This window comes from Pinus tabuliformis, chromosome 5_1 (assembly GCF_031772625.1).
Source record: "Pinus tabuliformis cultivar Carrire ecotype Pingquan chromosome 5_1, CPIR1, whole genome shotgun sequence".
Classification (NCBI taxonomy): Eukaryota; Viridiplantae; Streptophyta; class Pinopsida; order Pinales; family Pinaceae; genus Pinus; species Pinus tabuliformis.
Genome location: NC_142305.1, coordinates 260,132,298 through 260,420,655, shown reverse-complemented (window position 1 = coordinate 260,420,655; position 288,358 = coordinate 260,132,298). Strand labels below are relative to the sequence as shown.

The following is a 288,358-nucleotide window of genomic DNA, read 5'->3' as shown; positions in this document are numbered from 1 at the left end:
GCTCATATCATTGATTTCAAAAGAAAGGATTACAAAACTTAATTGTCTAGCATAACAATAGCTTTTAAGAATTTGTATATTCTTACTAACTTTTGTCTCTGTAAATAAAATTCACTATTATCCCCCCTTAACACCTATCATCTACGAGCCTTCTCTTATTGAGGAATGGTCGTTACATTCAATGTTAAAAGATGTGATCAAATCATTGTAAAAATATTACGGTTCACTCTCCTTTACATATTTAGCTTCATCCTCATGACACGCAGTACATGAGGATAAAGCGTATTTCGAGTTGCCATAAAAAGGTAAGCCTTTGACAATCAGTTGTCTTGGTCTCGTCGAAGGCAGCTCACTTGAACCATCAAAGTTGAAGAGTCAGATCTAGTATCAGATGACCACAATCACTACAGGAAAGACGAAGGTACCGGATGAACATAGGTACCATATGAGCACAATTGGTACCAGAAGAGCAGAGTTGGTACAGATGAATGCATTTGGTACCAGACAACCATAGTTAGTATCGGATGAGTACATTTGGTATCAAACGAGCACAATTGGTATTAGATGAATGCTCTTGGTACCGAATGAGAAGGAACATGGTCTAAAAATCTATATGAGCCAATCCAAATAGTTAGAGAGTATAAAGAATCAATTATCTCATTCCTACTAACAAGAAATCATAAAAATAATATTTAAGTATAAATTACCTCATATATACATAAGGATGCTAAAATTTATGTTATTGAAGAAGATAGGAAAATGGTGAGTAGGTTTTGAGGTAAAGTTGGTAAAAGATAGAGGGCAATATAGGGTGTCAAAGGCATACAAAAGGAGACTCAACACTAAGCCTCTCCCTTAGCCTATCACCCGGTTCTGGTTTAGATAGTGGATTATCATGTAACATCTTAAACTAGGGGTTTATCAGACTGATTTCGTCTTGTCATGAGTGGATTAGAGATGCAAGAACTCTATCATGTTGTGGTAAGATAATGAAGAAGGAGATGGAGAAGGAGGACATGATAGAGGACACATATGGAGCTGAAGAGATAAAAATATCATCAAACAAGAAGATGAAGGAATACTGGGAGACAACAGAAGACCAAAGATCAGGACCGCATGAATATTCCATTTGATTTACAACCCTTTAGACGGTAGATATGAAGAACAAAGCATTTCTCTCATGAATATGAAGCATTGGAAACATCTCTTATTGAAGACAGAAAGAAAGAAGTAGTAAGAAGGATAGCTTGGCACTGCCACATCATCATGCCGTCCATGTCATCAGTGCCATGTCATTTCCTATCACAAATTATCATGTGCCACATCATTTTTGGATTATGTAATTCTATGTTGGAAGATGTATTGTAAAGTGGAAGTCCAAAGGGCACATTCATAATATGAAGAGTCATGTAAAGTCAAAAATTAATAGGAAGTCAAAAGTCATGGGGGTAGTCAGAGAGTCACAAGGAAGGTGAGGCATCAACTCTTGGTTATATATACATCCTCATTATATGAGCAAATGAATTTCACCTTGGCTCCTCCCACAAGGCATAGAGAGACAGACTAGTGATTTTGGGGAGCAAGGAGTGGCTCAAACGTTCTATTATTGGAGCTAGTGGTGTTCATTGTATACATGTGTCTTGGAAATTTTACTTAATATTAGAAGCCTTATGGCCAAAACATTCTCCATGCATGGATTATGAATATTTGTAAGACTGTTTTGTGAATGTTTGTAATTCATGTTCGCTCTCATTTGTGCTAAAGTAGTTGAAATATTTCTATTATTTTGCTACTTATCATATTGAGAATGTGTTGTAATGGTACCTATCGTTGTCGCATCCTCATGGACTATTCTATTGGATATTAAACAGATCTTTCTTGTTGTAATGGTTACAATGACCGTTGCATCTTTGTGGACTATTCTGCTGGATGTTGAACATATTCTTCTTATTCATGTGTGTCTCTACTAGGGTGGTACTCTTCCCTCTCTCTTAGAGGCTCACTTCTCTTCCCCATCTGCAGGAAAATAACTTTGACACACATATGACCAGACACTCACCAGGCAGACCCTCTTGCTTTTCAAAGGCACATTTGCACTTCTCTCTCTTGCTGACAATTAGAGCTAGGGTAAATATGTAAGAATATATGGCAGTTGGGTCGATATCCTGGATGGGGCTCTTATTCCAAACAATGTGAGGTCTAATTTGGACTTCAAATCAGGGAGACCTTGTTGGTTGATGGATTTCCAACCCCATCAATACCAACCAAGGAAAAATTATCTTCATCCTCAACTTTGGATGATGTTCCATCTTTTTTATTTCTCATGAACTCTTCTTAAAACAAATCAAACCACAACCTTTACCAATTCGGTAATTTCCCCCTTCCATTCATAGAGTCCTAGTAGACATGCTAGGATTTTGGAAGGCTTAGAAGAGTTAAGCTCACTAGGTCATCTTCTGCAACATTCACTCAACCCCTCCAAGCCCATTGTGAACTTGAGTAAACTTGGAGAGATATTGTGGAATAGTATCATTCTTCTACATTCTAATGTTTCAAAGTTTGTCTTTCAAGGCCAATTTTCTATTGCACTGCCATTTTTTTAATAACTCAGTTAGTGTCTTCCACATAGCAAATGGTGTGTCTTTTCCATTGATATTTGAGACCACATGGTCTCTCACACCGTCCAAAAGAATTATCCTGACCTTTGCAACATCCTTCTTCCACTAGGATAATTTTTTTGCGTCCGACTGCTAGAGTTTTGCAATGTCATATTTGACATATTCTAACACACTATTGTCATCGAGCACTTCTTCCATTCGATCCTTCTAGGATATGAAATTTGAGCTACCCTCTAGGTCATATTCCAATTTCAGTCCGTTGAAATATATTCTCCCGATCTCAAAGAAACACTACTGCATTGAAGTTGCCAAATTGAAATTCCTGAGAGACAATTTCGAAATATTGGTTCTAATGTGATTTCAGGGCTCTAATACCATGTAGAAATTTGATAGAAATTGAAACATCTCAACATTTCAAACTAAAAAACAAGAGACACGATTCTACTCTATTGATCTACGGAATGGAAACCACAATTTATAACAACTTGCATAGACATGCAATAATAAAAATGATAAATACACAATGATTTATAGGGGAACTCAATTGGGAAAAATCCCTCAAACCTCTTTTCATTAATAATTTGAATAGAGAAACCGTTATAATTACTAGCTCCAACTCTGAGCTCAACCTGCAAAAGAATAATTATTCTCTCTGCTAAATGACAAACTCTCAGCAACACTTAGCCAATTATTTGCTCACCAAGCCTCCTATTTCCTTGTGCAAACATTGAGGAAATGAGCCCCTAAAAATATATATATTTCCTCCAAATTTATTGCGCAATTCCCGAGGATTGATCTTCTAACTCATGCAACACCTGTACACTCAAAACTAGTCTACAACTGATGTTACATTGCCCTTTCATCTCCACTTTAGCTGAGGAATTCGAATTCCTTGCATGCATTAGCTATTTTGGTTTAATTGATTAGTTAATTGGTAGATCTATGAGTTAGAATGTTGTCCCAATGCACAACTGACCTTCAGCTGACTCTATCAATAGTTAAGTCCAATTAACTGAATACAACTAAAAATAACAGAATTGAATTACTAAAGTTTAGCAATCACACATGAATCACTGAACTCCAAGCCCTCTAACTCAACTTTACAGATCTAACTGAGTGAAAAAAGCGACGTCGCACTATTTAAATACTTCCAAGTTTTTTTTCTGATGTGGGAGTTCAATTTACTCAATTTAACAAAGGGTAAAGTCAAATTAGCCTTTCTTGCTACATTTTTTTCAACACTCCCTCTAAGCAAGAAAGGGATTTTGCATGACCCCTGTCTTGCACCTGTGGAATTTTCATTTACCTCTTGACAATGCCTTTGTCAAGATGTCAACATCTTTCTCCTCAGTCAGAATGTGTTGTAGCAACATAATTCCCCTTTGCACACAGTCCTACAAATGAAGACACCAGATATCAATGTGCTTGGATATGTCATGAAATACGAGATTCTTAGAGAGCTTAATGCAACTCTAATTATCAAAATATATCATTTTCGAATCCATCTCCTGACTAAAAATTCCCACAATAATTTTCCTCATCCATATGGCCTCACAAGTTACTTGACTTGCAACCATGTATTCAGCCTCTGCTAAGCTGAGTGCCACATACCTCTGCATCCTTTTGTATTGGGAAATAGTTGTGTACCCAACACTGAAGATAACACCTAAAGTACCTTTCATGTCCAATGGACTCCTTACCCAATTTTCATAAGTGAAGCCTTGGAGATTCACTCCCTCTATCCTGCTATACCATAATCCATACTCAGTAATGCCTCTGAGGTACCATAAAACATGCTTTTCTACCTTCCAATACAACTTGGTAGGCCTCACCATAGCTTGAATAAGATGGTTTATTGCATAGCACATGTCAGGTACTATGTTGATAAGATACATCAAGGACCCCATAAGTTGCCTGTAAAAGGTAGCATCAACCTATTCACATGAAGTGGCACTCTCCTTCCTCTAGTTTGTAGCTAGAGGTGTGTCCATGGGCTTACAACTCTTCATGTGAAATGTCTTAAGTATTTTAGAGGCATAATTCCCCTAAGAAACAAACAATTCACCATCACCTTGCCATACTTCCACCCTGAGGAAGTAATGCATGAGGCCCATGTCTTTCATCTCAATTTCCCTTGCAAGATCCTCTTTACAAGAGCGAACCAACTACTCATCACCTGCCAATATTAAATAATCAACATATAAAACAAGAATAAGAATCAGCATAGGTTTGCATCTAATTCACTTTTGATGAAGCCAAATTCAATGAGATAATTATCAATATGAGTGTACCATGCTCGGGGAGCCTGTTTGAGACCATACAATGCTCTCTTGAATCTACACATGTGCGACTCTTGATCATATGTCTCAAATCCTTTTGGTTTCTCTATGTAAATTTCCTCCTCAACAACACCATTGAGAAAGGCAGTCTTCACATCCATCTTGTGGATTTTCCACCCCATCTATACAACCAATGGTAGAATGGATATGATTGAGGAATATCTTGCAATTGGTGCAAAATTTTCCTCATAGTCCACTCCCTATATCTGAGAGAATCCATTGGCCATAAATCTAGCCTTGTACTTCTTGATTCTCTTGTCTGCTACATGCTTCACTTTGTAGATCCATCTTGAACCAACCACTGATTTCCCTTCTAGTCTCGGTACCACCTCCCATACATTGTTCTTCATGATGGATTTGTATTCTTCCACCATGGCATCAACCCAAATAGGTTGAGAAACTACTTCCTCAAATGAGGAAGGCTTTGTCTCAATGAGCTCTGTCATGAGATCCATGTATCTAGTGTACGGATTAGGTGACCTTCTCTGCATGCACTATGATGTGGGGGCTCCCACATTCTCCCTTGCATCCTACAATAATATATCGGCTTCTCTGGTTATCTTTCTCCCCTCTTTGGAATATTATGATTGACTAGGTGCCTCCACTACCTCTTGTCTACTCGGCTACATTTGGTTGCTCCACAACCTCCTGAAGCTCATCTTGAGGCTCCACCTTTGGAGCCAGAAGCTCTTGCTCCGGTGAGATACTTAGCTCTCATTCTAGAGAGCATATCTTAAACTTATCCTCATCAAACTTGACATCTCTCCTCACAACTATTATCCTCAGTGAAGGAAAATACACCTGGTAATTGTGTGGAGTTTTGGTGTATCATACAAAAACTCCTAACACTATTGTAGTATCAAGTTTCTTCCTTGAATCCTTAGAGACATGATAATAAACTAAAGCTCCAAAATTTTTGAATTGAGACACATTGGGATTCCTCCCATAGAAATATTCCTCCGGTGTGATCATACCAAGTATTTTATGAGGACGTGGCTCTGTAAGTAGACTCCTTGCCTCTTCCTTTAAGCTCATAATGGTTCAAAAGTGTTTTTAATGGATGAGGGATGAGTTTTATAGGCTAGAGGTGGCCAGTGAACTTGGCCACCCTCTAATAGTTAAAGTGTAGTTCACCCACCTTCCATGCAACAAGGAAAATTCAAAATAAGGGGGGGTTATAATTACGAGGAGGTGGGGGCCAATGGTCCAAAAAATGAAATGTGTGTATGGGCGAGATCACAAAGCGCATCGAGCTCACTACTAGAAGAGGAAATAAAAAGGACAGGCTCGATTCCATTTGTACCGAGGAGCTCATTCCCAAAATAGTTGGAGAGGCCCATTAAGACGTCGAGAGTTGTTCTACCTACAACCAAGGGTACACTAGGGTGATACATAGAAGCTACAAGGTTGGCTAGCATGTGCTACAGGATCAAGGATAGTTGCTATAGGACCACATAAATTGCTACAAGATTGCAGAAAAGTTGTAATAGGATTAGGCTGAGAGTGGAAATAGGGTCTGAATTGACAAAATATTTACTCCAAATTCCCACAATAATGAATAAATTACCTAACGAAGGGTAAATAGTGTTTTTCTCCTCACCTTTCATGGTCAAAATAATGAAATTATTTGGTTGAAATTTTGTCCTCTACAAACATCCTGTAGCAAACCCCTGTCGAGTTGAATTTCTCTTGAAAAGTATTTTTTTTGTATATGGGAGGCAAGGTGGAAGAAAAGGTAGTTTACTTGAATTTTGGCATATAATTATCCTCCCTTTGACTATAAGAAGAGTTCCAACCCTCTCACCCTTGTCTTGAAACCCTAGGCTTCTCAAAACACCTTCACAGAAAATTCTTTGAGAAACTTGAGGAAGCAATAGTAGGAAACATGGGAGGGGGTTTCAATAGAAGGGAGCCCACAAACACTAATAAAATCCATCAACACCCTCTTGTCATATATATCTTCCTAAGCCACCAATGGATGGGGTTTTTTCAAAAATTAAAGGGGTATGATGATGGGATAACCCATGAATTTTGCATGGTCTTTCACTCTCAAGGTGAAGATAGTGCCACCACTATTGTAAGGGGACTTTCCATAAATTAGAATGTACAACTCATTAGTAGAGTGACGACCATACCTTTATGAGTTAGATGGGGCAAGGAAGATAGGACAGAGACCATCATAGCCTAGAAAAAATTCTTCCTCCCTGAAGAGAAGCCAGTTGAAGACAAGAATGGAGTTAGAAGGGAGAGCCTTCCTTACCCTTGGGATGAAGTGGATTATAGAATCTTAAAGTACATATCTTGTGAAGGAAGGTTGTTTTTTGTGTATCTTATGAATTTAGACTAATATATGAGCCGAGGTTCCAAATAGAGTTTCCCATCCCAAGCAGGCTCAGTATTCTACATTTTATCCTTCAATCCATGATTGAAATGAGTCAGAGGGTGAGAGAAGGGAAACACCTAGTCCATTATAGCCTTATAAATTTCATTTTTTTGAATACATTAAGTCACCAAAGGAGACTTGTGTTATGGAATGATCTTGTGGGCATGGATAGGGAGGACTTCATTGAGACACAAGGCTAAGATCTGATACAGCATGAAGAGACCACTAAATTCAGGGATGCTAAGGAAGAAGTTGAACAAGAGGAGGAAGGAGAGGGTGAAGAATAGGAAGAAGAATTAGAAGAGAAGGAAGAATAAATTGAAGGACAAGTTGGAGAAGAGAGGAAGGAAGATAAATTGAAACAAAAGGCAACAAAAAAGACCCTTGGAGAGCCCTCTAGACCTCAAAAGAAGAGAAAGAAAAAGAAACATATCAACCTCTCAAAAGGGAATGCAAAATAAGAGGTTGTTGCTAACCTAGCACCCCTTAGCACACCTATCAAGCCCAAGAGGAGGTAGACCAAGCAAGGCCCCTTATAGTTTAAAAGAAGGAAGAGCACTAGGATAAAACAAGGGAAGCCTCAACGTCCTTCAACAGTCCCAATCACAATTGAGGAATCTGTCAGCAATCGAGAGGGAGAATTGGGATGACGCAAAGGGAATATTGAGGAGGTTACCTCCCTCAAAGCTAAGGGAAAGAAACACCTGAAACTTATGAGAAGGCTAACCACTAGGGGTGCCACAACCAAGCAACTCCAAGCAGAAGTTTCCCTGCTATAGGAAAGGACATAATTGCTACATGATAAGGAGAAACTACTACACGAAGGGAAAAAAACACCTCAAGAGGAGGGAGAAGGTCCACAAGGAATCCAAGAGCCTAATCCATAGCCTAATCTTAGATACATATTACAAGTTTGTTGAAGCAGGAAGAATTATACTTGAAAAGTTTACAATTCCGCTCCTATTTGAATTAGAAAAGGAAAGGATTTGAACTAAGTAGTGGATGCAGATTGCCAAATCAAATAAATTAGAGGATGTAGGCCTCATGGAGGAAAACATGCAACAAATGGGTAAGGAAATGGCTAACCTGAGGCTCAAAGAATCAATCATGAGGGAGTAGCTACAATTAGAAAACTAGAGGTTAAGAGAGTAGCTACAGGAATGGGTGGAACAAATTGCCACCATGGCAAGGTTGTCCATGGAGGCTATCCAGTGTAGGCAACCATCAAAATCATATTCCATTTTCCTCTAAAAAAAATGGATGCAATTTCAAATTAAGACATTGGCACAATATGTCTCTCTCCTATTTCAGTATTATAAGAAGTTCATTGACTTCTGTCGATGGGTAAGCATTGAAGAAAGGATCAAATTGGTTGAATATTATATGAACAACATGATCCTCATAGACATGAACCTTTAGGACCCCAATTCATGGTTTTGGAGATACACAACTAATAACCTTGGACTCTTGGCTTGTCCATGAAGAAACAAGGGCTGAGGAAGTAAAGAAGGCTATGGAAAAAGAACCAAGTGAGCCCCAATACATCAGAGAAAATTTAATAAGTCCCAATGTTATTATAAGCAAACATAGCCTTATCTCTACAGATCCAAAATTGGCCCCTCGCTACCTGGAAAAAAAAGAACAAACCATCCACCATTTCGAAGATACCTTTAGGTTATTGGGGGCCAAGAGTTTGTAGACTTTCCAAAGGAAATGACATGCTCTACCCCTCAATATACAAATAAGGGAATATCACTCCCCTGAAAGGTTAAGGAATGCCTTGGAGAGAACCCCATTCTACAAAACTTGGGCCTATAAGAGAGAAGAGATAAGTAGAGGAAGAAAGGGAGTGGGAAACCATAGAGGCAAGTGCAGATTCTACCCACAATAAGGCACACCATTTGAGGTGCCTTGGGATGTCAGAGAGGCCACCAGGGCCATGCATGAGCTACAAATCAGTGAGTAAGTTTCTCAAAGCATGAGCAACATCTTCAACAAGGGGTGATCACGGGCCCCATCAATAGGTATATTATAAGGCCCATTTTCTATCCTCCACCCTCTACATTCTTCTTTTCTCACATTAATTAACATATTTTTGGCTATAATGTGCTTAGTAGGAAGACTAAAGGATGTTTGTCATAATTTGTGGCCTAATGTGTTTAATGTGTAGGAAAAAGAGCATTTTTTAGTGCATTTACTATGCAAAGGTACGTTGGACACACCTAGAGAAGATGTAGGAGGCTTGTCCCTTGCATTTACTCTCCTTCAACTCAACTTGATCCCTATAATCATTCATAAACAACTCGAGGTCTACTGGAATCCAATGAACTCAAGTAATTGTGAGGACCTAAGGGAACTAGATCCACTTTTTTCGAGATTTTGGAGGGAAGTAGTCCTCTTACCAAGGAGGTTTCTCTTCAGTCATATTTGTATAAATAAACAAGCCTAACGGCTCACTAGGATTCATTTTTTGGAGAAAGGGAGAGCTACTAAGAGCCAAGATCTTAAGGCTGTCATTTTTCCTTTGCATGATATATTTGAACTTCATTGTATGTTAATGAAAAATTTATTTTTGTCTCACATCTAATTTTTTTCAGAGAGCAATGATCTAAAAGCCTAGAAATTTGCAAAGGAAAATAGCCACATATTTTTTGTTTATGTGGATCTAGAAGTTAAAATGACATTATTCAACCTTTCATGTATGTAGGTCAGATGCATGTTGCAAGATAGATTAAATATTAATGAAATAAAGTTCAAATCATCCTTTCCTATTTGGTTCCATAAAATTCAACTCATCCTTTCTTATCTAGTTTATTTTTCTACAATTTGATCATTAGTTTGGCATTCTCTTGAAGTACAAAAAGAGAGTGATTGTTGGTCTGTAGGTACTACCAGTGGTTTGCAAGGTTGGCACATTCATCCTACATATCTCTTGTCATCATCAAACTCTTCCTTGTCATCTCACATTGCCCTCAAAACTCTACCACTGAAACCACATTTCTGGGTCATTGAAGGACATCGTGAGCATTTTATTTTGTGCAAGATGGGCCTTTGAGAGGTGATAAGGTTGGAAAATTCCTCATATAGCCTTCATACACCCTCATATACCCTTCCCCACCTTCAAAACACTTTTTCCACCCTCAAGATGCTCACAGATCCAATCCTGTAGAAAAACAGGGCAATCCTGTAGCATCCTGTAGCAATCCTATAATAGTCTTGTAGCATCCTGTAACATTGACCAAACTTAACCATATTTTCTCAAGAATCTTGATTTCTGTCTCTTGGGCTTAAATAATGACCCCTGTGCTCTAAATCCATGATTGGGGAGGACCAAAGACCACATTAGATTTACCTTTTCTTGGCTCCAAGTACAATTTTGTAATTAGGGTTAGAGGACAAATTTCGAATTTTGAATGGTAATGATATTTTTATTATGAAATGCACATGGACTCTGTCATTAAAGCTAAGTTTATTTGAAACAATGATAAAAAGGGTGATTCATTAATGCAAAGTAGATTAGGCTTGATTCTTGAATTCATGCTTTCTTAGGGTTTTAGTTACAAGTGTTGTTGTTGATAGATTAATTTCCTTTTCAAAGCAACTTTTTCACATTCTACAATTAGACTAATGATTTACATTTATGCAAGTAGCATAGGGTTTACATTCTGCAAGTAGGTTAGTATTTCTCATTTCTGCAATTAGCACAATCTTTACATTCCTGCAACTAGAGTTAGTTTTTACATTTGAAAGAATAGCATTTTCATTTCTGTAAGTAGAATAATGTTTCCATTCCTACAGTTAGAGTAGAACTCTCTCTCTTTTCATGAAATTTCCTTCCTTGAGCTAGTTGAAAGAGTGGTCTTTGTATGCCTTGATCTGGTCCATTGCTTGAAGGTGGCATGAGTAGAACTTGACCTACTGTGCATATAACATTGTCACCTCTTGTGTTTGTACACACATTGTATTGATAATTAAAGTCGGTAGCCTTGGGAGTTTCAACATTCTTGTTTTGATATTGAGGCTCATCAAATAGCACCACCACAAACTCATAGTGTACATATCTTGTCTAGAAGGTTGTCTTATGGATGTATTTGTCCCTAATTTTAACTTGATGATAACTAGATCTCAAATATATTTTTGAGAACACCGCATCCCCTCTCTGTTGATCAAACAAGTCATTAATTTTGGGTAATGCATACTTGTTCTTCGTTGTCGCTTTATTCAATTATCGTTAATCAATGCAAAACCACAACATTCCATCCTTCTTCCTTACAATAACATGAGGTCTCCATAGGGTGACACATTGGGTCTGATATACCCTTTCCCAACATATATTTCAACTACAATTTTAGCTCCACTAGCTCTAATGTACTCATACAATATGGGGCTTTCGAGACTGTATTGATCTAGGAAGCAATTTGATGGAAAAAACAATTTCTCTCCTGGGTGGAAATCTTGACATTTCCTCCATAAACACAACATTGAATTTCCTTAACATTGGGTGAGCTTCCATTTTGTCCTCACTACTTTCTGACTCGTTAGACACTTGGACCACATACAGGATGCACCCTTTTTTGTTTCACCTCTTTACTTGCACTACTAATACTTTCCTGATAGTGACAAACTTCCTTATTCCCTAAAGCATCATTTCCTCACCTTCATCACTAAGACACTGTAGTGACGTGTTGTGAAAATCTACTTTGGTTATATGGGCTACCAGGAAATCCATGCCGATTAGAATGTTGTATGAGCCCAACAATAAGAGGTTAAGTGTGGTTGTAGTGGACATGCTTCTTATCTCAATGGGGTGTGATAGCACTAAGTTTGTCTCTCACTTTTTGGCTCCCATGGCCAACTAAACTGACCAAGATTTTTCATGAGTTTGCTTTTGTAGATCACATTTCTCTACGACCTTCAGGCTAATGTAGTTGAAATTAGAAACAAGTTTAATTAAAATTAAAACATGTTGGTTAATGACCATACCTTCCATTTCAATTATTAAGGCTTGGTGATCCACTTGGTTATTGTCTAATGCAACATAAATTTGAGGCACACTTTGAGCCACATTGTTCATTGTTGTTGCCTCTTGCACATTGTATAATATTTTACTATTTTGTTATTGGTGAGGATAGTCCTTCTTCTCGTGCTTCTCTCCACATGTCCAACACTGCAAAGGTTATTTCTCGGGTTCCTTGACCTCTTCTCTTGCTAGTTTAGTGTGTTTATCTTTATTGGTGTTAGTGAAATTTTGTTGGAACTCACCCTTGCTAGCAGTGATGAACTTCACATTTTTCCCTTCTTGCTTATATGTTGAGGATTTTAATCCTTTTCCCTTAAAGTTGGATTTTATTTCCTTGATATCAAGTTGTGTATTCTTATGTTCTCTTACATGCACACAATTGTTAGCTAAGTCAAACATAAATTAATGAATGTGTTCACTCATCACCTTGGCATATCTACACTTAAGCATGGCACTTTGAAGCTGGTTACAAAATCGAGTCCCATGTCAATATGCAGGTTATAAAACAAAATATCATATCAATATTTTATCAAGGTTAGTATCCACATCAATTGCAAGTCTAAAATTCAACACACATCTAGCAATTAAAACAACAGTTTAAATTTTATCCATCTCTCTAACCTCAATTTTATTTCCAAAGATCTTATATTGAACCTATTTATCACTTTGTAATAGAATTCTAAACTTTCTTGTTTAAGTCCCATTCAACTTGAGTGCTAAATTTGGGCTATGATACCACTTTGTAACACACCCTCCCACCGCCTTAGGTATCTCAGGCTATGGGAGGTGTTATTTGTTTACTTCCACCCAACTCCCAAGGATTGCTATGAAGATGGGGTTACAAAAACATCTTTTTGTAAAAGTACTTAAATCTCAAAACAAATGCCACCATCACGTTCAAATCGTTGAGAGTTATTCAATGATCTAAATTTCACCTCAATTGGACTCCTAGATTGAAATTTATGCCCATCATAAGTTTAGACAATTATATTAGGCCACATCATCATCATACTACCATGTGGCATCTATGTGGTCCCAATCTAGCCCTCGTGGCACTATCATGTTAACACAGGCGTGGGGCCAACCTAATCCTCACCCATGGAATTTTTTGTTGCTTCATCATTATATTTGGCAAAAGATCATTAAGGTGTTTTAACTATGATAACCCTTACCACACCTGGCTCCTAGATCCATGGATTCCAACGAGGTATGAATTTAATATGACGTGGGGCCCACTACATACCATGTTGTATCAGTATGGCCCCTATGGCACTACCACATCAACACAAATGCAAGGCCCACTAAATCCTTGCTCCATGCAGATTTTCATTACTCCACAGCTATATCTGGTTCGTGCCCCTCCAGCCTTTCAAACTTGTGTTTCCCCTCACCACACCTAGACCCCTGGATCCTCGGATTCACCCTACTCTTGAGGCTAATCCAACCCAATGCTTATTCAGGCCTCTCAACCTAGTGTCTACCATCTCCATCACCAAATCATCAAATATATAGTTCCATTTCCTCTCGAGTGTAATCCAACCCATTGCTCATATGGGCCTTTCAACCTGGTGTTGAATCCATTTCATGTGTTAGGTCAATTTTAGGTAAGGCCCACCACACTTCATCTAGCTCTTATCCACCACCAGGTCCTCGGATATGAATGATTTTTGTATGGGAAATATAACCCTGGATGAGATCTAAGCCACCATAAAGGGAAATTCTCGCTGCTAGCCCGAAATTTCAACCTAGTGTCGGGCCTCTCCACCACTGGATCCCCATACCTCTGGATCCATTTCCTCTCAAGAGTAATCTGGCCCAATGCTTATATGGGCCTTTCAACCTAGTGTCAACCCTCTCCAACACTAAATCCCTGAATCTCTGGATCCATTTACTCTATGAGGTTAATTCGGTGTAGGGCCCACCATTCTTCATCTAGCCCCTATCCACCATCGGATCCTTGGATGTAAACAACTAGTGTATGCAAATCTAGCCTTGGATGAGATCTAATTTGCCATAAAGAAAAGTGTGCCTTACTAGCCCCATACCCGTAATCATCAGATTATGTAGGTGCGTTAGGGAGAAAGGAAAATAAAAAAATTTGAGGAATTCCTTAAGGAAAAATAAAACAGCCTAAGCTCCAAAATTCCTAAGAAGTGTAGTTTGAGGCTAATCCTTGACCTCTAACTGATAACACAAGTTTGTAACCCACTTTTTAAGAATTTTATCATGTATTTCTTGACATGATGAATTTTATGATTGATTAATTGGAGTTATAATCCAAACACCAACAACAAAGAAACTTGTAGAGATTCAAATTTTACAATAACTTTCATAGGATAAGATCCTACCGACACAACCATGTACAAACTCAACTCCAAGCATACAAATAGTTTATAAATCATGAATATGGTGGAAGCTCTCTAGTGTTACCATTCATTGAAACCATAATATCCAAGTTAGCTAGCAATGAGTGTAATAACAACCTTCATGCATTCACACATGAATATACAAGATAACATTAACAAACATCAACAAACAAGGGTATCATAACACATGATATGAATATGAATAAATTTATACTTATCTGAATACATTGAAATGGTTGGAAAATGAAGTGGGGACTTCAACTCTCCACTCAACCATAGGCTAGCTACACTGCAATCTCTTACAGTTGACCATCCCTGAGCTAGATCCAAAGTCGGAAGGGATAATTACTCAAGGAAAATTCACACCAATGCTTGGTCAAACACTCAAGATATGGAGTCCATTACCTAGGTGTTTTAACAAATTCTCTCTAGTAGTATGCACCACAGTGACTCACTTGCTCTCTGAGTTCAATCACAGGGCTTCACATAAGGCCCAAATGGGGTATTTCTTAGTTCCAAGAGACTACATCCACTATTTGGGTGATTACATAGCTATGTTTTCATAGAAAACACTACAGGGGTTTGTAGTCCATTGTATGGGTGGTTTAACAGATCTTCCAAAAAGCACCACAGTGGCTCAGCTTACCATGTAAAATAGTTTATCAACCATACAACAAGCATCTAAGTGGTTTAAAAACTATTTAACAAGCACTAACTGGTTTAATCATCCATTGAGCCTTCCACTGGACATTCATGCTTGGGCACATAGTCTAGGGCCTCCACACAACAATACAGGGGATGGAACCCCAAATTTATGAGTACAAGCTTAGGGTTAGTTCATTCTAGTTCATTCCTTCAACCAACTCTTTAGCAAGTCCTTCTATGTCAGAATTTTTGCAAATATTTCCTCTACCAGTCACTTTTCTTTCCACATGCATTATAGTTTTCCCTCCCTGTGCATCTTATCATTTTATGTTGTCTTCTCTCTCTCGCATTCCCTTGTTGACCTTCTCATTTCTTCCCAAGGCCATTTCTCCTTGTCTCAATCCATGAGGAGGGGACAAGGATGGTGTTATCCTCCACCCTTGGTTCCCACTCCAAAAATGCAAAGCCTATTAGCACATGTCAGTCTACGTTCAAGGTAATAAGGAAATATAAATGTGGTTGGCATGGGTCTATTCATTGCGCACCATAAGAAACCCCCCTCAAAGCATTAAATATTTGTCTCTCCCTTCATCCAACCATCAATTCATTTTAATAGAAATTTACATATGTCCAAAACATTCACAAAGGGATATTTGCATATACAAGGTGCAATAAAAAGGGTTATTGTAGGAAATTCAATAAAGTAAGGAATCATAAGTAAGGTTGAAGATCAAGAATGTTTGATAAAGGTAAGGGTTCGAATGATTATCTCCTTTCACACAAACAAAAATTGACTTGGAGCAGGAGGTGATGTTTACCTAGCATCTATAAGTACACATGCAGATCGTGGCGTATGGTTGATTGACTCACATGCTTCATTTCACATGACTCCTCATAGGTAGTGGATTTATCAATATAAAAAGTCCAATGCACATGATGTTTTCCTAGGAGATGACTTAACATCCAAAATCATAGGACTTGGAAGGCTTAAGGCATTTTTCAAAGATGAATGACTAGAACTCTCCTTAGGGTTCTGCACATTCTAGATCTGGTTAGAAACTTGATATATGTATGTAATATGAGTGATGCATGTGTGCATATTGTATTTTAAAAGGAAACATACAATATTGTTGAAAGAGAAATGGTGTTGAAAAGGGGATTCTACATTGGAACTTTGTACACATTGTTGGGAATCACTTTTAGCAATGGTTGTAACAATTCTATTGTTCTAATGATAGCAATGAAGCAAACATGGACCCTATTATCCTTGGTAGACGACCATGTCATGGAATAAAATACTAGCACATGTTTTCGAGGAGGCCCTTGAATCATTACATGGTAAAGGTATGGTTGGCGATATGCCGAATTGTTCATTAAATTTATATTTCTCTAAGTATTGTATACATGGTAAAAATAAGTGTGAGATTCCCATATAGTGCTACAAGAGCAAATATAGGAGTTAATATATAGTGATGTGTTGTACATATTTTTCTGACATCACTAAGCAAACCTATGTATTATGTTTCATTCATAAATGACTTCTGAAGGAGAAAATGGGTCTATTTCCTCTAAAATAAATTCAAGGTCATTGGTAAATGTATAGAGTTTAATATTCTTGTAGAGAACTGGATGAAGAAGAAAATAAAGGTGTCGAGGATAGATAATGGTGGAGAGTTATACATAAATGAGTTTGATAACTTATGTAAAAGGTGCATAATAACAAGGTATAACACTACTCCATGCACACCTCAATGGAATGGAGTTACTAAAATAATGAATAAGGTGTTGATCATGTCAATCATGTCGTATGGGCGATTGACTCAGGTTCTTCCTTTCATATGACTCATCAAAGGGAGAGATTTTCTTAATATGAAAAGTGCAATGGAGGTGATGTTTTCCTAAGAGATGACTTAATAACCAAAATTTTAGGACTTGAAAGGGTCACGATGTTACTCGAATATGGAATGGTTAGAACTCTCCCTACAGTTCTTCACATTCCATATATGGCAAGTGTGCATAATATATTTGAAAAAGACACATGTTATATTGTTTAAATAACAATGGTGTTAATGAGGCGAGTTTAGATTATAACTATATACATGCTACTGCAAACACTTTTAATGATGGGTGTAACAATTTTGTTATTTTAAGGATAGCAATGAAGAAGACATGAACCCTACTATTTCTGGATAAAAGTTCATGTTATGGCGTCAAAGACTAGCATATATTATAGAGAAGGGACGTCAAGCCACGACAAGAAAAAAAGGACATGGGTGAGGGTCGAAAAATGTCACCATAAGCTCATTGGTGATGGTAAAAAGAGCCTTCGTCACAAAAAATTGAATGTCACCAAAGGTGGCGTCGCCAAAAGTATAGGTGTTGTGGTGACATTCAAGGTTCATCACCAATAATGATTTATAATGACAGAATGTGACCGTCACCATTTCATATGAGTAATGGTGACGAAATTTAGCCTCCGTCATAAAAAAAAAATGAACGTCACCAAAAGTATAGGTGTTGTGGTGAGATTCAAGATTCATCACGAATAATGATTATAATGATGCAAAGTGACTGTCACCATTTCATATGAACAACAACAATTTATCGTGATGGACCTTTCATGGTCGTCACTATTGATGCATATATATGGTGGCATTTGTTGACCATCACCATTTCATATTTTGGTGAGGGTCGAAAAATGTCACCATAAGCTCATTAGTGACATTTAAGGTACGTCACAAATAATAATTATAATGACAAATAGTGACCGTCACCATTTCATATGAACAACTATGATTTATGGTGATGGACCTTTCATGGTTGTCACTATTTATGCATATATACAGTGGTGTTCGTTGACTGTCACCATTTCATATTTTGCTGATGGTACAAAAATGTCACCATAAACTTATCAGTGATGGTCAAAACAGACTTTGTCACCAAAAACTGACCGTCGTCATTCCTTGCAAATATCAGGGCTCAATGGAATCGAACCACCAACCTCCTACTTGTAAAGTAGGTGCTCTTCCATTGAGCTAGCACCCTTTAAAGAATTAGACTTTAAAATCTTAGACCTTGAAACTTTATAAATTGTAAATTCTATAACTTTCAATAAATTATAGAACTTTGTAAAATCTTGTAGTAAACAAGTAAAATAGCATCAAAGTTGTAGATCCATACCTAATGGTCATGGAAGTTATGTAAAGTGGGCGGAAAGGAAAATCGTTACATACAAGATAATATGTTCAGTTGAATACTCGATTAGAAGTGAAACTTTGAAGATATTTATAGCCTATAAATGACCTCTAACTATCAAACACAAAAATCTACAATTACACAAAAAAAGTTGATTTCTCACCTTGTGAATCATGTAAATCTATTGTAATGGCATAAAAATTCCCCCCTCAAAGATTGATTTGCATTCCAAAAAGTAAAAACAAAGAGTATATATGATGCAATTATGAATAATAAGCTCCATACTTGAATTCTACTCGTTATGGGGTCTAGAAAAATAATTGGGAGTGCTTCTCGTTATTAATTAATTCAGGATGTCAAATACAACGATCATTAACAAGGATCCTGAAATGTAACCATTAAACAGATGTTAAAACTGTAAGCACAAATTTTGGCTAATATCTGTTACACCAACAAAATATCCAAGGGGCATTCAAACACTTCCAAATCCACACCAAGCACAAGTATCCAAAGATGCAATTGCATGGATACAATGAAAGCACTCTCTACCTCTTAATGATAACTATGTCCTCCCACAAGTACTTCAACTAGCAAAGGGGTGTGAAGATAAAAACCTCAAAGAAAAAAGAGCTACATAATACAACTAGAAATTTCACTAAGAGGTGCAAAGGAACACTGATAAGAAGACCGGGGGAATGTGGAAGGAAACAGTTTGCGTATTATTTTGTGTAATATTTTGTGGTTATACAAAGTTTTGTAGGTTGAATGATCACAATTAGCACATCATAGGCTATTTAGTTGCCAGATTTTAACAGAGAGGGAAGGAAAATATTTTGTGGATAAGAGTAAGAGAACACAAATCTATCAAGTAAATTCAATGTCATTCTAGTCAAATTAGGCATATTTATCATTTTGACTAGTGTTTTGTACAAGAAAAAAATATTACATCAATAATTTTGCATGGTTGATCTGTAAAGCTCATACATATTATAAACAATTGAAGAGGTTTGTTGGGTCCCTATAATACTAGTGATTACCCCATTACTATTGTAGTTGTACCCCTTATTAATATTGTTGTGCCCCTATTATCCCCATATTTTTATTATTGTGCCCCATAGAATCCCTCTATTGTTATTTTTGTGGCTTTATATTATTATTGTTAGGTTGCCTGGGTTATATTGTGACTCCTTAGACTCCTATATATAGAAAGGAGGTTTTGTCATTTGAATCATCCAAGAATTGTTCATTTGTGTAATGTAAAGGAGGTTTCCCCCTCGAAGAGGTTGAATTATAAGGCGTTGATCTCTCTTTTCTATCTTTTTGTGAGCTGGTTTCATAACATTTGGTATCAGAGCTTTGGATACTAGGGTTTCGCTGCTCCAAACAGGTCATCATGGAATTTTCACTATAAGTTTTTTTCTGCGATGTTTCAGAAGTTGCAAAAAAAACCCATTTGCGAAGAAATCGTGTTGAACCTCGGGTCTGAATTTCAGAGCTATTCGCGCTATATTTGTGGAGATATGATCTGAGGAAGTTGGTCTTTTTGCAGACTCCTGAATTACATTCCAAACAGGTGACCTGGGGAAACGCATCATAACTTTCTCTCTGGGGATCAGATTGAAATTTCGTAAGAAGTTAAAGAAATAGGATGGACTGTAGTTTCTTGTATGCATTTTTCAGATCCAAAGGTCGAAACAGTGACTCGTGGCAAGTCGTACAAGTTCACTCTACTGAACTAGTCTATAATCAAGTCACTGTGGGAGATTTCGCATAACTCTTCCTTGGAGAATCCAATTTGGGTTAGACTTGTGGCATTGGAAAGAGGAAACAGAGGGATACTGCAGGTCACAAATTCAGATCTAGATGATTGGAAAGTACAGAGATACATCAGAGGCAATATCGAGCTCCTACAAAGTGAAAAAAAGTGTGTAGATTTTATTAAATTTTTGCGTAAGCTTGGTTTGAAAATTTATTTTGAAGGAATTCAAAGGGCATAGTAGAGCATTATTATTGGTAACTGATGCCCCGAGGAAAGAAAATGTAAACACCTAGTAAGGAACCTGAAAGCTCTAGCATGACTCATGAAGAAGAAGAAGAAATGCAACATGATATATCAAAATTACAAGACCAAGTGCAACAACTGTCCCTTGCACAAAAAGGAACAGAATCTAAGATGGATGGTTTAAAGAAAGGAATAGAAGCTAAGATGGATTGTTTAAAGAAAGGTGTAGAAGCTAAGATGAATGATGTGGAAGCTAAGATGGATGATTTGAAGAGAGATTTGAAGACAGACATGGAAGAATTGAAGATAAATATGAATAAGTTGCTACAAGAAAGCGTCACTAATGGTGAAAGGGTAGTAAAGGAAACTCATGATGAGAACAAAAGAAATGTTAATCATGATTCCATAGACTCTAATGTTGGATCAAAGACCCACCATATTCCAAAAATCAATATGAGGAAGTTTGATGGCAATGATCCCACAACATGAATATTACAGATGGAGCAATTTTTCGATCTCAATAATGTGCAAAACACATAAAAGGTATGTATTGCAACTTTATATTTGGAACCAAATCAGTTTGTATGGTATCAATGGCTTTTCTCTCGTAAACAATTTATCACTTGGGAAATTTTTATGGAAGAATTGATAGCACATTATGAAGATACAAAAAGCAACACTTTTTTTAGCCAATTGATAAGTCTCAAACAAAAGGGTTCAATAATGGAGCACATTGAGGAGTTCCAAAAATTGAACATAAGGGTAAAAGATATTCCAGAGGAGCATAGGATTGATGTGTTCATAGGGTCTTTAAAGGATAATATCCAACATGATGTTCGCCTTTGGGAACCTAATTCATTAGAGAAGGCATTCAAGTTAGCAAGAAAAATGGAAAGCAAAATTATGGCAACCAGGAAGCATACCACTCACAACTATAAAGATGAAAGTGTTCTTGCCACTAGTCGTCCACAACCTATAAGGTGGACACCACAAAAAGTGGAAGAAAAAGAGCAAAAGGACTTTGTTACAGTTGTGACAGCAAATACAATAAAGGTCATAAGTGTGCTGAGAAGAAATTATTCTACACAGATTGTGAAGAGGAAGAAGAAAAGGAGCACGAAAGGTCAAAAGAAGAGGATATACTCCAGGAACAAAGCCTAGATAAAGAAGAAATTAATCCGACCATATCTTGTAATTCATTGGCGGGAATTACCACTCCTCAAACCATCAAGATAGAAGGACAAATCAAGAAGAAAAAGGTAATAGTGTTGATTGATTCAGGAAGTACACACAATTTTATTCATTGTAAGGTAGCAAGAGAATTGAATTGCTTCTTATATCCAGCACCAGAGTGTCAAGTGATGGTTGCAAATGGAGGAACAATAAATTGCTCGGGAAAGTGCCATAATACCAAGCTATCCATGGGAGAATATGTATTGACTAGCCCAATGCTTTCCATTCCAATGGGATGTGCTAACGTTGTACTAGGATTCCAATGGCTACAATCCTTGGGTACAATAGCTTTTAATTTTCAAGAACTTTTCATGAAATTTTCTGTAGAAGGAAAGGAAGTTGAATTAAGGGGTATTGCAGGGAAACTGGGAAAGATAATCAGCTCTAACGGTATGACAGCTTCTAAAAAAGGAACAAAGAGGTATAATTGCACAATTATGTTCGCTAGATGTGTCCACAGTGGAATCATATATTTCTCCAGATCTCCAAAAATTCTTGGACAATCATTCCAACGTATTTGAGAATCCCAAAGGTCTCCCACCTATTCGTGATCATGATCATGCTATTCATCTGATTCCAGGAAGTGTTCCTCCAAACATCAGGTTGTACAGATATCCCTATGCCCAAAAGAGTGAAATTGAACGTATGGTTGCAGAATGCTAGAGGCTAGTATAATTCAACCAAGTCAAAGTTCTTTCTCTGCTCCAGTCGTATTCGTGCACAAGAAGGATGGATCATGGCGCATGTGTCCGGATTATAGGGAGATCAACAAGCTCACTGTTAGCTACCTATACCAATAGGTTTCATATTTCATGATTGGCAAAGAAAATTCCAAATATGCTTTGCTTTGGTGATGCAAAGATCCCATATTTCCTATAGAAAACAATGCATGTACATAAGTTCTTTGTTGACTCAATTTTGATGAATGGTCCAACAGCCTAATCTAGACCATGCCATGTTTCAATTTTTGTTGTAGAGTAGAGAAAGAAGTCTGTCCAAACTGTTTAATCTTGGCAGACTAGTAGCTTAGGTAGAGAATTAAGGTTCCCAACTGCTTAATCTGGGACCTTGGAAGCAATAAGAGTAGTTCTAGATAGAAAATCAAAAGAAAAAGCCAAGAGAAAAGAAAAGGCAAATAAGGGTCTGCAAGTCTAAGTGCACCCTCCAAGAAGAAACAAAAAAATGCTAGGCAAGTAGATGGGTAGGTAGATGGGGTTGCAGAAATGTCATTCCTTATAATTGAATGTGTGCTAACCTATTCACAAAGGATAATCAATGGATTGAGAAGCTCCTCTTCTCCATCAGGTGGCAGCAAAGCAAAGGAGCATGTCTAACTTCCCAGTTTCCCCTTTCACTCCCATTCCTAACATCCCCTCATCAGTTGAGATTCATGGAAGAATTTGAGGTTTTATGGTGGTTCTTATTCCTTTAAAAGCCACATTTCTTGTCTAAAATTCTTTTCATTTTGATCTACTCCCTAAACTAAGTGATTTCCAAATAAACTTAGTGAGTTCACTCCTTATTCACCATTTCATCCATATTAACCCCTGACCTCTATTATCTAAATCCCCTATGTTACCCTTTCCCTACTATTATAACACTATGGTGTATAAACCCCAAGCATTGTATAAATATCCCTCTCCTTGGCATTATAGCCATATGTTCACTATCAGGGATTAAATTGACATCTGGTCAGCTTAAGAGCCCTAACCCTTGCCCCTCTTTCCCCTTCTGAAGTGATTTAACCCATTAAACCCTTCATTAGCTAAGAACCCTTGTGAAAACCCATTTCCACCCCTAACCCGATCCATTTGCAAAAAACATATGAAAACCCACTTTTTCCCGTTTACCCAAAGTTTGGCGCAAGAGCGCATTTGCATAAAAATACATTGGAAAAACTACGTAATCCGCCAAATTTCCAAAGGTCCCGCTGGGTGAAAATCTCAAAAGAAACATTATTTTATTCCCGCCCTCCGTCCGTATTGTTCGGCCACCTCAACGTCCCGTCGACCGTCGGATTGGGCCCTTTTGATCTGACGGCCCTTGTGCATATCGGACCGGCCCCGACGTCCGAGAGTTACCTTCCGATATCTGTCAGAGGGTGACGTCAAGCCTCTGCTACGCGTCACCCCCACAACGTATCGGAGATACATCTGACATTTCTGCTTCCGTATCAAAAGCGGTGCGATATGAAACCGCTAACCACTTTCGGTTTCGGTTGATCCGCCCTCCCCACGTCACCGCCAGCGTCACCGCCGTGTCAGCGCCCCGTCCTCCAGTTGCCCCACCTGTCTACCACTTCACCATCCCCATGGACCTCTTGTATGCCGCCACGTCACCCGATGATGTCATGCTGACGTCATCCGACTTTGACCCCACCTGATGACGTCATGCTGACGTCATCCAAAAAAGGCGCCAAAGTCCTAAAAAAAACCATATTTTGGCCGAAATGTCGCGTTCTTTGCACTTTTTGCAAAAAACGCTGTTGTATCCTCTGCATGAATTTCACGTCCAAGCCTTCGCCAACCTGCTGAATTCAACCTGGAGACCGCTGGCGCGCCATTTCACCTACATTCTTGACCACTGCTGACTGTATATCAGGTATTTATCCATGCAAATCCTTTCTGCGCCCGGTTTTCTCTGTAAATTGCCAAAATAACTTAAAACAGTGAAAAAATATATAATTCACCGGCAAATCCCCTCTGCCTCGTCTCCATTTACACCTAGAACGTCGAAATTCACCAGCTAAGCCTCGTTTACCTGAAATTTTATGAAAACTGCATTCTGTTCGCGCAATCGCGAACTAGTAACCCAAACCATACCAATTTGCTGTAAAAGAGAGAGTAAGGCCATACATTTGCCTTATTCATGCTCTAAGCAGTATTTAAATTGCTGCAACTCACCTTTTCTCCTCTGTTCCTGAGTAATTCACCTTCCTGTTCATAGAAAACTCTTTGGTGGTGTTCTGCACAGTAACACTAGTCCATAAACAACAGAATCCTTAAAGTAACCATGGATCCACCAGTAGCCCCGGTGGCATTGAACGTTGCTCCATTGAATGCCCCTCAGAGACAATTGGAGTGGCAGCCTCTAGCAGACCTGGATTATCAGATATCCGAAGAAATGTTGATGCACAGCAAGTACCACATTCATCTGTTGAATGAGTTGAGGATTAAACATGAAGCTGGAACAGATGTATTAGGTATTTGGGACTCTTTTCTCCCTATCTTCAAACTCCCACAGGTCAACCAGTTTCCTGAGCTAATTCATCTATGTGCTGAATGCTATGACCCTACTCAGAGGGCAGTGCTTGACCCTTCAGGCTCAGCTGTTTTCTATATCACTCCTGAAGCCATCAGAGAGATGTTGCAATTCAAAACTTAGAAGAAATTGGTTCCTTTGTCACTGAGTGATCTGATTAAGCAAGGAGCCAGGTTGACAGATGCTCAGGTCACCAAATTAAATCAACTCTACATTGACTCTGACTCTGTGAAGTATCCTCCTATCAACCATGTATACCTCAATCAACTGGGCAGAGACCTAGTACATATGATCAGTCCCATCCTGGGCTACAATTCGATTGAGTTTGTTGATGAAACTGTGCTGGTAATGATGCTTATGTTTACCCCTGGCAAGTCTCCGATCTGCTATGACTATGCCACCTATATATCAGACAAAATACATGAGCAATTGATGAACTTGGCAAGAGAAAGGGTGTTCAGATACACCTCCTACATCTACCATTTGATTTTTTACTATCAACACGAGAAATTTCATTTTGCTATGAAAAGAGTGGATGCACAAGGAAACCCAAGGTCAGTAGTCTATTGGTCCTCTGCCTTCCACTGCAGATCTGAATCTCCATACACTTACTGTGAGTTCATAGATCTCTTCATCCACCCAGCCATGTCTATACTGATGAGCTCACCTCCTCCAAGGCTCACTGATGAGATGCAGAGGGTCCTTCAGTTATCTAAAACATACAGCATTGGGGACTGGTACTTCTACCAGAACCACACGGTCATCAGGGTATATGGGTGTGAATTGCCTCCCTACAGATTGCCCAGATATATACCCATGAGATTGTTTGCCCTGGAATATTTCAAGCAGTTTGGGAATGCCGATGTGCTTCACTTTTCAGGCAGAGGTAAGAAAGCACAGCTGAAGGTCAGGAACCAACTTGACCACTTTATCTACAACAAAAGGGAAGAAGGCTGGCAAGAGGCAGATAGAATGTTAGAATCCCTTGGCCTGCAAACCAGTTTCCTGTGGAAACCATATGACCCCAATCACTTCATAACTTTAAGAAGGGTCAAGTATAGGCTGTCAGGTTATGACCATATAAGGATCCCTCACATAGAAAAATATGCAAATCAAGTAAAATGGAGGAGAGGAACCTTAGAGGAGCCTGTTACACAAGAAGAGTTGAATCAAAGAGCAGTGAGAAATCTGAAAAAGATGGCTGACCTTGAACTTTGTTCATAGGTACTCACTCTTCCAAGCACACAAGTGGGAGCAGTTGCCTCGTCCTCAACTGCAAATCAACAAGCGGCCAAAGCTAGTGAGCAAACCTCTAGCAAAGGCAAGGAAAAAGATATGGAAACAAAATAGTCGCCTCATGAGGAGGTGCAGCAGCCACAACAACAAGAACAACAGCAAGAAGAGGGGCAGCAGGACAAAGAGCAGCCATTACAGCAAGAAAGGGCAGCTAAGGCCCCAATTTTCACTGAGCAGCAGGCTCAGAACAATGTGCCTCCTAGACAAGAAACTACAACTGAAGCCTCAGTCCTCCAAACTCCACAAAAGGAGGATATAAGTAGGAAAAGGGACAGAGAGACTCCCCTTACATCATCCATAAATCAGGGAGAGAAAAGGCATAGAATGAATCCCCTCTCTGAGGAGGAAATGCCAATAGGGCAGTCTCTGGGCATGGGCCCAACTAGTAGAGAAGCATCCGCTAGTTCCTTCCAGCAAGGACAAGACAGAACAATGGGAGGAGAAGTCAGCTCCTCAAGCCACCAAAGAGAAGATGAAGGAGGCATCAAACAACAGTTCATTGATATTAAAAGGAAAAATGAGCCACTTAAAATACAGCTCTATAATCATCTGCTGAAAATGGCTCCTACCAACCAGCAAAGACTGATGTTTGCCTATGATGTTCATGAGGGCAAGATGATAATGAGTCATTTTATGCCAGCTGTAGTACAGCCACAGTCCCCTGCAGATTATATAAGGACCAATCTTGAGGTCCTTGCCAAGGACATCCACCCAATGGATCAAATCGAATTGCACAAGCAAACGGGCGAGATGGTGTATGCCTCCCTGGCAGATAAGACACTAGTGAATTACAGGCTAGAAAATAGACTAAATAATACAACTGCCCAGCTTGAGTTGGAAAGGGCATCCTCTAAAGCAAAGGATAACAGAATCAAAGCCTTGGAGGAAATAATTATAGAACTTGGGCATGATCCCAAGGATATTAAGGCTGTGCAGGCATTGTTGAAATTGAGAGACGCAGACATGGCAGCCCTTAGAAAGATGGTCAAAGTCCCAGCAACAATTCACCCACAAACTGAAGAAGTTGCTCAGCTGAGACATGATCAAGATGCCACAGCTTTGCTGGTATCCCTATACAAATAGCTAATCCAAACCCAAGAGAAGTTGGGAGAGTCAGAGGCTGCCCAGGCAGCATTGCAGCAAAAGGAAGGAGGTCAAACCTCTCAGCCTCCTCCTGAAATAATTAATCTTGAGGAAGGTCCTCAAACCACTACTCCCCCTACTCAACAAACAGAACAGGCAGCACCATCCACCTCAGCACCAACGCCAACAACAGACCAGGCTTCAAGCCTAGACATGCAGAAGCTAAGGAATGAAATCCAAGCCCTGGAAGCCCAAATGGCAGAGTTAAAAGAGGCCAGGGAAAATTTGGTCAAATTGAATGAAAGATATGACAAATCTAAGTAGACTGTAGCACAAAAGGGCAGGGAAATAAAGGCCCTTAAGGATAAGATAAAGGAGCTGGAAAAGGAGCTCACATTGGACAAAGTAGTGGCTGAGCTCAAAACAGTCTTATGGGCACATATTGGCCAGTCCATCACTGACCAATGGCAATATATTGAGACAATTCATGAGCAGATTGAGCTCATAGGAAAAGCACATAGGGAAATCCAAAGATCAAGGGCATCTCTAGGCAATATGTCTGAGGTTGCCAATAGAATGATCAATGTGCTTAATAACAGAACAAGTGCTCAGCTGGTAGCAATGGGAATCTCAAGCAGAACTGAGACCATCTAGCTAATAAAGAGGGTCCTAACACCGAGAAGCCTAGTGAAGACACTGGAGAGAAGGACCCAGGATATGCAGACCGAGGTCAATAGATTCATGGACACATTTGTGGCATTGCAGAACAGAGGTCTTCCAAGCTTATTGAACAGCGCAGGAAAACTTCTTTCACATGAAAAGTATGCCAAGAGGGTGAACACCTTTGCCACAAATCAGATTACAGAGAAGGCCAGCACCTCAGAGGAAACAGGGCCAACAACAGGACAAAGTCTCTACAACAGGGTAGAGAAATTATTTTTTATTATGGATGAGATCAAGCATCTATTTGAAGTGCCTCCCAATTTCTACAAATACACAGAGGCAGATGAGACATTAGAGGCAATTCTTAGGCATCAATTTCCCACACAGGAATACTGGACCAAAATGATACAGCTGATATTGTAAGCTAGAGCCTGTAGATCAAGTTTTTGTTATTTATTATTCAAAATTACAAATGATCATGCACAGGAAAACTTGGAAAGATCAGCATGCATGAAAAGGGAAGGTCTGAGCCAACTCAGCAGAACTATTTGGCCAATAAAGCACAATTGACAGCTAACAGGTAGCAGGGCCGAAAGTTACAGCATGACAACCATAAAGACGCGTTTTTCAGCATTAAAGCATAACATTCAGACCGACTCAGTGGCCTCCAAAGGTCAAATATCTCCTGACAGACATAAAGAGCATTTATGTTGTATTAAAAGCAGTAATAACTTCTTATCTGCTGTTCTATACAAGTTGGTGAAAACATTTATTTCCCAGATGACTCAACGCCTTAGATATTTTGTATAACCTTTTGTATATATTTCCCCCTGGCATAAGCTTGCAGGGGTTGTTGTTGATTTCTCTTCAAGAGTTCTCTTGCTGTAAATTTTCAGAGTTTAATACAAAGGCTGATGGAATTTCCAAAGTCTGTGTGGTCTGAGGGATTGTAATGCGATTGCTGAGTGCTACAGGATTCCTGTGTGTTATCATGGCTCAATAAGTTTATTTTAAACTTTCGTTATGTTCTTTCTATTATTTTTCATAACTCATCCATGTTCTAGATTTCACAATTAATGGCAGAGAAAAAGATTAATTCCAGGATTTATTCATAGAATACCCTGAATTCAATATGTGCTATTACAAATGTTTTCTTCAGTTATGGTTATAAAGGTGTGATTCTTAACTGCTGCACCCCTACACTGTATCTTTCACAGGAATTATTGTTTAAGAATTCAAGTCTGCTCCTTTACAATACATATCTTTCTCACAACCGAGCTTAGTGGAAAATTCTTAATTGCTTTTCACTGGTTACACACATTTCATCATTATAATATTAAGTTTGTTTCATGAGATATTCAAAAGGCCCTGCAGTTTCAGCAATCCTAATATACCTCTCAAACAACCAGTAACCAAAGACTCCATTACCCAATGGACTAGAATTGTCTGAAGGTTTCTACCTTGGATACAAAAGACATCCCTCAACCAAAAACATAAAACCAAACCCTGAAACATCACAGCTAGCCTAAAATACTATCAAAACAGTGACAAATCATAAAGAGAGAGCCCTCTCTGATTACAGCTTGGCTAGAAGCTGTAATCCAAAGATTGGTTAGTGGTTACCCCGGCCGTATTCCCTTGGGAGTCATAGGGAACAACCTGGGTGTTAACATAATTGGCGACTCCACTGGGGACTTCCTTAGGATTTTCTAATTACTATATATCTCCTAAATCTACAGATGAAGTCTGAATACCAGCCAGGAAGCCTTCAGAACTGTTTTTGTTTTACATTAACAGGTTCAGATAAATGCTGCTTCAGTCAATCTTCATGTTAGCTTTGGGAAATATACATCCATTCCAAAATCTTGCCTAGTCCTTACAGATATAAAAATGCTCCAAAAAACATACTCAAAAAAAGGTTCAGAAGCTGGCTCCTAAATGGGAAACCAGACACACTAGGTCAAACCCTGACCCAAATCCACCAGCAGTTTTTGAAAATCCTAATACAATCCCTAAAATAATTAGGAAACAGCAAAGGCAGGAAAATCCTAGTGATTTGAGTCCTGAGACAGCTCACCCTGAACCTGTTCCCACTCCAATCAAGGTTCTATTTCGGTCTAGCCTTGACTCCCCCAGTTCACCATCTACATCTCAAAGCCCTCCTTTCATACCTTCATCCACTGCACATATTCCCTTGACCAACACTCTAGTTTCTACGAGTCCCATCAACCCTGTAGTACCCATCATCCCTGTCATCCCGTTTATCCCTGTCAATCCCACAAACCTCGCAAATATGGCCAATAGGTATGCACCCTTGCAGTTACCTACTAATGCTGCAGCTCTACCCCAAGACTACCAAACTAAGATCTCATATTTTGACTCCACTGGCCCTTTCACAGCTATTCAGCATGCCAAAAAGATGCAAGATCATTTTGAGACCTATGAAATAGATGATGACAATGTGTGAATGACGATGTTTGTTCAAAGTCTGACTGGGGATGTAAGAACTTGGTTTAGATCCCTGAATGAAAATTCCATCACTACTCCTGATGAGCTTTATCAAGCCTTTACTAACAGATGGGAGAAAAAGAAAGATCCTCTGCACATACTTGGTGAATATGACACTATCAAAAGAGGTCCCCAAGAGACTGTTTTGGAGTATTGTGCAAGATTCAACAATGTATATAACGCAATCCCACAAAATTTAAGACCTCCTCCTGATTTGGCCTTGTACAAATTTCCTGATGGTTTTGACCCTGATATGGCCTATCAGTTGAAGGAGAGAGCTCCTGAAACCCTCACAGATGCCCAAAAGGTTGTTGTCACAGTGGAAGCTAACCTGTTTGCCAAAAGAAACAGAGCAAGGTTGGAAAAGAGAACCACCTTCAAAGAAGAACCCTCAGCCTTTGATAAAAAACTGGATGCAATACTCACTGGTATGAAGAGATTGGGTGATAGAGTGGAATCTGTTGAGAGAAAGTCATCATGGGAAACACCACAAAAAAACCCTGCTAGGAATCCAAATTTTAGGAGAACTCAAAATCCAAACGTTGGCAAGGCCAGTTCTGACCCAGACATAAGACCCCCTTTCCAAGAGAATTATGCTGAGACTTCCACATCAAGTGAACCCAATGAAGATCCCCACATTAATTTAATGGGTTTGGATGGTGAAAGTCAAGTCTTTTTAACACAAGAAGATCATGAGGATGAGGAAATCAAGTTGTTCCAAACCAAATCAGGTGAGTCATTTGACTTTAAACAAGGCTATGACACAGCGGTTTATGAAGTCCATAAACAATACAAGTTAAGGAGTAGAACTGTAAATGTAATGCAACCTGAAAAGATAAAGGATAGCCAGCAGCCCAAAAGAGCCATAGTCATAGAGCCAAATGACACAACGGAATCACTTGCAAAGGAAGTAACCATTGAAGAAATCACTGAACCGTTTTCTTCAAAACAACAGCCCATGGCTACATCATCCTTGCACCCTAACCCAAGTGTCACTCCTCAAGAGATGAGCAAGAAGGGCAAGCCTCAAGATCAAGATAAGAATCAAGAAGAAGAGTTAGTGAACAGGGAAGAACTGTCATCCACAACCAAAAGACCCAATCTGAAAAACCCTTTGACCTAGAAACTGAAATTGGTAAATTGAAGGTAGTTATTCCTCTTTCAGAACTAGCCAAGCATGACATTTATAAACAACAAATCAAGAAGTCCCTTCAACTTACTAACAACAAAGATGATGTCAATGTGTTGGATGATACCCCAGAATTGTTGTTTGGTCCAGAGGTTGATGGAAAAATAGTAGTCACTGGGATATTACCTTTTTATGTCAGTTTACATGTTCATGATAAGATATTACACAATGCAATGTTTGACTCAGGTGCCTCTCACAACCTCATGCCAAAAGCAGTCATGGAAAGATTGAATCTAGATATTACAAGAACATATAAGGACCTATTCTCCTTTGACTCCAGCCAAGTCAAGTGCTTAGGTCTAATAAAAGATCTATGTGTGTCCCTTGTTCAGTACCCAAATAAAACAATTCTAATGGATGTTGTAGTTGCTGATATCCCACCCAAGTATGGGATGCTGTTATCAAGGACATGGGGGGCTAAAATTCAAGGTTCCCTACAACTGGACATGTCATACGCCACCATCTCTGTTTTTGGGCAACCAAAGAGACTGTACAGAGAAACACTAATGAAATACATGGTCAGCAGTGAAGAAAAGCCCCAAAATTTTCCCATATATGCTGTCCATTCAGGCATAGACTCATACATCCTCTTCAATGATAATACAACTCCCTCAAACAATGATGTTGAAACCAATACATTCATACAAGAGGAGGACACTGATGAACAAACTGCTACCCAAGAAATAATGGTTAAACCATTACTAAACAAAGCTGTTGTTCTAGAAATTAAGCTAATTCAATCAAGTGATCAAACTTTCCTAGAATACAAACCAGGTGAAAAACCAGAACTTCAACTTATGATCCCAGATCACAGAGAAGTTATTAAATCTCCCCTGGAAAAAGAGAACCTATGGTTTCTTGAATTTGATGGGTCAGTCAACAAATTAGGGGCAGGAGCTGGAGTTTGGATACATAATAGACAAAACAGTCATGCAGAAGGCCGAGCCTACAGACTAAATTTCAGATGCACTAATAACATGGCAGAGTATGAAGCTCTTTTACTAGGCCTCAAGCTAGTAAAATCCCAACAAGCCATAAAAGTGTCAATTCTAGGAGACTCAGACCTAGTTGTCCAACAAGTAAAGGGAAATTTTGTCACCAATGACAAAAGACTGAGATCTTATAGATCTGCTGCTGCTGAACTACTACAGTCCTTCACTGAATTTGAAATTACCAAGATTCCCAGAATCCATAACTTGCATGCTCACAATTTAGCCACATTTGCAAGTACCTGCAAGCTACCTTTTGAGTCCCACCACTGCTTTACAGCTGAGGTAAGACATAGACCTTCTGTCCCAAACAATGTCAAGGACTGGCAAGTATTTGAAGATGATACACAAATAAATAATTTCTTGACCTTGCAACAAGAATTTGCAGGATTAAATATTGACACTGAAAGAGCAAGTCAATCACAAATACTTGAAAGAGAAAGTCAATCACAAATACCTGAAAGAGAAAGTCAATCACAAATACAGTTTGAACACAATAACCACCCTATATCACCCAGGACAACAAAACAAATGCTACATCCAACCATTTTCAACAAAGAAAACATACAAGAAATTCAACAAAACAGTTATGAAGAAGTGCCTGTTACAGAGGCTGAAATCATAGAGCTGAAAGACAATTTTCTTCCAACAGACCTAACTCCATTAGAGGACATCTTTGACTCAAATGACATCCCTACAAAACCAAAGATGCAGCCCCTTAACACTGTCGTTGAGGAATGCAACATTGGAACCATTGAGAAACCCAAGATAATAAAATTGTCTACATCCTTACCTCCTGATCAAAAGCCCAAATACATTGACCTTTTCAAAGAGTTTCAGGACGTGTTCGCATGGGGCTATGAGGATCTAAAATCCTATGCTACCTCCGTTATCCAGCACACTATTCCTCTCAAGCCTAATCAAAATCCATTCAAACAGAAATTGAGAAGAATTAATCCCATGCTTCTCCCCTCAATTGAAAAGGAGCTGCAAAAAATGTTTAAAGCTGGTATCATAGCACCAATCAGGTTTTCTGATTGGATTTCAAATTTGGTGCCCACAAGAAAGAAAACTGGTGAAATAAGGCTCTGTGTTGATCTTAGAAACTTAAATCAAGTGTCCCTCAAGGACAATTATCCCTTGCCTAAGATGGATCACATTCTCCAAAGAGTGGTAGGGGCCTCAAGGATTTCATTACTTGATGGATTCTCAGGTTTCAACCAGATCCTAGTTCACCCTGATGATCAGGATAAAACAACATTTACAACCCCTTGGGGAACCTTCAAATATGTGAAAATGCCCTTTGGATTGAAAAATGCAGGGGCTACCTTTCAAAGAGCAATGGATATTGCTTTTGCCAAAGAGATTCATGACTTCCTTGTCATTTATTTAGATGATCTCACACCTTTCTCAAAATCAGACCAAGAACATTTGAAACATTTGAGACAGATCTTCCTAACATGCAGGAAATATGGAATCTCCTTGAATCCCAAGAAATCCTTATTTGGTTTGGAAGAAGGTAAGCTATTGGGACATATCATTTCAAAGGATGGCATCAGAATTGACCCAGATAGGATACAAGCTATCTTACACATGCCCCACCCAAGAAATATCAAAGAATTGCAAGCATTCTTGGGAAAAATAAATTTCTTGAGAAGATTTATCCCAAACTTAGCAGAACTGATCAGATTACTAAATAACATGCTAAAGAAGGATTCAAAAGTGAAATGGACTGTTGAAGCAAATCAAGCCTTTGAAGGTATAAAATTGGCCCTTACCCAAACTCCAGTCCTAACAAATCCTCAATTTGATAAAGAATTCATCATTTTCTCCTTTGCCTCCCAACATACTATAGCTGTTGTTTTATTACAGAAAGATGACCAAGGAAATGAAAAGCCCATTGCTTTCTTTAGCAGAGCTCTTAGAGATGCACCTCTGAAATATCAAATCATGGAAAAACAAGCTTATGCTTTGGTCAAGGCCATTAAAGACTTTAGGATTTACATCCTTTATTCCCATGTTATAGCTTATGTGCCAAGTCCTATTGTAAAAGACATACTCACCCAAGAAAACTTAGAGGGTAGAAGAGGAAAATGGATTGCCAACATCTTGGAATTTGACATTGAAATAAAACCTACAAAGCTGATAAAAGGGCAAGGCTTGGCCAAATTAATGACAGAATCAAACTTCCAAGCCTTAGACATAAACCAACTGGACAATGAACCGGAGTTGGCGACTCCAAAGATCAACGTAGCCTTTGAACAATCCCCTTGGTACTCTGATATATGTTATGTGTTACAAAACATGTGTGCTCCCCCAGGATTGTCCAGAACTAAATGTAGGTTCTTAAAAATCAAAGCCTCAAGATTTTGTGTTATGGATGGTAATTTGCTTTGGAAAACCCATGAAGGGATATTGCTAAACTGCTTAATTGAGAATGAGACTGACAATATCATGAAAGAATTTCATGCAGATGACTGTGGTGGACACTTGTACTGGAAGTCCACCGTGGACAAAATACTAAGGGCTAGTTACTATTGGCCCACTGTTTTCTCTGATGTTAAAAAGTTTACCACATCATGTCTAAAATGTCAAGTGTTTGAGGGAAAGAGAAAGTTACTACCACTTCCCTTGAGGCCTATTGCCACAGAGAGACCTTTTCAACAATGGGGCTTGGATTTCATTGGGGAAATTCATCCCTCATCTTCAGGCCAACATAGATGGATTCTAACTGCTACAGACTACTTCACTAAGTGGATTGAAGTTGTTCCATGCAGACAAGCAAATGATTCAACAATCATTCAGTTTTTGGAGAATAACATATTGGCTAGATTTGGTTGTCCTGACAAATTAATAACAGACAATGTTGCTGCTTTCATATCTAAGAAGATGGTGAATTTCTGCCACAAATTTCACATTACCTTGGGCCATTCTACTGCATACTATCCCCAAGGAAATGGCCTTGCTGAGTCATCAAATAAAAGGCTAGTAAACATCATAAAGAAAGTGCTGGAAGAAAATAAAAAGAATTGGCATAAGAAACTTGTGAATGCCTTATGGACAGATAGACTAACAACCAAGATATCAATTAGGGTCAGCCCATATGAGTTAGTCTATGGATTAGAAGCCAAATTCCCTTCAGCACTAGGGATTCTTGTTATGAAACTTCTTCAAGAAAGTCAAGCTGAACCAAATGATATGCAGAGAAGGATAAATCAAATTATATGTTTACAACAAACTAAAGACCAAGTTTACAGCAGAGTTCAAGTTTTACAAGAAAAATTAAAGAAAGCTTTTGACAGAAGGACCAAGGCAGAAGATTTTAATGTTGGAGACAAAGTCCTCAAGTGGGATTCAAGAAGGGAAGATAAAGGAAAACATGGAAAATTTGATTCCCTTTGGAGAGGACCATTTGCTGTTCAAGCAGTACAAGGAAACAATACTTATTTCCTTAAAGGTCTTAAAGAAACTGATTTGGATGAAGGTCCTGTGAATGGCAGGATGTTGAAGCACTATTTTGACTACTATCCATAAGTGCAGCCTGAGGTTCCCTTGTACATAATCAGGTGTATATATTACTTTCTGTTAAAATGTAAAAATGCAGTTTCCCAAGTTTTATTGGTTCTCAGCCAAAAGCTAATGAGTTCAGAGATTTACCAAGATGGGAAGAATACAATTTTGGCATTTCACAGTAGCATACTTCAAGTTTTGGTAAAAGCAGTCAAGGGCCAAGGCATTCTGACCTGCTGTTCTTGGTCTTTCAAATGGAAAAACCATCCCCATGTGGAGCCACTGTTAGCGACCTATACCAATAGGTTTCATATTTCATGATTGGCAAAGAAAATTCCAAATATGCTCTGCTTTGGTGATGCAAAGATCCCATATTTCCTAGAGAAAACAATGCATGTACATAAGTTCTTTGTTGACTCAATTTTGATGAATGGTCCAACAGCCTAATCTGGACCATGCCATGTTTCAATTTTTGTTGTAGAGTAGAGAAAGAAGTCTGTCCAAACTGTTTAATCTTGGCAGGCCAGTAGCTTAGGTAGAGAATTAAGGTTCCCAACTGCTTAATCTAGGACCTTGGAAGCAATAAGAGTAGTTCTAGATAGAAAATCAAAAGAAAAAGCCAAGAGAAAAGAAAAGGCAAATAAGGGTCTGCAAGTCTAAGTGCACCCTCCAAGAAGAAACAAAAAAATGCTAGGCAAGTAGATGGGTAGGCAGATGGGGTTGCAGAAATGTAATTCCTTATAATTGAATGTGTGATAACCTATTCACAAAGGATAATCAATGGATTGAGAAGCTCCTCTTCTCCATCAGGTGGCAGCAAAGCAAAGGAGCATGTCTAACTTCCCAGTTTCCCCTTTCACTCCCATTCCTAACATCCCCTCATCAATTGAGATTCATGGAAGAATTTGAGGTTTTATGGTGGTTCTTATTCCTTTAAAAGCCACATTTCTTGTCTAAAATTCTTTTCATTTTGATCTACTCCCTAAACTAAGTGATTTCCAAATAAACTTAGTGAGTTCACTCCTTATTCACCATTTCATCCATATTAACCCCTGACCTCTATTATCTAAATCCCCTATGTTACCCTTTCCCTACTATTATAACACTATGGTGTATAAACCCCAAGCATTGTATAAATATCCCTCCCCTTGGCATTATAGCCATATGTTCACTATCAGGGATTAAATTGACATCTGGTCAGCTTAAGAGCCCTAACTCTTGCCCCTCTTTCCCCTTCTGAAGTGATTTAACCCATTAAACCCTTCATTAGCTAAGAACCCTTGTGAAAACCCATTTCCACCACTAACCTGATCCGTTTGCAAAAAACATATGAAAACCCACTTTTTCCCATTTACCCAAAGTTTGGCACAAGAGCGCATTTGCATAAAAATACATTGGAAAAACTACGTAATCCGCCAAATTTCCAAAGGTCCCGCCGGGCGCAAATCTCAAAAGAAACATTATTTTATTCCTGCCCTCCATCCGTATCGTTCGGCCACCTCAACGTCCCGTCGACCGTCGGATGGGGCCCTTTTGATCCGACGGCCCTCGTGCATATCGGACCGGCCCCGACGTCCGAGAGTTACCTTCCGATATCTGTCAGAGGGTGACGTCAAGCCTCTACTACGCGTCACCCCCACAGCGTATCGGAGGTACATCTGACATTTTTGCTTCCGTATCAAAAGCGGTGCGATATGAAACCGCTAACCACTTCCGGTTTCGGTTGATCCGCCCTGCCCGCGTCACCGCCATGTCAGCGCCCCGTCCTCCAGTTTCCCCACCTATCTCCCACTTCACCATCCCCGTGGACCTCTTGTATGCCGCCACGTCGCCCAATGACGTCATGCTGACGTCATCCGACTTTGACCCCACCTAATGACGTCATGCTAACGTCATCCAAAAAAGGCCCCAAAGTCCTAAAAAAACCATATTTTGGCCGAAATGTCGCGTTCTTTGCACTTTTTGCAAAAAAACGTTGTTGTATCCTCTGCATGAATTTCACGTCCGAGCCTTCGTCAACCTGCTGAATTCAACCTGGAGACCGCTGGCGCGCCATTTCACCTACATTCTTGACCATTGCTGACTGTATATCAGGTATTTATCCATGCAAATCGTTTCTGCGCTCGGTTTTGTCTGTAAATTGCCAAAATAACTTAAAACGGTGAAAAAATATATAATTCACCGGCAAATCCCCTCTGCCTAGTCTCCATTTACACCTAGAGTGTTGAAATTCACCAGCTAAGCCTCGTTTACCTGAAATTTTATGAAAACTGCATTCTGTTCGCCCAATCGCGAACTAGTAACCCAAACCATACCAATTTGCTGTAAAAGAGAGAGTAAGGCCAGACATTTGCCTTATTCGTGCTCTAAGCAGTATTTAAATTGCTGCAACTCACCTTTTGTCCTCTGTTCCTAAGTAATTCACCTTCATGTTCATAGAAAACTCTTTGGTGGTGTTCTGCACAGTAACACTAGTCCATAAACAAGATATTCCTTAAAGTAACCATGGATCCACCAGTAGCCCTGGTGGCATTGATCGTTGCTCCATTGAATGCCCCTCAGAGACAATTGGAGTGGAAGCCTCTAGCAGACCTGGATTATCAGATATCCGAAGAAATGTTGATGCACAGCAAGTACCACATTCATCTGTTGAATGAGTTGAGGATTAAACATGAAGCTGGAACAGATGTATTAGGTATTTGGGACTCTTTTCTCCCTATCTTCAAACTCCCACAGGTCAACCAGTTTCATGAGCTAATTCATCTATGTGCTGAATGCTATGACCCTACTCAGAGGGCAGTGATTGACCCTTCAGGCTCAGTTGTTTTCTATATCACTCCTGAAGCCATCAGAGAGACGTTGCAATTCAAAACTCAGAAGAAATTGGTTCCTTTGTCACTGAGTGATCTGATTAAGCAAGGAGCCAGGTTGACAGATGCTCAGGTCACCAAATTAAATCAACTCTACATTGACTCTGACTCTGTGAAGTATCCTCCTATCAACCATGTATACCTCAATCAACTGGGCAGAGACCTAGTACATATGATCAGTCCCATCCGGGGCTACAATTCGATTGAGTTTTTTGACGAAACTATGCTGGTAATGATGCTTATGTTTACCCCTGGCAAGTCTCCGATCTGCTATGACTATGCCACCTATATATCAGACAAAATACATGAGCAATTGATGAACTTGGCAAGAGAAAGGGTGTTCAGATACACCTCCTACATCTACCATTTGATTTTGTACTATCAACACGAGAAATTTCATTTTGCTATGAAAAGAGTGGATGCACAAGGAAACCCAAGGTCAGTAGTCCATTGGTCCTCTGCCTTCCACTGCAGATCTAAATCTCCATACACTTACTGTGAGTTCATAGATCTCTTCATCCACCCAGCCATGTCTATACTGATGAGCTCACCTCCTCCAAGGCTCACTGATGAGATGCAGAGGGTCCTTCAGCTATCTAAAACATACAGCATTGGGGACTGGTACTTCTACCAGAACCACACGGTCATCAGGGTATATGGGTGTGAATTGCCTCCCTACAGATTGCCCAGATATGTACCCATGAGATTGTTTGCCCTGGAATATTTCAGGCAGTTTGGGAATGCCGATGTGCTTCACTTTTCAGGCAGAGGTAAGAAAGCACAGCTGAAGGTCAGGAACCAACTTGGCCACTTTATCTACAACAAAAGGGAAGAAGGCTGGCAAGAGGCAGATAGAATGTTAGAATCCCTTGGCCTGCAAACCAGTTTCCTGTGGAAACCATATGACCCCAATCACTTCATAACTTTAAGAAGGGTCAAGTATAGGCTGTCAGGTTATGACCAGATAAGGATCCCTCACATAGAAAAATATGCAAATCAAGTAAAATGGAGGAGAGGATCCTTAGAGGAGCCTGTTACACAAGAAGAGTTGAATCAAAGAGCAGTGAGAAATCTGAAAAAGATGGCTAACCTTGAACTTTGTTCACAGGTACTCACTCTTCCAAGCACACAAGTGGGAGCAGTTGCCTCGTCCTCAACTGCAAATCAGCAAGCGGCCAAAGCTAGTGAGCAAACCTCTAGCAAAGGCAAGGAAAAAGAGATGGAAACAGAACAGCCGCCTCATGAGGAGGTGCAGCAGCCACAACAGCAAGAAAAACAGCAAGAAGAGGGGCAGCAGGACAAAGAGCAGCCATTACAGCAAGAAATGGCAGCTAAGGCCCCAATTTTCACTGAGCAGCAGGCTCAGAACACTGTGCCTCCTAGACAAGAAACTACAACTGAAACCTCAGTCCTCCAAACTCCACAAAAGGAGGATATAAGTAGGAAAAGGGACAGAGAGACTCCCCTTACATCATCCATAAATCAGGGAGAGAAAAGGCATAGAATGAATCCCCTCTCTGAGGAGGAAATGCCAATAGGGCAGTGTCTGGGCATGGGCCCACCTAGTAGAGAAGCATCCGCTAGTTCCTTCCAGCAGGGACAAGACAGAACAATGGGAGGAGAAGTCAGCTCCTCAAGCCACCAAAGAGAAGCTGAAGGAGGCATCAAACAGCAATTCATTGATATTAAAAGGAGAAATGAGCCACTTAAAATACAGCTCTATAATCATCTGCTGAAAATGGCTCCTACCAACCAGCAAAGACTGATGTCTGCCTATGATGTTCATGAGGGCAAGATGATAATGAGTCATTTTATGCCAGCTGTAGTATAGCCACGGTCCCCTGCAGATTATATAAGGACCAATCTTGAGGTCCTTGCCAAGGACATCCACCCAATGGATCAAATCGAATTGCACAAGCAAATGGGTGAGATGGTGTATGCCTCCCTGGCAGATAAAACACTAGTGAATTACAGGCTAGAAAATAGCCTAAATAATACAACTGCCCAGCTTGAGTTGGAAAGGGCATCCTCTCAAGCAAAGGATAATAGAATCAAAGCCTTGGAGGAAATAATTATAGAACTTGGGCATGATCCCAAGGATATTAAGGCTGTGCAGGCATTGTTGAAATTGAGAGACGCAGACATGGCAGCCCTTAGAAAGATGGTCAAAGTCCCAGCAACAATTCACCCACAAACTGAAGAAGTTGCTCAGCTGAGACATGATCAAGATGCCACAGCTTTGCTGGTATCCCTATACAAACAGCTAATCCAAACCCAAGAGAAGTTGGGAGAGTCAGAGGCTGCCCAGGCAGCATTGCAGCAAAAGGAAGGAGGTCAAACCTCTCAACCTCCTCCTGAAATAATTAATCTTGAGGAAGGTCCTCAAACCACTGCTCCCCCTACTCAACAAACAGAACAGGCAACACCATCCACCTCAGCACCAACGCCAACAACAGACCAGGCTTCAAGCCTAGACATGCAGAAGCTAAGGAATGAAATCCAAGCCCTGGAAGCCCAAATGGCAGAGTTAAAAGAGGCCAGGGAAAATTTGATCAAATTGAATGAAAGATATGACAAATCTAAGCAGACTGTAGCAGAAAAGGGCAGGGAAATAAAGGCCCTTAAGGATAAGATAAAGGAGCTGGAAAAGGAGCTCACATTGGACAAAGTAGTGGCTGAGCTCAAAACAGTCTAATGGGCACATATTGGCTAGTCCATCACTGACCAATGGCAATACATTGAGACAATTCATGAGCAGATTGAGCTCATAAGAAAAGAATATAGGGAAATCCAAAGATCAAGGGCATCTCTAGGCAATATGCCTGAGGTTGCCAATAGAATGATCAATGTGCTTAATAACAGAACAAGTGCTCAGCTGGCAGCAATGGGAATCTCAAGCAGAACTGAGACCATCCAGCTAATAAAGAGGGTCCTAACACTGAGAAGCCTAGTGCAGACACTAGAGAGAAGGACCCAGGATATGCAGACCGAGGTCAATAGATTCATGGACAAATTTGTGGCATTACAGAACAGAGGTCTTCCAAGCTTACTGAACAGCGCAGGAAAACTTCTTTCACATGAAAACTATGCCAAGAGGGTGAACACATTTGCCACAAATTAGATTATAGAGAAGGCCAGCACCTCAGAGGAAACAGCGCCAACAACAGGACAAAGTCTCTACAACAGGGTAGAGAAATTATTTTTTATTATGGATGAGATCAAGCATCTGTTTGAAGTGCCTCCCAATTTCTACAAATACACAGAGGAAGATGAGACATTAGAGGCAATTCTGAGGCATCAATTGCCCACATGGGAATACTGGACCAAAATGATACAGCTGATATTGTAAGCTAGAGTCTATAGATCAAGTTTTTGTTATTTATTATTCAAAATTACAAATGATCATGCACAGGAAAACTTGGAAAGATCAGCATGCATGAAAAGGGAAGGGCTGAGCCAACTCAGCAGAACTATTCGGCCAATAAAGCACAATTGACAGCTAATAGGTAGCAAGGCCGAAAGTTGCAGCACGACAACCATAAAGACGCATTTTCCAACATTAAAGCAGAACGTTCAGACCGACTCGGTGGCCTCCAAAGGTCAAAATATCTCCTGACAGACATAAAGAGCATTTATGTTGTATTAAAAGCAGTAATAACTTCTTATCTGCTGTTCTGTACAAGTTGGTGAAAACATTTATTTCCCAGATGACTCAACGCCTTAGATATTTTGTATAACCTTTTGTATATATTTCCCCCTGGCATAAGCTTGCAGGGGTTGTTGTTGATTTCTCTTCAAGAGTTCTCTTGCTGTAAATTTTCAGAGTTTAATACAAAGGCTGATGGAATTTCCAAAGTCTGTGTTGTCTGAGGGATTGTAATGCGATTGCTGAGTGCTACAGGATTCCTGCGTGTTATCATGGCTCAATAAGTTTACTTTAAACTTTCGTTATGTTCTTTCTGTTATTTTTCATAACTCATCCATGTTCTAGATTTCACAATTAATGGCAGAGAAAAAGATTAATTCCAGGATTTATTCATAGAATACCCTGAATTCAATCTGTGCTATTACAAATGTTTTCTTCAGTTATGGTTATAAAGGTGTGATTCTTAACTGCTGCACCCTTACACTGTATCTTTCACAGGAATTATTGTTTAGGAATTCAAGTCTGCTCCTTTACAATACATCTCTTTCTCACAACCGAGCTTAGTGGAAAATTCTTAATTGCTTTTCACTGGTTACACACATTTCATCATTATAATATCAAGTTTGTTTCATGAGATATTCAAAAGGCCCTGCAGTTTCAGCAAGCCTAATCTACCTCTCAAACAACCAGTAACCAAAGACTCAATTACCCAATGGACTAGAATTGTCTGAAGGTTTCTACCTTGGATACAGAAGACATCCCTCAACCAAAAACATAAAACCAAACCTTGAAACATCACAGCTAGCCTGAAATACTATCAAAACAGTGACAAATCATAAAGAGAGAGCCCTCTCTGATTACAGCTTGGCTAGAAGCTGTAATCCAAAGATTGGTTAGTGGTTACCCCGGCCGTATTCCCTTGGGAGTCATAGGGAACAACCTGGGTGTTAACACTCACTATTAAAGATAAGTTTCCCATTCCTGTCATTGATGAATTACTAGATGATATGCATGGATCAATTTACTTCACCAAGTTGGATCTTCGTTCAAGATATCATAAAATCACAATGAAGATTGAAGAAATTTTGAAAACAGCATTTAGAACTCATGAGGTTCATTATGAATTTTTGGTCATGCCTTTTGGCCTTACCAATGCACCTTCAACATTTCAAGGTTTGATGAATTCAATTTTCAAACCATTCCTTAGAAAATTTGTGTTAGTATTTTTTGATGATATACTAATCTACAACAAGTCTTGGAAGGATCATGTTGAGCATGTTGACAGGGTGCTACAACTATTGGAGGAGAAACAATTATATACAAAAAGATCCAAATGTTTCTTTGGAGTACAAGAGGTGGAATATCTGGGTCATATTGTATCTCATGAAGGAGTTAAGGTAGACCCTATCAAAATTAAAGCCATTAAGGAATGGAAAATTCCCACATCCATAAAGCATCCGCAAGGATTTCTCGGGTTGACAGGATATTATCGCAAGTTTGTTAAGAATTATGGGAGAATAGCAGCACCTCTAACAACATTATTGAAGAAAGATGCATTTTTATGGACTCCAGAAGCAACAAAGGCATTCGAACATCTTAAAGCGGCAATGTGCCAAGCACCGGTCTTAGCTACACCGGACTTCACAAAAACCTTTATTGTGGAATGTGATGCTTCAGGAAATGGAATTAGTACTATTTTAATGCAAGATGAAAGACCCATTGCTTTTGAAAGTCGTCCAATCAAGGGAAAGTTTTTACACAAAGATATTTATGAGAAGGAAATGTTGGCAATACTCCATGCACTTAAGAAATGGCGACCCTACCTAATGGGAAGACACTTCAAGGTAAAAACGGCTCATGATAGCCTTAAATACTTTTTAGAACAAATATTATCCTCTGAAGAGCAACAAAAGTGGGTCACAAAGATGTTGGGTTACGACTTTGAAATCATCTACAAAAAAGGGAAGCAAAATGTGGTGGCAGATGCACTCTCAAGAAAGGATGAGGATGTGGAAGCATTTTTGTGCGCCATTTATATTATCCAACCAGATTGGATAAACAAAGCAAGGGAGGAATGGAAGAATGACAAAGAAGTGTGGGCACTTATACGAAAGTTACAACAAGATTCCACTATGTCTGATACATTTAGCTGGAAAAATGATTCGTTATGGTACAAAGATCGCTTATACCTCTGTAAGAATTCCCAACTAAAACAAAAAATTCTTATGGAATTGCACACTTCTCCCTTAGGAGGGCACTCAGGATTTTTAAAAACTTACCACAGGGTTAAGAAGGAATTTTTTTGGGATGCCCTTAAAGCATATATTCAAAATTTTGTGGCGGAATGTTTGGTTTGCCAACAAAATAAATTTGAAACAATTAAGACATTGGGTCTTTTACAACTTTATCCATTCCAAGCCAACGTTGGGAGGAGGTTTCAATGGATGTTATCACAGGTTTACCCAAGTCTGAGGGAAAGAGTGTCATCATGGTGGTAGTTGATAGACTTACCAAGTATGCACACTTTTGTGCATTATCACATCCATTTAAAGCCAGTACAGTTTCTACTGCATTTATGGAAACAATTCAAAAGCTACATGGAAACCCAAAGATTATTGTAAGTGACAGAGATCCCATTTTCAGTGGAAATTTTTGGACAGAATTATTTTCTTGTCTTGGTACTCAGTTAGCTCATAGCTCATCTTATCATCCTCAATCTGATGGGCAAACTGAGATAGTAAACAAATGTTTGGAAGGATATCTTCGTTGCTTTGTATCTGATAAACAGACACAATGGATCAAATGGTTGCCTCTGGCTGAATGGTGGTATAACACTTCCTTCCATATAGCAACAAAAATGACCCCATTTATGGCACTTTATGGGTATCAGCCACCATCCATCACATCATATTTCAGAGAAAATTCTAAGGTTCAAGCAGTGGAACATCACATTGAACATCAAAAACAAGTCCTCCAACTCTTAAAGGATAACCTCATGTTGTCATAGAATAGAATGAAACAACAGGCAGATCAACATTATAGCGAAAGAAGTTTTGATGTAGGTGATTGGGTATTCCTACAGCTAAAACCATATAAGCAAATGCCCCTCAAGCAAGCTAAGAAGGATAATAAATTATCACCAAAGTATTATGGTCAATACAAGGTGTTGCAAAAGATTGGTACTATGGCATACAAATTGGAGCTTCCTGCAGCTTATCGATTGCACCCAGTTTTCCATGTTTCATGTTTAAAGAAGGTTATAGGCGACAAGCTCCCAGTTCAAAGAATATTGCCAGAACTTGATGAGGAAGGAAAAATTATATTAGAACCGGAAGCAGTCACAGAAACAAGAACTCGATAGCTACGAAATTGATCAATTTCGGAGTATCTTATCAAGTGGAAGAACTTATCCGTTGAAGATTCCACATGGGAGGATGAGAATTTTATACAGAAGCATCCAGAACTTCTCAAGCGTTGAGGACAACACTTTTTTGAAGGAGAGGGGCATGTTGGGTCCCTATAATACTAGTGATTACCCCATTACTATTGTAGTTGTACCCCTTATTAATATTGTTGTGCCACTATTATCCCCATATTGTTATTATTGTGCCTCATAGAATCCCTCTATTGTTATTTTTGTGGCTTTATATTATTATTGTTAGGTCAGCTGGGTTATATTGTGACTCCTTAGACTCCTATATATATAAAGGAGGTTTTTTCATTTGAATCATCCAAGAATTGTTCATTTGTGTAATGTAAAGGAGGTTGCCCCCTCGAAGAGGCTGAATTCTAAGGCATTGATCTCTCCTTTCTATCTTTTTGTGAGTTGGTTTCATAACAAGGTTTCTAATGATGAATAATCTTAGATAACACCTCAATATATTGCAAACTTTAGTCCAACTACAAATCATCCAAAAAAGTTCAAGAACAAATAATCATTGAAGAGAAGTGTACATAAGCATAGCATCTGGCATAATATCAATGTATAATATGAACATCTACCCACAATATAACTAAGCACTAAAAATCTTGCATATCCTCTAGGCCATTCTCCAATTTATTTCGATGTTTCCAACATAAGTTCATTTCTCCATTTGAATTTGAAAATAGAACATGATAGTAAAGATATAAGAAAATGCCATGATCAATATTAATGAAAAACTAGTATTATCACCACTATATCTAACATTGTAACATTGATAAAAGGTTAATTACATTCAACTAAACATTTTACAAGTCAATATAATGTTAAATAAAATTATGTAATCACTTCACCAAAGAGAAATGACTCATGGATAATTGTAATGCATCACATGTAATTTGGAATTTGGCCCTAGTTTTGCTTCTTGTACTGGTATATGTGTACACAAGCGATGTATACCAACAAGTTCAGAAAGCTAAGGGAAGTTAAAAGCCAAAAGTAGTAGGTTAGATGGCCTTCATTGAGATTGTCAGGTATCCATCCCTGTTTTCCTCCTTTAGTGGTGACAAAAGTGTGTAGGTAATAATTAAGGTGCTCAAATATCTTCCTAATGCTATTGTAAGGAGAAAGATAACTGCACAATTTTTTTACCGAATTCCTTAGTATTTCTTAGTTGGTGCTTAGATGGCCTTCATTGAGATTGTCAGGTATCCATCGTTGTTTTCCTCCTTTAGTGGTGACAAAAGTGATAATGGTAACAATTAAGGTGCTCAAATAGATTCCTAATGCTATTTTAAGAAGAGAAAGAGCATTGCACAAGTTGCACAATGGATCAAGAGACTCATCATAGAAAAAATCTAGCGACCCTATAAAGAAAAAAATTGAAGCACCAAGAAATACCAGGGAATTTTCCAAAAAAATGGTCATGGAAACTGGTGTGACTATATCATGGACCAAATCGAGAGTTCTAACAATATCAAAATGCTTGATTTCAACCAAGGAAACTATTGCAATAGAAATTATTGATATGACCAGCCCAATACCCATTCGTTGCAGCTTTGTAAACCCCCTCCCTTTTCCAGTGTACTTACAAGAAATATGCACAATTATGTGATCATAAACTGGAACCCATATCATGACACTCATTATATCAAATATAAACAATGATGCTGAAGAAATTTTGAAGGAACCCATGTTGGTGTCCATGGTCATGCCATGTTCGACAAACATTGTTGACATTTGAGCATAAACAAAAAAGAATACAATACCACTCACCCATATGGGAAACATATGAACCAAAATCTTCAGCTCCTCCACTTGGGTCACAATACATTGTTTCCAAGGATTGGAAAATCCATTGTCCTGAATATCATCTATGTTATTATCACTGCTTTGTCAAGACAACTATGACCATTTTAAGTTGGATCTTAAATAATAGTGGGTAATATATATATATATATATATATATATTTTTCTTATACTACAATTATGTCAACTTGTAGTTCTAGACTCTTGAAACTATCTGATGTACAATGCTCATTTCAATGCAATTATTTTGGTAAATAAAAGAATCATATAAAATCAGCCCTCAAAGTTAAAAAAAGAATAAGAGAAGTACTTGAGATCATTTGTATACTCTATCTTTTCACTTCCTTAAATAACAGAACGCTTGTCTTGCTCCTCCTATAACATTGAACTATCTTAAGGGACTTCCTTTTGCAATTTATGCAATGCTGCAACTATTACTTGGCCTAACCATGTGAGGGGATTTCCTCTAGGTTTCTAGAGTCTATATAGTGGTGTCCCATAAAAGAAAATTATTACAGCTAATCCCACAAAAATGCTAGGGATAGGAAACCCACATCCCCACCCAACACTATCTTCAAACCATACAATAACGCTGCTGGAAACAAGAGCCCCAACATTAATTGAGAAGTAAAAACAATTGAAGCTACAAATGCTGAGTTCAAACATAATTCTTGTATTATCAGAAGTACATGCTTCATCACCATGACTTTGAAGGTTTGTTCTGGCCACTTGCAGAAAACTTTGAATCTCAGCTTGTGGCTCTAAACATGCTTGAAATCACCTTCTCTTAAAAAAAATTGTGATTCGAGTTTATGAGAGATAGAGTCAATCATATTTACCTCACCCTTGCATGCCCTGAGAAGAGGGTTAGCCTCACCCCTTAGGAAATTGCCCCTTTGGTCCAAACTAAAATTTAAAAATAAAGAAATAAAAGTTATACCTCAATCAAACTCCAACAAAAGAATTACAATAAGATTGAATAAAAATGTCAATGTGACAATTGTTACATTATTGTGCACCCCTCTAATTTGCAAGTCCAAATCCAAACCTCTTACAAATTAATTGTTACCATTATTGAATAATTTTTGGGTTTCATGTGACATCTCATAATTGCATGGGAGAAGGCCAGAACTTATTGACCATAGTTATGGTATGCTATGCATACTTGATTTTTTTTTGTTTTATTAAATGAACTAATCATCTCCTCGCCATTGTTTATGCAGACTATAGTTAAATATGTGAACAAAATATTGTTTTGAAATAAAAGGGAATGTTAAACATGTAACCTGAGTCATTTTAGTGTTCTCATTTCAAAGAATAGAATTAATACTTCCAAGGAAACAAGTGTTTCTACAAACCCACATTCTTCAAACATCATTTTGTCCATGCATCCAAAGTACAAGTCATTCATTTTGCATGCCATGTTAATAAAACTCAACAATTTCAACAGAAACATTGAATATCATGACAAAATAGTTTTACATAATGATTTAGTGGCTTTTGGACTCGAAAAAATGCACAAAATTTCATTGAATCATCGCTGAATTTTTTGAAGAGGCATGCTTACTCCCAACCATAATCAAATGCACAATTGTAACTAACCTAAAATTTAGTTTTGTGGATATTTCCCACAAATTTACAAATGATTCAGTGGCTTTTGGACTCGAAAAAATACACAAAATTTCAGTGAGTGATAACTGAAATTTTTGAAGAGGCGTGCTTATTCCCAACCATAATCAAATGCACAGTTGCATCTGACCTAATATTTAGTTTTGTGGCTATTTCCTGCAAGTTAGAAAGATGAAAAATATTGCATAAGGAAGCCTCTTGGAGATGATCAACTTTTTCATTTGTAAAAGTTTATGTTGTTGGATCTGTGAAAAATGAAACTACAGTTTCAATTTGATATTAATAGTTCAGGTCTACAATATGTGGCAAAAAATGAGATTGCTAGGCTGAAACTCAACTCTCAAGTAGGATATCAAAAGAAAGGTTGTGCTTATTTTTCAGTCACCTATATTTTAGTCATGACTATTTTGACTTTTTTGCTAAAGAGTAAGTTCAACAATACATGTACTTGGTGCAACTATGGTCACATGTTAGTAAAAGCTCTTGAAAGTAAAGGGGAAGGCTAATTTTTAAATAGATATGTTATTTTCATGATCATTTGATGACATAACAAAACAAAGGTATTGGCATTTTATCCAAACAATCTAGCATCATCTATAAGGACTCTAACCTCAGTTGAATTAATGTTCTGAAATTATAAACATATAAAATCCAAGCATAAAATAATGATAATTTCATAACCATGAACCTTGAATCAAAATTTAAAACTCCCAAATAAAACTCTCATATTACTAGCGGGTTCTAAATGCACACCACAATATGATGCAAAGTAACAAAGGTCTTAAAATGTCAATACAATTATTTGCTCAAAAATGTTCTGTATAAATGGCATGATAGGCACAGGATCAACATTCAATCCAAAGACAAAAGTTTTCTAGGCACTACAATTATCTTTAATTTCCAATACATTAATAAAAGAAAGAAAGAAATGGTGGAAACCAACTACATAAATGTTCCAGTACTTAATTTTTCAATCTATATGATCCAAAACATATCTTGTATCCTAACAGTGAATGTATTATGTAAAACTAAGAAATAGTTGAAAATACCCTTTTCATAATAGTTTATGTGTTGAAAAAAAAAACATGTGGTTATTAAGAACTTCAAGCTTTTCATTGTAGGAACCAAAACATTTCACTTTGGTACTAATGAGTTCCCTTCAATTCCAAAATACCATGACCTGAATGACATAAAGAAGTTCAACAAAAAAGGAAAAGTAACAATCTATAACAATTTCACAATAATAATTATCTTTACATATTGGCATGGCTTCAGGGAAGACTCTTGAACATTTTATAATATGAATGAACTAAAATAAGCCCCAAAAGAAGACAAGCAGATCTTAATGCCTCTAGTTCCTAATGCAATCAGGTAGATTCCAAGGAAAAATACAACATATTCAAGTGTTGCACATGGTATGTGCAAGATGGAGGTTGCAAGGTAGAAATAGAGGTTGAAATTGTCAAGGTTGTCATTCCCTGCAAATGTTAAAGTATGGTCATCAGTCATATATTAATAAATTAATAATAGAAAAATAAGCCAATAGGGAGTTGGTCACTGTTCAGGGCAACAAAGTGTTAAGCCATCCACCAAGCTCCATTCTTGTTGGGGAGTTGGTTCACTGGTTAGGGCATCAGAGTTTTAAGTCATCCACTAGGTTCCATTCTTGTTGTGGTCTGCCCCATTAGGGCATGGTGTAAGTTTCAATGTGGTGAGACTAAGTATAAATCCCAAGCAATGTTCACATAATAGATGTCTTAATCCCCTCAGATTTCACACCTTAGCGAAATAATTACCTCTCTCTCTGGAACCTTAGATTAATAGATACCCCTCATACCTGGCACCTTAGCCCAATCTATGTCCATTCTCTCTTTGTAACAATAAAATAAAAAAATAGATTGAAAAATAGAATCAAACGTGCTTTGAAAACCAAAAAAAATTGGGCGAGATTTAAGCATATAGTAGAGTAAATTATTTCAAACAAGAGAATAGTTGGGAAGGTTTCAGCATAGAATAAAGTAAATTGTTAAGAAAATAGCAATTGTTTAGTATCGTCCCCAGTATGCATCAACTGAAACGGCCCCCAAAAGAGGTGTGAGATAGAACATTCCTGACCAATTGTTGACATTCTTGTAGCATCCACATTCCCCTCATGTAATTTTGTAATCAAACAACTCACCAAATTTATGTCAATACAATAGTATGTCAATCACTCACAACAATCATTCCCTGCAATGCATATCAGATCATCCATAATGGGTATGCTTTAATGATATAGTGTGGCAATATTTTACTAAAATTTCCCAAATTCAAACACAAACAAGGCAGGGGTGAGGGAGAACCTAAAACAAATGGGAAAACTCTCCAGTTTCCTATGTTTTTCCTTATAGACAGCCATCCATGGATATCCACAAACCCATCTTGAGTATATTTCCCTTCTTAGCCCTCTTGGAGCATACACATTTCAATAAATCAAGATAATCCCCATAGGCAAGCTTCATAAAAAGGTTAAAATCCAGTCTCTTCCTGTACAAAAAATATGATCCAGACTATACATATTATCATCAGGGTTGGCAATATTTCAATATGAGTTTTATTCAAAGTTTGAGGATAGTCTACTTCCTTGATTGTGTATGTTGCAAGTTTGCAACATATTCCTCAACCACAAACACAACTTCATATGCACAATATATTCAAATGATTCACACTCACATTCGGGGATATAATAAATTGTGGACAGAAATTAATGGTCCATCAGACCTTTAACATTCCATTTCCAAGAATGACAACTTTGTCCGGGGTTGTAAGGCCAGTCTATCCCAAGCTTGTAACGAAATTCCCTGAAAAATAGTTGTTAGAGATGCCCTGAAAAATAGTTGTTAGAGATTAATGTGTAAGGAATGAAATCTCACTTAAGTTTTTCAGTCAACAAATCAACAATATTCATCATAAAAACACTTAACTAGTTGTTACATATCTTATATTAGCGAGACATGTATTATTATATGGGTCTCACTCTCATATGAAGGGGATCAATACATGAACATCACAAGCTCCTAATAAACTTGTGATGCTTCTAGGTGTACGCACAATTGGTTTGTCTTTGAGTGGCTTCACATGAAAAAGAGAAACCATTTGGAACAAAAGCAGGTAAATGATCTCATCTTCATGCAATACAACCTTCGAATAAGACAACCAATTGCTAAAAAAAATACATTATACAAATCCCATTATGTTGTATGATATTGATCCAACCTCAGAATGGGTAGAGGAGTCTCACCCAGTAGAGTTTGATCTTGATTTTGATATTGATCACTTGGAGTTGGGGGGAATTGGTTTGGATCTAGATCCACTAGTATAGGAGCATACATAGCATTGAGCATGGAACATGCAAACACATGCTAGTTGAGTTTGTGCTTTTACTAGTACTATTAAAACTATTACAATTGTAGATGTCCCTGAGGAGTCTGAATACTTTGAGGTATACTTTGAGGTAGATAATGATTTTGTAGCTCCTCTTGAGGATCCCATTCCCAAAAATGGTGATGATTTTGATGGTTGATCATGTTGATCAATGATATGTACTATGTAATAATGTATTATGTAGTAGGCTAGACTCCAGTAGCTTGTTGTGTGTTTTTTGGACTTTTGAGGCCACTTAGAGAGGCAAAGCCTCATTGATTATGTATTTTCTTGTTGATATGTATTGCACTTGGTACCATTTTGATATATTCACCCTGACATGGTATATACATGAGTAGATTTTGCTATTTTTGTCTCTAATGGTTTGAAATCTTTGGAAAATATTTTTTCATTAAAATTTACATTTTTTTAAACCAAATCATTGAAATCAGATCAGTCCTAGTTAATCTAAGTCCAAGTCCAAGTCCAAGTCCAAATTGACCCTTGACAGATTCCAAAGCCAAGTCTAAGTTTTAAAACATTGATGCACAGACAAAGAATATGAATACCCTTTGAGCCATGAAACCAAATATAACACATTGCAGTCTCAATCAATAAAATATTCCAACTGCAATGTCCAAGTGCCATCAAAGGATGTACTTAATAATGTCAAAATTCAAACGCATGCATCAATATCCTTCAAAATTTTGGGTATAGTGAATTTAATTTTATAAGCCTCTTGGAAAAATAACAATACAATCCATGCATCTCATTTAACTAGCAATAAGATGTTCTATTAAAACATAAACAAGAAATAGAATGTCTCAAACAATATCCTAGGTTGTTGATACTTTAACATGAGTTTTGTATTCTTTAGACAATTTTATAAGGAAAATCAAAATTCATTGCAAAATGAAATTTAATAAATATAGAAAGAAAGGACTTCAAAATATAACTATCCACAAGAAAACACAACAAAATTGGAATAAACGGGGGTAATTTTACATCACCCTATCTGATCTGCAAAAGCTCTATCCAGACCTGTAGATGGCACCCATGAAGCTCCATAAAAGAAGTTCCTCCCTCCTACAACAATTGCAACCTGAGAAGTAATAATTACTAACAAAGATAGATTCCCTCCAATATAGATTTGTTTGTAGAATCTAGAGAAAATGAAAAATTTCTATAAATGTTAAAAATTAAAATACCTCTACACCAAGGCGATTAACTACTACAATTTCTCTAGCTATTGATGATGTCACATGTGCAAAAAGAAGATGAAATTCCAATGGTAAAACAGTCTTCATGAACACCAAGCCCCTTAATATTTAGGCAATGAAGGCAATCAGCTGGATCATGGCATGCGTCGAATCTGTCCATTTCTCTGTTATTATAAATGGCATCCCCTCCACTTTCTTCAATGTAGAGAGAGGGCTCCGACAGGGATGCCCTCTCTCTCCCCTCCTCTTCATATTGGTTATGAACTGCCTCAGTACGCACATCAACCTTGCGGTGGCTGATGGCAGAGTTAAGCCCGTCAGGATCTGTAGAGACATACAGCTCTCCCACAATCTCTTCGTGGACGATGTCCTTATTTTCGCCATGCTATGTAAGCCCTCTTGGATCTGCCTCTTTCTATTAATCAACAAGTTTCAAGATGCCACCGGCCTCTCAATCAACTGCGGGAAATCAGTGCTCTACCACAACGAAACTAACTCGGCTTTGGCTCAGTGGATTGCTGACCGTTTCGAGATCAGTCTCGCCCAGATTAAGGAGGGGTTCACCTATTTGGGGTTTCGTCTCAAACCAAAGGGTTATCGTGGCAGGGACTGGGACTGGCTCGTTGATCGTTTTTACCACAAGATTTCTACCTGGGAATCGCGCACATTGTCCCTCGGCGGCAGATATACTTTGGTGCAAGCGGTTCTGTCCCAGCTCGTGGTATACTGGGGACACCTCTATCTTCTCCCGGTTTCTGTTCACAAGAAGATGATGTCCATTGCAGCAAACTTTTTGTGGGGTGGCCGATCCTTTCAGTCCAAAATACATCTTGTAAAGCTGGACCACATCTCCAGACCAAAAGAAAAAGGTGGCTGGGGTCTTCTCAACATGATACAATTTGGAAAAGCTCTCATCTGCAAGTCTCTACACAGGGGTATATACGGGAACAGCCCGTGGAGTTCTTTAATCAAGCAAAAGTACCTCAAAGGCAGGAATCTTGTTTATTGGCACAGAAGGTCTTCTATTGGAATTAGGCTCGGATCCCCTATCTGGCTCAGCTTTAAAAAAATCCAACCCTTCTTCCTGAAGAACCTCAAATGGACTTTTTTCTCAGGTTCCAGCGTCCTCATTGGCATTGACCCCACTTTATACAACCTAGAATCCCTCATCCCTCCTCCACTTCTCTCCTTTTTTCACTCCAGAGGCCTTTTCACCTGGAATACTCTTATCGAATCTTGGTCCTCCCTCGAACCCCTCTGGAAATCTGATCTTCAATTAGCCATCCCCCCTGCCCTCCGCCCCCTATGGCTCTCCTTCACCGCCAGATTCACAGGCCGAGGGATCCTCCAACTAGGCACCAAAGACAATCTCATATGGTCTATTGATAACACCATCCGTTCCATTTCTGTCCGGACCATCTACTCTGTCGTTATTGCTTCACAGCCTCCTCTACCCTCTACCTTCCCAATCAAATTCTGGAAGGCACCCTGTCCTCTCAAAACCATTCTTTTTTCCTGGCTCCTCTTCAACAACAGGAACCTTGCATGGGATGTACTGCAAAAGAAGGGGTGGACTGGTCCGGGCAGGTGTCAACTTTGTCTCACGGAGCTGGAGACGAACTTCCACATGTTCTTTTGCTGCTCGGCCTCCTCGGCCATCTGGTATGATCTATCCCTACTCTACGGCTTTCCTCACATGCATTTCTCTTCGGTTCAGGAAGCCTTCGTTTGGTGGGGCTCTCAACGCCCCAACTGGCAGGCTCTCTTCATCTTCACATGCTGGTACACTTGGAAGTGGAGGAACAGTCGCATTTTTCAAGATTGCGGGCTGCCGCTTGCCTCCATACTTCCTTCTATTCTGGGCTCTTTGGCTCCACCGATTTAAATTGGCTGGCTGCAATCTTCGCTACCTGCTATATCATCTCCATCAGCGCTATGGGATCAGTTTCTTTTTTATTATCGTCATCGAGTTTTTGCTGTTGCCCTCTCACTTCTTATTACGATTCTGCGGAACTGTTTTTTTTTTTTTAGAGTTTTGGATTCGACAGTTGCCGCGGATCAATGCTTCAACAATATATTTCTCACACATCATGCACTGATCATACGTTTTTGTATCATCTAAATATGCTCTGATCAATGGCGTTTGGCTTGCTATGTTCATGCTTGGCTCGGTAGCAGCCCACAAATGTATCGACCATTATATTCACTTAATATAATCTATTCTGTTTAATCCTATTACATTCCATTCAACCATCTAGGAAGTGATTTTAAGAAGCAACCATGAAATATTGATATACCTTTGGGTCAACATTTTGTGCATTCCCTACTAAAGAAGTCCCACTTATTTTCAAAATCACTCTATGCCATCTTGGGGTTTGTTGCAACTAAAGGAATGATTACTAACAAAGATAGATTCCCTCCTCTAGGATCCACAACACATTTGTCTGTAGAATCTGGAGAAAATGAAAAATCTCTGTAAATGTTAAAAATTAAAATGCCTCTACACCAAGGAAATTAACCTGCTGCAATTTCTTTGGCTATTGATGATGTCACATGTGCGAATTAACCATAAAGACCATACTAAAAAGGTGGAGCAGCACGCTAGATTCCAAGATACTTTGGTTAAAAATTTTGACAAGGATAAGACATGGATAATTATCCCAAGTCAAGTTTAAAGGGGAGAACACTAGTTAATCTTGATTTGTTAAATGAATCATTATGTTCAACATTGGTGGATTTCATGCCATCGTTTTGTTCCCATGGGTTTTGATGTAGTGAAGCCTTTAAAGAGGGGAATGTTAGGTTAACCTTAAATTGGTAAATGAGTGATTGTGTTATTCCCATGGGTTTTGATGTAATGAAGCCTTTAAAGAGGGGAATGTTAGGTTAACCTTAAATTGGTAAATGAGTGATTGTGTTAAGGTCAACAGTGGTGGATTTCGAGCCATGGTTTTGGTAGCCTTTAGATTTTGATGTAATTAAGATTTTAAAAAGGCTTGGGATACTCCATTGTAATCGGCTTGGAGAATTGGTTGGCCTTTCTCAAGGGTACAATGATAAAGTTGGTTGGTTTTCCCTATAAGGGTTTTCCAAGGTAAATTGTGTGTCAATGTGTGCATGATTTATGTGTTTTTGTCGTTGGTTAATCATTTCTCTCGTAAGGTTTGCTTATTCCTACCACTCATGGTGAATCAAATCTAAGTTAAAGTCCCCATCCCTTGTCTATAAATACATTTTTTTTAGTTACATCCATTTGTCTAATATCCATAAAGTTTCTATTTCAAATATTTTGAAAAATATTTCAGTTTTATTCTCCTCTAGTTTCAGTAAGCCAAATTTCATTCAGAAATTTTGATTTCAATTTTAACTTTTGAATATTACAAAACATATAAATGTCTATGTTTTGAGCTGAATATATTTCTGGCTACTAAAAAAACGTGTAACCATATAACAATCAACCAAATCAACTGAAACCTAAGTAATCCAATAGTTTTACTGAAACCTAAGTAATCCAATAGTTTTAGAAAAATAAATATAACTTGTTAATAGCAAATTTTGTGAGCACTTACTAGCCATTATCCAACAAGGAACATACTACTTATAAAATGGAAACACAGAAAACGATGAAAAAACATTAACTGGAAACATAAAAAACAAGGAAAAAACATTAACCTGATAAAGTTAAAATATACAAACAAGATAGTAATGGTTGAAATAAAAATCAATTGAATTTATGATACCTAAATTACAGCACGCTGTGAACCTTGTTCTTCTCAATGCTTATGGATTATAAATTCAACTTATTGCATTGTCAAATAAACATAACTATATTTAACTATATACAAGTTACTTCATTCTCCTTCCTCGGGCATAAGAAACTATGCAACATAGTTATATTTAACTATATAAAAGTTACTTCATTCTCCTTCCTCAGGCATAAGAAACTATGTAGCCTAATACCTGCTACTAAAAATTGTATCCACTACAAGATTATTTTCAAGAAAATTATGTTCAAACACCTTCACATGGGCCGAAATACACAGGAAATTTACTTCTACTCTTAATAGAAATGCTTGACAGAGCATACAAATAGGCACAAATAAGCATAACGGGTTTTAATGGTAGTTTATCCAACCTACATTATTGTTAAGCAATGACTCAAAAACTTGTAATTTTGTTCATAACTTTCACCTATCAGTATTTAGGCATGGAAAATTTCCTCAATTGATCAATCAATTAGATATAATACATAATATCATTATTAACCCTCTTGAACAAAACTCTGATCTTTAAAGACCAATATTTCCAAAGAGGCCATCCTGATTAACCCTTGTCTACGGAAGAAGCTTTCTTGTAAGGTCAATGCTTCAAAGCATGAGACTTTAACTAAGGATTGATGGGGATTTTAATGGCCAACATAAATGTTTCAAACAAAATAGGTAGAGATGCAAGCCATGCCTCTTACAATCGAGTAGCATCTAGGGTGTTGAAGATCCTTATAAGAGTCCCCTTTGTACTACCAACCGCAACGAGGCTACCATCAAGGGCGAGTGCAAAGCAGGCAATGCCAGAGTCATGGGAAGTTATGAATTTGGTCCTCTTGAGGCCATAGTGCTCGCCTCTCATATGCCCATAGTGCAAGCCTGGGTAGGCCAACATGAAGCTATTGGGGGCATGAGAAACAACACAAAAACCCCTTAGTTTTGCCATTGTCTCAATCTGATGCAACAACTTAAAATTCATGATATTATACACATAAATTTTGTGCTCCAACACTACAAAAATCTGATCCCGTCTCAGCTTCACAGCTCGAACCTCAGACCTGAAGGATAATTCTTTGATACAATGACTTTGATGATCACTCCATATCATGATCTTATTGGGTGGGTACAAGGGATTCGAATCCCCGCCCATGATGGCGGAAATATTACATAAAAATAAAATCTCCACAATGCCATTACCACCATTGTTGAAGTTCCTTCTAAAGCTTTCTCTGAACAGATCAGAGTTGTAAACCTAGAAAAATGATAATTCTTCGATACAGTGGCTTTGATGATCATTTCATATCATGACCTTATTGGGCGGGTACTGGGGATTCAAATCTCCACCCACGAGCGCATAAATATTACATCGAAATAAAATCTATACAATGCTAATACTGCCATTGTTGAAGTCCCTTCTAAAGGTTTCTATGAATAGATCGCAGTCATAAACTTGGAAACCCTACTCTATGCCACAAGGAAGAACATACGAATTCATGTTGAATGATACGTAGAGCAATGAGGATTTTTCACTGGCAGTCTTCGGGGAAGACGACGAATTTGGATTTGGATATGGATCGATGGATGGGTTAAGCATAGGTGCAGTACTATTGCTTGGCGGTGAAACTACCTGGTGAAATAGTCGTTGGCGTCACCATTAATTAATTGGGAAATCACCTTACATACATCCTTAAAAAGAAAGCAACCCAACCAAATAAAGCCTTAAAATACATCTTTCACTTTCTTTTATGAAAGGTAATAATTCAATTTTGATTTTTTAAATTAATATCATTGTATAATTGTGTTTCTTTAAAATACATCTTTCACTTTCTTTTATGAAGGGTAATAATTCAATTTTTTTTTTTAATTAATATCATTGTATTTGTGTTGTTTGTGCAAGGTAATCTCAAACATAAAATGAGATAATAATCAAATATGAACATTAGGCATACATTTTGAATGAGTCCTCAAAGGTATTTTAGCTTTTAGTGGTCCTTCCCTCAGTTTCACTTGCCTCAGGGATTGCAATTTCTTGTAGCTTTTGGCCATCAAAAGAACATTATTCTCATTGTCATTGTTGGCCTAGATGGAAGGTCACATGGCGAATCTATATTGGCTATGTATGTTACTATTGGGAAGGAATTTTGTTAGTATTATTCATATTTAACAAGATTATGATTTGTCATGATAAAACCAATGTAGAAATATACTAGTAAAGGAAATGTTACAAGTTCCTAACTACTTGAGCATTGTTATTTCATGTAAGAAACTTTTATGGTGTAAAAGGAATATGCTAGATTTATGAAATTAGATGAATCTAGTGACAACTGATGTTTGTTGATTTGATATTGTAAGTGTTGGTGAAATGTTGTAAAATAACTATGTGATATTTTCTAATATTAAATGTATCTAGTGACCCCCTCCCCTTAAAAAAAAAGTTCAATTTTCATAACTTTCTAGGGAGTTTTCAAAAATTGCCCCTAAATCACTAAAAAAAATTTAGAGACTATTTCGATAAGGTCGTCGCAAGCCTAAAACACTCTTAAAGGTCCTTTTTATACTAGTGTTCCATTATTAACCCATTACAAATAAGTAAACCAATATAAATTTGACATCAAATCGACATTGACAAGATTGAAAATAAGGGAATTTCAAATTTAGAATGGTACAAGTTTTAGAGATATATCAAGACAACGATCAATAATCAAGATAGTCTACAAATTAGGGTTTTGAAAGGTACATAACTTAGCATTGGCATAACATTGATTAATATGTAAAATATAGATGTACCCTATATCTCCTATATAATATGGAAAATAAGGAAAACCCCTCACCTCATGAAGCAATCATAACATAAGTGGAAAATGTAGTTGAGCAAGATTCCCTAGAGGACATGGAACTTGATGATCTTGATTTTTCACCCATGGCAGAGGCTTGAAACAGAAGAAGAGAGATCTAATAGAATGCCCATAATTTGGTTTTGTTGTAGTAGTTCGATCAGAAAGTATTAGGAGCAAAAACAAATTGTGTTAATTACCATATAGAGTTAGAATATTGAGATTGTAGTAGAGTTTAACTAGTTCTTTAAAATCAAGAGAAGAGGAGTAGTTCAAGAAAGGAGCTCATAAAAGGTTGGTTGAGGAGATTGTGACATGGATAAAGAATTTTGTTGTGGAAGAGGATTACATGTCTTTTAGTTCTCCAACCATGGAAGTGTAAGCACCAATGCCTGGAGGTGACCTAGAATGGATTGATTGATATTGAATAACTAAGAGAATAAGGTGTCATGTAGTAAGCACATGCACAAAGAGGGAAAAATAGGATTTGAATCAAAATGAAATAATTAAGAAGTGGCAGATGAATAGAATGAAGGGGATTTGTCACAATACTATGGTAGTGAAGAGGATTATTAGTGAGGATGGAAACATGGAGGCACAAGTAAAAGAGTTCAAAATGTTTCAAAGGTGTCGAGAGGATACCAAACATTTCTTCAAATAGGGGGATTTAATAATTGGAAAGAGCATGGAGAGAAGAATAGGTGGTGAGAATATGTCTAGAAATTTTGAAGAGAAAAGAGAAGTGATGACACAAGGAGGTGAGCATGTTATGTTAGATGGATCATGGTTGTCCAAAAGGAAGCTTCAGTTTGTAAGTTATTGATTAGCCTATGGAGAGACATATCATCACAAAATAAGAAGAGGAAGAAACACTTGGTAATGTGTTCTAATTGTTTGAGCTAGAGGAAGGTCAAGTAGTAGACATGCTACAACCTAAGAAAAGTGGATCTAATCCAAACCAACCCCCTATGAATTTTAAAAGTATAGAGGTAGTCCCAACTTTTTCTTATACTTTTGACTTGAAAGCACCTTTTATTAGTATTTGGGGTATAGTAGTAGTGAAAAACAAAATGAAGGTGGGAATACAAGTATAAGTGCCATATGTTATGTTTGAATTTTAGTTCAAGTGGGGGAGTAGGCTTGATCATTCAAATAGGTCCATAATTTTTTATCTTGGTGAATAATCCAACCAACGATATGGTTATAGTTATTCCAAGATCTTTATAAAGGGTGATGGTGATGTAAAACCACATTGATTTTTATGTAGATTTATCTAGAGGGTGAAAAGGATTATAGTGCTAGTTTCTAAGTCGATAAAGTTCCTAATGACATTGTGGGGGAAGCTTCTCTAATGGTGCATGAAGTTCATATAGATTTATCCCTATAGTGTAGCTAAGGCCTTGAATGAATTAAAGGTGGGATTTCTAGCTAAGTTCTAGAGGCTAAAGATTGAACAATAATTTTGACTGAGCTAAAGGAGATTAAGAAAATGGTTGGAGAAAGTTCTTAGGAGTATGATGAAAAATTACAAAACTTGATCAACAAACTTTCCTATACTATCCATGAAACTCAACACAAAGAATGATCCATTCAAAGTTTGTTTCTCTTTAATAGTGTACCATTAATGCAATAGTCATGGGTGACATAGAGGGATGCCTTATCTTAGGCCATGAAGATAGAATCTTGAAGGGTGAACCTAAATTTTACTAAAAATTGTCATGCTTGGTAGGATCTAAGAGAGAATTATGTAAGGAGTTCCTTCAAGGTAAAGGACATTGGTATTACTATTGCTAAAGGGGGTGGCCTATGAGGATATGTTGGTAGCTATTGATACAAGAGCATAATTTCAACACTTTATTTCAAAATTTGTATTTTTCCTCGTGAAGATATTAGAGATTTCTAGAAGAGGAAGTTGGTTTCATTGTTTCCCTATAATTCTCTAGAATTTCTAATTACATTTTTAGGATAGGAAATTTTAGCAATTTTAGGTAGAAGTTAGGATGTTGTTTGATTTTTAGGGGATTTAAATTTATCTAGAGAGTTTTGCATCTGATTGCCTCATAATGTATAAATAAATCCCTTGATCATGATAATGTAGCAATGGGAGTTGTTAGAAAAGAAATTTGTAGTCCCATCGAATGGGCACATCTCCTAGCTCGTGTTCCTAAAAGTTATTGTGTGATTGCATGTGAACTAAGTTTTATTGTATTCTTATCTAGATCTGTTGAGTTATACTATGGATGGACGAGATCCTTTTGATGTCTTTTATTTACTAGAGTTTAGTTCTCTAACTCTAGTTCTCAATCTCTTTTATGTACAAATGATTAATTTCATGGTGATTGGTGATTGATTGCAAGTAATTTGGTTTTAGATATGCCTTGAATGTTGAAAAAGGTCAACATATATAGACAATCCATGGTGAAAAAATGGGATTAGAATGTTTGAGGGCTATAAAATTCCAAGAAAAGGAAATGACATCAACACTAAAGAAGATTTTATATCACCAAAGCATTGTGGCATGTAACCATCCAAGAAAAGAGTTATTGATAACCTATTATGTGTTTTGGTAGTACTGAAATTAAGATTCTAGTAGAACATGAAGAAAAGGTGGAGCATTGGGGATCATAATCTTGCATTCACAATTTGATCGAAAATCAAAGATTAAATGGGGGATGCGTCCAACCTGAGAACAAATGATCAATTAGAGAATCTTTGTTTATGAGGTTTATGAATAGATTCATCATATTCAAATTTCATTGGTAGTTCCTTGTTTAAATGTTATAGTTGTTAAAATATTATTATTTTTTTTGCAAAAACATAAAAAGCACCGAAGGGCCTTTTATAGAGAAACACATCCATGTTTTAGTGTTTCGTTACCCTCATTATCTCTCTAAGATCCCACTTTTATCAATTGATTATACCCATATTTAGTGAAAAAACCACTAGTAGAGTTTTAAGGTGTCTTAATCATTAGGTAAGTTGAGGCTTAGAATTATTTGTGACATCCTATGTATTTTTCAAACTCCAATACACCATATATAATTCCTATGTATTTTTGAAACTCCAATACACCATATATAATTCCTATGTATTTTTGAAACTCCAATATAAAATCAATATTACTAAGAGTCATCAAGGCCAACAAATATATCTTCAACCATATACATCCCCAATGGAACTAAATGGTTGCAGACAACTTATATACCTACTTCCATAATAACCTTGTTTTGAGGTAAATTCCAACAACACTACGAACATATGAACCCTCAATTACCCCCAAGAAAAATTGGGCATTAAAACAAGAAATATTAAAATGACGGAAAATGATTTTTAGTACTCATGATTAAAGAACCTCATGAAACATTTTTTCACTAGAATTTACCTCATCTTTAGAAAGATATCCATCAGGTACAAAAAAAATCATCACTATCATCATCTTCCTTGGATTTAAACTTCTCTATCTCAGCCTCAATATTTTCTTCCTCCTCATCCTTGTCACAGTCATAAATTTTTTTCCCAGGATCTTCCTGAAGATATTTGATAGATTAAGAAAAGCTTACAAAAATATTGATAAAGACTCTTTACCAAAAATATTTAGTGATGGGTACCTCTTCCCATTCTTCATTGCTATCAATATCATAGTCCAAAGAAGAGTCCTAGTGGTGGTTAGGGGTTAGGGGTTAAGGGTCATGGGTTAAGAGGATAAGGGTTTATGGCTTAGGGGGTTTGTGGAATTTAGGTTAGGGGTTAGTGTCTTAAGGTTTAATGGGTCAAGGGGTTAATGGGTTATGAGTTATGAACATACATGTTAAGGGATTATGGTTTGGGGGTTAAGGGGATATGGAATTTAGTGATTATTGGTTAAGGGCTTATGGGTTGTGATAATGGGACCCATAATCCCCTTATCACCACTATTTGGGGTTCCCTTGTCAATTTCTCTCGTTGTCTTCCCTCTATGCCCCTTGTCCCATCTGACATTAAGTCCTAAGATGCCTTCTCATTCTCTAATGATAGGATTATAGATCATACTAAACCATGCTCGGACCTCCCCATTGCTCCATTCAATAGACAAGAAGATACCCCTCCCACCTTTTAGATCATACTATTCAACTTATCCTAATGTTATGAACCCCCAAATTTAATCCCAATGCCCCTACAACTATACCCTTGGGTCCCCTTGGCTAAGGGTTGAAACGAATTACGGTTTATGGTTGTGATAAAGGATCCCCTAATCCCCTTATCACAATTATTGGGGGTTCACCAATCAACTTCAATTGCATGATACATAAGAGAAATTCAGAGAAAAAGACAAGGAACTTAGAAAATTGAAAGTAGTTGATGAAGAATTAATGGAATGAAATGCTACCATGGAGATGGGAAAATAAAATGGAGTTAATACAAAAAAATCTAACAATGTAAGAATTACATTTCTACACTACTTTTATTTTTTATTTTTTACCTATGTTTGACAATAAAGTTGAGTTTGACCTATGTTTTCTCCTCTTAATAGATCTTCTAGCCCCACATATGTTGAAAGTATTAGTGTAATTATGTCTAGAAGCAAACCATTACTAAAGAATGAGGCGATATTCTCACCAGATGAAAAATGGACATATAATTGTAAGATGACTTAGTTAGATTTGTATTGAAGGCACAAAAAAGGGGCTTTCTTTGGAGCTCTCTCATTATTCTCTCTCTCTCTCTCTCACTCTTGGTCACTTAGAGTTTTCTTGGAGCACTCTAGCTTTGGATCAAGGAAGGAAAAGCAAGAAAATGGAAAGGAAGGAAAGAAAGGATCAAGGAAGAAGAGCGGGATCAGGGAGCTTCAACAGGAATACTTGCAGGTAACATATTGCATGTGTGATTTCCTAGCTAGTTTTGACATGCATGGATTTTCATGTTGGTGTATGGTTCTCTTGCTCCTAAGAATGTAGATGAGGTGATATCATTTATGGGATTGGTAGGTTATTACAGGAGGTACATCAGGAACTTCTCATGCATTGCATATCCTATCACATCATCGTAGAGGAAATCTAAGAAGTTTGAATGGGCAGAAGAATGTGTATCTAGTTTTAAGCAACTCAAGTAGTTGTTAGCACATGCACTAATGCTAAAGATTGAAGATCTAGACAAGGATTTTGTAGTGTGTATTGATGCTTGCAAGAGAGGACTTAGTGGATTTCTCATGCAATAAGGACAATGAGTTCTCATGCAATAAGGACAAGTAGTATCCTAGACCAATAGGATGCATTGATTCCAGGTATTAGATAGAATGTCAGTCCTGGTTGGAGATGGTCAGGCCTAGTCCTGAGGTTGAATTTTGGCTTATTAGTCTTGTCACCATGTATTTAATGGATTCTACAAGTTATAACAAATTCTAGGCAGTGGCTAAAATTTTGGACTAGAAAAGTGCCATGAATTCCACGGACGCTAGCACAGGTCTGCTGGGAAAAGTCCCTACACACTGGCACACAAGCCTGTGAGAGAGACTAGAGGCATCTCGACACTGGAATTCCTATAGCATGAGAGTGTCCAAATGAAAAAAAATAAAATAAAAATATTAGTGGGACCAAGGGGCAGGATTTCTAAGTGGCTAAGATGTCTCCTAGGGTTGTTGATGATGTGGAAGGTATGGTTGATGTGTTCCATCGATTCCATTTCCTTAAGGGTTGAATCATATCATAGTGGCCTCTCTCATCACATGTTTACCCTGGTTGGCCAGTTACTTGGGTAGATGTGGGAGGAGGGTGGTTACATGAGTTCATCAAGAACTTCTCATGCATTGCATATACTATCACATCACTGCAGAGGAAAGGTAAGAAGTTCAAATGGACAAAATAATGTGCATCTAGTTTTTAATAGCTTAAGCAGTTGTTGACACATGTACCAGTGCTAAATATTTTAGATCTAGACAAGGATTTTGTCGTGTGTACAGATGCTTGTAAGAGAGGACTTGGTGGATTTTTCATGCAAGAAGGACAGGTAGTGTGTTATGAGTCACAAAAACTGAATGAGAATGAGCAGAACTATCCAATGCATGATCTTGAGCTAGCAACAATTATACATTCATTGAAGATGTGGAGGCACTATCTTCTTGGTAGGAGATTTATATTGATGAGTGATCATAGTGGGTTGAGGTATTTTTTTGACCAACTGAATCTAAATGCTAGGCAAGTTAGATGGTTGGCCACCCTTAGTGAGTTTGACTTTGAGATCAAATACATCAAAGGAAAGGAGAACCAAGTTGCAGATGCTTTTAGTAGGAAGGTACAGGTAAATCACATAGCAGTTATGAGCTCTTATGGGACAAAGTTATAGGATAAGATCTTGCAGGTAGGTCAGCGAGATGTCAAGTGCATGAGATTATGCACAGGTTACAATAGAGTACAGGTATAGGTGTAGGTATAGGTACAAGCACATGTGTGATTGTAGATACAGGTACAGGTACAAGTGCGGGTACATGCACAGGTGATTAGGATGCAGACTATCATCTTAGGGCAGATGGTTTGGTGAGATTCAAGGATAAGATCTATGTACCTAATTGCAGTGAGCTCAAGAAAATTATCTTGAGGGAGTTTCACGTCAAGCCATACTCAAGTCACCCATGATAGCAGATGTAACAGCCTTGCTGAAAATTCCATGAAAAAAAATATATAAGACCACAGTTAATGGGACACGTATTCCAAGTTGGATGTTGGGTAGGACATCATGGTGGGTGTTCATTTGGTTGTTTATGGCCAAGGAAATTGGAAAAGGTAATGGTTAAGGCTTTGGAAAGGCATGTGACATTTATTGGTGTTTTATTTATGAAAATAAAGGAAATTAAGAGAAAAGGAAGGTGAAAGGTCACGGGTTGCAAGTGAGGAGGAAATTGAAGGAAAATAATGGAAAATGAAGAAAATATAGTCCTCGTTGATAAAATAGCTTATGAGGATCAGTGGGTAGGCTTTTGTCAGTTAAACCTTTTGTGAGTCCAGTTTTAGAGCTCTCCCATTATTCTCTCTCTCTCTCATACTCTTGGACACTTAGAGTTTTATTGGAGCACTTTGGCATTGGAGCAAGAAAGGCAAAGAAGGCAAGAGGAAGCAAAGATCAAGCAGGGAAAGGCAGGATAAACTAGCTATAGCAGGCTTCATTGTAGGTATCAACTTACATGTGTATTTTCCTTGCTATATTTGCAATGCATGGGATTTCATGTGTTTCTTTTCTACCATGGCATGTGTTTTTCCAGGTATGACAATATTTACATCCGAGCCTTTCCATTTCTTAATAGCTTTTGATGAGATGGATTCTCTCATTTGGTTTATGTGGGATGGTTGGATTGGATTTGAAGTTGAGTGGAGTGGGCCTTCGAATTGACAAACACATGGTCTGAGTGGTCCCTGAACCAGACTGAGGATCATGAAGCCACTGGCCTAGTAACCCCTGAACCAGACTCATGTGGGTTGCGGTAAAGCCAGATTGTGTGCCTCGGTGGGCCTAGGAATCCTTTCCGATGAATGACGGGATATACGGTAAAGCCAAGTGGTGGATTTTAACTTCGTTGGGCCTAGTGATCCCGAGATGGGATGCATGGTAAAGCTTGGAAAGTATGTCTTGGTGTAGGGCCTAGTGATCCCTAGATCAGACTGTGGATGCACGGTAAAGCCTGAGAGACTAGGATGCACTCAAATTCCTCATGGTGTAGGCGCATAAATCAGTGGCATCCATGTTGATTGGTGTTTTCAATATGTTCTATGAGTCCCACATTCATGCTTGGGATATGGCACGGGGTTGATTGGTTGAAGAGAGACCTGGCTCAGCCAATCTATGGTTGGGTGGAACGTGATAGTCCCATCTCCAATTGGTTCATTGCATTCATTAATGAGAATTCCATTTCCTTGATTTTCCTGTGTAAATTTATTGATGTATATATGGATTTTGATGGTTGATATGTTTATGGTATTTATGTTCCTATTATGCTGGTTATATGTATATTTTGTGACAGCAACTATGAATGGCTCTCAACATTTTTTTACTTGTATTTGAATGGATAATGTATCTATGACCTAATAAATGATAAGGCAGCAAATGACTGAGGAAATAATGGTTCATGGTGATTCTCAGATAAGTATGAGATCCCTACACTTAATTTTGTTATTTACAGTTGTAGGTTACTTGTTGATGATATGTTTGACAAAATGCTTGTCATGGCTAGTAGGGGTCTGGTTAATCTCTTGATCAACTTATTACTTTTACATCATTGTTTCCTTATCCTTTTATTGATTCTAAGCTATCATTCCATTTAGGGCAATGGCCTCGGCTATGGGCTTAAAAAAGTGGCTTAAATCTCGAGGTCGCTGGCACAAAACTGGCAACTTAGCTCTCTGGTCACTGGCAGGCATGCTTGTGAGAGTGAATTTAGGTTGTTGGTTGCTCCCTTGCCCATAACATGAGAGAAATAATAGCCTAAGAGATCGAAAACAACAGTGGGACCTAGGGACAAGTTGTTTGAGTGACTGACTTGTCTTCTGAGGGTTATGTTGATGATGTTGGATGACTATGTGTGATTTTCCATTGATTCCACTTCCTTAAGGTCACATAGGAGGTCAAATCTGATCATAGTAGCCTCTCATCTTCTATTTACACTGGTTTTCATGGTAAATTGGGCATATGTGGGAGGAGGGTGTTACATCAGAAGACGTTGACAACAGTGAAGAAGTTTTACTATTGGCCCAATTTGAAGAAAGAAGTGGAAGAGTTCGTGGCTAGATGTTTATATTGTCAGTAGGTAAAGGTAGAATGTAAGAATTCGAGTGGTCTACTACAACCTATTATGATTCCATAATGGAAATGGGAGGTTTTTTCCATGGATTCCATTACAGGTCTTCTAAGGACAGTGAAACAACACAATTCTATTATGGTTGTGGTCGACAGGTTGAGCAAGGTAGCTCACTTCATTCCAGTAAATACTACGTATTTAGTGAGTGATGTAGCACAAGTTTTCATTAGAGAGATAGTGAGATTACATGGTGTTCCAAAGAAGATTTCATCGGACAAGGATGCAAAGTTCACTTCCAAGTTTTGGAAGGATTTATTTGGAGGTTTTGGTACAAAGTTGGTCTTCGGTACAACTTATCATCCGTAGACAGATGGATAGACAGAGAGGGCCAGTAGGATATTAGAGGATATGCTAAGGATGTATGTGATGCACCAACAGAATAAATGGGATGAGTGTCTTCCATTGGTTGAGTTCGCATACAACAATGGCTATTAGGAGTCATTGAGGATGAGCCCCTTCAAGGCATTATATGGGCGGAGATGTAATACTCCCATGAGCTAGAATGATCTAGTGAACATGGTACTTATTGTTATAGACATTTTTGTGCCTAACAGCATGAAGCATGAAATGTCAATAATCTGAGGGATCCAAAGTCCCTAAACATGTTGTTCTTACCCCTAGAGGAACAAGGTCAGAAAACCACAGCACTGAAAATCAGTTCTCCACCTGAAAACACTCAAAAACAAGCTGTTTCTGGATCACGTCAGTTGCTCCACTGAGCATCTGCATTGAATGCCAACTGCTCCACTCTGTACCTGCGCTGAATGTCAAAAGTAATGAAGGCTACCTGCGCTGGGCAAGATTGGCCAAGTGGCACAGTCATTCTGCAAGGTGTCAATTGCCCAGGAAGCTTCCAAACTGACACTTGGATCAGGGAATTCGCCTTGTGATGAGTAAGAGAATCTAGATCTCCAAGTGGAAGCAAGAGACTCCAAGTGGACTCAAGAACTGAAGAATAACTGAAGTGGGAGAGGACACTAGTCAGCTTCATGTCAGTCTCAAGCTGACTCATCTTTTCTCCAAAACTTCTATATATAGAGCTCTCTCATGAGGTCTATAGAGGCTGGAATTTTGTGCAAGGAAGTGTTGTTGGTTTGAGTATAGAACTATTGGGTGATTTTCTTGAAGGAGGTGAAGAGGAGATTTATTTCTGCTGGGAGGTGTTGCTGGATTGGGCCTATTATGGTTGTAACTCTCTCAGAACTTTACTTCTTCCATTAATAAAGTATTTGAGGTTCTTCTATATGCATGTGTCTTTATGGTGAATTGATGCTTGTATATTTGATTTACGCTAATCCCTGAATCGATTATGGATGTATGCTTCTTGTAGTTTCCTTTTCTTGTGCTTTTACAGGATCTTTGTGTAGCTGGGCCGGTGAAAGAGCAAGGAGCTAGGAGCAAGCAGCAAGGAGTGAAGATTGGATCAACCATTAGCGCAAGATAACGGTTAGTGGATCATCCTTCTCTTCTCTCTCTCATCTCATAAAGAAGTAATCTTGAATAGCTTTGCATTCAGTTGTTGCTGAGGTACTATCACCCTTAGAGTGGGATAGGGTCATTCCGTATTGGATACTTTTCCCAACAACAAATTGGCGACTCCGCTGGGGAGCGTATCTTGTTGGTTATTTGTGTTTTTTGCTATTCATTTTATAAACAAAGGGAGTACCGAATCGAACTGTATTTGAATATTTCAAATGCAAAGTAGAGGGCAGCTACTCTAGCTCAGTTTCTGGGCAAGTTTATAATTTGAAGAGCTGATCCACAAGGACTCTAATAAGCTCTTAGTGATAGCTTTTCATCCTCCTTGTCATCCCTTAGTGTGTCCTTGATTGATAGCTTCTGATTTGAGCAAAAACTGTGAATTTTTTAGCAATTTGTGACCCGGAAACCACCAGAAACGAAAGTTTCGTTCTTCAGTGCAGGTTGTACAAAGGCTGTTTGCATTTCAGCGCAGTTCCCGAAGGGGCTACCTGCGCTAAAGGTCAAACAGGTAGTGTTCCACCTGCGCTGGACCAGTCCTGCCTTGTGCTACTGGGGTTTCCTGTTGTTTCTTGCCTTGTTTTCACTCTTGTTTTTGCTGTTTGTTACCAGTCAGTAGGCCTATCTGAAACCAACTTTCCTTGTCACTATTCCGCCTCGGTTGTATAAAGAAACTGTGTTTGTTCTTTATGTATTTCTTGTGCATTTACAGTTTCCCATAACGAAAAGTGAACTAGTCTTGCTGTGGCCTCTTAGATCTAGACCTGTGATTAAGTGTCGTTTTGATCTTAAGAGTTAGTTTGTTTGCTGTTCATAGCTGATTGAGCTTGTCGCTTTCGTCATATGGTTTGAATTTATATATTTCTAGTGTCGAAACAAGTAGATCTTAAGGTGTCTTTTGATTTTGGACAAACTTGTTTGCTTTCACTTGAGATTGAATTCAAAGTTATACAACAGCTTTCTTTTTGCATTTCACCAACATTAAGAAAGAGAAAAGAAATACTTGCATTGTGCATGTGCATTATGACAGTTTGCATGTTGATTTAGGGAAAATGCATTAGTGTGTGCTCTATGATCTGTGTGAAAAGGTGTTATCTTTCTTTTCCCTCAGTAGTTAAGGTTTTCAAAGTTGAAAGATTGAAAAGCTTGCTTATCATCTTAGACTGCATTCAGGAGTGTTATTATACATCTCGTGGTGATCCATAAAGGCAAACTGCTAAACAAGATCAACCTTAAAATAAATTGAATTTACATAACAACGCATTGAAACATAACGCAAACACATAGAGGTCTAAGCTAGAGACGTGTTCCGGCGTCGTTAAACATGATATCTTAGTGTTGAGTGGTTGGGTGATTCCTCCACGGTGAAGCGATAAGTATCAATACGGACTTGTGCTCCCACGTACCGTCGCGTATATCGGGAGACCCCTATAGGATCAAAGCCTTTATCCATAGGAAACCGTGTCGGCCGCCCTACTGATCGCAATGCAGTGAACACAGCATTCACGAAGATCGACCACTCGTACCGTAAAACGTATTCTGTGGTTTTGCGAAAAGTTTGGCACACCCTCTGCCTAGAACTCCAGAGTAGTTTCTTTTGGCCCTTTTCAAACTCTATAACTAAAAAAGTCCATCCGAGCATTTGTCACTTCGGGCTCGTTAAAACATCGAAGGAGACTAGAGTCATCTTTAGCTTTTTCTCGACTCTTAAAAAGTGAAAAAGCAAGTTGTGTCTAAAAGCGTCGTTATAAAATTTATTTTAAACGGAACATAATCACCTCCTATTCCCGCATTGATCTTTAAGTTGAGAACATGGAACGCCCCAACCAAGGAATTCCACATGATGGAAATCCTAGTCCTTTCTCCTCTTGGGGAGAAGTTGGTGCGCCCCACATGGCCACATTGTCGCTTCCAGGACTGACAATTGGCCTGCTTATTTGGCTATTCTCAACTAATGTAGTTCAGAACACCATGGTTCCTGAGCAGTCGAGTCAACAGTTAGATGAGTCTAGAGCCTCCCACCAGCCTTCTGCTTCCTCTAACCCTTCCTCCAATCCTTCATCTTCAAAGGGTAGAGCCGGCAAAAGCCAAGCTCCCATGGAGAAGAAGGAGAAGAAGAAGAAGGAGCCTAAGGCGACTGGGGGCAAGCAAAAGACATCTGACAAAAACCCACACACAACACAGACCGGGCCTAAATCGCCATGTGTCATATGTAGAGGAGACCACTTCCATAGAGATTGTCCCTGTATTCCCTGGATACTAAGGGACTGGTCCCCTCGGTTGCACAATTCGGAAGCCTGAACCTCTGATAGCCAGGTTGAGTGCTTGCCATCAACTAGCGAAAGTGAAGGTTCAAGACAAAAGGGGGGAGCAAGATCCCCCTGTAGACTGTGTGAAGGCGAACACGCCATCCACTGTTGTCCCTTCTTAGACGAAGCGAAGAGAGTTTTGGAAGATCGTCCGGTTTCACCGTTGAGACTTCCTCCTGGATACAAAAAACTCGTGCCAAGTCCTTCGTTGGTTGAAAACACAGCTAGCCCGCTCAAGTGGTCAGCTGAGGCGTCAGTCATTGAAAATGAACCTACTGAATCCAAACCAGACGAAAGTCTAAAGGTCGATAAGGCAGTTGACCCGGTTCTTCCTTCAGAGGTTTCATCCTCAAATGACACCGTCACGGAAGATTCATCTTCAAATGACACCCCCACTGAAGAGAATAAGGATGACACCATCCAGATTCTTTTCATCAACACAGATTCTGATGAGCATCAGGGCAATGCGCCCATTCCTTTATCACAGGAAGGAACATCGTCAGGATCGTATCCGGCCGTGTATTCGGTCCCACCACCAAGCAACCTGGTTGTGTCTTTTGATTGGAACCAACTAGGCAGACCCCGGTTACCGGCCAGTATACCATTCAGAATCATAGTCCAAATCTACAGAATGGTAATGGCTGGAACTATCATTGATGAAGGGGCATCTATGAGTATCCTTTCCTCTATTGCTTGGAAAGCACTGGGTTCCCCAGAGCTTTTGCCTGAGATAAGAAATCTCTCAGGTTTTGACAAAGGAACCAGTCGACCATTAGGGATCCTCCCCAATGTACCTGTTACGTTGAAAGGGAAGACCGTTCAAATGAACGTGATGGTCGTTCAAGGACCCTTGGATTATAACCTACTCCTTGGACGAGACTATATATATTGCATGGGAGCTATAGTCTCCTCACTCTTTAGAGTAATGTGTTTTCCACACGAAGGAAGAATGGTCAAGCTCGTAGACCAACTTTCATTTCCGGGATCACGCATCGCAAATAGTCAAATACCAACCCTGAATGGTCTATTCACCCAAGAAATGTCTCCACCCCTGGTCCTCCTTCCCGATGAATGCGAGTGATTCGGAAAGATGGGACTGGAACCCAGGGGGCATGCATCCTGGTCTGCTTCGGGCAGAGGAAACCCTGGGTATAAGGTAGAATTTCCGCGAAAGAATATGACTAGTCCGTACCACGTCCGGAAAAGGAAGAGAGGGTTGTTCTAGAATAAGATTCTTTTGTCAAAGTTATGTGTTTGATGATTTTTAGTCATTCACCTTTGTCTAAATAGGTAGGCAATACCAAAGAAAGAGGTTCCTTTGTGGCAACAAATTGTAACCATCTTTGGGTAAAAAGGCAAGCCTCACCCGTTAAAACAAATGTTTTGAAGGATAAGTAGGGGCAGCCTCCAAAGAAAGAGATTCCTTTGCTGCAACAAATTGTAACCATCTTTGAGTAACCTAATGATAGCCATCGCCGAAGAAAGAGTTTCATTTGCGGCAGCAAATAAAACCATCTTTGGGTAACCAGAAAGAGGCAAGCCTCCCTCAATAACATTAATGTTTTATCTTTGAGTAGTGTTCTTCTCTTGTCACAAGTAGCTGCTCTCTTGTCGCAAGTAGCTGTTCTCTTGCGATCTTGCAAAAGAGCTGTCAAAAGTTGGGCCGACGGGAAGACAAGTACCGTGTAAGACCCGTTAAAAATAACGAGAAGGCAAGTATCGTTAACATTAGACTAGCAAGACGACAAGTAGCTGTGAACACCCAAAGAAAAACAAAGGTGGGGGAGAGGAGGGGCAGCCTTGAAATTGTACTTTATACCTGGGGGCATGCGAACCTTTTGGAGTGCAAGCAAAGAGCGGTTGTTTATCTATTTTTGGATTAGTCGTTTCCGAACTTGCATAAAGAAAGGATGTGGGGCAAAGGTCAAAATTTTCCAAATGAGGAGCATAGCTTCGTGAGATAAAGCTCCATAAAAAATAGCTATCTCACAGGAGACATTTCTTATCTTATGACTGGTATTTCGAGCAGTTTTACCGCGGAATTTATGCTCGTTAAAAAATAAAAAAGCGAGATCCGAGTAGTTTTAGCGTCATAGTTCATGCTCGTTAAAAAATAAACATAAGCTTTTGAGCAGTGTTTTGGCGCATTCAAGCTCATTAAAAAATGAACCCATCTCGGTAAATAACCATTGTGATCGTAAAATTATTAGCCATAAAAAGCCTTGGTCGTGTTTTGCACCTGCCACCTCCATTCCATTTGGCCAATCGTTCACCTCCATATGATTGTTTACCCATTTTGAGGAACAGCTGCAAAGAGTGATTTCACTTAGCCATCCTTGTGACACTGCCGTGATTGGAAAGTTCCAACCTGTACCTGGAATCTGCTGCTATCCCTGTTTATCACTCGTTCCTCAAAAGATGAGTCTTCTTTGAGCTCTTTTCTCCTAACTCGTAAAATATGAAAAGTTTGCCGAGTTTTGGCCTTCCAGCTCGTTAAAATGACCGGAAGAGCTATCCCTCCTCTAGATTTTAATCTTTTTGGACCTGAGGGATTATTACACAAAAAGGTCAAGCGCTTGTTTTATTGAGCTCGTTAAAGTTATCGAAAACTCATCCCTTCTGTATTGTTTTATACTTTTTCGGACTTAAGGGATTAGATGACGAAAAAGGAATTTTGGAGTTAACTTTCTGTACCTTTTCAGACTCTCTAAAAATGAAAAGGACCGAGTTTTCCTTGTCGTTAGACTCGTTAAAATGATTAAATAGCGACAAGTGGCACAGTCATTCTGCAAGGTGTCAATTGCCCAGGAAGCTTCCAAACTGACACTTGGATCAGGGAATTCGCCTTGTGATGAGTAAGAGAATCTAGATCTCCAAGTGGAAGCAAGAGACTCCAAGTGGACTCAAGAACTGAAGAATAACTGAAGTGGGAGAGGACACTAGTCAGCTTCATGTCAGTCTCAAGCTGACTCATCTTTTCTCCAAAACTTCTATATATAGAGCTCTCTCATGAGGTCTATAGAGGCTGGAATTTTGTGCAAGTAAGGAAGTGCTGTTGGTTTGAGTATAGAACTATTGGGTGATTTGCTTGAAGGAGGTGAAGAGGAGATTTCTTTCTGCTGGGAGGTGTTGCTGGATTGGGCCTATTATGGTTGTAACTCTCTCAGAACTTTACTTCTTCCATTAATAAAGTATTTGAGGTTCTTCTATATGCATGTGTCTTTATGGTGAATTGATGCTTGTATATTTGATTTATGCTAATCCCTGAATCGATTATGGATGTATGCTTCTTGTAGTTTCCTTTTCTTGTGCTTTTACAGGATCTTTGTGTAGTTGGGCCGGTGAAAGAGCAAGGAGCTAGGAGCAAGCAGCAAGGAGTGAAGATTGGATCAACCATTAGCGCAAGATAACGGTTAGTGGATCATCCTTCTCTTCTCTCTCTCATCTCATAAAGAAGTAATCTTGAATAGCTTTGCATTCAGTTGTTGCTGAGGTACTATCACCCTTAGAGTGGGATAGGGTCATTCCGTATTGGATACTTTTCCCAACAACACTTATTGGACCAGATATGTTGGAAGACATGGAGCAGGAAATGCATGTTATAAAGAAGAATATAGAGGCAGCACATGATAGGCAAAAGAGTTATGTAGACCAACATAGGGAATTCAAGGATTTTCAGGTTGGGGAGCATCTGTATTTATGCATCAAGCCCAAGAATATTTCTTTGAGGATTGGATCATGTGCCAAGTTGGTACCATGGTATTGCGGGCCTTTTGAGATCCTTGAGAGGATTGGACCAATGGCCTGTCAACTTTCACTACCTCCAATAGTGAAAAGCCATGATTTTTTTCCATATTTCATTGCTTAATAGGTATATAAAGGATGTTGATCATGATATTAATTGGTCTGTATTACAAGTGGAGCAAGAAGGAGAGTTCCAGCCGGATCCTCAATGCATATTGCAGCAAAAGCATCTCATGCTCGGGAACATATCCATAGAGCAAGTTAAAGTGAAATGGAAGCACTTTGGGCCTGAAGAATCTACATGGGAGCTGGTGGATCAGATGCAAGCCCTGTATCCTTCATTGTTTTCTGGTTGAGGCAAAGAAATTTTGGTTTGATACTTGGTATATGTTTGGCATATGTTTTATTGATGTTTTTGTATATGTATGTATATGTATATTGATGTAAATAACACCATGAGCTAAGTTATAAAGCTCCAATAAGAGGTATGGTTGTTATATTTTCATGTCGTCATGATGTTTTTCTTTTGAGCATGTCTTTCCCAATATTAAAACGAGCTAAGTTATAAAGCTCCATGGGTTGTATGTTTTCTTTTCGGCAGTTTTGTTGAGGTCTTGGTGTGGTTTAACACCGAGGATGATGTTCCCCAAGGGGGAGGGTTCTGTAACAACACTGGTGAAAATTTCATGTAATAAAATTTAATAAAGGCAAAATAAGACCATGCTTAAGGGACACTTATTCCAAGTTGAATGTTAGGCAAAGGTATCCTAGTGGGCATCACTAGATGTGTTTTTAGCTAAGGAAATTGGCAAAGGAAAAGGCATTAAAGAGGAAAAAAGGAATTTTTGGCACATTTATTTATGAAAATAAAGGAAATTAGGAGAAAAGTAAGGTGAAAGGTCACAGGTTGCATGTGAGAAGGAAATTGAAGGAAAATAATGGAAAATGAAGAAAATAGAGGCCCCATTAATAAAAAGGATTCTGAGGATCAGTTGGTAACCTTTTTGTCAGTTCAAGTTTGGAGCTCTCTCATTATTCTCTCTCTCAATCTTGGTCACTTAGAGTTTTCTTGGAGCACTCTAGCTTTGGATCAAGGAAGGAAAAGCAAGCAAAGGGAAAGGAAGGAAAGCAAGGATCAAGGAAGAAGAGTAGGATTAGAGAGCTTCAATAGGTATACTTGCAGGTAACATATTTCACGTGCAATTTCCTAGCTAGTTTTGACATGCATGGCTTTGCATGTTGGTGTATGGTTCTCTTGTTATCAGTGGCATGGTTTTGCCGGATTATAATAATGGTTTTCAGCCTAGCCTTGACTTTTTCCAGATGCTATGGTCTATTGGGATGTTCATCTCGGTTTTGAGCTTTTGTTTTCCAAATGGATTTTGGAATCCCGAGTGGAGGTGGTCTCAAGGTTCATTCCAAAAGGCCTAGGAATCTCTTGATCGGTTTTGGCAGGATACACAATAAAGCCTAAGGGAGGAGTCTTGGTTTAGGGCCTAGTGATCTGGGTTTAGATTGTGGTAAATCCTGGGAAACTGGTCTCGATTTAGGGCCTATTGATTCATGATTGGATTGTTGTAAGAGACAAGGAGACAAAAAATTCCTTAAGGATAGTTATGGATTCTGGATGGCATTCCAAGTTCAGTTCAGGGTGTTATCGGAGCACTGATTTTTGTGTGATCACAGTTTGGTGAGGGTGGAGGTGGTTTAACCTCTAGATTCCCTTGGTTGTTTTTGTATTGGTTTTTCCATGAGATCCCACATTCATGCTTGGAATATGGCACAAGGGTGACTGGTTGGAAAAAAAAAATGGTTCGGCCATGTATAAGGTCGAGAGTTACATGGAAGTCTCGAACCTGATCATATTTGCCTATGATTAATGAAAGCTAAGTTCTTTTGCTTTTGCACTTGTTTATATGTGGATTTAATTTTTGTTATATCTCAATTATTTGCATGGTTTAATGTTGGTTATAAGCTTGGTTATGTGACCAGTTCATGTCATGGTTATTTCATGTATTTACTTGTAATTGTTAAAAGGATGGATGCAAGACCTAATTGATGTTATAACAGTTCAATGGAGAAAGTGGTGATCCTTCTTGTCATGTTTCATACATGTTTTCATTCATTCATGCTCTGTCTTATATCCTAGACCTGTAGGTTGCATTGATGCCAAGTGTTTGACAGAATGTCAGTCTTGGTTGGGGATGATCAAGCCTAGTCTCGAGGTTGAATTTTGTCTTATTAGTCTTGTCACCATGTCTTTAATGAATTTTGCAAGTTATAACAAGTTATGGGAAGTGGCCAAAATTATGGACTAGAAAATTTACTTGAATACCGCGGACAATGGCATAGGTCTGCTGGGAAAAGTCCTTGTACATTGACACATAGGCCTGTGAGAGTGACTAGAGGTCTCTAGACACTGGCATGCCTATAGCATGAGAGTGTCTAGAGGAAAAAAAGGAAAAATATATCAATGGGACCTAGGGGTAGGATGTTTGAGTGGCTGAGATGTCTCCTAAGGTTGTTTTTATTGATGTTGAAGGTATGGTTGATGTGTTCTATCGATTCCATTTTCTTAAGGTTACCAAGGAGGTTGAATCATATCATAGTGGCCTCTCCCATCACATGTTTACCCTGGTTGGTTGAATACTTGGGTAGATGTGGGAGGAGGGAAGTTACAGAGGGTGTGCCAAAATGTGTCAAGAAGTGTCAAGGAAACAAAAGGAGAACCAAGATAAAATGCAAGGAAATGAACACATAAGAGGGTTAATAAGTCAGGACTTTACCTTTTTCAAAAGGGGCATGCTAGTCACACTAACAATAGGTTCCAATACATGTCATGTGCCAATGCATGCCAAGTTCTAATGTATGTTAGTGCATGCCAATGTGTTCCAGGGTATGCTAGGGACCACAGGGCATGCCAACACATGTTAGGGGAGTGCTATGTTGTGTTAGGGCATGCCAACATGTTCTTGGGCATCCTAGTCATGGAAATATGTTGTAGGTAAAAAGATGTTCCAAGCCATGCAAAGTACCAAGGAGTGTTAGTGTGTTCCAAATCATGTCAGGGTGTGTCAGGAGTGTTGAGGAGTGTTAGGTATCTCCATTAATAGAATTGACTGAGCTTGATTATGTATTAAATAATATGGTTCTTACACACACTAATGGAACTTCATCTAAAGGGAATTTGCTAGATAATAAACCTAACAAAGATGAATCATGTGTTGACTCATAGGAAAATTATATTCCCATTACTTGAGGGAAATGATAGACATTAATTACTTCTTAACAAATTTATTTACCCTAACCACTATGGCCTTGGAAACATAATGAAAAAGACTACATAAGGTCGACTTAAATCATTATCTTTTGAAAAAAAATATAACAACAATCACATAGCATCATCAAAAACTCATTGTAATGATTAATGGAGATGAACATTTTTTGGTCGTCACCAAAAGTAATCAAAAAGAGCATTGGTGAGGGTCAATAAAAGATCGTTAAGAAGCGTCACCAAAGAGATAATTAATTATGGGAATTTTAACAACCCTCACCAAAAGTTTCATTGAAATTGGATTTGGTGAAAAACCTTAAAGGAACATCACTATATGCACTTACAAGAATGATTTTTTAAGAACCGTCACATATGCAACATTGGTGATGAACCTTAAAGGTCTGTCACAGGCATGACCCTCACCAATGACCTTTTTTGTTGTAGTGAAGATTACATGGAAAATGTATGGTTGAAGGCATGTCTAATTTATCACCGGATTTTAATTTCTTTAATGTTGTATACATGGTAAATATAATTGGGTGAGATTCCCATCTAGTGCATACTAACAATGTATAATGTTACTCCATACAGACCTCAATGGAAGGAGTTATAGAAAGAATGAACAAGATTTTGATGTAAAAGGCAAGAAATATGTTAAGAGGTGTAAGGTTATCATAGGAATTCTAGTAGAGTTAGTGGAATATATTGTATTTTAATTAGTAAATTGGTCAAATTAGTCACCTACATCAACACTGGTAGATAGGCATGGACTGGTTAAAAACCCTATCTTAAACCACTCTAAGTTTTTGATTGTGACGTTTATGTGCATGTTCCAAAGGAAAGTATGAGTGATATAGATAATAAAGTTGAAAAATGTATCTTTATTGATTATAAAGATGGTATAAAAAGGTTACAAACTTTGGAACCCAATGATAAAGAAGGTTGTTTATGTTTGGGATGTAGTATTTATGGAGTTTAAAGTTCTTTTCAAATAGGAAGTATCAACCAATGAACTAGAGATAATAGAGTTTGAGTTGAAGGGTAAAGAATCTAACTTCTTAAAAGAAGATGGCTATAGGAGAAATAACCTCAAACTCTAGTCTCAAGGAGATTGCTTGGAGATATAAATAAACTAGAAAAGTGCACACCCTCTAATTTTTGTTCTAATTTGATTTTATTTATTAATGATGATGATCCTACAACTGCTAGGGAGGAACTAATTTTAGAGGATAGTAAATTATGTAAGAATACCATGGTTGAAGAAATGGATGCCTTAAATGAAAATGAGAATTGAGATCTAGCTAATTTTTAGCTAAAGAAAACTTATTGATAGCCAATGGGTGTTTAGGATGAAGTTGAATGTACAAGGTAAGGTGGATAAGTAAAGAGATTTCTTGTTAGGTCCCTATAATACTAGTGTATTCCCTTATTATTATTGTCATTATAGCCTCTTATTTTTATTGTTGTGCCCATGTTATCCCCATCTTGTCATTATTGTGCCCCATAAAATCCCATTATTGTTATTGTTGTGTCCTTACATTATTATTGTTATGTCGTCTCTGATTATATTGTGACCCCTTAGACTTCTATATATAGAAAGGAGGTTTTATCATTTTAATCATTCAATAATTGTTCATTTGTGTAACATAAAGGAGTTTTCCCCCTCGAAGAGGCTGATTTTGAAGTCGTTGATCTCTCTTTTCTTCTATTTGTGAGCTGGTTGCATATTATTTGGTATCAGATTCTAGGGTTTTGCTGCTTCAAATAGGTCATCGTGGAATTTTCAGTATAACTTTTTTTTCTACGAAGTTTCAGAAGTTGAAATTAAAACCCATTTGACCCGAAATCCTGCTTGATCTTGTGTCTGAATTTCATGGCTTTTCTCGCTATATTTTCGGATATATGAGTTGAGTAAGTTAGGGTTTTTGCAGGCTCCAAAATTCCATCTCAAACAGCTCATCGTGAAATTTTTGCAATAATTTTTTTTCCTACGAAGCTTTAGAAGTTGAAATTAAAACCCACTTGAGAAGAAATATTATTGAACCTTGTGTACAAGTTTCAAATCTAGGTTCGCTATATTTTCAGACATAGGATCCAAGGAAGTTAGGGTTTTTGCAAGCTCCTGAATTCCATCTCAAACAGATGACCTTAGGAAAATCATCATAACTCTCTTTCTGAGCATTGGATTCAAATTTCATAAGATGTGATAGAAAGATAGATTGTAGTTTTTTGGATATCATTTTCAAGGTTGAAGCACAAAATAATGACACGCGACACTTCGTACAAGTTTAGTTTACTGAACCTATCTATAATCAGGTCATCGTGGGAGATTTGACATAACTCTTTCTTGGAGAATCCAATTTTGATCAGAATTGTGGGGTTCGAAAGAGGACACAGACGGATATCACAGGATGAAATTTCAGACCTTGGAGATTTCAAGTTACATAGATAAAATAGATTCAATATCGAGATCCTACAAAGCGAAAAAAGATGTGTAGTCTTTTAAAAATTTGCATAAGTTTGGTTTGAAAAAATAGTTTGAAGTGATTCAAAGGGCACCGTGAAGCATAATTATCTTTAATTGATGCCCTGAAGAAAGAAAGTTGAAACACCTATTAATAAACCTAAAATATCTAGCATGACTCATGAAGAAGAGGAAGAAATGCAACATGATATATTAAAATTATGAGACCAAGTGCAACAAATTTCAATCTCACAAAAAGTAACAGAAGCTAAGATGGGTGGCTTAAAGAAAGGAATGGAAGCGAATATGAATGGCATGGAAGCTAAGATGAATGGTTTGGAAGCTAATATGGATGGCATGGAAGCTAAGATGGATGGCGTGGAAGCTAAGATGGATGATTCAGAAGTAAACATTGGAGATTTGAAGAAATACATAGAAGGTTTGAAAGGAGGTTTGGAAAAGTTGCTATAAGAAATGCTTCCTAATGGAGAAAAGGTAGTAGAGGAAATTCATGATGAGAACAAAAGAAATGTTAATCATGATTTCATAGAATGTAACATTGGATTGAAGACCCACAATGTTCCAAATATTGATATGAGGAAGTTTGATGGCAAGGATCTCGTAACATGGATACTACAGATGGAGCACTATTTAGATATTCATAATGTGAAAAACACACAAAAGGTACGCATTGCAACTTTATATTAGGAACCAAATCATTTTGTATGGTATCGATGGCTTTTCTCTCGTAAACAAATTGTCACTTTGTCAATTTTTATGGAGGAAATAATAGCACATTATGAGGATACAAAAAGAAACACCTTCTTTAGCCATTTGATAAATCTCAAACAAAAGGGTACAATGGTGGAGCACATTGAGGACTTCCAAAAATTGAATATAAGGGTCAAGTATATTCCAGAGGAGCATAGGATCAATGTGTTCATAGGGACTTTAAAGGATAACATCCAACATGAGGTTCACCTTTGGGAACCTGATTCATTAGAGAAGGCATTCAGATTGGCAAGAAAAATTGAAAGAAAAATTATGGCAACAAGGAAGCCTACCACTCACAACTATAAAGATGGAAGTGTTTCTGCCCCTAGCCTTCCACAACTACAAGGTTGACTCCTCAAAAATCGGAAAAAAAAAATAGAAAAAGGGCTTTGTTACATTTGTGATAACAAATACACTAAAGGTCATAAGTGTGCTGAGAAGAAATTCTTTTACATAGATTGTGAAGAGGAGGAAGAAAAGGAACAAGAAACGTCAAAAGAAGAGGTTATACACCAAGAACAAACCCTAGAGAAAGAAGAAATGAATCTGACCATATCTTGTAATGCATTGGCAAGAATTACCACTTCTCAAACTCTCAAGATAAAATGACATAACAAGAAGAAAAAGGTAATAGAGTTGATTGATTTGGGTAGTACCCATAATTTTATTCATTGTAAGATAGCCAAGGAATTGAATTGCTTCCTATATCCAACACTAGAGTTTCAAGTAAGGGTTGCAAATGGAGGAACCATAAATTACTTTGGAAAGTGCCATAATATCAAGCTATCCATGAAATAATATGTATTGAATAGTTCAATGCTTTCCATTCGAATGGGTGGTGTTGATGTTATACTAGGAGTCCAATGGCTACAATCTTAGGGTGCGATAGCTTTTAATTTTCAAGAACTTTTCTTGAATTTATTTTGGGAAGGAAAGGAAGTTGAATGAAGGGGTATTGCATGGAAAACAGGAAAGATAATTAGCTCTAACAACATGACAAATCTTATAAAGAAAGAACAATGGGGCATAATTGCACAATTATGTTCACTAGAGGTTCCCACAACGAAATTATCTATTTCTCTAGATCTCCAAAAAGTTTTGGAAAATCATTCCAAGGTATTTGAGACTCCCAAAGGCCTCCCACCTATCCATGATCATGATAATGCTATTTATTTGATTCCAAGAAGTGTTCCTCCAAACATCAGACCTTATAGATATCCATATGCCCAAAAGAGTGAAATTGAACGTATGGTTGCAGAAATGCTAGAGGCTAGTGTAATTCAATGTATTCAAAGTTATTTCTTTGCTCCAATAGTATTGGTGCACAAGAAGGATGGATCATCGCTCATGTTTCTGGATTATAGGGAACTCAACAAGCTCACTATTAAAGATAAATTTCACATTCATGTCATTCATGAAGTATTCGATGAATTACATGGTGCAATTTACTTCACCAAGTTGGATCTTTGTTAAGGATATCATCAAATCAGAATGAAGACTGAAGACATTCCAAAAACAACGCTTAGAACTCATGAGGGTCATTATGAATTTTTGTTCATGCCTTTTGGCCTTACCAATGCACCTTCTACATTTCAAAGTTTGAGGAATTCCTTTTTCAAACCCTTCCTTAGAAAATTTGTGTTAGTATTTTTTGATGATATGCTAATCTACAACAAGTCTTAGAAGGATCATGTTCAACAAGTTGACATGGTGCTCAAACTATTGGAGGAGAAACAATTGGTTGTAGTGGCTACAAACACCCTCCAAAATTTTGCCTTAGCTTCGTTTTGGAGCCTCCCTACCAACCATCCTCAGCAGCATGTCTTGCCTTGTCAAGTACACAAGCTTCAGTGGTTTTTTAGAAGATTTCCAGCCTGTGCATGATAGCTTGTTGCATTCCCCTCATAGGTTGTTTCTTCGAACTTGGTCCAACTGCAGGCTAAGAAGCTCCCCCAAGGAATTGTGCAATATTGGAGGGGAACTAGCCTTCCCTCGAGAAATTGCGCAATCCTGTCTGGTAGCCTGTTGGGCTCCAGAATTGCACAATTCTGCCTATCAACCTTCACTAGAAAAACTACACAATCTGTCCTATCAGGACTGCTCAACTAGAAACTGCCCAATTTTGGGTAGCAGTCAGCTGCTCAACCCAAAAATTGCACAATCCTTCTGGGTAGCCAACTCAGCTTCCTCCCAGTGCAAATTTTCCCCTGAGTCAAGCAAGTTGTTGCATGTGCCATCGGGTTGACCGGTTCCACCCGGGACTTAGAAAAATTGCCTTGCATGCATGGGCCACTTTTTCCTGAGATAGAAAAAATCAACATGCAAGAAGCATCCGTAGATTTTAGGGAACTATTTTTATCAGCTAGAGGTTACATGCAAAGATCCTTTTAGAATCTTTCCTCCAAGTGTCACTTTTTCCTAGATCTGTGGCATGCACGTCATGAGCCTTAAATTCATTTATTTGACACTTCAAAACTCACTTATTCACATCGTTCTTGGATCTTTGACATCACACAACACATCTAGGAGTCTTCGACACATCTAGCTCAACTATCTTCGGGTAAGTCCTCTTAACTTGTCTTTTGCAGGATTTCTTTTGCTTTTTGTGTTTTGGCTTGTGTGATTGATGTCTGCTTGATTTCTATGAATGCTTGATCCAGGTGGATGTTGGTGGCCACCCACCAAGTCCACTTGGACCCCACCATTTTTTCTTTCAACTTTTCAATTTCCTTAATTATAGCACAATTTACTATTTTTAGGAGTTTTTTGGGTCCTGAACTTCTGGAGCTGTTTTGAGGCCCTGAACGATGTTTTTTGGGAAAATTGGGAGCAACATGGGTCAATGGACTGACGTTGCTCTTCCCAAAGTTGTATTTCTGGGATAGATATTTCTAACGAGATATTTTGCGTGTCAAACAGAGATTGTATGCCAAATTTATGAGCCAGGGAAGTTGATGTACCAAATTACCCAAACGGGGCCCACAATTTGGTGTTTCATCTTCTAGGGTTAGGTTTTTGGATGTTTAGGGTTCTCCATTGTTTCTCAACAATAAATAGGCCTTCGAGCCTCATTGTAACACAGTTCAGAGGCATGTAGTGGCCACATCTCCTCAGAGATAAGCTACCATCGCCCTAGCTAGTTTATTTCCATTTATGTTTGTAAGCATATTTCAGTATTTTACAGTAATGAAATGAAGTATTATTTCTTCTGCATCTCTATATGTATGGTTATATCTATAATTTGTTCCTGTTTAAATCCAAATCAATGGTATCAGAGCGGTCTGCTCTTTCTCTATCTTTCCTTGCATGTCCCCAACGAGGTTGGGATATAAGGAGTTAGGGCTTGAACTTGTAGAACCTTCGCAAGACCAGCCTTGCAAATCCCGACTGCCTCCCATGGAAGATGAAAAGAAAGATGATAGGGCAGGAGATCCTATCAAAATCTTGCTTGAAGAGGCCCTCGAGCGACAAAGGAACGCAATGATGACAACTTTGCCCGGATCCTTCAACGGCTACCCAAGGGCGACACATCTACTTCCAGCAGCTACTCTGGAAGCGCCACACCCTTTAAGGTACAAGTGAACTTTGACATTCCCATATTTGAGGGTCAAATAGATGTAGATGCCGTAGATAAATGGTTAAATATGATAGAAGGGTATTTTTTTGTTCATAATTTTTCCTGTCGGGAAAAGATTACTTTCACTCTTCTCAAAGCCACCCCGCACATCAAGGACTAGTGGGAAACCTACTACGAGCAGAAGGATGAAAGTACAGCCTCACTATTTCAATCGCACCCACTTGGGATTCATTCTAGACTACCACCAAGGAATAGTACTACCCTATCGGAAGCTATGAGGATCAATACATAAAGTGGACCACGCTACAGTAGGGAAGGGACCAAGATGTGTCAGAGTTTACAAATATTTTCCATACCCTTCGCACAAAGTTGGGTATCAAGGATTCAAAGCAGAATTTGGTACTCAAATATCGTGGCTGCCTACGCAAGTACATCGAGGAAGAAATATAATTCCTAAACATCTCCTCACTCAACATGGCATATCGATATGCCGTCAAGATCAAGAAAAAGTTTAAACAGAAGAAGTGAGACTTTGGATCTGCAAATCCAAAGCAAGGGAAAGGTGCCCCCAAACCACAGAACAAAGGAAAAGCCAAGGCGAGGCACCCAAGACAACCCGCCAAAGCTGCAAGAAAAAAACAATGCCGCGGAGCCGAAAAAGGACATGGAAAAGTGGTGTGAGTTCCATAAGAGCTCCACTCACAACACAAGTGAGTGTCGGTCCAAGTAGTCACTGGTGGCTAAGATAAGGGTTTCAGAATCAGATGCATGTTCTGACTCTGAGTCAGAACCTGACAAGGGGAATGACAAAGGGAAGCAAATTATCGATGCGGAGCCCAATGCCACCATTTTCACCATGAAGATCCAGAAGGAGGAACCCGAAGATCCAGAGGAGGAGGAGCATCTCTTACACTCCTAAATGTGGGTAAAGGGCTCCCCGCTATAGTTCATTGTCGACGGCGAGAGCCAAAAGAACCTCATTTCAGTAGAGGTCATGAAGTGGCTGGGCTTACTGACCACAACACATCCACAATCGTACACCATCGAGTGGCTTCACCAAGGACGGGATCTTCGCGTAAGCCAGTAGTGTCACCTTCCATACAACATCAAACCCTTCATGGATGAGGTATTGTGTAACGTTTCTCCCCTTGATGTTTGTGATTTATTATTATGACAACCATACTTGTGGAAGTGACATGTTGTGTATGAATCAAGGCCTCGTGTTGTTATTGTTACTTTGGGAAATAAGTTGTACAGGATATTGGAGGTAGCACCGCCTACCACTATCTCTTTGGTTACTGCAAAACAATGCAGTAAGATCATTTCCAAAACCGGGAAATTTGTTTTCCTGATGATACGCCCTCAAGGAAAGAAGAAGACGATGGCCATAACCTCTAGACAGGGCCCCTCCGCACAACAACTACAGATGGACAAGGTCATGGGGGAGTATGGGGACATCTTCACCTCCCCCGTAGGGGTTCCTCTGCACTATCAGGTCAAGTACTCCATCGATCTGACCCCAGGTGCGCCGCTACCCAATGGACCCATCTATCGGCAATCCCTGCTGGAGAACGATAAAATCAAGAGGAAGATTCAGGAGTTGTTGCATAGAGGTCACATCCGTCTGAGTTCATCGCCCTGTGGGAGCCCGATCGTGTTGGTACAGAAGAAGGATGGGACTTGGAGACTCTGTATTGACTATCGGGCGCTGAACAAGATCATTGTCTATAATAGGTACCCAATCCCATGGATTGATGACCTCCTGGACCAACTGAAGGGGGAAAAATATTTTAGCAAGATCGATTTGAAGTCAGGATATCACCAAGTACCAATCGAACCCTCTGATGTGTGTAAGACTACCTTCAAAGCCAAGGAGGGCCTTTACAAATGGTTGGTTGTGCCTTTCAGATTGTCGAATGCTCCTGCAACATTCATGAGGCTAATGGATGACATCTTGCGGCCATTCACCAACTCATTTGTAGTGGTATACTTGGATGACATCCTGATCTTCAGCCAGAGTTGGGAAGAGCACCTCCACCACATCTGACAGGTTCCCTAAACATTGCGGCAACACAAGTGATGTGCCAATTTGGAGAAATGCACTTTTGGCATGACCCAAGTTCAGTATCTGGGATACATTATTGATGAATGGGGGGTGCATGTGGATCCAGCCAAAATCCAAGTCATTCGGGATTGGCTATCTCCAACCACCCTAACAAATCTCCGCAGCTTTCTAGGTCTTGCCAACTTCTACCGCAGGTTCTGTTCGAGTTTTTCTGGTCATCCCTCTGTCAGAGATCAAAACTCTTTTTGCATTTCATGTTTAGGTGTCCCATATCTCTTGACCAGTTGCATTTCATTAGGAGCATGCCATAAATCTGACGGAAGGGCTTTTGTCATTCATTCCCCTCATGCTTTGCACTGCTGGCTCAGGTCTGTCCATCAAAATCAAATCTTAAAAGTCATTTGCAGTCATGTTGCAGTTTCTAGGTCATAACAGTCATTTTAGTCATTAGGTCTAGGGTTAGTCAATTTGGTCTTCGACAAAGTCTAATAAAGCTAGCAGGCCAGAGGGAGGTCCTTGATAAGTTGTTATTTCAAAAGATTTTTATCGTCATATAGATGGATTATGACTTTTCTTCAAAACTTTGTTTTTAAGAGAAGTCGACATTTTGTTATTTGTAATAATTTAAAAAAAAAATTAGTTCTTGAATTCTTCAAGCGCAACCCTGGTATCCTTTGCCAAATTCCATGATAAATATCCCTGCAAAGAATTGCCAAGAAATTCATCATTTCAACCAAATATCAAGGGGGGAGTCAGAGTTCTATTAATTGTGAAAAAGTGTCAATTGCAAAACATTACAAAAATGGGTTTTGGAGAACCAAAAATCAAATTGATGTCTTTATAAACATTTTTCCATGAAGATGAAGGTCATTCTGCATGCCAAGCTTGGAGAAAAGCATTTCAAAGCAAAGTGGGTGAGAAGTGCTTGTTTTGGTGAGAACTTGTTTGCAGCTAGCCGGCGTGGCACATATAATAGGTGGCGCAGCGCACTACGAGTTTTCACCTAGTGTTATTTTGAACGAGCGCGGCGCATAGAGAGTGCTCGACGCACTGGGTTTTTGGCATGGCGCACACAGTTCAAAGCCCGAAATTGTTTCAAACTTCTCCAAATTGCTCATTCCTTGCGTGGATTTGCCAGGTAGGCTTGCTATCTTGATGTTGCATCAAATTTTATGATAAGAGATGGTGGTGTAAGGGTGATAAAGGTTGAAACAACAATTCAAACCCTCTTTCTATAAACACAAACAAATTTGCTACCAGGGTTTCAGAGCTCATAGTTTTGTCACCAAGGACTCTCCTTCTTTCCCATTTTTCCCTTGTTTCCTCATTTCCTACCCCCCCCCCCCACTAAGCTGATCAATCCTACATTACATTTAAATCCCAAAAACCCAAAACCCTAGCCCTTATAAAAATATCCTCAACCCTATACAACTAATCCCAAACCCTAAACCTTATTCCCATATAAAAAATCCCCCTCCTCTCCCTAATTAAATTTATTTCAATATTCCCTAATCCCCTATTGTTTTCCCCTTCCTAACATTCCCTGGTTGCATTTGTTTTTCCCCTTGGTGGCAGAATCACAACACAGCAGTTTTTTACATCAAAAAGAGCAGTCCAAGTACAGTTTATATACAGCAACATCTTGTCTTCAAGGTATTTTGTCCAGCAGTCATGGCATCTGAGCATTCATCGGACTATGAAGTGGAAATCCAAAGTGACACTCCCTTGGAAGAACAGGCACCCCAGAGGCCTCATAAAAGTGGCAGACATGTTAGGGAAGAACCAATCACCCTCACAGAATTGCAGGCCTGCCCTCTTGCTATGCAGTGTTTTCAGCATCAGTCATGCTATGAGTTTTGTCAAAAGGTGGCTAGTGTCCAATTTCATCATGAGTTGGCTCGTCTTTTTGTGTTGCACTTGCACGAAGATCAGGCTATCTTGGCTGGTGTCACCTTTTCACGTACACCAGAATATGTCTCATTAGCAACCGGTATACCGAATATTGGTGAACCATGGCACAAGAAATAGAAGATTGACCGGCAGCATTATGAGCCATACATTAAAACCAATTTCTTGAGGTAGCTCAAGGGAGTGTTCCCATTCCGGTATCTGAAAGATGAATATGCTCCGTTAATGAGATTGATCATGAAATATTTCAGCTATGAGGGACGTTTCTCTCGTCTTTATGCTTATCACATCAGGTTTCTCATGCATTTCACCAGGGTACTGATGATGAACATTCTGTATTTCATTTGCCGGAACATAGAGAGGATGACCACCTTTATACAGCATAAAACCCCTCAGCAGCAACTTAACAGTGTCTATCATTTTTCTCTTATTAAGATTTTGTTGGTTCATCAGCTTGGATTGCAGGGCATCACTTGGGATGCTTTCATCTCTCGTGACTTCTTCAGAGCTTCACGGGGAGTATCAGAGGTTAAGCATGAGGGTGAAACTTCTCATCAGTATGAGCGCCATGAGACTGCTAGTGTGCCGGTTTTCATCACATATCAGAGAGGCACCAGACATTTGTTTGCAGTGGTAAAGCGAGTGTTATCTCCACCCGGGGTGGAAGGGGCCTCGCTTCCTCCATCAGCATCACAGGTACAGGACAAAGGCAAGAGGCCAATGTAGAATGAGGGGCCTTCAGGTGAGCCATCAGGTGAATGAGAGACCGACTTCATTCTCCTTCATGATGATGATACAGATACGGGTCCACAAAGCGCCAAACTTAGAGAGATCATCCAGGAGTAGCAATCAGAGATCGAAGCCTTATCCCTTGACTTGGAGAGGGCTAAGTGGACCATGAAATACTTGGAGCAGAGGAACAAACAACTTGAGGATTATCAAACGATCATGGAGCTACAAAACATTCGTGAGCATCGCCAAGCTGCACAAAGGAGAAGATTTGAGCTCACGTCATTGGAGCAAGAGATTAATGAGGATCGGGAGGCCAATCTCGAGAGAGTTAACATGCACCTAGAGAGGTTGTTGGACAAGGCTGACAAAGACCATGCACTACTGAGACACATGGCTTTCCACTACATGGCACAAAACAAGGTGTGCAAGGCCCGAATCAGGAATTTGAAGGCGAAATTGAGGAAGGCCATAAGGAAGCAAAAGAGGCAAAGGGAGCTCGATCATCTTCAGATATTAGCCGAAGCCTATTTAGCCCAGCATAACACTTGATAAGGAAGCTCCAACCCAAATTTCAAGAAATTTGGGGCATTTTTTGTATTTTTGTAAATATTTGTGCAAAAAACAGGGTTTTTCTCCCTGTGCGTTGTGCCACGTGGCGCGCGCTTATGATTGGAAGCTCCAAATGCAAAAAACTTTATAGTTTTGGATTTTTCATGGAAAATCATCACTTTTGGTGCATGACCAAGAAGTTTGGGCAAATTTTGAGTCCTCAGGAGGTCAAAAACACCCTAAAAATGACCTCGCTACCCCTAATTTCACACACAGCAAGCAGTCTTCGGAGATTGAGGTTTTGGAGGGGCAAATTGGCACCAAATTCAGAAATTCCACTTGGGTTGGAAAGTAGACAGGTAGGGATTTCTAACAAGCACACTTGGTCTCAATTTGGAATTCAGAAAGTGCCTCAAAAATAGCACCAAAGTGGCGTGACGCATACAAAAATTGGCGTAGCGCACAGAGGTTTTTTGACCAATTTTTCACCTTCCAACTCAGAAATTCGGCCAGTTTGACTAGTTTTTCTTTGTAATTTTATTTTTGACTTATCTTGATGTAATTGGGTGAACATGATGTAATTTTGACACTTAGTTACTTTTTCTAGAGGATTCATTCACCAAAGAGTGAAAATTTAATGAATGAATCAGTTTCCTACCTTATAGAGGCAAGTTGTTTTGATTGCCTAGATTTTAGTGCTTTGTTTAGAATTGGTTGAAACAGCTCCTAGAATGATGAGCTCGACCCCTAGAGGCAAGGGAATGGGTTGGGCTATTCTATATCATGTATTTTCTAAGTCATTGTCAGGGTTGGACTCTTGGGAAAAGCTTGGCACTCTATTGTACATTGTATCTCTGCATTTTTTGCTAAGGAAAGACCAGGGTTTTGTATCATTGTTTGGGATCCATGTGGCTTTATGTTTTGATGGTGTGATTCTCTGAGTAATTGTAAGTTTATCTAGTGTTACGTGTATCATTTTCATGCTTCTTCTTCTGAATTTGAAACAAATGAGTGATTAAGGTGGAATCCATAGCTGTTATGCTCTGCCTTTGAATTTGTTTAAATTTTCATGTTTTCTTCAGTTTAAGGAGAATTCTTGAGACTCTCTTGCTCTCCTTAGCTCCTCACCTATCTGATCTATCCATCTCACTTGCTCTAAAGCATCAAAACAATTTCCTTCCTTGCCCCAATCGGAACTCTGCAGAAACTATGCCTCATCCCCGAGCCCAAATTTGCCTTTCCCATTTTTTCAACAAAACCCTTAAAAAACCAAATCAAATACCTGCACTTAATACCTAGCCTAAGATCAGTTGCAAATTTAGTCATCTCAAGCCTCATCGATTACCTTTTGCCAAGATTGACCCGGAGAGAGCCCTCTCCTGTCCTCGTAGGGTTAGCTACGAGGCTGAGCATGGTTTGATGTGGACCTAGAACCTTGTCTTTTCAGTCTGAGACAAATGTAGGCTCTAACAGGTTCGTGTTGGGATTTTCTCATATCACTTGGCCCTTGAGTCAAGTCACCAAGGGAGGAGCGAAAGAAAAATTCTTTTTGTTTGAATCTCAATAGAAGGCATTCATAGAGTTGAAAGATCGCCTCTACTCGGCACCATTGCCCATGTTACCAAACTTGCAACAAGCATTTAAGGTCGAGACAAATGCCTCTGACTATGCTATTGGGGCAGTCCTTACTCAACATAGGCATCCAGTGGCATATCACAGTGAGACACTTTTAGACACAGTCTAAAAGTATCCCACTTATGACAAAGAGATGTATTCCATTATGCAGGCCTCCCGAAAATGGAAGCATTACATTTTGGGGAAGGGAAAGGTCATCCACATAGACCACTAACCCTTGCAGTTCATACAGACCCAAGGGAAATTGCATAATGATCGCCATCAGAAGTGGTCCACATACCTACAATAGTTCCATTTGAATATCAAGTATAAGAAGGGCAACACTAATAATTTTGTAGATTGCCTCACTCGACCATTGATTATGGCGTTAACCACCATGCTCAACTCTTGTGGGCATGAGACTTCTGATTGGCCACTTCTCTACAAAAGCGACCCAAAATTCGGCCACACATACCAGACACTCTTGGAGGGTCAACATGTTCTAGATTTTCACCTCCAGGATTCCCTGTTATGCCACCTGGGTCACCTTTGTGTTCCTTCGAGCAAGCGTGCCAAGATGATTTAGGAAGAACACTACAGCTAGGTTGTTGGGCATTTCGGGGTCGAGAAAATGGTTGCAATACTGCAGAAGTATTTCTATTGGGCGAATCTTTGACAGGATGTCGGTTAGTACATCAGATCATGCATTGCTTACACCATTTCCAAACTGACCATCAAGAAGCAAGGCTTATGTACCCTGCTGCCTACCCCTTGTCGACCTTGGGAATCCATCTCCATGGATTACATGTCAGACCTTCCTTCTACTAAGCATGGAAATGATTTTGTTTTCGTGGTCGTCGACAAGTTCTCGAAGATGGCCATTATGGCAGCAGCCTGCAAGAAGAATATCACAGCAGAAGCCACTACTAAACTCTTCTTTGAATCAGTTTGGGTACGCTTTGAGATCCCACAGTATATCATCTCAGATTGGGACAGCAGGTTCCTTAGTACATTTTGGTCCAGTCTCTAATTGATGCTGGACACCAAACTCACTAAGTCCATAGCCTTCCATCCTCAAACTGATGGCCAGACAAAGGTTGTGAACAGGATGATCGTACACATTTTGCACATGTACAACTCAAAAAATCCATGCACATGGGATGAGAGCCTCCCCTATGTTCAGCACAAATACAACTGGGCTCTCCACAGCTCGACTGCCCACAGCCTTTTTCGGGTGAGCTTGGGATTCCAACCACTATGTCCCATTGATGTGGCCATGCCAATTATAGCTACTCATGCAGATTCAGCTCATGTCCAGTTCGAAATAGATAAGGCAAACAACTTCATTGAGCACATCCAACATATTCGCCAGTAGGTCCATGACATTCTGGAAAAATCAAATGTCAAGTACAAGCAACGACATGATCAACATCGGGTGCCACACAAGTTTTAGGTGGGTGACAAAGTCTGGTTGCATTTGAAAAAGGAACACCTTACCGAAGCCTATCGGAAACTTAGACCACTCCGATATAGTTCTTACACCATTACCAAGGTTGTCGGAGACAATGCATTTGAGCTCAGCATTCCCCCATTCCTTGGCCTACACCCAGTGTTCAATGTTGACCGCCTTCGGTCATACTTTCCACCATTGCTAAACACATCTGACATTGCAGAACAACTCAAACCCACAAAGTTAAATCCAGATTGCATGGAACAAGCTTCAATTGATCGGATCATGGACACACAAATCAAGCACACTCGCCAGCAGAATATCCAACTGTATCAAATTGTCAAAGCAAGCCAACTCCTTCACCAGGGCAAGTGGCTCTCCAGGGACCAAGTTTAGCAGAAGTTTTCTCATCTCATGGAGGAACTCAATGCAATGGGGACCATTGTTTCCTAAGGGGGGAGGAATGATCTAGGTGGATATTGGTGGCCACCCAGCAAATACCCCCACCATTGTTTCTTTCATATTTTTAGTTTCCTTAATTATAGAACAGTTTACTATTCTTAGCAGTTTTTTGGGTCCTAAACTTCCAGAGCCGTTTTGAGTCCCTAAACGACGTTTTTTGGAAAACTGGTAGCAACATGGGTCCATGGACCGATGTTTCTCTTCCCAAAGTTTTATTTCTTAGATAGATCTTTCTAACGATATATTGTGTGCGTCAAACGAAGATCATATGCCAAAATTACGACCCCGGCAAGTTGATGTACCAATTTACCCAAACGAGGCCCACAGTTTGGCATTTCATCTTCTAGGGTTAGGTTTTTGGATGTTTACAGTTATCCATTGTTTCTCAACAATAAATAGGCCTTTGAGCCTCATTGTAACACAATTCATATGTATGTAGCCACCACATCTTTTCTCAGAGATAAGCTACCATCGCCCTAGCTAGTTTATTTCCATTTCGGTTTGTAAGCATATTTCAGTATTTTACAGTAATAAAATGAACTATTATTTCTGCTGCATCTCTATATGTATGATTATATCTGTAATTTTTTATGATCTTGTTTAAATTTGGATCAATGCTTGATTCCGTTTGCATGTATATTAGCTTGTACTAGCATTGTTTCAGTTTTCGTTAGCATCTCACTGTTGTCGCATGCATGACATTGTTTTGCATGAATGGTCGCCGATTCAACGACTCGCTTCACACACATGCATGTTGTTCCATTTTCTAAATCTTTAATTCATTGTTTTCATGCACGATCATTCACTCCTGCTTGCACTCAATATCGCCATGCATTCACATTCACATTTTCTTTCAGTTGCTCGTCGGTGGGTTTGGGAAACCTTGGCCTGGACTCTGCCTCACCAAGGCAACATTGCACAATTCTGAGAGGCAATGATTATTGGACTAGAAAATTGTGCAATGTAGTCACTGGGCCTACAACCCTTGCCAGCCAGAACTATGCATTGCACAGTCCCAACAGCCAGTAGGCCAGTCTAGATTGCGCATTGGACAATTCCAGCAGCCAGCCAGCCTCCCAGCAGCCCGGACTACCTTTTGCACAGTTTTGGCAGCCAGTCTCCCAGCCTCCCAGGAAAACTTTTGCAATCCTTGTCAGTCAATACCTAGGTATGTTTTATGTTGTTCCTCAAGTTTGCTTTGGTTTTAGCTAACAAATTTCTTGCCATGCATGTCGCCATGTCTCCAGATCTAGCAAGTGTTTGTCTGTCTCTTGGAAGTTCAGGATCAATGGCCTCCAAGAGAGTAGGATCAAAGGACATTGATGGAAGTGAAACTCGAGTAGTAGTTGAGCAAGTGTCTACAAGTTTGTCGATCTATGAAGAAACCAAGTTGATTTTAGACAAGGACATCAAACTGAAATGGCAAGAGGTCAATGATGCATTTGCAGGCACATTTGGGGAAGACCTTGAAGACTGCCAAGTCTATGTGAACATCCACAAGTCTAACTTGTATCGGATTGCATGGAGGTACGTCGTGTTCCCATGCCTGGACATGATACATTGGATAATCTCGCACACTGATCCCGAGATGATGACATTGAGCAGTGTCAGCGAGACGAAAATTGCTACCTTCAGGGAATAGGATTATGAACATATGTATCATATGTCGAATCTAGTGATCACCATGGAGACACCCTTCAGCATACCCAACAGCAATGCCAACTCCAGAGATATCTTGAAGAAATAGGTGAAGGAGTCAACCAAATTCAGGATGACGCCCAACTAGGTCTACAAGACAAAGATATTGCGGAAGGCATATCAATACTTGGTTATATTTTCATGTCGCTTGTATGGCCAAGAGAGCACATAAAGATTCCCGCAAAGTTGGGTGATCGTGTTGGACCAACTGGCCAAATAAGGCAAAGCATGCAACTTGTCTGACATGTTGAATCACCAACTGAAGGAACAGGTACCAAGAGCTCAATAGCCACCCAAAGGTCAATAGGTAGAAATATACATGTCCGCTTACATCTTGGATGCAATCTGTGCCCGTCAAGAGTTCTTGGGTTTGAAGTGAGCATGGACATCGGTGGAGACTTCAATGAAAACTTATTGTAAAATGTTGTCCAAATGCAGCTTTAGAGGAGTTATCACACAGTTGTCCGATAATTTTGTCACCCCGGTGTACAAGATGATATTTGAATAGCATCCACCCTGAATGTTGAAGGCAACAATGGAAGCACTAATCGATATAGAATATTGGTACGCCTCAATTTCTGACCCCTTCACATGGATGTACAATGCAGATAAGCCTTCGCATGTTTTTCCGAAGTTTGCCTTGATAAGCTTGTCACGTAGGAAGTATCATACCACATCTCGATAGGATTGATAGCTAGGTTGCACTAGAAGAAGAAGGCACCTTGGCCCGCTCTTCTGTTGCGAATAGGGTTATACAAGATAAGGAATTTCAATCGTGCGGATGAAGAAGTAGAGGAGATCAAGAAATATCCATTTGACGCTTGAAGCTACAATCTGTATGACCCACACTGCCTTGTAAAAGATCAATGCACGAGAGTACAATTTCAATGGATCCATGGGGAATGTCATTAGGTGGAGGAGGGCCCATGGAGATATTGTTATAGCTTCTATAGTCCTAATGAACTGGTCGACATTGTTGTGGATTGGTTAGCAAAGCAGCATGAAGCAACATCCCAGGGAGCACTAGTAGCAAAGGTAAGCATACCAGTGCATGACAAGGGCAAGAGGAAAATTGTCGACAACACAGAGGAGGAATAAAGCTGTAAGTTTTGAGCAAACCCACTTGTGTAGAAAGCAGCTTTGGCAATAGAGGCAAAGAAGCAACAACGCGACAAGAGGAATGCACAAAGGCAAAGGGAAAAATCGAGAATGGAGGAAACAGAGAAGGAGTTGCATGAGTTGAATGAGCAACTCCGAGAGGAACGGGAGCTGCACAGATAGGAGAATGAAGCACAACAAGAATAGGTATAATAGGAGGCACAACATGTACAGACAGATGAAACTGCTCCCGTACAAGTAGTCGACTCATCTGAATTGCTGGCACTGAGCAGACAGGATGATCCATCACAGGAGCAGGACTTTGCTCAAGAGATTTAACAAGCACTTGAGCAGATGGAAAAAGGAGATAGAGAAAGACATCGACCTCATGCCTCACCCCCAAGAGGTCAACCCACCATCTTCACTTGATCTAGAAGAAAAGCAAGTCCCAAGTGACCAATGAGACACTGAGATCCTTGGAGACAATCCAGAGGGAGAGATGCACAAAATATCATTTGGTGAGTCCCAACATAAAGTTGTGCAATCTCGTAGAGTGTTGACTCCAGGTGATCACACACCTCCTGCGCAGTTTGAGGAATGAGTGATCGTGTCTAACGTGCGCAAACATCCAGTGGCATTGGTCGATGCTATGAGAGCATATGTCAAAGCCACTAGCTCGAGTGTTTGCTTCTTGATAGTTGAGAACAAGCGAATGGCTAAGGAGTTACAGATGGACAAGGAGGGAGGAGAATTGGTTACAACATCTGCCCAAGTAGAGTTGAAGAAGGAAATCTTGGATGAACTATTGTCCCCTAACACATTCATGATGTTGTGGTATTCCAAGTTTGGTACCGTGCATAAGGCAGTTGTCCATCTCAACGATTGGCAGTTGCGATGTGCTAGGAGAGCACGTATCTTGTCGAATGTGCATGCTATTGTGGATTACATGCAAACATGGACAATGAGATACAAGGGAAGCCCGATACACTTGCCTAAGATGATGAAGCCCAGAGCAGTCTAGCTAAAGGAACGCATTCAGAGTCAGATTCGGATTTATGAAGATCTCCCGCAACTCATCATTAGTCTACAGGCTTCCCATGCACGGGTATTCAGGAGTATGGATGTTGTTATGTGAGCACATGCGATCCCATCTATTGGGACACTCACCCAAGTGAAGATAAAGGCATAGGTTCGACTGGAGCTTGACTCATACTTTGATGAGTTGAAGTGCATAGACACCAGTCCAAACTTGGTGATCAGTGTAGACACCATGCACAAGTATGTTGCTAGTCCGGTCGCACTCAAGACAATGATGCACATGCTATCAAACGCGTTGGACAGAGGAGCCCGAGTAGTGTACCTAGATGCTATGGAGGCAGAGTTCATTTCGAGAGATATGTCATCATAGAGTACATAGACACCATCGCATACTACTGAGCTTGGCATCAGTTTGCTACTTTCGGCCACCATGAGGATGTCGAAGAGCTGGTCTTCTCATAGTTTTCTAAGTCATAGTGATGTCTTGCATGGCTTTCTCAAGCCTATTTTGTCTCACATGGGTACATGTGAAGATTATATGTGATGTCTTGTTAAGTGTAAGTTCAAGTGTCGATAGTTGGATGTAATAGTCATAGAGTAGATGAAGAGTCATGAGGGTAGATGAACAATCACAAAGAGGAATGTCAAGGGCCACCCCACCCTTTATTATATATAGTCTCTCATAACTCATTGTAGAGGCTTTTGGTCAGCTAAGCTTCCAATGGGAGTATCTTAGAGAGAGCTTGGACAGTATTGTAACAAGCCTTGGCTTCTCCACTGTGCAGAGCTCGTATATCTCTTTGGAGGGGTAGGTGGTTGTGATTGTAATGTTCCACTATTGAAACTAGTGGTTAGACATGGATGTATTGTATGACTAGAACTTACACTTCTTAATATAATAGAGCTAGCAAGTTTCATTCATGCGTCATATTGTATTCTAGCTATCTTGTTTACTCTAAATGATATATGTATTTGTTTGCTTATGCATTCATGTATGGACTATTCTATATAAGTATGTATGAATCTTACTAAAATGTGATGATTGATTTAACCATCACTTTGGATTATTAGCTAACTTGATTTCTATTTTGTGATGCATCTTCGCTTGTGTGTTCCCTTTTAAGCCGCGTGCTATCACAGGTTTCCAAGGGACGAACTCACCCCATTTGTTGTGTGTTAGAACCGTTCATGCACCTTCCTTGACTTGCTGCAACTTTCACACCCTTGCTACCAACAGGGACATCTTACTTTCCTCTGTGCGAAACCATGGTCAAGGCAATACCGTATGACCCATTGGTGGGATTCCTACATTAAATGGTCTGAGGTCTAATTGGGACTTCTTACTGGGGAGATCCCCTGACATGTTGGCCGGTCCAGCACCGTAAACATTTCTGGCACTAGAAGGAGGTCCATATGAAAAGATGTGTCCTCTCATCCTATTTTGAACCTTTTCACATCTATCATGGATCCTGTTACACTCATCCCTCCACGATGTCTTTCGCATGTCGAACCTCTCCACATCACAAGGGAGTTTTTTAATCTCTTGTTCGAATTCACGTATGATGGTGAAGGCAAAGTGGCCTGGCCTACGTTCTTACATGACTTCCTTGCCATGCTTGACAAGGAAGATGGATGTTATGATGAACAGGCCAGCCTGCTGCTTGCACACGCACTTGATGAATCCCCACGATGGTGGTGCTGCAACCTACCACTGAAAGTGTGCACTCACTTGAGCATTTCTATGATCTCATTGAAGATACTTTCCATCATGTTGATCTAGAACGTCTTGACCAAAAATTGTTACAATAATGGAAGGCTCTACATGAATCGCCTATGGATTTTTGGCAGCACTTCTGTGATTTTCAGTTTCAAGCTCTAAAAAGCCAAATGAAATTTCCTTACCTTTGGGATAAATTCAAGTATTGTCTTAACAAATCAGTCCATCCCAAGAAGAAGTTTGAGCCCAAGCCTCACTCAGCATACTTCAGTGGTGGAGATGCGCAATCACAGACTAACACGGTCACTGTCACAAGTGATTGTCCATCGTCACCTCATCAAACAGCTTCACCACTACAAATTGATGTGGGAGAACAAGCACACACATCTGTTCAACTGTCACATCCTCCCAACATCACTTCACTTGATTTCTGCACAGATTTGGTTGTGATTTCATCGAGTTGTCACATGAATTTTGTACCACAACCTCTGTCTTTGTACTCAGATGATCCTCCGATGATGATATCTTATGTTCTTCCATTCCAGACTCTACACTTGTTTTGAACAAGGATCAAGCCATCAATGGAGTTGGTGTTCACAACCAACATGCACTGTCATTCATGAAGAGTATGACTCGGAGCTTGTGCATCAACACTCAACAAAGGATGACTCCCTTACATCCAAGCCTCCTTCGTTCTTTCCTGGCCTTTTTGGTGAACCTACCATCCTTGATTTTGCATGTGTATATCCGTCTATAGATGCACCCATTGTTGATCATTCACAGGGCACATCGGATGTCAGTCCATCATCCGACAATGGAGAGGATAAATTTTTCATTGAAAATCCACTTGACTTTTCATCTGCCTTTTCTGGAAACACAGAGGGTGAATTTGTCTGCTTCTCATTTACGCCTCTGTTTGATTCATCAGATCATGAGGATGCTGATGAAATCATTGATTTTTTTTATCATAGATGGCGTTGTCTATTTACTCCCATATTCAATCACAATGATGATTCTATCACAGTTGATTTTTTGAAGCCACCGGTTTATGATGATCTATCTGACAATGAAGTCCAAACCCCCAAGACTGTCAAGGCACTTTAGCCCGAGTTGATGGTTATGTCAAGCCCTCACTATCCTAAGGTTGGTTTCGCTTCTGATCAGGAAATTGTTGAAACACCCAAGGCTCCTCATCACTCATCTATATGCATTGAATATCAATCTCACACACAAAACATACTTCCTCCACTTGAACTACACGATCCCATCACTCATTCATTAGAGGAATATTACATTGCAAGCACACATGCACGATTGTTATAGACATATTTGGGCATTACAACCCCAATCACATATGTCCATAAACCAAGGGATTCTAAACCCATAAAAGTTTTGTTTCATACCCTAAAGGAACAAGGTCAGTTGATTACATCGTCTCCTAGAAGTTCTCCATGAAAAACTACTCAGAACTGGTCAAAACAGGACCATACAGACTGCTCCATGCATAGGGTGCGATGCATCTCACCTATTACACACGGGGGGTGTGATGCATACTAGAAAGCCCTTCTGTAGGGTGTGATGAGTGAGACTAGACAAATGGCAGAAGCAGTTTTCTAGGTGGAAACCTAGAGAATCTTCTAGAAACTACTCATATGACACTTGCCTCTCTGAATTCGCCCAGGGATGAGTAAGAGATCTAAAATCTCCAAGTCGAACCAATAAATATCAGTGAAATGACACTAATCAAAATCCCAAAAGTTGACTCACTCTCCTGTAAACATCTATATATGGATCCCTCATGCTAAAGATCCAGAGGCTGGAATTTTGTAATTTGCAAGGAAGTGTTGTTGGTTTCTCTTTGAAGACATTGTTGGGTGATCTTGCTTTGTATGAGGTGAAGAGGGCTTTCATGCTGGGAGGATGATGCTGGATCAGACATATTGGTTTTAATCCTCTCTTCTACTACTTCTATCAATAAAACTATTTGAGTTTTCCTCCATGTGCTTGTATATCTATGAATCTTGTATTTGTATATGCATTTATATGGTTAATGTACATCTGATCATATATTGTTTATGGTTATAGATCTATATGCTTTGATGGTATTTTGTTGCCTTGACTCTATAGGTGTTCTTTGAAGCGGGACAAGTGAGAAAGGAGTGGCGAAAGCTCTATCAAGGGAGAGAGGAAACAAGCAAGGAGACTAGCGAAAGACTAAGTTTGGTACTCTCTGCTTCTCTCTCATCTATCTCTCATAAAGGAAAACACAAGTAACTTTAGTTTGTTTGTTTCTAAGATAGCTACTCGTCTTAGTGGGACTAGAAGCTCTGAATGGACACTAGTTTTTATCGGGAAAACTAGTGTCCATTCAGAGCTGCTAGTCCCACTAAGACGGGTAGCTATCTGAGAAACAAACAAAATAAATTCACTTGTGTTTTCTTTTATGATAGATAGATGAGAGAGAAGCAGAGAGTACCAACCTCAGTCTTTCGCTAGTCTCCTTGCTCGTTTACTCTCTCCCTTGATAGAGCTTTCACCACTGCTTTCTCATTTTTCCCGCTTCAAAGAACACCTGTAGAGTCAAAGCAGCAAAATACCATCAAAGCATAGAGATCTATAATCATAAACAATGTAGGATTAGATGTACATTAACCATATAAATGCATATACAAATACAAGATTCAGAGATATACAAGCATATGGAGGAAAACTCAAATAGATTTATTGATAGAAGCAGTAGAAGAGAGGATTAAAACCAAGCTGTCTGATCTAGCATCATCCTCCCAGCATGAAAGCCCCCTTCACCTCATACAAAGCAAGATCACCCAACAATGTCTTCAAAGAGAAACCAACAGCACTTCCTTGCAAATTACAAAATTCCAGCCTCTGGATCTCTAGGATGAGGGATCCATATATAGATGTTTACAAGAGAGTGATTCATCTTCTGGGATTTTGATTAGTGTCATTTCATTGATAGTTCTTGGTTCCATTTGGAGATTTTAGATCTCTTACTCATCCCTGGGCAAATTCAGAGAGGCAAGTGTCATATGAGCAGTTTCTAGAAGATTCTTTGGGTTTCCACCTAGCAAACTGCTTCTGCCATTTGTCTGCTCTCGCTCATCACACCCTACAGAAGGGATTTCTAGTATCCATCGCACCCCCCGTGTGTAATAGGTGAGATGCATCGCGCGTATGCATGGAGCAGTCTGTATGGTCCTGTTTTGACCAATGCTTAGTAGTTTTTCATGGAGAACTTCTGGGAGATGACGTAATCAGCTGACCTTGTTCCTTTAGGGTATGAAACAACACTTTTAGGGGTTTATAAGCCCTTGGTTTATGGACATATGTGATTGGGGTTGCAGTGCCCAAATATGTCTATAACAGTTGCGCCCTAAAGCATGAGGTTGTAAATCTTTTGATGTTGGGTGAAATGCTTTATAATGAGGATCCGAGGCTTTTCGAACTGGAAGGTGACCTATAATAAGATAAAATACAACACATTATCTTCGAAATATTTTCATGATCTAGCTGAGGCGGGAATTCCCATGCTCAGCTTTATAAATTCATATTCATTTACATAAGATAGAAAATCGTCTGTGTGGAAGATTGATGATTCCGGTAGAGCCATCATCCTTTAGTTTGGATGATTATCTGTGCAGCTGTGATGTACATTTGATGTATTTATTTTCCTGAATATATTGCAGCCTGGATGGATGAAACTATATCCGAGGTCTTCAAACTCGTTCAATCTTCGCCCGAAGTACAAGTCGATCCATGTGAAAAGATGTTCTGATGTCGAACATGGAAAGACATCGCCTGATTACCAGCCAATGATGTAAGCTGTTAATAGGCGTGAGAGGAATCACCGATAATGATAATGACCCTCAAGGTACTGCAGTACAATTCATGTGGTGCGAATACATGAGTTGATGTCGAACACCATGCAAAATCTTTCGGTCAAAGGCCATTGATGTAAATCTGTCGTTGAAAGTGAGAAACTTGCCATTGAGGCATTCAAGCTTCAAAGTACTGAAAGGGTTGTTCCTAAGTCAACTTCTTGGATAATGTGCTAATGTCGACAAGAAGTGACTCGTCGTAGGAGGGCCTTAATTACCCGGTTTTTCATTTACCCGGTTCCTCTAACTAATTGGGTATCGAATATTGTTCATGTGATGAAAAATCAAGGAACGGTTAGAGTGTGCATTGTTACAGGGATGTAAATCAAGCTTGTCCAAAGGATAACTACCGTACACCCTTCATCGACCAGATAATTGATGAATGTGCTGGATGCGAAATCTTTTCATTTATGGATGGATTTTCTGGGTATAATCAAATAAATATCCACCCACAAGACCAGTTGAAGACTGCATTTATATGCTCGTGGGGCACATTCGCCTATTGCAAATTACCTTTTGGTTTAAAGAACGCAGGGGAAACCTTTCAGAGGGCTATGAATTATGCCTTCCATGATATCAAGAACATCGTTCAACCATATCTCCACAATCTTCTCGCTCATTCGCAAAAGAGGACTGATCATCCGCGGCATTTGAGAGTTATATTTCTACCTTGCCGACACTACAAGATACGACTCAATCCACACAAGTGTGTGTTTTGTGTCGGTTCTAGTCATTTACTTGGCTTCATGGTTTCTAAGGATGGAATTCGACTCGACCCATGTAAGGTTCAAGCAATCATCGATATGCCTCCACCTTCAAATTTGCTTCAGATTCAGAAACTCCAAGGGAAAGCAAACTTTCTGAGGAGGTTCATTCCAAATTATGCCGAACTTGCTAAGGGTTATACGCGTCTTTTGAAAAAAGAAGTACCCTTCCTTTGATGCTCTAAAGGAGTCCCAATAAAAGCATCATTAATGTACACTCCTGATTATCAAAAAGACTTTAACCTGTATCTAGCTACAGCAGATACAACCATCACAATGGTTTTAGTTCAAGAAGAAAATGGAATCGAACATCCTATCTATTATTTAAGCTGAAACTTAAATGATATAGAAAGAAAATACTCCTATGTTGAAAAGCTGGCTCTTGCAACTGTTCAAGCAATACAGAGATTTCGACACTATATCCTCTTTTGCAAACTACCATTTTATCAAATTGCAACCCTATGACTTAAATTCTGTCGCGTTAGTTACTTGGGGGAAAATATTCGAAACGGATAGCTATTTTGCAATAGTTTGATCTGGATTTCACAAAATCCAAATCAAAGAAATCTCTAGTTTTTGCGGAGTTATTATGCGATTTCCCATCGTCGTACAATGATTCAACATCCAAAGCAACAATCATGGATGAATCTTTGTTTCTAATATCATCAAGCGATCTGTGGTATGGAGATATAAGCATCTATCTCCAAACCCAAACATACAGGCCTAATACCTCTTGCTCTGAACAACGATGTGTTCGATACCAAGCAAAAGACTACATGATCGTCAGTGATACGCTTTACCATCACAGTATCGATACAGTTCTGCAAAGGTGCCTCACCCATGAGGAGGCTGAAAAAGTCCTAAATGATTTTCATTCAGGGGCGTGTGGGGAGCATCAATCTGATTATGCTACAGCACAAAAGATTTTATGAGCAGGTTACTTCTGGCCAACAATGTTCAAAGATTGCATAACCACAGTCAGAAGTTAGCATGCTTGTCAAATCTTCGACCGCAAAACCAGAATACCACTCGCACCTTTGCGTCCAGTAGTTGTTGTTGGGCCATTTGCCAAATGGGGCATAGGTTTCATGACATGTAACCCCACCTCAGCCAGGGGGCATGTGTATATCATAGTCGCAGTTGACTATTTTACGAAATGGGCCGAGGTGATGCCTATTAAACAACAGCGGCGAAACGGCTGCTCTTTTCTTTTTCAATCATGTAGTCTCTAGGTTCGGTGTTCCATAGGCTATAGTCATGGATCATGGATCGCATTTTTGTAATCACATGATGGTCGAATTGGCTACCAAACTAGGATTGTCCCACAATAGTTCTACTCCATATTATCTGCAAGCTAACGGACAAGTTGAGGCCATCAACAAAGTCCTAAAGCGCATGCTACAAAGGATGATTGGAGTCCACAATCAGAGTTGGCACCTAATCCTATACTCAGCCTTGTGGGCATACAAAACCTCGGTAAGAAATGTGACTGGGTTTATAGCTTTTCAGCTGGTGTATGGCTTGGAAGTCGTCTTACCAATTCAATGTGAGATTTCATCTCTCAAGCTCGCAATCGACCTTCTCCCCAGAACATCAGAGGAAGAGGCTTGTTTCTTGGAATTAATCCAATTGGATGAAACCCTTCGTGATGCCGCCTTGGCTAATGAAGCCCATAAGAAACGAGTTAATGCGCAGTTTGACAAAAATGTCAAACCCCATGTCTTCTCAGAAGGTGACCTGGTCTTGCTTTACGATCAGGAATCCGATAAATTGGGAGCAGGTAAGTTCCAATATTTGTGGATGGGTCCCTACATTTTTAAATGAGTGTTAGCAAAAGGAGCCTACGAGCTAGTAGATTACGATGGAATTCCACTGGTGCAACCCCGAAACAGGTTGTACCTTAAGCGTTACTATGCTTGACTAAGTGTAGTAACCTTTTTATATGCTTTTGTTACATTTTTGTTTTCGTCAAGAGTGATCGTTTTGGTTAGGTAATCCACTTTTACATTTTTTGCAGATGTCGAACCTATTGGAATCATTTGTTGGATATGCCGATGGAGCTAGTCGTAGTACGCAGAACCTATCTTCTACGGCCTGGGCCATTTTTTATCCAAGCGGCGAGTTAGTGAGTTTCAGAGGAGTATGTATTGGACGATCAACGAACAACATCGCTGAGTATAGTGCGTTGATATAACTTCTCTCTGATGCCATAGCACGTGGCATACGCCGACTTTTTGTCAAGCTAGACTCACAACTTGTCATCCTACAGCTTATTGGCATATATTCTGTTCGGAGTCCAGCTATCTATCGTATGTTCCTAAGGGTCATGATTTTGGAAAGGCAATTTGATTCTATTCAATATCAACATATTTCCAAAAACTTAAACGCATTAACTAATTCATTAGAAAATTATGTGTTAGATAGACATTTGCAGCATTTATAAAAGAAAGCATTTCAATCAACATTTGCATCAGGATCATATAACTTAACCAAAATAAAGCTCCAAAAATCAAAAATATATATAATTGTTTATAGTTTATCAAATATGTTCTATGTCCAAGACAAAATTGGTCACATGACCCAAAAACTCAAAAATGCAGAAAATCACCCTAGACTAATGGTGCTGGGGATAACAAGTCACCACCTGTGCAATCATACGTAAGAGCCTAGTCCATTGACTCGACACGCCAGTAGTATGGCATTGTAATCTCAGAGGTAACTTGTCGGTCCTCACATCCTAGACATCAAGGGTGAGACCCTTGATCTGATCCTGCAATACTACAAGGGTCTCGGCTACGTCCATATCGTGAAGGACAGCCCTCCTTACAGCCTCTCCTACTGGAATGGCAGCTGCCACCCTCGGGCGCACTGCTGGTCATACTGGTCCAATATCTGCATGAATATATGAGTTTCATTAATCTTAATAACATTTAAAAGACATAAGAACATTATAAAAACAATAAACAGAGATATGGTCAGATCTTTTACCTATAACACCCCACTGCTCGCCAGTCGATAGCATCAAATCTGGGTCAACCCAAAAATCCATCCCAACATATGGATACTCAGCAAAGAACATCTCCTGACAGTCAAACCACTCAAAGAAGGCATTAGAGAATGAAATCTGTGACTGACCACCATGTCTAGCCATAAGATCGACCCATCTCTGCATCTGTGGTTCCGTCGACACTGATGATCCGAGTGAAATGTGTTGTGGCTGCATCAGTGGGATCTTCTCCAAGGTGAAAGCGGTCAAAATAGAACCATAACCAAAGTTCTTAGATCTTCCATTCTTCACCTTGGTAAGCTATTATTTTATAATCGGAAGTACTGCATCACACCAGTTGAATACCTTTGGTTCAAGGCATTCCAGAGCATACTGCATATAGGACCTGTTGGCCAAATGAAGAGCCACACTACCAGCCAATCTAGCAAAGGTGAATAAGATAGTGCTCAAGGACTAGTCAGTGACATCTTGAATATTGATCTTTTCGTCTCTGCTCGGCTGAGATCCATCTCTCCAGAATCGGCGAATATAATCCCTCACAAATTCACCTCCACGGACAGATCCTGATAGTGAGAGAGGGGCACCATGCCTCGATAAATAGGTCAAGAAGTAGATATCCTCAACTGTCAAAGGGATGGATTTTCCTCGAATCTGGAACACTTGGTTGGTAGGATCCCATGTGTTGAGAAAATATTGCAACAAATTGATTTGTTGCCTCATGCTGGATATGCGGAATAATTTGAGCAAGCCACAGTTCCGCAAAGCAGTCACCATACCCGGATAATGTAAAGCAACCATGTCCTTTTCTTCATGCTTGTGTTCATGCCATGTAACGACCATCTTGGTCCAATGAATCTCTGAAAAAAAACAAGAGAAGAATTAGGATCCTGATTCAGGCAAAAAAAGGAAAAATTTCCATGAAAAAACACTGCATAAACTTTCCTTTTTGCACCCATCGCACCCCAGCTATGTACTGGGTGAGATGCATCCTAACTGGCCAATGGCCAGCTCAGTATGCATTGCACCTTTCGATGTACATTAGGTGCAATGGGGATAAAACGAATTTTTCAAACCCCAGAGGCCTAGAAGAACAGGAAAACATGCTCAGAATCAGAAAAGGAAAGAATGCAATTAAAGAGCTTATGGCTAGCTCCTACCTAGTCTAGACGGCAGTGAAAATAGTCCACAGAATATCCCAGAATCAACTGGTGAAAATCAAGGGGGAAAACACCTCCAAAGCTCCAAAAATATCAAATTTGAATGAAATGGTAAAAATGAGAGGAAAAACTATTTTTATGTTACTATTCACGTAGTTCAAGTAAAATATTGTTGTTTAACTCATTTTTCAAGCATGTATTTACATTTCTAATCAATTTGATGGAGTAATTGAACAGGAAGCACGACCGTCAAAAGAACATAGTGTTAATGGTGAAATCAACATCTTTGACTATTATCACGAGTATTTTTACGCGAAGAAGTTCAAGCTCGTTAAAAAATAAACCTAGCCATGAGCAGTTTTACACGAAGTTCAAGCTCGTTAAAAATAAACCTAGCAATGAGCAAGTGTTCCCATAGAGTTCAATCTCATTAAAAAATGAACCCCACCGTCGATAAATAACCATTGCAATTGCATAATTATCAGCTTTTGAACCTTGGTCGTGTTCTTACCATCACCTCCACTCTTTTTTAGCCTATCATACGCCTCCATTTGATTGTTTCCTTTTGAGGAACAGCTGCGACAAGTGATTCTATTAGCCACCTTATTTACACTGCCGTGATTGAAAAGTTCCAAACCTTACCTGGAACCAGTTGCTATCCAAAAACATCGCTCGTTCCTCAAAAAACGAGTCTCCTTTAAGCTCTTTTCATCTGACTCGTAAAATATGAAAAGATTGTTGAGAAATTGGCCTCTCTAGGTCATTAAAGCGATCGGAAGTTCCATCCCTCCTCTATATTTTAATCTTTTTGGACCTGAGGGATTATTACACAAAAAGATCGAGCACTTGTCTTGTTCGGCTCATTAAAACTATCGAAAAGTCATCCCTTTTGTAATATTTTACACTTTTTCAGACTTAAGGGATTACATTATGAAAAAAGACCACTAGAGTTGCCTTTCTGTCCCTTTTAGACTCTCTAAAACTGAAAAGGACCGAGTTATATTTGTCGTTAAACTCGTTAAAACAATAGCGACAAACTTGTCCATGCAGACAATAGCGAGTTTCACTGTCGCTAGGCTCGTTAAAACATAGCGACAGGTTTGCCCGAAGGGAAAATTATAGAACAAGAATATGTTATCCTCCTCAAGTTTGACAAAAATAAAGAGGTACTGGTCAACAATGACTGGGGAAAAAAGGGAAGAAAACTTGAATAGCTTCATTGGTAGCAGGTCGCTCTTGAACATGACACTTTCACTCTGTCACCATGATTGAGTCAGGTTGGGTTATTCCGTTCACCGGTCATATCACCATTGGTCCACCATACCATCCACCTTGGGGTTAACGCTACCAATCCATTTTAGTGTCATCGATATGTTCAAGAGAAGTCACTCTAAAAATTCACCGACCTAACTAACACCTCATCCGCTGCAATACCTTCACTCTCCATTTTTCATGACCGCCACCATGAACCTTATATCATCAGATCGTTTTCACCTCCACGAAATCATTTTCTTCGTTCCGTGTCGTAGATGTGGGATTCATTAAGGCCCTCCTATGACGAGTCACTTCTTGTCGACATCAGCTCATTATCCAAGAAGTTGACTTAGGAACAACCCTTTCAGTACTTTGAAGCTTGCATGCCTCAATGGCAAGTTTCTCACTTCTCGCGACAGGTTTACATAATGGCCTTTAACCGAAAGATTTTACGTGGTGTTCGACAACAGCTCATGTATTCACACCACGTGAATCGGTGATTCCTCTCATGCTTGTTAGCAACTTACATCATTGGCTGGTAATTAGGCCATGCCTTTCCATGTTTGACATCAAAACATCTTTTCACATGGATCGACTTGTACTTCGGGCGAAGATTGAATGAGTATGAAGACCCTGGATCTAGTTTCATCCATCCAGGCTGCGATATATTTAGGAAAATAAAGACATCAAATGTACATCACAGATAATCATCCAAACTAAAGGATGATGGCTCTACCAGAATCATCAGTCTGCCACACAGACGGTTGTCTGTCTTATGTACATAAATATGAATTTATAAAGCTGAGCATGGGAATGCCCGCCTCAGCTAGATCATGAAAATATTGTGAAGATAACGTATTGTATTGTATCTTATTATAGGTCACCTTCCAGTTCGAAAAACCTCGGATCCTCATTATAAAGCATTTCACCCGACATCAAAAGATTTACGACCTCATGCTTTAGGGGGCAACTGTTATAGATATATTTGGGCACTGCAACCCCAATCACATATGTCCATAAACCAAGGGCTTCTAAACCCCTAAAAGTGTTGTTTCATACCCTAAAGGAACAAGGTCAGCTGATTACATCATCTCCCAGAAATTCTCCATGAAAAACTACTCAGAACTGGTCAAAACAAGACCATATAGACTGCTCCATGCATAGGGTGCGATGCATCTCACCTATTACACATGGGGGGTGCGATGCATATTGGAAATCCCTTCTGTAGGGTGCGATGAGTGAGAGCAGACAAATGGCAGAAGCAGTTTGCTAGGTGGAAACCCAGAGAATCTTCTAGAAACTGCTCATATGACACTTGCCTCTCTGAATTCGCCCAAGGATGAGTAAGAGATCTGAAATCTCCAAGTGGAACAAGGAACTATTAGTGAAATGACACTAATCAAAATCCCAGAAGCTGACTCACTCTCCTGTAAACATCTATATATGCATCCCTCATCCTAGAGATCCAGAGGCTGGAATTTTGTAATTTGCAAGGAAGTGTTGTTGGTTTCTCTTTGAAGACATTTTTGGGTGATCTTTCTTTGTATGAGGTGAAGAGGGCTTTCATGTTGGGAGGATGATGCTAGATCAGATAGCTTGGTTGTAATCCTCTCTTCTACTACTTCTATCAATAAAGCTATTTGAGTTTTCCTCCATGTGCTTGTATATCTATGAATATTGTATTTGTATATGCATTTATATGTTTAATGGACATCTGATCCTATATTGTTTATGGTTATAGATCTCTATGCTTTGATGGTATTTTGCTGCCTTAACTCTACACGTGTTCTTTGAATTGGGACAAGTGAGAAAGGAGTGGTGAAAGCTCTATCAAGGGAGAGAGGAAACAAGCAAGGAGACTAGCGAAAGACTGAGGTTGGTACTCTCTACTTCTCTCTCATCTATCTCTCATAAAGGAAAACACAAGTAACTTTAGTTTGTTTGTTTCTAAGATAGCTACCCGTCTTAGTGGGACTAGCATCTTTGAATGGACACTAGTTTTCCCGATAACAACGATGTAAGTTGTTTTTGTTTCTTTCGTTTGCTTGCATTTCAAAGTCAAGAGTATGCGTATGCTTCATAGCTGCACGTAGTGTTACACAACACTGTGACAAGTCCATGGACTGGATGTTATGTACTTGCACTCACTTATGTTCTGTGGACACATTGAAACACAGAGTGTGTTCGTCTTCATTTTTATATATTCCTTGTTTGCTAGTTTGCATAGCGGGTTGCTCATGGACCATGCCTTGACCAACATGGGTCAACCAATGTGCCGATGGTTGCATTGGAAGTATCACTTCACGTGATCAGGCCCATGCACAGTTAACTTAGGAGTAGGAGTAGTGTTTGATTTTGGTTGTTTGCTTACATGCTTGATTGCTTACTTACCTCGCATGTTTGTTTTTTTGCTTTATTGTTTTCTTACTTTCTTTGCTTTCACATTTGATTCTTCTTCTGCTTGTTGTTTGTTTGCTTGTTTTGTGCTCGTAGGTTAGTTTCACATGAAACTGTGTGTGACTCTTGAAACAAGTTGGGTAAGGTACAAGAGGACTTGTACAACTATCAACATTTGATTATCTATTGTCCTCTCTCTTATGTAAGAACTTGTTATCTTTAGTCTGTAATACGTCGATGGAAAATACGTATTGTTCGAAGTGAACCTTGGTGAAAACACAAGGCTTGCGCGCTACCTAGTGTCACCTACTTTAGTCTGTTGTTTTTGGGTTAATCCTTGTCAGCTCGGTCAAGTAGAGTAAGGTGAGGGGGAGAACCTTATCAAGCCTATTAGAGGTATATATAAACTACTTATCTGAAGGAACAACCTCTTCTACTCTCAATAAGTTGAGATCCCTCTTCCGCCTCTGAAATGAATAAGTGTTATGCATAGTTATGAAAAATGAAAAAATGAAAAGTGAAAAATGAAAAATGAATAAGGCAAAAGAAGAGAAAGGATTCCTATGCAGAGAGGTGATGCAAGTAACTCTGATAGGGTACTAACCAGGCTTGCTGGCAGTAGAGCAATGCTTGTGTTCCTGCGTGACTTCGTCGGGGTATTTTCCAGACCTGCTGGTAGCGGAGAAACACCAGAGATGAAACTAAGACTCTGACAACTATAATGTTTGTGCACCAATATACCCCTCAACACCAATCGAAACAACTATGTTGACTTGGCTTGGAATATGTGTCAATCGACCAAGAGCTTGTCAGATGCTACATCTTACAATCAAGAAAGTGTGGAAACCAAGGCAAACAGAGAAATGAACAATAATCCCGGAGGTGTTAGACTTTATTTTCACAAACAATGTCCATTTAAAGAGCTGGAGTTATACTAGTGTGTCGCCAAGTGTTGTAGCACCTAAAACCACACTCCCAAATTTTTCGTTAGCTTCATTTTGGAGCCTCCCTACCAACCATCGTCAACAACATGTCTTGCCCTGTCAAGTACACAAGCTTCAGTGGTTTTCAAGTATATTTCCAGCCTATGCATGACAGCTTGTTGCAGCCCCTCACAGGTTGTTTCTTCGGACTTGGTGCAACTACAAGCTGATAAGCTCCCCCAAGAAATTGTGCAATTTTAGAGGGGAACTAGCCTTCCCTCCAAAAAATTGCGCAATCCTGTCTGGCAGCCTGCTGGTCTCCAGAATTGCGTAATTCAACTTGTCAACCTTCATTGGAAAAACTACGCAATTTGTCCCAGTAGGACTTCTCAGCGCAGAAATTGTGCAATTCTGGGAAGCACTCAGCTTCTCAGCCCATAAATTGTGTAATCCTTCTGGGCGGCCAGCCCAACTTCCTCCCAGAGATGCTCAAATTTTCCCCTGAGTCAAGCGGTTGTTGCATGTGTCATTGGGTTGAACGGTTCCAGCCGGGACTGAAAAACATGACTTGCATGCATCGGTTGATTTTCCCCAAAATAGAAAAAAGAAACATGCAAAAACCATCCCTATATTTTAGGGAGCTATTTTTAGCAGCTCGAGGTTACATGAAAATATCCTTTTAGAACCTTTCCTCCAAGTGTCGCTTTTTCCTAGATTGTGGCATGCATGTCATGAGCCTTAAACTTATTTATTCGGCGCTTTAGAGCTCACTTATTCACATTGATCTTGGAGCTCTGATATCCCACAACACATCCAAGGTTCTTTGACACATCCAACTTAGCTACCTTTGGGTAAGTCCTCCTAACTTGTCTTTTACAGCATTTATGTCGCTTTTTGTGTTTTCGCTTGTGTGAGTGTTGTCTGCTTGATTTCTATGAATGCTTGCTGTCATTTGCATGCATATTAGCTTGTACTAGCACTGTTTCAGTTTTTGTTAGCATCTCACTTATGTCGCATGCATGCCACTATTTTGCATGAACGTCGTTTATTTGGCAACTCACTTCGCACACCTGCATGTTGTTCCATTTTTTTAATATTCCATTCACTATTTGCGTGCATGATCATTCACTTATGCTTACACTCAGTATCACAATTCATTCACATTCACATTTTCTTTCAGTTGCTCATCGACGGGTCTGGGAAACCTTGGCCTGAACCCTGCCTCACCAAGACAACATTGCACAATCCTAATTGGGAAGGCTCTTCCTTCCTCTCAGAAAATGTGCATTTCTACCCAATCACTATCCTCTAGTCTTTCATTGCACAATTCTGAGAGGCAATGACTGCTGGCCCAAAAAATAACACAATGCAGTCACTGGGCCTACAAACCTTGCTAGCTGAAATTGTGCATTGCATAATCCCAGCAGCCAGCAGGCTAGTCTAGATTGCACATTACGCAATTCTAGCAGCCAGCCAGCCTCCCAGTAGCCTATACTTCCTTTTGTGCAGTTCTAGTAGCTAGTCTCCCAGCCTCCCATGAAAAATGGCATAATCCTTGCCAGTTAATCCTTAGGTATGTTGTATGTTATTCCTCAAGTTTGATTTGGTTTTAGTTGACAGATTTCTTTCCATGCATGTCACCATGTCTCCAAATCTAGCAGGTGCTCATTCGTCTCTTGACAGTTCAGGATCAATGGCCTCCAAGAAAGCATGATTAAAGGACGTTGACGAAATTGCAACTGGTGCAGAAGTTGAGCGAGTGTCTACAAGTTTTCCGATCTACGAACACACCAAGTTGATTGTAGACAAGGACGTCAAGATGAAATGGAAAGAGGTCAATGATGCATTTGTAAGCACATTTCGGGAATACCTCGAAGACCTCCAAGTCTATGTGAACATCCACAAGTCTGGCTTGTACCAGATTGCATGCAGGTACCTCGTGTTCCCATGTGCGGACATGATACATTGGATTGTCCCGCACATTGATCCCGAGACGATGACCTTGAGCAGTGTCAGTGGGACGGAGATTGCTACCTTCAAGGCACAAGACTATGAACATATGTATCATATGTCGAAGCCAGTGATCACCATGGAGACACCCTTTAGCATACCCAACAATAATGCCAACTCTAGATATATCTTAAAAAATTAGGTGAAGGAGTCAGCCAAATTCAGGATGACACCCAACTAGGCCTATAAGACGAAGATACTGCAGAAGACGTATCAATACTTGGTCATATTTTCATTTCTCTTGTATGGCCAAGATATCACGGAAACATTCCCACAGAGTTGGGTGATCGCATTGGCCCAACTGGCCAGAGAAGGCAAAGCATACAACTGGTCAGACATGTTGGCTCACCAGCTGGAGGAATAAATAACAAGAGCTAGAAATTCATCCAAAGGTTAGCATGTAGAAATCTACATGTTCACTTACATCTGGGATGCAATCTATGCCCGTCAGGAGTTCCCAAGCTTGAAGTGGGCATGGACATCAGTGGATACCTCTGTGAACACTTATTGTAAAATGTTATCTGAATGCAGCTTCAGAGGAGTTATCACACAGGTGTTCGATAATTTTGTCACCTCGATGTATAAGATGGTATTTGAACAAGATCCACCCTGCATGTCGAAGGCATCAATGGAGGCAGTGATCAATATAGCAGATTGGTACGCCTCACCGACCAACACCTTCATACAGATGTACAACGCAAAGAAGACTCTGCATGTTTTTTCGAAGTTTGCCTTGGACGAGCTTGTGATGCAAGTAGTATCAGACCACATCTCGACAGGATTGAAAGTTAGGCTACACTGGAAGAAGAAGTCACCTTGGCCCACTCTTCCATTGTGAATTGGGTTATACGAGATAAGGAATTTCAAGAATGCGGATGTAGAAGCAAAGGAGATCATAAAATATCCATTCGATGCTCGTAGCTACAATCTATATGACTCGCATTGTCTCGTAAAAGATCACTGCATGAGAGTAAAGTTTCAATGGATCCACGGGGCATATCATTGGGTAGTGGAGGATCCATGGAGATATTGATATAGCTTCTCTAGGCCCAATGTACCAATCGACATTGCTATGGAGTGGTTAGCAAAGCAGCATGAAGCAACATCCCGGAGAGTAGCAAAAGAGGTAAGCATACCAGTGCGTGACAAGGGCAAGAGGAAGATTGTTGACAACATAGAGGAGGAACAATGTTGCAAGTTTTGAGAAGACCCACTTGTGAAGAAAACAGCTTTGGAAATAGAGGTGAAGAGGTAATAGTTTGACAAGAGGAACGCGCAAAGGTAGAGGGAAAAACAGAGAATGGAGGAAACAGAGAAGGAGTCGCATGAGTTGAAGGAGAAACTCCGGAAGGAATAGGAGATGCGCAGACATGAGAAGGAAGAGAAACAAGAATAGGTACAACAGGGGGCATAACATGTACATACAGATGAAACAGTGCCCGTACAAGTACTTGACTAGCCCGAACATCAGGCACCAAGCAGACAGGATGAGCCATCGTAGGAGCAGGAATTGGCTCAAGAGATTGAACAAGCACTTGAGTAGATGGATATAGACATGGATCAATGGGAGTTAGAGCAATACATTGACCTCATGCCTCACCACCAAGAGGTCAACCCACCAACTTCACCGGATCCAGAAGCGGAGCAAGTCTTAAGTGACCAAGGAGACACTGAAGGGAGAGATGCACATCTCATTCGATGAGTCCCAACATAGAGTTTTGCAATCTCACAGAGTGTTGACTCTAGATGATCACACATCTCCTGTGCAATTTGAGGAACGAGTGATTGTGTATTGCATGCGCAAACATCCAACAGCATTGGCCAATGCTACCAGAGCATATGCCAAAACCACTATATTGAGTGTTCGCTTCCTGATAGCTAAGAATGGGAGAATGGCTAAGGAGTTACAGACGGCCAAGTAGGGAGGAGAATTGGTTACAGCATCCACCCAAGCAGAGTTGAAGAAGGCAATACTAGATGAAGTATTGTCCCTTTACACATTTATGTAGGCGTTGTATTCCAATTTTGCTACCATGCATAAGGCAGTTTTCCATCTCAACGCTTGGCAACAACAATGTGCTAGAGAGCACATGTTAGGCCCCTATACTACTAGAGTAACCCCTTATTGTTATTAGTACAACCCCCTTATTATATTGTTGTACCCATGTAGTCCCCATAGATGCCCACTATTGTTATTATTGTGCCCCATAGAAGCCCACTATTGTTATTATTGTGTCCTTACATTATTATTGTTATGTCGACTCTGATTATATTATGACCCCTTAGACTCCTATATATAGAAAGGAGGTCTTCTCATTTGTATCATCCAAGAATTGTTCATTTATGTAATATAGAGGAGGTTGCCCCCTCGAAGAGGCTGCATTCTAAGGCATTGATCTATCTTTTCTATCTTTTTGTGAGCTGTTTCATAACATTTGGTATCAAAGCTTTGGAGTCTAGGGTTTCGCTGCTCCAAATAGGTCATTTCTGGAATTTTCACTATAACTTTTTTTTGCGATGTTTCAGAAGCAAAAACAAAACCCATTAAGACGAAATTGCATTGAACCTCGGGTCCGAATTTCATAGATTTTTGTGCAATATTTGTGAGTTGGTTTCATAACAGCACATATCTTGTCGAACGTGCATGATGTTGTGGATTACATGAAAACATGGACAATGAGATACAAGGGAGCCCCGCTACACTTACCTAAGATGATGAAGCCTAGAGCGGTCGAGCTGAAGCCACACATCCATAGTCAGATCCAAAATTATGAATATCTCCCGCAGCTCATCACTAGTCTATAGGCTTCGCATTCACGGGTATTCAGGAGTATGGATGTTATTTGGCTTACACATTGTGATCCCATCTATTGGGACACTCACCTAGGTGAATACAAAGGCACAAGTCCGGCTGGAGCTTGACTCGTACTTTGACGAGTTGATGTGCATAGCCACCAGCCCAGACTTGGTGATTAGTGCAAACACCATGCACAAGTATGTTGCTCGTCTGGCTGCACTCAAGACAATGATGTGCATGCTATCAGACGAGTTGGACAAAAGAGCCTGAGCAGTGTACCCAAATGCTATGGAGGAAAGAGTTCGTTTCCACAGAGATTGTTATGAAACCAGCTCAAGAAAAGATAGATCAATGCCTTAGAATTCAGCCTCTTTGAGGGGTCAAACTACTTTACATTACATAAATGAACAATTCTTGGATGATTCAAATGATGAAACCTCCTTTCTATATATAGGAGTCTAAGGAGTCACAATATAATCCAGCCAACCTAACAATAATAATATAAAGCCACAAAAATAACAATAGAGGGATTCTATGGGGCACAGTAATAACAATATGGGGGCAATAGGGGCACAACAATATTAATAAGGGGTATAACTACAATAGTAATGGGGTAATCACTAGTATTATAGGGACCCAACATGCCCCTCTCCTTCAAAAAAGTGTTGTCCTCAACGCTTGAGTAGTTTTGGATACTTCTGCATAAAATTCTCATCCTCCCATGTGGAATCTTCAGCAGATAAGTTCTTCCACTTGATAAGATACTCTGAAATTGATCGATTTCGTAGCTGTCGAGTTCTTGTTTCTGTGACTGCTTCCGGTTCCAATATAATTTTTCCTTCCTCGTCAAGTTCTGGCAATATTGTTTGAACTGGGAGCTTGTCACCTATAACCTTCTTTAAACATGAAACATGGAAAACTGGGTGCAATCGAGAAGCTGCAGGAAGCTCCAATTTGTATGCCATAGTACCAATCTTTTGCAACACCTTGTACGGACCATAATACTTTGGTGATAATTTATTATCCTTTTTAGCTTGCTTCAGGGACATTTGCTTATATGGTTGTAGCCGTAGGAATACCCAATCACCTACATCAAAACTTCTTTCACTGCGATGTTGATCTGCCTGTTGTTTCATTCTATTATGTGCCAACACAAGGTTATCCTTTAAGAGTTGGAGGACTTGTTGTTGATGTTCGATGTGATGTTCCACTGCCTGAACCTTAGAATTTTCTCTTAAATATGATGTGATGGATGGTGGTTGATACCCATAAAGTGCCATAAATGGGGTCATTTTTGTTGTTGTATGGAAGGAAGTGTTATACCACCATTCAGCCAGAGGCAACCATTTGACCCATTGTGTTTGTTTATCAGATACAAAGCAACGAAGATATCCTTCCAAACATTTGTTTACTATCTCAGTTTGCCCATCAGATTGAGGATGATAAGATGAGCTATGAGCTAACTGAGTACCAAGACAAGAAAATAATTATGTCCAAAAATTTCCAGTGAAAATGGGATCTCTGTCACTTACAATAATCTTTGGGTTTCCATGTAGCTTTTGAATTGTTTCCATAAATGCAGTAGAAACTGTACTGGCTTTAAATGGATGTGATAATGCACAAAAGTGTGCATACTTGGTAAGTCTGTCAACTACCACCATGATGACACTCTTTCCCTCAGACTTGGGTAAACCTGTGATAAAATCCATTGAAACCTCCTCCCAACGTTGGCTTGGAATGGATAAAGGTTGTAATAGACCCAGTGTCTTAATTGTTTCAACTTTATTTTGTTGGCAAACCAAACATTCCGCCACAAACTTTTGAATATCTGATTTAAGGCCATCCCAAAAAAAATCCTTCTTAACCCTGTGGTAAGTTTTTAAAAATCCTGAGTGCCCTCCTAAGGGAGAAGTGTGCAATTCCATAAGAATCTTTTGTTTTAGCTGGGAATTCTTACAGAGGTATAAGCGATCTTTGTACCATAACGAATCATTTTTCCAGCTAAATGTATCAGACGTACTGGAATCTTGTTGTAACTTTCGAATAAGTGCCCACACTTCTTCGTCATTCTTCCATTCCTCCCTTGCTTCGTTTATCCAATCTGGTTGGATAATAGAAATGGCGCACAACAATGCTTCCACATCCTCATCCTTTCTTGAGAGTGCATCTGCCACCACATTTTGCTTCCCTTTTTTGTAGATGATTTCAAAGTCATAACCCAACATCTTTGTGACCCACTTTTGTTGCTCTTCAGAGGATAATCTTTGTTCTAAAAAGTATTTAAGGCTATCATGATCCGTTTTTACCTTGAAGTGTCTTCCCATTAGGTAGGGTCGCCATTTCTTAAGTGCATGGAGTATTGCCAACATTTCCTTCTCATAAATAGCTTTTCTTAAAAACTTTCCCTTGATTGGACGACTTTCAAAAGCAATGGGTCTTTCATCTTGCATTAGAACAACACCAATTCCATTTCCTGAAGCATCACATTCCACAATAAAGGTTTTTGTGAAGTCCGGTGTAGCTAAGACCGGTGCTTGGCACATTGCCTCTTTAAGATGTTCAAAGGCCTTTGTTGCTTCCGGAGTCCATGAAAATGCATCTTTCTTCAATAATGTTGTTAGAGGTGCTGCTATTCTCCCATAATTCTTAAAAAACTTGCGATAATACCCTGTCAACCTGAGAAATCCTCGCAGATGCTTTATGGATGTGGGGATTTTCCATTCCTTAATGGCTTTAATTTTTCTAGGGTCTACCTTAACTCCTTCATGAGATACAATATGACCCAGATATTCCACCTCCTGGACTCCAAAGAAACATTTGGATCTTTTTGCATATAATTGTTTCTCCTCCAATAGTTGTAGCACCCTGTCAACATGTTCAACATGATCCTTCCAAGACTTGCTGTAGATTAGTATATCATCAAAAAATACTAACACAAATTTTCTAAGGAATGGTTTGAAAATTGAATTCATCAAACCTTGAAATGTTGAAGGTGCATTGGTAAGGCCAAAAGGCATGACCAAAAATTCATAATGACCCTCATGAGTTCTAAATGCTATTTTCGAAATGTCTTCAGTCTTCATTCTGATTTGATGATATCCTGAACGAAGATCCAACTTGGTGAAGTAAATTGATCCATGCAATTCATCCAGTAATTCATCAATGACAGGAATGGGGAACTTATCTTTAATAGTGAGCTTGTTGAGCTCCCTATAATCCGGACACATGCGCCATGATCCATCCTTCTTGTGCACCAATACTACTGGAGCAGAGAAAGAACTTTGACTCGGTTGAATTATACCAGCCTCTAGCATTTCTGCAACCATACGTTCAATTTCACTCTTTTGGACATAGGGATATCTGTACGGCCTGATGTTTGGAGGAACACTTCCTGGAATCAGATGAATAGCATGATCATGATCACGCATAGGTGGGAGACCTTTGGGAGTCTCAAATACCTTGGAATGATTGTCCAGGACTTTTTGGAGATCTGGAGAAATAGATGATTCCGATGTGGAAACATCTAGCGAACATAATTGTGCAATTACACCTCTTTGCTCCTTTTTTAGAAGCTTTGTCATACCATTAGAGCTGATTATCTTTCCTGGTTTCCCTGCAATACCCCTTAATTCAACTTCCTTTCCTTCCGTAGAAAATTTGATGAAAAGTTCTTGAAAATTAAAAGCTATTGTACCCAAGGATTGTAGCCATTGGACTCCTAGTACAACATCAGCACCTCCCATTGGAATGGAAAGCATTGGGCTAGTCAATACATATTCTCCCATGGATAGCTTGATATTATGGCACTTTCCAGAGCAATTTATTGTTCCTCCATTTGCAATCATCACTTGACACTCTGGTGCTGGATATAGGAAGCAATTCAATTCTTTTGCTACCTTACAATGAATAAAATTGTGGGTGCTTCCTGAATCAATCAACACTATTACCTTTTTCTTCTTGATTTGTCCTTCTATCTTGATGGTTTGAGGAGTGGTAATTCCCGCCAATGCATTACAAGATATGGTCGGATTTATTTGTTCTTCATCTAGGCTTTGTTCCTGGAGTATATCCTCTTCTTTTGACCTTTCTTGCTCCTTTTCTTCTTCCTCTTCACAATCTATGTAGAATAATTTCTTCTCAGCACACTTATGACTTTTAGTGTATTTGCTATCACAACTGTAACAAAGCCCTTTTGCTCTTTTTTCTTCCAATTTTTGTGGTGTCAACCTTATAGGTTGTGGAAGACTAGGGGCAACAACACTTCCGTCTTTATAGTTGTGAGTGGTATGCTTCCTGGTTGCCATAATTTTGCTTTCCATTTTTCTTGCTAACCTGAATGCCTTCTCTAATGAATCAGGTTCCCAAAGGCAAACATCATGTTGGATATTATCCTTTAAAGACCCTATGAACACATCAATCCTATGCTCCTCTGGAATATCTTTTACCCTTATGTTCAATTTTTGGAACTCCTCAATGTGCTCCATTATTGAACCCTTTTGTTTGAGACTTATCAATTGGCTAAAAAAAGTGTTGCTTTTTGTATCCTCATAATGTGCTATCAATTCTTCCGTAAAAATTGCCCAAGTGATAAATTGTTTACGAGAGCAAAGCCATTGATACCATACAAACTGATTTGGTTCCAAATATAAAGTTGCCATACGTACCTTTTGTGTGTTTTGCACATTATTGAGATCGAAGAATTGCTCCATCTGTAATATCCATGTGGTGGGATCCTTGCCATCAAACTTCCTCATATCGATTTTTGGAATATGGTGAGTCTTCGATCCAACATTAGAGTCTATGGAATCATGATTAACATTTCTTTTGTTCTCATCATGAGTTTCCTTTAGTACCCTTTCACCCTTAGTGACCATTTCTTGTAGCAACTTATTCATATTTATCTTCAATTCTTCCATCTTATCATCCATGCCATCAATTTTAGCTTCTACACCTTTCTTTAAAAAATCCATCTTAGCTTCTACACCTTTCTTTAAACCATCCATCTTAGCTTCTACATCTTTCCTTAAACCATCCATCTTAGATTTTGTTGCTTTTTGTGCAAGTGACACTTGTTGCACTTGTTCTTGTAATTTTGATATATCATATAGCATTTCTTCTTCTTCTTCATGAGTCATGCTAGAGCTTTCAGGTTCCTTACTAGGTTTTTGCATTTTCTTTCCTTGGGGCATCAGTTACCGATAATAATTCTCTATTATGCCCTTTGAATTCCTTCAAAATAAATTTTCAAACCAAGCTTAAGCAAAAATTTAAGAAAATCTACACACCTTTTTTCACTTTGTAGGAGCTCGATATTGCCTCTGATGTATCTCTGTACTTTCCAATCATCCAGTTCTGAATTTGTGACCTGCAGTAGCCCTTTGTCTCCTCTTCCCAATGCCACAAGTCTGACCCAAATTGGATTCTCCAAGGAAGAGTTATGCGAAATCTCCCACAGTGACTTGATTATAGACTAGTTCAGTAGAGCGAACTTGTACGACGTGCCACGAGTCATTGTTTCGACCTTTGGATCTGAAAAATGCATAAAAGAAACTAAAGTCCATCCTCTTTCTGTACCTTCTTACGGAATTTCAATCCGATCCCCAGAGAGAAAGTTATGATGATTTTCCTCGGGTCACCTATTTGGAATGTAATTTAGGAGTCTACAAAAAGACCAACTTCCTCAGATCATATCTCCACAAATATAGTGCAAAAAGCTCTGAAATTTAGAGCCAAGGTTCAACATGATTTCTTCTCAAATGGGTTTTTTTTTAAACTTCTGAAACATTGCAGAAAAGAAGTTATAGCGAAAATTCCACGGTGACCTATTTGGAGCAGCAAAACCCTAGAATCCAAAGCTCTGATACCAAATGTTATGAAACCAGCTCAAGAAAAGATAGAAAAGATAGATCAACGCCTTAGAATTCAGCCTCTTCAAGGGGGCAACCTCCTTTACATTACATAAATGAACAATTCTTGGATGATTCAATTGACAAAACCTCCTTTCTATATATAGGAGTCTAAGGAGTCACAATATAATCCAGCCGGCCTAACAATAATAATATAAAGCCACAAAAATAACAATAGAGGGATTCTATGGGGCACAGTAATAACAATATGGGGGTAATAAGGGCACAACAATATTAATAAGGGGTATAACTACAATAGTAATGGGGTAATCAATAGTATTATAGGGACCCAACAGAGATGTCACCTTAGAGTACACATACACCATCACAGACTACTGAGCTTAGCATCAGCTCGCTATTGTCAACCACCATGAGGATGTCGAAGAGATGGTCTTCTCACAGTTTTCTGAGTCATATTGATGTCTTGAATGGCTTTCTCAAGCCTATTTTGTCTCACATGGGTACATGTGCAGATTGTATGTGATGTCTTGTCAAGTGTAAGTTCAAGTGTCAATATTTGGATGTAACAGTCATAGAGTAGATGAAGGGTCATGAGGGTAGATGAACTCCCACAAAGGGGAATGTCAAGGGCTACCCCACCCTTTTCTATATATAGTCCCTCGTAACTCATTGTAGAGGCTTTTGGTCAGCCAAGCATCCAATAGGAGTATCTTAGAGAGATATTGGACAGTATTATAACGAGCCTTGGCTTTTCCACTGTGCAGAGCTAGTATATCTCTTTGGAGGAGCAGGCAGTTGTGACTGTAACATTTTTCTATTGGAACTAGCGGTTGGACATGGATGTATTATATGACTGGAACTTACACTTCTTAATATAACAAAGCCAACACATTTCATGCATATGTTGTATTCTATTCCAACTATCTTGTTTATTCTAAATGATATATGTATATGTTTGTTTACGCATGCATGTATGGACTATTTTGTATAAGTATGTATGAATCTTACTAAAGTGTGTTGATTGATTTAACCATCACTTTGGATTGTTAGCTAACTTTCTTTCCAATTTGTGATGCATCTTCACTCGTGTGTTCCCTTCCAATCCGCGTGCTACCAACACACCCTTGCTACCAACAGGGACATCTTGCCTCTGTGCGAAACTGCGGTCAAGGCGATACTGTACAACCCACTGCCGGGACTCCTACACGAAATGGTCTGACCTCAAATGGAGACATCTTACTGGGAAGATCCCCTGACATGTTGGCGGGTCCAGCACTGTCAACACAATTATATGCAAAAACCTCCAAATTTTTGTTTGGAGTACAAGAGGTTGAATATCTAGGTCATATTTTATCTCATGAAGGTGTTAAGGTAGACCCTAGAAAAATTAAAAACCATTAAGGAATGGAAAATCCCCACACCCGTAAAGCATCTGCGAGGGTTTCTCCGGTTGACAAGGTATTATTGCAAGTTTTTTAACAATTATGGGAGAACAATAGCACCTCTAACAACATTACTAAAGAAAGATGCATTTTCTTGGACTCTAGAAGCAACGAAGGACTTTGAAAATCTTAAAGAAGCAATGTGCCAAGCACCGGTCTTAATTACGCCAAACTTCACAAAAACCTTTATTGTGGAATGTGATGCCTAAGGAAATGGAATTAGCATTTTTTTAATGCAAGAAGAAAGATCCATTTCTTTCAAAAGTTGTCCAATCAAAGGAAAGTATTTACACAAATCTATTTATGAGAAGGAAATGTTCGCAATACTACATGCACTTAAGAAATGGCGACCTTACCTAATGAGAATACACTTCAAGGTAAAAAGGATCATGATAGTCTTAAATACTTTTTAGAACAAATATTATCTCTAGAAGAGCAGAAAAAATGGGCCACAAAAACGTTGGCTTATGACTTTGAAATCATCTACAAAATAGAGAAGCAAAAAGTTGTTGCAGATGCACTCTCAAAAAAGGATGAGGATTTGGAATCATTGCTTTGTGAAATTTCTATTATCCAACGAGAATGGATAAATGAAGCAAGGGATGAATTGAAGAATGATGAAGATGTGTGGGCACTCATTCAAAAGATACAACAAGGTTTCAATACATCTTATACATTTAGCTAGAAAAATGTTTCGTTATGGTATAAATATCCCATAGGAGGGAATTCAGGATTTTTAAAAACTTACCACAGGGTTAAGATGGATTTTTTTGGGATGGTTTTGAATCTGATATTCAAATGTTTGTGGTGGAATGTTTGGTTTTCCAACAAAATAAAGTTGAGATAATTAAGACCTCGGGTTTGTTACAACCTTTATCCATTCCAAGTCAACTTTGGGAGGAGGTTTCAATGTATTTTATCACAGGTTTACCCATGTCCGAAGGAAAGAGTGTCATCATGGTGGTAGTTGATAGACTTACCAAGTATGCACACTTTTGTGCATTATCTCATCCATTTAAAGCCAGCACAGTTGCCACTGCATTTATGGAAACAATTCAAAAGCTACATGGAAACCCAAAGATTATTGTAAGCAACAAAGATCCCATTTTCACTCGAAATTTTTGGATAGAAATATTTTCTTGTCTAGGTACTCAGTTAGCTCATAGCTCATCTTATCATCCTCAATCTGATGGGAAAACTGAGATAGTGAACAAATGTTTGGAAGGATATATTTGTTTCTTTGTATCCAATAAAGAGACACAATGGTTCAAGTGGTTTCCTCTGGCTGAATGGTGGTATAACACTTCCTTCCATCCCGCAGAAAAAATGACCCCATTTATGGCACTTTATGGATATCATCTTTCGTCCATCACATCATCTTTAAAAGGAAATTCTAAGGTTCAAGTAGTGGAAGATCACATCGAACATCAACAACAAGTTCTCCAACTTTTAAAGGATAACCTCACTTTGACGTAGAATATAATGAATCAACAGGAAGATCAACGTCGCATTGAAAGAAGTTTTGATGTAGGTGACTAGGTATTTCTACGACTACAACCATACAAATAAATATCCCTCAAGAAAGCTAAGAAGGATAATAAATTATCACCAAATTATTATGGTCCATACAAGGTGTTACAAAATATTGGTACTATGGCATACAAATTGGACCTTCCTAGATCTTCCTGAGTGCACCCAGTTTTCCATGTTTCATGCTTAAAGAAGGTTATAGGTGATAAGCTCCCAGTTCAAACAATATTTCCAAAACTTGGCGAGGAAGGGAAAATCATATTGGAACTTGAAGAAGTCATAGAAACAAGAAATCGATAGCTTTGAAATCAATAAATTTCAGAGTATATCATCAAGTGGAAGAACTTACCCTCTGAATATTCCACATGGGAGGATGAGAATTTTATACATAAGCATCCAAAAACTCAAGCATTGAGGACAACACTTTTTTGAAGGAGAGGGGCATGTTAGGTCCCTATAATACTAGTTTATTCCCTTATTATTATTAATTTGAATTGGATCCATGAAAATTATCAAAGTTCTATGACTGTATCAAATCATGACAGACTTCAAAAACTTGTGAACAATGAGTTATCAGGAAGATCTCTGGACAGTGGTAGTTTGTAGCCAGCACGGAACGACGAGGACCTCGGTCAAAGCGCGCTGACTGAGGCCATGGAGACCACGCAATGGCACAAAACTAGTAGTTAGGAAGCTCAGATCAGAAAACAAAGGCCGTTTCTGATGCGCAATTAGTGCGAACCCCTCGAGAAGGAAAAGCCCCAAGCTCACGGTCACAAGGAAGCTGAGAAACCATGGGAAAAGCGCTAAAACGATAGGTGGGTCATGCGCTCCAAAAACCGGCAGAATATCGGAGGCATTCTAGGCAGTAAGTGGGTTTGGCCGAAGACCCAGCAATTCCATACGTTGTATGACGCGTGTCCAGCAGATGAGAGAGAAAACTGCCCTCATCGTGCTCATTCAAGTAAGTCAACCATGCGATAAGAGTGATAACCATAGGATCTGGAGGCCCTAGATCTAACGGCAGAGATTGCACCCATGGGAAACTAGATTCAGAGGGAGAAAATAAGCTATAGTGCATAAGGTTTGAAGTTCGATTCAACCGCTGACCTGGCGGATGAATCATTTCACAAGGTAACCGAAATACCGAACCATTTGAGGAAGAGCTGGCGCTCAGTTCGTGAAGGGACAAGTGGCCACCTCCCTGTGAGACGTTACATAGTGGCGATGACACAAAGGCAGGGAATTCCAAGTGGACAGTAGCAGGCGATCCGAAGAGGCGGAAGAGGAAGTGAACAGTCAAGAAATGGATTAGATTTAAGCCATGGACAGACAGAGAATAAGGGACAAGGAAGAAGGAGACAGTGAGACAGAGAGACAGAGAAAATAGAAAATGAAGCAGAGAATAGAGAGCAAAGCTGACCTGCAGAGCTAAGGCAACATCTAACAGACAGAACCAGGCTTGAGAGGTTCAAGCAATCCCGGAGAGGATATCTATCAGGAACTAAATACCAAATTGGACTCATCCCATTAAGATCAGTTGAGGTCGAGACTTGGTAAGGAAGATTCTATGCACTCTAGTGGCTTGGGGAATCCAAGAACCACCCTACTAAGCATCATCTATTCTAAGAGACTCAAATTGAGCTCCTTATTGTAAAACTCTGCTTAAAGACACAATAAAAGAAGGCCACCATTGAAAGCTGGGCCGGAAACGTATCCCTGGAGGATAAGGTGAACTCCTTATTAAATTGTTGTGTTTTGCATTTTTCTTATTGTGTTTCTCTTACTATTTTCCAGTGTCTGTGTATTTTGAAATCTTATCGATCCATTGCCTAAGATAACATAGATCCACACCAGCACATGAATCTATAATACCTTCATTAATTACTTAACTAAGATCGCTCTCAAGTGATTTTCAAATCAAGTGGTATCAAAGCTATAGGTTGTTAAGGTTAGACAAGCTTGTGCTTGATTTAGCTGTTGAATGCTAACTAGATCAAAGCTCAAATTAGGAGAAGGAGAGTTGGTCGAAACTAATCCTGAGATTGGAAGAGTCTATCCTCAGAAGACAATGTTAGAGGAAGGTTTTATGGGGCCAGACCCTCAATTTATAGATAGTTTCCTTGCCATAAGGTCCATGGTAGAGGAAATGTATAAGGATTTTAGAGACATAAAGATGAAGGCTCATCAGGCTCTAAACAAGATAAAAGAGAAGAAGATTCTTTCCTCCATGACCACTCAAAAGGCAAGGGGAAAGAAGAAATCTTTCTCACACCTCCTAATAGCCATGAACATAAAAAGAAGACATCTTTGATTAAACTAGATGTTAAATTTGATTTACCAATATACGATGGAGATTTGAATGCAGAAAATTTGGACAATTGGATCAGAAAAATTGATGTTTATTACAGAGTGCAGAGTATCGATTCAGATAAGAGCAAGATTCAGCTGGCCAGCCTACGCCTTGGAGGCACTATCTTGGTTTGGTGGGAAGGCAGGACCCAAGCTGACATGAAGAGACATGGTAAGACTCTTTTTGTCTGAGTGAATTTGTTTTTGCAATCAAAAAGCAGTTCTATCCACTGGCCTACATGTAGCAATTCATGATGAGCTAGAAAACTCTTCGTCAGTTGAAAGGGAAAAGTGTACAAGGTTACACCCAAGAATTTAGGAAGAGAGCATTGATTCTAGGAATCTCATTAGGCTCACCTGAGACTCTGTTGAAGTACATCGGTGGTCTACACAGCTACATGAGGCACAATATCCTCGTGTTTAATCCCACTAGTATAGCTGAGGTATATGTTCAAGCTACACATCTAGAAGCTAGAGGAAAGAATGGAAACCCAGAAGTTGGGGGATCATCCCAACCCACTACAAGCAAGAATAAGGAGAAAAGAAAACAGAAATGGAAAGCAAGGAAGTACTGCACAGAAAAGCAAGTCATCATGCACTCACTGTAAGAAGGATGGGCATGATGATGAGCACTGTTGGATTCTGCATCTGGAGCTAAGACCTAAGAAGCTTGAGGGCAAGAAGAAGAAGACTGTTGCAGCTATTCAAAAATATTTGGGGTCGGACTCAAGAGATGAAACGACCATTGCAGCCACAGGTATAAAAAGTAAGAATTTTGATGCAGCTACTAGTAATTCTGCATAATCTACTGTTGATGAAGAAAATGAGAGAAAAAGACATGAGATTTTCCATATTCTAGTTATTTCCAACAATCAAAAGATTGATACTTTGTTTGATAGTGGCTCATAAGTAAATTTAATTTATGAAGCAATTGTAAAGAAGTTGGGATTACTGACTACACCTCACAAGAAACCATACCCATTAGGATGGTTAAATGATAAAGCACAACTACAAGTGACTAGACAATGCAAACTCAAGTTTTCTTTTGGGTCAGCATTTGTAGATGAGGTTGAGTTAGACATAATTCCCTTGGATATATGTGGAATTGTTTTAGGAAGTCCTTACTTGTATGATAGAAAAGCTATCTTCTATAGAGCTGAGAACAAGTATCTACTCGTTAAAGATGGAATTGAATACTTTGTAAGAGCTCATAAGCTCAAGAATAATTATACTCTCATAAACTCAGGGCGAATGAAATGAATGATAAACTCATGCAAACAATTTTTACTGATGGTTGTAAAGGAAAAGGAACCTGATAAACCAATGTATTTGAGGCCTGTAATGCTAAACAGCAAGGTGATTTAGAAAGAGTTGTTTCATAGTATGATATCTTGTTTCAAGAACCTAAAGGTCTACCACCCAAAAAGGAAATAGTGCATGAAATTAATTTGCAGCAAGATGCTCCATTGCCTAACTTTGGAATGTATAGGTTGTTCACTTTAAAGAATGCAGAAATCAAGAAGCAGGTGCAGGAGTTGCTCGAGAAAGGGTTCATTAGACCTAGCACATCACCATGTGGGTCACCAATCGTTTTGGTGAGAAAGAAAGACAAATCGTGGAGAATGTGCATTAATTACCGAGCACTGAATAAGATAACAATCAAAAATCGTTATCCCCTTCCTCGCATAGATGATCTACTAGATCAATTGAAAGAAGTAGATCATTTTTCCAAGTTAGACTTGCATAGTGGATATCATCAGGTCAGAGTTACAGAACAAGATGCATGGAAGATTGCTTTCAAAACAAAGTAGGGATTGTATGAGTGGCTGGTTATGCCTTTTGGCTTAACTAATGCTCCTGCTACTTTCATGAGAATAATGAATGATGTTCTCAGACCTTTTCTTGCTAATTTTGTTATTGTATATCTGGATGACATTCTGATATTTAGAAAAACATGGGAAGAAAATTTAAAGCATGTTAAGCAGACACTAGATGTTTTAAAAAGAGAAAAACTTTCTGTTAAACTCTCAAAATGTGAATTTGGCAAAACATCTTTGAATTATTTGGGATATATACTAGGGGGTGGTGAATTGAAGATAGATCCCTCTAAGGTGGTAGTCATTGTAAATTGGCTTAAACCCAAATCTGCTACAGAAGTTAGGAGCTTCTTAGGAGCAGCACGGTATTGGAGAAAGTTAATTTCTAACTTGTCCTTAATTGCAGCTCCCTTACATGCTTTAACAGAATTGAACAAGGTGCTTCAGTGGGGAGACAAATAGCAGAAAGCCTTCAACACCTTGAAAGAAAAGATTAGTATAGCACCAGTACTAGCACTGCCTGATCTTCAAAAGCCCTTTGAGATCAAATGGATGCCAATGACTATGCTATGGAAGCAGTGTTCGTACAGCACGGTAAACCCATATGTTATCATTTTGAGGCATTTAATTATCCAGTAGTTAACTATCCTACATATGATAAAGAATTGTATGCATTAGTACAGAGTGTGAAAAAGTGGAAACATTACTTAATGAGCAAAGAGACAGTAATACATACTGATCATCAACCACTTCAATATCTACACTCCCAAACTAAGTTGCAACAATCAAGACACTATAGATGGATGGGTTTTCTACAACATTTTCATTTAGTCATCAGATATAAAAAGGGCATATACAATAAAGTTGTAGATATGTTATCTAGACCTATTATAAATGCATCTACTATGCTTAAGCATAATTATGTGTTACATGAGAGCTACATTGAACAATATGCTCAAGATATAGACTTTAAAGATGTGTATGCAACTTTAAGTCAAGGCAAATGAGTAGAAGAATTGGACTATCATATTAAGGACTGACTCCTATATCGTTGTGGGAAGCTATGCATTCCACAAACTGAAAGAGTAAAGATAATTCGAGAAGCACACACTTCTCTAATATCAAGTCACTTTGGGGTAAGTAAAATAGTTGCACAGCTACAAAGGTTTTGTTATTGGCCAAAAACAAACGAGACAGTTTCTAGATATGTAAGAGGGTGTACTATGTGTGCTAAAAGCAAGCCTAGAAATAGAAAACTAGGCTTGTACACTCCATTACCAGTTCCTTCTCATCCTTGGGAAAGTGTTTCCATGGATTTTGTTGGAGGACTGCCCAAATCTAGGAAAGGTCATGATTATTTGTATGTTGTTGTGGAAAGGTTCAACAAAATGTGTATTTTGATACCTTGTAATAACAGATTACAGCTAAACAAACTACAAAACTATTCTTTCAACATGTATGGGTTCATTTTAGATTACCCACTTCCATTATATCTGATTGAGACACTCAATTTGTGGGAAAGTTTTGGTCAAGTCTGTGGGAACTGATGGACACTAAACTGAAGAAAAGCACAGCTTTCCATCCATAAACTGATGGCTAGACAGAAGTAGTTAACAAGATAGTAATCTAGTTACTTAGAGGATATTGCAACAAGCATCCTAAGCTTTGGGATGAACATTTGTGTTATGTGCAGCATGCTTACAATAGAGCCAAACACTCTTCTACGCAGAGATCTCCTTTTGAGACCTGTTTTGGTTTCACACCAAGGTCTCCTTTGGATTTTGTCTTTGGTAAAGACACCACAGTTGATGGACACAGTGATGTGGACAAGGCAACTAGGTTCATTGAACAAATCCAAGAGATACACCAGGCAGTACAGGAACGACTGGAAAAGAGCCAAGCCAAATACAAGGCAAGGCATGACAAGCATCAGATGGAGCATAGTTTCCAAGTTGGTGATCAAGTCTGGCTGTATATTAGTAAGGACAGAATGCAAGGTGAAGGTAAAAAGTTAAAACCTATCAGGTATGGACCCTTCAAGATACTTGAGCAAATTGGTGAGAATGTGTTTCGCCTTGATCTACCAGCTTACATGCACATCTACTCAGTTGTAAATGCAGATAGCTTGAGATTATTTAAACCTTCACTAATTGAGGATCCTGAAGAGCAGAGTCAATTGCCTTCTATTGATGACCTGCTAGTTGAGTATCTTAATGAATTGCAGGAAGACACAGTTCTGGACAGGAAGGTGAGGACGACGTGCAGGGGAGATGTTGAGTACCTCAGATTTGGGTTCAAGGGTTCAAATCCAAGCAGTGCAAAATGGATAGAGGTTGGACAAGTGAGACAATTGTACCCTCACTTAGTCGATGCTTGAAAACCAACTTCTGGTGGTCCAAAATATTTTTCAGTGGGAAGGCCGTGATCCGAATTGGGTCCATGAAAATTATCAGAGTTCTATGACTGTATTAAATCATGACAGACTTCAAAAACTTATGAACAATGAGCTATCAGGAAGACCTCTGCACAGTGGCAGTTTGTAGCCAACACGGAATGACGAGGACCTCGGTCAAAGCACACTGACCGAGGCCCATGGAGACCATGCAGTGGCGCAAAACTAGCAGTTAGGAAGCTTAGATTAGAAAATAGAGGCCGTTTCTGATGGGGCAAAACCCCTCGAGAAGGAAAATCCCCAATTGCACGGTCGCAAGGAAGCCAAGAAACCATTGGAAAAGTGCTAAAATGATAGGCGGGTCCCGCGCTCCAAAAACCGGCAGAATATCAGAGGCGTTCTATGCGGTAAGCGGGTTTAGCCGAAGACCCAGCGATTCCATATGTTGGATGACGCGTGTCCGGCGGATGAGAGAGAAAACAGCCCTCATTGCAGGCTAACGTTTGAGCAAGTCAATCACGCGATAAGAGTGATAACCGTAGGATCTAGAGGCCCCAGATCTAACGGCAGAGATTGCACCCGATGGGAAACTGGATTCGGAGGGAGAAAATAAGCTACAACGCATAAGGTTTGAAGTCCAATTTGACCGCTGACCTGGCGGATGAATCATTTCACAAGGTAACCAAAATACCGAACCGTTTGAGGAAGAGATGGCGCTCAGTTCATGAAGGGACAAGTGGCCACCTCCCTATGAGACGTTACACAATGGTGATGACGCAAAGGCAGGGAATTCCACGCGGACAGCAGTAGGCGATCTGAAGAGGCGGAAGAGGAAGCGAACAGTCAAGAGATGGATTGGCTTTAAGCCATCTACAGATAGAGAACAGGGGACAAGGAAGAAGGAGCAGTGAGACAAAGAAAATAGAAAGCGAAGCAGAGAACAGAGAGCCGAGCTGACCTGCAGAGCTAAGGGAGCATCGAATAGACAAAACCAGGATTAAGAGGTTCAAGCAATCCCAGAGAGGATATCTATCGGGAACTGAGTACCAAATTGGACTCATCCCATTAAGACCAGTCGAGGTCGGGACTAGGTAAGGAAGAGTCTATGAACTCTAGTGGCTTGGGGAATCCAAGAGCCACCCTACTAAGCATCATCTATTCCAAGAGACTCAAATTGAGCTCCTCATTGTAAAACTCTGCTTAAAGACATAATAAAAGAAGGCCACCACTGAAAGCAGGACCAGAGACGTAGCCCTGGAGGATAGGTGAACTCCTTATTAGATTGTTTTGTTTTGCATCTTTCTTGTTGTGTTTCTCTTATTGTTTTCCAGTGTCTGTGTATTTTGCAATCTTATCGATCCATTGCCTAAGATAACATAGACACACACCAGCACATGAGTCTGTAATACCTTCATTAATTAATTAACTGAGATCAGTGTCAAGTGATTTTCAGATCAATTATTTTCATTGTAGCCCCTTATTGTTATTGTTGTGCTCATGTTTTCCCCATATTGTTATTATTATGCCCCATAAAAGCCCAATATTGTTATTGTTGTGCCCTTACATCATTAATTTTATGTCGACTCTGATTATATTATGACCCCTTAGACTCCTATATATAGAAAGGAGGTTTTGTCATTTGAATCATCCCAGAATTGTTCATTTGTGTAATTTAAAGGAGGTTTCCCCCTCGAAGAGGTTGATTTTGAAGTCGTTGATATCTCTTTTCTTCTATTTTGTGAGCTATTTGCATAACATTGCCTAGTAGCAAAGGGGTTTCCCAAGTGGAGAGAATACATTTTGGTGATATTTTTTCTCATGTGGCAAAAATAACTTCTATTAGATTTATCTTGCTTGTCATTGCTACTCTTGGTCTTGAAGTAGGGTAAATGGATGTTATACAACATTCATACATGGGGATTTTGAAGAAGAAATCTACATGAAACAATAAAAGGTTTTATAATGAAGGAAAACAAGTTGGTTTTGCAATCTAAAGAAGTATGTTTATGGAATAAAATGATCAACAAGAATTTGGTGCCAAATTTTTACTTATATATTAGAACTTGGTTTCTCAATATTTAGAGCTAATTACTATATGTATTCTTAGCAATTTGGTGACCATTTTATATATGTGGTCATATATGTTGATGAAATGTGTAGATTGGAAATCATAAGGAAATAATTAAGGATGCCAAAGCTCAATTTCCTTTCAGATTTGATATGAAAGGTCTTGGTGTTGTAAGTTTTATTTTATACATGGAAATTAAGATATATTATGCAAGTAGAAAACTTTGTTTGAATCACACGAAATATGTTGAGACAATATTGTAGACACTTAATACACAATAAAGCAAATTCATAAAGGTCTTTATTCCTATGGTACAAAGTTATCTACATATTAGTGTCTTAAGACACAAGAAGAAGTATGTGACATGTCCTGTGTTCCCCATGATAGTGATTTTGGAAGTTTAAGGTATGTTATGGATTGTGATAAACCAAATACTACCCATGCACTAGGAGTTTTGAGCCGGTATATGTCAAAACCATGTACGAAACATCGGATAGTTGTAAAGAAATTCTATATATATTTGTGTGGCACTTCAAATTATGTAATCTATTGCTAAGGAAAAATTGGAACTTATAAGAAGATATATATGTAGGGTTTTGTTAATGCAGACTAGGCTATAAATCTTTCCCACATAAAATGTATAAGTGGTTATGTTTCTAACTTATTTGGTGGAGAAATAAGTTAGATGAGCAAGAGACATGTTGTAGCTGCATTTTCAATTCTAGAAGCTAGGTACATGGTAGCCACAGATGGACATAATGAAACTGCTTGGTTGCAATAATTATGTTCCACTATTCGTTTGGTTCTAAAAGTAGTGAGAATAAGTTATAATTACTCGAGTGTAATTTTTTTAGTAAAGAACCTTTTTTATCATTCCAAGAAAAAACGTATTGATGTACAATGCCATTATTTTAGAGACATGATTGAATAAAATAAAGCATTTTTGGAGAAGGTTGATATATTGAAGAGTGTTGCATATTCATTTACAAAGTCTACTAGTACTCAAATATTCTCTTGGAGTGTAGAATCAATGAGCATTGTTTCCCCTAGCACCTTACTAAATGAATGCTTCCCCTTTCCATTTTTTTTACAAACAAAAACAACAAGTGGGAGAATGTTGGACATGTGTTGTATTTTTTTGTAGGTTCCCAAGGAAAATGAGGTCTTTTATTAGTCCATTTTTGTTATTTTTTGGTCCATTGTAAATTAATTATGGTTAAGGAATGAAGATTGTAATCTAATCCGGGTTGATGAATTGGGATTTTGGGTCCCACAACATACCTATATATTGCATTATGAATGAAGTTAATACAATGAAAAAATGAGAGGTGTGGCTCCCAAGTTGGTTGGTTTCCTGATTACAGGTTTCCAAGGTAAATATTTGAGTATTGTGTGTGTATACCTTTGTTATTATTTAATTTTTAGATTATGTTGGTATTGTTTTTCTTCCATAGGTTTATCAAACTATTTTGTTGTTTTTTCCATGGCTCTTAAGAATCTAGTTTGAGTCTAAGATCACAATCACAAATACACTCAAATGCCACAACACTTCTACTTTGCACAACAAAAAATACACAACAGTGAATCAACTAGTACACAAGACAAATTTTAACCCAATAATTGTTATATTACAAAAATTTAATACAACAGTATTAGGGCTCTCATACCATGGATCATGGCCCTTGAAATCATCCCTAATACAAGAAAACAACTAGGGCTTGGCATCAACAACTATGATGACCAATCTACCCTGAAAAAATTACACTTGACCTACTTTATAATGTAGCGCTTCCACATGGTGTGGAAGGATGGGGAGGGATTCTCATTAATCCTGAAGGAATCATAGAAGATAGATATGCCTGGGGGTTGGGAAAGAAGACAAACAATCAAGTACAGGTTTATGGCGTGCTTCTTGGTCTCACATTGGCTCAGGAAAACAAAAAGGAATAAGGGATATCAATATTCCAGGGGACTCCCTTCTAATCATAAAGAAAATGAACCACAACTTGGCAACGCATAACAATAAGTTGAATTAAAACCTTAGAAGATCCCAAGGTATGCTTCCTCACTTTGGACAATTAAAGTTTTTCCACATCCTAAGAGGGAAAAATGAGGAAGCCTATAGGCAAGCCAACTTGGCATGCCAGATGAAAGAAGAAAGCAGTGAATTGAATGGGGTAGTGGGTTTCCTATTCCCTAATTGCTTATATGATAATCTAAATCTTGAGAGTTATTTTTAATTTCTACTTTAAAAAGGGAAATAATCACATGGAAAGGATGGAGTTCATGCAACTTTTTTCTCTTGTCATACCCCAAATTGCTCCCATTTGGCTCTCTCTGGGCCCCTCCTCTTGTATTTCTTCCCCTTCCCTCTCATCTTCCACCTCCTTTGCCACATCACCCGCTTCTCCCGGTCGCCTCGGCTACCTTGGTTGTTAATTCATCTTCCCCCTGCCTCCCCTCCCCTCCCATGTCACATCTTCCCTCTCATCTCATGCCCCTCCTCCCTACCCCGTGGAGGGTCTCCTCAACATGACGAGCTTTATCCATTGTCACATAATCATTGTCCTCAAAATGTGATAGCACTTGGAGATGGCTTGTGCTAAAATGTGGGAGATCTGGTATTCAATTCTCGGATTAGGCTTCGTAGCAACTACATTCAAGGTGGTCACAAGTGAATCCAATAGAACGATACTGGGATTTAATCCATCTGACCTGCTGTAGACTGTTCACATGGGGGATGATGAATTCAGATAAGCTACAAGTTGTTTCAGCACTTAGGATCAAAATGGAGGAACATTGGGACGTTGGAAGTAAGTACACAGTCCATCATTTTCATATTTGGAGAAGGCTTGATAATTTCTATTTAAGGGGAAATAAAGGATCAAACTTCTACCATAAGAATGAGTCTATGTTTGTCTTTATCAAGGTCTGGGAATTCTGGGGATCTAGGGGTTTGTCATGACTGAGGGATTAGAGGGTAGAAACACTTGGGAGTGTAAGCTTGTCTTAGTAGAGTGGGGATACATATCATTCGATAAGAGCAAGGCATTTAAAAAGATCTTGCTTTTTCCTCTCGGTGTGGTCATTGTTGGGATTTGGGTTTTTACTAGTTATGGCCTTCGCAGGGAAATTGAGAGGCTTTAGGTTTTCCCTATTTGTGTTTATCATTTCAGGAATTTGGCAAGCTCTGTCTTAGCTAGGTTCTATGTCCACCACTGTGTTCCTCACTGGGATATTAAGAGGTTAGGTGATTATACTTTTGATTCGGGTAGTTTTGTTATAATAATCCTGGCTATTATCATGGAGGCTTTGAGTCACTCTCATGAGGGCATCTTATTTTTGGGTTCCTGGGGTTGTCGTTGCCCTCATTCTAGAAGAATTACAGGGCGCTCAATGGAGGATCAAGGGAGGTGCACTCCACAGACGGAATTCCCTGCTTTTGATTGTGGTAGATGTGTTAAGGAACATCGCGGATAGAGGCGATCCCTCTAGCCCAATGAGTGGGTCTAGAAACAAACTAAACAAGCTAACATACACTTTCCTAGTTTATGTTTAATAGATGCAAAGAGAAGGAGAAACTTACCTCATTCTGATGTTAATCACTTGATCCTTTGAAGATGACTTTGAATCCTTCGCTCCAGGCCTCGCTCCTTACTTTTTCTTCATGTTCGAGTACCTGCCAGGAATATCAAAGAACTATGAAAACTACAAGAGCATATATGGCATACATCAAACATAAACTACTTAATAGATCAAGGAGTATTAAGCTAAATGCATAAACATTTATACAATTATGGAAAGTGAACATCAGATGTATATATTAATAAGCTAAAAAGGGAAGGATACAACATATGCCTTGATGTTTGGGACCTCATTTTGGTGGATGTACAAGTCCAATAAAAGACTCTTCAAGCACTCCTTCTCCAAACTAGAATGGGTAGCATATAAGCATAATCTCAGCATAGCGATGCAACAATCAATGACCAACTATTTGGGAATGGTAGGGAGTGAATTTATAGGAAGAGAGAGGGAGTTAGGGATACACAAAAGAGGGAGGAAGGTACAAATCTCAAGTGGAAAGCCCATTATGATAAGATCAAGAGGCCCAAATGGGAGAGCTCGACCATATCAATAACAACCAATATCTAGCTCATTATTCCTGAAGGTTCTAGTGTACAAAGCTTCTCCTCCAGTTTAGGAAAACTTTCTAGAAGAGGTTCAACATGGGTTTTCCTATGAAAACTTATGCTGGTAGTATGAGTGTAGAACTAAGCAACCTGCCATCAGCATGGAAAGGAAGTGGAGAAAAACGAGTTGATGCTAAAAATTGGGTTTTTAGTCAACCTTCTTTAGATGGATTCAGGGCAATTTTCCTTTGATTCTTCAGGGGGGTTTTGGTGTGTCTATCACGATGGATATGCTACATAGTTTTCAATAGTTTGGCACTTTGGGATATGGAACAGGAAGTGAACAGAAGGTATGACAAAATACCACGTAACAAACATGTTGAATTTAGGGAGGGATTGGTGGTGATGAAAATGTGTCCCCAACAACAATAGAAGGAGGCATATGAAATGCAGGAGGGTTAGTTAGAAAAGAATATGAAAATTCATTAGTTAGAGGATGAAGTGGATACCTTGAGAATTCAAATTGAAGAACTCCAACTCAAGTTGGAAGAAAAAAATGCTCTGTCTGAGGATGACACAATTGGAGTTGATCTCAATTATCCTCCGATAATGGAGGATTATCCAATCCCTTGTGTTTTTGTTTTTTGATGTCAAAATATAAATGTATTTTTTTGTTGAATCAGTATTGTCAAGAATATAGTGGGATTCAAGTAGATAGGTGGAATTTTGTAATTTTGGAAAAGAAGTGGGTTTTATATGAACAGTTTGGAAATATGGCTACCATGAATGGCCAACTCTTTGGGTCTTCACCATTGCCCAATTATTGCCTCTTTTCTTCTCCAAATATCACATGACTTGGGGCTCACTTATCTCTTATGCAACCCTCTATCAATCACATAAATAACACATAAATGAAAACCCTCTTATCATCAATCCTCCACCCTTGAGGTCAATGAACTAGAGCCCAAACAACCTGCCCTCTTAATAGTGACACACTTTCCCTTGTCCATTGCACTAGGGCACAATAATCAGCTACTAACATCCCTCCAAAACATATACACGAGTGGCTCCTAACTCTATCCAAAATGGACCTTATCATCTAGCAAATCATCAACTTGGAAAGACAACTAACATACATGTTCTTAGGACGACTTCTTTTGCCCTATACCCATGGACCTATGCACATAACTATGAGATTTCAACCCTCTGTTAGGGCTTCCTATAACAACCACATCAACCCTAATTCATGCGGCCTAATCTCCCTCAAATCCCCATGCAAACCCTTTCCATAAGGCATGATTTCCTATTTTGTAACTTGTCCCTTTTCCACACCTATTCAAAGGTTATATTGACCTCATTTCTGATCCAAACTAGGGATCAAATATCCTATAATAAGCACCTAATATTTTGTCTTGTACACAGATATTTTATCCATAAAATGTGTGTTCATAATCTACCTTCCAAGATCAACCAATAATTTGCCTAAACTTGACCTATCCAAACATAGAAAGATATGCCAAACCATTTGTCCTCCCTTCACTTGGATGTGCTCCTATAAGTTGCGGCTACTTCAGATGTCTTTCACCATTGAAGAATTTGACTTGGATGATGTGTGAATAAGGTTCACTTGTCTCCTTTTTATAGAGATCTGGGTGGGCTTCCCTTAGCCACCAGGGATCACTACATACCATTAAACCGACCTTAACAATTTATTAAATCTCCATAAAACATGAGAACAAAAATTATTTTCATTCATCTAACACCACCACATTGATGCCTTTGGTGGTCCTTGTCCTTTCAAGGGTGTGACACATGCTATTAATGGTCAACCCATCCAAAACTCCTCTTTGTTTCACACCCACAACTTTGGGTGAAAAACCCACTACTTGGCTACACATGCACACAAATCCCATGTGGGTCAAACTTCTCCCAAACCTTATACCCTAGAGCATGGGAGTACCTCCCAAGCTACATAAATCAACACTCTCTCTTAGCAAGGGAGGTACTTTCACTGCACAAAAGTATCTCAACATCATCATCACTAGTGACACTATCCCAACTCCCGATGTTCACCACTACACCATACCTTGTATAATGAACCATGCTCTTCTTGGTAGTGTCTTTGTTGCATGAATCCTCCTGTTTCTTCTTCCTTTCCTGATAGGCCTCCATGCCATCCCATAATTCCTTCTTTCTAGTTGTATAAGTCCCCTTACTCCCCACTGACCACACACTCTTCTTTGGTTCAGATTCTCCCTCTGTACATACATACTCCCCCTATAACTTAGTTCCCTCTGAGCCTTAGGAACCTACACCTGATTCCACTCATGATATATAAGATTTCCCATCAGCTGGTACAGACCATGCTCCATAACTCTAATGAAAACTCTAGCAAAATTAGAGCCTCTTGGCCCGATTCTTGCTTTCCCATCCTAAAAAATCATCTCAAACCCCTTTACATCTTAAATTCGCAACAATTGACCTGACTCTATCCTGAATGGCATAACACATGATCCTTTAATCCCTTCCTGGCTCTTATCGCCAACTACCATGTGCAACTTTGGGTCCCATTTGGTCATTGATGTATACCGTTAACAAACGTGAGACTACTCACCGATAATGATAATGAGCGTCAAGGTACCCAGTATAATCTAACAAGTGTGAATAGATGAGTTGAAGTCGAACACCTGTAAGAATCTATCGATCAGGAGACAATGATGGTTTCCCACTGTCGATAGCGAAGGATCTGCCACTAATGACTGCAAACCCCAAGGTACTGCCAAATGGACTCTAGATCTTTGCCCCAGAGCAATGAGTCGGAGTCGATAGGGAAAGATCCGCTAAAAGGAAGGCATTAAGGCATCCTCCATCAATCTAGCGTGAGTGTAACCCGTAGGCCAATAATGTGGAAGGAATCGGACGAAAAAGATGTAGTAACCCAACCGAAGTACGTTTCCGGCGTACACAAGATGTAGCTAGCGCACGGTAGAAACCCTCTGAACCAACCAATAATGAAAGCTGACACAGAGGCGAGGTATCCACCAATAGGGTCAAATGGAAACCAAGGTATTGCACGAATCCCAATGTGTGATAATGTATGCTGACGTCGAACACAAGGGAAACCACTCAGTCAAAGACCCATGATACTGATCGATGTTGAGCACAAGGTGACCTATCAATAATGAAAATAGGGCCAGGGTTCGGCTCTAGGCCTGTCCTCAGAGCAAGGTGTCGTCGTCGATAAGGACAAGACCCGCCAGCAAGAAGTCAATGGGGACCTTCTCAAACCGGCACGAGTAAAGGACCAATATAACTAATGTGATGATAGACATGACACTGACAACCAGGGATGGCCGACTGAAAAATGAGTCAAGAGACACCGCAGAAAGGCCGACTCAGGCTAACTTCCCTTGAACAAAAGCACGACTCAATGTGACTATGTGGCAGCATATGATGAATCTGTATAAGTTCGTCATGCAGGAGGCACGAACGAACCCTCCATATGATTGGAAGAGATAACCAATCGGGGGAGAACTGACTCGATAACAAGGTTATGGCATACCTAAGTCAAACTAAATCCCACCCATGTGGAGGAGACTTTGCTTTGAGTGCTTTGTTCAAGGGCGACATGACTGACTCTAGCTGCCAACAATAAATGGAAATAATGTCCCCGTTCCCGCTCTTTTTTGGAATATTTAATTTTTTTAGTCTTTTTCTGATAAGCTGAAAAAAGAATAAAAGAATGTTATGGTACAGTGGAAAGAACGAGTGTCGGTGAAACAGATGATCTAGTTCCTGGGAAAGGAACGTTCCTATGCTCAATGCAGGGAGGTTAAAACTGGTCAGTGACACTCAGAGGTATGTTCCTTCCACGGATCTGGGTATGTCAAGCTGCAGAAGTCAAAGGTATGCAAGGTTGATTTTGCAGACGTCATGGTCAAAAGTTGGCTTAAACACGAGTCCAAGTGAAGCCGGCTCTAGGCCAAAAGGTGCAAATGGTCAACATGCAATGCAAAAATACAACTCGACACTCATAGGAGCCTCTAGGGTATAAGGCTAGAACGAAGCGAAGAAGCAAAGAGGAATGAGTCTTCAACGCATAAGTCATGGCGGGACTACAGAGGACTCCCGAGCCTACTCAAAACAAAGCAGCATGGGCAACAAATGTCAGTGAGGTGCTAACTAGGATGCCCATGTAAAGGATGGCTCTACCATCGTGTCATGATTTAAAGAATCAGCGAGTGAAAATGGCTAACGAACCATAACACGATGGGGTCGACCCTATGGCAGATGTATCGGTCAAATGGAGGTTAGTATGCATAATGCAGCGGAAAAATGGTGTCCCTAACCGATATGCCAGTGAGAACACGATACCTGCCATGACGGGTTAGCAGTCATGGAACCGTCTCGAACCGTCGAAAAATGTCCAAAATGTCCTGAAAAACAACCCAATCTCGACATTCCAAGCTCCCAAGTTAAAAGTGACATGAAACCAAACAAAATAAAATTTTGAAAAAAAATTGCATTTTCAAAACTTATAAAAAGAAATTTTGGACTTACCATTTTCACCGTTTGACTTGGAGAGCAAAAATTGTGGAGCAAAAGGAGCAAACTTCCCTGTGACTTATTCAACCGTTCAAACTTGCCGAAAACGTCCAGGTAAGCACTAAACTTGTCTTGCAATTAATGTGATAGTTTTTAGGAAGTTTAATTGATGTTTCACCGTTAGATTTTTGCAAAAAATTGCTCTGCGGCGTACACGCGGGTTGGCTGTATAGAACTCGCGTATACGACGGCCCTACACGCGACTGTATACAAGGGAACCCGCGTGTGCGCAGCAAACTAATTTTATACACAAAACTAACGGATGAAAATGATTTTTTTCTTCCAGGATGACTCTCACATGGCGTGAAAGAGAGCACTCAGTTGTAGATAATGAAGTTATGAACAATGATGAGGCATTAGATGCCCTACGGGGATGCGGGTTGCTAAAATTCTTCAAATTGCCAAACATGAAAGCCAACACGCGTTTGCTCGAGAGACTCATTGATTATTGGGATGTCGATGAGGAAGCATTCATCATTGATCAGATGCCACTCAGGGTAGAAGTGGAAGTAATATATTTTATCACGGGCCTTTCCCGAAGGGGAGAGGTAGTGCACTCCCAGGGCAGGACACGGAATATCCTCAGTGTGGATGACTATGTACAGATTTACTGCCCGGGTCATCGGAAGGTCGGGAGCCAGATCTCTATCCCACATGTGGCGAGTTTGTCACTCAGGATAATCTTGTTCACCATAGGTCGAGTGAACGGATCATCCTCACTACATCAGGTGTCACGGGTAAACATGAGCGTGGCAGTGGACTGTCTCACTACAGTGTTTGACTGGTGCACTCCTCTCCTTGCCAACATGAAGGAACAACTCACTTCTATCAGGAGGGGACAGACCAAGAACTTTGGGTTCGGAACCATCTTATGTACATTCTTCTTCGAGAAGGTTCCCGCACTCCGCCCCAGGGTAGCAGTTTCCATCAGTAGTCCACGTGATCCACGCATGGGGCAGTGGGCTGACTTGATGAAACGTCTGGGGGGTGGGGAAGTCCCTAGGATTGCATTCGACGATGATTTCTTTACCTGGTGGGAACAGCAAATCATCGCCATAGATGATTACCCCTATGCCGGACTGGATTTCCGAGGAGATCCTGATCTAGTGTTACCACCGGATGCAGCATGGGGCGAGATTGGTAAGATTTTTTATTTTTATGATTTTATGATTTTATTTTTTTTTTTGGATTTTTCAAATATAATGATAAATTTTGAAAAATATTTTTTGATGAGATTCAAATGACTAATATGATGATCATGTTCCAGACATTGGGCCCGTGCGACCAGATGGATTCCCGCGGCATGGACGGCGTGGCCGAGGAGCCGAAGAGGCGGCTGCGGATGCGGAAAGGACCCTCAACAACGTCCAGCGACACTTGGCAAGACTGAGCTGCCAAGTACCGATGGCCGAGATAGAGGATCTTCCTCTGGATATGCAGCGTCATGTGGTTGGGATGCCACGTGACTGGGTTCGCGTCTTTCGGCGCGTGGCCAATGCTATAGTTACATATTTAGCTGCTCATCCAGAGCTGAGGCATTAGATATGCCTGACATGATTATGGGCATTTGAGTCCCAATTTTGTATATTTTTGGACACACATATGTACACTCGAGACGCTTTGCGATATATATATATATATATATATATATATATATATATATACAGTTTGACTTTTTGATGCATGATTTTATGATGATGAATGATTGATATGCCAGTCTAATGCTTGATTAGCGATAGAATCAGCTAACCAATTTTGAGATCTTGGAATGTGCAAATAATTAATGTAAATAAATGATCTTTGCAACAACCTCACCCTTAAATATTGGCGATATAATAATGGATCTCTAACCCGATAAATGTTGTTTAACTGAGACACTATCAATTGAGAATAAAGATATACTACCAACGAGTCGATCCCATAAGAGATTGCCTCGGATAATAAATTGATAACAGCTGTATACTCGGCCATATTGTTTGAAGGACCGATACACACGCCTCTTGATATCATCAACTGACCAGTTGGGTAATAAAGTACCCAAGCTGCGGAAGCAAGATTCCGAGTGTGCCGACTAGCACCATCGGCGAATCCAAAATAAACCAAATCATCCATCAACACCTGCCAAAGCATACCAGAAAGTGCCGATATCAGAAAACGCTCGATAATATATGTACAAATATACATAAAATACAAAGAAGTCATTGCCTGGTAAAACTAAGCAAAATACTTCTTTAAATAGAGCCCATTTCGGGGCTCCGCCAGCTTGTTTCCTTCGAAATCAATTAACTCATACGATCCTTTTTCTAAGACTCGTTTGATAATGAAAGGACCGTACCACATAGGCTTGAATTTGCCTGCCCCCAAGGCGTCCTTATCTTGGTCATAGACCAAGACAAGGTCACCTTCAGTAAAGACACGAGGACGGACAGACTTATCATACTGAATTTTGACCCTTTTCTTATGGGCCTCATTCATCGTGGTGGCATCTCGACGTTGCTCATCGAGATTTTCCAGGTGAACTAGGTGCTCCTCGAGACTCGAAGTCTCAAGAAGAAGCTCAACAGCCAATTTCAGAGATGGAATTTCACATTCGACTGGAAAGATAGATTCCATCCCGTAAACCAACTGAAAAGGAGTAAAACCAGTAGCCGTTTTGACGGAGGTTCGGTATGCCCAAAGCGCCGAATACAACATAATGTGCCAATTGGACCGATTTTTATCGATTGTTCGTTGGAGTATCGTCTTAAGAGTTTTATTGACCGCCTTGACCTGTCCATTGGCCTAAGGATAGTAAGGGGACGAATGCTCCTGGCGGAATCCTAATTTAAGAGCCAATTCGGACATTAGCTGATTTTGGAAATGACTGCCATGGTCAATGAAAATCTCCCTTGGGATACCGAATCTTGAGATAACCTGATTGAAAAGAAACAAAGCTGTTGTGTCACTGTCGTTCTTATAAGTAGGCATGGCCTCAGCCCACTTCGTGAAGTAGTCTACAGCCACGATAATGTACTTGTGATTCGCCGCTGAAGGTGGATTACAAGTCGTAAAATCAATACGCCACTTAGTGAAGGGACTGACGGTGACAACGGGAAAAAGGGGAGCTGGATGCACGCGCATCTTGCGAGTAAAAATTTGATACGGGTGGCAGCGTTTGACCGCTTCCACACAGTCCTTAAAGAGTGAAGGCCGAAAGTAGCCGGCACGTAAGATGCGCTGGGTTGTAGCAAGCCCTAATAGATGACCACCACAAGCCCCACTGTGGCAATCATTAAGAACAGACTCTGCTTCCTCTAAGGTTAAACAACATCGAAGAATTGAATCAACCCCTCGACGGTATAATGTGTCACCAATGATAACATAGTTTTTAGCCAGGTGACGTAACTTGCGTCGTTCATCCTTGGAGAAAGCAGAGGGAAACTTCGAAGTCTAGAGATAAACAATGATATCTCCATACCAAGGGTCTTGTGAAGAGATGAGAAATATATGTTCGTCGGGTAAACTTTCCTCTTAAACAACATCCTCTCCACAAGGAAGCTCAGAAATTAGCTCCGCGAAGACCATAGATTTCTTAGACTTGGCGGACAAGAATTCGAGGTCGAATTCTTGTAAAATGACTATCCATCTATTATATTTGCCCCCAATCACTCGCCTACTGAGGACAAATTGGAATGGATTGACCGCCGCTAAGACAAAAGTTTTGCGTAGCAAAATATAATGACGGAGCCTCTGGACAGCATGGACAGCCGCCAAGGCCAACTTCTCAACCGGAGAATAGCGGAGTTCAGGGCCTATTAAGCCTCGGCTCAAATAATAAATCACGTGCTCGACAAGAGCATCGTCCTCCTGAACTAGAACCATACCAATGGTAGATTCTGCTGCAGCGAGATATAAAAGGAAGTCTCTACCATAATCTGGTGGACTCAAAAGCGGGGCAGAGACTAATGCCTTTTTCAAAGCATCAAACGACCGCTGCGCAAAGTCGTCCCATACAAATGGATCTCCTTTTCGTAGCAAACGCATGAACCCTTTAGTGATCTCGGCATAGTTTGCTATAGACCATCTTAAGAAATTAGCCTTCCCTTGAAGACTTTGAAGTTGACGAATTGAGGACGGGGGAGGCAACTGAACTATTGCCTCAACCTTGAAGGGATCAACCCGAATCCCTTCATTGGACACAATAAACCCTAACAGCCGACCGGATGTAACCGCAAAAATGCATTTATTGGGATTCAACCGGATTGTATAGAAACGACATCGCTCAAAGACTAATCGAAGATGACTAGGATGATCAGTTCTCTTTCGAGAGCGAGCAGCGAGATCATCTAAGTATGCCTTGATGACATGTTTGATGTCGTGGAAAGCGTATGACATGGCCCGCTGAAAGGTGGCTCCAGCATTTTTAAGACCAAAAGGCATCTTTCGATATGCAAAGGTACCCCAGGGACATATGAAGGATGTCTTATGCTGGTCTTCAGGACGGATAGAGATTTGATTATAACCCGAAAAACCGTCCATGAAGGAAAAAATTTCATTACCCGCACACTCGTCGATAATCTGATCAATGAATGGTGTGGGGTAATTGCCTTTTGGACAAGCCTTGTTTAAGTCCCTAAAATCGATGCATACGCGGATTGTTCCTTGCTTTTTGTCCACAGGGACTGGATTCGAAACCCAATCTGTAAGAGGAACAGGGTATATAAAACCCGCCCTTAGCAGCTTCTCAACCTCAGCTTTGATAGCCGCTGCTTTCCTAGGGTTAACCGGCCGAAGCCTTTGACGAATCGGTTTTGCGTTTTCGTACGTCTTGATCTCATGTTGGACTATAGAAGGATCAATGCCGGGCATTTCCTCATAAGACCAAGCAAATACATCACGATATTCCTTGAATAGGTCGGTGTAAATTTGAATTTCTTCAGGGGAACACTCAATTCCGATGAAGATATTCTCGATGATGTTAGGATCCTTAGAGATGTTTATAGGTATCATTTTTGAAATTACCGACATATTACCTTCGGCACGTGTGTGTGTTGGAGCCAAAGGGTTCGATACCGTACAAACATCACTACCAACGAGCTCGGAGAATCTAGATTCTACTTCTTGCAATGGAGGAAGAAAATATGAGCGATGGTGTAAGTCTTCCCAAGGTCGATCTATACCCATCATTACTTCGAGGATTGCTTCTTCAGAAGGTAGAACCGAATCTAAGCAGTCCAAGGCAGAGGTAGAATCAAAGCTCCAAGCTGGGACCACATGACCATCTAACTCCTCTTCAGAAAAAGGAGTAGAATATTTATCTGCAGAGTCTACGATAGACTGATATCTAAGCTCAGCTGCAGATATAGGAAACGCCATTCCATTCACTTGTCCTTCAACTAATGTGGTCGTAGGTGAAGGCAAGGTCCAAGGGTTGGAAAAATAATGAGTTCGAAAGAACTCTTCTCGAGAAGACTCCTTGGATGATGAAATAGCATTGATTCTTGCAAAAGGAGAGGGAAGATCAAACGTACCCATCAATGAGGAATACATCCCTACTCCTAAATTCTCAGTCGGCGGGCGAGGGTTATCCACCAAAGGAACAGTTGAGTCGGAGGTTGCTTGAGGATCGATTGGAGAATAGTCTAATTGATCAACCTTAACGATTTTCCCCTCATGAGGAAAGCAAATGACACGAAACAGAGTCGATACGACGGCTTCCATCTCGTACACACAGTTCCTTCCTAATAGGAGATTATAGTCTAGGTTAGCATCTACGACTTCAACTTCGATATTAACGACCTTCCCTCCAACACATATAGGAAAGGCCGGGATAATCCCATGTGGCTTGTGAGAATGGCCATCAAATGCAGTTAAGACGGTTGGTGAAGGAACAGCCGAAGGTGAACCAATAGCCTTCCAACATGACATGGACATGACACATGTGGAAGCTCCTTCATCTATAACGGTGCGAAAAATATTGATTTTCCGGTATGTAGACTTTATCTGAAAAGCCATGTGATGAGGGAGTCTCTTTTTGACATTTGACATGTCAAAAGAGAGCACTAAAGAGTTAGCTGGATTGACTGCTCCAATGGTGGAGAGTAAAGCACTTCTCTGAGATGGACATGACTGGAGAACCTCCAAAGCGGACATAGCACACGGGCTTTGAGCCAAATCCTCCACAATCGAGTAATTTTGGGCGGCCCTAGCATTAGGATTAATCGTCGCGCGTTTGGCGGAACCTTTCGATATCCTAGGTATAGTCTCAACAGGAGGTCGCTCAATATGAAGGTCACTACCTCCGAGAACAGTTTTATCCTTAGATGTTTCAGCTTCACCATAATCACGTGACTGAGTAGTCACATGGACGTTTGAACCCATCATAAAAACATTTGATGCTTTTTCCCCTTCCTGGTTGCCCCCTGAGGAGGTCCCAGGATTCGAATTCGCGCCAGCAAGAAGTTGTTGCCCTTGGGGAAACAGGTTAGTTAACACAACTTGCGAACTAGAAGTCCCTTGCTATCCTAACAAGCGCTGAGCGTCTTCAATTCTAGGGCAGAGATGAGTTAGATGGTCCCCGCTGCATAACTTTCAAGGGAACTTAACTTTCTTTCTTGACTCACCTTTACCACCACCAGCGTTGTTGCCGGATTTATTTACATTGGGCTTCCCATCTGAATTCTTCTTCTTACCACGTCCTTTCTTTTTCCCATTGGAATTTTGATTTCCTTTGGGGTTATCGGATTGGACGGCGTTAATGGAAGAATTTTGGGAAGCGGGAGGATTAGACAATGTGACTTGGTTGTTAGAAGCAGTTTGCAAAGACAACTGCTGCAATTGATTCAACAAGTTCACTGTAGATGTGTCTACAGACCCAACGATACCGTCCGCATGCGGACCTGGCTTCGGCTTAGCTAAATCAACCTTCGATCCAGGAGCATCTGGCAAGTACTTTTGGAGGATCCCAGACTGAGAGTAAATCAGTTCTAACTGCTGGGCCCTGAAAATGGCTTGCTCCTCAGAATAGACCCCAGACATGGAGACATCCTTGGAGATCTCAGGTTGCAAAGACTTCAAAAACCACTCTAGACGGTACTCCGGAGGGATTTTGGCTTTGATGAGCCTCTTTCACCATCTCCATTCCTGAATGTGATCAGAAATGTGGGTTGCCTTATCCTGACGAAAGGTAGCCAGAAGTTCATTTCCGGCATCATAGCGGACAGGCAACTGGAAGTGATTTAAGAAGATATTGGCTAAGTCAGCGAACGATGTAAAGCTGCCCCCTGGCAACTCTATGTACCATTTAGCCGCATTACCAGTCAAGGTGCACTGAAAGAGTCTCAACCTAATCGAATCCTCGATGAGGGAGTTGGATGAGCACCACAAATGGAATGTGGTTACATGATCGCCCGGATCTTCACCACTCTTCCCTTCGAATTTTGGAATGTCCGAAGGGAGTTTGGTTGGGACCGGAGGCCAGGCCGGATTATACCTGATTGGGTCATTTGTTAGCTTAGTAAGATCTGGAAAGTTTAACGTTGCCAGAAATGGAAGCCTCAGAGGACCTAGGGGATTCCACCCAGACTGGGCTGAACTCCCAAAGTTCTGAAAAGATTGTCCTAGGATTTGGGAGGCACCAGGCTGCCTGAAGTGACCAGTAGAACCGGCTGAACCAAAAGGCAAGCCTTGTGGTCCAGCAAAATTCGGAGTTTGACCAACTCCTGCTGTATAACCTCCATAGCCTGCAAAGTTTCCTCCTAAAGAATGGTAAGGAGTTGATAACCCCTGATATGGGTTCCAAGCTGAAGCGAGGGGAGGAATACTTTGAAACATGCTAACCGTGGAATACGGCCTACTTCCTTGTTGGCCGATAAATGGATTCGCAGTTCCTGCGCTACTAACCCCAGGGTTATTCCAACCTTGGAAAGGATTTCTGCTTTGTCCCATTGAAGAAAAAGGCATGGATCCTACCGTCGGGTTGGAATGTGGTATATGACCACTTCCAAAAGGAAAACCCTGGAATGAAGCCGATCCGCCCATCATGGACGTAGCGGCACTAAGCGGAACCGATGGAATACCTTGTGATTGGGTGCCAAAAAGGAAGGAACCAGTACTAAAAGCATTGGTTTGGGCATTTCCACTCGTGGACGGAATGGAGGTAGACCCAATTAAAGACGTGCTAGCAAAAGATCCGAACAAGGAAGCGGAGGGGATGGAAATAGTTCCTCCCCCTTGCCTCGATGTTGGGGTTTGCATAGTCGCAGCACTTGTAGAAGCCATGCTTCCAGTAGTGGTCATAAATGGTAAGCGCGTAGCGTAACCTGGACTTTCCGGTCTATGTGACGGAGTCCCAACGTATTGCAATACGTCTGGATGACTAAATGGTAGAGGAGAATTTGGAACCACTAATGATTCTGAAATTTCTTCTACCTCTACATTATTCTCCGCTTGAAAGCGAACTCGAGAAAGGACTGGAGTGTCCCTCTCTTGCTCAGAAGTACCAGGCCTTGCTTGGCCGCTAATGTCCCCGAGAGGAGGATCAATCCCCGATGCATCAACCGGCGTGGGACGGACCCTACCGGTAGTATCCCCTCTGCGCCTTCTAGGAGAAGGCTCTAAACTAGGTGGCGAGAGACCACGAAGTCTTCGAGACCGTCTTGGAGACCGGTCAGCCACTTTGAATTTCTTGTTATGATCTAACTAAAGACTCAAAAAATTAAAAGCTAAGCCGACTAGGAGCACAGAGCACACACTATAAAGTTCCTAAAGATACATCCAGTCAAACAAATTCCAAGTATTTCCGCTCCAGGTGATTAGGACCGGACACCAAAATACGAGAAAGTGAATCAAAGGGCCTTCCGAAGATAGTCTGGGATGATGAGGGCCCAATCCTATCAGCGAAGGTATCAGAGGAAGTTACGCTGACCTCCTAACAACAGCCTGCGCCGGTGCAAGCCCCCAAGCTTCGCAAGGGTGCCCTCCAGTAGTACTGTTGAGAGTGATGCAACGTCGACCTCAGGTGCCACGGGATTCCCCTCCACAGCCACCTATGCAGATCCCTAGGAGAGGCAACTATGGGTACCAACTCGTCGCAGAAGCCAGGCGGAACAGTCGTGAGGTAAGTTCGGACAAGTAGGAGAGGGGGTATCTCTCTTCCCTGTCTTCACAGACCCTCGTGCTTAACTCCCAGATCCGGAGCTTTCCTGGTCTTCCTAACGCTATTGGATTTACTCTAATCAGACTCTTATGTTTGACATTTTATGTGGGCTTGGAGAGTTAACTCTCCACTCGCCTAATCCAAGGCCCTAAAATCCTAAACTTGTTGGTGTAACTGACTAAAACAAAAAAGTTCTAGTGGATTTTAATTTAGCGCTTGATTTTATTAGGTTGTTCTTTAAGTCACAAGGTAATGGAGATGAAACTTGTGGTGTTTTTATAGACGCAAAAGAAATTAATAAAACTTAGCTACATGCACATGCACTTTTTGTTTTTGATGAAGAGTAATTTCTATGAGGTTCAGAGGTACTTGTAATATAAACAAATTTTCTTTTTCTTTTCAGACTCCACACTCACAAAAACTAACAAAACTAAATATGCCTAAAAGAGATGCAAATCTATCCTAATGCAAGAACTATATGTGGATGCAAGATTTAAAGACTACTTCTAAAAACAAAGAAGGAAAGTTGCTGCTTTACCAAATTTTGTCTTGCCACTAAAATGCTTAGATAGAAGATGATGTGTTACCAATCATTTCGTCCAAACAATAAAAACAAGTTTTAAGATAAAAACAAAGCACTTTCACTTCGCAAAAAAGGAAATCAAATGAAAAGCAAGTTTAAGAAAGCGAAACTCAAAAAATTTCAAAAGATTTTCTTTCAATCAAACCAAAAAGTCTTTTTCAAAGGAAAGCTCTCAAAAATACTGACACCAATGATTGATAAATAGGCAACCAAACACTTTTGTGAATTGACACCTTTCAAATGATGAAAACTCAACAAAAATAAAATGTGTTTGAAATCGCTTTTAACAATCAAAAGCAGCAATGAAAGTCCAAAAGATCAAAAGACAAGTTTCAAGAAAATGGTAACAAACAACTTTCCCGAAACGAAGGAGCAAATGGTCACAAAAATGATTTCGTTAAGCAAACAAAAGTGTCATGAAAGAAAAATGGACACAAAGATTGAACCCAATCTTCCTACTCTGCCGAAACAGAGCAATCAAGATTCTTAAACAGAAATCTTGTGTGTCAAAAACCAATGACGCTTGCAATCAACGAAAACAAGACTAATACTCCTTATAACTAGAGAGAGTTCAGAACAAGATGCTCCTTGTTAAACAGAGGACTGTTACTGGAAAATGACTGTTTGAAACTGACCCAAACCACCAGACAAACATTCAGCAAAAAGAAAATTTATAAATCTTGAAAATTATGTAATATACGTGCCTGCAATTATGTGCAGAATGCGTGTACACGCGACTGTAACTAAGGAAACCTGCGTATACGCGGGTTCACTTAGTGTATCTGTAATCCAGAAAAATAGCGTATCTAAAGTCTTTCAAGAAAAATAAAAAAAAACACAGACTGAAAAACTGGAAAAGCTTGGAGTTCAAGAACAGATCAGACAGTCAGAGCCAACAAACAGAGGGGCTGAGCCTTGATTGGCTTGAAGACTACCCAAACTAGGAACAACAAGAGTGTTGTCCCCAGCGGAGTCGCCAATTCTGGTTGAAGGGAAAGTACCCCTAGGGTCCTTTGGGCTAAGACTCTACCAGACTGAAAATTGCTTATTCAAAGAAACACACACACAACCATCATTTTTACTTTTAAGCAAATTCTAATGTTAAGGGTACGTACCTAAGGTCCTACGTTCAAGAAGACCTTTAGGGTCCAAACCCTTCTTGGAGTTCCCTTCTTCTTCCTTTGACCTGCAAGACAAACAAATCAAAGAACACAACAGTACATGTACAAATACTTATGTATAAACCATCTTTATGCTATAAAGTTAGTTATAAAAATCTTTAAGTAACTACTTGCATAAGAATTCAAAACAAGAATCTCATAAGCATAAAGAAAGATTGTTTCGGGAACAAAGACCTGTTTCTTTATATATGAAGGCAAATAAAGTACATATAATGGAAAGATATCACCTGAACACCTTCAGCAGGCTCCAAGCAAAGCTTCCTCCTGGATTCGTTCCAGCCTCAAGCCTCCAACAAGAGCTCCTTCCAAGTCTTACTCAATGATGATATCAAGGATGAATGATCACCAATACACATGGAAACAAGGGTTTCCTATGCAAAATGGGGGAAGTGCAGAAAGCACCAAGGACTTCAGACCTGGTCTAAGGGGAAAATCTCAGCATAATAATCTTGCTCTCATCTCTCTCTCCCTTAGGCCTTCCCTTTGATGTCTTTTTATACCATCTCCAAAGTAGTTTTTTAGTTAGGAGTTGGTTGGGAACAGTTGGGCCACGGGCACTAACAGGTGATCCAGCAGGTAAAACCCGCGATCTCCACCCGAAAATAAGGAATTATATATATTTTTTTAAGTGTTTTAATACATACACGCGGGTTGGGTATACACAGACCCGCGTGTACACGCGTTTAACTCAGGGCAATGTCGCGTATAGGGAATAAAACACTGTTTTTTAAATTTTTGGACCAGGTCTGGAAGGAGGGGTTGCCCTAGGCCATGAGTGTAGCATCACAAACCATAAGAGTGAGATTTGGAGCTATAACATCAAGCGAGCTTGTCATATGGTTTGATGCACCACTTTCCACATACCATATAGTCTTTTTGATGGTACTCTCGATGGAATGAGAAACTAGGGAAAATTTCTTGTCCTCCAAACTTCTTGAGAGGTCATCTAGCTCAGAAGAGGTAGTGACATCTATTATCTCCTTCCCATTATTTTTCTTATTTTCTCCCTTCTTCTTTCTTAGACACTTCATCAAATAATGACCATCTTCACCACAACTAAAACACTTCATCTTGCTCAAGTCCTTCTTTGCCTTGCTCTTCATTCTCCTTGTAAGAGCCACATTATAATCAAAATTCTTCTTCTTCTTATGAAGGTCCTCATCTCGTAGTGTTAACGGGAAAAGTGTCTATTCAGAACGACCCTATCCCACTAAGGTGTGACGGTGACCTTAGAAACAAACAAAGAAAACTACTTTTGTATTCTCCTTTATGAACTATAAACAAAGAGAAATAGGATGAACCAACCTGTGTCTTGCACTAGTCCTTTGATCCAATCTCTCTCCTCTTTGACAGCTTCCAGCTACCTGCTCCTTTTCTTGCCTAGCTTCACCAAGTACCTGCAAGATCACAGAAGATGGAAACTATACAAAGACACGGGTTCATACTCATAAAAAGCTTAGGATCAGATTTAAGCTAAACATACAAATGTAACAAACATCAATGATACACAAGCATGTAGGAGAAACTCAAATAGTTTTATTGATATAACAAGAAGGTCCAGGAGGAGTTACAACCGATGATTCCTGATCCAGCATCAACCGCCCAGCAGAGAAGCCCCTCTTCACCTCCAATAAAGCATAAATCACCCAATACTCTGATATCTATCTCAAAACCAACAACCATTCTCTGCAATGTACAATATTCCAGCCTCTGGATCTCTTGGTGAGGGATCCATATATAGATGTATGCAAAGAGGATGAGTCAGCTCATGAATTGATTAGTGGCTTCTCTCTGTCAGTTCTTGCTTCCACTTGGAGACTGAGAGCCTCTTACTCATCACTGGTCGAATTCAGTGAGGCAAGTGTCATTGGAGAAGATTCTGGAAGCTTCCATTGTCTCTCCACCTCGTGGAATGACTCTGCCACTTGTCATTTCCCGCTCAACGCACCCTGGTAGTGCATTTAGGTGCGTTGCAATGCACCTAGCTAGTGTATTTGGGTGCTTTGCAACGCAACTAGCTAGTGGAGCAGCTGACATGATCTTGATTTGACTAGTTTTGAGCAGTTTCTGGTGGAGAACTTCTGGGAGAAGTTGTAATTTGTTGACCTTGTTCCTTTAGGAGTTATAACAACACTTTTAAGGACTTAGGAGCCCTTGGTTTATGGACATTTCATTCTTGTAGCTGTAAGGCACAAAAATGTCTATAACAGTTGCCCCCTAAAGTATGAGGTCGTTTATCGGGTGAAATGCTTTATTAGGAGGATCCGAAGTTCTTTCAATGTTGGGAGGAGACCTGTAATAAGGTACAATACAATACATTATTTTCATACTGCTTTCATGATCTAGCTGAGGCGGGCATTCCCATTCTCAGCTTTATAAATTCATTTTCATGTACATAGGACAGACAATCGTCTGATGGTAGACTGATGATTCTGATAGAGCCATCATCCTTTTGGTTGGATGATTATCAGTGCTGCAATGTTGTACATTTCAATGTCTTTATTTTCCTGAATATATATCGCAGTTCGGATGGATGAAACTAGATCTGGGGTCTTCAAACTCATCTGATATTCACTCGAAGTACAAGTCGATCCATGTGAGAAATGTTTTGAAGTCGAACATGGAAAGACATCGCTTGATTACCAGTTAATGATGTAAACTGTTAACAAGTGCGAGAGGAATCACCGATAATGATAATGACCCTCAAGGTACTGCAGTACAATTCACGTGGTGTGAATAAAGGACTTGGCGTCGAACACCACGCAAAATCTTTCAGTCGAAGGTCATTGATGTATACCTGTTGTCGGAAGTGAGAAACTTGCCATTGAGGCATGCAAGCTTCAAAGTACTCAATGGGGTGTTCCTAGATCAACTTCTTGGATAATGAGCTGATGTTGACAAGAAGCGATCCGTCAAAGGAGGGCCTTAATGAATCCCACATCAATGACACGGAACGGAGCAAATGGTTTTGATGGAGGTGAAAACAATCTGATGATATATGGTTCAGGGTGGCGGTCATGAAAGAATGAAGTATAATGTATGGTAGTGGATGGGACACGGGTGACTTCTCTGGATGACTTCTCTTGAACATGTCAGCGACACTTATGTGATGGATTGGTAGCATTTACCCCAAATGTGGATGGTATGGCGTGACCATGGTGATGTGACCGGTGAATGAACCAACCCAACTCGACTCAGGCACGGAGTGGAAGTGTCATGTTCAAGAGCGACTTGCTACCAACAAAGTTTCTTTGAGTTTTCTTCCCAATTTTTCCCAAGTCATTGCTGACCAGTACCTCTTTATTTTTGTCAAGCTTGAGGAGGATAGCATATGCTTGTTCTATAATTTTCCCTTCGGGCAAACCCATCGCTATGTTTTAACGAGCCTAGCGATAGTGAAACTCGTTCTCGCCTAAAGACAAGTTTGTCGCTATTAATCTTTTTAACGAGTCTAACGACAAAGACAACTCGGTCCTTTTCATTTTTAGAGAGTCTGAAAAGGTACGTAAAGGTAACTCCGAAATTCCTTTTTCGTCATGTAATCCCCTAAGTCCGAAAAAGTATAAAACAATATAGAAGGGATGAATTTTCGATAGTTTTAACGAGCCGAACAAAACAAGTGCTCGATCTTTTTGTGCAATAATCCCTCAGGTCCAAAAAGATTAAAATCTAGAGGAGGGATAACACTTCCTGTCACTTTAACGAGCTGGAAGGCAAAAACTCGGTAATCTTTTCATATTTTACGAGTCAGATGAAAAGAGCTTAAAGAAGACTTTTCTTTTGAGGAACGAGTGATAAAATGGGTAGCAGCTGATTCCAGGTAAGGCTTGGAATTTTCCAATCACGGCAGTGTCACAAGGATGGCTAGTGAAATCACTCTTCGCAGCTGTTCCTCAAAATGGGTGTTAGGACTCCACTATGTATCATTTTTGCTATATATTTTGACACCATTCTACTCTTATAACCATGAACTCCATTATCTTTTTCATCTACTTTATCCCAAGGTATATAAAAACCTCTTCTTTATTATATGTTTAATCTGTTTTACATTTAATTCCATAATACTCTTATATTTTATCATTAATCGAAGTGTATTGTTGCTAACACAAGTCCAAAGATCGCAGATAAGTTATATGCCTTGTTGGGAACAAGCGGCCGTTGCTGAGACAGCTGACTCCGTTGCTGAAACAGCTGACTCCGTTGCTGAAACAGCTGACTCAGTTGCCGAAACAGCTGACTCAGTTGCTGAAACAGCCGTCAAGCACGCAAATCCCGTTATGCGTAATTTGCGATTCTGGAAGAACTTTTTGTGGAATAGTAGCAGCAGCACGAAGACACGGTTACCTGGATTATCCTGAAGATAGCATTCTTATTGTCTCTGTTGTAACAGCATCTTTTTTTTGGAAGAACAGAATAGTCTTGTTTTGGGAAAGAGAACAGAATTGAGATAATGTAGATTCGCTCTCATGTAAATTGTAAAAGATGTCTCCTCTTTAAAAAGAGGAGACATCATCATTAGAGGGGGGTTGAATTGTAAGCTACAGGAGAGTATTGTGTGAGAACTGGAGCTAGTCTCCATCTGTAATGTATCAGTTACTTTGACAGATGAATAAAATCTTCTTTTGAGCGTTCCAATTTAATTCTTTCTCTTGGGGAATCTTGTGAGAAGGAAAGGGCCCGCCTTCCTCACAAGATTCACCCTTTTGGTTCCTGTAGTTTGTTTAATTCTTTGTGTGTTTGCACTTCACCTTAATTTTGTTGTTGGACACTAGTTACACAGTTTAGTAATACTCTGTTTCCTTAGCACTACATGTATTGAATGCATTCACTTTTGATGGTATGAATGAATGATGTTGGGAAGCAGGTGCTGAAGATTCCTGCATAAAGGAATAGGGTCTTGCTCCCATTGATTGATTTCCTTTGCCTGCAGTGTGATTAGGAACAAGAGAACAAGTGTTGAAGGTTCCTGTTCATGGGAATAGGGTCTTGATCTCTTGGAGTTACTTTTCCTACAGTGTGATTAAGTGTCAGGCATCAGGTGCTGAAGTTCCTCACTAAGGAATAGGGTCCTGTTCCTGCTGTGGTTGATTGATTTCTTTCCTTGTAGATTGATCTTCCTTTGTTTGGATTGTAACTGCAACAGAGAAATCATTTCTGCTATAACTTAATTGACTTCAGCTTTGATTAAGTAGAGTGTGAATCAGTAGATTGATGAGATTAATAATTGTGTGTCCTTCTTTTACTACAACATTGATTCTGCTTTTGAAATTGAGCATATCCAGTGCGTGATTATCTTTGAAATAAAAAGACCTCCTCGGGTTGACAATTTATGTGGAGCTTGAATTGTGAAAACAATTAAAGCGACCAACATTTTGGCGCCGTTGCCGGGGAAGGTAATTATAGATTTCAAAAGCATTCATCTTTTCTTTTTTTTAATGTGCAGATTGTATGAGAGGACGCGGAAACCAAAAGAAAACTAACCGCACAGGTGGCAAAGGATGGGGAGGACGAAAAACTTTTATCGACGAGATTGTATCAAAGGCTGAATCATCACAGAGATTAAGTTCTCGAAAATCAAAACTTCAGCGCTCCCCTCAGTCAGATTACAAAACAGAGGAAGTTGTGGGTCCTGAAAATATAGAAGAACCAGCAGTCAGTACTGAAGAGTCAGAGGAAAGTGTTAGTAGATCAGCAGAGCACATTGAGGAAATAGTAGAAAGCGTTGGACGACCGGTAGAGAACATTGAAGAACCAATAGAAGATCTTGACGATCGAGAAAGTGCAGTAGGAGGGCCAACAATGGAAGATAACAATGATGCTTTCTTTGGTGGAGGACGTGCAGGTCCTGAAGAAGAAAGAAGGGATGAAAATTCCCTCTCTACCTTGGGATTTCCTATCAGTGATCTCCCTGCAGGAACAATGAAAAATATTCCATTGTCTGCTTTACCTAACTTTCATGGTTTATCCACCGAGGATCCGGATGAATTTCTTTTTGAATTTGATATATTATGCAGAAGTTACGATTATGTTACTAATGCTCAAAAGTTGAAACTGTTTCCAGCCACCTTAAAAGGGAATGCCTTAAGATGGTTCATGAGCCTTGGAAGTCAGGTAATCACAACATGGGAGCAGATGAAACAAAAATTTCTGCTTAAATATCAAGACTACTGCCGGACGAGAGAGAAGAAGGATGAACTATTCAATATGGCACAAAAGTCGGATGAGAGTCTGGAGGACTACATAGAAAGGCTGCAGTACAACATACAGAGATCTGATCATCCGGATATAAGTAAGGAAATTCGTAAAACAATATTACTTAGAGGTTTAAGGGATGATTGTTTAAATATGTTAAATATGCTTGCTAAGGGAGATATATCTAAGGAATCATATGATGAGATTTGTGAACTTGCTAAGAGGTGCTCTAGGGGAGCTGCAAGAAACAGAATAAGAGATTCCACCTATTCAAGAGTGCAGAAATCAGCCAATGGAGGAGCAACAAGAGCTGAAATAGGTAATTTACTTGAAGAATTTAAAACCGAAATGTTAAGTTCTTTTGCTTCACAGATTGACACTTTGCAGGTTAAAAAGAAGCAGGCCGAAGCAGAAGCAACTCTGGCTGTCTTTTGCCCGAAATGCAGAGACAAACATCCACTAAGGGAATGCCCAAGAGACAAAATACCAATTTGCACCCTTTGTGAGAAAGATCATGAGACGGAACAATGTCCATCTCTACCAGGAATAAAGGCAGCATTGCAGCCAACGGAAGAAGAAGCTGAAGCAGTTTACCTGCTAACTCAAAGAAGACAATGGCAACCAAAAGGACAAGGTATGAACTCTAGTATGCCATTTAATCGTTGGAACAATTATTCTGCTTTTGGCCAAACAAGTTACCCCCCCTTCAACCAAATGCAATACCCACCCTTCAATCAAATGAATCTCCCACCCATGCAAATGCAAAACCCTCCCTTTGTCGATCCTTCAATGTGGACTCCTTGGCCTCCACAACAGCCATCTCCTTTCAATCCTTGGAATCCAAATTGGAATAGTCAACCACTCCCGTATCCAAATCAATTGCCTCAATTCCAACAACCACTCCCTCTGCCATCAAATGCTCCGCAAAATAACCAAATGAGACCCCAGCTACCTGTGCAACCAAATCCTAACCCCAATAATAAAGTTGTGCAAGTCATTGATATTCAGAATCAGTCTATATTTCCTACTATGCAATGTAATGATATTCATTTGAGATCTGGAAGAATAGTAGAGCCTATTATTGATGACATAACTTCTTCTGATTCAGATAAAAACGAAACCGAGAAACAAAAAGAAGCACAACCACCTCCTAACAAGAATGTTGAAATAACAGAACCACCATTCCCCGAGCTTTTGGTTTTAACCAGAACAGCTGAAACACCTGCTTTTAATTTTATAGGGGAATTGCAAAATTTGTATATTAAAATTCCACTTTTACAAGCATTAAGAGATGTACCAATTTATGCCAGAACATTAAGGGATATTTGTGTTAAGAAACCTGGTAGGAAAACCAAGGACCCCCTTACAGTACATGTGATGGGAGACTTGTCTGCATTAATGTCCGGAAAAGCCCCTCCTGTAAAATATGGTGATCCCGGCCATCCTACAGTCACAGTTCAGATTGGTAAAACAATGATTCCCCGAGTTCTGGTAGATTTAGGTGCAGCAATTAATATAATGACTCTTGAAACTTCACAATTGTTACAGCTGAATAACACAATCAGAGATACACCCACCATTTTAGAGTTAGCTGACCGTTCCACAATTAAACCGGAAGGAATTGTTGAAGATCTACTTATTTCAGTTGAATCCTGGAAATATCCAGCTGATTTTGTTGTATTGCAGACTAAAACAAAGCTGGGGGGACATCCCTTAATTCTAGGAAGGCCATGGCTGGCCACAGCTGATGCATTTATTAGTTGCAGATCTGGTTCAATGACAATTTCTAATGGTTATGAAACAAAACAGTTAACTCTTTATCCTCATGCTACGCCGGTAGTTAATAATGAAGATTCTATATGGATGGATTATGATGATAATGCTGTTCAGCCTATTCTAACTATAGGACAAGCTTTAACTCTTAAAGACAATACAGAGGATGAGATAATCAATAATTTTATGTGTGAACCTTCTTCTGTCATTGCTGAAACACACAATCAATTAACTGCAATTTTTGAAACTGATGCACAAGAAAAGATTGAATCTGAAGATTCATCTCAGACTTTAACCACGATCTCATCTAAAAGCATAACAGCTGAAATTGAACCCGGCAAGACATTAAACATAAATCCTGATTTAACAGATGTGGAAACACAGCAATTAATGAAGTTATTGCATGAATATAAGGAGGCATTTGCCTGGGATTACACAGATATGAAAGGTATTTCTTCTGAATTATGTACTCATCGCATTTACATTAAAGAGGGATGCCGACCTGTTTGTCAACCCCAAAGACGAATGAATCCTAATTTACGAGAAATTGTTAAGGAAGAACTTCAAAAATTGCTTAATGCAGGATTTATATACCCCATATCTGACAGTGAATGGGTTTCCCCATTAGTAATTGTCCCTAAGAAAAACGGGAAATGGAGAGTATGTGTTGACTATAGAGCTTTAAACAAAGCTACTCAAAAGGATCACTTTCCTTTACCCTTCATTGATCAGGTGTTGGACAGTCTGGCAGGGAAGAAATTCTTTTCTTTCCTAGATGGATTCAGTGGGTATAATCAGATAAGAATTGCACCCCAAGACCAAGACAAGACCACTTTCACCAGCCCCTGGGGAACTTTTGCCTATAGAGTTCTTCCATTCGGGTTGTGTAATGCACCAGCAACTTTTCAAAGAGCCGTTATAGGAATTTTTTCTGATATGCTGAATGATTCTATGGAAATATTTATGGATGATTTTACCCCTTATGGTGTGTCTTTCGAAGAGGCATTACAAAACCTTGAGAAAGTACTTAAAAGATGTATACAAGCTCACCTCTCCTTAAGTACTGAAAAATGCCATATGATGATGAGTGAAGGAATAGTGCTTGGACATTTTATTTCATCTCAAGGTATTCAGGTAGACCCATCTAAAATATTGGTCATTCAGAATCTTTCTGTTCCTAAAACTCAAACAGATGTGAGAAGTTTTCTAGGACATGCTGGATATTACAGGAGATTTATTAAAGATTTCTCTAAAATAGCTTCTCCATTATTTGTGTTGCTTATGAAAAATGCTGAATTTAAGTGGACTAATTCTTGTCAGAAAGATTTTGAAGAACTCAAGCATCAGTTGTCTACTGCTCCTATTTTGAGGGGGCCTGATTGGAATCTTCCTTTTCACATATCTTCTGATGCTTCAGACATTGCAATTGGAGCTGTTTTGGGACAAGAGGAAAATCATCTTCCTTATGCTATATACTTTATCAGTAAGAATATGACCCCTGCTGAGCTTAACTATACAGTTACCGAGAAAGAATTTCTTGCAGTAGTCTATGCCATTAATAAATTCCGACACTATATCACTGGTTATTCTACTTTTGTGCACACTGATCATTCAGCTATTAAATATTTAATGAACAAATCTGTCACAAATGCTAGAGTTACCAGATGGCTATTATTATTGCAGGAATTTGATTTCACAATTGTAGATCGGCCTGGTAAAGAAAATGTGGTGGCTGATTTCCTTTCACGGTTAAAAACTGACAATGATATTCCAGTAGATGATTCTTTTCCTGATGAATATTTGTTTGCAGTTTCTGCTCACTCTCCATGGTATGCAGATATTGCTAATTATTTGGTTGCAGGAAAATTACCAGCACACCTGTCATATAGAGAAAAGAGAAGAATTGTTCAACAAAGTGCCAGGTATAGCTGGATAAACGGGTGTCTTTTCTATACCGGGCTTGATCAGGAGATCCGAAGATGCATTAGAGAAGATGAAGTGTATGACATATTGAAAGCTTGTCATGATGGCCCTTGTGGAGGCCATTTCGCTGATAAAAGAACAGCACACAAAATTCTGAGGATGGGTTACTATTGGCCCTCATTATTCAAGGATGCAAAGAAATATGTAAGGGCTTGTGACAGCTGCCAGAGAATGGGTCAACCCAATCATAGAGACCAAATGCCATTAAACCCCCAGGTAGTTTCTGAACCATTTGAAAGATGGGCCTTGGACTTCATAGGACCCATTAACCCTCCATCCAATCAAAGAACCTATATATTAGTCTGTACAGACTATATGACTAAGTGGGTGGAGGCCAAAGCACTTATTAGAGCCAATGAAGAGGCTGTCCTAGCTTTCTTATTTGAAGAAATCTTCACTAGATTTGGAATTCCTAGAGAGCTAGTTACTGATGGAGGACCTCCATTCAATTCTCATGGCTTTAAATCTACCCTTCACAAATATCATATTCAACATAGAATGACTACACCATACCACCCCCAGGCCAATGGGCAGGTGGAAAGCACAAACAAAGTTTTAGAAGCCATTCTAACCAAAACAGTGAAGGACAACAGGAAGGATTGGTCCCAAAGGCTCCCTGAGGCATTATGGGCTTACAGAACTACTTGGAGAAACACTACAGGTTTTTCTCCCTATGAATTGGTTTACGGTAAAAATGTTGTTTTTCCTGTGGAATTTGAAATTAAAACTTTAAGAACTGCTTTAGCTGTTAATCTTGATTTGACTGATGTGCAGACAGCTAGGTTACAGCAGCTTCTGGAGTTGGATGAAAAGAGATTAGATGCCATTCATCAAACAACCATGATACATCAACAAAGGATGAAGTGGCATGATAAAATTATCAAACACAAGCAGTTCCAAAAAGGTAATTGGGCCTTGTTGTATGACTCTCGGTTTGAAAATTTTCAGGGTAAGCTACGTACACGCTGGCTTGGACCATATGAAGTGGATGTTGTTTTTCCAAACGGAACGGTAAGACTTGTAACAATTGATGATGCTAAAACACCTCTACTAGTCAATGGCCATAGGCTCCGTCTATATCAACGCCCTGTTTCTAAAGAGGATTTCAAGACTGCTTGCATGACTGATATTCATTATCTTTTTCTAGGGGAGTCTTCTGCTCCTCACAGCATTTAATTTTCTGCACTATATTTTTAGTATTAGATTAGATTTAGCACTAATAATCCCTGTCAAGGATTGGCATATTACAATTGAATTTTGCAGATTCTGGAAAAAGCAATAAGGAGGACAGATTCATCATGAGAAGATCTGAAGCTTTAATCACAGAAGCTTGTTCCCATCATTTTACCCTTTTTCCTAAGCAATATCCCTCCATACCCACATTATTTCCATTTTTTTTTCCATTATTCCTACTCCTACCATCTCTGAAATATCCTCCTTCAGTCAGTATTTCCCATCCCTTACTACTGAAATTATCCCCTATCAAATACTTTCCCCATTTACAGACCTAAGTCATTTATCCCATTTCTCTGATTTTTCTCGTTGCTGAAACACCTGTTTCAGCAACGTATCATTGATTTTTCCCGTTGCTGAAACACCTGTTTCAGCAACGTATCGTTCATTTTTCCGTTGCTAAAACACCAGTTTCAGCAACTTGTTATCATCAAAACAGTATTTCTCTTTGCTGTTATATAAGCTTTTTGGTTCTCCACGATTATACTTCAGATCCTTTTGGTGAAAAATTATTCAGCACGGACCAGATCCAATTACACTCCTGTTCTAAACTTCAGAGAAATCTACAGATTCTCCCATGTACAATAAGCTATTTTGAAGCAACCGACACTTCGAATTATTAAACCAAAGGTAAAAATGTAAGGTATGAGGTTTTAATGTAATTCAGTTAAATTATATTAAAGAGAGGATTTTATTCATAATGATTACAGATCTTCACACGTCCAATCATTATTACACCATACGTAGGGGGGGGAATTCCAAAAATTGAACAATCATTTCGCATTAACCAAGCTTCCATCCCTTATCATATCTATTTCCGCCATCATTTAGACCATGCAGCCTCTGTTGCAACAACTAGCGCGATCAGGGTCTGTGTTTACTGTGTCTGTGCCTCTGCGTATAACTCAAAGCTACAGCCATGGGAGGGTCGGCCGTTAGACATGAGCCCGGCTCCATAAATCTTCTTCAATTGTTTCCCGAAGTTTATCAGATTTTCCAACAAGCGGGATGGACAGTATATTTTGAAAGATTGGGTGAATTTGACCAGGAACAAGTCTTAGAGTTTGCACAAAACCTTCAAGGCGATTTTTCAGTGGTCCAAGGGGTTCGCATTTCAGTAACAGAGGAGGACATAGTTCAGGTATCAGGGTTGCCAGCTGTTGGTACTCGCTGGTTCAGCAGGAAGCAGGTTGTTCTCAATGCGCAGCAAGAATTTCTGCACCCAGATGAGCAAGTGGAACCCAGAGGCCGCGGGGTTAGTCTGCACTCACTTCCTCAACCATGGCCATCAGTGGCAGAGTTCATCAAACACTACTTAACGTGTGAGGGGCGTTACCAGGTAGTGTACAATCATGATTTTGTCTTGATGAATCATTTGAGAAATGGACGACTGATTAATATCCCCTATTATCTGCTTGGCTGTATTAAAAACATGTCTTATTATTGTAGACGCGCTAAATTCCCAATGTTATCCCTTACCCACCACCGTTTATGCCAGTTGTTGATACAGAGGGGTTTTGCTCAGCAAAATCCCCCTCTGCATGTCCCACTCCCTGTTCCCCAGCCGCCTGAAATTCCTCAGCAGGCTCAAACGTCCCAACAACCCGAAAGTTCTCATGATATTCCGGAAATTCCTTATGAAGAACAACAGGACGAGATTCCACATTCCCCAGTTGACCCAACCCCGAGCTCGCCTCATTTAGCAGAGCCAACTGTCCCCACTATTTCTGTCCCTAGTGACAACTCTCTAACACCCCCTTCCTCACCCACTTATAAAAAGAAAAGAACCCCAACAGTCGCAGTCTCCAAACCACGGACAAGGTCTACATCTCAAATTCTTACTTCTTCGAAAAACCATGTCCCCAGAAAGAAACCCTCCCCTTCAAAGAAAAGGAAAGGCAGTGATTTTGCTGCCTTCCTACCAAAAAGAAAAATGAAAATGACTGTTGAGACAAAACTCACCTCCATTTCCCCTGACCCTGCCACTATTCTATTAAAACCTTTATCCCCATCTCAAACCTCCCAACCCATCTCGTCCGGAGGCACTGCCACACAAGAACCAGTGCCCCGGGATAATACGACATTGTTTATGGCTCAAGAAGTGACTGTCACACAAGAACCAGTCACTTGCCCAGTGGTTGAAATACAAGAACCAGTCACTGGGGTACAAGAATACACCAAGCAGGACGATAGTGGGAAATCAGCAGTGACTGTCACACAAGAACCAGTCACTTGCCCAGTGGCTGAAACACAAGAACCAGCCACTGTGGCACAAGAACCAGCCACTGTGGTACAAGAACCAGCTACGACTGTGCATCAACAAAATACCCCAACAGAGTCAACCAGCACACAAGGTTTACATACTATGACATCTCTATTGGAGGAGAATGAATTCCCGAAGTCTGAATTAAAATCTTACAAGAATGAACTAACCATGGCTCGAGAGGCTTTTGAAAGAGAACTGAATCTCCATACATTAGCACACGTAGCCTCAATGCAAAATAAGGAGCCATGCAAGGAATATATGTGCCAGGAGTGTGGCAGCATTTACCAGGATGCAGGCTACAAACTAGTTAAAGTCCAATTATCTGAGGCATCTACGTCAGCTGGAATAAAAGAGGAATGCCCTACTGCTCCACAAGAACCAGTAGGGCTCTCTATAAAGCAAGAAAAAGAAATCAAACCTCAGATATCTCGTCCTTTGCAGGTTAATGCAGCCATTCAGAAAGAGGAAACAACGTCCCAACCCATTACTTCTAATGCCACGACACAAACCCTACCATGGAATCAATTGGAATAGATGAACAAATGGAAGAAGCAATATGCTGAAGAACAAGATATAATATTACGCCAACATAAGTTACAATGGCAGAACCATGTATATGCCAACTGGGATAGTTGGGATCAAATGATACAACAGCACAAGGACTCCAAAAAGGAAGCCAAGGAATCTAAGGCAAAGATAGCCTTGATGTTTTCATTAGTCCAGAAGTTGATGGCTACGCGCAAACCCTCTGTAAACTACTCTCTCTTTCTTTCTGAACGATTAGTTTATTTTCAATTAAAAGCAATAAAAAATGGCAGACCATATGAATTAATGACTTCAGAGAAATTTGTTGAGACCTTTAAGGAGGCCTCCGAGAGTGACCAGCATCTGTTGTGCGAGCTCTATCTTCATAATGAGGCCATTCCCGACAATAGAAGAGTTAATCTTATTCCAATTGCAGGAGATATACAAATCAGGGCATTTGTTTCATTTCTGTCTAACCAGCTCACTTGGCAAACTGCGTTCACTGCAAGCAGTCATAATGAGGAGAATAAACTCCTGTGGATTAGACCAGAGCCTTTAGGCCCAGTCATGTTCATAGCACAATATTATGAATTCTTACAGAAGCCAGGAATGCACGAGTATATGCAGCAATTACAGGCTTCAACACTTTCTAAGTGTCAACAGCACATTAGAACAAAGGGTACTGCTGCATTGAAGGCCAATGATATGTTTTGGCAGCAGTCATGTAAAGAAAGACAAGATTATCACCCTTTTAACCCTCACAATCTTCAAGCTACATTATCCAGGGTCCCTAAGTACATTGGTTTCATTCAACATTGTGGAGTAAACTGGATCGGGTATCATTTCCGTTTTCCAATTTTATGGCTGCCTTCAGACAAATATCAATGTCATTACCAGTTGACTGACAGAGATGAAACCTTGGCATGGCAACATTTGCAGAACAACAGTGGATTCAGACTTCCTACAGATGCCACCTTCTCCAGCTACTGCTTGAGTAATTTGCATGCTCAGTCCCAGTACTCAGACTCTGATTCAGACTAGGGGTTGCCTGAGGACATGCAACATTTTTAGCTGGGGGGATGTTAGGACTCCACTATGTATCATTTTTGCTGTATATTTTGACACCATTCTACTCTTATAACCATGAACTCCATTATCTTTTTCATCTACTTTATCCCAAGGTATATAAAAACCTCTTCTTTATTATATGTTTAATCTGTTTTACATTTAATTCCATAATACTCTTATATTTTATCATTAATCGAAGTGTATTGTTGCTAACACAAGTCCAAAGATCGCAGATAAGTTATATGCCTTGTTGGGAACAAGTGGCCGTTGCTGAGACAGCTGACTCCGTTGCTGAAACAGCTGACTCCGTTGCTGAAACAGCTGACTCAGTTGCCGAAACAGCTGACTCAGTTGCTGAAACAGCCGTCAAGCATGCAAATCTCGTTATGCGTAATTTGCGATTCTGGAAGAACTTTTTGTGGAATAGTAGCAGCAGCACGAAGACACGGTTACCTGGATTATCCTGAAGATAGCATTCTTATTGTCTCTGTTGTAACAGCATCTTTTTTTTGGAAGAACAGAATAGTCCTGTTTTGGGAAAGAGAACAGAATTGAGATAATGTAGATTCGCTCTCATGTAAATTGTAAAAGATGCCTCATCTTTAAAAAGAGGAGACATCATCATTAGAGGGGGGTTGATTGTAAGCTACAGGAGAGTATTGTGTGAGAACTGGAGCTAGTCTCCATCTATAATGTATCAGTTACTTTGACAGATGAATAAAATCTTCTTTTGAGCGTTCCAATTTAATTCTTTCTCCTGGGGAATCTTGTGAGAAGGAAAGGGCCCGCCTTCCTCACAAGATTCACCCTTTTGGTTCCTGTAGTTTGTTTAATTCTTTGTGTGTTTGCACTTCACCTTAATTCTGTTGTTGGACACTAGTTACACAGTTTAGTAATACTCTGTTTCCTTAGCACTACATGTATTGAATGCATTCACTTTTGATGGTATGAATGAATGATGTTGGGAAGCAGGTGCTGAAGATTCCTGCATAAAGGAATAGGGTCTTGCTCCCATTGATTGATTTCCTTTGCCTGCAGTGTGATTAGGAACAAGAGAACAAGTGCTGAAGGTTCCTGTTCATGGGAATAGGGTCTTGATCTCTTGGAATTACTTTTCCTACAGTGTGATTAAGTGTCAGGCATCAGGTGCTGAAGTTCCTCACTAAGGAATAGGGTCCTGTTCCTGCTGTGGTTGATTGATTTCTTTCCTTGTAGATTGATCTTCCTTTGTTTGGATTGTAACTACAACAGAGAAATCATTTCTGCTATAACTTAATTGACTTCAGCTTTGATTAAGTAGAGTGTGAATCAGTAGATTGATGAGATTAATAATTGTGTGTCCTTCTTTTACTACAACATTGATTCTGCTTTTGAAATTGAGCATATCCAGTGCGTGATTATCTTTGAAATAAAAAGACCTCCTCGGGTTGACAATTTATGTGGAGCTTGAATTGTGAAAACAATTAAAGTGACCAACAATGGGTAAACAATCAAATGGAGGTGAATGATCGGCCAATGGAAAAGTGGAGGTGACGGTGCAAACACGACCAAGGCTTTAATGGCTGAAAATGCTTCATTCACGGTGGTTATTTACCAGGGGATAGTTCATTTTTTAACGAGCTTAAACGCGGGTGGAAACATTTGATCAGATCTTATGTTTATTTTTTAACGAGCTTGAACTATGCGCTAAAACTGCTCGATTAATCCAATCATATGATAAGAATGTCTCATATAAAAACGGCAACTTTTAGATTTTTGCCCCACATCCTTTCTTTATGCAAGTTAGGTGACGACTAATCCTACGAGTTTAAAGGGTTAGAGGTCCTAAAAATTTAAAAAATAAATAGCCGCCCTTCGCTTGCATTCCAAAAGGTTTGCATGCCCCCAGGTATAAAATATGGTTTCACGGTTACCCCTCAATTTGCAAACAAAACATTTGTTCTATCGGGAGAGGCCTACCTCTTACAGGTTACCCAAATATTGCTCTATTCGCGGTGCAAACAAAACACTTCTTCGGCGATGTCTACCGAGATAAACAAAGGTGAGCTACGACGACCGCCAACTCACATAACTTTGACAAGAGAATCTTATTCTAGACTAACCCCTCTTCCACCGACGGACGGGGTACAGACTAGTCATATTCTCCCGCGGAAACCTACCCTATACCCGAAGTTTTCCTGCCGAAGCAGACCAGGACGCATGCCCCCTGGGTTTCAGTCATATCCCTCTGAATTACTCGCGCTTATCAGGAGGACGGACTGGGGATTGAGACATTTCTTGCGTGAAGAGACCATTTAGGGACGGTATGTGACTATTTGCTATGCGTGATTCGGGAAATGAAAGTTGGTCCACGAGCTTGACCACTCTTCCTTCGTGCGGAAAACACATTACTCTAAAGAGTGAGGAGACGATGGCTCCCATGCAATAAATATAGTCTCGTCCAAGGAGTAGGTTATAATCCAAGGTTCCTTGAACGACCATGACGTTCATGCGAACTGTCTTCCCTCTCAATGTTATGGGCACATCAGGAAGGATCCCTAAAGGTCAACTGGTTCATTTATCAAAGCCTGTTAGATTTCTCATCTCAGGCAACAGCGATGGCGAACCAAGCGCTTTCCAAGCAATAGAGGAAAGGATACTCACAGAAGCCCCCTCATCTATGATGGTACCAGCCATGACCATTCTATATATTTGAACGATAATTCGGAATGGTATGCTTGCTGGCAAACGGGGTCTGCCTAGTTGATTCCAGTCGAAGGAGACAACTAGGTTGCTTGGAGGTGGGACCGAGTAGACGACCGGGTATGGCTCTGACGAACTTCCTTCCTATGGTAAAGGAATGGGTGGATTGCCCCCATGTTCGTCGGAGTCTGTGTTGATGAAGAGAATTTGGATGGTGTCATCCTTGTTCTCTTCAGTGACTGTATCATCCGAAGATAAAACCTCTGAAGGCAAGACCGGGTCAACTGCCGCCTCGACCTTTTGACTTTCGTCTGGTATGGATTCAGTTGGTTTATCCTCAATGATAGACGCTTCAGCCGACCACTTGAGCGGGTCAGCTGGATTCTCAACTAGTGACGGACTTGGCAAGAGTTTTTATATCCAGGAGGAAGTCGTAACGGTGAAACCAGACGATCATCCAAAACTCTTTTAGCTTCGTCTAAGAAGGGACAACGGTGGAGGGCATGGTCACCTTCGCACAGTTTACAAGGAAATCTAGCTTTCCCTTTTTGTCATGGGGATTCACTTTCACTAGTCGACGGTGTGCTTTCAACATGATCTCTAGAGGTTGATGACACCGGATTGTGCAAACGAGGAGACCAGTCCCTTAGTATCCGGGGGATGCAAGGACAATCTATGTGAAAGTGGTCTCCTTTTCAAATGACACATGGCGATTTAGACCTGGTCGGTGCTATGTGTGGATTTTCGTTAGACGACACTCGTTTTCCCCCACTCGCCTTTGGCTCCTTCTTCTTTTTCTCTTTCTTCTTATTTCCCTTCTTCTCCTTAGGAACTTGGTTTTTAGCTTTACCAGTTTCATCAAGCGAAGAGGAAGGAGGAGAGGAAGAATTAGAGGAAGTAGAAGGCTGGTGGGTAACTCTGGACTCGTCTAATTGCTGATTCGATTGTTCAGGAATAGTGGTGTTCTGAACGACATTGGTTGAGAAGAGCCATACTGGCAAGCCAATTGTTAGTCCTAGAAGCAACAATGTGGCCATATGTGGCGCACCAACATCTCCCCAAGAGGAGAAGGGACTAGGATTTCCACCAAGGGGAATTCCTTGGTTGGTAGGCTCCATTTTCTCAACCCAAAGATCAACATAGGAAAAGGGGATGAATATTTCGTTTAAAATAAATTTTAACACGCTTTGACACAACTTGTTTTTTCAGTTTTAAAGAGTCGAGAAAAAACAAAAGATGACTCTAGTCTCCTTCGATTTTTAATGAGCCTGAAGTGAAAAGTGCTCAGATGGACCTTTTCATTAAGGAGTCTGAAAAGGAACGAAAGGGACTGCTTTGGAGGTCTAGGCAGAGGGAGTACCAAACCAATCGCAAAACTGCAGAATACTTTTTATGGTACGGCAGTCAATCTTCCCGCATGCTGTGTTCGGTGCATTGCGATCAGTAGGGCGGCCGACACAGCTTCCTATGGATAAAGGTTTTATGCCTATAGGGGTCTCCCAATATATACTTGACGGTACGTGGGAGCACAAGTCCGTACTGGCACTTATCGTCTCAAAGTGGAGGAACCACCCAACCATCAGTGAGGACAACAGTTACCAGGCTTTACGACGCCGGAATACGTCTCTAGCCTAGACCTCTAAATGTTGTGCGTTAAGTTACAAAGCGTTGTTAAGTTCATTGAATTTATTTTAAGTTGATCTTTCTTATGAAGTTTTCCTTTTGGGATCACCACGAGATGTAGATGTAATTCCTAGAATGCAATCTAAAGATGATAACAAAACTTTTATCTCTTTTTAGCAATGAAAATCCTAGCTACAAGGGAAAAGAAAGACACAATCTTTTCGCAAAGAGCAAAGAGCACACTGTAAATGCACTTTTCCTAAATCAAGCCAAACAGACTGTCAATATGCAAATGCACATGCATGTGTTTTGTTTTTCACTTTCTTAATATTGATGCCTAAAAAGAAAGTTGTTGTACAAATCTGAATTCGCTTTCAAGTGAAAAACACAAACAAGCTTCTTTTCGAAATCAAAAGGTAGAGACAATTACGACACTTTATGATTTTGAAATAAACACTCGTTTCGACACTAGAAAGTGACAAATTCAAACCAAAGGCAAAAGTAAAAGCATAATCGACTGTCAACAGCAAATAAACTTCCTCCTATGATCAAAAATCGACACTTGCGACAAATCTAAATCAAAGGACGACAGTATGACTATCCTACTTTTGCAATGGAAAACTGTAAATGACGTAACAAACACACAAAAACATCTACAGTTTCTTTTATACAACTGAGGCAGAATATCAGCAAATAAAATGGGTTTTTAAATAGATACACACACTGATCATAGGCTGCAAAAATCAGAGATAAAACTGAAAAAATTGAGCAAAGAACCTCAGCTGCACAAGGCTAGGTTGATCAACGCACCTGCTACACAGAGAAACTGGATTTCAACGCAGGTTGCCCTCATGGGAACTGCGCTGAAATGCAGGAACTCTTCACAGTACTTGTGCTGGGGAAAAAACGAGAATTCTATCCGGGTTCTGGGTCACGATTTGCAGTTTAATCTATGGTTTTTGGTCGAGTAAAAGCAATCAGTAATGCACAATCAGAGGGTAGATTTAATGAAGGTTTAAGAGCTATCACAGAGGGCAATCAGATCATTTTTGAATCAGCTGTTCAAATCATAAACAGATCCATTGAATGGATTGAAGCAGCAGATGTCTACTTTGCATTTGTTAATGGCAAATGCAGTTCGATTCGCTACTTCTAAGTCTATGAAACAAACAACAAGAGAAACACAAACAAACCAACTAGATGATCGTCCCCAGCGGAGTTGCCGTTTTGTTAACGGGAAAAGTGTCTATTCAGAACGACCCTATCCCACTAAGGTGTGACAGTGACCTTAGAAACAAATAGAGAAAACTACTTTTGTATTCTCCTTTACGAACTATAAACAAAGAGAAATAGGATGAACCAACTTGTGTCTTGCGCTAGTCCTTTGATCCAATCTCTCTCCTCTTTGACAGCTTCCAGCTACCTGCTCCTTTTCTTGCCCAGCTTCACCAAGTACCTGCAAGATCACAGAAGATGGAAACTATACAAAGACATGGGTTCATACTCATAAAAAGCTTAGGATCAGATTTAAGCTAAACATACAAATGTAACAAACATCAATGATACACAAGCATGTAGGAGAAACTCAAATAGTTTTATTGATATAACAAGAAGGTCCAGGAGGAGTTACAACCGATGATTCCTGATCCAGCATCAACCTCCCAGCAGAGAAGCCCCTCTTCACCTCCAACAAAGCATAAATCACCCAATACTCTGATATCTATCTCAAAATCAACAGCAATTCTCTACAATGTACAATATTCTAGCCTCTGGATCTCTTGGTGAGGGATCCATATATAGATGTATGCAAAGAGGATGAATCATCTCATGAATTAATTAGTGGCTTCTCTCTGTCAGTTCTTGCTTCCACTTGGAGACTGAGAGCCTCTTACTCATCACTGGTCGAATTCAGTGAGGCAAGTGTCATTGGAGAAGATTCTGGAAGCTTCCATTGTCTCTCCACCTCGTGGAATGACTCTGCCACTTGTCATTTCCCGCTCAATGCACCCTGGTAGTGCATTTAGGTGCGTTGCAACGCACCTAGCTAGTGTATTTGGGTGCTTTGCAACGCATCTAGCTAGTGGAGCAGCTGAAATGATCCTGGTTTGACTAGTTCTGAGCAGTTTCTGGTGGAGAACTTTTGGGAGAAGCTGTAATTTGTTGACCTTGTTCCTTTAGGAGTTATAACAACACTTTTAAGGACTTAGGAGCCCTTGGTTTAGGGACATTTCATGCTTGGAGCTGTAAGGCACAAAAATTTCTATAACACGTAGTTCCTCCTGAGTGAAATTATCCCACAAACTATTCCAATCTGGTAGCTTCTCACAAGCCACAATCCCTTTGATGAAGGGATTCCATTCCTCTGTAAACCCTTTCAAATTTGTCCTCACTAGCTCATAATATGAAACAATCTCACCAATGGCAGGGAGCTTGTCTTGAACCTAATAAATTCTTGTCAGATACATGTCCACTCCTTCTCTATCCAACATCTTGGTGCTCTTCAACTTATCATTCAATACCAACAATCGGTTCTTCTTCTTACTCAGGAATAGAGCATGAAGAGATTTCCACATATCATGGGCATGTTCTTCTCAGACAGATGAGGTATCAAATGATCCTTAACACCATCTAGGATGATCAACTTCATCTTCGTATCCAACTTGTTATGTAGCTAAATCACAAAATATAATAAAAGATAAATCGACGACTTGAAAATAAGTCTCTTCAAGGGGGTAACCTCCTTTTACATCATATAAATGAACAATTCTTGGATGATTCAAAATACAAGAACTCCTTGGTATATATAAGAGTCTAAGCGATCACAATATAATTAGGGCCTACATAAAAAATAATGTAAAGGCACAGCAATAACAATAGTGGGCTTCTATGTGGCAGAACAATAACAATATGGGGGCTACACTAGTATTATAGGGACCTAACATCCCCGTCTCCTTTAAAAAAGTGTTGTCCTCAACATTTGAATAGTTATGGATACTTCTAAATAAAATACTCATCATCCCATGTGGAGTCTTTATTAGGTAAGTTCTTCCACTTAATGAGATACTCTAAAATTGATTTGTTCCATAACTGTCAGATTCTTGTTTATGTGATTACTCCAGGCTCCAATATGATTTGTCCTTCCTTGTCAAGTTCTAGAAATATAGTTTGAATTGGGAGCTTGTCACATGTAACCTTCTTTAAGCATGAAACATGGAAAACTGGGTGTACTCAAGAAGATACCAGTGGCTCCAACTTGTATGCCATAGTACCAATCTTTTGCAACACCTTGTAAGGGCCATAGTACTTGGGTGATAATTTATTATCCTTCTTAGCTTTCTTGAGGGATATTTGTTTTAATGGTTGTATTCGTAAAAATACCTAATTTCCCACATCAAAACTTATTTCCTTGTGATGCTAATCTTCCTGTTGTTTCATTCAATTCTGTGCCAGAGTCAGGTTATCCTTTAAGATTTGGAGAACTTCTTGTTGTGCTCGATGTGATATTCCATTGCTTGAACCTTAGAAGTGTCTCTTAAAGATGATGTGATGGATAGTGGATGATATCCATAAAGTGCCATAAATGGGGTCAATTTTGGTGCGGTATGGAAGGAAGTGTTATACCATCATTCTTCCAGGGGTAACCATACGATCCATTATGTTTGTTTATTAGATACAAAGAAATGAAGATATCCTTCCAAACATTTGTTCACTTTCTAAGTTTTCCCATCAACTTAAGGATGATAAGATGATCTATGTGCTAATTGAGTACCAAGAAAATAAAACAATTATGTCCAAAATTTTCCAGTAAAAATGGGATGTCTATCACTTACAATAATCTTTTGGTTTCCATGCAAATTTTTAACTATTTCCACAAATGCGGAAGCGATTGTTATGGCTTTGAAAGGATGAGATAGTGCACACAAGTATGCATACTTGGTAAGTCTATCAACTACCACCATGATGGAATTATTTCCTTTATAATTCAATAAACTTGTGATAAAATCCATTGAGACCTCTTCCCAACGCTGACTTGGAATGATGAATGGATTTAGAAGACCCAGGGTCTTAATTGTCTTAACTTCTTTTCTTTGGCAGACCAAACATTCTGCTACAAACATCTGAATATCATATTTAAGGCCATCCCAAAAAAATTCCTTCTTGACCCTGTGGTATGCTTTTAAAAATCCTAAGTTCCCTCCTATAGGAGAGGTGTGTAATCCCAAAAGAACATTTTGCTAAGTTGTGAGCTCTTACATAGATATAAGCGATCTTTGTACCACAGTGAATCATTTTTCAAAATAAATGAATCAGGTGAATTGGGATCTTGTTGCAACTTTTTAATGGGTGCTCATACCTCTTCATCATTCTTTCATTCCTCCCTGCTTCAATTATCCAATTAGGTTGGATAATAGAAATGGAACAGAACAATGCTTCCACATCCTCATCCCTTCTTGAGAGTGCATCTGCAATAACATTTTGCTTCCCTTTTTTGTAGATTATTTCAAAGTCATGGCCCAACATATTTATGACCTATTTTTGTTTCTCTTCTAAAGATAATCTTTGTTCCAAGAAGTATTTAAGACTATCATGATCTATTTTTATTGAATTGTCTTCCCATTAGATATGGGTGCCATTTCTTCAGTGCATGCAGGATAACCAACATTTCTGTATCATAAATAGGTTTTTGTAAATACTTTCCCTTGATTAGATGACTTTGAAAAGTAATGGGTCTTCCTTCTTGCATTAAAACCACACCAATGCCATTTCCTAAGGCATCACATTCCACAATAAAGGTTTTTGTGAGGTCTGGTGTAGCTAATATCAGAGGTCGACACATTGCCTCTTTAAGATATTGAAAGGCCTTAGTTACTTCTGGAGTCCAAAAAAATGCATCTTTCTTCAATAACGTTGTTAGAGGTGCTGCTATCTTCCCATAATTCTTAACAAAATTATGATAATACCCTGTCAACCCGATAAATCCTTAAAAATGCCTTAAGTTTGTGGGGATTTTCCATTCCTTGATGGATTTAATTTTTTTAGGGTCTGCCTTAACACCCTCATAGGATACAATATGACCCAATTATTCCACTTCATGTACCCTAAAGAAACATTTGGAGAGTTTTGCATAAATTGTTTCTCCTCCAATAGTTTGAGAACCCTAATAACATTTTGAAGATGATATTTCGAAGACTTATTGTAGATTAGTATACCATCGAAAAATAGTAACACGGTTTTTCTAAGGGTTTAAAGTGGAATTCATCAACCTTGAATGTGGAAGGTGCATTAGTGAGGCGAAAGGAATGACCAAAGGAATGACCAAAAATTTTTAATGACCTTCATGAGTTCTAAATGTTGTTTTCATAATGTCTTTTGTTTTCATTCTAATTTGATGATATCCTAAACAAATATCCAAGTTGGTGAAGTAAATTGCTCCATATAGTTCATCCAACAATTCATCAATGACAAGAATGGGAGACTTATCTTTAATAGAGAGCTTGTTGAGCTCTCTATAATCTAGACACATATGTCATGATCCATCTTTTTTGTGCACCAATATTATTGGAGAAGAGAAAGAAATTTGGCTAGGTTGAATTATACTTGCCTCTAACATTTCTGCAACCATACATTCAATTTCACTCTTTTGGGCATAGGGAAATCTGTAAGGTCTAATTTTTGGAGGAACACTTCCAGAAATAAAGTGAATATCATGATCATGATTGTGAATAGGTGGGAGACCTTTGGGAGTCCCAAATACCTTGAAATGATTGTCAAGAACCCTTGGGGTTTATAGAGAAATGGATGACTTAGATGTTTACATGTAGTGACCATAATTGTGCCATTAACCCTCTTTGTTCCCTATTAAAAATATTTGTCATGTCATTAGAGCTAATTATATTCCCAGGTTTTTGTGTAGTACCCATTAATTCAATTTCCATTCCTTTCGAGAAAAAATTCCAAAAAAATTCTTGAAAATTAAAAGCTATCGTCCCCAAAGATTGCAACCATTAGACTCTTAAATACAACATCCGCACCACCCATTAGAATGGAAAGCATTGGAATATTCAATATATATTCCCAAGTGGTTATATTAATATTATGGCACTTCCCTGAGCAAGTTATAGTTCCTCCATTTGCAACTATCACTTAACACTATGGTGTTGGATATAAAAAACAATTCAAATCCTTGGTTATATTATAATGAATAAAATTATGAGTACTACCTGAATCAGTCAACATTATTACCCTTTTCTTCTTGATATATCCTTTTATCTTGAGAGTTTAAGGAGTGGTAATTCCTGCCAATGCATTACAAGATTTTTCTTCAGCCCCTCGAGTTGGTTCCTGGTGTGTATCTTCTTCTTTTTATGTTTCTTGTTTTGTTTCTTCCTCCTCTTCACAAGCTATGTAAAATAATTTCTTCTCAACACACTTATGACCTTTAGCCTATTTTCTATCACAACTATAACAAAGCCCTTTTTATATTTTTCCTCCAGTTGTCGTGGTGTCAACCTTGTAGGTTTTGGGAAGCTAGGAGCGACAACACTTCCATGTTTATAGTTGTGAGTGATAGACCTCGTTGTTGCCATAACTTTTCTTGTCACCCTGTTAGGTCCTTATTATACTAGTGTATTTCCCCATTATTGTTGTCATTGTAGCCCCTTATTGTTTTTGTGCCCCTATTGTCCCAATATTGTTATTATTGTGCCTCATAAAAGCCCACTATTTTTATTGTTGTGCCCTTACATAATTATTTTTAAGTCAGCTCTGATTATATTGTGACCCCTTATATTCCTATATATAGAAAGGATGTTTTGTCATTTGTATGATCCAAGAATTATTCATTTGTGTAATGTAAAGGAGGTTTCCCCCTCAAAGAGGCTAATTTTGAAGTCGTTGATCTATCTCTTATTCTATTTTGTGAGCTCGTTGCATAACATTTGGTATTAGAGCCTTGGATTCTAGGGTTTCGCTGCTTCAAAGAGGCCATCGTGGTATTTTTGTTATAAATATTTTTATATGAAGCTTCAGAAGCTGAAAATAAAACTTATTCGAGCTGAAATCTTTGTGAACCTTGTGTACAAATTTCAGATCTTGTCCCGCTATATTTTTGGAGATATGATCCGAGGAATTTAGGGTTTTTGCAAGCTCCAAAATTTGATATCAAACAAGTGACCTTGGGAAAATCGTCATAACTTTCACTATGAGAATCGGATTCAAATTTTGTAAGAAGTGATAGAAAGAGGACATACTATAGTTTGTTGGGTATTTTTTTTAGGGCTGAAGGTCGAAAAAATGACATGTGGCACTTCGTACAAGTTCTCTCTATAGAAACAATCTATAATCAATTCATCATGGGAGCTTGGGAATAAATCTTTATTGGAGAATCCAATCTCAATCCGACTTGTGGGGTTGGAAAAAAGACTCAAAGAGATACCATAGGAAGAAATTTTAGACCCCGGAGATTCAAAATTATAGAGATACATCATTTTCAATATCGAGCTCCTACAAAGCGAAAAAAAGGTGTGTAGTTTTTTTAAGTTTGCATAAGTTTTGTTTGAGAGAGTAGTTTGAAGTGATTCAAAGGGAATTGTGAAGAATAATTATCATTATTTGATGACCTGAAGAAAGAAAATGGAAACACCTACTAAACAACCTGAAATCTCTACTATGACACATGAAGAAGAGGAAGAAATGCAACATGATATATCAAAGTTACAAGACCAAGTGCAACAAATTTTTCTCTCACAAAAAGTAAAAGAAGCTAATATGGATGCTTTAAATAATAACATCAATGGTATAGAAGAAAAACTGAAAGGAAACATTGAATATTTGAAGAAAGGCATGGAAGGTTTGAAGGAAGGTTTGACAAAGTTGCTACAAGAAAGGCTTTCTAATGGCCAAAAGGAAGTAGAGGAAACTCATGATGAGAACAAAATAAATGTTAATCATGATTTGAAGAAAGAAAACATTTATGATTTGAAGAAATACATGGAAGGTTTGAAAAAGTTGCTATAAAAAAGGGTTCCTAATGGCAGAAAGGTAGTAGAGGAAACTCATGATGAGAACAAAAGAAATGTTAATCATGATTTGATAGACTCTAATGTTGGATTGAAGACCCACCATGTTCCAAAGATCGATATGAGGAAGTTTTATGGCAAGGATCATGTAACATGGATACTACATATGGAGCAATATTTCGATCTCCATAATGTGAAAAACACACAAAAGGTACGCATTGCAACTTTATATTTGGAATCTAATCAGTTTGTATGGTATCGATGGCTTTGCTCTCGTAAACAAATTTTCACTTGGTCAATTTTTATGGATGAAATTATAGAACATTATGATGATACAAAGAGAAACACCTTCTTTAGTCAATTGATAAATCTCAAACAAAAGGGTTCAATGGTGGAGCACATTGAGGACTTCCAAAAATTGAATATAAGTGTAAATGATATTATAGAGGAGCATATGATTGATGTGTTCATCTTTAAATTATAACATCCAACATGAGGTTCACCTTTGGGAACCCGATTCATTGGAGAAGGCATTCAGGTTGGAAAGAAAAATTGAAAGCAAAATTTTGGAAACAGGGAAGCCTGCCACTCACAACTATAAAGGTGGAAGTGTTGTTTCCCCTAGCCTTCCACAACCTACAAGGTTGACACCACAAAAGTCGGAAGAAAAAAGAGCAAAATCGATTTGCTACATCTGTGATAGAAAATACACTAAAGGTCATAAGTGTGCTAAGAAGAAACTATTTTACATAGATTGTGAAGAGGAGGAAGAAAAGGAACAAGAAACGTCAAAAGAAGAGGATATACACAAGGAACTGAACTTGGAGAAAGAAGAAATGATCCGATGATATCTTGTAATGCATTGGCAAGAATTACCATTCCTCAAACTCTCAATATAGAAGGACATATCAAGAATAAAAAGGTAATAGTGTTGATTGATTCGGGTAGTACCCGTAATTTTATTCATTGTAAGATAGCCAAGGAATTGAATTGCTTCCTATATCTAGCACCAAAGTGTCAAGTGATGGTTACAAATGGAGGAACCATAAATTGCACTGGAAAATTCCATAATATCAAGTTATCCATGGGAGAATATTAGTCGAACGCTTTCTATTCAAATGGGTGGTGTTGATGTTATACTAGGAGTCCAATGGCTACAATCCTTGGGTACGGTAACTTCTAATTTTCAAGAACTTTTCTTGAAAAATTTTTGGGAAGGAAAGGAAGTTGAATTAAGGGGTATCGCAAGGAAACTGGGAAAGATAATCAACTCTAATGGCATGAAACAACCTCTAAAGAAAGAATAACAAGGCATAATTACACAATTATGTTCACTAGAGGTTCCCACATTGAAATCATCTATATCTCCAAATCTCCAAAAATTCTTGGACAATCATTCCAATGTATTTGAGACTCCCAAAGGCCTCCCAACTATTCGTGATCATGATCATGCTATTCATTTGATTCCAGGAAGTGTTCCTCCAAACATCAACCCTTACAGATATCCCTATGCCCTAAAGAGTGAAATTGAATGTATGGTTACAGAAATGCTAGAGGTTGGTATAATTCAACCTAGTCAAAGTTATTTCTTTGCTCTAGTAGTATTGGTATACAATAAGGATGGATCATGGTGCATTTGTCAGGATTATAGGGAGCTCAACAAGCTCACTATTAAAGATAAATTTCCCATTCTCGTCATTGATTAATTATTAGATGAATTACATGGAGCAATTTACTTCAGCAAGTTGGATCTTCATTCAGGATATCACCAAATCAAAATGAAGATTGAAGACATTCCAAAAGAACATTTAGAACTCATGAGGGTCATTATGAATTTTTGGTCATGCCTTTTGGCCTTACTAATGCACCTTCTACATTTCAAGGTTTGATGAATTTGATTTCAAACCCACCCTTAGAAAATTTTTGTTAGTATTTTTTGATGATATACTAATCTACAACAAGTCTTGGAAGGATCATGTTCAACATGTTGAGAGGGTGCTCAAACTATTTGAGTATAAACAATTATATGCAAAAACCTCCAAATGTTTCTTTGGAGTACAAGAGGTGGAATATTTGGGTCATATTGTATTTCATGAAGGTGTTAAGGTAGACCCTAGAAAAATTAAAGCCATTAAGGAATGGAAAATTCCCACATCCATAAAGAATCTGTGGGGATTTATTGGGTTGATAAGGTATTATCACAAGTTTTTTAAGAATTATGGGAAAATAACAGCACCTCTAACAACATTACTAAATAACGCTGCATTTTCTTGGACTCCAGAAGTAATAAAGGCCTTTGAACATCTTAAAGAGGCAATGTGCCAAGCACCGATCTTAGCTACGCTAAAATTCACAAAAACCTTTATTGTGGAATGTGATGCCTCAAGAAATGGAATTGGTGTTGTTTTAATGCAAGAAGGAAGACCCATTGCTTTTGAAAGTCGTCCAATCAAAGGAACATATTTACACAAATCTATTTATGATAAGGAAATATTTGCAATACTACATGCACTTAAGAAATGGCGACCTACTTAATGGGAAGACACTTCAAGGTAAAAATGTATCATGATAGTCTTAAATACTTTTTAGAACAAATATTATCTTAAGAAGAGCAGCAAAAATGGGTCACAAAGATGTTGGGTTATGACTTTGAAATCATCTACAAAAAATGGAAGCAAAATTTTGTTGCAGATGCACTCTCAAGAAAGGATGAGGATGTGAAATTATTGCTTTGTGCCATTTCTATCATCCAACGAGATTGGATAAACGAAGCAAGGGATAAATGGAAGAATGACGAAGAAGTGTGGGAACTCCTTCAAAAGTTGCAGCAAGATCCCAGTACATTCAATACATTTAGCTGGAAAAATTATTCATTTTGGTACTAAGATCGCTAATACCTCTATAAGAATTCCCAACTCAAACAAGATATTCTTCTGGAATTGCAAACCTCTACCTTAGAAGGGCACTCAGGATTTTAAAAAACTTACCACAGGGTTAAAAAGGATTTTTTTTTTGATGGCATTACATCTTATATTCAAAAGTTTTTGGTGGAATGTTTGGTTTGCCAACAAAATAAAGTTGAGACAATTAAGACCTTGGGTCTGTTACAACCTTTATCCATTCCAAGTCAACATTGGGAGGAGGTTTCAATGGATTTTATCACAGGTTTACCCATGTCCAAAGGAAAGAGTGTCATCATGGTGGTAATTGATAGACTTACCAAGTATGCACATTTTTGTGCATTATCTCATCCATTTAAAGCCAATATAGTTGCCACTACATTTATGGAAACAATTCAAAAGCTACATTGAAACCCAAAGATTATTATAAGCAACAAAGATCCTCAATCTGATGGGAAAACTAAGAGAGTGAACAAATGTTTGGAATGATATCTTCGTTGATTTGTATATGATAAACAAACACAATGGTTCAAATGGCTGCTTCTGGCTTAATGGTGGTATAACACTTCCTTCCATACTGCATCAAAAATGACCCCAGTTATGGCAATTTATGGATATCATCCACCGTCCATCACATCATGTTTAAGATAAAATTATAAGGTTCAAGCAGTGGAAGATCACATTGAGCATTAACAACAAGTTCTCCAACTCTTAAAGGATAACCTCACTTTGGCTTAGAATAGAATGAAACAATAGGTAGATCAACATCACAGCGAAAGAATTTTTGATGTAGGTGACTGGGTATTTCTACAAATACAACCATACAAACAAATGTCCATCAAGCAAGCTAAGAAGAATAATAAATTATCACCAACTTATTACGGCCTGTACAAGGTGTTGCAAAAGATTGGTACTATGGCATACAAATTGGAGCTTCCTACATCTTCTCGAGTACACCCAGTTTTCCATGTTTCATTCTTAAAGAAGGTTATAGGTGACCAGCTCTCAATTCAAACAATATTTCTAGAACTTGATGAGAAAGGAAAAATCATATTGGAACCTGAAGCAGTCGCAGAAATAAGAACTCGACAGCGATGAAATCGATCAATTTCAAAGTATCTCATCAAGTGGAAGAAATTACCCGTTGAAGATTCCACATGGGAGAATGAGAATTTTTTACAGAAGCATCCAAAACTACTCAAGCGTTGAGGACAACACTTTTTTGAAGGAGAGGGGCATGTTAAGCCCCTATTAAACTAGTGTATTGCCCCATTATTTTTTTCATTGTAGCCCCTTATTGTTATTGTTGTGCCCCTGTTGTTATTATTGTGCCCCATAGAAGCCCACTATTGTTATTGTTGTGTCCTTACATTATTATTGTTATGTCATCTCTTATTGTATTGTAACCCCTTAGACTGTTAGGTCCTTATATTACTTGTGTAACCCCTTATTGTTATTAATACAACCCCCTTATTATATTGTTGTGCCCATGTAGTCCCCATACTCTTATTATTATGCCCCATAGAAGCCCACTATTGTTATTATTGTGCCTTTACATTATTATTGTTATGTCGGCTCTGATTATATTATGACCCCTTATACTCCTATATATAGAAAGGAGGTCTTGTCAGTTGTATCATCCAAGAAATGCTTATTTTTGTAATGTAAAGGAGGTTGCCCCCTTGAAGAGGCTTATTTATAAGGCATTGATCTACCTTTTCTATATTTTTATGAGCTGGTTTCATAACATTTGGTATCAGAGCTTTGGATTCTAGGGTTTCGCTTCTCCAAACAGGTCATCATGGCACTTTTTCTATAACTTTTTTCTGCGACGTTTCAGAAGCTTAAAAAAAAAACCATTTGAGCCGAAATAATTCTAAACTTAAGGTCTGAATTGTAGGTTTTAACCCCGTACAGAAATTACCTGCATAGGAATTCTAAAAACACAGAAAATAAACAATGCAAGAGCATAACACATAAAACATATATACACATAGATTTTCCCCTGGATCCCAAAATCGGGACAACCAGCTTGATTTTTCATTATGTTCCTTTCATTGTTACAATACATATTTATACATGTCGAAGCATCCAATACCATGGACCTAAAACCATCGCGTCCAAAACCGTGGATCGGAAACCATCGCTTCTAAAACCATGTGCGAAAATCATGCACAAAACCATAGGTAGGTCCGCCCAACCTAATATAGGGTCCATAAAACAAAATTTTATGGGGCACTACCCTGGACACCATAGAGGGGGGTTACCTACACCCCTCAAACCCCCTGTGACACCCCCGCTATGCAATCGGCGTAAAGAAAGGGGGGCTCCCCCCTCTAACCCCCCGGTTAACTACATGGGCTAGTCGTGTAAAGAATATAACACAACCCAACATTCTCCCACTTGTTGTTTTCTCTCCACAGGGGGCCATAAGAGAGCTTAGTCATTTATCCAGCCCTGCAACGCCCATTGTTTCTCTACACCAAGAGAACTTCTCAGAACTCACAGTTTTTGTCAATGCATCTGCAGTATTCTTCAAAGTGTCCACCTTTACTAGCAAAACCTTTTTGTCTTCTATCATATCCCTCACAAAGTGATACTGAACATCAATGTGCTTTGTCTTTGAATGATATGCAGGGTTCTTTGCCAAGAAAATTGCACTTTTGCTGTCACAGTCTATCCTTATAGCTCCCTGTACTAACCCCATACTTGAACACAATCTCTGCGACCAAACTACTTCCTTGCTTGCATGAGTGGTTGCCATGTATTCTGCCTCTGTAGTTGATAGTGCCACTACAAATTGTTTCTTACTCATCCAACTGACTGCACCTCCAAATAGTTTAAACACATACCCACTTGTAGATATTCTTCGATCCAGATCTCCAGCCTAGTCTGCATCAACGAAGCCACAAATATCCAACACTCTATCCAATCCTGGTCTTCCTTGATAGCACAAACCATAATCACTAGTGCCACGCAAATACCTGAAAACTCGCTTCAATGTTGTCCAGTGCTCCTTCCCTAGTTTTTAAATAAACCTGATCAATACTCCCACTGCATGTGCAATGTCTGGTCTAGTGTAGACCATTGCATACATCAGGCTACTGACTGCACTTGCATATGGAACACGGGACATGTCCTCTTCCTCTTCTTGTGTCTTGGGACATTGTTCAGCAAATAACCTCACACCTACAGGAATAGGAACCTTCACCGGTTTACTATCCTACATATTAAACCTCTGCAGTATTGTCTCGACATACTTCCTCTGGTTTAACCAGAGCTTCCTCTTTTCCTGATCTCTTTTAATTTCCATGTCCAAAATATAGTTTGCAGCACCAAGATCTTTCATGTCAAATTTGGAGGACAATTGGGTCTTCAAATCCTGGATAATTTCTTTGTCATTTCCAACCATCAACATATCATCCACATACAAAACCAGATAAATAAAATGGTCACCAATTAATTTAAAATACACGTTGTGATCTGCTTTGCTTCTAGTGAAGCCAAGTCCCCATATAAATGTATCAAATTTTTGATACCACATCCCTAGTGACTCTTTTAACCCATACATAGACTTCTTTAACTTGCATACCATTTCTATCTTACCCTTCACCTCAAAACCTTCAGGTTGCTTCATGTAGATCTCCTCTTCCAAATCCCCATGAAGAAATGATGTCTTCACATCCATCTGTTCTACCTCAAAATCAAAAGCAACAACAACAGATAAAATTAATCTAATAGAAGCTATCTTGGAAAAAAAGAGAAAAAATATCACCAAAATCAATTCCCGACACCTAGGAATAACCTTTTGCTACCAACCGAGCTTTGTATTTCTCCACCTTTACTTCTACATTTGTCTTCTTTTTTAACACCCATTTGCTGCCAATGGGTTTCCTTCTAGCCGGCAACTCCACCAGATCCCAAGCCTCATTTTTGTGCAAAAATGCCATTTCATCAACCATGGCCTCTTTCCAAAGTTTTCCATCCTCTGAATCTACTGCTTCCTTCACGGTTCTGGGATCATCATCAGTAACAGATAAAGCAAAATTTGAACGAAAAGCAGATGGACTATACCTTTCCGGTTGCCTTCTTTCTCGAATTGATCTTCTCACACCCAGAGTTTGTGGCTCTTCATCTTCTGATTCATCCTCTACTGTAGAGTTTGATTCATCCTCCTTAAGCTCAAACTCTATCTTCTCAAGTTCCTTTGGTTGTAATTTATTTTTAATAATATCTTTCACCACTCTGAACACCACATCTCGGTTGTACACAACCTTTCTTGTTAGTGGGTTCCAAAACTTATAACCCTTTAAACCATCCTTATACCCAATAAATATGCACTTTTCATATTTACTATCCAACTTGGTTCTTTTCTCCTTTAGAACATGTACATATGCATCACATCCAAATACCCTCAGATGTGAAAGAGAGGGTTTCTTACCACTCCATACCTCTTGTGGAGTCTTATCCTCCAATGCTGATGAAGGTGATCTATTGACTAGGTAACATGTTGTCTCTACTGCCTCTGCCCAGAATTCTTGTCCTAACCCGACACCACTGAGCATGCTTCTTTCCCTTTCCATCAATGTCTTGTTCATTCTTTTTGCAACTCCATTTTGCTCAGGTGTGTATGGGGTAATCTTATGTCGTGCTATACCACACTTCTTACAGAATTCTTCAAATTCCTTGTTGCAAAACTCTCCACCGTTATCTGTCCTCAACACCTTTATCTTCTTCTCTGTCTGGTTTTCCACCAAAGCCTTAAATTCTTTAAACCTGTCAAAGACTTCAGATTTCTTCTTAAGGAAATATATCCATGTATTCCTTGAGAAGTCATCTATAAATGATACATAGTACACAGACTTACCCAGTGATGGAACCTTCACAGGTCCAAACACATCACTGTGCACAAGTTCTAATATATGTTTCACCCTCTTACCACCAGAGGGGAAACTCACCCGATTCTGCTTCCCATATACACAATTTTCACAGAAATCAAAATCCAGAGAGCTATTACTCATACCTTCTACCATACCTTTACCATGAAGTATTCTAAGGCCCTTCTCTCCAATATGTCCAAGCCTTTGATGCCAAAGCATGGTCTTCTCTCTAGAGACCACTAGATTTTCTGCTCCACTTAGGAACCACAAAATTGTTGCACCCATCAATAATAGTGCTACCTTATAGCCTGTAAAGAGTTCCAATCCGGACTCCCCATATCAATACCAATGCTCCCCGAACCATTTTGCAGTTATCCTTCTCAAACATTGTTTTTACACCTGCATCATCCAGCTTGCTTACAGAAATCAGATTTCTGGCTAATGCAGGAATATGCAGAACACCCAGAAGTGTTCTAACCCTTCCACCTTGCAACTTCAACTTTACTTTTCCACAACCAACGATTCTAGCCTTCCTGTCATCCCCCAAGAAGACATCACCACCATCATATTTCTCATACTCGCAAAACCACTCTCTATGGGGAGTGAAGTGAAAGGATGCACCTGAGTCAATCAACCATGCCTCATGATATACATGTGTACTTGAAGAAGCCAAGTACACATCCCCACCTTCATCTGAGGTGGTTTTCACCTCTGCAAGAGGAGCATCATCAAATCCCTTTCCTTTATCAGGAGCTTTAGATTTACAGTCCCTTTTGTAGTTCCCTTCCTTTCCGCATTTCCAGCACACCACCTTTACAGGTTTTCCTGGAGATTTAGATCTCCCACTCGATGACTTATTTTTGTTTCTGTTTTGGGACTGTCCTCGTACAGACAAGGCATCACCATTCTGGCTCTCCATATTTTTCTATCTCATCTCCTCCGTCAGTAAGGATGAGACTATTTCATCAAACTTCAAAGCATTTCTATTGCTACCTATTGCAATAACTAGAGTATCCCATGAATCTGGTAGAGAAGACAACAAATTGATGCACTTATCTTCATCTGAAATTTTAATATCAATAGATAATAGTTGACTTACCACAATATTAAATGAGTTCAGATGCTTTGTCACCGAGTCTCCATCTTTCATCCTCATGTTATACAGCTTTTTCCATATGAATAGTTTATGCACCAAAGACTTAGATTGGTACAAAGTCCCTAACTTGTCCCACAAAGCCTTTGACGTAGCTTCCCCTGATACATTCAGCAATACTGAATCTAAGACACACAATCGTATTGTGTTGTTTTCCTTCCAATCCAACTTCTTCCATTCTTCATCGAACACTCCTGTTGGTTTAGTACCTGGATCTACCATGATCCACTGATCTTTATCCACCAATAGATCGTCCATCTTGAGTTTCCATAACTCAAAACTCTGACCATTAAATTTCTCGATCTCTATCTTTCCACTGCTCGCCATCTTCCTTTACCACCAGAATCGATCCCGCAGATCTCCCACTGAACAGGATCTACCACAGGCCTGAGCGAAACCCCTCAGCAACAAAGGCATCCCCTTGAAGCCAAAACAACTCTCATACCAAATATAGGTTTTAACCCCGTATATAAATTACCTGCATATGAATTCTAAAAACACAGAAAATAAACAATGTAAGAGCCTAACACATATACACAAATATTTTCCCTTGGATCCCAAAATTGGGACTACCAGCTTGATTTTTCATTATGTTCCTTTCAATGTTACAATACATATTTATACATGCCAAAGCATCCAATACCATGGACCGAAAACCATCGCGTCCAAAACCATGGACGGAAAACCATCGCGTCCAAAACCATGTGCGAAAATTATGCACAAAACCATAGGTAGGTCCACCCAACCTAATATACGGTCCATAAAACAAAATTTTATGGGGCGCTGAGAGGGGGTTACCTACACCCCTCAAACCCCCTGTGACCCCCCCATTATCCAATCGGCACAACAAAGGGGGGGCTTCGCAACACCCCCCCCCCCCTCCCTCTAACCTCCCAGTTAACTACGTGGGCTAGTCGTGGAAAGAATATAACACAACCCAACATGAATTTCAGAGCTTGTCTCGTTATATTTTTAGAGATATGATCTGAGTAATTTAGGGTTTTTGCAGACTCCCCCATTACTTTCCAAACAGGTGACCTGGGGAAAATAATCATAACTTTTGTTCTAAGTATCAGATTGAAATTTCATTAGATGTTTCAGAAAGAGGATGGCCTATTGTTTTCTGTAAATTAGTTTCGGATAGTAAGTTCAAAACAGTGACACGTGGAACTTCGTACAAGTTCACTATATTGAGCTAGTCTATAATCAGGTCATCGTGGGAGATTTGGCATAACTCTTCCTTGGAGAATCCAATCTTGATCAGATTTGCTGGTGAGCACCAGTATTGCAACAATAATGTTGCAACTACTGGGCTACCTACTTTACTCTTAATAACCCAGTAGTTCGTAACAAACTTGGAAGCAACGGTGTTGTATGAACAAGTACTAGTTCTTACTGTAAGCTTTCACTTGGTCAACTAGCACAAGATCACTAGGAGCTCAAGCCAACTTCTATGGATTCCAGAAGAAACTCTATATGTGATGACAGAAAGGAAAGCTTACTCTACAAAGGCTACTCTAATTGCAGAAAGGAAAAAGACTTAAATGTAAAGTAAACCTAGCAAACCCTACTTAACCAACTAATCCTACTTTTGCATAAAGCACTATGAAAACCATGAAATGAATGCCAATACCTACTCAAGGAAGTAAACAACATCTACTCACGCTATTTCTAGAAGTAAATGAGCAAAAAACATATTTTTGGATTTTATGTATTTTTATGTGAAATCGACACGCATGTATTTTATTGTGTGTGAAGGTGGAAGTGAATAGGTGGTGTTGAAGGGCGAATTTGGGCTTTGTGGGGATGTAGGATGGTGTGGATCGGTCCTAGGAGGTCTCGGGTGGCCTTCTGGAGGATTTTCCCACACTCGGCCTTCAAAAGCCTACAGGAAAATCTACAAGAGGACACAGGGGATCTACAAGAGGTATACGGGAGGTCTACAGGAGGATGCCGAGAGAAGTTTTGAAGGTTTTGAGGGTGTGAGAGTGGGTGGAAAAGGTAGGTGAAGGTTGGGATGATGTGTTAGAGCGCCTAGGGTCCACCAAGAATCACTAGGAGAGGGAAAGATGATTGGGAGAGAGGAAGAAGTCCTATGGAAAAATGCAGAAAACTAAGGCAGATTTGAGGTAAACTTTGGGCGACCTATAGGGCATGGATCAAAGAGAGAATGTGATGGCTGATAGGCTGACCTGTTGTGAGGAGAGATCTGCTACAAAATAACTGACAGTCAACCAATAAGATCAAGCAAGCAAGGAAGTGAGTACATCTAAAAAAACAGAATTTTGCATCAAGCTAGTCTAAACTATGATCCATGGAAGTGAATGTTGAGCAATGCTACAAGAAAGAAAGCATGGAAGAAGACTTATTGCAAATACAGAAATGAGCATGGTGGAAGAGATCTAAAGGAAAGAATTAACCTTCTAACACACTTGCAAACACTAGAAATCCTATGGAGAAGGAAAATCTGTGTTTTTGGGGCAGCAAGAGGGTCTTTGCCTCAATTCATAGTCCCAAAGGGAGGAAAGGAGGCCAAGGCACTATTGCTAGCCTTTTGAATCTTATTTCTATCACTACTTAACTTGCTATAGAAAACATAAATGAAAGCAAACTACTAAACCATCAAACACAACCCATTCTTAACCAAGAAAGAAATTCATCTAACAACAACTAATCCATAAACTGAAATGGAACATACAAATACAAACAAAGAGGAGCTTGGCTACTTGGATTGGGCCCCAACCCAAGAGCTTCAGCCCTCTAAGGTAACTCAGTGCTAGCTCAAAAAGGATCTCATCTTTATTATCAAAATAGTAATAAGATTACATGAAATTGTCCACAAAAGTAAGCTCAAAGTTGAGCAGAGTTTTACAATAGAAAAAGTACAACAAAAATCCGACCCTAGTGAGGCCTTAGGCCTCTCTACTTATACAACTAAAGCTCCCAATAGCTTCCTTAAAATCAGGGAGGCTTGGCTCCCAAAACTCTAGATAAACATCAGTTATCCTCCACTTGCTCGGCTGCCTCCTAGTGCATTGATTTGGTTGTTTTTACTCCGAGCTGCATGAAGAGGAATTCACAGTGGGGAGTAATAAATGAGAGGGGCTCCCTCATATAAATCCTCTCCTTTGTCCACTTCGAATTATTGCTGCCAATTTTCCATTGAATCCTTAACTTATCTTCAAAATTCAACAAAAATCTGCATTAACCACATATTAGACCACATGGCATCATAACCAACTCAACTCACTCCATAAGCATAAATATAATCAAGAAACATGCAATAAGCTAAGAGAATGGTTGATTTAACTATGTTAGGAGGAAAAATTAGCCCATATAATTACCCATTTATGAGGCTCATCATCACCCCCCCTACTGAAGGTGTTGCTCATCCTCTGAGCAACTTAGTCCATCTCCTCATCTTTTATGGCCCTGGTGGCCTCTCTAGCATCCCAAGCTTTTGATGTTGTTTTCCTTGTCATAGAAGCCTACTTTTCTGTCTATCTCTTCCCACTGCCTTTGCTCTTCTTCTTTTTTCCTTCCTTCTAGCATGCTTAACAGTAGTGGTGGACTCATTTTGAGGCCAATCCAATTAACCTGCAGCCTCTGCATTGAGTGCTTGTACATTGGCACTCTCCTTATTGTCTCCTTCATCCTCATTGGGGAATGATATTCCCTGATCTTCAGACTGTGTGGTAAGGTGTTCCATCTCCTCATACATGCATGCACAGAGTTATACCCAAGTAACCTTTCCGTGTCCTTAAAATGTGCAATGACCTGTGCTTGATCACTTATATATCTAGGGGCAATTTGAGGATTATTGGCAAGTAGCTGGTGTGTGCTGATGAGAGCCATGGGATCTGATGGCTCAGCTCTGATCATTAATGGCTCATTCTGCTCCCTTATCATCAACCTTTTTACTTCTATTGCCCTTAACTCTTCATGGTTCATCCAGAAAGCCATGGCCATTAGTTGTAGGTCCCCTAGCCTAGTGTTGGGGTCCCACACATTCATGTCTGTGAGGGCCATATTCTGCAGGTAAAATTTTTCCATCTTTGCCTTATCTTTTGTTGTGCTTTGATTACACATTTCCATAAACTGTCTGTAATATTGAAAAGGCATTGTGCCTCTTTGTCCCAAAGTCTTGATCTGAAATTGTAGCCATTAGTCCTTGAGGTATAATCCATAGGATTTTGCTGGTGTTCTACATTGCAGTGCCTCCATGGATAAGCTAGCCATGCATGCCAGCTAGGTCTCTTTCTCCTTTAGTTTCCTCCTTAGCAATTCATTTTCAGTTTGAAGTTGGTTTCTTGCAATTGCTTCTCTATGTCTGACAACACTTAACTCTCTGCCCATTTCTCTAAGTATGTTCTCCATATGGCCAACATCCTCAACTCCCTTGGATTTGGCTATTTGCATCCATCTATGTGTTCTTATTCTTTCCTTATCTAGTTCAAATAATAGTGGAATTGCAAATGTTTGTGGAATTATCCTTCCTCCTTCAAGAAGATGGTAATAGGAGGCAAGGCTAGGTTGGGGATCAAGTTCTTGTGGCTCTGTAGCTTCCTCCTTCCCTTTTGGCTGCTCTTCTATTCTTTTCTCCAGTTGTTGGGTCTCCTGTAGCTTTGACAGTGTCTCCTGTAGAACTGTTTGTGCCTCCTGTAGGACTGTTTTTGGGTCCTGTAGTTACACTTTTTCCTTCCAAGTGGAAGATCTAGGAGTCCCTCTTTCATATGTGATAAGGGTTTTAGAGGGAGATTCTTCCCCTTTGACAGTGGGTGAATCTTCAATTGTAATGGGCACTGTTGAAGATGGTTGGGGTTTCCCTGTTTTGATCCTTGTGCTTTTCTTGGCCTTGAAATACATGGAGGCCTACCTTTTTCTCTTTTCTTTTGGCTTAATTGGTGTGCTCAGGGCTGTGAGGGCAGCTGCTGCCTCCCTTTCCAAGGTCTCAGGGGACCCTTCTCTTTGTTTTTCCTCTGCTGCCTCTTTTTCTCCTCCTTCTGCCTCCTTTTCTATCTCTGTTTGCTCTATTTCTTCCTATTCTGTTTCTTCCCCCTTCTCCTCTTCTATCTTAGTTTCTTCCTCCTCCTTTTCTTGTCCTACTGAGTCATCAGTTGCTTCCCCTTCTCCCCCTTTCTGCTCTTCTTCCTCACTGTCAGAAGGACTGATATCATAGGTGAGGGCCTTTATGTCATCTTCTGTTGTCATGTTCCTAAAGACTTCCCATGTTATAGGGAGTGTGAATGTATGGAGGGCTTCTTCCACTAAAATTTTGATTAACCCATGGTGAGCCAGCTGATCTGGACTCCCTGCCTTAAACTTAATGCTGGAGTCTATGAGGGACTGCAGGAGGAAATAGGGGATGTTGAGTTTTTGGGGTGTTGGAGTGTCCATGCCATATCTTAGCTCATGAAGGATTCTAAAATGGTAGCCATAGACTATGTTGTACCTCCCTTCACAGGAAATGTATTTGATGATTTGATAACTAACCTCATCCCAAGGGTATGGTATGCTAGCCCTTCTAATGCCATTTTTATCTTCTACAGGATGTTCATTGTTTTGGAAGAAGTTTTTCTTGGTAGCCTGTCCAATTGGTTTTTCATCTTTGCTCCAAGGTAATCCAAGAGGAAGGGTAGTAACCCTACTGATAAATTCAGGGGTTATTGTTGTTGGGAAAAGTATCCAATACGGAATGACCCTATCCCACTCTAAGGGTGATAGTTCCTTAGCAACAATCAAAGCAAAGCTATCTGAGATTACTTCTTTATGAGATGTAAAAGAGGGGAGAAAGAGATCCACTAACCGATGTCTTTCGCTAATGGTTGATCCAATCTTCTCTCCTTGCTGCCTGCCCCCAGCTCCTTGCTCTTTCACTGGCCCAGCTATACCAAGATCCTACAAAATGGCAAGAGAGGGAAACTACAAGAAGCATACATTCATAATTGATTCAAGGATTAGAATAAATCAAATACACAAGTGTAACAATACACCATTGAGACACATGCATATAGAAGAACCTCAAATGCTTTATTAATGGAAGAAGTAAGGTTCAGGAAGTGATACAACCATAAAAGGCCCAATCCAGCATCACCTTCCCAGCAGAAAGAAATCTCCTCTTCACCTCCTTCAAAGCAAATCACCCAATAGTTCTAAACTCAAACCAACAGCAATTCTTTACATTCACAAGATTCCAGCCTCCCTAGACCTCATGAGAGAGATCTATATATAGGAGTTTTGGAGAAAGGATGAGTCAGCTTGAGGCTGGCATGAAGCTGACTAGTGTCCTCTCTCACTTCAGTTATTCTTCAGTTCTTGAGTCCACTTGGAGGTTCTTGCTTCCACTTGGAGATCTAGAACCTCTTACTCATCACCAGTCGAATTCCCTGATCCAAGTGTCATTTTGGAAGCTTCCTGGGCATTGACACCTTGAGGAATGACTGTGCCACATGTCCAAACTCGCCCAGCGCATGTAGCCTTCTTTGCAGTTGACATTCAACGCAGGTAGACAGTGGAGCAGTTGACATTCAGCGCAGATGCTCAGTGGAGCAGTTGACATGATCCAGAATTGCCTTGTTTTTTAGTGTTTTCAGGTGGAGAACTTTTATTCAGTGTTGTGGTTTGCTGGCCTTGTTCCTCTAGGGGTATGAACAACATGTTTAGGGACTTTGGATCCCTTAGATTATGGACATTTCATGCTTCATGCTGTAAGGCACAAAAATGTCTATAACAGTTGCCCCCTAAAGTATGAGGTCGTTTATCGGGTGAAATGCTTTATCAGGAGGATCTGAAGTTCATTCAATCGCTGAGAGGTGACCTGTAATAAGATACAATACAATACATTATTTTTCATACTGATTTCATGATCTAGCTGAGGCAGGCATTCCCATGCTCAGCTTTATAAATTCATTTTGGTACATAGAACAGACGATCGTCTGATGGTAGACTGATAATTTTGGTGAAAATTATCATCCTTTGAGTAGGATGATCATCTGCTGCAATGATGTACATGTCAAATGTCTTTATATTTCCTGAATATATATCGCAGCCCGGATGGATGAAACTAGATCCGGGGTCTTCAAACTCGTTCGATCTTCACTCTAAGTACAAGTCGATCCATGTGAGAATTGCGCTGAAGTCGAACATGGAAAGACATCGCTTGATTACCGGTCAATGATGTAAACCGTTAACAAACGCGAGAGGAATCACCGATAATGATAATGACCCTCAAGGTACTTCAGTACAATCCACGTGGTGTGAATAAAGGGCTTGGCGTCGAACACCATGCAAAATCTTTCGGTCGAAGGTCATTGATGTATACCTGTCGCGGGAAGTGAGAAACTTGCCATTGAGGCATGCAAGCTTCAAAGTACTGAGGGGGGTGTTCCTAGATCAACTTCTTGGATAATGAGCTGAAGTCGACAAGAAGCGATCCGTCAAAGGAGGGCCTTAATGAATCCCACATCAGTGACATGGAACGGAGCTAATGATTTTAATGAAGGTGAAAACAATCTGTGACATATGATTCAGGGTGGCGGTCATGAATGGATGAAGGACAATGTATGGCAGTGGATGGGACATGGTTGACTCTTTCTGAACAACATCTCTTGAACATATAACGACACTGATGTGATGGATCGGTACCATTACCCCAAATGTGGATGGTTTGGCGAGACCATGGTGATGAGACCGGTGAATGAAACAACCCAACCCGATGTGGTACAGAGGAAAAGTGTCATGTTCAAGAGCAACTTGCTACCATTAAAGCTTTGAGGTTCTCCCAATTTTTCCCCAGTCATTTCTGACCAGTACCTCTTTATTTTTGTCAAGCTTGAGGAGGATAACATATGCTTGTTCTATAACCTGCCCTTCGAGCAAGCCCATCGCTATGTTTTAACGAGCCTAGCGATAGGGAAACTCGTTCTCGTCTAAAGACAATTTTGTCGCTATTTAATCATTTTAACGAGTCTAACAACAAGGAAAACTCGGTCCTTTTCATTTTTAGAGAGTATGAAAAGGTACATAAAGTTAACTCCAAAATTCCTTTTTCGTCATCTAATCCCTTAAGTCTGAAAAAGTGTAAAACAATACAGAAGGGATGAGTTTTCAATAAATTTAACGAGCCGAATAAAACAAGCGCTCGACCTTTTTGTGCAATAATCCCTTAGGTCCAAAAAGATTAAAATCTAGAGGAGGGATAGCTCTTCCGGTCCTTTAACGAGCTGGAAGGCCAAAACTCGGTAATATTTTCATATTTTACGAGTCAGTTGAAAAGAGCTTAAAGAAGACTCGTCTTTTGAGGAACGAGTGATAAACAGGGATAGCAACTGATTCCAGGTACAGATTGGAATTTTCCAATCACGGCAGTGTCACAAGGATGGCTAGGTGAAATCACTCTTCGCAGCTGTTCCTCAAAATAGGTAAACAATCATATGGAGGTGAACGATCGGCCAAATGAAAGTGGAGGTGGCAGGTGCAAACACGACCAAGGCTTTTATGGCTGATAAATTTACGATCACAGTGGTTATTTACCGGGATAGGTTCATTTTTTAGTTAAAAATGAGCTTAAACTCTGGAGGAAACATTGCTCACTGCTTATATTTATTTTTTAACGAGCATGAAGACCGCGTTAAAACTGCTCGGATCTTGCGTTTATTTTTTAACGAGCATGAACTTTATGCTAAAACTGCTCGATTATATAGTCAAATTTTGATTTTTACCATAAATAGCTTTTCTCTTTTCAAGGATAGTACTGCATTTCTCAATTGCTGCAACAAACTTTGTTAGAAATACATAATCATGAGATGAAAACCCTAATATTTTGCTTTGAACTACGTAAAAAGCTATTAAAAAGTGCTTTTACCTCTCATTTTACCATTTCATTTGCATTTGGTTTGTTGGAGCTCTGGAGGTGCCTCTTCCCCCTTGATTTTCACCAGCTGATTCCGGGAGATTCTGCGGACAATTTTCAGCGTCGTCTGGACCAGGTAGGAGCTAAACCCTAGCTCTTTCTTTTCATGGTTTCCTTTTTCAGTTTTGTGCCTGTTTTTCAGTCTTTCTGAGCCTCAGGGGTTTTGCCAGGGCGCCCTAACTTCAGCACAGGTTTCCCATTCGAAACCTGCGTTGAATGTCAAGCTGCCTTAAGGCAGCCTGACCTTCAACGCAGGTGGGACACTCTCTGCCTGTGTTGGGCTCAGAAAAATGAGTTTTCAGCTCATTTTTTGATGAATTTTCGCCAGTTTCTCATCAAACTCAGGAACTTACTCCTTCTCTTGTTTGTTTTGTAGGGAACTTTGAATCAAAATGTCCCTTACATGGCGAGAACGAGAACATGAAGAGGAGGACATGATTGCCCTCCATGACCCTGTCACGGTGAACGCGCTGCAAAACTGTGGCCTGCTGAAGTTTTTCTGTATCTCTAGCATGAGAGCACAGATCACTTTGTTGCAGTATATGCTTGATGCTTGGGATCCCATCAACCAAGTATTCCAGATTAGGGGAAAATCCATCCCCTTGACCATAGAGGACATTTACTTCTTGACTGGATTGTCAAGGCGAGGTGCCCCCATTTCTTTGTCAGGTTCAGCCCGGGGGACTAACTCTGTGAGAGATTATGTCCGCTAGTATTACAGGGAAGGTTCCCAGCCGAGCAGAGACGGCAAGGTTGTTATCCGTGAGATTACTGACAGGTCTCTTAGGTCCATTCTATATACCGTTGGTAGGATGGCCGGTAGCACAGCTCTACATGTTGCCAACAGATCTTATGTGCAGCACGCCTTGGAGTGTCTCCAACCGAAAGTATTCAACTGGTGTGATGCAGTACTTGTTCAGATGAAAAGTCAGTTGACCAAGGTAAAGGACGGGAAGCTGAAGAAATTTGGATTTGGTTCTATTCTGACTGCCTTCGCCTTGGAGAAAATCCCACTGATGCAGCCTCAGTATATTATACTCGACTTGCCTTCTCCGACCGAGCCACGCATGCAGAGGTGGGTCGATCACATGTCTAGGCATGCTGGTCAACCTCAGATTACTTTTACTGATGCCTTCTTCAGGTGGTTCGAGCGCCAGGAGATGGTCTTTTCTGAGTATCCATATGTGGGTATGGATTTCCGAGGTGATCTGGATTTGGTGCTACCGGATGGCGAACAGTGGGGCGCTATTGGTAAACTCTTTGACCATATCACTGTTTACTATTTTATTCATAATGTTGCTGTGCTTTATTCTATCAAGACTTTTAATCATACTCTTGGGTGCATGCAGATGTTGGTCCTGTTCGTCCAGCAGTTCGTCCGAGACCGCCAGTTGCTGCCCCGGCAGTGGAGCCTGCTAGGAGAGTTATTCTTCGCAACCTTGACGATACTGAGACCCTTACAGCTGTGCAGGAGCAGGTTGAGAGCCTTACTCTCGGTATTCCGGATGTACGGATCGATGAGTTACCTTTACAGCTGCAGCGACATACTACTGGCGTGCCTAGACGATGGACTCGTCTCTTGCGCATGATTGCACAGGCCGTGACGTGCTATCATGAGCACCACTAGGCTAGGGTGCCCCCTAGCACTTTTTGAGTTTTAGGTCATATGACCAATTTTGTCTTGGTTACAGAACATTATGTATGAACTATAAACAGCTTATATATATTTTGATTTTTGAGTTTTATTCTGGTTGAGTTATATGATCCATATGTACAATCATTGATGATGTGTCTCTTTTATAAATGTCGCAAATGTCTATCTAACACATAATTTGCTAATGAGTCGGTTAATGTGTTTAAGTTTCTGGAAATATGTTGATATTGAATTGAATCAAATTGTCTTTCCAAAATCTTAACCCTTAGGAACATGCGATAAATAGCTGGATTGCGAACGGAATATATACCATTGAGTTGTAGTATTACGAGCTGTGAGTCTATCCTGACAATTAGTCGGCGTATGCCACGTGTGATGGCATCAGAGAGTAGTTCTATCAACGCGCTATACTCAGCGATGTTATTCGTTGATTGCCCAATACACACACCTCTGAAACTTACTAACTCGCCGCTTGGATCAAAAATGGCCCAGGCTGCGGAGGATAGATTCCGCGAACTACGACTCGCTCCATCCGCATATCCAACACATGTCTCCAGAAGGTTCGACATCTGCAACAAATGAAAAAGGTGGATCATTCGACCAGAACAAATACTTTAGCGAAAACAAAATACAAAAAAAGCACGCAGGTTACTATTAAGCATAGTAATGCTTGAGGTACAACCCGTTACGGGGCTGCGCCAGTGGAATTCCGTCATAATCCATTAACTCGTAGGCTCCTTTTGCTAACACCCTTTTAACAATATAGGGACCCATCCATAAGGATTTGAATTTACCTGCTCCCAATTTATCAGATTCTTGGTCATAAAGCAAGACCAAATCACCTTCTGAGAAGACACGGGGTTTGACACTTTTGTCGAACTAAGCCTTGACTCGTTTCTTATGGGCTTCGTTAGCCAAAGCGGCATCACGACGGGTTTCATCCAATTGGATTAATTCCAAGAAACGAGCCTCTTCTTCTGAAGTTCCGGGGAGGAGATCAATTGTGAGTTTAAGCGACGAAATTTCGCACTGGATGGGCAAGACTGCTTCGAGGCCATACACCAGTTGAAAAGGTGTGAACCCGGTTGCGTTCTTTACCGACGTTTGGTAAGCCCACAAAGCTGAGTACAGGATTAGGTGCCACCTTCTTTTATGAACCCCGATCATCCTTTGCAACATACGCTTCAGGACCTTGTTGATTGCTTCAACTTGTCCATTGGCTTGCGGATAATACGGGGTAGAGCTGTCGTGAGATAGCCCTAGCTTGGCAGCTAATTTGACCATCATGTGATTGCGGAAATGCGATCCATGATCTGTAACTATAGCCTGTGGTACGCCGAACCTGGCGACTACATGATTGAAAAAGAAAACGACAGTTGTTTCACCAGTGTTATCCAATGTAGGCATCGCCTCGGCCCATTTGGTAAAATAGTCAACAGCAACTATAATATACCCATGCCCCTCGGTCGAGGTGGGGTTACATTGCATGAAATCGATGCCCCACTTGGCGAAGGGCCCAACAGCAACTATCGGCTGTAAAGGTGCGGGTGGTCGTCTGGTTTTGCTACCAAAAATTTGACAAGCATGGCAACTTCTGACTGCGGTTATGCAATCTTTGAACATGGTTGGCCAGAAGTATCATGCTCGTAAGATTTTTTGTGTTGTTGCATATCCATATTGATGCCCCCCACACGCGCCTGAATGACACTAATTCAGGGTTGTTCAGAGTGAGAGGTGTTAGGCCTGAATTTTTGGTTTTGGAGATAAACTATGATATCTCCATACCACTCATCGCTTTTAGATATCAGAAACAAACTTTCGTCCACGATTGACTCTTCTGATGTTTCATCGTTGGACGACGATGGGAGATCGCATAATAATTCTGTGAAAACTAGAGCTTTCTTTGATTTGGATTTTACAAATTCCATATCAAACTCTTGAAGGATCGCTATCCATTTCGAATATTTGCCCCCCAGCAACTGTCGCGACAGTATATAAGTCATGGGGTTGCAATCTGACAAAATAGTAGTTTTCCGAAAGAGGACATAATGTCGAAACCTTTGAATCGCTTGAACAGCTGCAAGCGCTAGTTTTTCAACATAAGAATGTTTACTTTCTGTATCATTTAAGTTTTTACTTAAATAATAGATAGGATGTTCAATTTCCATCGACTTCTTGAACTAAAACCATTGCAATGGTCGTATCTGCTGCAGCCAGATACAGGTTAAAATCTCTTTGATAGTCTGGGGCGTACATTAATGATGCTTTTACTAGACAATATTTTAGAGTATCAAAGGAAGCTTGCGCCACCTGGTCCCAGACGAAAGGTACATCCTTTTTCAAAAGACGAGTATAACCTTTAGCAAGTTCTGCGTAATTTGGAATGAACCTCCTCAGAAAGTTTGCTTTCCCTTGGAGTTTCTGAATCTGAAGCAAATTTGAAGGTGGAGGCAAATTAATGATTGCCTGAACCTTGCAGGGGTCGAGACGAATCCCATCCTTAGAGACTACAAAGCCAAATAAACGACCAGAACCGACGCAAAACACACATTTGTGTGGATTGAGTCTTATCTTGTAGTGTCGGCAACGTAGAAATATCGCTCTTAAATGCTGCGGATGATCAGTCCGCTTTCGCGAATGAGTCGGAAGGTCGTCGAGATAAGGTTGAACAATGTTCTTGATGTCATGGAAGGCATAATTCATTGCCCTCTGAAATGTCGCCCCTGCGTTCTTCAAACCAAAGGGTAATTTTCGATAAGCGAATGTGCCCCACGGACAAATAAATGCAGTCTTTGACTGGTCCTGCGAGCGAATATTTATTTGATTATACCCGGAAAATCCATCCATAAATGAAAAGATTTCACATCCGGCGCATTCATCAATTATCTGGTCGATGAAGGGTGTAGGGTAGTTGTCCTTCGGACAAGCTTGGTTTACATCCCTATAATTGACACACACTCTAATCGTCCCTTGTTTTTTCATAATAGGGACAATATTCGATACCCAATCGGTTAGAGGAACCGGGTAGATGAATCCAGCATGGAGAAGTTTTTCAACTTCTGCCTTAATGGCAGCGGCTTTCTTGGGGTGCACCTGCCGAAGCCGTTGTCTTACTGGTTTGACATCAGGATACATTTTAATTTCATGTTCAACGATACTCGAGTCAATGCCTGGTATTTCATCATATGACCAAGCAAAGACATCTTTGAATTCGCGAAAAAGAGCGTTATATATTTCCAGTTCTGAAGGGGAACAACCTTTGTCGACGTAAATATTCTCTACAACATTTGTTTTAGTCGAGATATTTATGGCTACAGTCTCTTCAATATTGGATAAGTTTCGCTCGGAATCCACCATATTTACAGATTTTGTTAGGAATTCAAAAACTGAAGGGTGATAAAGGTCATGTTGAGTATCTTCTTCGTATTCCGGAAGAAGGGAACAATGGTGGTGATCATTCCATGGTGCCCCCTCAATCAACATCGATTGTAAGATTCCTTCGTCAGTCCCATGTACTTTCAACCAAGGATCTAATGAGGTACCATATTCTCTAGACCTATCTACCCAAACGCTTGATGAGCGTTGATTTGGGTTCGCCTCCCATGCTTGAAATATTGATTGCTACAATATTTCTAAAGGGCTTGGGGGCAAAACAATTGCATGATCCATGTTGACATTGTCTTTTGCGACCTTCGTGGAAGATATCATGTTGCAGGTTGCTACAAACGGTATATTTCCTATGTAAATAGGAGGTGGTAGCGCGAAAGTTCCCATCAATGTGGGGTCTTTCAATAATCCTACTCCGATATCTTGAAGTGAATGGTTGCTCTCATGGATCATGGGAATGCTTCCTGTAACTTGTGAACTGTTAGGAAGGAAGTTCTGTTGGTCGACGACCGTAATCCCTCCTTCAAACGGGAATGCGATCTTCCTAAAATAAGTCGACACAACAGCTGCCATGGCATAAATCCATGGTCTACCCAGTAGGATGTTGTAGTCAAGATTTCCATCGATGACCTCAACATCAATTTCTACTGTTTTTCCTCCTAGTTCAACTTTCAAGTTATTAAGGATACCGTATGGGGTATAAGTCCTTCCATCGAAAGCTTTTAATGTCGTCGAAGATCGCGACAAGGTCGGAGATCCTAAAGTTTTCCAGCAACTCATCGACATAATACATGTTGATGCTCCCTCATCAATTATTGTTCTGTGAACAGTTTTGTTGAGGGCTTTCACTTGAATAAGGAAAGCTAGTTGAGCTGGTAACTGAGGATCGTATCCTTTGTGATCAAAGGATACAAGATTGGAATCCTTAGGATCAACCCCACCAATAGCCGATAACAAAGCCTGCCTTTGGGATGGAAAATTTTGTAGTACTTCAAGAGTCGACATAGCGGATGGCTATTGTGCCAAATCTTCCACTATGTTATAATGTAGCGCCGCTCTGGCGCGAGGATTAAATGTTGACTTGTGTACTACACCCTTTGGCGGTTTTATTGTTAATTCAGGAATGATGGGCGGTACAACTTCTGTCGAAGTTGTTGTCGAACTACTTGGTTGATCTTTACCTTTGTCGTTCGACAGCTGAGGATTCCCGTAATCTTTGTTCCTTGTCGAAATCAAAGCATCATTCTGCTGTTTTGAAACTGACAACATAAGTACTTGCGACGGGGAAGCATTTCCACTATCAACCATATTTTGACCTGGGTTGGGAAATGGATCAGTTAACACAGCTGAGGTTTGGGAACTTTTAAAGAACCTCTTCAACTCAGCTTTGAATGGACAATTCCTTGTGTAATGATCCTCTTCATCACATATTTGACATGGATAATTTTGTTTCCCTTGCCCAGGAGGGTTCGAAGAATTTTTTCTAGGAGATGATTCACCCTGTTTCTTCTTCTTCCCTTTGTTTTGCTTCTTCTTGCTTCCTGGTTGATTGGTTTCTTTGCCTTTATCTGCTGATACGGCATTTACTTCCGAAGCAAGAATTTCTTCTTTTGCATTTTGATCTGAATTCTTACGGGCTTTCTTTGACGAAGCCTTTATCGATTTCGCATTTGCTGTGCCAATCACGCCATCACCGGCATGAGAGTCACTATTGGATTTAGGAGGAGGAGGAATTGAAAATTCCGGTCTAGGGGCGTCAGGTATTTTGTCGTAGAGCGTGCCGGACTGAGTATAAACTAAGTCCAAATATTGTGCACGAGCGATAACTTGCTCCTCTGTTACGACTCCCCCCTTGGCCACATCTTCCGTTATAGCAGGAAGTAACGACTTTATAAACCATTCAGCTAACAGCTGATCGGGAACGTACGTTTTCACCATCCTACGACGACGACGCCACTCATGTATATGATCAGATATATGGGTGGCAGTTGTCTGCTTGAAGTTGGTTAATATTTCTGTTCCCGTTTCATACCTTATCGGTAATTGAAAATGGGTTAAGAAAGTCGTGGCTAGGGAGCTAAAATTGTCGAATGAGGCTCTAGGTAATTCAATATACCATTTAGCCGCTGGACCTTTTAATGTCCTCTGAAAAAGGCGAAGCCTTATCGAATCGTCGTTTAGGGCGTTCGACGAACACCACAGATGAAAAGTCATCACGTGATTCGATGGGTCTTCACCTGGATTTCCATTGAATTTAGGAATGTCAGATGGAAGTTTGTGAGGAATCGCTGGCCACCAAGGGGCATAAGCAATCGGATCGTTGGTTAACCGGTGTAGATCGGGTAACTCTAAAGTTGCCACGAATGGTAACTGCTGATTCAGGTTAGGCGAAGCATAACCAGGGTACGATGGAATCGCTTGAGCAGTGGGTCTTTGCATACCAGCATAATGTAATTGATGTTGGTATGACTGATACGGTTGGTGGACTTGACCACTGTAAAGTGGTTGGTTTTGACCGTTTTGGATATACGGTTGTCCATTGTTCGCAAAGATCTGCTGCTCAGAACCTTGGTACACCTGCTGGAATTGTGGTTGTTGGTATTGCACTAGCCATGGTTGTGAAGCCATGTTCTGTTGTGCTATGCTAACCGTTGGACTGAGGTGTGGGGTAATTATACCTGTTTGGACCTGTGTCGCCCCACCAGTTGGCGATTGTGGTTGTGACCCATGGTCAAGGGGCTGTTGCATTACAACCTGAGGTTGACATGCAACAGGCATCGCTTGAACTTGTGACACTGTTACAATAGCCGGTGTGGTTGGGATGTTCGTCATAGGTACACACTGTTGCATAGAGTATACAACCCTTGGTTGTTGAGGTAGCATAGGTACCCAACTACTTGATGCAATTCCAGTATAACCTGAATACTGTTGTGAACTCCCGTATGGGTACCCTCCCGGAGGGGGTAATGAAAGGGCATACTGCCCCCCATACGGTAGCAATCTGAAACTCAAGGGGATTGATTTTCCTTGGGGACTGGATTGCCCAAATTGACCTCCAAATGGATCAATTTGGCGAGTCTCAACATAAGAGTTGCCGGATATTACTCCGGATGAACAAACTGGAACAGACCATACTGTCGAAATAGTCCCTTGGTGGACTCCTTCTAGTTGTTGTGAACTAGTCGGGACAGCTGGTATGCCGGAAAACATTGTCGGAGTGATGGCAGGGGCTTCTGCTGTCGCTGTGTCGTTTGACACAGTCCTAGATGATGACGGTTGTTCAGACATTTTAAGTCTATCCAATAGATTGCCTAACGATTCTACAGGAACCTCCACTTGTGGTGGATTAACTTATGATGAAGGAAATAGAGTGACCCCGAATCCAAAATGGGTTGGAGTACTTGATTGCAGATCCTCTGCAATTTCCTCTATCGCAATCAAACCCGGTGGAAGAGGAAGACCGTCAGGTCCGTAAAATATTTTTGGTGCCGAAGAAGTGGTTGTTTCGACAGCAACAGTTGTTTGAGGAACAAAACTCTCTGGACCGGTTACAGATGGAACTGGTTCAGTTATACAAGTATTTGCCCCCAGACTAGGATCAGTATCACTGTCCTTCTGTGGCTGTTGAACTTCTTCTATAGAGGCAGGGTTTCCAGAAATGTTTGGAGTAACCGGAACCTCAGATGTAGTTGGAACACTTGTTCTAACTTTTATAGGAGATTTTGAACCGGTTAAACGAGTTCGCTTTGTCCGTACTATTTTCGATTCCGGAGACAAAGACGGTTGACTCGTAAGCCTCCGCGAACGACGGGGTTTCAATTGACTTTCTTCCACGATTGCGGATTACTCGATCAACCAAAATATTAAAAGGGGAAATTTGTGTTTCCGAATTGAATGAATTTTATTAGACGCTTTTAGACACAACTTGCTTTTTCACTTTTTAAGAGTCGAGAAAAAGCTAAAGATGACTCTAGTCTCCTTCGATGTTTTAACGAGCCCGAAGTGACAAATGCTCGGGTGGACTTTTTCAGTTATAGAGTTTGAAAAAGGCCAAAAGAAACTACTCTGGAGATCTAAGCAGAGGGTGTGCCAAACTTTTCGCAAAACCACAGAATACGTTTTACGGTACGGGTGGTCAATTTTCGTGAATGTTGTGTTCACTGCATTGCGATCAGTAGGGCGGACGACACGGCTTCCTATGGATAAAGGCTTTGTTCCTATAGGGGTCTCCCAATATATACGCGACGGTACGTGGGAGCACAAGTCTGTATTAGTGCCACCGACTCTCAGGAGGAATCACCCACCTTCTTCGAGATCGACAGTCACTATGTTTAACGACGTCGGAACACGTCTCTACCTAGACCTCTATGTGTTTGTGTTATGTTTCAAAGCGTTGTTAGATTCATTCAATATATTTTAAGTTGATCTTTTTAAAGTTTGCCTTTCAAGGTTCACCACGAGATGTATGATACAAATTCCTAAATGCAGTCTAAAGATGAGAAGCAAGCTTTTTCAATCTTTTCAACTTATGAAAATCTTAACTACTAAGGGAAAAGAAAGACATCATCTTTTCACACAGATCATAGAGCACACACTAATGCGCTTTTTCCTAAATAACCATGCAAACTTATCAAATGCACATGCACAATGCAGGTATTTCTTTTCTCTTTCTTAATGTTGGTGTACTACAAAAAGAAAGTTGTTGTATAACTTTGAATTCAATTTCCAGTGAAAGCAAACAAGCTTTTGTCCAAAATCAAAAGACACCTTAAGATTTACTTGTTTCAACACTAGAAATACATAAATTCAAACCATATGACGAAAGCAAAAGCTCAATCAGCTATGAACAGCAAACAAACTAACTCTTAAGACTAGAACGACACTTATCGCAGGTCTAGATCTAAGAGGCCACAGCAAGACTAGTTCACTTTCGTTATGGGAAACTGCAAATGATGTAAGAAATATACAAAGAACAAATACAGTTTTTTTATACAACCGAGGCGGAATAGTGGCAAAGAAAGGTGGTTTCAGATAGGTACATTGACTGATAACAAGCTGCAAAAACAGGGATGAAAACAGGGCAACAGAAAGCAGAGAACCCCAGTTGCACAAGGCCACACTGGTTCAGCGCAGGTAGAACACTGTCAGTTTGACATTCAGCGTAGGTAGCCCCTTCGGGACCTGCGATGAAATGCAGACTGCCTTCACAGTGCCTGCAATGAAGAGAGAAACTCTCGTTTCTCTTGGTTTCTGGGTTACAGATTGCTCAAAAATCAACAGTTTTTGGCCAAATCAAAGCTACCAATCAAGTACACACTAAAGGATGAAAAGGAGGATGAAAAGCTATCACTAAGAGCTATTCAGAGTCCTTGTGGATCAGCTCTTCAAATCATAAACATGCCCAGAAACTGAGCTAGAGTAGCTGCCCTCTACTTTGCATTTGAAAGAGCCAAATACAGTTCGATTCGGTACTCCCTGTGTTTAGGAAATGAATAGCAAAAACACAAACAACCAACAAGATACGGTCCCCAGCGGAGTCGCCAATTTGTTGTTGGGAAAAGTATCCAATACGGAATGATCCTATCCCACTCTAAGGGTGATAGTTCCTTAGCAACAATCAAAGCAAAGCTATCTGAGATTACTTCTTTATGAGATGTAAAAGAGGGGAGAAAGAGATCCACTAACCGATGTCTTTCGCTAATGGTTGATCCAATCTTCTCTCCTTGCTGCTTGCCCCCAGCTCCTTGCTCTTTCACTGGCCCAGCTACACCAAGATCCTGCAAAATGGCAAGAGAGGGAAACTACAAGAAGCATACATTCATAATTGACTCAAGGATTAGAATAAATCAAATACACAAGTGTAACAATACACCATTGAGACACATGCATATAGAAGAACCTCAAATGCTTTATTAATGGAAGAAGTAAGGTTCAGGAAGTGATACAACCATAAAAGGCCCAATCCAGCATCACCTTCCCAGCAGAAAGAAATCTCCTCTTCACCTCCTTCAAAGCAAATCACCCAATAGTTCTAAACTCAAACCAACAGCAATTCTTTACATTCACAAGATTCCAGCCTCCCTAGACCTCATGAGAGAGATCTATATATAGGAGTTTTGGAGAAAGGATGAGTCAGCTTGAGGCTGGCATGAAGCTGACTAGTGTCCTCTCTCACTTCAGTTATTCTTCAGTTCTTGAGTCCACTTGGAGGTTCTTGCTTCCACTTGGAGATCTAGAACCTCTTACTCATCACCAGTCGAATTCCTTGATCCAAGTGTCATTTTGGAAGCTTCCTGAGCATTGACACCTTGAGGAATGACTGTGCCACATGTCCAAACTTGCCCAGCGCAGGTAGCCTTCTTTGCAGTTGACATTCAACGCAGGTAGACAGTGGAGCAGTTGAAATTCAGCGCAGATGCTCAATGGAGCAGTTGACATGATCCAGAATTGCCTTGTTTTTGAGTGTTTTCAGGTGGAGAACTTTTATTCAGTGTTGTGGTTTGCTGGCCTTGTTCCTCTAGGGGTATGAACAACATGTTTAGGGACTTTGGATCCCTTAGATTATGGACATTTCATGCTTCATGTTGTAAGGCACAAAAATGTCTATAACAGTTATCTCCATGGAAAGACCTATAAAAGTGTTAGTGGCATGTGTTCTTGAGTGAGGGACTAAAGAGAGGGAAAATTCCTGAGCAATTTCCTCATCAAACCCTCGAAATTTCTCAAAAAAGTTCATCCAATTTTCCCTTGTGAATATGGCCACTACTTGGGGATGTTTATGGAGCCTGGTGGAATTAGTGGACTCCTTCCTTGTGAATCCTCCTATCATTGTGCTTATACCCCTTTTGAACACCAAATGTAGAGATGGAGATAATAATTTTGAAGAAACAGGAAAACAGACGAAAATTGTGCTTTTAAAAAAAAACAGGCATAAATTTTCTATGTAATTCCTCTTCTTCTATGGACTCAATTCCTCCTTAAAATGACATCATTTCTTGCATATGCTGATAATCAAGGTGGGTGTGCATGGAACCTACCTCCTCGAGCTATAAATCGAGCAAAAAACTTGTGTTTTCTTCTTAAAAACAGCTCGTTGCCCCTCCTGTAGAACTACGTGTAGGTGCTCCTGTAAAACCTGTAAGTGCTCCTATAGACAACGCCGAGAGTAGGAGGATGGGTGAGATCGATGGAAAATGATGGTTTCAAGGCTGTGGGTGACAAGGAGTTTGTTGCAACTAATTTTACGAGGAGAGAATGAAGGAAAAGGTGGTGAGAGTGCTCGAGGAGGAGTGCTTATTACTTCTTTTAGATATCGAGCAAAAAACCTGTGTTTTCTTCTTAAAAACAACTCGCTACCCCTCCTGTAGAACTGCATGTAGGTGCTCCTGTAGACAACGCCGAGAGTAGGAGGATGGGTGAGATCGATGGAAACGATGGTTTCAAGGCTGTGGGTGACTTTGAGTTTGTTGCAACTAAGTTTACAAGGAGAGAATGAGGGAAAAGGTGGTGAGAGTGCTCGAGTAGGAGTACTTATTACTTCTTTTAGATATTTCCGATGATCGGGGTGAGCCTGCAAAAATGTAAGCTGGCCATATTTGGACCGTTGGTGCCCACCTGCCTTATCATCTGGTTCCTTCCCACAATCACCTCTCATTATTGCAGCAGAGTTTACATACCCTCCACTACATGTCCTTGGTATCTTTCTCTGAGTTGACTATGCGCACATGTGGGTGACATCTTCGGATGAGTGTAGTCAACTAGATTAAGGTGGCCAGTACTTATTACTTCTTTTAGATATTTCCGGTGATGGGGGTGAGCTGGTAAAAATGTAAGTTGGCCATGTTTGGACCGTTGGTCCCCACCTGCCTTATCATCATGGTTCCTTCCCGCAATCACCTCTCATTATTGCATCGAAGTTTACATACCCTCCATTACATGTCCTTGGTATCTTTCTTTGAGTTGACTATGCGCACATGTGGGTGACATCTTCGGATGAGTGTAGTCAACTAGATGAAGGTGGCCAAGTTAACTGCCCACCTTTTCCTCATTCAACCTCAACAATCTCGTTACTCATGCATATCTTTCAAATACACAAATGAAAATAGAGGAGCGGGTTAGTCACTTACCTGTGAGTCGAATGTATGTGCTGTGAGGTATTTTGGCTCCTTCTACTACTACATGCCTATGTTTCCGTTGTTGCATGCTCTCTGCTTTCTGATGTGTGGTTGTTTGTCTTGTGCAGGTATCCTCTGGCTGGATCTAAGCTTCATATGTCTCCTTCAATCCTCATGGTTGCACTTCTTTTGTTGTTGTGGCTTGATTTTAATGGGATCAGTTGCTACAGGAATTCCTACAGGAGCTCCTATAGTTGCTTCTCCCCTTGAAATTTCAGCTTATTTATGTGCTGGGGGTTGTGAGGATGATGCCAAAGATGCTGATGGAGATGGAGAGGTAATAGGTAAGCTGCAGGTGAGATTTGAGGCGTTGCTTCCTTTCTTATTTTTGTTTTTTCTCTTTTTACTAAAAACTGTTTTTTTTGTGTTTTTCTAGACAAGAAGAAAAAAATTATGATGATGATGTGATGCAGGTGTGGAATGGATGGCAAGGCAGTTGATAACTGTATGAGGGTTTATATGTTCTTCATGAAGCTTCCCAGCCCCTCAAACTGCTTTATGGAACCATTTATGGCTCTTTGTAATTCCTACAGGAGCCTCTTGTAGAAAACACAGAGCCTCCTGTAGAACACACAGTTTCCGGAAAAAACATAGTGGGGTGGAAGAAAGGTCAGAAATGATGGAGAAGAGTGTGGATGAGATGAAATAGGTGCTGGTGTGAATGTCAGAGCTTTGTGGCATCTCCTCTTGCTCTCTGTGGTCCTCCTACAAACCTGCGATGCACATTAAAATTCAGTTTTCTTTTTCTTTTTTCTCCTTTTTCTTTTTTTTTTTTGAAAACAACTAGGGCACCTCAAGGAGGTTTTCACCCTAATTGCCTACCCTGGGCGCCTCCAAGGGATGTTTTCACCCAGGGATATTATTCTATTTTTTCTTTTCTTTTTTTTTGACATCACTAGGCCGCCTCAGGGGAGGTTTTCAACCCAATGATGGGACTTCAAGCACCTCGTGGAGGTTTTCACTTGAGTCCTTATTTTTTCTTTTTTTTTTATTTTCCTTCACTGAGTGGGTAAAGTGGAGCCTAAGACATGCTCCACTACCATCACTGTCTTATTCAAATCTTCAATGAACTCTCGCTTGGAGAGGGGCTTCTTGTAAATTTTCAACCGATGTCCATTGACAAACATGGGATGGCTTCATCATCAATGCTTCTGATCAGGACTGAACCATTGTCATTGCATTTTTCCACAGTGTAGGGTCCCAGCCATTTGTCCTTAGCTTGCCTTTGAAGTCTTTATACCTTGAATCATAGAGCAGTGCCCAATCTCCTTCTTGGAATTACTTCTCCTTGATATTTTTGTCATGCCATATCTTCCTCTGAAGCTGAACTACCTCTGTGTGGAGAAGGGCCTAGAATCTTTATTCATCCAATCCATTGAGTTGGAGTAACCTTTCCTTCTGTGCATGGCTAAGGTTTAGGTCCAGCTGAGCTTCCATCCTTAGTGTATTGAATTCAAATTCCATTGACAGCAAAGCCTTCTTCCCATAGACCAATTCATAGGGTGTGAACCCTGTAATGGTCTTCCATGTTGTGTTGTAGGCCTAGGTGGCCTCAACTAATCTGTCTGCCCAGTCTTTTTTGTTGCTACTCACTACCTTGGTCAGAATTCCTTCCAAAGCTCTGTTAGTGACTTCCACCTACCCGTTGGCTTGTGGATGGTAAGGGGTGGAAGTCCTATGCTTGATTTTATGATGTGTGAGCAGGTCTTCAATCAAATTGGAAGTGAACTGACTGCATTGATCTGTGACCAATTCTCTTGGATACCTAAACTTGTAGAATGTGTTTTCTCTCAAAAACTCAGCTACCTTTTCCTCTATTGCTTCTTTGATTTCTTTTGTTTCTGCTCACTTTGTCAAGTAATCGGTGCACACAATGATGTGTTGTTTCTGTCTTTAAGGAGGGCTGATAGGACCCATAAAGTCCATGCCCCACTTCTCAAATGGATCAAAGGTCACCTGAGGTTGCATGGGCATCTCATCATTTAGAGTAGGTTTCCCCATCCTTTGACACTTATCACATTGGCTCGTGTATCTCCTCACATCTTGATGAAGAGTGGGCCAATAGTAGCCTGCTTGCAATATTTTGAAGGTAGTTCTCTTCGCTACAAAATGACCTCCACAAGGCCCGTCATGGCAAGTCAGGAGAATGTCAAAGACTTCTTCCTCCCTAACACATCTTCTCAAGATCTGATTTGGGCCAAGTTTGAAGAGATTACCCCCAATCCAGGTGAAAGGGGTGATTTTCCATACTATCTTGCTCTTCTCTTTTGAGGACAAGTGTGGTGGAAACTGTGCTGAAGCCAAGTAGTTTGCTATATCAGCAAACCATGGAGAGAGTACTGAAATAGAAAACAGATGTTCATCTGGCATTTGGTCATCCACCATTCCTTCTTCACCTACATGTAAATTTAATCTAGACAAAAAGTTAGCAACAAAATTTTCTTTACCAAGCTTATCAATAATGGTTAGATCAAACTATTGCAGTAAAAGAAACCATCTAATAATGCAAGCATTTACATCTGGTTTGTTCATCAAATATCTAATTGCAACATGATCAGTGTGCATGAAGGTTTCATAGCATGTGATATAATTTCTGAATTTGTTTAAGGAATGCACAACAGCTAGGAGTTCCTTCTCGGTCACTGTGCAATTTAACTCTGCCTCTGACAAAATTTTTCTTATAAAGTATATGGCATAAGGCAACTTTTCATCAACTTGTCCCAAGGCTGCTCCTATTACTTTGTTCTAGGCATCTATGTGAATGTGGAAAGGTAGGGCCCAGTTTGGGCCTCTCAAAATTGGGGCAGTCACAAGTTTGTTTTCCAAGGTATCTAGGGCTTCTTGACAGTTTTACGACCATATGAATTCGACATCTTTACCCAAAAGACCAAATAACGGAGAGGCTAGTTTGCTAAAATATTTAATGAATCTTTGGTAATACCCAGCTAAGCCTAGGAAACCTCTGACGTCTCTCACCTTTTGAGGAGGTGGGACCCGTTGGATGATGGCAATTTTTTTGGGGTCCACCTGCAATCCTTGTTGAGATATTGCATGACCTAACATGGTCCCTTCTGTCATAAAAAATTCACATTCTTTCCGGATTGAGGGATAGGTTCATCTCAATACACTTGTCTAGAACTTTTCCTAGGTTAGATAAAGCTTCCTGAAAGTTAGAACCATAAGGAGTAAAATCATCCATATATATTTCCATTGCATCATGAACCGGTTCAGAAAATATACTCAATACCTCTCTTTGGAAAGTGGTTGGAGCGTTATACAAACCAAAAGGAAGGACCCGGTATGAAAAGGTACCCTAAGGACAAGTGAAAGTGATCTTATCTTGGTCTTCCACGCTGATTTGAATTTGATTGTACCTGCTAAACCCATCTAGGAAGGAGAAAAACTTTTACCCTACCAGACCATCTAACACTTGATCTATGAACGGTAAAGGAAAATGGTCCTTTTTAGTGGCTTTGTTCAATTCCCGATAGTCAACACAGATTCTCCACTTGCCATTTTTGTTTGGCACTAGCACCAAAGGAGAGACACATTCATTGTCAAAGACGAGGTAGATGAATCTTGCATCAAGCAATTTTTGCAATTCTTCCTTAACAATGTCGTTAAGTGTTGGGTTCATCCTCCTTTGAGGTTGCCTAACTAGATTGCAACCTTCTTTGATGTACATATGATGAGTACAAACTAAAGGGTGCACTCTCTTCATCTCCTTATAACTCCAGGTGAAGGCATCTAAGTGTTGTCTCAACAGGCTACACAGTTCCTTCTCTTGGGAAGTGGATAGGGATGGATTGATTTTCAAGGTTCTTTCTAGACCGAACTCTATATTCTTAACACGGAGAGAAATGGAGTTGGCCATGTAGGTTTTAACCCCGTACAGAAACTATCTGCATACGAATTCTAAAACACAGAAAATAAACAATGCGAGAGCATAACACATAAAACACATATACACAGAGATTTTCCCCTAGATCCCAAAACCGGGACTACTAGCTTGATTTTTCATTATGTTCCTTTCCATGTTACAATACATATTTATACATGTCGAAGGATCCAATACCATGGACCGAAAACCATCGCGTCCAATACAATGGACCGAAAATCATCACGTCCAAAAAACATGTGCAAAAATCATTCACAAAACCATAGGTGGGTCCGCCCAACCTAACAACCAAAATTTTCTAGGGCGCTACCCCAAACCCCATAAAGTGGGGTTATAGGTGCCCTTCAAACCCCCTGTTAACTACGTGGAAAGAATATAACACAACCCAACATTCTCCCACTTGTTTTTTTCTTTCCACAGGGGGCCACAAGAGAGCTTAGTCATTTTCCCAGCCCTGAAATGCCCATTGTCTCTCTATACCAAGAGAACTTCTCAGAGCTCACAGATTTTGTCAATGCATCTGCAGTATTATTCAAAGTGTCCACCTTTACCAACAACACCTTTTTTTCCTCTATCATATCCCTCACAAAGTGATATTGAACATCATTGTGCTTTGTCTTTGAATGATATGCAGGGTTCTTTGCCAAGAAAATTGCACTTTGGCTGTCACAGTCTATCCTTATAGCTTCCTGTACTAACCCCATACTTGAACACAATATTTGCAACCAAACTGCTTCCTTTCTTGCATGAGTGGCTGCCAGGTATTCTGCCTCTGTAGTTGATAGTGCCACTACAGCTTTTTTCTTACTCATCCAACTGACTGCACCTCCAAATAGTTTAAACACATACCCACTTGTAGATCTTCTTTGATCTAGATCTGTAGCCCAGTCTGCATCAACAAATCCATGAATATCAAACACACTATCCAATCCTGGTCTTCCTTGGTAGCACAAACCATAATCACTACTGCCATGCAAGTACCTGAAAACTTGCTTCACTGTTGTCTAGTGCTCCTTCCATGGTTTTGACATAAACCTGCTCAATACTCCCACTGCATGTGCAATGTCTGGTCTAGTACAAACCATTGCATACATCAGGCTATTGACTACACTTGCATATGGAACACGGGACATGTCCTCTTCCTCTTCTTGTGTCTTGGGACACTATTCAGCAGATAACCTCACACTTACAGGAATAGGAACCTTCACCGGTTTACTATCCTGCATATTAAACCTCTGCAGTATTGTCTCAACATACTTCCTCTGGTTTAACCAGAGCTTCCTCTTTGTATGATCTCTTTTAATTTCCATGCCCAAAATATAGTTTGCAGCACCAAGATCTTTCATGTTGAATTTGGAGGATAATTCGATCTTCAAATCCTAGATAATCTCTTTGTCATTTCCAACCAGCAACATATCATCCGCATACAAGACCAGATAAATAACACGGTCACCAATTAATTTAAAATACACATAGTGATCTGCTTTGCTTCTAGTGAAGCCAAGTCCCCATATAAATGTATCAAATTTCTGATACCACATCCTTGGTGACTGTTTTAACCCATACAGAGACTTTTTAAACTTGCATACCAGTTCTTTCTTACCCTTCACCACAAAGCCTTCAAGTTGCTTCATGTATATTTCCTCTTCCAGATCCCCATGAAGAAATGTTGTCTTCACATCCATCTGTTCTACCTCAAAATCAAAAGCAGCAGCAATAGATAAAAGTAATCTAATAGAATTTACCTTGGCAATAGGAGAAAAAATATCACCAAAATCAATTCCCGGCACCTGGGAATAACCTTTTTCTACCAACCAAGATTTGTATTTCTCCACCTTTCCTTCTGCATTTGTCTTCTTCTTGAACACCCATTTGTTGTCAGTGGGTTTCCTTCTAGCTGGCAACTCCACCAGATCCCAAGCCTCATTTTTGTGCAAAGATGCCATTTCATCAACCATGGCCTCTTTCCAGAGTTTTACATCCTCTGAATCCACTGCTTCCTTCACAGTTCTGGGATCATCATCAGTAATAGACAAAGCAAAATTTGAACAAAAATTAGATGGACTATACCTTTCTAGCTGCCTTATTTCTCAAACTGATCTTCTCACAGCCGGAGTTTGTGTCTCTTCATCTTCTGATTCCTCCTCTTCTATAGAGTCTGATTCTTCCTCCTTTAGCTCAAACTCTATCTTCTCGGGTTCCTTTGGTTGGACTTCAAGTTTAATGACATCTTTCACCTCTCTGAACACCACATCTCGGTTGTACACAACCTTCCTAGCTACTGGGTTCAAAATCTTATAACCCTTTAAACCATCCTTATACCCAATAAAGATGCACTTTTCAGATTTACTATCCAACTTGGTTCGTTTCTCCTTTGGAACACATACATATGCATCACATCCAAATACCCTTAGATGTGAAAGAGAGGGTTTCTTACTAGTCCATACCTCTTGTGGAGTCTTATCCTCCAATTCTGATGAAGGTGACCTATTGACCAAGTAACATGCAGTATCCACCGCCTCTGCCCAGAATTCTTGTCCTAACCCGGCACCACTGAGCATGCTTCTTGCCCTTTCCATCAACGTCTTGTTCATTCTTTCTGCAACTCCATTTTGCTGAGGTGTATATGGAGTAGTCTTCTGTCATGATATACGAATTATTCAAATTCCTTATTGCAAAACTCTCCACCATTATCTGTCCTCAACACCTTTATCTTCTTCTCTGTTTAGTTTTCCACCGCAGCCTTAAATTCTTTAAACCTGTCAAAGACTTCAGATTTCTTCTTAAGGAAATATATCCATGTATTTCTTGAGAAGTCATCTATAAATGATACACAGTACACAGACTTACCCAGTGATGGAACCTTCACAGGTCCAAACACATCACTGTGCACAAGCTCTAATATTTGTTTCGCCCTCTTACCACCAGAGGGGAAACTCACCCAATTTTGCTTCCCATATACACAGTTTTCACATAATCAAAATCTAGAGAGCTATTACTCATACCTTCTACCATACCTTTACCATGAAGTATTCGAAGGCCCTTCTCTCCAATATGTCCAAGCCTTTGATGCCACGGCATGGTCTTCTCTCGAGAGACCACTAGATTTTCTGCTCCACTTTCAAGAACCATAGAACTATTGCACCCATCAATAACAGTGCTACCTTGCAGCTTGTATAGAGTTCCTATCCGAACTCCCCGCATCAATGCCAGTGCTCCCCGAACCATTTTGCAGGTATCCTTCTCGAACACTATTTTTACACCTGCATCATCCATCTTGCTTACAGAAATCAGATTTCTAGCTAATGCAGGAATATGTAGAACACCTGGAAGCGTTCTAACCCTTCCACCTTGCAACTTCAACTTTACTTTTCCACGACCAATGATTCTAGCCTTCCTATCATCCCCCAAGAAGACATCACCACCATCATATTTCTCATACTTGCAGAACCACTCTCTATGGGGAGTGAAGTGAAAGGATGCACCTGAGTCAATCAACCATGCCTCATGATCTACATGTGTACTTGAAGAAGCCAAGTACACATCACCACCTTCATCTGAGGTGGTTTTCGCCTCTACAGAAGGAGCCTCATCAGATCCCTTTCCTTTGTCAAGAGCTTTAGATTTACAGTCCATTTTAAAGTGGCCTTCCTTTCCACATTTCCAGCACACCACCTTTACATGTTTTCCTGGAGATTTAGATCTCCCTCTAGATTTAGATCTCCCACTTGATGACTTATTTTTATTTCTGCTCTAGGACCGTCCTCGTACAGACAAGGCATCACCATTCTGGCTCTCCATATTTTTCCGTCTCATCTCCTCCGTCAGCAAGGCTGAGACTATTTCATCAAACTGCAAGGCAGTTGCATTGCTACCTATTGCAATAACTAGACTATCCCACGAATCTGGTAAAGAACACAACAAACTGATGCACGTATATTCATCTAAATTTTTTTATCAACAGATGCTAACTGACTTACCACAGTATTAAATGCGTTCAGATTCTCTATCATCGAGTCTCCATCTTTCATCCTTAGGATATACAGCTTTCCCCACAGGAATAGTTTATTCACCAGAGACTTAGATTGGTACAAAGTCCCTAACTTGTTCCACAAAGCCTTTGTCGTAGCTTCCCCTGATACATTCAGTAACATTGAATCTGAGACACACAATCATATTGTGCTCTTTTCCTTCTGATCCAACTTCTTCCATTCTTCATCGGACACTCCCGTTGGTCTAGTACCCAGATCTACCGCAATCCATTGATCTTTATCCACCAACAGATCCTCCATCTTGAGTTTCCACAACTCAAAACTCTGACCATTAAATTTCTCGATCTCTATCTTTCCACTGCTTGCCATCTTCTTTCACCACTAGAATCAATCTCGCAGATCTCCCACTGAACAGGGTCTACCATAGGCCCGAGCGAAACCCCTCAGCAACAAAGGCGTCTCCTTGAAGCCAAATCTTCTCTGATACCAAATGTAGGTTTTAACCCCGTACAGAAATTACCTGCATACGAATTCTAAAACATAGAAAATAAACAATGCGAGAGCATAACACATAAAACACATATACACAGAGATTTTCCCCGGGATCCCAAAACAGGGACTACCAGCTTGATCTTTCATTGTGTTCCTTTCAATGTTACAATACATATTTATACATGCCGAAGCATCCAATACCATGGACCGAAAACCATCGTGTCCAATACCATGGACCGAAAAGCATCGCGTCCAAAAAACATGTGCGAAAATCATGCACAAAACCATAGGTGGGTCCGCCCAACCTAACATAGGGTCCAAAACCAAAAATTTCTGGGGCTACCCCAGACCCCATAAAGTGGGGTTACGGGTGCCCTTCAAACCCCCTGTTAACTACGTGGAAAAAATATAACACAACCCAACAGGTTGCACAGAGATCAGTTGAGGACTTGTTTTGGGTTTCTCTTACTATGTCCTCTAAAGGCGATACACTGGGAGGTGGATTTTGAATCATATTTTCAATCATATCATCCTCATCTTGTTGTTTTCTTCACATGGCAGTTTCTAATGTACAAAGCGGTGCAAAATAAACTTCATCCTCATCTTCCTCCTCCAACCAGAGAGGTAGATCATGTTCTAACGAAGGTTGGGTAGGAGGATATAGGATTAACTGCTTGGACATATGCCCATTCTTTATTGTCATGTTCCTAGCTCGACAGCTGATGTAGGCATCGACGGTAGCCAACCAGGGTCTTCCCAGAATGAGAGGATACCCAGTGAGCTTTTCTTTGGGCTAGAGAACTAAGAAATCAGCAAGGTACTCCCAAGAATCAATGGAGACCATCACAGCTTCCACAATCCCCTTAGGGGTCACGGTGGAGCGGTCTGCTAACTGTAGCACGGTTGTGGTCTTCCTTAAGGAGCCCTGAAGGTTGAGTTTGAGCATTGTGTCCTTTTTCATCACATTAATGGAAACTCCCAAGTCAATCAAAGTATGTGGAATCATCGTTCCATTGATGTGGACATCAACTACTAGGCTTCCAGGGTCTAGATGTTTTGGACAGATTACCTGCCCCAACATCAGGTCGGACAGTTGCGTTATGACATTGATGGTTGGGGCATCTCTCTTGTGCCTTCCTAGATGCCTAAAGCACTTCTCTTTAATCAACCTATTGTAGATAGGCACATCCTTTATGGCTTGGAGAAGTGGTATCTTCACACATAATTGTTTCAATTCCACCAGGAGTTCAGTTTCTACTAGGGTAGGCTGGATTGTCACAGATAGTCTCTCAAGAAAGGCTAGAATTGCTTTAGGTTCACTTTCCTCTTTATCTTCCTCAACCTCTCTGGGTGGAGGCTGGCTATCTGGGAGAACCTTCCCAAATCGCAGGTTAATCTCTTGAATCTCTACAGCATAAGTTGGGCATGATGGTTCCCCACTATATACTCGCTGAGCCTATCTATTGTTCGAGTTCGGGTGCAAGGCAGGAATTTTGGGTTGCTTTGGAGGAGCAGGAGGTAATGGTTTTGGTTGGGTAGGTGGTGGAGGCAAAAGAGTGGGGGGAGAGTTGTGTTGGGGCGTCCACCCCTAATGAGGTGCATTCCATTGAGGTGATGGCTGAGCATAGGATTGAAATGAATGGTTGGTTGGTTGGGCATGATATCGAGATGTGAAGGACCAAGGAGGAGGCGTGGACCAGGAAGGATGAGTAGGGGAACCCCAAGAAGGTATGGAAGTGACTTGGTTTGGGTTGTAGTATGCCTGTGATGTCCCTTGCATCCCCTGCTGGTATGGTCTAGGTCCATGCGGCCTTCTTTGGTTTATGTAATAGAGTTGTTCAGTGACTCCCTCGGCCCCTTGATATATAGCTTTAAGTCTAGGTAAGGAAGGGCACTTATCTATGGAATGATTTTCTTCACAGACTAAACAAACCTCTATAGAGTTCAATGGGCATTCGTTCCTAGGATGCCTCCTAGTGCATCTAGGGCAAAAGATGGCCAAAACCCTCTCTGCTTCCTCTTGTTTCCTTTTGATATGCAAGGTATCCATTTGCATGGCAAGAGTCTGCAGCATCTCACTCTTGAAGTCTTCCAACATGTTTCCAATTTCTCCTTTGATGGATGAGTGAGAGGAAGAGGTATTGGCTATGGGTTGACTCCCCCTACCTTTCTTTCTAGCTGCTCTAGAATGGTTTCTAAAAACAGTCTTTATGTCTTCATATGATAGTTGGTAGATGTCTCCCTCGGCTAGTAGATGGAGGGTGTCTAACAGATCTTCCCGAATTCCCCTGAGCAGAACCATCTTCAAAGACTCAAGGTCAAGTGTACACCCGGCCCTTTTGTAACTGAGTTGGAACCTCTCCTCATAGTGTTCCAAGGAATCATCACTAACTATAGTCATTCAGAAAATTTATTCATTACTTTTGACCTACAATAGTCTCGATACTTGTTGTTAAAGGCTTGCTGCATCTAAGCCCAAGTTGTGATACTATTGCTAGGTAATCCCATGAACCAACGTAATGTTGCATCCTTGAGAGTAGAAGCGAACAATTTCAACTTTTGATCATCTTTTGCATAGTCATAGGTTCGATACATAACAGCAAACTCAAACAAGGTGTTAGGTTCTTCTGTAGTCAAAACATGGAAATGAGGTAGGGTAGAAGGGCTTATATTCTTCATTTTGGTGTCCCCATTGGTCTCCCATATGGGAAAGGTACCCTCTATTCTTTCTCCATTCCCCCTAGAATTTCTGTGTTTAGCCATTGGCTCTAAAGGAATGTTTTCTTCTTCTTCTTCCCCTATAGGTTCTTCAAATATGTCAAGTTGTTCACCTAAGGGTTCTTCTTGATCACAGCTACCAAAGAAGAGAGAAGGTTGGTTGTGTGAAGCAGTGAGGGTGTTGGGAAAAAATTTACCTGAATTATCTCTATTCCTACGAGGCATGAAAGGAAATCTTTTTGGTTGGTTTTTGGTTTTTTCACACTGATTGTACTTGCAAAACTGAAATGGATTGAACAAAACAAATTGCAACTAACTGAAATGAACTTGCTAAAATGAAATTTGCAAAATTGAAAATGAAAGCAAGGAAATGCAAAACTTGAAAGAAATGACTAGCCTACTCTTGCTTAAATGAAATTTGCAGAATTGAAAAGGAAAGCAAGGAAATGCAGAAGCTGAAAGAAATGACTATTCTACTTTTGCTTAAATAAACTATTTAGCATAATGTTGCGATAGAAAATAGAAGAAAGCAGTAATCACAAAATACTCTGACGCTTCCCTGCCAACGACGCCAAAAAGTGGTGAGCACCAGTAATGCAGAAATAATGTTGCAACTCCTAGGCTACCTACTTTACTCTTATCAACCCGGTAGTTCGTAACAAACTTGGAAGCGACGATGCTCTATGCACAAGTACTAGTTCTCACTATAGGTTGTCACTTGGTCAGTTGGCGCAAGATCACTAGGAGCTCAAGCCAACTTCTATGGATTCCAGAAGAAGCTCTATATGTGATGAAAGAAAGGAAAGCTTACTCTACAGAGGCTACTCTAATTGCAGAAAAGAAAAAGACTGAAATGTAAAGTAAACCTAGCAAACCCTATTTAACCAACTAATCCTACTTTTGCAGAAAGCAATATGAAAACCATGAAATGAATTCCATTACCTACTCAAGGAAGTAAACAACATCTACTCACACTATTTCTAGAAGTAAATGAGCAAAAAACATCTTTTTGGATTTTTATGTATTTTTTTGTGAAATTGACAGGCGTATATTTTATTGTGTGTGAAGGTGGAAGCAAATAGGTGGTGTTGAAGGGAAACTTTGGGATTTGTGGGGATGTAGGATGGTGTGGATGGGTCCTAGGAGGTCTGGGGTGGCCTTCTGGAGGCTTTTCCTACACTCGGCCTTCAAAAGAAAGCCTACAGGAAAATATACAGGAGGACACAAGGGATCTACAAGAGGATGCCGAGAGCAGTTTTGAAGGTTTTACGGGTGTGAGAGTGGGTGGAAAAGGTAGGTGATGGTTGGGATGATGTGTTAGGGTGCCTAGGGTCCACCAAGAATCAATAGAAGAGGGTAAGATGATTGGGAGAGAGGAAGAAGTCCTATGGAAAAATGCAGAAAACTAAGGCAGATTTGAGGTGAACTTTGGGCGACCTGTAGGGCATGGATCAAAGAGAGAATGTGATGGATAATAGGCTAACCTACTGTGAGGAGATATCTGCTACAAAAGAACTGACAATCAACCAATAAGATCAAGCAAGCAAGGAAGTGAGTACATCTAAAAAAACAGAATTTTGCATCAAGCTAGTCTAAACTATGATCCATGGAAGTGAGCGCTGAGTAATGATACAAGAAAAGAAAACATGGAAGAAGACTTATTTCAAATACAGAAATGAGTATGGTGGAAGAGATCTAAAGCAAAGCATTAACCTTCTAACACACTTGCAAACACTAGAAATCCTATGGAGAAGGAAACCCTATGTTTTTGGGGCAGCAATAGGGTCTTTGCCTCAATTCATAGTCCCAAAGGGAGGAAAGGAGGCCAAGGCACTATTACTAGCCTTTTGAATCTTCTTTCTATCACATCTTAACCTGCTATAGAAATCACAAATGAAAGCAAACTATTAAACCATCAAAAACAACCTATTCTTAACCAAGAAAGAAATTCATCTAACAACAACTAATCCATAAACTGAAATGAAACATACAAATAAAAACAAAGAGGAGCTTGGTTATTTGGATTGGGCCCTAACCCAAGAGATTTAGCCCTCTGAGGTAACTCAGTGCTAGCTCAAAAAGGATCTCATCTTTATTATCAAAATAGTAATAGGATTACATGAAATTGTCCACAAAAGTAAGCTCGAAGTTGAGCAGAGTTTTACAATAGCAAAAGTACAACAAAAATCCGACCCTAGTGAGGCCCTAGGCCTCTCTACTTATACAACTGAAGCTCCCAACAGCTTCCTTAAAATCAGGGAGGCTTGGCTCCCAAAACTCGAGATAAACATCAGTTATCCTCCACTTGCTTGGCTGCCTCCTAGTGCATTGATTTGGCTGTTTGTACTCCGAGCTACATGAAGGGGAATTCGAAGTGGGGAGTAATAAATGAGGGGGATTCCCTCCTATAAATCCTCTCCTTTGTCCACTTCGAATTATTGTTGCCAATTTTCCATTGAATCTTTGACTTTGTCTTCAAAATTCAACAAAAATTTGTATTAACCACATATTAGACCACATGGCATCATAACTAACTCAACTCACTCCATAAGCATAAATATAATCAAAAAACATGCAATAAGCTAAGAGAATGGTTGATTTAACTATCTTAGGAGAAAAAATGAGCCCATATAATTACCCATTTATGGGGCTCATCACTTGCGGAGTTAGAAAGAGGACTCGAAGGGCTACTGCAGGACACAATTTCAGATATTTGGGACCCGCAGTTACAGAAATACAATAGGTTCAATATCTAGCTCTTACAAAGTGAAAAAAAAAAGTGTGTAGCTTTTTTTTAAATTTTGCATAAGATTGGTTTGAAAAATTAGTTTGAAGGAATTAAAAGGGAATAGTGAAGAATTATTAGCATTAATTGATGTCCCAAAGAAAGAAAATGGAAACACCTAGTAAGAAACCTGGAAGCTCTAGCATGACTCGTGAAGAAGAGGAAGAAATGCAACATGATATATCAAAATTACAAGACCAAGTACAACAAATTTCACTCTCACAAAAGGTAACTGAAGCCAAGATGAATGGCGTCGAAGTTAATATGAATGGCGTGCAAGTTAAGATGGATGGAGTGGAAGCTAAGATGGATGGTATGGAAGCTAAGATGAATGGCATGGACTCTAAGATGAGTGGCATGGACGCTAAAATGGAAGAATTGAAGATAAATTTGAATAAGTTGCTACAAGAAATGATTACTCATGGTGAAAGGGTAGTAAAGGAAACTCGTGATGAGAACAAAATAAATGTTAATCATGATTTCATAGACTCTAATGTTGGATTGAAGACCCACCATGTTCCAAAAATTGATATGAGGAAGTTTGATGGCAATGATCTCGAAACATGGATACTACAGATGGAGCAATTTTTCGATCTCCATAATGTGCAACACACACAAAAGGTACGTATTGCAACTTTATATTTGGAACCAAATCAGTTTGTATAATATCGTTGACTTTGCTCTTGTAAACAAATTGCCACTTGGGCAATTTTTATGGAATAAATGATAGCACATTATGAGGATACAAAAAGCAACACCTTTTTTAGCGAATTGATAAATCTCAAACAAAAGGGTTCAATGATGGAGCACATTAAGGACTTAAAAAAATTTAACATAAGAGTAAAATATATTCTAGAGGAGCATAGAATTGATGTGTTCATAGGGACTTTAAAGGATAATATCCAACATGAGGTTCACCTTTGGGAACCTGATTCATTGGAGAAGGCATTCAGGTTAGCAAGAAAAATGGAAAGCAAATTTATGGCAACAAGGAAGCCTACCATTCATAACTATAAAGATGGAAGTGTTGTTTCCCCTAGCCTTCCACAACCTATGTTATGAAACCAGCTCACAAAAGATAGAAAAGATAGATAAACGCCTTCAAAATAAGCCTCTTCGAGGGGGAAACCTCCTTTACATTACATAAATGAACAATTCTTGGATGATACAAATGACAAGACCTCCTTTCTATATATAGGAGTCTAAGGGGTCATAATATAATCAGCGCTGACATAACAATTATAATGTTAAATTACAATAATAACAATAATTGGCTTCTGTGGGGCGCAATAATAATAATATGGGGACTACATGGGCACAACAATATAATATGGGAGTTGTACTAATAACAATAAGGGGTTACACTAGTAGTATAGGGACCTAACATGCCCCTCTTCTTCAAAAAGTGTTGTCCTCAACACTTGAGTAGTTCTTTGTGCTTTTGTATAAAATTATTGTCCTCCCATGTGGAATCTTCAGCGGGTAAGTTGTTTCACTTAATGAGATACTCTGAAATTGATCGATTTCATAGCTATCAGGTTCTTGTTTCTGTGACTGCTCCAGGTTCCAATATGAATTTTCCTTCCTCGTCGAGTTCTGGAAATATTGTTTGAACTGGAAACTTCTGCAACTTTTAAATGAGTGGCTAGACTTCTTCATCCTTCTTCCATTCATCCCTTGCTTCATTTATCCAATCTGCCTGGATAATAGAAATAGCACAAAACAATGCTTCCACATCCTCATCCTTTCTTGAGAGTGCATCTGCAACAACATTTTTCTTCCCTTTTTTGTAGATGATTTCAAAATCATAACCCAATATATTTGTGACCCATTTTTCTATTCTTCTAAAGATAATCTTTGCTCTAAAAAGTATTTAAGACTATCATGATCTATTTTTACCTTAAAGTGTCTTCCCATTATCTAAGATCGACATTTCTTAAGTGCATGTAGTATTGCCAACATTTCCTTCTCATAAATAGCTTGCTTGAGATGTAGCCATAAAAATACCCAATCACCTACATCAGATCTTCTTTCACTGCAATGCTGACCTGCCTGTTGTTTTATTCGATTGAGCACCAATGTGGCATTATCCTTTAAAAGTTGGAGAACTTGTTGTTGATGCTCGATGTGATCTTTCACTGCATGAATCTTTTTCTTATTGATATGTCCTTCTATCTCGAGAGTTTGAGTGGTAATTTCTTCCAATGTATTACAATATATGGTCGGATTCATTTCTTGATGCTCAATGTGATCTTTCTCTTCTTAAACATTTTTCTTCTTGATATGTCCTTCTATATTGATAGTTTGAGGAGTGGTAGTTTCGGCCAATGCATTGCAAGATGGTCAGATTCATTTCTTCTTTTCCGATGTGATCTTTCACTTCTTGAACCTTTTTCTTCTTGATATGTCCTTCTATCTTGAGAGTTTGAGGAGTGGTAATTCTTGCCAATGCTTTACAAGATATGGTCGGATTCATTTCTTCTTCTCTAGGGTTGGTTCATGGTGTATATCCTCTTCTTTTGATGTTTCTTTATCCTTTTCTTCCTCCTCTTCACAACCAATGTAAAATAATTTCTTCTCAGCACACTTATGACCTTTAATGTATTTGTTATCACAATTGTAACAAAGCCCTTTTACTCTTTTTTCTTCTAATTGTTGTGTTGTCAAACTTGTAGGTTGTAGGAGGCTAGGAGAAACAACACTTACATCTTTATAGTTGTGAGGGGTAGACTTCCTTGTTTCCATAATTTTACTTTCCACTTTTCTTGCCAACCTGAATGCCTTCTCCAATGAATTAGGTTCCCAAAGATGAACCTCAAGTTGAATTCTATCCTTTAAAGTCCCTATGGAAGCATCAATGATCTTCTTCTCTGGAATATCATTTTCCCTTATATTCAATTTTTGAAAGTCCTCATTGTGCTCTACCACTGAACACTTTTGTTTGAGAATCAATTGGCAAAAGAAGGTGTTGCTTCGTGAAAATTGACCACATAACAAGTGGTTTACGAGAACAAAGCCCTTTATACCATAAAAATTGTTCAGGTTCTATATATGAAGATGCAATACATACCTTTTGTAACAATTTCACCTCATGTATATCAAAATATTTCTCCATTTTTCGTATCCAATTTACCTAATCCTTACCATCAAACTTCCTCATATCTCCTTTTCTTGATTTTAGGAGGTCAATCTTGCAATGAATGTAACTCTAGGAGTGTGCCCACATGTAACAAGAAATTGCATGCATGAGTTTTGAAAGGGAACAACTCTCTGTGTTGGAGTGTGCTCAAGTGAGGGTGCTAGTTGAGCATGAAGGAGTGTGCTCCACTAGGGCGTAGTTGTTCAGCCCAAAGGAGTGTGCCCAATAAGGAGGAAACTCTTTGTCATCTTGAAATGCGCTTTTGCTTAAGAAAGTGCTTTTGTTTGCTTTTGTTTGCTTTCGTGTGTGTTGTCTGGTAGAAAAAGCTAATTACTAAGTCAAGAAAAGTTATGACTTCACCTATCCTTGGACAAGATAACACAAGTGCTTATAAAGGTAAGGTGAATACACTTAGAAAACATTGGATTAGGGGGATGCAACACTGAGAGATAATGCAAGGATAATCAAGCAAACAACGTGATGATGCTAGATAGCTTGGAACAACAATTCACATAGCTCCAAAATCGAGTTAGGAAAAAAATTTGGAGTGTCATTATCGCAGCGATAACAAGTCCCTATGAATACATCAATCAGATGCTCTTTTGGAATATCAGTTTCCTTGATATTCAATCTTTGGAATTCCTCAATGTGCTCCCCAATTGAACCCTTTTGCTTAAGATTTATCATTTGGATAAATAAGTTATTACTCTTTGTATCCTCATAATGTGCTATCAATTCCTCCGTAAAAATTGTCGAGGTGACAAGTGCTTTACGGGAACAAAGCCATCAATACCATATAAATTGATTGGGTTCTAAATATAAAGATGCAATGCATACCTTTTGTGTGTGTTTTATATTGTGTCGATGAAATAAGTGCTCAAATATTTGGAATATGGTTGGACTTCAACCCAAAGTTGGAGTCTCTAAAATCATGGTTCACATTCCTTTTGTTTCCATCATGAGTTTCATGGACTACCTTGTCACCATTAGGAGTCCTTTCTTGTAGCAGATTTGTCAAACCTTCCCCTTTTAAACCTTCCATATTCCCTTTTAAACCACCCATGTCCCCTTTTAGTTCATTTTTGGTTGCTCTTTGTGAGAGTGAAATTTGTTGCACTTGGTCCCATAATTTTGATATATCATGTTGCATTTCTTACCCTTCATGTGTCATAGTAGAGATTTTTGAGGGCTTAATGAGTGTAGATTTTTTTTTTGTTTGGGAGGAATTTTGGAGCCAAACAATGATATCTATGCTTCATTATGCCCTTCAAAATGAATTTTCAAACAAAAGTTATGCATATATAAAATACAAACCTTTTAGAGTTGACTTTGAGCTTGTTGATAAGGTTAAACTTGTAATTATTGTATCTCTATGATTTCAACCTCCAAAGATTTTAAATTGTGTCATGTAGTAGCCCTTTGTGTCCTCTTTCCAACCCCACAAGATAGACTAAGATTGTATTATTGAAGATAAACTTAGGACAAATCTCCCAATATGGTCTGCTTATGGACTAGTTCACTAGACTGAACTTGTATGAAATGCCATGTGACATTGTTTCAACCTTCGGCCCTAGTACCCTAGAAATTTAAGTCCATGCACTTTCATAAAAAATTTACAAAATTGAACTTAAATGCCTGAAATTAAAGTTATGACATTTTCCCCAAGGCACCTATTTGAGATTGAATTCTAAAGCACATAGAAACGCTAACTTCATTAGACCATATCTCCAAAAATATAGTGAACTGAGGTCTAAAATTGCATCTAGATTTTCATCACATCTAGATTTCACCTCCACGTGGTAACAAATTTAGCTTCTAAAGGCTCAAAGGAAAGAAGTCGTAGCGAAAATGCCAAGATGATCTGTTTGAAGTAGCGAAATCCTAGGATCCAAAAATATAATACAAAATGTTATGTAACCAGATCACAAAAAAAGAATAAAATGTTGATTAATGACTTGAAAATAAGCCTCTTCGAGGGGGAAACCTTATTTTACATCAAATAAATGAGCAATTCTTGGATGATTCAAATGAGAGGAACTCCTCAATATATATAGGAATATAAGGGCTCACAATATAATTAGGGCCTACATAATAATAATAGTGTAAGGGAACAACAATAACAATAGTGGGCTTCTATGGGGCACAAAAATAACAATAATGGGTTTCTATGGGGCACAACAATAACAATATGGGGGCTACACTAGTATTATGGGGACCTAACAAAACTCCTCATACACTTCCAATTCTTTAGGGTTAGTTGGTTTCTTGATCTCCTTGTGAGTTAAATCATATATCTTGTTTACCATCAAAATCAACTTGATCCTTTCCTTCCAAGTGCTATAGTTGAAAAACTCATCCAACCTATCCTTAAACCACAGACCAACCGACGAATTTGTCATTATTATTAGTCCTTCAACAATAATGGAACCAACTCCCTCTTGAGTTGTATGTTGTGCACCTTTTAATTCACAGACCCTTCAAAGTAGCTCTGAAACCATGTTGACCTTTCCATGACACTCAAGAATCTAGTTTGAGTCTAAGATCATAATCATAAACACATTCAAATGCCACAACACTTCTACTTTACACAACGGAAAATACACAACAATGGATCAACTAGTACACAAGACAAATTTGAACCCAACACTTGTTATATTACAAAACCTCAATACAAAAATCCTAGGGCTCTCGTACTAAGGATCATGACACTTAAAATCAGCCATGATACAAGACAAAAAATAGGGCTTGGTATCAAAAACTATGATGGCCAATATACCCTGAACAAAGAACACTTGACCTACTTGTTGATGCTTCCGTAGCCCTTTCAGTCTACGTACTTTGAACACATCTAATAGGTACTTTGTCTTCCCTTATGCTAATCATGCAACTTTTTCTCCATTAGAAAGTGTGCATCTCTAACTTAACAATTTTCCACTATCAACCCTCCTACAGCTCAAAGAGTGATCTAACTTTGGCCCAATCAAATCTGCCCACTAGCTGCCCTACTGCTCCTCCAAGAGTGGCAACTCTTTGGGTCTTCACCACTACCCACTTCTTGCCTCTCTGTTGTCCCAAATATGAAAATACTTGGGACTCATATGTTCCTCTCTTATCTCTTATTCAACCCTATTTCAATCACAGAACTGAAGCACAAACAACAACCCTCTTATCATCAATCCTCCACTCTTGAGTGTTGAAATATGTAACTAGGTTTGATCTTCATAATGACATATGTAATCATGTTTTTATGTCTTTGATAGAAAGGGGAAAATAAATTTATTATTGTCATTATTATACACGGGTTTCATTCTCAAGGTTATTTTTTATAGGTCAAGCACCTATTGAGTGCTTCTAGGGCTTGTCATAAAGTCAATAAGTCAATTGAGTCATTGTCATGTATGGAAGGCCCCTTTGGACATGTTGTATATTGTAAAGAAAATTTATATGAGTAAAAATTAGAGTCAAAGACCCTCCAAGACCTTGTCATAGTGCTACAACAAGTCGGCCTTCACAAGATAACAAGTCGGCCAACCAAGAGGAACAAGTCAGCCTATTAGGGCACTCAAAAAGAAGCTTGTAAATAGAATCACTCAACCTCATTCAAAGGACAAATATTCAGCTCAAGAATTTCGATCACAAGACAATAAAAAGTATCATATCAAGCAAAGAAAGAGGAGACAAGAAAGAAAAAAATTGAAGTATTTCAAGGACTATTTTGGGCCTTCATTCCTCACATGTGCAAAGATAGCGCATCAATCTTGATGCATTAGGTATCGAATTGTAGTCACACTAAGAAGTTGAGTTTTGTCTCTAAAATAAGTCCCCTTTACAAGAATAATTTCCTAAGAGAAGAAGCCAACTCAAGTGAAGGAGAGAGAAGTGTAAAAACACCACATTCTCCCACAAGTGTAGAAACTAGGGTTTCTACAATAGCTGAAATTACAGACATAACTACAGGTCTAAATTTGAGGTTGAAGAAGATAGTTGCAGTAGTTGCGAAGATGATTTGACTTGGGTTTACTTTGCTAGAAGAAAGTTATTCAAAGGAAAGGTTTGACTTGGTCCTGGAGGTATCTTTGTCAAGGGTTATAGGTCTTGGAATTCATCATTTGAAGTTTTATAAGAAGAGAAGAATTCTTGTGGGTTTTCCTCTCAATAGGAGAGGTTTTGGCCCTGGCTAATAGCCTATATATTGTGTCCTCTTGTCTCATTGTTTGATAATTGTTTGATGATAAGAACATTAATAATAATCAAGTGAAAGAAGAAGTTAATCAAGTAAAAATACATCACAAGCAGTTATCAAAGTAAGAGAAATCACTTAAAATCTAGATGCCCTAGATTTCTCAACATGGTTTCAGAGCTAAGGTGACAAGACAAGGAAAGGAAACTTGAAGAAGGATCATCAAAAGGAGTATCAAGAAATTCACGACATAAAACTATTGAGAAGTGTAGCAAGAAAGGCTAAATTTGACTTAGCCTTGGTCAAATTGAGAAAATTTGAAATTTCCACATCAACATACAACTTGGAGCCAGTTAACTAAGGTGACATGGCTCTTGTCACTAGTTAGCTCAGTGAATTTGAGTTAAGGGCTTGGAGTTCATTTTTCATGTGTTGATTGATAATTTGTAGCAATCGAGTTCAATTATTTCCATTTGTATTTAGTTAAACTAGTTCTAATTGTTGATAGTACTAGTTGGAGGTCAGTTGTGCAGTGGGAAAATAGTCTAACTCATAGATCATCTAGTTAACTTATCAATCAACCAAAAATAACTCATTCATGCAAGGAATTTGAACTGCTCAGTTGTGGTGGAGATTCCATGGCAATGTAACATTAGTTGTAGACTAGCCTTGAGTGTATAGGTGTTGCATGCAATCAACGATAATTCATTGGGAATTGCGAAATCAATTGGAGGAAAATTCATAAAAAATAGGGGCCTAATTCCTCAGGATTTTCATAAGGATATAGGATATCAGGTGGAGGCAAAAATTGACTAAGTCTAGGTCAGAGCTTTTCATTAAGCAGAGAGAGCAATTATTCACTTACAGGTTGAGCTCATAGCGAGCAAGAAATTATAATACATTCTCTATTCATATTATTAATGCAAGAAAGATTATATTTCTACATGGTATCAAAGCAAGATTCACATTAGAACAAGAATTTCAAAGTTGTTCCTCTAGAGGTTCAAATTTGCAACTTCAGTTTAGTAGGATTTCATTAGAATTGGGAGAATGACCTTCAACAGATTGAGATTATAGTATGCCTTGGAAGGAATCTCGAATTTCATTGCATGGAAGGATCACATGGAGGCAGTGCTTGATGAAAATGGATTACTGGAATATGTCAAGATAGACATTCCAAAACTAGGATCAATTAATGCCCAGAACCTAGCCCAATGGAAGAAATATGTAGCCAACGTGAGGATATTAATCTTGGAGGGAGTGCAAGACCACATTGTCTCAAATCTCCATGGGAAAGAAACTCCTTTTGCGATGTGGAAGGAATTGACTGATCTATATTAGAATAAAAATGACCATAGAAAACTGGCCCTCAAAAACAAACTTTAAAATATCAAGATGCAAAAAAATGATACTATTTCACATTATCTCACCAAATTTACACAAGTTTGGGGTTGATGTGAATGTTGCAGAAAATTACTTAGTGAGCCTAGCTCTTTTAGGCCTTCCAAAATCCTGGCACAATTACTAGGACTCTATGAATGGAAGGGAAAAATTACTAAATTGGGAACACATATGGTCTGATTTGGTACAAGAAGAAATCAGGCGAAATACCATAGATGAAGGTTCATCCAAGGGAGAGGATGAAGATACTTTTGCATTGGTTGGGAAGGGAAAGAAGAGAAAAGAGAATAAATATAAAACCAAACTAGATTCTAGTCAAGGGGGGAAGAAGAAAGACTTGTCCAAAATAAAATGCTTCAATTATCATGAATTCAGGGCCGCACTATGCTAGAAAGTGTCCACACAAAAAATCTAGAAAGAAGAACTCAAGAGGAGTAGAAGGTGAAGCATTGACTTCACAGTTTGAGCTAAAATTCACCCTTATCACGTGCATGGAAAAAATTGTGATGGAGAGTGTGTGAAACTTGGACTCAGGTGCCTTGTTCCACATGACAGGGTGTAGAGATTTTTTTAGTGACCTAAAGGAGAAAGATCTCCATATGTATATTGAACTTAGGAATGACATAAGGTACAATACGATGGGGATTGGTACAATAGCCTTTAAGAGGGAGTCAGGATCCACTCTTCACCTCAAATATATCATGTTTGTTCCAAGCCTGAAGAAGAACCTCATCTTTATAACAGTTTTGGAAGACCTTGGCTATGATGTGATCTTTAGTAAAGGGAAAGCCTTTATGAGGGACCTATCTACTTGACAAGTGAAACAAATTAGGGTTCATGTGAAGAACTTGTATAAACATGATCTAGAATATTGTGTTGCATTAAGCAGTAAGGCAAAGAAAGTGTAGAGTCATGATGTCGTTGAGCTCTGGCACAAAATATTGGGCCATTTGCATCATGGTGCCCTAAAAATTGTGCATCAAATAATCACTAGCCTCCCTAAAGAATCACTTGAGCAACAGGATGTATATAAGGGTTGTACCTTGGGGAAGTATATAAAATCCACATTCCATGATCGAGACAACAAATCAAATGCAGTCTTGTAGAGAGTCCACTCTAACTTCTGTGGACCCTTCTCGACAATCTCCACAGCCAGACATAAGTACTATGTTATTTTTATTGATGATTTCTCAAGAAAATGTTGGATCTTCTTCATGCAGAAGAAAGACGAGACATTCTCAAAATCTATAGAATTCAAGGCACTAGTTGAGAAAGAGACCAACAAGAAGGTGAAGGCTCTCAGGAACGACAATGGAGGTGAGTATGTTTTGAATGAATTCTGGGATTTGAGTGTGAAAGAAGGCATTTGAAGAGAGCTCACAACACCCCACAACCCACAACAGGATGGGGTAGTTGAGAGGAAGAACCAAAGAATTGTGGGAGCTACGAGAGTTATGTTACATGAACAAGGCCTACCATTGCATTTGTGGGCAGAGGCCCCATTAGATTCTTGGTATGATTACACTAGAGGAGGCTTTCTTGGGGAGAAAGTCAGATGTGTCTCATTTCAAATTTTTTGGAGCCTATGTTTACTGCCATGCCTCTAAAGATTCGAGGAAGAAACTTGAGCTGACAGTAGAGTTGAGAGCTTTTGTGGGTTACATCGAAACTCCACACAATTACCGGGTGTACTTACCTTCCCTCAAAATGAAAATTGTTTAAAGGGATGTAAAGTGTGACGAGGAGAAAGCAATGAGATGCTCTCTTGAGAGGGAGCTCAGATCTCACCAAAAGAGGAGCTTTTAGCTCCAAAGGAGGAGCCCCTGGAAGTTGTGGCACAACCACAAATGGAGGAGTGGAGAGGAGGAAAAGTGGAGACATCCACTCAAGCAAAAACATCAAGAGAAGATCTTAAAATAACTATGGAAGCTAATAGATTGGTGCAGGATGCGAGGGAGAATGTGGGAGCTCCTTCAAATTTGCGCAAGAAAAGGAGGTCACCTGAGAGGTGCACTAGTTATATGGCTCTAATGATTAGCTTATAGAGACTAAGCCATCCTCTTTTGAGAAAGTAGTTGAGCAAACATATTGGGTTGATGTAATGGTGGAAGAATACGAATCCATCATGAAGAAAAATGTTTAAGAAGTGGTCCCAAGATCAACAAATAAATCAATTGTGGGTTTGAGATGGATCTTCAATGTTAAGCATGTGGCAGATAGAAGAATAGAGAATTATAAGGTCAAATTTGTGGCCAAAGGATTCTCTCAATTTGAGGGAATTGACTATGAGGAAACCTTTGCTCTCGTAGCAAGGTATTCATCCATTAGATAAATTCTTGCACTGGTTGTGCATATGGGGTGGAAGATCCACATGATGGATGTAAAAACAACATATATCAATGGAGTTATTAAGGAGGAAGTGTACATCGAGCAACCAAAAGCTTTTGAGACATTTGATCATGAGTCTCATGTGTGCAGACTTAGGCGAGCATTGTACGGTCTCAAACAAGTACCCCTGAGCTTGGTACACTTGAATCGGAAATTATCTTACTGGATTAGGATTCACCAAAAGTGAAGCGGATGCAAACCTCTATCGTATTTTGGTAGAAGGTAAATTGGTTATCATTGTTTTATATGTTGATGATTTAACATTGACAGGTGATGAGCAGTAGACTAGCTCTTGCAAGTAGGACCCTGCAAGGGAATTTGAGTTGAAATACATGGGTCTCATGCACTACTAACTCGGGTTGGAAGTATGGCAAGGCGATGGAGAATTTTTTATGTCTCAAGGCAAGTATGCCACTGATATGCTGCAAATATTTCACATAGAGAGTTGTAAGCCCATGTAGACACCTCTAGCAACCAACAAGAGGAAGGAGAATTCCACTTCAGGTGAAGAGGTTGATGCTACCATCTACCAATAGCTAGTGGGTTCACTGATGTATCTTATGAATACATAACCATATATGTGTTATGCAGTCAACTAGCTGAGACAAGCTATGTTTATCTCGACCAAATTGTATTGGAAGGAAGTTAAGCATGTTTTACGGTACATATGGGTAGATGGAGTGAAGTTGCATGGCTTCACAAATGTAGATTTGGCAAGGATTCTATCTGACCAAAAGAGTACATCAGGTGGAATTTTTAGTGTTGGTTCCACAATAATTTCTTGGTATAACTAGAAGTAGAGGTCTATGGTGCTCAACTCCGTAGAAGTTGAATACATGGTTGCAAGTCAAGCAACATGTGAGGTGATCTGGATGAGAAAGATACTCGTGGGACTGTTTGTTTAGGAGATGGATCCAACTATGATCTATTGTGATAATCATGGTTACATTAAGCTCTCTGAGAATCTGATATTTAATGATTGATCCAAGCATACATATATTCTATATCATCATTTACGAGACTGTGTGCAGAGGAGGATAATGTTGATACTATACATTCTGATAGAGGAACAAGATGCTGACATATTGACAAAGGATTTTTCAAGAGGGAAGTTCGAATTCCACACGTGCAGGATAGGGGTGGTTGTAAATCTCTTTCTTCCTAAGATGGATTGTTGAGAAATGTAGCAAGAAGGGCTTAATTTGACTTAGCCTTGGTCAAATTGAGAAGATTTGAAATTTCCACATCACCAGACAACTTGGAGGCAATTAATTGAGGTGGCATGGCTCTTGTCACTCAGTTAGCTCAGTAAATTCGAGTTAAGGGCTTGGAGTTCAGTTTGCATATGTTGATTGATTATTTGTAGCAATCCAATTCAATTATTTGTAGCCTTGAATTCTTTTACATATTGAGAAGATCAAATCAACATAATATGACCTCATATGGAATATGAGGTGATTGACAATCATGGTTCCAATGTTGAAAGAACCATGTAAAGAAGATCTTGAGAAAATAAATATGTGAAGAAAGGAAGAAGAGTTCGTGAAAGATGCAACTATAAGTCACGCAAGATAAGATAAGTGACCAACATTCGATAACTAGAAGTAATAGCTATGAAATCTCCAAGGAGAAGGTATAAATACCTTGATAACGTCTGAAAAAGAAGGAAACCCTTGATATTGAATGTCTTGGAGATGGAGTCATTCATGTGTAGGATGTTGATGTTGCATGAAGCTGATGTCATGAAAAAATCCCATCCTAATAAGGTAATTTTCATTTGATGTTCATTTTGAGTTTTAAAAACATTTGGTTGGGTTGAAATAGGGAAACCAAAAGAGAGTTGTAGATGTCACCTACAACTAGTACTCATGTGATTCGACAGAAGATATTGAAAGAAACATGACTTGGAAGAGGTATATGTATGAATAAAAACCATATGTGAGCTATAATATCACTTTAAACAGAAGAATGACATGACTATTGATTCAACTCGGTGGTTCGTTAAAGGAATGTGATGAAGAAGATGGTCGATGCCCTACGAAGAATATCTAGAAGACGAAGGCTCTGTGATGAAAAAGTTGAAGTTCATCACATTGGAAAGAGAAGCCTACAAGAAGATAATAGCACGATCTCCACCAAAGAGCTGATATATGTTGTTGGAAAAGGGTCCCTAGTTCAGAGGGATATTGGGCAAGTCACTGGTTAAGAGGGAGCTTGAGTATGTTCCTTGTATAGGAATGATTATATCCTCGCTAGCTGAGAGGGAGAAATAGACACATCATTCTTGTATTCATGTTATGAAGAAAGAATGGAGGATTAGGTAAGCATCTGAGATTGATTATGATGCTCTTTGAGGATGTGGTAAGGCATCCAATAGGAAAGAGTAGTCGAAGAGGAAATTCCTTGAGGATGTGTTATTCCAATAGGAATTGTCCTAAAAGGAAATACCCTTTGAAAACTTGGACAAGGTATGTTCCTTGAGAGACAATGATGATGGTGTCTATTAGTCATTTGTCTTGACAACATTATGCTATGGTCATGTGGAGATATACAGTTGTTAGTCAAGGCCTTGTGATCCAGGTGGATGTTGGTGGCCACCACCTAGCCCATGTGGACCCCCACAACTATCTCTTTCAGTGTTTTCAGTTTCCTTAATTGTAGTACAACTTACTATTTTTAGCAGTTTTTCGGTTCCTGAACTTCTAGAGCTGTTTTGAGACCCTAAACGATGTTTTTTGGGAAATCTAGGGCAACATTGGTCCATGGACTGATGTTGCCTCCCAAAGTGGTAGTGCTCGAATGGATCTTTCTAACGAGCTATTGTACGCGTCAAACGAAGATCGTATGCCAAAGTTACGACCCCGGGAAGTTGGTGTACCAATTTACCCAAACGGGGCCCACAGTTTGGCGTTTCATCTTCTAGGGTTAGGTTTTGGAATGCTAAGGGTTTTCCATTGTTTCTCAACAATAAATAGGCTTTCGAGCCTCATTGTAACAGAGTTCAGAGGCATGTAGCCACCACATCTCTTCTCAGAGATAAGCTACCATCGCCCTAGCTAGTTTATTTCCATTACTGTTTGTAAGCATATTTTAGTATTTTACATTAATGAAATGAAGTATTATTTCCGTTGCATATATGTGTTTATGGTTATCTCTATAATTTGTTGCGTTCATGTTTAAATCCGGATCAGTGGTATCAGAGGGGTCTGCTTTTTCTTTGTTTTTCTTTGCATGCCCCCAACGAGGTCGGGATATAAGGAGTTAGGGCTTGAACTGGTCGAACCTTTGCAAGACCAGCCTCTCAAATCTTGACGGCCTCCCATGGCGAATGAGAAGAAAGATGAGGGGGCAAGAGATCCTATCAAAATCTTGCTCGAAGAAGCCCTCGAGCGACAAAGGAACACGATGATGAATAGCTTTGTGCATATCCTTAGCGACTACCCAGAAGCGACGCATCGGCTTCCAGCAGCTACTCTAGAAATGCCACGCCCTTTAAGGTACAAGTTAATTTTGAAATCCCCATATTCGAGGGTTAGATAGACACAGATGTTGTAAATAAATGGTTAAATCTGCTAGAGGGATATTTTTCTGTTCATGAATTTTCGAGTCGGGAAAAGATTGTTTTCACTCTTCTCAAAGCAGCCCCCCACGTCAAGGACTAGTGGAAAACCTACTGTGAGCAGAAGGATGAAAGTACAGGCTCACTGTTTTCAGCAGCACCCACTTGGAATGACTTTTGGGATGCCATCAAGGAGCAGTACTACCCTGTCAAAAGCTATGAGGACAAATACATCAAATCGACCACACTGCGGCAGGGACGAGACCAAGATGTGCCAGAGTTCACAAACATTTTTCATACCCTTCGCACATAGTTGGGTATCAAAGATTCTGAGCTGCATCTGGTACTCAAATATCGCGGCTGCCTACACAGATACATCCAGGAAGAGATGGAGTTCTTGAACATCTCCTCACTCAGCGCAGCATACCGATACACTGTCAAAATTGAGAAAATGTTCAAACAGAAGAAGCGAGACTTTGGATCTGCAAATTCGAAGCCAAAAGGACAAAGCCAAGGCGAGGTGACCCAAGACAACCCCTTGAAGCCACAAGAAAAGAACAACACCATGAAGCTGAAGAAGGACACAGGAAAGTGGTATGAGTTCCACAAGAGTCCCACTCATAACACAAGTGAGTGTTGGACCAAGCAGTCACTGGTCGCTGAGTTGAAGGCTTTCGAATCAGATGCATGTTCCGACCCTAAGCCAGAACTTGACAAGGGGAATGGCAAAGGGAAGCAGGTCATTGATGTGGATCCCAGCGCCACTATTGCCATTGCCAAGATCCAGAAGAAAGAGCCCAAAGACCCAGAGCAGGGGGAGCGTCTTTTCCACTCATAGATGTGGGTGAAGGGTTCGCTGCTGCAATTCATTTTCGACAGTGGCAGCCAAAAGAACCTTATTTCAGCAGAGGTCGTGAAGCGGTTGGGCCTACCGACTACACCACACCCACAGCCATATAGTATCAGGTGGCTTCATGAAGGACGAGATCTCAAAGTTCGCCAGCAGTGCCGCCTTTCCTACAACATCAAGCCCTTCACAGATGAGGTATTGTGTGATGTTACACCTCTGGATGTTTGTGATGTATTATTAGGCCAGCCATACTTGTGGAGGCGACATGCTGTGTATGATTCAAGGCCTCGTGTTGTCATTATTTCTTTGGATAATTCATTATACAGGATATCGAAGGTAGCCCCACCTACCTTGAACTCTTTGATCATTGCTAAGAAAGGCAGCAAGCTCATATCACAGACTAGGAAATTCATCTGTATGGGGAAGATCGTTGCTACATCCATGGCCCCCGCGAAGGGTTCCTCCATGCAGCAGCAGCAACAAAGGGATACAGTCATGACAAGACACAGGAACAACTTCTCCTCACCCGCAGGGGTACCACACAAGTTTCAGGTGGGCAACAAAGTTTGGTTACATCTGCAGAGAGAACGCCTTGCCAGAACCCATCAGAAACTCAGGCGACTCCGACATGGTCCTTACACTAGTACCAAGGCTACGGGCAACAATGCTTTGAAGCACATCGTTCCTCCATTCCTTAGCTTGCACCGAGTGTTCAATGTGGACCGTCGTCGACCATGCTTCCCACCATTTTTGGACACATTAGAGATTGCAGAACAACTCACCAGAGACCCAGCTCAGCAGAAGCTTCCTCATCTCAAAGAGGAACTCAATGCAATGGGGACCATTGCTTCCTAAGGGGGGAGGAATGATCTAGGTGGATGTTGGTGTCCACCCACCTAGCCCATTTAGACCCCCACAACTGTCTCTTTCAGTGTTTTCAGTTTCCTTAATTGTAGCACAACTTACTATTTTTAGCAGTTTTTCGGTTCCTGAACTTTCAGAGCTCTTTTGAGGCCCTAAACGATGTTTTTTGGGAAATCTAGGGCAACATGGGTCCATGGACCCATGTTGCCTCCCAAAGTGGTATAGCTCGGATAGATCTTTCTAATGAGCTATTGTACGCGTCAAACGGAGATCGTATGCCAAAGTTATGACCCCGGGGAGTTGGTGTACCAATTTACCCAAACGGGGCCCACAGTTTGGCGTTTCATCGTCTAGGGTTAGGTTTTGGAATGTTAAGGGTTTTCCATTGTTTCTCAACAATAAATAGGCCTTCAAGCCTCATTGTAACAGAGTTCAGAGGCATGTAGCCACCACATCTCTTCTCAGAGATAAGCTACCATCGCCCTAGCTAGCTTATTTCCATTACTGTTTGTAAGCATATTTCAGTATTTTACATTAATGCAATGAAGTATTATTTCCTCTGCATATCTGTGTTTATGGTTATCTCTGTAATTTTTGCGTTCCTGTTTAAATCCGGATCACCTTGCTATATGACAATGTTGGTTGATGTGATGAGATGCAATGAGATAAGATGAAATAATAGCTTATGAGATGGCTTACCAATCTAACTCTTCTTATGAGAATTCTTCAGTATGAGAATGTCCAAGTACCTTATATGGATTATGAACACCTCCCTAGTTAAGAGGGAGTGTTGAAATATGTAACTAGGTTTGGTCTTCATAATGACATATGTAATCAAGAATTTATGTCTTTGATATAAAGGGAAAAATAAATTTATTATTGTCATTATTGATGCATCGGTTTCATGCTCAAGGTTATCTTTTTATAGGTCAAGCACCCATTGAGTGCTTATAGGGTTGTCATTAAGTCAACAAGTCAATTGAGTCATTGTCATGTATGGAATACCACTTTGGGCATGTTGTATATTGCAAAGAAAATTTATTTGAGTAAAAATTAGACTCAAAGACCCTCCAAGACTTTTTCATAGTGCTACAACAAGTCGGCCTACAGAGAGGAATAAGTCAGCCTATTAGGGCACTTAAAAGAACCCTGTGAATAGAAGCACTCGACCTCATTCAAAGGACAAACATTCAACTAAAGAAGTTTGATCACAAGACAAGAAGAAGCCTCATATCAAGTGAAGAAAGAGGAGACAAGAAGAAAGAAAAAAATAGAAGTATTTTAAGGACTGTTTTGGGCCTTCATTCCTCACATGTAGAAGTCAGGGCATCAATCTTGCCGCATCAGGTATCAAATTGTAGCCACACTAAGAAGTCGATTTTTATCTCTAAAAGAAGTCTTCTTTGCAAGTCAAGTTTCCTAGGAGAAGAAGCCAACTCAAGCGAAGGAGAGAGAAGGGTAAAAACACAATATTCTCCCACACATGCAGAAATGAGGGTTTTTCAATAGTTGAAATTGCAGACATAATTGTAGGTCCAAAGTTGAGGTCGAAGAAGAGAGTTGCAACAATTGTGAAGTTGATTTGACTTGCGTTGACTTTACTGGAAGACAATTCTTCAAAGGAAAGCTTTGACTTGGTCTTGGAGGGGTCTTTGTCAACAATCATAAGTCTTAGAATTCGCCATTTGAAGTTCTATAAGAAGAGAAGAATTCTTGTGGGTTTTCCTCTTAATAGGAGAGGTTTTGGCCCTGGCTGATAACCTATATCTTGTGTCCTCTTGTCTCATTGTTCTTTCATTTCTTGGTAGTTGTTTGATGATAAGAGCTCTAATAATAATCAAGTGAAAGAAGAAGATAATCAAGCAAAAATACATCACAAGCAGTTATCCAAGTAAGAGAAATCACTTAATCCAGTTGCCCTGGATTTCTCAACATTGAGGTCAATGAACTAGAGCCCAAAAAACCTACCCTCTTAATATTGACAAGTTTTCCCTTGTCCTCTATACTAGGCATAACAAGCAACTGCTAACATACCTCCAAAATCTATACACAAGCCACCAGTAAATCTATCCAAATTGGACCTCATCACCTAGCAAATCATCAACTGGGAAAGACAACTAACATACATGTTCTTAGGATGACTTCTTCTACCCTATACCTGTGGTCCTGTGCACAAAAATATAAGATTTCAGCTCTCTGTTAGGGATTCTTGTAACAACCACGCCAACCCTAATTCTTGTGCCCTAATCTCCCTTAAATCCATGCACAAACCCTCTCCACGAGCCCTTATCTCCTGAATTGTAACTTGACCCTTTTCCACAACTATTCTGAGGTTACATCGACCTAGGTTTTACTCTAAACTAGGACTCTTACTCCTAAAATAAGCACAAAATATTTTATCCTATACAAAGAGAGTTAACACATAAAATGTGTGCTTAGAATATGCCTTTTAAGCTTAGCCAACAATTTTCCTAAACTCGGACTATCCAAACAAAGAAACAGATGCCAAATCATTCTTCCTTCCTTCACTTGGATGTACTCATATAGGCATTGACTACTTCATATGTCTTTCACCAAAGAAGAATTGCACTTGGATGATGTGCAAATGAGGTTCACTTGTCTCCTTTTTATAGAGATATTGGTGGGTTTCCCTTAACCACCAAGGGTCACTACATAACATTAAGTCAACCTTAACAATTTGTTAAATCTCCATAAAACATGAAAAAAAAAAGGTATTTTCATTCATATAACAACAATACATTGATGCCTTTGGTTCCCCTTAGCCCTTCAAGGGTGACCCACATGCTCTCAATGGTCAAACCATCCAAAACTCTTGTAGGTTTCATGCCCACAACTTTGGGTGCAAAACCCACTGCTTGGGTACACTTTCCCACAAAGCTCATGTGGGTCAAAATTCTCACAAATCATGTACCCTAGGGTGTCAGAGTACCTCTGAAGTTACATAAATCAACATATTTAACCACCTTAACAAAATAAAAACTAAATTTAAATACGTGAAGTTGAAGTGATCAATGTTCTAAAGCCAACTATGTGTAATACTAATTAACACTCCGCTATAAACCCATAAATATAAGCCACACACAGACACACATTTCTAAGAACCAAGCACTTAAAGGTGCTCAAATCTCCACATCTTGATTAGTGAAGAGTTGAAAAGAGAGCCTTCTAGAAATCAATGTGAGGGTAGAGAAAACCCAAAACCAACCAATGAAGGTACAAGAAGCAAATATAGTGACCATCCATGGAATAATCACCAAAGGTGCAATGTCCTTTGTGAAGATATAAAACCTTAAAGGGATTTTAGATTGAGATCTACTATTTTCCTTAGGTACCATAATCATTTCTCACTTGTAGCCACCTATGAAAAGCCTAAGAATGGCTACTAAAGATGCCAATAACAATTGGTACTTGAATGATGAATAGGCTTCTTGCTGGATCGCTCTGCTCTGAGACCTAACCGCTGCTCTTCTGCGCCCCTGCCTGGCTCGGCCCTCAGGCTGCTTGCGTCGCTGGTCCCCTGTGGGCCCCTCCCTTTGCGAGGCACTCCCCATTACGGTGTCCTGCGCGCTGAGATTCTTTTGTAGGCTTGCAACAGAGATAGCTTGTGGGGTTTGACCAAGGTTGATGGGTTGCCACCTCAATGGATCTGCCCCCTCCACCTCCCTCTTCCGATGCAGAAGCCTTCCTTAAGCTCCTGGAATCCCTGCCAAAGAAGAAAGCTTCAGAGGCTGTGAAATTCGTTAAACGCTTGGATGACATTCCAGAGATCTCGCTCCCCCCTGAGGGTCCGATCAAGGTCGCCCTTTCGCTGGCTAAGAGAGCTCTGGTTGGCCAGTTCACGGGCCTCTGGCCCTCCCCCAAATCCACGGAGAACTGGATTGCTAGAAACTGGGCTCCCCTGATTAAGAATGGTGTCACCTTGTATTTCTTGGGGAAGGGATTCTTCATGTTTGAATTTACTGACAAAGAGGACAAGGATCTGATATTCCGCAACGGGCCTTACTTCATGGGTCCTCAAGGGTTGTATCTCAACAAGTGGAAGCCTAATTTTGACCCTTCAGTTAACGTTCCCACAACCGTTCCCGTGTGGGTTAGGCTGCCCAACCTTCTTGTGCATTGCTGGAACTAGGAATCCCTAAAGCACATTGGAAACACCTTGGGAAAATTCATCGATCGTGCAAATCACAAAGATCAATTCGACTATGCAAGAATATGCGTTGAAGTTGACCTGGAGGTTGGCTTGCCCGAGGCAGTAAAGATCGGGGTTGGAAGTTGGTCCCATGTCCAGAAGCTGGACTATGAGCAACTCCCGTTCAAGTGCAGGAAATGTTAGGTCTATGGCCACTTCGCTCGGAACTTTCCAAAGAATATTGAAATGGAGAAAGGCAAGGATGAAGGCTAGACCTAGGTTAAAAGATCCAAAAATGCCCACAAAGCCAATCGACCAGGCAACATGAAAGGCAATGGTATGCAGGCTGCCCCTAGCAACCAAACCCCTGCCATGGAATAACAAAGAAACAAATATATTATGTTAAGCCCAGCTACGGAAGGTCCCCTAGAACCAGAGCTACAGAAAGAAGGATCGATCCCCAAAGAACCCCCCATGGAATCAATACAGGTGGAAAGTAATGAAGACAGACCAAAAGAGACTCCCATTCTAGAGACAGAGGAGGTGTAAAGCTCGGAGGAATCAGAAGAAGAAGGTGAAATAGAAACTTCGCAAACCTCAGCCAGAAGATCATTGAGAGGCCGAAAATCTGCGCGAGAAAAAAGAGAACAAGAGACCTACAAAGACAAGCTCCAGGGCAGTCAACCAACCCTTGAGAAGCTTTTGGCAAATACTCCGAAGAAGAACAGAAATCAGCCTCCGAGCTCTAGGGGAGCTCATCCTTCAAAATGCAAGTGATGAAGATCGTCTCCTGGAACTGCAGGGGTATGGGGAGCAGAAAAAAAGAAGAAGCTATAAGAAGTCTGATAAGAACAGAACTTCCCGACCTACTCCTCATCCAGGAGACTAAAATGGAGGACTATGCCTTCCTTCAGATTGGCAAGAAGCTGTGGAAACAAAGCGAAGGTCTAGCAGTATCAACTCGAGGTGCTTTTGACGGACTAGGTTCTATCTAGAATACAAATAAATTCATAAAGCTTAGAGAAGTTAAAAATATCCATTGGTTGTTCACAAAATTCCATCATATAGATTCAGATATGACATACTCCCTCTTCAATGTGTATGCTCCCGTCAGCTCAGCAGAGAAAAAGCATTGTTTGGATTCCATTAGGAATCTGGAAGATTCTGAAGACTTAGCGAATATTATCATTGCAGGTGACCTTAACCTAACACTATCAGCAGCTGAAAAACACGGAGGAAGCATGGTCAGGGACCCGGCGCGGGAATGGGTTGAGGACTTGCTGCTCGAATAGGATATGATTGACATCAAGCCTTCGGCTGGGAAGTACACATGGACTAACAAAAGAATCGGACCTAGCCACATCGCTGCAAGGTTAGATCGATTTCTCGTCCAAAGCTCTTTTCTTCTTCTTGGTCTAGAATCTAGAATGCATATACTCCCTTGCAGTGTTTCCGATCACCGCCCCATTAAACTCGAGTTGTTGGCTCATCTGGACCAAGGTCCCATTCCTTTCAAATTCAACACTCACTGGGTCAAGGAGCCGTCCTTCTTGCCTCTGATAAAAGAAATCTGGAAACTCCCTGTCAAAGGCTCTGCATTCTTTGTCTGGGAAGAGAAACTCAGGAGAGTTAAAACTGCTCTAAAGTCCTGGGTAAAATCTTTACCAAACCCTGGTGTGGAAAGGAAAATGATCCAGGAGCGCCTTGATTCGCATCACTTGGCATCGAAAAACGTTGAGATCACTAAAGGACTGATCGACAGGGAGGCCAACTTAGCAGAGGAAGAGTTTTAGAGACAAAAATCCCACAGTCTCTGGCTCAAGGCGGGAGATAGAAACTCTTCTTTCTTCCATAAGAAAGCTCGGGCTCGAAAATGATTCAACTCTATCTCAGAAATCAAAGTAGAGACCACCATACATAGAGACATCAGAAGCATAAAAAACGATGCCTTCACCCATTTCAAAAATATCTACAGTGAAGAAGAAGATGTCAATCTCCCTCCTCCCATCGTGAATGAGGTGCCCTCCCTGATAATCGAAATAAATAATCAGTTCTTGGATGCTGAGATCACTAATAATGAAATTAAGGCCTCTCTCTTCGCTATGGAACCGGCCAAGGCCCCAGGCCTTGACGGTTTCACTGTTGGCTTCATCCAAACCTATTGGCAAATAGTGGAGAAAGACCTTTGCATAATGATAAGGAAATCCAAAGAGTGCCAGAAAATTGGGGGAAGCACCAATTCGGCCTTCCTGGCCCTCATTCCCAAGGAGAAAGGAGCCAACTCATTCAGTCGGTTCTGCCCTATATCTCTACGCAATATAGGTTACAAGTTGATCACGAAAGTTATTGCCAACATATTAAAAACCATTCTGTCGAATATCATACCTGCGAATCAGGGAGGATTTATCAAGGGAAGACAGATTGTGGACAACTTTGTTCTATTCCAAGAGGCGATCCACTCCAATATGGTCCGTAAAGAGAAAGGCATGGTTGTCAAGCTAGATCTAGAAAGTGCCTTTGATAGAGTGAGACACAGCTTTCTTTTCGAGGTCCTGCTCAAATTCGGGTTTGGTTCCAAATTCGTCAATTGGGTTAAGGCCTGTATCAGTGAGCCTTGGATAGCCCCTCTGGTGAATGGGAGGGCCTCAAATTTCTTCAAAGCCTCCCATGGTTTGAGGAAAGGGTGCCCATTATCCCCCCTTCTCTTTGTCCTTCAAGCTTCTGTCCTCAGCTTTCTTCTGAACAAAAAGCAACAGGATCAAGATCTAATGGGACTGAACATTGCGAGAGGTGTTAACAACATAAATCACATGTTATTCGTGGACGACTCCCTCTTGTTGGGCATTGCTTTTGTGTCCTCAGCTAAAAGTTTCAAAAAAGTGGTCGAAGATTACTGCGAAGAATCAGGAAGTAAGTTGAACAAAGGCAAATTCCATATCTACTGCTGGAATACCCCAGCCTCCACATTGTAGGCCATTTCCAGTTGCTTTGGTTTTGTGGATTCCTCATCTTGGTCCTCCTTCAAGTATATAGGTCTCCCTATCTTTTTACATCGCGCTGTCAACAGAGATTGGTTTCCCTTGCTTGAAAAGTTCGAGTCTAAGATACATTCTTGGGGCTTTGACTGGCTTAATCTGGCAGGTAAGTCAATTCTAATAAAAGTTGTCCTCAACAGCCTCCCCATATATCAATTTGCAGTGGTGCTAGCCCCTGCTGGTATTAGGAAGAAAATGGAGGACCATATCAGAAAATTCTTTTGGAAAGGCGGGAAAGCCAACGAAAAGAAAATCCCTCTATTAAGCTGGATTAAAATCTCCATGCCCAGATCGGAAGGTGGACTGAACTTTAAGAACATTAGAATGCAAAAATTGGCGTTGGGTGCAAAATTGATCTGGAGGATTATAGCCCCAAAGCCGGGGTGGGCTCAGATCGCCTTGTGGAAAAAGTACTTCCGCAGGGAGAGGAAAAGGTGTCTTGATCAACCAAGTGCAAACACTGGCTCGCCTATCCAAAAGCTTTGTGCAAAATCCTTCTCCCTAATCAATGATCACGCTCACTGGATCCCTAGAAATGGCAAGCAAATTAGAATTTGGGAGGATCGTATTATGGGCTGCGACCCTCTGGCTGATGATAGATCCCTGTCTGCGCTGAAAGATTGGATGCATAATTCGGGGTTCAATACTCTGTGGGACATATCTAAATGGGAAAATGGATACTGGCTCAGCTGGATAAATTTTGAGACTCCTCAGTCCCTAACCAAAGATCTGCCTATTTTCTTAGACTTCCTCAATGGTAAGGCCCCTACGTGCAGCAGAAAGCAAGACACTCGTGGTTGGGGATCATCGACTGGGTGCTATTCAGTGTCCCAGGGATACAGGTAGCTGTTATCGCATCCTCATGTTCCCTCAGACCCAAATCCATCGAAAGGAGTCTAGCAACAAAGCTCGCTTCCAAAAATTGATTATTTTTGTTCGCTGCTCTGCCACCAGCGCATTTTGACGGATGATAGACTCCTCAAAAAGAGGCTACCATGGCCCTTCTCGCTGTTCCTTGTGTGGTGAACATTCAGAATCTGTTACGCATTTGATGTTGCACTGCAACTCTGTAACCCAGCCTCAAGCTCTTGGCAGCTGGGCATCACTCTCCCAAACAACATTCCAGAGTTGTTCTCGAACTGGAGGACGTCGTACCCTGGAGGCTCTCCCCAAAATGGTCATCTCAAAACCACCTGGTGTATCCTCCCCAAATTAATCTGTTGGTTCACCTGGTTAGAAACAAACCAGAGGATCTTCAGGGATAGAAAGAGAGACCACAATATTGTCTGGATTAAAATTAAAACTCAGCTCAAGGAATGTGTTGGGGAGCAGTTGGATGGGACAGGTCCGAGCGACCTCGATACAGTTTGGAGTGACTTCCTGGACCTCTATTTCAATGAAATTGCCAGGCCCTCCGTTCTCCCTAAAGACTGGCAGATCCGTCTTAATGCCTCTAATTTCTTGGTTTTTTGTTCAAAGCAGGCTCACGCTACCCTCTTCTTTGATGGGGCTGCCAAAGGCAACCCTAGCAGATCCGGTGCAGGTGGAGTTGTCAAGAGAGCGGATGGAAAATTTGCTCTCAAATTTGCCTGGGGAGTGGGCTTAAACACCAGCATGCAAGCTGAAGCTTTGGCCCTCTATCAAGGACTGAAGCAACTTATATCCCTCGGAATCAGTGATGCAATAGTGATGGGAGACTTGCAGACTATTATAAAAAAATTCATAGACAGCTCTACCCCATTAGATCTAAGATTGTCCAGGTTGATCACCAGAGCAAGAATCCTATCAAACTCCTTTCAGAGTTTGAAATTCTACCATGTCAAGAGAGAAAATAACAAAGAGGCCGATGTTGAAGCTAATAAAGTAGCCCTTCTCCCCCTCAGAATCATCCTCGGAGACGGAGAAGAAAGTCGGGACCCCATCCCTTAAACTCCTGGTGATTATGTTTTACTGTCTCTTGCTGAAGCAGTTTGTTTGCATCTTTGATTTGGGAAAAATAGAGGCGGTTGCCCGGAAACCATATTGTAAAAATTTCTGGTGTAGCATAGGAAAAGAGACCTCGGATTTGAACAAAGAGCTCTCTGAATATTACTCTGCACATTGTAATCAGAATTATGGCATTTCGACCATAAAGTAATACTCTCTATAATCGTTCTTGTTTAAAAAAAAAAAACAATTGGTAGTTAAATAGAAGAGTATTGAGACGAGCTTTTATGTTGGGTAAACATATAGGACTTTGTCATACAACCAAAACTCTAATAAGAAAGCATCACTCTAAGTATCATGCCAACTATGCTAGAGTCCCCTATTACAAATCCACCCACCAACCCAAGTGTGAGATGATATCTCAATATTGAAATTGGCTTGACCTAGTGCTTCACTCCTACATTAGAGGAGGTAAAGTGAACTACCAGATTCATTTCATGAGATCATCGTGAATACATAAAGTAATCCCTATTAAATAGTTTTTTTTATCATAAGAATGTATATCCGAGTCATGATTTACTTCATACAATACAAGTGTATACACATGGTGGGTGACAAGTCGTTTCTTTAGCAAATTCGATGGCTTATCATTATTACACATTAAAAATCACATAACAATGGTTTTATGTCCATCATTGCACGATTTTTATTTATTACATAATAAACACTATATGATAACCCGAGTTGTAATATACCGTAGGTATATTACAAGTCTTCTCCCCTTAATAATAATTTTTCCTTAAAGCATGGGAAAGGAAAGAAATTTCTGAAAAAATGAACTGTCTTCTTATAGCTTTATCTACTTGATAAGGTTGAGGACACACGATACAATGTTGTCACATCTAAAAAGGATTAATCCATTTAAGGCAGATTCTTTTTGGTACTCTCTAATGTTATTATTCATAATTTGATCTTCTTTGTCATTGAATTTGAGGTGAATATATCTTTGGATGCTTTGATATGAAAGGCGCCATTGAATTTGGTTAGCTGGCTTAGGACATTGGCATGTTGATTATTGGGCTGAAAGCCGCTCTACAACCCAATATAGTAGAGATATATAGGCGTTAGGTGTAATGTAAGAAAGATTGTATGTCAACATTTTTAAAATATTTTATTTTATTTTTATTTTATAACATTTTTTAAATTAATTGTGAAAAATAAGGTATGAAGGAGATGTAGTAACGATTCTATAACCATATTTAAATTTAATTAATAAACGCATACAAAGTTAATACTTACAATAATATAACAATATTCTTACCATGGGTATTCAACCCATTTTACCATGGATATTATAACTTGTAGATAGGATTTGTTACAATACCATAAGCCAATAACATGGCTTATCAATACCATATACTTAGAAACCACAACTCATTTCAAAATTAAAATATTTTATAAATATTTTTGTGACAAATACCTCTACAACCCATAATGGAAGAGATGTTGTGATGTTATGTAAACATTTTGACTTGGTCAAATTACAAATAAATAATTAAATTAAATTTAAAATATATATATATATATATATATATATATATATATATAATTAATTAATAATTAAAATAAATTTAAGATAAAATGATAAATTTACCGCTGAAGGTTTTTGGGCTCCACGTTTTCACAACCCATGGTTTTGTAGATGGTATTCTTCTCTAATGAGGCCTATTTAAATGTATTATTCTCTGATGATGTGAGACATTCATTGTAACAAAATAAAAAATAAAAATAAATTTATTAATTAATAAATAATATTTAAAATAAAATTGACATAAAATAGTAAGTTTACGAATGGAGGTTTTGGGGCTAAGGTTTCACAACCCGTGGTTTTTCCCATGGTATTCTTCTCTACTGTAGCATATTTAAAGCATATTTAAAGGTATTCTTTAATGTGTGATATTCATTGCAACAAAAAAATTTAGCAAGATCAAAGTAAATCCCAAATTCCAACCACACATATCAAAACCTAACCAATTTTCATATTCATGGTTTTTGGGCTAAGGTTTCACAACCCATGGTATTCTTCTCTACTGTAGCATATTTAAAGGTATTCTTTAATGTGAGATATTCATTGCAACAAAAAAATTTAGCAAGATCAAAGTAAATCCCAAATTCCAACCACACATATCAAAACCTAACCAATTTTCATATCCATGGTTTTCGGGCTAAGGTTTCACAACCCATGGTTTTGCCCATGGTATTCTTCTCTATTATAGCCTATTTAAAGGTAAATTCCACCACAAATATCAAAACCCTGACCAATTTTCATATCCATGGGCTTTGGGTTAAGGTTTCACAACCCATGGTTTTTCCTATGGTATTCTTCTCTGCTATAGCCTATTTAAAGGTATTCTTTAAAGTGAGATATTCATTGCAACAAAAGCTTTTAGAGAGATCAAATTAAATCCCAAATTCCACCACAAATATCAAAATCCTAACCAATTTTCATATCCAATTTAGTAAACAGAACTGAACCATTCAATAAAGACACACTACATGGAAACTTTGTAGCTTTGTTGATGCATGTCTTCCACCTAAAACTTAGGAAAAAACCCTTCTCACTTTGTTACATAGCCTTCAAAGATTAGGTTTTAGCATGTTGTTTTGTTTATTATTCATTTTACCTTATACATTTGAATTACAACCCTTCTCACTTTGTTATATAGACTTCAAAGATTAGGTTTTATCATGTTGTTTTGTTTATTATTCATTTTACCTTATACATTTGAAATTTTTACTCTTGAGTGAGAAGAGAAAGGAAAAAATTAAAATAATAGAATCTAGTGAATGTGGTCCTACATATTAACCTCCACATTGAAATCCATTGTAGTAAGTTTCTCTTAGAATTTTGTCCGCAATAAAATTTATCAGAGTTGCTTAGTTTAGATTGTGTTAACCATTGGTTTTAACCTCCCCATGAAAATTCATTGGAATTTGTCTCTACATGTTTATAACAACTTAATTTAGATACAATTTTTATTTAGTGTTATTGAGTTTTATTAAGTATAAATGTTGTAGTGAAAGTAATATGGGTGGAACCAAGAATAGAAAAAACCATACTAGTAATGGCAATATGAGCAATCACAATAATAGTTGTCTCTATTGCGAATAAAATAAGATAAGAAACATATAATAAAAATAAATTTATAGTTATAATTATAATTATAATTGATTATAACTAATAATTAAACCAACTTAGATCCATCTTAACTTTGGATCAACCAACATTGATTGGTAGATCCAAAGTTAAGATGGATCTAGGTTGGTTTATATTTATTTGAAGTCAGGAGTTAAGATAGATCTAACTTGGTACTCTTATGGATTTCCTCAAACCTTTAAATAGACTTCATCATAACAAATACCATGGGCTATGCAATCTCATGAGCTTGTAAATAACAATAATTTTATAGTTTAATTCAACTTTTTTATTTTATACTCAAAGTTATAATTAATAATTTTGTTTAAATATAGCTCCTAGTCAACCATCGTCCCTAAATGGTCCATTTATACCAATGATATCATCCTCGCCACGGGTTAATTATGTGGCAACTTGTTCCATACCTACATCAACTGACGTTCAATTCAGTGATGTTGTACATAAGTCCTTCACGACTGTGATCAGATCCAAGGATAGTTCGTTGTCTTGTGTCAACCTCGTTAAAAATGAAACAAAGGTCTCCGAGGATAGTTCCTTGTCTTGTGTCAACCTCGTTAAAAAATGAAACCAAGGAGTTATGAGGATAGTTTTTTACTGTGTCAACCTCGTTAAAAATGAAACATACCCCGAGGATGGTTCTTTGTCTTGTCTCAACCTCGTTAAAAAATGAAACAAGGGTCTGAGGATAGTTCTTTTACTAGGTCAACCTTGTTAAAAAATGAAATAGGTCCATGAGGATAGTTCTTTTACTATGTCAACCTTGTTAAAAATTGAAACAGGTATGACGAAAGTTCCTCGTCTTGTGTCAACCTCATTAAAATATGAAACAAGGAATATGAGGAAAGTTCCTGGTCTTGTGTCAACCTCGTTAAAAAATGAAACAAGGAATATTAGCAAAGTTCCTTGTCTTGTCTCAAGATCGTTAAAAAATGAAACAAGGACCCCTGGAGCAAAGTTCCAAGTCGAGTCTTTCACTTGATCTTGTAAATGAACCTTCATTCCATCCACCTGATAGCCACGAGGGGTCTACTTAGGTGAATGTAATGAAGCTTGGGGGGCATGCGCCTAATGGTAAAGATAAGTTTCCCTGTAGGTTATGTGAAGGGAATCACCCCATTCAACTTTGTCTATCTGGACGAAGCCAAAAAGGTGTTGGATAACCGTCATGCTTCACCGCATCAACTTCCATCTGGTTACCAGAGACTCTCCTTTTTATCATGTTGGGGGCATGTAAACCAATTTCAAGCATAGTTTTTCGTTTCAAGCTTGTATAAACATGAAACTGAATCCAAGCATAGTTCCTTATGGTTCAGCCTCTTTTATCAGATAAGCCTTGGTCGTTTCATTCCATTACCACCATCTCTTTGGCCGATCATATGCTTTCACTTGTTTGTTTTAACCTTTTTTTGAGGAACAGTTGCAATGAGTGGCTTTATTAGTCAGCCTCTTCACATAAATAAACATGTTTTGAGAAGTTCCATCATCACCGGAACCAGTTGCTACCCTAGGCACCACTTGTTCCTCAAAATAGAGTCCTCTTTAAACTCTTTTCATACTCTTTAAACAAGAAAAGATAGTCGAGCGCTTGTCTCTTCCAACTCGTTAAAGTATTGGAAACGACATCCCTCTTGTATTATTTTATCCTTTTTCGGACCCGAGGGATTATTTTTACGAAAAATAACTTATGGAGTTTTCTTTTTGTCCCTTTTCAAACTCTCTAAACATGAAAAGGACCGAGTTATCCTTGTCATTAAACTCCTTAAAATAATAGCGACAAACTTGTCCATCTAGGCAAGACCGACTTTCACTGTTACTAAACTCGTTCAAACATCAAATAGCGATGGGTTTGCCCGAAGGGCGAATTATAGAACAAGCATATGTTATCCTCCTCAATCTTGATAAAAAATAAAGAGGTACTAGTCAGCAATGACTGGGAAAAAGGGGAAAATCCTTAAAGAATCTATGGTATCAAGTCGCTCTTGAACATGAAACTTTCACTTCATCTTTGTAATTGAGTTGGGTTGGGTTATTCCATTCACCGGCCATCATACCATTGGTCTTTCATACCATCCATCTTTTGGGGTTAACGCTACCAATTCATCTCAGTGTCACCGATATGTTCAAGAGAATTCATCCAGTTGAGAAATCATCCAATTAAGAAGTCATCTAGTTAAAGTCTCATTCATTGAAATACCATAAACCTCCATTTTCATGACTGCCATTCCTGAACCTTGTGTCGTCAGTTCATTTTCATCTCCAAAATCATTTGCTTCATTTCGTGTCGTAGATGTGGGATACATCAAGGCCCTCCTATGATGAGTTGCTTCTTGTCGACATCAACTCATTATCCAAGAAGTTGACTTAGAAACACTCTTTCAGTACTTTGAAGCTTGCATACATCAATGGCAAGTTTCTCTCTTCCAGTGATAGGTTGACATCAATGGCCTTCGACCGAAAGATTTTGTGTGGTGTTCGACGTCGAATCATCTATTTACACCACATGAAATGTACTGTCGTACCTTGAGGTTCATCTTCATTATCGGTGATCCCTCTCGCATCTGTTAACAGCTTACATCCTTGGCTGGTAATCAGATGATGTCTCTCCATGTTCGACTTCAGAACATCTTTTCACATGGTTTGACTTGTACATTAAGAAGAAGATTGAACGAGTTTGAAGACCCCGGATCTAGTTTCATCCATCTGGGCTGCGATATATTCAGGAGTTAAAAAACATCAAATGTACAAAGGCTCTACATAGATGGTCATCCTAATCATGGATTATGACTCTATATCTGTAGAATCACAAGTCTGTATCTACAGACGACTATATGATCTATGTACATGAAATGAAAATTTATAAAGCTGAGCATGGGAATGCCTCCCTCAGCTAGTTCATGAAAAATCATATTATCATGATGTATTGTATAGTAATTTATGCAGATCATCTTCCAATTCGAAACTTTTGAACCTCATGATAAAGCATTTCACCCGACATGAACATTTACAACCTCATGCTTTAGAGGGCAACTGTTATAGACATATTTGGGCACATCAACCCCAAACTCATATGTCAATGATATTCGGACACATCAACCCTTAAAAGAGTTTTTTATACCCTAAAGAAGCTTATTCATCTGAATGCCTCATCCCCCAAAAGTTCCATCTCAGAAATCATCCAGAAAGTGCCTAAACTGAACCATATTTGAAAGCCCTGTGTTAGGGTGAGATGCATCTCACCTGCTACACTATCTAAGTGAGATGCATCACAGTTTTTCCCTTTAGTAAGTGCGATGGGCGAGGTTGGAAAAAATTTTGGGACAATTTGTGAGTTGGTTGCTCATGGAATCTTCTAGAAACTTCTCCTATGCCACTTGCCTCTCTGAACTCACCCAAGGATGACCAAAGGAACTAGGAAACCATCTCAAATTCCCCTCTCTTGAGGAACTAATTTCAACAAATGGAATGGTATTCATCATCCCCATTCATGACTCACGCTCTTACAATCATCTATAAAAGGATCTCCCATCCAAGAGATCAAAAGGCTGAATTATTATGGGTTGTAAGGAAGTGCTGCTAGTTTTAGTATTGAGGTGAGAGCAGTGCGATATTGTTGGTGTGTTCTTGCTGATTCATGAGGTGAAGAAGGCTTGAAGCTGGGAGGATGGCACTAGATCAGACTTCTTATGGGTTGTAATTCTCCTTGATATCAATAAAATTCTTCAAGATTTTTCCCAATTGATTGCGTTAACTGTAAATGCATTCATTTGTTTATCATATTTCTGATTCTATGATGTTTATGTTGTGATAGATCATTATGTTTTGACAGGTTTTTGTTTCTGTAGTTGTGCAGGTACTCTCCAAGTGTGTTAAGTACGGGGAGAAGTTATGGGATCGGCTAAAGGAGAGGGAGATCAAGTGAGGATTCAAGCAAAAGTTATAGGTTTGTCTTTCATAATCTCTTTCTTATCTGTCACTCATAGGAAAGATATTGAATTGCTTTAACTGTTGTTTCTAGGTTAGCTACCAAACCTAGAGGGTTAGTCATTCGACAAGACACTAATTTTCCCAGAAACAAATTGGTGACTCCACTGGGGAACGATGATTGTTTTTTGCTATTTCTTGCTCTATGTTGAATTATATAAACTATAGACAGAGTCTGAAGCTAGCCAGGAAGCTTTCGAACCGCTTTTGTTATACAATTGCGTAGTAGATAAATGCTACTTCAGTCAATCTCTAGTTTAGTTTATATCTTGAGCATTTGATTTGAAAAAGCATCAAAATTCCCTTGTTGGTAGCTTAGTAACCTCATAAGACATTCCATCATACTTTTCTTATCATTGTTCATCAAAATCAAGCTTAATCCATTGAAAACTGCATCAAATTTGAGCCAAAGACACTTTCAGAAATCGCTCCCTAGACCATCGCACTATCTTGAACTGTAAAGTGAGATGCATCTCAGTTCCCAAAAGGGAAGAGTGCTATACATCATAGTTTGGCCCTCTAGAAGGTGTGATGGATGACTGAAACTCAATTTTCCCATCTAGGAGTTGAGGTTTTTGACTAGTTTTCATTCCTGTTTGGTTGCTTGCTGAATTTGAACAATATCTCATCACTGAAGCCAACTTACATCACTCAGATTAGCCTCTATTTAGAATAGGATTAGTAAATGTTTTTGTGTATTTGTTTTTTTCATTTACAATCCATTATCAAAAAGTAGTGTTAATCAATTATCGCTTCGATAGAAAAAGTGTTGTAAAGTCTTCAATTTTTGTTGAAAAAGTGAAGTGTTGTTAAAATCCTCCTTCATTTGCTAGTCGATTAAACTATTTTTGATGCATTTGATTTGATTTGTTTCCATTAAAAGTGTCGAAAGCATATTTATTCAAACTTGAAAGTGTTGTTTTGAGTCTTCCTTTCTCTCTTCGAAGAAAAAATTGTCGAAAATTGTCATTTTGAGTGAAATATTTTAAGTCATTGCTGCATTTAGTTTTCCTTCTTGAATCATTCACATTAAGGAGAGCTAAAAACAAATACATGCATTTTGCATTGTGCATATTAAGGTTTGTGAATGCTTGATAGGAATAGCTAGGGAAATTGCATTAGATGTGCTCTTTGCTCTTTGTCAAAGATTTGATTGCTCTATCCTTTACTAGCTAAGGTTTTCATCGTTCAAACTAAATCAAAAGTTTGTTTATCATGATAGTTGCATTTTAGGAATTGCGAACATACATCACGCGGTGAACCCTCAAAGGCAAACTTTTAAGAAATATCAACTTAAAATGAACCTCAATTAATCTAATAACGCATTGGAACCTAATGCAACACATCTAGAGGTCTAGGCTAGAGACGTGTTCCGGCGTCTTTAAACCTAGTGGCTATCGTTTTCATTGAAGGATGGGTGATTCCTCCTCTTTGATATGATAAGTGCTAGTACAGACTTGTGCTCCCTGTACCGTCGTGTATATAGTGGGAGACCCCAATAGGTTTAAATCCTTTATCCCTAGGAAGCTGAGTCTGCCGCCTTACCGATCGCAATGCACTGAACACAACATTCGGGAAGATTGACTGTCGTATGTAAAGTCCTTGGTAATTTCTCTTTCATTTACCACCAAGGTGTATATTGCAGTTTTGTGATTTGTCTAGTAAACCCTCTTGTCTAGAGTCTCCAGAGTAGTCACTTTCGTTCCTTTTCGACTCTTTAAAAGTAAAAGGATCATCTAAGCACTTGTCCTTTCAGGCTCATTAAAAATCGAAGGCGACTAGAGTCATCTTTAGCTTTTTCTCGACTCTTTAAAACTGAAAAAGAAAAATTGTGTCCAAGTGTCGTTAAAATTAATTGATAACGAATAACATCCCTATTCCTTAGTTGATCTTAGGTTGAAACATATGGCGACAAATTCGGAATCCACCAATCAAGGAATTCCTTTTGATGGGAATCCTAGTCCTTTTCCTTCTTTCGGAAACATTGGTGCTCCTTATATGGCTACATTGTCCCTTTCGGGATTTACCATTGGCTTGCTAGTCTGGTTGTTTTCAGCCTCCTTGGTTCAAAATGTCATGATTTATCCGCAATCGAGTACACCTCCAACTGGACAGAATCAACCTCCAGTTAATCCTTTAGTTGACCCTTTTCCTTCTTCCTCGTTTGTTTTTTCGTCCCCTTCTTCCTCTTTGCTTGGTGAAAGTATTGGTACTAGTAACCAGGTGGCTAAGAAGAAGAAGAAAGGGAAGAAGAAGAAGAAGAAGCAAATTCAGCAAAGGGACAACCAAGCAACCATTGCTTTGAATGCAACATTTGATGATAAACCGCCCATCAAGCCTCACAAAGTTCGATATCCATGCAAACTTTGTGCGGGAAACCATCTTCTTCGAAGTTGTCTTGATATTCCTCAGATCTTAGAAGAATGGTCTTCCCGTTCACATCATCCTGTGTCATCAACTTCTGGAGATCATGTTGGTGACACACCATCAACCAGTGATAGTAAAGTTCATGGAAAGAAGGGAAAAGTCAAGTTTCCATGTAGGTTATGTGAAGGGAATCACCCCATTCACCTTTGTCCCTATCTGGATGAAGCCAAGAAAGTATTGGATAACCGTCCTACTTCACTGCAGCGACTTCCATCTGGTTACAGGAAACTCTCCCTAAATCCTTCACTAGTTGATGAATCGACTGACCAAAATCAACCATCGGTCGAACCCACTCTCTCTGAAAGTGAATCCTATGAGTCTATACCCGACCCAAATCAACAAGTCGAGGTATTAATTGACCCGATTTCACCTTCAGTAAATTGTACCTTTTCCGAAGAGAGTGAACATGATACCATTCAAGTTCTTTTTGTTTCTTCAAATTCAAATGAGCTTGGGGACAATCCACCTGTTCCATCAAGATAGGAGGAAAATCCTCTAGTTCTCGTAACTCAAGGGGTTAATTCTCCCATTTCTATGGTACCCCCTCCAAGTAGTCTAGTCACTTCCTTTGATTGGAATCGACTGGCAGGATTCTGCCTTCCTTCTTATGTGCCTTTCCAGATCATAGTACAAGTTTGTAAAATAATTGTATCTGGCACTATTATAGATGAAGGTGCATCACTGAGTATCCTTTCCTCAACTGCTTGGAAAGCACTTGGGTCGCCACAGCTTGTGCCGGTTACACAGAATCTGTTGGGCTTTAACAAAGGAACCAATCAACCATTAGGGATCCTTCCTCAGTTACCTATTACTATGGGGGGGAAATTATTTATCTAAACATGATGGTAGTCCCAGGCCCATTAGATTACAATTTACTTCTTGGGCGTGACTATGTTTATGACATGGGAGCTATTGTTTCAACACCCTTTCGAGTGATTTGTTTCTCGCATCAAGGCAAAATTTTCACCGTTGACCAACTTTCATTTCCCGGTCCAAATATAGCTCCTAGTCAACCATCGTCCGTAAATGGTCCATTTATACCAATGGTGTCATCCCCACCATGGGTTAATTATGTGGCAACTTGTTCCATACCTACATCAACTGATGATCAATTCAGTGATGTTGTACATAAGTCCTTCACAATTGTGATCAGATTCGAGGATAATTCGTTGTCTTGTGTCAACCTCGTTAAAAAATGAAACAAAGTTCTCCGAGGATAGTTCCTTGTCTTGTGTCAACCTCATTAAAAAATGAAACCAGGGAGTTATGAGGATAGCTCTTTTACTGTGTCAACCTTGTTAAAAAATGAAACATACCCCGAGGATGGTTCTTTGTCTTGTGCCAACCTCGTTAAAAAATGAAACAAGGGTCTAAGGATAGTTCTTTTACTGGGTCAACCTCGTTAAAAAATGAAACAGGTCCATGAGGGTAGTTCTTTTACTGTGTCAACCTCATTAAAAAATGAAACAAATATGAGGAAAGTTCCTAGTCTTGTATCAACCTCGTTAAAATATGAAACAAGGAATATGAGGAAAGTTCCTAGTCTTGTGTCAACCTTGTTAAAAAATGAAACAAGGAATCTGAGGAAAGTTCCTTGTCTTGTCTCATGCTCGTTAAAAAATGAAACAAGGACCCTTGGAGAAAAGTTCGAAGTCAATTCTTTCACTTGATCTCGTAAATGAACCTTCATTCCATCCTCCTAATATCCACAAGGGGTCTACTTAGGTGAATGTAATGAAGCTTAGGGGGCATGCGCCTAATGGTAAAGATAAGTTTCCCTGTAGGTTATGTGAAGGGAATCACCCCATTCAACTTTGTCTATCTGGACGAAGCCAAAAAGGTGTTGGATAACTGTCCTACTTCACCGCATCAACTTCCATATGGTTACTAGAGACTCTCCTTTTCATCTTGCTATGGGCATGTAAACCAATTTCAGGCATAGTTTTTCATTTCAAGCTTGCATAAACATGAAACTGAATCTAAGCATAGTTCCCTATGGTTCAACCTCTTTTATCAGATAAGCCTTGGTCGTTTCATTCCATCACCACCATCTCTTTGGCCGATCATATGCTTTCACTTGTTTGTTTTACCCTTTTTTTGAGGAACAGTTGCAATGAGTGGTTTTATTAGCCAGCCTCTTCACATAAATCAACATGTTTTAAGAAGTTCCAACATCACCAGAACCAGTTGCTACCCTAGACACCACTTGTTCCTCAAAATAGAGTCCTCTTTAAACTCTTTTCAGACTCTTTAAACAAGAAAAGATAGTCGAGCGCTTGTCTCTTCTAACTCATTAAAATATTCGAAATGACATCCCTCTTGTATTATTTTATCCTTTTTCGGACCTGAGGGATTATTTTATGAAAAATAACTTATGGAGTTTTCTTTTTGTCCCTTTTCAAACTCTCTAAACATGAAAAGGACCGAGTTATCCTTGTCGTTAAACTCGTTAAAATAATAGTGACAAATTTGTCCATCTAGGCAAGACCGAGTTTCAATGTCGCTAGACTCGTTAAAACATCAACTATCGATGGGTTTGCCCGAAGGGCGAATTATAGAACAAGCATATGTTATCCTCCTCAAGCTTGATAAAAAAATAAAGAGGTACTGGTCAACAATGACTGGGGAAAAAGGGGAAAATTCTTGAAGAATTTATGGTAGCAAGTCGCTCTTGAACATGACACTTTCACTTCATCTTCGTAATTGAGTTGGGTTGGGTTATTCCATTCACCGTTCATCATACCATCCATCTTTTAGGCTTAACGCTACCAATTCATATCAGTGTCACCGATATGTTCAAGAGAAGTCATCCAGTTGAGAAATCATCTAGTTAAGAAGTCATCCAGTTAAAGTCAATTCTGTTGCAATACCATAAACCTCCATTTTCATGACCGTCATTCCTGAACCTTATGTCGTCAGTTTGTTTTCATCTCCAAAATCATTTGCTCTGTTTCATGTCATAGATGTGGGATACATCAAGGCCCTCCTACGACGAGTCGCTTCTTGTCTACATCAACTCATTATCCAAGAAGTTGACTTAGAAACACCCTTTCAGTACTTTGAAGCTTGCATACATCAATGGCAAGTTTCTCTCTTCCGGTGACAGGTTGACATCAATGGCCTTCGACCGAAAGATTTTTGCGTGGTGTTCGACATTGAATCATCTATTCACACCACGTGAAATGTATTGCCGTACCTTGAGGTTCATCTTCATTATCTGTGATCCCTCTCACGTCTGTTAATAGCTTACATCATTGGCTGGTAATCAGACGATGTCTCTCCATGTTCAATTTCAGAACATCTTTTCACATGGTTTGACTTGTACATTAAGAAGAAGATTGAAAGAGTTTGAAGACCCCGGATCTAGTTTCATCCATCTAGGCTGCGATATATTTAAGAGTACAAAAACATCAAATGTACAAAGGCTCTACATAGATGGTCATCCTAATCATGGATTATGACTCTATATCTATAGAATCACAAGTCTGTATCTGCAAACGACTATCTGATCTATGTACATGAAATGAAAATTTATAAAGTTGAGCATGGGAATGCCTCCCTCAGCTAGTTCATGAAAAATCATATTATCATGATGTATTGTATTGTAATTTATGCAGATCACCTTCTAGTTCGAAACTTATGATCCTCATGATAAAGCATTTAACCCGACATGAACATTTATGACCTCATGCTTTAGGGGGCAACTGTTATAGACATATTTGGGCACATCAACCCCAAACTCATATGTCAATGATATTAGGGCTCATCAACCCTTAAAGAGTTTTTTTATACCCTAAAGAAGCTTAGTCATCTGAATGCCTCATCCCCCAAAAGTTCCATCTCAGAAATCATCCAGAAAGTGCCTAAACTGAACCATATCTGAAAGCCATGTGTTAGGGTGAGATGCATCTCACTTGCTACATTGTCTAAGTGAGATGCATCACAGTTTGGCGCTTTAGTAAGTGCGATGGGTGAGGTTGGACAAAATTCCAGGACAGTTTGTGAGTTGGTTGCTCATGGAATCTTCTAGAAACTTCTCCTATGCCACTTGCCTCTCTGAACTCACCCAAGGATGACCAAAGGAACTAGGAAACCATATCCAATTCCCCTCTCTTGAGGAACTAATTTCAACAAATGGAATGGCATTAATCATCCCCATTGATGACTCACCCTCTTGCAATCATCTATAAAAGGATCTCCCATCCAAGAGATTAGAAGGCTGAATTATTCTGGGTCGTAAGGAAGTGCTGCTAGTTTCAGTATTGAGGTGAGAGCATTGTGATATTGTTGGTGTGTTCTTGTTGATTCATGAGGGGAAGAAGGCTTGAAGCTGGGAGGATGGCACTGGATCAAACTTCTTATGGGTTGTAATTCTCCTTTATATAAATAAAATTCTTCAAGATTTTTCCCAATTGATTATGTTAACTGTAAATGCATTCATTTGTTTATCATATTTCTGATTCTATGATGTTTATGCTGTGATGGATCATTATGCTTTGAGAGGTCTTTGTTTCTGTAGCTATGCAGGTACTCTCCAAGTGTGTTAAGTACGGGGAGGAGTTACGGGATTGGCCAAAGGAGAGGGAGATCAAGCGAGGATTCAAGCGAAAGTTACAGGTTGGTCTTTCATAATCTCTTTCTTATCTGTCACTCATAGGAAAGATATTGAATTGCTTTAACTATTGTTTCTAGGTTAGCTACCAAACCTAGAGGGTTAGTCATTCGACAAGACACTAATTTTCCTAGAAACAGGGGGTGTTCTTTTGGTTGTTTATGGCTAAGGAAATTGGAAAAGGCAATGGCTAAGGCTTTGGAAAGTCAAAATGGCATTTTTGGCACATTTATTTATGAAAATAATGGAAATTAGGAGAAAAGGAAGGTGAAAGGTCACAAGTTGCACGTAAGGAGAAAATTGAAGGAAAATAATGGAAAATGAAGAAAATAGAGGCCTCATTCATAAAAAGGATTTTGAGGATCAGTTGGTAACCTTTTGTCAGTTCAGTGTTGGAGCTCTCTCATTATTCTCTCTCTCACTCTCACTCACTCTTGGACACTTAGATTTTTCTTGGATCACTTTGGCATTAGAGCAAGAAAAGCAAAAAAAGGCAAGAGGAAGCAAAGATCAAGTAAGGAAAGGCAGGATCTAGTAGCTACAACAGGTTTCATTGCAAGTATCGACTTACATGTGTATTTTCCTTGCTAGATTTTGCATGCATAATATTGCATGTGGTTCTTTTCTATCATGACATGGATTTTTCCAGGTGTGATAGTGTTTTTCAACGTAGCCTTGCCATTTCCTGATAGCTTTGATGAGATGGGTTCTCACATTCAGTTAATGTGGGATGGCTAGATTGGATTCAAATTTGAGTGGGGTGGATCTCCAAACTGACAAACACATGGCCTATTGGTCACTGAACTAGACTATGGATCACGGTAAAGCCACTGGCCTAGTAACCCTTAAATTGGGTTGTGGGTTGCAATAAAGCTATATTAGGGCCTCAGTGGGCCTAGGAATCATTGCTAGTGAATGTCAGGATATTCGGTAAAGCCAAGGGGTGGATATTCTCTCCGTTGGGCCTAGTAGTCCTGGGATGGGATGTACGGTAAAGCCTCGAGATTATGTCTCGGTGTAGGGCCTAGTGATCCCTGGATCAGACTATGGATCGAGGTAAAGCCTGAAAGACTAAGAGGCACTCAAATTCCTCACGGTGTAAGCAGAGAACTCCGGTGGCATCCATGCTTGTTGGTGTTTTTGGTGTGTTCTATGAGTCCCACATCCATGCTTGGAATATGGAATGGGGGTGATTGGATAAAGAGAGACTTGGCTCAGCCAATCTATGGTCGAGTGGAACGTGTTTGTCCCATCTCCGGTTGGTTTATGCATTTGTTTTTTTTTTTAACATGATTGTCTACTCTTATATTATAAAAAACTGCTAAAAGCAGGAGCTGTTACATAAGATGAAAAGAGAGAGAGGGAAGAAGTCCAAAATAGGCTCGCAATCCTTGACTTCTGAGAGTTAAACTTGATGAAAATGAGTTGAAATAGGTAACGACTGTATTGTCGAACGAAGAGACCAGCAAGAAGACAAAATTTGCTTGACATATGACTGTTTACCAGAACTGATTAACTGAATCTTCCACCTGGGGCTCCTTTTTGCTGACCTTGGTAGATGCTTCTGCTTGCATGCTTTGCGCGATGGACTTTATGTAGGTAATGGCCTCCTCCAGATGTTGGCATCTCTCCTTGAGTTTCTCAATTTCTGCCTTCTGTTTCTCTAGTTTCTTCCTCTTGGACCTGCTGTCTGCATGAAAGTCATCTTCGAGCTCCTTGTGATGTTTCACGAACCGAGCAATCATGAAGCAGTGTTCTTTACAGAGGGTGCAAGTGTCATTTCCCAGTATGCGGTCCAGCGGGGTCTCCTTCTTTTCTTGGCCCTTCTGAGCTTCTTTCTGCTTCTCAGAGGGCTCTCCCATTTCTGAATGAAGAGTTGTTAGGCAACAGAAATACTGTAAGTGATGCGATTTATACCTGAAAGCTGAAGAAGGAACTGTCTCTGCGCGGGTGCTTTGAAGCCGGCCTCGCTTGATGTTGAATGGCTGAACCTGGGACTGAGGTAACAAATGCTTGGTGAAGCAAGCGCTCTGATTGCTTCTACTTCTATGGGCGATTCTGTTTCTTCCCGAACCCACTTCTATCCACGACTGCTTCAGAGCAAACAAAGGAGTGCTGGAATGGTCTGGGGGAGGGATGTGAATATAAAGCGAAGAGGGAGGTCGATCGAGGAGAGAGGCTAGATTATTTTTATTGATAAATTCTGAATGCATATCCTGTGTCGGATCTCTGTTGCAGACGATAAGGGAGATGAGAGGACGTTTACCAGCATTCGGATGAAGGGGGGCACGCGTGAAAAAGAGATGCTTTGTGCTGATAACGAAGGAGCAGGGTGAGGGAAGCATGGAAGAGAGTGCCTGGTGAAGATCGAGGGGAGATTGACTGCCAGATTGACTAAGGAGAGGATGGATTCTGAGGGCGCTGAGCAAGTGGTCTGAATGGCGGCTTAATCTGCTAAGGGATCGCCTTGTCATATATCTTTTTGTTCTCACGCACTTGTCCTTGTTGTCTGCTGACAGCCTTAGTTGCTAGGTGATCTGCATCTGCGTTGTTTTCTCTTAGAATGTGTATAAAGGTTGGGTCTCCCAGGTGTCTAAGGTTGTCATGGATCCTGGACTTGATGTTATTGAGGCCTTCCTTAATGAAATCTTTGCCTGAGACCATAGCGGAAATGATGATGGCCTAATCCCCCAGGATGAGTGTGTTCCTGATTCCCAATCTGAGCAGAAAGGAGGTCCCTAGGAGAAGGTTGTAAGCTTCAGCTGCATTGTTCGAAGCGTTCCCCAAACCCCATTCGTAGCTAAGAATGCTTTTCCCGTTTTGATCTTTGATGATGCCCCCTGCTCCGGCTTTCCCCGGGTTTTTCTTCGAAGCACCATCGAAGAGGAGAACAAGGCGCTTCTGATTAAAAATCCACTGTTGGACCTCTTCCTTGGGTCCTCTGAGTTTCCAATTTGGCCTTTTCTTGTTAATTAATCCCTGGGAGAGCTGATTTTGATTGTGATTGATACTAAATTTGATGTACCAGTCCCTCTCTTCTTGGAGCCAGCTCGTCTGATCTAGAGGAGCTATGTAATTTGCACTGATTGATTCTGATATGCTAGCTATTGTCTTTGCCAGAATACTAGCCATGTTGGGCTCTTTGTTGTTAAAAACATAATTGTTTCTTGCTAGCCATAGGTTCCAGCATAGGGTAGCAGGGATGCATTTCCACACTCGGATGAGATTGTGCTTACCTTTCCTGGTGTAGGGGTAGTTGTTCCTCCAGTTTTTCTGAAGGTTGGGGATCTGATCAGGTCTTTCTCGAGTTTCCATAGGACTTATCAACTGCTTCCAACAGTTATGCACTAAGGGGCAGATTAGGAAGGTATGCTGGATGGACTCCTCCTCTGCTCGACAGAAGCAGCATATTGAAGGGCCCTGAATTCCTCTTTTCCTCAAGTTCTCGGCTGTAAGGGTTTTCCCCTTAAGGAGAGTCCAATTGAAGTATTTCACTTTGGGGAGGCACTCTGACTTCCAAGCAGCTGTGTAAAGGTTCCAATTTGCTGAGGGGGATAAGTTTTGCATAGTTTTGTATCCTTCTTTCACTGTGAATTTCCCTCCACAGGAGTCCCAGATATATCTCTCTTCGGTCCTCATATTTTTTGGGGCAGAACCAGAGAGGGTAAGCTTGAGGTTGATCCATTGATCCTTGAGGGCGGGGGGTATTTGAATATCCTTCCAATCGAGCCATCTATTATTGTTCCATAAAGAGATGTCAAACATAGATGTTATCTTGCGTGCGTCCATCCAATCCTGCAGGGGTCAAAGGCCTTGTAGAAGGTTTCTTGGTTTTGAACCCATGATGCGGTCCAGCCAAATCTTGGTGTCCTTTCCATTTCCTAGGAGCCTGGATACATTTTCTTTGAAGTGAGGTAGGACTTTTTTGATAAGTCTCCACATTGGTGTGCAAGGCCTGTCTGTAATTGCTTCAGTGAGGATGTTAGAATTCGAGCCTCTGAGGTATTTTTGTTTTATGGCCTCCACCCACCACAATCCTTTATCTGAGAGAATTTTCCAGATCAGTTTGAGCCCCAGAGCATGGTTTGAGAAATTGGGAAGTTTAATGGAGAGACCCCCTTTTTCATATGGGAGAGTTACCTGTTCCCACTTTACAAGGTTGTATTTCTTGGTCTCCTGCTTTCCTCCCTGCCAGAGGAAACTTCTCATGGTGAGTTCCATGTGTTTATGAATGCTGACCGGAGCCATAATGATTGCATACTGATAGATTGGAAGAGCTGAGAGAACAGCCTTGATGAGTATTGTTCTGCCAGCTAAGTTAAGCCAGGAAGCTCCCCAGCCCTGAAGGAGGCCTCTCATCTTCTCAATGTGTTTTGTCCAGACTTCAGCCTTAACAGAATCCTTAGCCAAAGGCAGTCCTAAGTATGAGAAGGAGCTCCAATTTCTTTGTGCAGGGATGTCCAGAATCAGGGATATTCTTTGTTGAATTTGGGGAGGGACATTCCATGTGTACATCCTGCACTTTCTATTGTTCAATTTGCCTCCAGAGGCTGTAAGAAAAGCATCCAAAACTCTTTTAAATCTCCTTGCCATTAAGTTGGATGCTCCACCAATTAGCAGAGTGTCATCCGCGAAGAGCGAATGGTTTATCTCTTTTATCCCTCTTTCTATACAAATTCCCGGGATCTCTTTTCTGCTGCGGAGACGATCAAGATGGATACTCAGGGTCTCAGCCATGATAATATAAAGAAATGGAGAAAGGGGGCAACCTTGTCGCAACCCTCTAGAGCTTTTAAAATATTTGCTGGGACGACCATTAATCAAAGGTGTTGTCCAAGGGTTGGAGATGCACCCATTGATTGTGCTGATGAAGTTGCTTGAGAATCCAAATTTTTTTAGGGCTGCTGTTAGGAAGGAGTGGTCCACACGATCGAAGGCATTAGCCATATCAAATTTGATGATCATTCCTCGTTCCCCTCTGTTGTTACTGTTGTGGATAGCTTCTTGTATTAGAATGACATTATCTGTTATTTGCCTGCTTGGGACGAAACCCCCTTGATTTTCAGATATTAAAAGGGGGAGAAATTTTTTGAGTCTATTTGCGAGGATTTTTGTTATAATCTTATAAGAGACATTGCATAATGAGATGGGACGAAACCTGTCAAACGAGAGAGGATTTGCTTCTTTGGGGATCAAGGCAATGTGTGAAGACTTGGTGTTCTCTCCCAGCTTATGATTTCTGAAGACATTCTTTATCATCCAGACAAAATCGTTTTTGATTATTTCCCAGTGTTGACGATAGAAGGCAACCGTGTATCCATCCGGGCCCGGTGCCTTATCTTGCTGCATGCTGAATGTTGCTGCTCGTACTTCCTCTTCAGTGATGTCTTTGTCCATCTCTTGATTATGTTCCTCTGATAATTTACACTCTATTTCACTGAGAAAATCTGTGCTATCCATTTGCTGAGGTGTTGAAGAGAGAAGGGCCTTGAAGTGATTGTAGGCTGCATCTTTGATTTCTTCTTGCTCCTTCATCTCTTTCCCATCGACCTCTATTTTATCAATTTGATTGCCAGCTCTCCTGAGCTTGATGTTATTGTGGAAAAATGTGGTGTTCTTATCTCCGGCTTTCAGCCATAGACATCACGATTTCAATCTTTGCTCCTCCTCCTCTACTATGTTTTGTCTGTAGAGTTCCCTATAGAGATTTTTTTCCTGCTCTAAGTCTTCTTCTGAATATCGAGTGGACTCTTTGTCTTTATGCCACCTTTCCAACTGTGTGTTCAAGTCTGTTTTCTTTTTCCTTTCAGCGATCACTGCATCCTTTGCCCACTGCTTTATGACAACGCGGAGGTGTTTTAACTTTGTTTCCCAGACAAAATGAGGTGATCCTATTACTTCCTTAGCCCACTGATTTTATATAAGGGCACGAAAATCTTCTTGCAGGTCCCAAATTTTGTTGTATTTGAAGGGGAGTGGCCCCAGATTTCTGTCCTTGACCAAGTTGAGGATCACTGGCTTGTGATCAGATGCTGAGGCGTGGATTAGGTAACTCTTAATGGACTGATAGTTCTCTGCTATTCCTTCCTGTAACAAAATCCTATCCAATCTCTCCTTAATATTATGAGAACCCGATCTTTTATTACTCCATGTGTATTTGCCATTTGACAGAGGAGTGTCGAGCAGATTGTATGACTGGATAATGGATTCTAGCTTGTCACGAGAGGTGTCTGCATGAAAGTTTCCCCCAAATTTTTCTTGCACATTTCTTATAACATTCATATCACCCCCAATAATTATTCTACTGTTTTGGATAGAGAGGAGATCTGCATCTATGGTGTTCCAACAGCTGGCTTTATCCCTGTAATGATTTGGAGCGTACATGTTGTAGATGTGAAAAACTTCCTGGGTGCCTTTGTTTTTCATATCTGTTCTTATCCACCAAGTGCAGATATGAGAGTTGATGAGTTCCCAGTTATTCTTGTTCCATATTGTTCCTATCCCTCCTGAGGCTTTTTCTGAGCCTATTGAAAGACCTGTGAAATTTTTGAAGTGCTGGATTTGATGGTGAAAGTCCTGTCCGGTAATTTTGGTCTCCTGGATAAGGAGAAGGTCTGGGTGTTCTTGATTTAACAAATCCTTTATTGCTTTCAGTTTTAAGGAAGAGCCCATCCCCCTGCAATTCCAAGAGACCAGGATCATTATTTACCATTTGTTGGGTGGGATCCAGACTTTTCCTTTGCCTTTTCTCCACTCCCTTTTAACTTGCCTAAGAATGAGTCCATAGGTTGCTGTGTTCCCATTGCCATCTCCTTTGCAGCTGTTTCATCTCTGAGTTCCTTGTTTGTCTTTCGGCCAACTTTCCTCGGGGGGTCGGTGGACTGATTGGCTTCTTTTGCTTTGTTTCTAGTGAGAATTCTTTCAATGGTGGGAGGGGGGGGAGGAGGGGGATTCGAGTAGGGAGAGGCTGCCCGAGGGGGGGGGGAGAAGTAGGTTCTTCTGCAGACAGAGATTCGAAAGGATTGGAAGAAGAGGGGAAAGCTGAGATTGGGGGGGGGGGGGGGGGGCGGGGGGGCAAGGCTAGATTCCGAGGGAGGTTTGTGAATGTTTCCTTGTGTGGGAGAAGGCTTTTTTCTTTTGACATGTTCTCATGAACCCTCATCATTTTCCTCAATATTCTCTACTTCAATAGTTTTTAACTTACTGCACCTATTTGCAAAATGGCCATACTCGTGACATACCTTGCATTTGAATGGAAGTTGCTCGTAGTCCAGCTGTTGTATGTGCATCCATTGGTCCACCTTTAACTTTATGGCTTCTGGCAGGCCTTTCCCTAGGTCTACTTCCACGCATATCCTTGCGCATGCATGCATATTCTCCCTTGGTTCAGATCTGTCTATGTATTTTCCGACTGCATTTCCTATTGCTTTGACTGATTCATCCCCCCAGCAATGAAGCGGCAAGTGGGGGAGTCGAACCCAAACTGGGACCGCGTTTGGGATATCCATTTCTGGATCGAAGTCCGGGTTCCATCTGTTCAAATAGAGACCTCTTGTATCCATGAAATAAGGTCCATTGCGGAATATGAGGTTCTTGTCTTCTTTCGATTCAAAGAGAAATGTGTAATATCCACGTCCGCAAAATCTGATGGCGATCTTTCCTTGGATCATTGCACTCCAGTTGCGCTCGACCCATTTTTGAACTGATCTTGGTGAGGGCCAGAGGCCGGTGAACTGACCTACGAGACCTCTTTCTGCCAGAGCTATTGCAGATTTCCTTGGCAGGGCAGGAGGAAGATTGACTTCTGGGATTTCATCCAGTTTTTTAATAAACTTTGTTACTGAAGGACGAGGTCTGTCATCTGAGGGTTCAGAGAAAAGAGAGGCGAAGATTTCTTCTTGGCTCTCAGAGACTGGGGGGGGGGGGTGGGCCCTGCCATTGCAGGCCCGCTGGATCAAAGAGCTGCAAAGCGGAGGGGAGGGGGAGGTCCCCGAAGGCGGGAGCCCGAGGATGGAACAGCGCACAGGAAGGGGCGAGGAACAGATGCCAGCCAGGCAGGGCCTGGGGGGCGAGGGCTGGCGCACGCGGGTTCAAATCGCCAGGGCCGAGGAATGGGAGGCTTTCGGTTTATGCATTTGTTAATGAGACATTCATTCCCTTGATTTTCATGTGTAAATGTATTGATGTATATGTGGATTTTATGGCTGATATGTTTATGATATTTATGTCCCTATTATGTTGGTTATATGTATGTTTTATGACAACAACTATGTATGGCTTTTAACATGTTTTTACTTGTAAATGAATGGATAATGTATCTATGGCCTAATATATGATAATGCAGCAAATGACATGAGGGAACAATGGTTCATAGAAATTCTCAGATAAGTATGAGATACCTACACTTAACTTTGTTGTTTACATCTATAGGTTACATGTTGATGATATGTTTGATGAAATGTCTGTCATGGCTAGTAGGGATCTAGTTAAGGTATTGTTCAACCTATTGCTTTGGCATCATTATTTCCCTGTACTTTTACTGATTTTAAGCTATCACTCCATTCTGGGAAGTGACCTAGGCTCTGGGCCTAAACAAGTGGCTTAAATCTCGGGGTTGTTGGCACAAAACTGGAAATTTTAGTCTTTGTTCACTGGCAGGCAAGCCTGTGAGAGTGACTTTGGGTTTCTTAATGCTCTCTTGCCCATAACATGGAAGCAACTGAGGCCTAAGATGTCCAGAACATCAATGGGACCCAGGGACAGGCTATCTAAGTGACTGACTTGTCTCCTGAGGATTCTGAAGCTAATGTTGGATGATTGTGTGTGATGTTTCCATTGATTCCACTTCCTTAAGGTCAAATAGGAGGTCGAATCCAATCATAGTAGCCTCTCGTTTCATTTTCACCCCAGTTGGCTAGTTACTTGGGTAGGTGTGTGAGGAGGGTGTTACAAAGTCGTATGATAACATGGTTCATCCCTCGGACTGGATGGGTTGTGTGTTGGTCATGCATGCATGTCAGTTGCACGTGTGTCTCTTACACTTGCATTCCATGTGCTTGTTGCATTGCATAATGTTTATCAGTTTTGTAGTAAGGTTGTTATGAGGAACTTGATGTTGATTGTTTGGAATGCATCGTCATGAGTATATGACTGGTTACATATTGTTATATGTCGCTTACATGTTGTTGTATGTCGCTTGATTTCATCCATGTATATTAGGTGTCATTGTTGTATGTTTGATTACATGTATCAGTATTGTAGGTTGGTTACAAGTATTGATCGCTTATGCTTGACTACATGTGTTCATGTGTATGTGTAGTTGATTATGCATTGCTTATGCATGGGTATGGTTGCATGTGGCAATGGGTACATTGGAGTAATGGTTGTCGCCATGCATGAAGTCATGGCTTGTGAAGTTGATATGGTCATGCATTGATGACTGGAATATAGCTAGAAGGATGTGTATATGGTTTTGTACTCATGTGTTATATGTCTATATGCAGTCGTTATGCATGTATGGTCTTGGTTATAGTTATGCATGAATAGTAGGTCAAACATGCCTTGTGAAGTCATGGTATGCAATTTAGGTCATCATGGTGTTATTGGTATGTTATGATGCTAATGTGTTGAAAGACGTAAAGCAGGAGATGCATATCATCAAAGTGAAGTGCAGCATTGGATCTCGAGGCAAGAGCATGTCGTCATACATGTTTATATGTTGGCCATGTAGGTATGTAGGTTAAGGATTATTATATGCATTAGGGTTATATTCATTAGGTTTTTGTACATGTCTTTTGATGTTATGGTTACATACATGATATATGATAGTTGATTAGCACATTCATATGCACATGAGTCAGATAGTCAAGAATGATGGTAACATGTGGTTGTATGCATTACTATTGTTGTTTTATGTTAGATAACTTGATGATTAGGTTATATGTTGTGGATGGACATGATATATATCTTATTGCTGTTATATACTATTAACTTGATGATTAGGGTTATTTCATTGAGATCTTGTTAATTTTAGATAAAAATGGTATGTTCTATGTTTAAGAGCAATTTACTTCATTTTTTCTTATTAGCCCAATACCAATTTTCAATTTAGCAATCACATTAACATCAATAGTAAATGCAGATAGAACATAAAAAATAACCAGAAGACAAGAGGACACAATATTTGGTGGATGTCAAGGAAAAACCCCAATGTGGGGAAAACCCTTTGATCAAATCTTCTTATTATTCTTCAAAAGTTAAACGGAGAGAGAGTGCAATATACAAAATTTACTTGCCCAAACATAGTCAAATCTGTCTAGTCAATAGGGTGCCCTAACTAGAAAGTCAATGCTGGTCAAATCAACATAATTACTCCTACAAATCAGCTCAGTCAAACCCAGTCAATTCAACCTCCAAAACCAGTCCAAATCAGCCCAAAATAGTCTTGAATAAATTGGTCAAACTTGGTCAATGCATAGTCAAACCTACGGTCAAAGGGCCTATAGTCAACGTTGGTCAACCTACCCATAAATTCTTGAAATATGTACCAAATAATGCGGCCTGCCCAAACAAAAATTCTTTCAAGAAAAACATAGTAAAACAAGTTCAAATGCTACCTAATCAGCGTTGGTCAAAGTTGTTGCAACAGGGCAACACAGGAAAACAGAAAACACAATCAACCCTTTGCACGTGTGGAGGAGAAGAAGGTTGCCCTAAAATTTGTACGACCCAATCAAATGAGGAGAGAGAGAGATATGTGTGAGATGATGAATTTCCAAAATGAGGTAGATGCTCCTTCTATTTATATGCAACGTTGAGGGTGAAGAGACATGAATTTTGGGCTTCTTGAGCCTACATTAGGTTGTTGGTCGACCTTGACAATTTGTCCATAGAAGAAATAAATTCATAATTCCATTTATACATGTCAGGATGAGATGATTTTTAGATCAATCCTACACCTCTCGGGAAGAGGAATCCAACAAAAATATCATCTCCATCATAAGTTGTCCAAGGTCGAGTTTTCCCTAGTTGCCAAATTTAACACTCCCTCTCAACTAGGGAGAGCCCCACTTTCCAAACTATCTGAAAATTTGTACCATCCCTGGCATCCCTGCTCTGCTGAACCATGAAGAAATAATGAACAAGAAATGATTGAGAGTGTATCATAACTCTCTCCACTAACCCGAAGTCAGTCTCCATTGATCCCATATCAATATCAAGCATCCTAGCATAGGGACTATGGTAGTACACGATGTATCTATTGGTAGTACTATGGTCCCTATCCTCATTTCCCTACTCATTGGCCAGATGAGAGGTACTTCCCATGAGTCTCAGACTGCATGGGTAGGATGTATCGACAGGAGAAGGTGCACCACTCATCCTACTCATATGCCATAGGAGAAGGTGAATCACAGATCTTTCTCATTTGCCATTAGAGAAGGTAACCACTCATCCTATGCATATATCAACCATCATGGGGTATCACAAGGGAAGGTGAACCACTCACCCTATGGTCGCTTATCGCTCCAAGAAGTACCCCAACCCCCTCGGAGCTCCCAGAGTTCAATATCCAACTCAAACAGGACCCTCATAAGAGGGTCTCTCCATAAATCGAAGTCGTTCATGGAAGGTTAAGAATTTTACCTTCCCCAAGGGCTTTGAAAGAATATATGTGACCCATTCATTAGTCCCAATGTGATGGAGCCTTATTTCTCCTTGTTGTACCATATCTCGGATAAGGTGGTACTTGATATCAATGCGCTTGGAGAGGTCATGAAACATGAGGTTCTCAGAAAAATGAATCCCACTTTGGTTTTCATAAAAGATCATGGCGGTATCCAACACATGTCCAAACAACTCACTAAAGAGATTCCTCAACCAAGCAGCTTCCCAGGAGGCCATACTAGCATCAATATATTCGACCTCGACGGTCCTCAAAGCAATCGATTTCTGCTTTCTACTCATCTAGGATAACGAATCAAAACCTACTGAGAAGCAACATCCTAATGTTCTCTTATGATCCACCATGCTTCCAACCCAGTCAGCATCAGAATAACCATGGAGCCTCACATTCCTGAAAGTGTATCTCAATCCATAGGTGATTGTGCCCCGAAGATATCTCAAAAGATTCTTGGTAGCAATCCAATGCATGTGATGAGGCTCGACCATAAATTGACTCAACTTATTCAAAGCATATGTCTAGACAGGAGTTCACCAAGAACATCAGGGCCCCTACAAGTTGATGATATTCGAAAGGATTTCCAAAATCGGGCCCAACAACACTTCTGCATAACATCTTGAAGTTGAGTTCCATCGAAGTAGTTACATACTTACAATCCACCATCCCAAATATTTCAAGTAGCTTCACAATGTATTTTCCTTGAGAAAGGAAAATCTCACCTAGCTTTTGCTATACCTCCAACCCTATGAAATAATGCATCAGTCCTAGGTCCTTCATCTTGAATTCGCAAGCCAACTCCCTCTTTCATTGATGAATAAGAGGGTCTGCACCTGTCAGAAAGAGATCGTCCACATAAAGTACCAAGATGCGAGGTCTATCATTTTCAACCTTAAAGTAAAGGTTCAGATCAACTTCACTTCTTGTAAATCCCAGCTTCATCAGATAACTATCGATCCTCTCATACCAAGCATGGGGAGCTTGCTTCAACCCATAGAGGGTTTTCTTCAACCTGCATACATGTGTCTTACGATCTTGAACTTTGAACCCCTCGGGTTGTTCAACATAGACTTCCTCCTTAAGTGGACCATGCAAGAAGGCGACTTTGACATCAATTTGATGTAAATTCCATCCTTGAGAGGCAGCAAGGGAAATGATCAAATGGATGGGTATATTGGGCAACTGGTGCAAATATCTCATCATAGTCTACACCTTCCTTTTGAGAGAAGCCTCGAGCAACAAGCCTGACCTTGAACTTTTCAGCACTTCCATCAGCTCCATGCTTGATCTTGTAGAGCCATTGAGAGGTGACAACAAATTTTCCCTTAGGTCTAGGGACCACATCCTAGACATAATTCTTCATAATCAACTCATACTCTTCGTTCATAACATCCTTCCATATTTTGTGCTTCACAGATTATTTGAATGTGCACGACTCAGTTTGAATGATGGTGCTCATGGAAGTTAAGTACCCTTGGTACCTATTCAACTTCTTACTTTCAAGAAATGTCCCCCTTGGTGCAATATGTCTCTAGACATCTTTGAGGGTTTCCCTAAGCCATAGGGGTCTCCTTTTTTAGGAGGAGGTCTCATGAGGAGTTGGATCAATGGGATCCATTGGTCCTTCAACATCGAGCATTGGCTCATCCCACGGTTCTCCCTGGTTTCATGTATCTGCTTCTTTGTCCTTCCTTGGAATAGGAGGGTTCCTAATCTTCCCAAGGGAAACATCTTCATCAAAGGTGACATCATGACTTATCTCCACTTCTCTATGATCAAGCACATAGATTCTATATGCCTTAGAAGTTTCACTGTATCTCACAAATGTTCCTTTCTTCTTAGATGCATCCAATTTGCTTCTCTTTTCTTTTAGCACATGAAAATACACGAGGCTACCAAAAATTCTGAAATGAGAAACATTAGGTTTCTTATTGGTGAAAACTTCTTTGGGAGTTTCAGACTCCAACACTTGATGAGGGCATCTATTTTGAACGTACATGATAGTGTTGGAAGCCTCTCCCCATAGGAATTTTGGAAGGCTTTGATCATGTAGCATGGCACGAGTGGCTTCTATAATGGAACGATTATTCCTTTCGGCAACACCATTTTTCTTAGGAGTATATTTAGTAGTAGTCTCCCTCTAAATGCCAGCTTCTCTACAATAGTCATTGAATTCATTTAATTCATACTCGGTTCCATTATCTATTCTCAATATTTTGATCTTCTTCCCTGTTTGATTTTCAACCAAGGCTTTGAAAGAACAGAAACATGTGAACACTTCATCCTTCTTCTTCAAGAAATAAATCCATGTTTTGCGAGAGAAGTCATCCACAAATCCTTTTTCTTTTGTTGTTGAACTTTCCATTCCTTTGATTGTTGATGCCTCGGAAATTGTTGTGGTAGTTGTTGTCATCATCCCAAAGTGTATCCCTTATATTAGGACACTCCCTAGCATAGTGGCCAAACCTGTTACAAATGAAGCATCTTCCCTTCCTTCCATATTTTAATCTCGATCTTCCTTGACATTACTTCTTTGAACCTGCATTGTTCTTTCTTTTAGCATGAGCGGAGAATGCAGTATGATCATTCCTATTTGAAGGCATGTCTCTCTCCATCATCCTTGTCTCTTCTTGAGTACATCTAGTCAACAATTCATCAAAACCTGGAATCCTGTCATTGTTGAGGATAGTAGTGTTGAACACATGCCATTCATGAGGGAGACCAAATGAGAGTGATCTCGCTATCAGCAATAACTTCTCTAATTGAAAGACAATCATTTTTTATATCAGTAATCCTCATGAAGTAGGATTGGATATATTCACCTATTCCCTTCTTTATGTCTTTCAACTTGTTTCCGAGAAAGAGGACTTGGTTTGCATTGCTAACTTTTAACATGACAACCAACCTATCATACATCTCCTTAAATGTGTTCAAATCGGACGTATGCAACCAAATGGTTATTAATACAATCCTTGATGATCTTCTTAGCTTTTTGACTTCACCTTTCTTGTACTTTGTCTTAGCAGAAACTGATGCATTTGAAGGAGGTTCATAATCTTTCCCTACACATAATCCATAGCATCCAAAGTCAAGTCAAGAGACATCTTCCATGCATGATAATCAGATTTATCATTGAGCTTGTCATCAGATTTGAAGTAAGATGCGAAGGCCATTGAATTTTGTCCTTGTCTAACAAATCTCAGTGATTTCTTTTCTCACTCTTGCTTTGGATTTGTCTTCACCTCAGCTCCATGTTAATTTTAGATAACAATGGTACGTTCTATGCTTAAGAACAATTTACTTCAATTTTTTTTATTAGCCCAATATCAATTTTCAATTTAGAAATCATATTAACATCAATAGTAAATGAAAATAGAACATAAACAATAACCAGAAGATAAGCCAAGACAAGAGGACACAATATTTAGCAGGTGTCATGGAAAAACCCCAATGTGGGGAAAACCCTTTGATCAAATCTTCTTATTATTCTTCAAAAGTTCAGCACAGAGAGAGTACAATATACAAAATTTACTTGGCCAAACACAGTCAAATATGTCCAGTCAAACTGCAATCAACAAGATGCCCTAACCAGAAAGTCAATGCTGGTCAAATCAATAGAATTACTCCTCCAAATCAGCTCAGTCAAACCCAGTCAATTCAGCCTCCCAAACTAGTCCAAATCAACCCAAAACAGTCTTGAAGAAATCAGTCAAACTTGGTCAACCCACAGTCAAACCTGTGGTCAACACTGGTCAACTTGCCAAAAAACTCTTGAAATTTGTGCCAAATAACGCGGCTTGCCCAAACATAAATCCTCCCAAGAAAACATAGTCAAGCAAGGTCAAATGTTGCCTAGTCAATGCTGGTCAACCTTGCTACAACTTGGTCAATGCAAGAAAATAGAAACACAGTCAACCCTTCGCACTTGTGGAGGAGAAGAAGGCTACCCTAAAATTCATATGACCCAATAAGATGAGGAGAGAGAGATATGTGTGTGAGAAGATGAATTTTGGGCTTCTTGAGCCCACATTAGATTGTTGGCCGATCTTGACAATTTGTCCATAGAAGAAATAAATTCATAATTCCATTTATACATGTCAGAATTAGATGATCTTTAGATCAATCCTACACCTCTCAAAAAGAGTAATCCAACAAAAATATCATCTCCATCATATGAGTTGTCCAAGGTAGAGTTTGGTCCTAGTTTCCAAATTTAAGAGATCTTGATGTTATAGTTTCGATTGGTCATATGCATGATGGTTATGTTCATTGCGTTGAAGATCTTGATGTTATATGTATTGTGTTAACCTGGTTTGACCTATGCAGATGATTATGGTTGCGATATTCAGGTATGAGCCGACATATTTATGATATGGTGTCGTACTAATCTATATTGATCATATGTATGTGATTGTTAAGCATGAATGAAAAATGCTTATGAGCTTATGATGTGAACATGTGAGTTAGTTACTGTTATGGATATCATGATTTATGTTTGATTTGATATGTTGTGAAGTTGTATCGTGCTAACCTGGATTGATTTTGTAGACAATATCACCTCCCCTGAGATACATTAAGGTATGAGTTTGCTTATGTCGTATATTCAGCACTTGACTGCTTGATTATGTTGCCTTGTTGGATTTATTTAACATGGTATAGTTGCAAGTTGGTTGAATGTTTAATGAATTGCATAATATGAGTATGTGTACAAATGATCTTGTTTTAAGATGATTGTACTAATACATGTGTGTTGAGATAGTTTATATGTACTTGCGTGTAAGTAGGTGACAGTGGTAGCGTTATGTCTAATGACTATGAGTTGACTATGGATTATGATATGGTTGTTAGTCTTGGTAAAGGCTTATTTCAAATTGATAGATATTATTGTCTCGATATTTGGAACATGTGGTTGTCATGTGTGAGCAGTTGCAGGAAGCATGTTGGTATTAGCCTGAAAAGGTAATAGTTGATGTGTTTATATCACTAACAGCCGAGTAATGTGATAGTGCATAGTAACACTCAATTGCAACAAGGAAAAGGTCGAAGAAAGGAATTAGGTAAGAATTCCTTTGGCTATGTTTGGAAACCCTAATTCCAAACGAATGAGTGCTTTGCACATAGGAAGTCTTCTTAACCTTGATATGTCTGAAATTATGTATATATGTGTTATATTCATGGACATGTATTTGACAGGTATATTAGCTAGTCTCTAGTTACAGGTGGATTTGTCAAGGGGATTGGAATCCCTTGAGAGATGGCATGGATGTGTTCAACTACAAGGCAACATGATTGGCACAACAAGATAAGGTATCTGGTGTATTGTTATGTTTATTTATGCACTGATATTTATGTGTTTATGGCTGTATGATGCAGGGGATTGCATGGCAAAGAGGCTTCCATGAAATCTTAAAGAAGGCTCAGGTTGAGCTTTCCTTTGGAATCACTAGGAACCATGGGGATTGAGTCATGGTGTCTGTTGTTAGTCTTCTGCTTTTGGTCTTTTGTCATTTTCTTATGCTTGATTTGCAGCTTTTTTATTTCTAGTGCATGATCATGCCACTTTGTTTGTGGTGTCATATTGTTGTTGGTTTTCCATGGTTTTCTTCTTGTTTTCTTCTTGGTGCATGAAGCTTTGTGCATGAGTAAGCGCAACGGAAGGTATGACTATGACAGTCGGTTGGACTGGCTGGGTCCATTGTGGTAAAAGGACGGTGGCAGTAAAGTCATGAGAAGGGTAACCAAAAAAGGTAAAGTAAATGGACCTGAGGTGGCAGATGGCTTGAATAAGTTGGGAACAGTGGTTCTCAATGTTGTGCATGCTCTGCACAAATAAGGAAGTTCTCTTAACCTAGACCTTATGTTATCTGGTAATCATTTTATGATCATGATTATGTTGATGTTTATATATGTATACATGTATGTATGTATGTATGTCGTTGTCTGACAAAATGATGATTTTTTTATGCTAATGATTATATATGTATGTATCTATGTATCTATGTCACTGTTTGACAAGGTCATTAGGAATCGTCCTTGTGGAGGAATGATTGCTTACATAGGTGAATGGCATGAAGAGGTTCTTGGTCTTACGAGGAATCAATTGAGAAGAGTAATTATGACAAATATATGAGATTAGTATGATGTGATTATGAATTTATACTGTATGCTTGTATTATGTCTATGCTTATGTTATGGACAGGCTATACCGAGGGGTACATCAACAAAATGAAAGTAGTGTGGTCTACAGCATGCTAGGATAAGCATGGATAAGACACTGAAAGCAAGGTTTCTTGGTTAGGACAATGTGGTTTTGGTTGTGTGGTACTATTGTTGTGCATATGTTGTATATCTTCTACATGTTGCATCTATGATGTGTGCACATGCGGTGTTGTGTATATATAGTGTGTGTACATGTTGTTTATTCAGTGTTATGTATAGGATGGTACATATAGTGTTGTGTGAATATTGCATATGGTGTTGTATGCATGATTGGATATGCACTATTGTGTACAGATGATGCTATGAACATGTTGGATATGTAGTGTTATGTACAGGGGGTGTTGCGTGCATGTTGTACATGTGGCGCTATGTATATAAGGTGTTGTGTGCATCATTGTACAAGTGGTGGTGTGTGCATGTGGTGCTTTGTACATGTTGTACAAGTGGTGTTGTGTACATGTCATGCATGTGGCACTGTGTATATGTGGTGTCGCGAACATATTGTGTGCATGGTACTATGTACATGTGGTATTGTGTACACATTGTATATTGTCCTTGGAAACGACATCAGTTTGATGTTGCACCTCTGAGATAATAATGGTCAACTATTATGCCAGAGCATCTAAGATAAATGTTTTGGGGGTTTTGTTTTAATTTGGGAGACCAATGGATGAAACAGATACAGAACTGATGTGCCTAACGTCTTGAATAATATCAATATCTCACCAGAGGGCTGCTATAAATATTTACACAGTGAAATAGCTTTTAAGATTACGAGTAGAAACATAAAAGTAATGTGATTGCCACAATTTTCAAATAGAAAGCTAGATAATCATAAGTATGAAAACCTTTAAACCATGTTTACAGGTTTAGGAAAATACACATGCCCTTACAAAAGATGTTGATGATTTATTGATTTTGAGGGAATTAATTAAACAAATAGTCCATTAATTCATTCTCTTTATAGATTATCACTTCAGAAAGCTTATAGGGATAAATTGAGATACAATTACTCCTACCTAGTTATCTCTGCAAGACACAAGTATATGAAGAAAAACATAATGAATGACACTGGAAACACTTACAAGAAACACAAACTGCACAAAACAGAATTCAGAATCCTTTGCTTTGTATTGATGGTCCTAAAATATTAATTACATCAGATGTCTAGAAATGCTTCTTCAAGGGTGCAACCCTTAATAACACATGAAGAGAGTTATTTATACAATAGTAGGACGAAAAATATCCTAAACTGTTTTTACAAAAATAGATTATTTACACAATCAAAAATAAAATTGTCTAATGATTTGGCATTGCTTTGGTGCTGCGTTGTTTGATGACTAATGCTGAAAAAGTTGAAAGATGGTTGGAGTTGGCTGACTGTTCCCACAAAAACTGAATGTTGTTCCATTATCCTCAATCTAGTAAATCTGTTAATTCTTCCCAGTGT

General features: G+C 39.7%; 3 pseudogenes; all 3 read right to left on the bottom strand.

The window, feature by feature from the left end:
* Positions 1-48,712, bottom strand: part of LOC149164392 (protein NRT1/ PTR FAMILY 8.3-like) — a 117,202-nt pseudogene extending 68,490 nt beyond the window's left edge.
* A 2,256-nt stretch (positions 48,713-50,968) lies between these two features.
* On the bottom strand, positions 50,969-52,114 carry LOC149164391 (protein NRT1/ PTR FAMILY 8.3 pseudogene; annotated as a pseudogene).
* Positions 52,115-58,758: 6,644 nt separating this feature from the next.
* On the bottom strand, positions 58,759-249,236 carry LOC149164390 (autophagy-related protein 18a pseudogene; annotated as a pseudogene).
* Between the last annotated feature and the right edge of the window lie 39,122 nt (positions 249,237-288,358).